This window comes from Protomyctophum bolini (genome assembly GCF_963924005.1).
Source record: "Protomyctophum bolini genome assembly, chromosome: 1".
NCBI classification, from domain to species: Eukaryota; Metazoa; Chordata; class Actinopteri; order Myctophiformes; family Myctophidae; genus Protomyctophum; species Protomyctophum bolini.
Window position 1 is genome coordinate 31,916,126 of NC_137862.1, and position 288,358 is coordinate 32,204,483.

Genomic DNA, 288,358 nt, shown 5'->3' on the forward strand with positions numbered 1-288,358 from the left:
ACAATAATAAGTGAGAAGATATGATAATCTTCTCACCTGTAACAACTCCATGTAAAGACATCAGTATTCAGTATACCTGCTATGAAGAAACTGACAAGTTTATACCTCAACTAATTTCTTTCTTCTTGTCTGCGGCTTTCAGCTCTGACTACTTTGATCACCCTGCATCCACCCACACCAAGCAAAGCTTGATTGTCTCCCTGCTGTGCTCCAACTACCAGACACTGCAAATGAAAAGCGATGGGCCACACAACACAACTGCACTCCTCAAGGTTGCCTTGTTTCCAATTTGTTCCTACAGCGTTTAACCACGCACCTGGTAAGTTAGATCTGTTTCCTGCTTAAGATTTCGGTGCATGTTGTCTACACCTGGACGCAAGGCTTTGTTTTCCACTTGACCTGTGCCTGTCGGGCACCGGCCTACGTGGGAACGATGCAAGTTGGGAACAATGAAAATCAGGAATATCCCACCATATATATGCAATACCCATTTTAACCCAAAATCCTTTCAGAGAATATCTGAAGGGTGCAAACTGACTGTGAAAAGTGGGCTGTATAATCAAATGGCAGGTGTGGGGAATTCGGCAGGTCACAGGTGTATGCTGGGCAGAGTTGGTCCGTTACTCAAAAAAGTAATACAGTACATATTACACATTAATGCCTTACATTACTTCATTACTCCCTGGAGAAAGTAACTAGTTACACTCTTTTACACTTTTGCGTTACGCCATAAAATCCCCTGAGATGCATTGTCACACAATTTGCCACTTAACAAATCTTTAGAATCCTAATAAGGAGGACATACACACGATATTTCTTTATGCTCTTTAATACAAGGTTGTTGAACAAGTGAAGGAACAAAACAGTCTAGTGCAGTGGTTCTCTTGACTTTGTACCAGCAAACTGTACTGTCATGAAACAAAACTTCTTAAAATATTCAATCAATCAATCAACCAATCAATCAATCACAGGTTCTAGCCAAATATGAACTTTCCCATGTTGTTACGACAGTAACGAAAAGTGTGCCTGCGGCCGTAAGGCTGTGTTGTCTTGTGTGTTGTTGGTGCTGCTGCTGCTGACACCGGTTTGTAATGTGTGTAGTGTGTTGCCGGTGTACCTTTTCAACTCACAGCAAAGTCGCATACCTGTTCAACTCATCTCCTTAGTTGTGTGCATTATTCTCCAACACAGCACTGGTGAAAGCAGCAGCAGAACACAAGTAGTAACTTCCAAAGAGACCAGACCAGTAACTGTAATGTGATTAATCAATTTGGAGGAGTAGAGTGGTTATATTACTTACCGAACAAAGTAGTGCAGTTACAGTAACTAGTTACTTCGTTACTAGTTACACCCAACTCTGATGCTGCGGGGTTGCCATGGACACAACCTGAGACAGTCCCTACTCCCTCCACACCAACAGAGGGTGAGCAGGATGTTGTAGATCCTTAAGGATGCTCTGTGCTCTCCTACTGCTCCTACAGCGCTGTGTGTAGATCTGTGTCCATGGCAGGGAGATCTGATCCAATAATTCTCTCTGCCGTTTTGACAAGACGTTGCAGCTATTTCCTCTCAGTTTGGGTAGTGGTTGGTGGTTTTTCAGGCCAGTTTTGAAAGAACTAGATATTTACATCCTTTGATGGATGAGCATTTCCCCATTGTTTGTGCTACATTTGGGGGATACCAGATTGTAGGTGCAGAGTACAGAAGACAAGACGAGAACAACGAGACATAAACAGAGTAATTAAGTACATTTCAAATGTAAAAGAGCTATCCCCAGCATTATTCGCTGCTGCCTTAGCTTGTCACAGCAAAGAGTTTACATCTCCCATAAAAGTCCTTCTATGGAAAGTGAGGGTGAAAGGTAAAGAATGGTGGAAGATTTTAAAAAAAAAGAATCAATGCAAACAGCTGGTCTCTTTCTGTTTTTTTTTCTTTTTGTTTACTCGTCACACAGAACGCTCGCTAGTCAAAGACGTATAAACTTTGTGTCAACTCCAACGGTGAGTCATAGCTAACGACTCTTCAGTCAAGAAAGCCATTTGTGTGGGGAAAAAAAGGTCATGATTAATAATAGCTGCATGCTGCCTCGAGCAGACGTGACGGAATACGAAGATTTATTAACAATATTATTTTTGAAACAGCTTGTTTTGAATGTCACTCTCTGACTGACATTGTTTCTAATGTGTTATGACTGGATGAGTCATTGAGATAACAGCTCATTTGTATTATTGCCAATTTGACGGGCAATAAACAGGACCTGAACAATTGCGTACTTAATTTGGAATGATCGCTTGTTAACATAACTTTGAATTTCCACTTGAAATGTTATTGAACAATTCATCTGAACATTGGTACTTCACTAAATTATATACTGTATGCTAGCAGATCTTCAGTAACCTCATGCAGTCACTGAGGCATTTATGGCAGGAAGGGTCTGTACTTTAGTACCAGGGATCATCAATATGTCCATACACTGACATCAGACTTGGCGGGGCTCTATTTTCGTCCCTGCCATTACCCGCGACGCTGCCCGCAAGTCAGCCGCTGCCCGAATTACGAGTATAGGAGCTTGCTCTGTCCCTAAATGGTATTTTGGTCCAGTGTCACCCACTATCCATTATGCCGACACCAATATTTGCGCCTAGAGGTGTGGTCATGGGTGTGTTGGCACGCTTTCCCCAAAATTGCTATTTTGGTATACACACATTTGCACCCGTAAGCCATAATACCAAATTAGTTTGGTATAGAGCAGCGCAGATGTCTGCGGAGTCAGGCTGCTTCATCTCTCCTTATTCTCCTACGCATCTCATGTGATTGTAATTTTCATCAGCAGAAGTGAGTGCCTGTCAATTCATTGTGTCCATTGTGTTTATATAATTGTCTAGTCAAATAAGTTATTTGACTTGTGCCATGCATTATGCACGATTCCATTGCAGCAGCACAAGTGAGACTTCAAGGCAGTAACACATCACTCTTCCCTGGGCTATGAGCATAGACCGTAAGGCTATGAAGCAATATAGCACTGGGCATAACGGGCAACGGATACTGGATCTCTTAACGGCAATGGCATGTGGCACGGTGATTTGTTTCATTATTGTAACGCCCAAACCACACCTATGCATAATGTAACTAGTGTTTTAGGGAGTTAGGCAGGTGGCCAAAATAGCCACTTTAGTGGGAGAACGCCCCTTCCCCAATGCTATATCCCAAAAATCGATTTTCCTTTCACACCATTATTTTGATTATAAGATCCAATTACTGAATGTCATTCCCCAGGTTTTCTTCAGAATATGTATGACAATGGTTCCATCTGTACACTCTCAGTTATAGACCTAATGGTCATTTAGGGCTAGCTCGATGTTTTGTCTACTCATTTTGTATGTCCATGGTACAAATAGAATTGACAAAAATGTCCAGTATGGCAACGACCCCTATGGAAGATACATCTTGAGAGCAGTTGTTCTCAACCTTTTCAAGCTGTGACCCCCCAGATAATCATATTTGAACTGGGAACCCCAGTTCAAAGTGTAAAATTGTACGCTCTCAAGAGTTAAATTATTGTTAGAGTCTACACAATTAGAAAATGTAAAAAAGAATATTGTTATTTTGATCAACATCTGCCTGTTTTCTCTCTCCTAATGGTACCAACATCAATACAGCATGGAATTTGGACAAAATCTTATCCAACGCTAACAAAACATTCTTAGTTTTGGGTCTGAGAGGCTAATTTAAGTAAACTGAAAATTTAATAAAAAGGTTCTTCTAGAACTTTCTTCAGTACTTCTAAAGTACTTACAAGAAGTACTTCCGGTTCCAGTTCCTGATGCCAAAGAGCATTGACCACGCCTCCAGGTCTTAAGTTAAGTAATAAGACCTGGTACTTTAAACACGCAAAATACAGCCCTTTAATGTCATCAAATGGTGGTGCGTGGCTCAAATGGCAACAAAAGAAAAATGGTCCTTGATATGAAAGAGGTTGAAAACCACTGATATAGTTGATTAACGTTGTCAATTCACTGTCATCTGGGGACCCCCCCTGGGGTTCCTGACCCACAGGTTGAGACCCACCGGGCTAGAGGACATGCTGTTAGTGTTGTGTGCTGTTTATTGATTAATCACAGCATTCTAAGGCTGATGACATGAGGGCTTCCATCAGTGTGACACAGTCAGTGTTTAGAAGCAGCAAGTTGTTGCTCTATTCACAACAGGATCATAATTGCCTTACTGGCTTGAGGTCTGTTGCTGCCTCAAGCATGTCCATGTCCCACCCATGCCTTACTGGCTTGAGGTCTGTTGCTGCCTCAAGCATGTCCATGTCCCACCACATTATGTCCCTATTTCCTCCACGGCCTCTATAGGCTACTTATGTAACACAGACTGCAGACTGTAGGAATGACAAGGGAGACAATCCGTTATAGGCTCTTGGTTCTCCTGCTGCGTGTAGACTGCAGACTGTAGGAATGACAAGGGAGACAATCCGTTATAGGCTCTTGGTTCTCCTGCTGCGTGTAGACTGCAGACTGTAGGAATGACAAGGGAGACAATCCGTTATAGGCTCTTGGTTCTCCTGCTGCGTGTAGACTGCAGACTGTAGGAATGACAAGGGAGACAATCCGTTATAGGCTCTTGGTTCTCCTGCTGAGTGTAGACTGCAGACTGTAGGAATGACAAGGGAGACAATCCCTTATAGGCTCTTGGTTCTCCTGCTGCGTGTAGACTGCAGACTGTAGGAATGACAAGGGAGACAATCCCTTATAGGCTCTTGGTTCTCCTGACGCATCCATCGACTGAAAGAACAAGTCAACCCAAAATAAAAATGCTTAACAAGAGACAAGAAATAAATAAACTAGCACATCCGCTGGACGGCAGGGGCAGGACCAGCACTGCACAAGGAAAGGCAGGGAACAAAATAGAAGTTCGCACACTGGGACTTTTATTGATTCATGTTTCGACACAGTCTTCATCTGAAGAAGGTGTCGAAAGGTTAATCAATAAAGCCTTGATTGGGAGCTTTTGAAAAGTCTCAGTGTATAACATGCCCTGATAAAATCCCATCCCACCCCAGCCTATTGCTATTTTGTTTCATCAAGTGCAATCATACAGTACAGCCACATGTTCATAGACACAATGAAGGAATACATATCTTAGGGGTAGTCCATGGATTTCAGCTTCCTCCACATGTACGTGTATAGCTCCCATTCTCACAAAACATGGATGAATAGTGAAATCTTTCCATATACTCTGAGGAAACAGATAGATACTGTACATTATACTGTAAAAAAGTTACAAGTTCTTGTAATATCCTATATACTGTAGTATTATACTGTATAAGCAATATAATCTTCTTTTTAACATCATAAGGATATTAGACAGTGAAGTATGTGATGTCTAAGCCAAGGGCACTTTTGGGCTATCATGTTCATCCCAACCCATATCCGTGCAACTGCATGGCAGGTCATATTGACGTCATTGTGAATATGAGATACGATGAGATATGAGGTCTGAGTGAATTATTGTGTTCCGTGTGTCATCCTTTATACCCATAATACTATAACATTGTCTTATTATGGCTATATCTATTATAGGAGTATTATTTTTTGCTTTGACAATCTCCCTGTCCTTGAGAGGCCCTCCTTTCAAGGTAGGAAACATATACATGTAGCATAACATAACATAATAATATGTGGCCTAAAGGTTAGAAGAGCACACTTGCTTGTACTGGTCAGCTCCCAGAACAACAATATTAGGCTGTGTGGTTGTACTGCTCAGCTCTCAGTACAACAGTATCAGACTATGGTGGTCAGCTCCCAGTACAACAGTATCAGACTATGGTGGTCAGCTCCCAGTACAACAGTATCAGACTATGGTGGTCAGCTCCCAGTACAACAGTATCAGACTATGGTGGTCAGCTCCCAGTACAACAGTATCAGACTATGGTGGTCAGCTCCCAGTACAACAGTATCAGACTGTGGTTGTACTGGTCAGCTCCCAAGTTTTAATGTGTACTGTATGTCTGTGCGTTTCTATGTGCAAAAAAATGAGCACTTGTGCTCAGCTACTACCCTGGGTAAATAAAGTAAAAAATATAATATATATTGTCCTTTATTATCTGCTGGATAATCTGTATTAATCAATTTAGCTATCATCTTTGAAATCCTTTATGCCGGAATATTGGTCACTTTTTGTCATTACATACTGTATGTTATATGCTTCCATATATGCACACCTCACTCTACAGCAATATTATTATTTGTTCATTAATACTTATTTGTCTCTGGTTTAGGATATTAATTATGTCATATGTTTATTTTGTAAATTTTCCACTCTATATTTTGTTTGCCAACAAACTGTCCTGTGATATATGGTATGGTCTTTGGTGTTTGAGCCAATTTTAAAGGGCCGTAGCAACATACTGTAGCAAACGAATGGGGTCTATACCCTGAGAATCTTTGTGGATCACTCACATGCTGGCCTTTGACCCTGTAATTGGTGGTTCACCTTTGGGGAGTGCAAAATTAAAAAACGTAACATATTAAATTAGCTTTTCACAGTTGCTTCGGGTGCTGGTTATATTCTCATGTCAAAATATAGCTCTCCAATTGGCCTGTCATAATATCTGTTTTTGGCCTCTCTCTGCCCTCTCGTTAACCTCTTAATATATTTGACATTAGTAGTGCTAATACATAATTCAGGGCAGAGACAAGGGCTCTGTGTCATACTTGAGTAGGTGGGGAAGATGACTAATTCAAAGATCTGTCAATTGCCACCATTAATTGGTAATACTAAGTTCATTACAGGCGGGCTGATGGAGTTAAAACCCAAGCCTTTTATGTGTTTCATTAAATCTGTGTTCTGTCGCAACATTTCCAACACGTCAGGAAAAAAATGTTGCATTCCTGTTTCCATCACACAGAATAACTGCTTAGACATCTTTGCCAACACTCTACAACATCAAAGTCCTCGAGGCAACACCGAAGCGCTGCTGGAGATCAGTGTGCAACTTACACAAGTTCAGTCTCTGTGAGCCCAGCCCAGCACCCTCCGTGCGTCATTGTTAGGTAATTAAGGGTTATGAGCATGGAACCTTTCTCCTCCCATCTGCCTACACAGCTTGCATTTTGTTCTTAAATAATACTGACTGATTTGTGTAATTGCAGTGTACAGAAATGTAAATGGTGACATTACTGTTTTTAACCAGGCTGAAAATAAATGTCCTAACTATCCTGCTGCTCATGTAATCATCACACACCAACACACAGGAACAAGCACACATTGTACCCTTTTATTGACAAATGCAACCAATTACAGTATTTTAATTGACTTACAGTATTTAAATGCAAAATGGTGAGTTGTGCGTATATGTTTTGTAGGCTGAAAATATATCCAGAAGAATGAATATGCACATAGATTGTAAAGAGAGAATTGGGTGACACTAGAATATCTTGGTAACATTTTTATTTAATGTGGAAATGCATAAGCTCTGAATCCCTGGGGATCTAGGAACCAAAATGTGTTCCACATGTTGGTGGTTGACTAGAATAATTATGGCTCTTATACAATGTGGTGTAAAGTAACACTTACTACATTTACACACTGTGCAAGTACTTCTACCATATAGCACAATAGTGGTTCAACTTTGACCCCTCTGTCACATGGAACTATGTTTTTGTGCTGCTGCTGGCGTAGTCATACTGGATACAAAAAAAGAGTTCTATGATGTGACATGGAACTATTTTGGTCGAACGAAAGCTGCGCTATATGGTAGAAATAGGTCAACAATACAAATTATGCTAGTTTTGTGGATTCATGTATTTTTTATTAGTGGCCCCCAGACCCCCACCAAATGACTGGAACTACTTAATATTCACCTAAACCAGACCAGAACTCCCACCACAGGACTCAAGCAATCAATTAATACCTTCGCAACTACTATATTATTGGCAAGTATTTCCTACATCTTTAAATTCTGAACTAACTCTTTAACATGACCTCACTTGCAGTGGGCACTGGGCGGGAGTTACATTTGCAGATCTGGAGGCGGCCTCTATACTGTAGCCTCAAAATATCTTACTGTTGAAATGTTGTAATTAATCTGTCCAGGCCTTTTGCAGTGTATGGACTTTGTTGTTGATTTGGTGTTGGCTATAGAGGCTATGCGCGTGACATCACTGTACCCGGAACGGCCGGAAGTTATGCTGGAACGCCTACTAAGTGGCAAAAAAAAAAACTTTCTGGCATTGACAGCTCATGCAAACAAACAGAAAAGTCCTATATGATTGTATTAAACAACAGTAAACTCACCAACATTGCAGCTGTACAGAAAGCACCGTAGACATACTGTATGTCATAAGCTACTTTATGTCAAGAAATTCCATGCAGGTGATTATTTTCAAGTGTCAGAGTTTGAAAGGGCTCTTTTCTATAACGTCCTGCTGCCTCCTGCATTATGTGACATTTAGGAACAGGTGGTACGCATGACCGTTGAGTGATTTCTAACGAGCACTTCCAAACTCTAACGCTTCATGCTGCTCAATGTCTTACCACTCAGTCTAGATGTGGCGGGCATCATGGGGCATGTCCCGGTGAAAAAGTGACGCATGACAGTGCATACTCTCTATAGGCCGCACTCTCGCATTGCACTTCTCGTCCCAGCATCTGCATTATATTTTGGACGTCTGCGCATTATTTTTCTAAATGCTTTTATTGGCATTTGGCACACATCACTGTGGCAAGAAGTGCACATCTTATGTGAGCATTTTGGAACAATGTCCTATGGCAGGGGAACATAGCCAAGGCAAAGCAATACATCTTATGAGCATTTTGGAACAATGTCCTATGGCAGGGAACATGGCCAAGGCAAAGCGGATTATCAAGGACAGAAACCACCCCAGCCACAATCTGTTCACGCTACTACGGTCATGCCATCGATACCGCAGTATCAAACTAGAAAAAGTGCACAGTTCTCCACCAACAGGATAGGAGTGTGTGATGTTTGGCAAAATGTTTAGGAGTAATTATAATAATAATCTGTGCTGGAGAAGAATAAACATGAAGATCTGAGGTTTATGGAAGACATGCCTCCCATGATGACTGTACTGTACTGTACTGTACTGTACTGTACTGTACTGTACTGTACTGTACTGTACTGTGCTGTACTGTACTGTACTGTACTACAAATTTGAGGTACTTTTACTTTACTGGAGTATTATGATAAGCCATATAATAGAAAAAAGGAAAGTCTGCACACAAAGAAAAGGCTCACATAGAAATGTTGGCAGAACACAAGTATGCAGAGCTGATGAAGAGACAGCAAATGTTGTGGTAATAAATGGGAGCAGGGTATTATTTATCCATGGTAGTCTTGAGATAAGCTAAAACATAATAGTTTTCTGGATGGTAGATGACAATAATCATTGTTCCATAATCAGAGATGGTTTAATTCCCGAAATGTCAACATTGCAAACACTTGCATTTGTTTGCATTTGATTTGTTGATGTTGGACAAAACACAAAATATACTAAATATAGGCCTACAGGCCAGTTTGTTCCTGTTCTGAGCCGTTTGCTGTGTTTCTAAGTCAATTCAACAGATCGTACAGTATCTGTTCAAATGTCGGCCACAGATTATCTGTGGGAACTCCAACAACGTAAAAGCATTTGTTGCCCGACGCTGTTGATCTGATCTCCTGAGTCGGGGGGAATGAAATCTTGCTATGCCATCTATTTAATATCCTTGTGTGACTTCAACGATAATTTTTCTCTTGTGAGTGAGCTGTCCAGCGGAGTCATCTATTTGTGTGTGTGTGTGTGTGTGTGTGTGTGTGTGTGTGTGTGTGTGTGTGTGTGTGTGTGTGTGTGTGTGTGTGTGTGTGTGTGTGTGTGTGTGTGCCTGTGTTGGGGGGTGGTACAAGCAAAATGGGGGAGCGGTGCCGATTCCTTAATCCTCTTACTATTATATTGTTCATGTTGAGGTCACACAACTTTTCCTAGTTGTGTTTGGTTTTCACCATTATTCCTACACCTTAGAGGCCATAGACTGAGCCTTCATCCTATGTAGATGAGAATATTTTCAAGCAGTAACTTACATGAACCACCTGCAGTTCCAGTACCTTAATCATTGGTGGAAAGTAAGTGCATTTAGTTAAGTACTGTACTTAAGTAAAAGTTTGAGGTATTTGTACTTGACACTTTACCTGAGTATTTCCAATGTCCAATACTTCATACTTCATACTCCACTATCTCAGACCCTATACAGTACTTTTATTCCACTACATTTAATTGAATTGTTTTGTTACTAGTTATTTATTAAAAAACATACAGTACATTAATGTAGCCTGTAGCACTGATAGTCTTGATGACTATTGATGACTATTTTTATATATCATGTTTTCATTCTTGCTTACTGTAAATCGCTCTGGATTAAGAGCATCTGCTAAATGCCTAAATTGTAATTCTACATTTTGACCATTTGATTTGAAAATACCAGCTCAAATTGTGAGCTTGTAGATCTATTTTCAAATTATTTTCTTTACTTTTGGTACTTTATGTTTTGAATTCAGGCCATTTACTTGTAATGGAGTATTTCTACATTGTAGTATTGATACTGTAATGGGAAATATGAAATTGTGCATTCACACCACTAATTGTAAATTACTTATCCTGATGTCTAGTCAAACTGGGTGTGGTTCACACTGAGTTCTAGGCCTCTCCTACTCTTAATCAACCGTTTTCCCATATCAATAGGCTTTTGTTATGACCAATGTGTCAGTGGGACAGTTCCTGGACTCCAGCTGTTTAGCAACACCAGCCCAGCCTCTCTTTTACTGTGGTCATGCTCATTCATCACAGTTTATTCATACCCATCTAAGTCTACTAGACTTCAACCACTTGTCATTCTAATTAGATTTGTCCCATTGTCTGATGTGGAGGCTACCTGTCTGGTCATGTGACCAACAGGTCCTCCTCCTCCTTTGAGTAAGACTGTATAAAATTGACATGCATGTATTGTTCTGGAGTTCAGTCATCCGACATGCTGGAAGATGGTTGTGCTCTAGAGATCTCTATTAAATTGAACTGAATGCCTCATATCATCTTGTCCTCACCTCATCTTTTAGTTTAAGTGGTCTTGTATTAGTATAATTTCCACGACATAACTGGAGGTTCCACCGAGATTGATTCATCTGCCGTTTCCGGGCTCTGGTTTCCTGGGATAATCCATCGATGGTGGCGTTCTAGCCAAGGCAAATCCTTTTGTGTACAAAGCAACATTTGGGCCGGCCTACGGATACCAGAGCTGGTGGACGGCAGGCGACATCAGCTGTTACTCAAATGAGGTGAGAGGATGCTATGATTCATTCTATAAAAATTAGTGTGTATGTTTAAACAGTAGCATACAAAGTGTACAGGGAAGGGTCCCAATACAGAGTGTATTTTTGAACTGTATTTGGGGAGGATTCCATAAACTGTAGCCTACGTGTGGTGAGAGTCCCAAGTAGCATACAGAGTGTATAGCCTATGTTCGGGGGGAGTCCCGTTTCATAAAGAGTGTATAGGGAAGAGACTCAGTACAGAGTTCGTTTTTAAACTGTATCTGGGGAGGATTCCATAACTGTAGCCTATGTGTGGTGAAAGTCCCAAATAGCATACAGAGTGTATAGAGGAGAGACTCAGTACAGAGTTCGTTTTTAAACTGTGTCTGGGGAGGATCCACAGGGTGTATTTTTTGGTGGAGGGTTTCATCTATTTGTATGTAAAAAAAAAGTTGGTTCTCCATGTTGACCGGATGCCTTTTTTATCCTAATACTAACAACCCGGTTGTCATTTTGCGTTTCTATGTTCTAGATATTCTGTGTGTGTTGTACTGTATGTCCCATACCATGTCCTATACCTATATTCGATTTCATCATACATGAGTGTGATTATTTCAAATGAATAGAATAATATATAGTTGAATGACAGAGTTCTAAAGCATTTTTTACTGTTCACTGAATGGTGATAGTTGTGGCAGAATATGAATGTTTTGATTTGCTAAACTAAACCCTTAAGTGATTAGTCTAGCAGCTTTTTGTAAATTGTAAAAAAAAAAAAAGGGGGGGGGAAGGGAGGAAGAAAAGAGACCAACAGTCTTTCTTTAAAAAAAAAAATTATAATAAAAAAAATAAAATAAAAAAAAAGGGGGGAAGGAAGGGGGAAGATAATTTCTTCTTCTAGAACACTTCGTCTTTGGCCATCCGTTGGTAATGAAAGTAACGCCTGAAGTATAATAGTGTTGAACCTGTTAATTTGTTTTTATTTGTTTCTTAAGTTTTTTGTAGTGCCATGGGGAATGGACAAAGGAAGGTGGCTATGCCACAAACTCTTTCAGGGCCAGCAGTATCTATGGTGGATAGGTGGGGCACAGATGTGTTAAGTCAAGTTACTTTATGGCACCACATTTCTGAAGGTTTGTTTCCTTTAATAGGAACATTTAGTATAAATAAGTTAAAACTGTGTAGAGATGCTTTAGAACAATATGAACATAGAAAAAGCAGGAAGATGAAGAAGAGAATAGATTGGGAAGATTATAGAAAATGGGAGAGGGAGGCTGAAGCCAGAGACAGGAAACAGACAAAGCCTTTGTTATTAAAACAAGAAACTGAGGAAGAAATTGAGAGGAAACAAAGAAAGTTAAGGAAAGACAGGAAAGAAGAGGATCTCCGCCCACCACCCTATGCAGTAGCCCAGCCACCAGCAGCCCAGCCACCAGCAGACCAACCCCGCTGGCTCGAACCAGATCAAGTACTACTGACGACACCTACGGCAGTAAAGGTCGCTGAGAGGGACTCCTGGATTCACGCATCGCATTGCAAGAAGTTCAACCACGACCCATCCACAACACTACACTGAGCAGTTCGCACGATGACGTCCAAACATGGATATGGATATGGCCCTTTCAAAATAATTTGTCTCACAATTGCAGTGGGCATCATCACATCCCTGTCAGTGTGTGTGGAAGAAGGGGGAAGAAGGGTTGCAACTGGAAAACCATGCATAACCGGATATACCTCTGACACACAGTAGACCACGGCGTTACATACATCATCCAAATCTGGCCATGTCTATGATCACAGATTTTGCTCTACAAATGAATTATTCAAACTGCTGGATATGTCAACATATGCCAAAAAGCACCACCACCCCAATGGCGTTGCCCATTCCGTTAACAAAGGAGGAATGGTATCGATATAATTGGCAGGATTTAGGACAGGACTACAGTATGATTGCTATACCCACCCAGAACACACCGAACTAACAGCACAAATGACTTACCCGGACAGCTACCTCAATCCCTACCTCACACAGAAGCTACCTCAATCCCTACCTCACACAGAAGGTGTTGGCTGTCGTGTCAGCTGAGGTAAAAAAAAAAAAATATATAATAATCTGGTCCTCCGAAGCTCATCAGTTCATCTCACTCTAGGACACAAAGCATGGGCTAAATGAATTGCACAAGACTCAAAGAGGACCTCTCTGGGACTTTGTTGACGGTTTGTTCGGAGGGATAAAAAGCACACTGATGCGTGCATTAATCTCCATTGTCGTTGTAATTGTTGTGATATTTCTGATATTCATGTGTATATCTGTTTGCTTTAGAACTATCATGTCTAAACTAGTTAGCACCACGTCCCACATGATACAGCCACCCTCACCTCCTGAAACGCAGTGGATTCCACCATTTAGTGAGAGTGAGATTGTATGATTTTGTGATCTTGTGCTGTGGGAAGGTGGGATGCAATATTATGGGAGAATGTAACAGCTGCGATTTCCGGACTGAGGAGTGATATGGTCCATGAATAAACTGCAGTATTCATGTATTATGTCCTCTAAAGTTTGAAAGTCATATGCTGTATTTTACGCTAAACGTTTGAAACACTTTGTTTTTCTTTGTATTTTCTGCTATGCTTTATTGTTTTAAATTTGTTTTACATTATTGTTTGTTTTATTTTTATTTTATTTTGAAAGACATTTATTAAATTTCATGTCCACAGAAAGTTTCATATTGCCATGATGTCAACAACATTGTCGAAATCCATCTCTTTTTCTGTCGACAAAATTGTCGAAATGGGGGAATGTAATGGGAAATATGAAATTGTGCATTCACACCACTAATTGTAAATTACTTATCCTGATGTCTAGTCAAACTGGGTGTGGTTCACACTGAGTTCTAGGCCTCTCCTACTCTTAATCAACCGTTTTCCCATATCAATAGGCTTTTGTTATGACCAAAGTGTCAGTGGGACAGTTCCTGGACTCCAGCTGTTTAGCAACACCAGCCCAGCCTCTCTTTTACTGTGGTCATGCTCATTCATCACAGTTTATTCATACCCATCTAAGTCTACTAGACTTCAACCACTTGTCATTCTAATTAGATTTGTCCCATTGTCTGATGTGGAGGCTACCTGTCTGGTCATGTGACCAACAGGTCCTCCTCCTCCTTTGAGTAAGACTGTATAAAATTGACATGCATGTATTGTTCTGGAGTTCAGTCATCCGACATGCTGGAAGATGGTTGTGCTCTAGAGATCTCTATTAAATTGAACTGAATGCCTCATATCATCTTGTCCTCACCTCATCTTTTAGTTTAAGTGGTCTTGTATTAGTATAATTTCCACGACAATACCTTTACTTAAGTAAAACAATTGAGTACATTTTCCACCACTGGTGTTAATTAATTTATTCAGCAGTATATTTAAAGGCTTCTGAATCATGTTAAGTATCACAAGCCAGTCTAATTAGGTGGTGCGTGACCGTGAGAGCACCTCTGTGATCAGCCGATTTTTATCACGTTGCCAACATCCCTGTTTGTTTTTTTCCACTCATGTTGCAGAACAAACCCAAAATCCACTGTTTAACAAGCCCTGACAGTAATTAGAGTTGGTAAATAATTAATTCTGGTTGAAAGTTATTAGAGTTGTTGGTGTTGTAATGATTCACCAAGGCTTTTCCTACTATGTTGGCACATTCTGCTACTGGGGTAATGTCTAATTGTCTCACAATCAAATTAGAATAATTTCTTTGTTAGGGGAATTATTTTGGACCCAAAGGTCATTAGTGACATGGTTTTAATTATCAGACTCTGGACCGCCACAGAGCACACCTTCCAGCAGTGGTTTAAAGTAACTAAGTACATATATTCAAGTACTGTACTTTAAAGTACACATTTGAGGTTTTTTTTCTTTCTTTTCTTGAGCGGTGCAGCCACTCTAATGCACAGCAATGTGTGTCCCTGGCTGGCTGGCTGGCAGGCTAGGTCTGTCTCTGTATGTCCGTACGTCCAAGCACGAAAATAGCGTTAAGTGTCACACCACCACAAGTGTCACTGTTGCACTTCACAGGGGTGCTGATATTTATCTTTCACTGCCTACTGTCTAAGAAGGTTTGTTTTGTATTTAAACACATCTTCACACACCAGAGAAAGATGTAGTGATCGGGAGGATCAGATAAAAAAGATTCACAAATAAATCTAAGAAAAGTAAGAACAGAGTTATGGTGAGATTGCTTGTCATCATTTAATGATCACCAACGCATCTATGATGACCCATTCTACCTCTCTCCTAGTCCTTCACATCTATCTATGATGACCCATTCTACCTCTCTCCTAGTCCTACACATCTATCTATGATGACCCATTCTACCTCTCTCCTAGTCCTACACATCTATCTATGATGACCCATTCTACCTCTCTCCTAGTCCTACACATCTATCTATGATGACCCATTCTACCTCTCTCCTAGTCCTACACATCTATCTATGATGACCCATTCTACCTCTCTCCTAGTCCTACACATCTATCTATGATGACCCATTCTACCTCTCTCCTAGTCCTACACATCTATCTATGATGACCCATTCTACCTCTCTCCTAGTCCTACACATCTATCTATGATGACCCATTCTACCTCTCTCCTAGTCCTACACATCTATCTATGATGACCCATTCTACCTCTCTCCTAGTCCTACACATCTATCTATGATGACCCATTCTCCCTCTCTCCTAGTCCTACACATCTATCTATGATGACCCATTCTACCTCTCTCCTAGTCCTACACATCTATCTATGATGACCCATTCTACCTCTCTCCTAGTCCTACACATCTATCTATGATGACCCATTCTACCTCTCCTAGTCCTACACATCTATCTATGATGACCCATTCTACCTCTCTCCTAGTCCTACACATCTATCTATGATGACCCATTCTACCTCTCTCCTAGTCCTACACAGCCACATCCTCAGTGTTCATTTACCAACTGTGACCAAATTAACCCGTAACAGTTGTAACCTCTGTGCCCAGAGTCACATTGTTGATTGTTTCTATGTATTTTTATTTTGCAATGTTCCATTTTGATGTACTTTATTATTTTCTACCAATCTGCTACTCGATGAGATGTTCCTATTTATCCGCTGGACTATATGCCACAAGAAGCCAGTGGATACATGTGTTGCTATGGCAACAAGCAGTGATTGAGAGACCCCGCCCAAGTGTTAAATGTGCTGATTTAAGCAGTAGAAGTGTTAAATGGTCTCATTTAAAGCAGTAGAAGTGTTAAATGGTCTCATTTAAAGCAGTAGAAGTGTTAAATGGTATAAATTTAAAGCAGTAGAAGTGTTAAATGTGCTGATTTAAAGCAGTAGAAGTGTTAAATGTGCTGATTTAAAGCAGTAGAGGTGTTAAATGGTCTGATTTAAAGCAGTATAAGTGTTAAATGTGCTGATTTAAAGCAGTATAAGTGTTAAATGTGCTGATTTAAAGCAGTATAAGTGTTAAATGTGCTGATTTAAAGCAGTAGAAGTGTTAAATGTGCTGATTTAAAGCAGTATAAGTGTTAAATGGTCTCATTTAAAGCAGTAGAAGTGTTAAATGTGATGATTTAAAGCAGTATACGTGTTAAATGGTCTTATTTAAAGTGGGTAATGGCGGTGACGAAAATGGAGCCCATAGTCTGACTAAAACTAAATGAAAATGTGCTGTCAAAATCAACACTGTCTTATGACCACAGGGTGGCAGTGGTGTAACATGGCATGTGCTTGCAGCAAACATTACTGTAAGCAGAATAACAGAGAGAGAGAGAGAGAGAGAGAGAGAGAGAGAGACCAGGGGAATGTGATGATGGATTTGCGCTCAAGTGATTTCTGAGTGTTATTCCCAAATCAAGAGGATGCTAGCTTAAAATGAACATAAATGACAACATGCTGTAAAAGCTTACCCTCTGGTGGATTGTTTGAATGAAAAATAGAGAAAACTAATGTTTGAAGCTCAAAATGTGTTTGGGATAGCGAATGAACGACCCTGAAGCAATAGAAAATGACACAACATGGATCAACAAGCATGTTCAATCAAATTTATGAGAACAAATGCAAGATGCTCTAAGTCAGTCTGTACAAATTGTGGTCCGTGGGTCAAATGCATAATGGACCTTGATATGAAAAGGGTTGAAAAGCCATTTATGCTGGAATTACATTTCAAACAAACCATAGACATTTCCATTATTTCAACAGCCAGCTGACTCACACAGAAAATACAAAAATACCAATGGCTGAAAGATATTTGTGATAGATCATATTCATAAACTCAAATAGCTCACAGAAACACTGCATGTGTGCGCAGGGATACTGAGTGTTTTGTGGAAGAAGTTTTGTGGATTTTACAATTTACAATTTAGGCATTTAGCAGACGCTCTTAATCCAGAGCGACTTACATTAAGCAAGAACAAAAAAGCATGGGAATACATCACATAAAGACATTTATCATGAAACATGCGTAAGCTAAGAAAGTAACAGTGGAATATCTATAATGAAACTATACATATAAGCTATACATCTATACTACTATGCTACACATATGTACTATGACGTGCTATGACTACCTACAATGCACTTATGCTGTCTACATAACATGCTATAAGTCTGTATCAAATGCTATCTAAGTCTACAGAATTGCTATCTAAGGGGGTGGATAGACCAGAAGCTATATGAACATGTATTATTATTTTATAATAATACTATCTGCTCCCTTTCCTCTTGAGTAGGCTGCCCTGGTGAGTGACTAGCTGTCACCAGGGGAGTTCTCATTTCCTTTTTTTCTTTAAAACAGCATGTTGCTGTAAAATTGACTGCACTGGACTGGACCCGGGCCAGATGTAGGCCTACTCCATAATCCAATCATGGGGAAACGGTTCACAATATCTGCCTAGTAGTAGTATTGTAGTAGTAGTAGTAGTAGTATAGTAGTCTCATTAGCCAATAGAGGAATTTCCTTAATGCCAATTGCTGCAAAACTTTACAACAAAACTCATCCTTAATCGTTTTATCCCCCTCGTCGAGTCTCTACTCCGAAACAATAAAAACGGATTTAGACGTGGTAGATCCACTTTGAGTCAAATCCTATGCTTACGTATAGGGTTATTGAGAAATCACAGCTATGCAACATTGATCTCGCACTAGTCTTTGTTGATTTCTCAAAGGCTTTTGATTCAGTGGACAGAGCCAAAATGTTTGAAATTCATAAATGATATGGTATCCCCGACAAAATGATCAATGCCATAAAAGTTCTATATACCTCAGCGATCATCCTTACTCCTGACGGAGAAACACCATCATTCCCCATCCTTGCTGGCATTCTCCAAGGTGACACACTTGACCTGTTTCTATTTATTATTGTTGTTGATTATGTTCTTCGTATGTCAGTTGATACTATCAATGATAAGGGCTACAAACTACACCCTAGGAGAAGCTCTCGTCATCCTGCTAAATACCTAACGGACACTGACTTCGCTGCATCGTGCTTATCAGTCAATTATTGGAATACGCTCAGTCTCTCCTTCAGTCTCTTGAGCAGGCCTCCAACTGTGTTGGTCTTTATCTCAACGAGACGAAAACTGAATACGTAAACATATGCAAATCCAACAATAACCACATTATAAAAACACTTAACAACACTCCTCTGAAACGGGTTGATGACTACAAGTATTTGGGTTCATATATATCTTCTTCCGAAAAGGACTTTCAAACTAGGAAGGGTATGGCCTGGTCAGCCTGCAATGACATGCATAAGATCTGGTCATCCCAGCTTAGTAAAAAGTAAAAATATTTAGGACGACCGTTGAGCCGATTCTACTCTATGGTTCCGAGACATGGACACTTTCAAAGAAACAAGAGAATCGGTTGGATGGCACTTACACCTGCCTTCTAATGAAAGCGCAAAATCTGTCTTGGAAGAGCAACCCATGACTAATCTAATATACGGCAACCTTCCCCATGTTTCTTCACTGGTCCGATCCAGAAGAGCGGAGTTTGCCGGCCACTGCTACAGAGCTGACAATGGCCCGGTTTCCCCAAGTAAGAGGTATGGTGTTGCACATGCTCAGTTGCCCTCTAGGCCGCACATGAAGCCTGTGAACATAGACATGCAGACACTAGAGGGCAACTGAGCATGTGCAACACCATACCTCTTACACCATGGTGTAAGAGGTGTCCTTTGGGAAACCGGGCCAATGAGGTTATATCTTCCCTTCTTCTCTGGAGTCCTGCCTCAGGGCGAACCAGAGGTAGAAAGCTGTCGTTCCCCTGCTTCAGTAGGCAGGAACTGGGGGTGGCAATGAAGGACCGGGAAGTCTGTCTTAGCATTGTGGAATCCATGATCTCGACCGCGGTCGAAAAATGATGATGATGAGTAGTAGTAGTAGTAGTAGTAGTAGTAGTGATAATAAAAGGGAAATTAAACACTAGTGTGGGAATTGAGGTGAATGGTGCACCTACTGCACCATTCATGTGATCTAGTCACATGACCAGCAGGCAGCAGGAAGTACAAAAGCATTGTTCCTCCTAGTAGAGAGCCCTTTTGACTCTGCTGCAGGACCTGGGCTGCGTCCGAATTGCTAGGGTTGTTCCCTACTCCCTATCCCCCATACGGGGATCCAGATTCTAGTGGACTCTATAGTGATGATTTCGGACAATACTCCCTGTATGGGGAGCACCGACTCTGACGTCAATATCGATAGAGGGCGCTGTAGTTCCGCGGGTTCATGTACTTTTTATTTGCATGAAATCCCCATTAGGTTTTTTCAGATCGCCTCATAAAGAAGTTAAGAACTGTTTGAAAAATAAACAAATCATCCCGGCCATTTCACTCATTTGGATATGAAGAATCAACTGACTACAAGAAACCAATCAAAACGCTGCTGCTGAATTTCCGCTAGGAACAGACTGTATCAAATAAGTCTGGCTGTCACCTCCCTGCAAGGACAGTTTGTAAAGTTATTTTTAAATTCATGAATGAATAAAGGAAAAAATAGGTTAATGAAAATATGTTTGCAGGCATTTAGGCCTATATATCTATGATAAAAAGGTTATTTAGGATAATGGATATAGTCTAATATTAATTTATTGATAATAATCATAGGCCCATTGTTATGGGAAAACAGTGCACAACCTTGACAATATATGAAAATATCAGCAGCATGATTTAATCTTAACCACATGAACCCCCGCTAATCCTGTGGCGGGGGGGATACGGCAAAAATAGCCGATCTAAGCAACGCGCGACGTCCGTGTTGTGAGCTTGTATACTTTTACTTGGGTACTTTTGGTAAAGAATTACCAAAAGTAGCCGATCTACAAGCTCTTCTCACAATACGGACGTTTGGTGTTAACAGAAACAGCAGTCCAATAAATGACTGCCTACACAATGAAGTTGCAATTTATTGCAATTCAATGAAATAATGTTAGATAGCATATTCATGGCAGGAATGAATGAATATTAATAAAACATATGTTCGGACACAATTAATATGTGTCTCACATGCATGTATTTAGCCTACGTTTGTGATAAAGAATCTCACAAATATATTCTACAGCAAGCAACTGATTGCTCTCCTAACGTCATGCGCTGGGCCTGGGTGATACAATTAATCAGATTAGTAATACTATTGCAAACGAGTAGATTTATTATAAATAAAATAAAACAATTTCAAATAAATGCACAGATCATTTGTCTCGAGATCTGTAGCTTCGAGATCCGCCAGGGAAGAAAAGAGGGGAAAACGAAAGTTTAAAAAGTACATTTGTGTTGATTTCTTTCGCTGGTTCAACTTCTGCCTCTTCTGAGTTGGAGCGCAATGAGCGCATGCATGCAGAAGCAGCGCACGTGCGCAAACGCGTGCATGTGCGCTCAAGAGCGAGCTTGCGCAATGCATTATGGGGCAGATTTGCTTCGCTGTGTTTTTGTAGTGACCATCGGATGCTCCCTACAATTCCCGGTGCATTGTGGGATACTTCAGTCCACTACGTTAGGGTGCAAAAATGCTCACTACATATTCGGACACTATAACAAAATGGCGGAACCTCAAAGTAGTGCACTATATGGGGCATAGGGAATGATTTCGGACGCAGCCCTGGTGTTTCCTTCTCACAGAGTGAAGCATGGTAGGCCAAAGCTGTTTGTTGCGGCTAATACGGCTAATGGCTTTTGTTTGGTAGAGCACATTCCACGTTTGGCCATTTGTTTTAGCACTTTAGTCTGTATTACTATTGTTTTATTTGACCTTATTTAAATGTATTTATTTGTTTATTTAAGTGTAGTAAATTAAATATGGATAATGCCATAATGGTGGAGAATATACCTTGCAGGTTTCAGTAGAACAAATGGAGTATCCAGGCACATCTCTTTCTTTCAAATAGTATACAAGTTTATTCGGATTAGCCAAAACATGTGACATACAAGGCGGAATGCATCCTTGCAAGTGAGTTCTCACCACGATGCTCCGCTCACATATACATTCAATTGTCCAATTCCAGTTAGTGCATGTACGTGCATGTGAGTAGACTTTCATTGGTGTTACTGTGTGACAGAGGTGTGTGTGCTTCCAGTTGCTAATGACCCAGGTTACCTTCTGGTACCTTCTGCTCTCTCATGCCCTGGTGCTGACCCCTTATTTTATGGGTCTAAACTGTCTGAGTCACTATCAATAAATCACCTCGCCCAAACTCAGCTTTGTCCTCATCTCCTCCGGCTCTCTGACCTGTATGACCCTGGCCATAATAGACCCTCTGTGTTCAGGCCTCCTGGAATATAACTCCATATATCTCAATGTAAAGTCTCTCACCTGTGCAGCACATACTCCATATGACATTGTGTTTGTGTATGCAAATACAGGTGTATTATTATGTATACTCATGACTTGATCAAACAATTATAACATACTAAAGATGAACGGCTCTCTCTGTCTCTCCAAAGGGGAGAAGCCTAGGGCAGGGGGTGGTCATGGTCTCTTCTGCATACCCACTTTGAGTTCCTCCCGCTGTTTTAGTTGGAGGCAGTCAAATTACTGGGTCTCTTCACATATCTATCCCAGAGTGTGTCTCCACCTCTATTTATCTATATATCTATATGCCTACTGTATAATGCCTATATGTCTGGGCGCCAATACACAACAGAAAACCCCCCTCCTGGCATCCTTATGCCAGGACTTACAGAGGTGCCCAGACAACCAATAATTAACATGACTGGCCCCTTAAATAATAAAATGATATTCAGAGTCCAGACCCCTGTCCGATAAACCACACAAACCATATTTCCACCTGACCCCCCTGGAAAGACAAACAGCCTATTATACAGTAAAATAATGAAAAACACACGCTCACCTAAGCACAAATGAACAAAATATAACAAAACATTACTCAAACAATACTATCATCGACCTTACTCATAAACAAAAAGCAAACTTCTGACAGTATAAGCCGATAAAAACACTACATTAATATCATTAACCTTACATGATCTATTGACTAAATAAACTACAAAACAAATGTAAGTAAATCATTTTAAACATAAACAAATCATAACTTGACCTATATCGCATAATTACCATTCAAAACAACATGAATCAATCATAACATGCACAGTGACGAAATGGCATATGTGACACACATCTAAAAACATATAAAAACCTATGCTTAACGCAAAATCTTCGCCGTCAGTGACTCTGACAACCACCCAATTTCAAAGATAAGCACCCGTGTTTTGAAAACGATCCCAACATTCAAAATGAATCATTAAACCATAGTTTGACGTGCTATGCCCCCTGATTTTTCGACACCCCCCTTGACACAGGAGTGTCATATGAACTCCTTGAATTGTATCACATTTAAAACAGACAAACCCTTTGTAAATAGATTTGAAACTGAACCATGTGCTATCCCGAAATGGAATTCCTCATATAACTGAAATCCTATTTAAACCAAATCAAATCCCTATAGCCACTGATTAAATTCAAATACCTGCAAATGAAAAGTTGACACTCAAAACATATGACACAAATAATAAAACAAACAAATAAAACCCAAACAATAACTCCACACATACACGTGTCATTAACAACCACACGTTCAAAAATGATAAATCATACTAAGTGACAAAACTGCACATCACCGAATATTACACGTACTGAAACACATAAAACAAAAACAGAGATTAAATGTAATATCTCCAATGACAGCGGTCCTCTGCCATTCCTCCCCCACTGACCTTTGTTGAGGTCCCCTGAGTACACACCAAGTCCGTACACGCGACATGCGATAGACACACCTCTCTCACTTCAGCCAAGAGACGGCAGGTCTCACTAGCTCGCTCTGCAGCTAATTGTTGCACCGACAAAATGAAAACAAACATCCCTACAAGTAGCACTATTTCAGTACTTTGTTAAATCTAGTTGATCTGTATCAGCACAGAAAACAACAACCTGTTAGACATAACATCTTTCAACATTGATTAAAACCACGATTTCTCAGCATTAATCACAATTCAGATGAATCACGATTTCTTCTCTTTCTCCATGATGTAAATTGTTCAGATGTTCAGACACGCGGTAGGAAATGGCTCCCACATTTCTTTTTTCGCCTACAGAATAACAACGCTTTAGAAAATCTTCTTGATTCTCAGAGCTGAAATAGCTCTCAGATCTGTAGGTACAGAGCAGACCGTCACCATATACTTCAGTACAAGTGTACCACACTGCCTTGTAGTTGGTTATAGCATCTCTTCCCGAGCAATCACAAGGCTCTGACTGGCCGCTTATTGCTTGTCATGTCAATCATGACAGCAATAGCATTGAAACTCTCCTCTTCTCCATCGTATCATGAACGTTGGAAGCTCCTCCCATGGGTCCTGGTCCAGAATAATGTTCGTTCCGACACCTCATGCAACGAACGCAGTAGTATCTGTGAGGGGTCACCTGCTGTTTTGATCTCCGGACGGTAGGAGCTGATTTAGGAGCTCCTCCGTGTTCCGTAGAGAGCTGCCCTGAGGCCACACCCCCCTGGACTCTCCGTCCTCTCGGGATGACCCCATCTTCCTGGTGGTCCTGCCAGATGTCCCCTGTCGACATCCAGAACCTGGAGGTCACTAGTGTAGTTGGAATCCTATGAACGGACTCCTCTCCTTTCCACACCTATTAAAGGAAGCATGCAGGCCCCTCTACAGAAATCTCTCACTGAACTACCTAACAATTCACTGATGTCAAATCAACAAGCTCATGTATGCTAGGGCAGGACTGGCGGTTAAACTGAGAGGCACATTGTTTTAACCCTGACTATGTTCAACCTTGGTTGATCATCCCTCGGCTGAAAACTCCACTTCCTGGAGACATGGGCTAAAATCCCCTCAGTCATGTTACTAGCTATAGTCAGCTGTTTCGACCACAGGGTTTACGACTCCCCATGATCAGCATGTAAAGTGTACGGTGATGTCAGCCGTCGCCTTCATCACCCCACACACACACACCTTGACTAAGGCCAATAATTGTTCAAATTCACACCAAACCCTCTTCCTTGCCCTCCACTTTGACATCAGACTCCAGTCACTTCTCACTCCTTAGAGCAGAGATCCTCAAATTCTGCTCATATCTCACAATGAATCTTCTAAAACACAATAGTACTGAAGATAAGGACAGGACAGGAGGTCCTCGCTCGTATCTCATTTACGGTGAGAAGAGATGGCTCTCGCCTCTCCCCTCTTAGTCATACTTTACTGGATATAGCTTGGTGTTCATTCATACATTCATTCATTAATTTCGTTCGCTCACTCACACATACATTATTCTCAATCAAACACCGTGATTTCATTCACACATACTCACACTTTCAGGATTGTGATCTTCTCATTTAAACCCCTGGCCAGTCTACCCATTTCAAGCTTCATATGACCTGGCAAACATTTCTGTTACTTCTGACACCGTAAGGCGTACCAAATCAAATTCCACCGCCAAAACAAAAAAAGGTCAACAGTAGACATCTACCATCGCTATGCCTTTTTTAAATGAGAAGATTCCATGCCTGCAGACATTTGCACCACACACTAGGACAGAGTAGAAGTGTTATGTTTCTTCCACTATAAGGAGAGGATGGCCCCCCTTGACTCATGCCCTCACTCACGTGCTCCCACATTCCACACACTCATTTACACACAACCCTCTCATAAAATGAGTAGATGGAGATTTCTCACTTTAAACAACTTTCACACACTTTCTCACATGCACACGTACATACCGTACATGAATAGCCTAGTTCCCTTATCTAATTTAGTTCATTCATTCAGTTTATTTATTAACCTCCTATTAATTTCCAACCTTCATGTGAATATTTGACCGCCTGGAGGGATATTGTTCCCCCCTACTTACATCAGCATGCATATTGTCTTGTGGCATTAACATTTTGACTTGTGTCTACCGTCAGTATGACCCCTGCAGCCCCTGCAGAGGTTGCAGTCGGTCGCCCCGGTTACACTGACGCCAGAAATGACTGAATTCTCCACATATGTAACAAACGCTCTGGTTCCTCTGATGGGAATTACTACCCGGTCCTTGACGTCTAGGTGGTCTAACCCCTGGCAGAGGAGAGTATGGGAGGTACCGGGGTTCAGCCTGGCCGGCCCGTGACGGCTCCTGCTGACTATTTGAACTAACCACCCTCTGTCCTGCCAGTTGAGCAGAACTTACCAGTTGGGCACAAGTCAACGCCCTCTGCATCTCCGCATCTTGTTCTGTCTGAGTAGTTAACTTTCTTCGGTACAGGTCGACATAACGCGCAACATGGTCTATATACATCGCTTTAGTCATGCTGGTAAGACCCACAACCTCCCTTAACTTCCTCTGCACTGTCTCGGGCAACCCTTGTTCAGTCCTGTGGCATATAATCATTTGTTCTAGCATGCCCAATTCAGATTCTTTTGTCTTCGTCTGATCTAACCAAAGCCGTTGAATCCTTTTTACGTATTCTTCTGGATTCTCTTTCTCTCCCAGTGGAGCTAACACAATGCTGTCATACAAGCTCATCAACTTCATCCCATCCATGGGTGTCTGAGTATATTTATTATTCATTATTAACCCTGTAAAATAAATACTAAACAAAATAATAAACAAACAACCCTCAAACAAAATAATAAAAACAACCTTCCTCAATCAAGACAAGGTCTCTTGTGTTTGTCTGAGTTCTTGCCCTGGCCTTTCTCTGTGGTGTGATGGGTTGACTAAAAACACAAAAATACAAAAGTAATGTCATTAGTATATTGTTCCCTTATATGTCCTACAGATTATTACTATTATTATTATTGTTACTTTCCTATTTCCTATTATTATTATTATTTTCCTAAATGTTCCAACCCGAATCAATATATATATATCATCCCCCCTTTAAAACATGTTGGACATGTTTTAACCATAGTCCACCACAGGCCAAGGCATAATGACCCATGCACAGCACCATCACTTCACGGGAGCAATCACAACAAAATCCCTTTCTATTCCATCAATCTTATCACTCCAAGTTAGGCCCGGAACTCTTAATGCATCACCCAACCATATTGTTCTCCCATTTAGCCCGAACAGCACACCAGGCACAATAACAGGCACATCATTATCTTGTATTATCTTGGCATAAGAAACTTTATCAACCTACACCCATTTGGTGTCGAATCTAAACATGTAATACAACTGTCTACCCTTCTAGACATGGAAATGTAAGCCCCAAAATAAACTATTCATTCACAGATTAGTCATTCATTCAATTAACCCGACTCCGCACAATAATTCTAAACTTAGGACCTTGTTTCCGCAATAATCAAATACTGTAGGGTGCATGATTCCGAAATATGACACCCCAAATATTATTGACACCTAGCCGTGTCGCCAGAGCCACTTTGTCGACATGTTCTCTTTTCCCAAAATGACTCTTCCCATTAAAATGGAACTGCAAGAAAACACACTGGCAAAACCATTAACTCCTACTCTACCTCGTCACATTACTACTACTTGTCGATGGTGGATTCAATACTTTGTAATATGACGGGATACGCCAGGCCCATGTACCTCACCATTTCCACTACTTCGGATGTGGTGAACCCAATACTTCACTAAGTAATACCTCACATCATACACAGTCGGTCCCTGAATGCCCTCAAGTAAGCTGCCCATCAACTCATCATAGGCCTCTCTAGAGCCTTCTATTGGGGTACAATTAAATCCTAGGGGTCCGCGTGAACTTCTCCACATAGCACCTTCGCTGTATCTCATTTACTGCCAGTCTATCTTTCCTGACCCAACTTGTCTACCAACTGACCTCAGCTAACATTCCCACGTCCCCATATGGTCTCATTCAAACAATTGTTGTTACCTATGAAAATAGTTCCTCAAAGTTACACCATAAATGACATCCATGTTTTCAGTGTCTTTTCTTTTCCTGCTCACACCCCATATATTTACTTATTTAAATGACGACAGCTCATACTTGCTCTTACTACCATTATCGAATTAATATGCCAACACCATCAGTGAGCTGCGAAAGCACTTTCCGCTGTACTGTACTGTATTTTACTCGCACTCTACCCTGACAACAAATTGAATCTCACCTCATCTCATCTTAACTGTGACACGCATTTCACCGGCCCTGAAGACCAGAGTGCAGCACAAGACCGTCACGTATCATTACAAATACTATTTCAAATCAATTGTTATTTAACAAAACCATGCCCGCTATATACTGCACTTATATCCTAATTAATCACTTAACTGATACAATACAACGTAGAGATTGACTGATTTTACACCGGTATATTTTCGACCTCCCATAACTGTAGTAGCACCTTAACTTAACTGTCCATCTTCATTTGTATAAGCATATCACTGCCCACACATGCTGACGTGATTCATGATCGATCACTTATCTAATACTATAATATTGACTCATTTACATTAGTATTGTAGTATTCGACCTGCCGAGCACCTGATCATAGTATGTCTTTACATTCAGCCCTAACAATCTAATACCCTGCACTAAACGTCTGTGTTACAGAAGGACATGGGGGTTTTGTTTGTTGCCCTGACCATGTTGTAAACTAAGTCATAAACATTCTAATAGCGCTAGGCCAGCTGTTTTCCCTATGCTTTGTCAAGTCAAGACCCTGGTCAAACTAAAATCATATATCCTGGGGCACAACCATTTAAAGCTTACCAGACCCAACCACCCATTTCTATACACAGCAGCCATGAGTTACAAACCCTTCGAACAACTATATCCTAAATTATCACAATTATAGTTGTTATTACTCTAATATATCATATTCCATGTAGGCCTATGACTTATTGCCATACTCTTTGTTTTTACCTACTGTAGCCGCTCTGGATTAAGATAGAGCTCCAAATGCCTAAATTGTAAATTGCATTCCAGTTTTCTCTGAATTTCCTTAGATCTTTGCAAAAGATGTCACCAAATCAATCATCGTCACAATATTCTTATTTGCCAATCAGTGACTAGTTGTTAGCCTGTGTCAGGCCTAAAGAAAGCCCTTAAAAGCTAACATGTTATCCTCAATAAATGCAATCTCTTATCAGCCACACAGTGTTCAGGCGAATTCTTCAATTTTGTCACATACAGTAATACACATAGTAGCCTACATGATCAGGTCTCTGGCTCAAATACCACAAAACTAACACTTTCCTTCGGGACTCTATAGGTGGGTGGGGCCTCGGGGCATTGGGGGTAAGTCCCTGCGACATACTAGTGTCATATCCAGAGGTGTACTTCTACATCAAGCTGCCTCACGCTACAAATGACATGGGATATATGGGATCCTGCCCTATGGGCCTCATGGCTTGGCAAGGCTACTTTACTCCCAATAGTCTCACTGAAATAACCCCGCGGGTTATCCACTAATTATTTTTTAACATTACCAATAACAAACGACAGCTACAAGGTAACTATCTTGGGAAGTAACCCTTTACATTCTCAATAGGAAACACAACTAGAACTGTAGCTATGGTCAATTTATGTCCACGAATGGGCTTTATAATGTAGTCCACTTTAACCCTCTCCTTTCTGCAGCATGAACCATGTCACACAGAGGAGAGGCAAATAGACAATGAACCAATTGTAAAGGGGTTATTATCTCACACAACAGCATGACCCCCTCCCAGGCCTGCAAGTACTATGATTACATTTTCAACACTGCTTGTAGAACTGCTTATTTTTAAAACACTTGTCTTCTCACTCTATCAAATTTATCATCTTAAATTGTATTTCACTATTTGCTGACCTAATAATTTCCTCAAAAGGTAATGTAATCCAGGTCCCATTCCATATACTTCCATAATATTTTTCCATTCCGTCTTATCTTAAACCCTAAACAGTTTACATTCTGCTTTTCTCTGAATGTGTCTACAATTTAAATAACTTGCCATCGCGTACATTTCAGAGAACAGGAGATCTGGTGCATTTGGCTCTTAACTAATTTACACCATTAATCAGGGCATGGCCTGTCTGGGGACTTTAGACTATACATTTTAACCACGTCAGGGGAGAACAATGGCTCCATTTTTACTGCTTAGGGAATTCACATGCAATATTCCCAATTAACAACAACGTCAGACCATGAGCTGATCAGAATGAGGCAATCCACTATTTTAACAACAGCGATCATAGCTACCATTTTTCATAAAGGCTTAACCCCACACCATAAATTATATAGTGAAGTCAATAGACGAGGCTATCGTTGGTCACTATTATACCTAAATTACTTTTTAGCTCCACGTTCTGACACAGCCTGTCCACAATGCATTTAAGTATTAAAAGAACAATGTCCACTACATGTGCTACGAATATGGCCTAAGGAAATCTATAGATTTCTGCTCTTACTACAGCCATCTGCCTAAACATGGTGTCCCAAAACATTCCAGCAAGCCCTGCGCTGCGATAACCGGGTAATCATGGCTCCATGAACAACAGCTGGGTTTATGTCACAATGTGGTCAGATATTTTCACTCCAAAGCAACACAAAGAATACCTATAGAATTAATTAACCTTTATATTCTCATCATACACATTTGATCACTCCTCAGACATACAGTATGTGTTTTAGCATATTTTCTATACTTTTCCCATTCCTCCTCTAGAGGATTATGACACTTCATATAGAATGGATTCATCTATATCCAGTTACATTAAGTATTAGTTCCATAGGCTACCTATCTCCACTTTAGGCTCCCGGCTGTTAACTATTTAACATCACTTTTCACAACGATCTCTCACACTCCTCCTCTTCTCATTCTGTCTGTCTCTCTCTCTTCCCCACACACATACGGGCAGACAGACATTTAAACCGTCATGACAGTCAAATCCATATAGCGCTCAACATTATTTTATGCTCTCGCTAGCAGCGGGACCCACAAGGCGACTGGCGAGGATTATAACCTCCCTTAAGTTATTAGTAGCTACGAATTTAGGCAAGACAGTTTGTCTCCCTTTTAGGTCAAACACTCACAGACATACACTTCATTTAGGACAAACACACACGCACAGCTAGCTCAAGACAAGCAGACGCATGCAGCAACAATGTAATCGAGTATTTCTACTCTCCCCTGCAGCGCGCATGCGGAGTCTGTGGACCATACTCCTCTATACACTCCTCTCCCAACTAACATAGGCCAATTATTCAATACACCAGCCCACAACCATACAACAACCGATCAACAGTCGCAGTATAAACAAAACAAAACTTAAAAAATCGCATCCAAGAGAGATAGATTGAGTGCAGCGAAACAAAAAAGGAAAAATAAAAATAAGACACTTAGGGTCGGATCATCATTAGATAAATCCACGCAGGGCCGTGTGACCCACTTGCTGAGCATAGCCTACACACACAAGGATCCAGACATTGAGACACTCGAGATATCCCAAATAGGAAAACAAAGGAATAATTAAATGACGGAGGCTGACAGGAATTGTCGCCACCGTAACACACTTACGCACACACACAGCCAAAATAGACAGAAACACAGCCCACAGAAAGGCAGACAGATCGACCACACTTTTGACAACATACAACAAAACAACCTACCCTATCATTGCAAATTCAATTTTAATCCAACCATTTTCATCACATCCATCATAATTAACTGGTACCAATCTGTACCTGGTGCCTCTATACACCTCCCAAGGCTCTCACGTTACCTGCCTACACATATTATAATGGGATGATTTTTTCACATGGGGTGAGCTCAAAGCCTTAATTCTATGTAACCCGCTTCTGTTTACATATTCAGTTTTAACAATTCTATATGACCTTGTGTCACATATTCAGTTTTAACATTCGAAAATTCTTTGCCACCCTCATGCGCTGCCCCACAGGTATAGTCGCGAATTATTACTCCGTTTAATTAGGACAGTCTCCCCGCGGTCATTCCCCAGAATGACCGTTACCAACCAAGGCGCAATCCCACGTCCCTAATTATTCCCAAAACGTTATAATTAAGCTTATGGCCGCCACTGCACGACATACCATCGATCATGTCAAACCAGTTCATTGTACAGTATAAATGAAACAAATAAAAATATATCTCAAAACTAACAAATAACAGCCTCACGCACCATTCATTCCATGTCAACTCGGTGTAGGCTACCCACCGATATTATCCAGTGAGCCCCCGCTCCCGTCACCCAAAGCTGACGTTCATGTCACATCATAAACACATAAACACACCCCAGAACGATGCAGCCCTTACAAATAATCCAAATATACTGTACAATGGACGCATATAAAAGTCGTATAAACATGATCGCATTCAACACGTTCCTAGCAAGTCTTTTTTGGACAACATGGGGTATTTCCCAGATAAGCCTGTATAACCAACACAGGTTTGCAGTAGATTATTCACCGCTCGACTTAATATGGATTTAAATGACTCCAGCGCAGTCGGCACAACATCGCACAGATCCGGGAAACCCCGTGTCATCACATTTCAGTTTTCACTTTTTATTTTAGTTTTATATTTTATATCATTCCATTTAATTTAATTCAATTTCACTTTCAATTAGTTTTACAATTTTATATCAATCTACTTTATCCCTGGCAATTGCGATTCCCAGAAATAGAGTAGGTAATCATTATTATTAATAATAATAATTAATAATAATAATTATTATTATTAATCATGGACTCTCACTGCCCGCAGTTTAGTAATACTCTCACCATTATGCAACCGACGCCAAATCAACGTAGGTTCTTTCCGTTAACCTGTTCCTGGAAACGCAGTGAGTCAACTCACCAGGTCTCCCCCCCAAAAAAATAAAAAAAACAGGCTGAGATCGTCCGCAGCTAGCTCGCCAGATTTGTAGTAAATTAAATATGGATAATGCCATAATGGTGGAGAATATACCTTGCAGGTTTCAGTAGAACAAATGGAGTATCCAGGCACATCTCTTTCTTTCAAATAGTATACAAGTTTATTCGGATTAGCCAAAACATGTGACATACAAGGCGGAATGCATCCTTGCAAGTGAGTTCTCACCACGATGCTCCGCTCACATATACATTCAATTGTCCAATTCCAGTTAGTGCATGTACGTGCATGTGAGTAGACTTTCATTGGTGTTACTGTGTGACAGAGGTGTGTGTGCTTCCAGTTGCTAATGACCCAGGTTACCTTCTGGTACCTTCTGCTCTCTCATGCCCTGGTGCTGACCCCTTATTTTATGGGTCTAAACTGTCTGAGTCACTATCAATAAATCACCTCGCCCAAACTCAGCTTTGTCCTCATCTCCTCCGGCTCTCTGACCTGTATGACCCTGGCCATAATAGACCCTCTGTGTTCAGGCCTCCTGGAATATAACTCCATATATCTCAATGTAAAGTCTCTCACCTGTGCAGCACATACTCCATATGACATTGTGTTTGTGTATGCAAATACAGGTGTATTATTATGTATACTCATGACTTGATCAAACAATTATAACATACTAAAGATGAACGGCTCTCTCTGTCTCTCCAAAGGGGAGAAGCCTAGGGCAGGGGGTGGTCATGGTCTCTTCTGCATACCCACTTTGAGTTCCTCCCGCTGTTTTAGTTGGAGGCAGTCAAATTACTGGGTCTCTTCACATATCTATCCCAGAGTGTGTCTCCACCTCTATTTATCTATATATCTATATGCCTACTGTATAATGCCTATATGTCTGGGCGCCAATACACAACATAAGTCTTCAAATGACTTCACCAATACACTGAAGTGAAGTGATCTGCTGCTGTGCTTAAAGACATTGAGAGACTGGTAAAATACTACACTAGCATAATGAATAAGTTTGACTGGGCCTTCACTAATCCTATTACAACATTTTCAACAGTCTTATCACTGCACATACTAATTGGTAACACAGTGTAATTAAAAGCAACCATGTGCAGCACATCATATTGGCTATTACAATGGATGTAATGTAAACATTGAGAAATGCATTTATTAAACGTTTGCCTTTAAAGATATGGGACGCTCTCATTATTATCATTATTGTTAAACATCTGCATTATTAATTTACAAGAAGTCTACACAATTAGAGAATGTAGAAGAATTGTTATTTTATCAACGTTTGCCTGTTATCTGTCCTATGGTACCACATCAATGTTTGTGCATGGAATTGTGGAGAAAATCGTATCAAACGACAACAAAATATTTTGAGTTTCAAATGCTGATTTTGTATAGTATAGCTATAGTATGACTATATGTCCAGTGGTGGAAAAAGTAGGCCTACATTTCTGATACAAAGTATCAATAATGTAATGTAGTGTTTTCAGTAATGTTGAAATGCTCTGTTACATGTAAAAGTCCGCAATGAAATACTTACTTGAGTAAAAGTACAAAGGTATTGCTATCAAATTGTACTTAAAGTACATCACGCTCACGTGCGACGCATTTTGACCTTGTAGATCGGCTATTTTCAAATGGCCGAAATATATAACTATACAGTTGTTAATGTATATGTTTTGTAATTATCCAAATGTAAGTATGGTTTTCAAATACATGTAGTGTAGCAAAAGTACAATATTTGGATCCAATATGTAGTGGAGTAGAACTAAAAGTATTGGAAATCAGAAGTAAAGTACAAATTCTTGAGTAAATGTACTTACTGTAGTCACACCACTGATTATGCCAGGTTCTGAAGTAATTGGGCGCAGCAACAGCATTATAGATTACTTCCATGCCATTTCATCATAAGGTGAAAGGTTAAGAGCAGATCCATTAAACAAGGCCCTTTGGGCAATCACCAAATACTGTTTCTCTCTTTTCTCTCTCTCTCACGCCATGTCCTCACACTAGTGAGGTCATAAATACAGAGTATGGGTCAATTATTCATCCCTACATCTCAGGGGAAAGACAAAGATGTACTGTGCAGTCTTGAATGATAACAGCGGCTGCCAATAATCAATATCTAGGCCTATACGCATGCACGCACACACACAGTATTTATCTACGGAGGTGTCTTCTGATTTATTGATCTCATTTTGGTACCAGTCTGACTCAACATGTGGGACCTGTAGACACAAAGTACCCTGACATCCTCCACTTCCATCTTATATTCTTAATCACAAACTGATGACAGTATCAAGAATGTTCTATTTTTTTTATTGCATGCTGCTGAATAGCTGCATGCGTTGAGTGATGGAAGCATTTTTGCTGCTGTTATTTGATCCCTCCCCCAAAGGTAAGAAAACTAAGGACCATTAAATGTTATTACAATCCTTATGGCTCAGAGGCATTTTCACCACGCTGAGCATGTTAACATGTATATTGTACGCTGTAACAGGATTTAGACATGAAAATTCAGTTCTGAGCTGCCAGATGAAATGCTGATACCAATTTTTCAGATGAATTACATTGTGTTTAGCAACGGTCTGAAGTCTAATAACAAAATATGCACACCAATATCCATAGAATTTATTTGACTCTGGGGGTAACATTTAATATTTTACTCTGTGGAGAAAAACCTTTGCACACTTACAGTAGAATAAAAGCTTATGAAGCTATAAGCAAACAAGTGCACATCAATAATGAAGGTATAAGCCCGCAGCACACTGCCAAACTGCACGGTCTGTATATAGGAGCAGATTTATTGAGAGAGGAGAAATGTTCTTTTTTCTTTCTTTAGTTAAATGAGCTTATAGGAGGATCAAATATCTAAATATTGAATCAAGTGTCTGGGGTGCACACAAAACACATTAAAATGATCTAGAAGTGCTTTAAAGTTAAAGGGAATTTCCAGGGCCATTAATTTGTGGCAAGATTTACTGAAAACAAAAATGAACGAAAGTACAATCAAGTAAAGTATAGAATATAAGTTTATTTGACAATCAGGCATTTACAGAATGCATTGCTAATTCCATGCTTTTCTTAAGAATACAATATTGAAACACTTTAACTATTGAAGAATATTAGACCATGAATAAACCATAAGTGAGGTCATAGAAGACTGTTGATACTGCATATAGCCTCTTAGGGTTGTAAGACAGGATAGTGATGGTTGTTGGTTTTGTGCAGTGTCAATTTCGTCAACTAAAAGTATAACGTAAAATGTTCGTTGACTACCTTTTTTCACTGATGAAAACTAAACACAAGCTAAGCTATGATGATGACCAAGACTATGACTAAATATATTGACAATATATAAAAAATTAAGAACAGATCCATAGAACTAAAAGACAAGTACTTTTTCATGTTGTGCTCAGGTGTTTCATTTTGAAAATAATAGGCCTAGATCTACAACGCGTCATGCTGCGGCTGCAACCTGTTGTGAGCTTGTAAATTGTCTATCCAAAATCAACTGTACATTTAGTCAACTAAAATCTTATATTTAGTCAACTAAAACTAGACTAAAACCAAAACATTAAACATTAGACTAAAATATGACAAAATAAACTAAATGGAATTTCATTCAAAAGACTATGACTAAAACTTCATCAGAATTTGCTGTCAAAATCAACACTAGTTTTATGGAGTTAGTCCGATGCAGTGCTGTTGCTTTTGGTGATCTGGCAAAGACGTTGCGTGACTCTAGATACACTTGAGCAGGTATGAATTGACTCTAGATACACTTGAGCAGGTATGAATTGACTCTAGATACACTTGAGCAGGTATGAATTGACTCTAGATACACTTGAGCAGGTATGAATTGACTCTAGATACACTTGAGCAGGTATGAATTGCAGTTTCCTCTGCCGCAGTCACACAACTGCCCAATGCGGGGTCCAAATTTCATTGCACACCTTTCCCCCATCCCACACTAGAGTGAGAGAGAGAGAGAGAGAGAGAGAGAGAGAGAGAGAGAGAGGGGATAATCACACAATTCTTCAATGAAATAATTAAAACCTATTAGTTACTCAAATATTGATTAGGTTTACAATTAGTGAGATATAGGTGGGTTGCAGTGTCGCTTAGTTTAATTCTTCCAATTAAGACCACAGTCTTAAATGTAATTGCAATCTTAGTGCAATTACAGACTGCTGTTCTGGCATTTTCTGCTATCTTTTAATTACCGCTCACTCATCACTGCGGTTCAATAGAGCAGTGGTTCTCAACCAGTGACCCGGGGACCACCAGTGGCCCTTGAGGGGGTTGCAGGTGGTCCCCAGTTAAATGAAGGAGAGTTGGTAACGGAATGGACCCTTATTGAGTGTGTAAAATTAAACCAAATGGACTTTTGCGGGTCCATTTGGTTTCATTAACACACACACACACACACACACACACACACACACACACACACACACACACACACACACACACTCACTCACTCACTCACTCACTCACTCACTCACTGCTGTAAGTGAATGTTTTGCTATGAACAAAACATTTATTGTTAAAAGTTTAAAACGATATTCCATTGGCAATAATCATTCCTAGAGTTTTTGTTCAGTAACAGGGGTCTCCTCATCTCTCCAGCTCTTTAATAAACATAACATGAATGCAGGGGTGGGTTCACTTCATCCAATAATTCCAGTTCCAATTTTGTCTGCTCATTTGTTTAATCACTTTGTATTTCACTTATTTATCGTGAATCCTGTATGAGTTCTATAGTATCTCATGAATGGATAACATTGGTGTCCCGACCTGAAAATGTCTACTGAGATATAGGGAGACCCTTGCTATTGAACAAACACATAACTTATGTTATATTATAGCGTAACATGATGGGGCAATAATGAGAATGTAAATCTTACCAGCGGGATGCTTCCTCTTTTATCCACATAAGAAACACGTCTATTGTGCATACTCCCCAGCAGCGCCTCCATTGCCTCCATCTGGTTCAGAGAGAAGTTTGTAAAGAGTTGTTTAGTAGTTGTTTTTAAATAGACTTTCTTGTGTTGGCCTATGTACCCTACCCCAACTATATAGCAACAACAACAACAACAAACGTAATAATAATAAGAATTCATAATTGTTGATTGGAGTACTTACAAGTTCTTTCTCTGCAGCTACGTTAGGCTTATCCACTCCAAAGTCCTCTGCCGAAACTTCTTGGGAAGCTTCTCCATGACACATGACTGCCAGCAAGCCGACGCACAGCAGTCCGCGCAGCATCATCCCTGAGCTGTCCATGGTACCAGAGAGAGAGAGAGAGAGAGAATGATGCTGTGACTGTCTGTCTGTCACCTCTTTTATACCCCTACCAACAACTCACAGTCCCGCCCCCTGTAAGGCCACGATGAGAACAAATCAACCACGTCGCCAAAGCAGTAACACTTGCTATGGATCCCATGTTTATGTTGAACACACTTATAAGCCATTTTAATCTTCTCATAACCATGCATAATTATATTTATAAGCGCTCATAAATAATCATAACACATTATAAACTTTATTATAATCACCTATCCAATATTGTTAATATAGCCCTATAATGTCTGTAATCATACATACATTTCATGTATTCCAAATACCAAATACACAGCCATATGTCAGTCCTATCAGAGCAGTTAGCAGACTGATCGCATCAGCATGTAAACTTGTATCATGCATGTATACTCACCCAGTATTCATTCATAAGACTTTGAGTCAGATATTGTCCTCTAGTTTCATATCCATGTGAAAGTTTTGGCAGAAAACATATCTTATGTAAAATATCGCCACTTTTACATGAGGAAGCTAGACTGAAAATATAAAAACTTCCTTTCCTTTGGGAACAGTCGATGTTTGGCAAGCACGAACAGTATGGCGAACACAATTGACAGGTGTGTTGTGATTGGTGTTGGGTAATTGATCACACCACCTATTTTGTGTGCCCCATATATTTGTGCTTCCTAAAGTTTTGATATCTTCAGTCCTGCACTCATTCAAGGCCCCTCGCCGGATAGAATGTCGTCCGTGTGCAGCTTGTGGAAAAGTGGAGATATTTGACTAAATACAAATTTTCTGCCAGAACTTTCAAATTTCAAATTAATATGAAAGTCTTAGGAATTAATTATTGGGTGTTTGCACAGGCAGTGCTATAAGTTTAAATGCCAACGAGGTCATTCTGGTAACCGTGCACGGATAGGACCGATCTATGGCTGTGTATTTGGAATACCTGAAATATATGTAAGATCATAGACATTCTAATCTAGGGATAATAACTTGCAAACTTAGAATTCACCAAGTAAAACCAACTTACAGTTAGTTGATTTAAAATGTAGGCTTATGTGTGCTCATGCTCCGGACAAGTGACTTTTGTGCCCGGACGAGTGAATGGGGAATGTACTTGTGCCTCAAAAAGTTAATGTCAAGCCCTGACTTCATAACTTGCTATGTATTCCATGTTTCTAACACATTATAAAAATATTGTAAGACAATATAATTTTCTTTTTCTTTTTCTTTTTTTTGACTGGGGAGTCATATTTTGACGGCAGTAACTGCCTGTTATAATTTCACCCCCTATTATCATTGGACGGTATAAAGATGTTCATATTCATGATATTATACAGACCCAAATCATACCCTAGAAAGCACTAGTGTTTTAGGTTGGTTAGGTATTATAATACTTGACATTAATAAGTCAGTATAATAAGCTTTATAATGTGTTATGATAAAGGTTATCATTATTTATAAGTACTATATATATATATATATATATATATATATATATATATATATATATATATATGTTTATGAGAAAATTATATTGTCTCATAAGATTTTTTATAATGCATTATAAACATGGAATACAGTATACAAGTTATGATGTATTATAATACTTGATATTATAAGTCATTATAATAACGTGTTATGATTAAGCTTATACAGTATAATGATTATTCATCAATTATAAATATAATTGCGAACGCAGTGATTGCGAACGCAGTGAGCACTTACTATGAGACCTAGCAGATCATGTCTGTCTGTGTGTGTGTGTGTGTGTGTGTGTCTGTGTGTGTGTGTGTGTGTGTGTCCTGCTTTTGTGCCCATATATGGAGCTGAGTGATTTGGCTGCATTTTGTGCCCATATATGGAGCTGAGTGATTTGGCTGAGTCATGGTGACATCAGTGTGATTGTTATTGCAATTTACGATCTGCGTTCGCTTCCCGCGTTTGCGCGTCTTACTCGTTATACATGTTTATGAGAAGATTATATTATCTTATGTGTGTTCATAATGCGTTATAAACGTGGGATGCATAGCAAGTGTTACCCTTGTAATGACAATGCATTTGGGTCATGTAGCACGTAATTTATGTGCTATAAATCTCACCCCATGTCGCATAATGAAAGCAGTAGACTACAACCCTTGAGATGTGTAGAGCTAGGTCCAGAAGAAAGGGGTTAATCTGCCCCTGCGGGGTACGGACCTCTTCCATTTCAAATGTTATTGATTTACAATAAAAGCCTCTAATAATAATGTTCTGCCCAGTGTGCGCGCGCGCACGCGCGCGCGTGTGTGTGTGTGTGTGTGTGTGTGTGTGTGTGTGAGTGTGTGTGTGTGTGGGGGCAGGGGCAGGGGTGGTGGTGGGGGGGGGGGGTGTTATTTCACAAGTAGCATTGTTGATTTAGTCAACTAAAAACTATGACAAAAATGTTTGTAAACTACCTTTTTTCACTGACGTAAACTACAGTATGACTGAATATACTGTCAATTCTCGTCTACAAATAAAAAATAGACTAAAATGTTAGGGAGGGACTAGTGCATTCAGTAGAACTAAAAGACAAGGCGTTTATACTTGTTTGCATTCTGAAAATAGCCGATCTACAAGAAATTAACATCATTGATCAGAGTGGCCCAGGGGTAGAGTGGCTCAGGGGTAGAGTGGCTCAGGCTAGAGTGGCCCAGGGGTAGAGTGGCTCAGGGGTAGAGTGGCCCAGGGGTAGAGTGGCTCAGGGGTAGAGTGGCTCAGGCTAGAGTGGCCCAGGGGTAGAGTGGCTTAGGGGTAGAGTGGCTCAGGGGTAGAGTGGCTCAGGGGTAGAGTGGCCCAGGGGTAGAGTGGCTTAGGGGTAGAGTGGCTCAGGGGTAGAGTGGCTCAGGCTAGAGTGGCCCAGGGGTAGAGTGGCTCAGGGGTATAGTGGCTCAGGCTAGAGTGGCCCAGGGGTAGAGTGGCTCAGGGGTAGAGTGGCCCAGGGGTAGAGTGGCTCAGGGGTAGAGTGGCTCAGGCTAGAGTGGCCCAGGGGTAGAGTGGCTCAGGGGTAGAGTTGCTCAGGGGTAGAGTGGCTCAGGGGTAGAGTTGCTCAGGGGTAGAGTTGCTCAGGGGTAGAGTGGCTCAGGCTAGAGTGGCTCAGGGGTAGAGTGGCTCAGGGGTAGAGTGGCTCAGGGGTAGAGTGGCTCAGGCTAGAGTGGCCCAGGGGTAGAGTGGCTCAGGGGTATAGTGGCTCAGGCTAGAGTGGCTCAGGGGTAGAGTGGCTCAGGCTAGAGTGGCTCAGGGGTAGAGTGGCTCAGGGGTAGAGTGGCCCAGGGGTAGAGTGGCTCAGGGGTAGAGTGGCTCAGGCTAGAGTGGCCCAGGGGTAGAGTGGCTTAGGGGTAGAGTGGCTCAGGGGTAGAGTGGCTCAGGGGTAGAGTGGCCCAGGGGTAGAGTGGCTTAGGGGTAGAGTGGCTCAGGGGTAGAGTGGCTCAGGCTAGAGTGGCCCAGGGGTAGAGTGGCTCAGGGGTATAGTGGCTCAGGCTAGAGTGGCCCAGGGGTAGAGTGGCTCAGGGGTAGAGTGGCCCAGGGGTAGAGTGGCTCAGGGGTAGAGTGGCTCAGGCTAGAGTGGCCCAGGGGTAGAGTGGCTCAGGGGTAGAGTTGCTCAGGGGTAGAGTGGCTCAGGGGTAGAGTTGCTCAGGGGTAGAGTTGCTCAGGGGTAGAGTTGCTCAGGGGTAGAGTGGCTCAGGCTAGAGTGGCCCAGGGGTAGAGTGGCTCAGGGGTATAGTGGCTCAGGCTAGAGTGGCTCAGGGGTAGAGTGGCTCAGGCTAGAGTGGCTCAGGGGTAGAGTGGCTCAGGCTAGAGTGGCTCAGGGGTAGAGTGGCTCAGGCTAGAGTGGCTCAGGGGTAGAGTGGCTCAGGCTAGAGTGGCCCAGGGGTAGAGTGGCTCAGGGGTAGAGTGGCCCAGGGGTAGAGTGGCTCAGGGGTAGAGTTGCTCAGGGGTAGAGTTGCTCAGGGGTAGAGTTGCTCAGGGGTAGAGTTGCTCAGGGGTAGAGTGGCTCAGGGGTAGAGTTGCTCAGGGGTAGAGTGGCTCAGGGGTAGAGTGGCTCAGGGGTAGAGTGGCCCAGGGGTAGAGTGGCTCAGGGGTAGAGTTGCTCAGGGGTAGGTAGAGTGGCTCAGGGGTAGAGTGGCTCAGGGGTAGAGTGGCTCAGGCTAGAGTGGCCCAGGGGTAGAGTGGCTCAGGGGTAGAGTTGCTCAGGGGTAGGTAGAGTGGCTCAGGGGTAGAGTGGCTCAGGCTAGAGTGGCCCAGGGGTAGAGTTGCTCAGGGGTAGAGGGGCTCAGGGGGAGTTGCTCAGGGGTAGAGTTGCTCAGGGGTAGAGTGGCCCGGGAGCAGCTGAATGGGAACCAATGACGTTTTCCAGTTCGATCCTGGGCTTCCCCATGAGTCAGTGTCGAAGTGTCCTTGAACAAGACTCTGAACTCGTAATTGCAATGGTGGTTTCCTCCACCTTTGGAGTATGGATGGGTGAATGTATAATGCACAATCTATGTAAAGCGCTTTGGATTAAAGCTCTGCACCATTTGCCAAGTTTTTGCACATACCTGGAATTTTTCCTCTGCATTTACCTATTGATTATTAACTATTAGGAGCAGTGCATGGTTAGATATTGAGCTTATTGAGGTTCAGAGTCTTACTCAGGGACACTTTGACACTAAGCCAGGAGGAGCTCGATCGGGATCGAACCGGGGACCTTACCATTCCCAGTCCCAGGTGGCCACTCGACCTTCTGAGTCACTGCCGCCTGCCGGGCCCCTTTCCCTGTGGAAAGGTGACTGGTCTCTAGGGGTCATCGCCATGTTGGCAATTTTTGTCAATTCCATTTTCCCACGGATATGCAAAATGAGCAGACAATAATATTACCAGAAACACACAACAGGTCTTTAATTCTGAGAGTGTAAAAATGCACAAATGTACACGTCAGTGTCACCAGACAGTGTCCACCTTGAAGGGTCTGGTAAGACGGGCAGTGTCGGTAGGCCAATCAGAGGCAGGCGGGGCGTTACCATGTCTATAGACGGACGTAGTTTAAAATCACGCTTTGTCAACCCCACGTCCCCACTCCACTGCTCTATCCTCTCTTGACGTCAAAAAAGCGACGTGAAAGATTTTCGTAGCCAGGTTAACCACTCTTTTGTCTGGAGCCTGCTAAATTGCTAATGCGTGGTTGGCTGCGGGAGTACAACATTGATAGGCAATCCCTTCAGCCAATCGTCATCGGTCTCCAACCAATTATTTAAAGCGTTAATTTGTTAATTGAGTGGCCTTCTCTCAAGTGTTTCTATGGCTCATTGTGCATATTGCATATAGCTTTTTTCTTTATTGCTTTTATGGCTATAGACTCAGTCTTATTCCTGCTTGCAGGTATATTTGTTCACACCTATAAGTGAGGGGCGCTCTAATATCATCATACATCATCTCATTCCGGCTAATCACAATTTGCGTCCTCACTTTTGTTTTCAATGTTTGTGTTTACACAAACACTCAAAACTGGCCATTCATTGACAATAGCATTCAATGTTTGTGTTTGAAGTTGCACAAACACTCAAAACTGGCCATTTGGGGCGTCCACTGGCCTAGGTGTCCAGGCACATGCAGGCTCTGGCCTGACAGTGTGTCAGTCGAGTCCTGTTCATGACGACCTTTGCTGCATGTCAAAGGTCCTCCTCTTCTCACTCTCCCTCTTTCTGTCTGTCTTCACTGTAACTAATAAAGGCACAAAAGGCACAAAAAAACAAATCATAAAAAAACTGGCCATTCATTGTCAATGGCATTCAATGTTTGTGTTTGCACAAACACTCAAAACTGGACATAGGTCAAAAATAAATGAAAAAAGGAATTGAAAAAACATGTCCCTCTCAGGTATTAGAGTTTGAATTTCCAATGGGTTCATATAGGAAGGGGGCGGGTCGGCTAAAATACTGAAACAATCAACTTAAAAACTGTCCAGGGTGTTCAAGAAAGCCTAAGTTGAGGAGGAGAAGGAGGAGGGCTTAGACTTTCTACATGGGCAAGTTATAATTTGCAGCCACCATATGTGGTCTTTTTAGAGTGTCACACTTTTGTATGACTGTTGGTACGGCATTCCACATTCTGGCATTAGTAGAATGATTTGGCGACCCCGTTTTTGTGCCGAAACTGGGTTTGCTGAGATCAGTGGGGCGGCGCCTTCTGGTGTTGTGCCTGTGACATGTCTTTATACACTATTGAAGTAGTATGACAGGTAGGCTACAGTACACGAGTATCCTAGAAGACCATTGCAAGGCCCAGGCCTATTCCTCTGCCCTGAGCTATCCCACCCACCCTAGCAGGGTTTAGGTGAGTTCTGGCCTGACCAGTTTCTGGGATCTGTAGTGAACGGTGAACCATAGAAAAAAATCATACCTGTGTGAACTGAGTGGTGCAACTCCCCCCCCCCTCTCTCTCTCATTAGAGCAGCACTCTCTCTCTCTCTCTCTCTCTCTCTCTCTGTTTCTGGCACAACAGCGCCCCTACTGGTAATAGTCATACTCGTGCTCATTAACCATGACAGACACACATAGGTGAACACACAGACACACATAGGTGAACACGGACATTGCTGGTTGTAGGAGTGGTTGCACCACTCAAAAATAGACCACAGACTCCGCTAAACTTACACAATTACAAACCTACATTTTCCCATAAAGCATGTACTGTAGGCTATTAAGGCCCTGAACAAACCTTACCAAAGATGAATTCATTCACTATAAAATGAGGTATGAGAGCAGCAGTGGTGCACACTTACCTTGAGTAGCCTACTGTACTTGAGTAGGTAGGCCTATGTGTACTTTACCTGAGCACCTAAGACACTTTCACTCTACTACATTTCAAAGACAAATATTGTAGCCTACTTTTGACTACATCCTAGGGATGTAAATTAACCACTTAAGACACATTTCAACTACACAAAGCATTGCAATGTGACATATTGAAGAAAATATTCTGTAATTTGTAGTTTTTATATTTAGTAGCCCACCCGCTTTCACTTGTAGTTGAATAATTATACTGGGGGGTTGACAGAGTATAGGGTAACAGGACAGGTGCAGGGCAATCTGGACACCTCAATGTAAAATAGCCAATTTTTGTCCAAAATGTTAAACATTTAAATATTTGTAAAATGTTTTTAGTAAATTAAAGTAGCCTATACATGATTAGAACATGCTTAAACATTCGACAATAAGGTGTAGCATTTCTACAATTGCTACAAAACCTGTATATCCTGTATGTCATTTTGGGGCATATTATACAAGAATTTGAAGGTAACATTTAAGTCTTATAATGACATCACGTGCATGCATGTTCACATCATGTATACTTTAAGACCATTCAAAATAAAATCACAACATTTTGGACAAAATAGCAGATTTTACATTTAGGTGCCCAGATGATATCCCTAGTGCAACGTTTCTCAAAGTGTGTGCTGTATTTGGAATTCATCAATATCACTTTAGTTAACCACTTAAACCCTCCCTTTATACCCTCTCCTCTCTACCAAAAATAGACGAGCTACAAGCTCACAACGCATAAGCCCCCCCCCCCCCCCCCCCCCCCAGAATAGGGATGCTGGGGTTCTAGTGGTTACTGTCAAGTAATAGAGTTTTTTTTCAATCTGTCATAATATAAACTACTATTCTCTCAAGGCCTACTGTACTGGTTAGTCATCTGGTTGCACTCTCATACTTGTATGTGTACCTGTAACAATGACAATAAAGTCTGATTCTGATTCTGGTTAGGATGCCTCTTGAGCGTCTCCCTAGGGAGGTCCTCGAGGCACTTGGTCTTGGAGGAGACCCCAGGGTAGACCAAGGGTGAGATGGAGGGATTACATCGACTCAATGGCCGTTGGAATGCCTCTGGATCTCCCAGGAGGAATTTACTAATGTTGCTTTGGAGAGGGAAATCTCTGGTGGAGCTGTTGCCCCCGCGACCCAACTACAGATAAGTGGTTGAAGATGGATGGATGGATGGATGGATGGATGGATGGATGGATGGATATACTGTACTGTAGGCCTATCTTAGGGGGAAAGATTGACATATTTACGTACCGTTAATATGACATGAATGTCAGGTTCTATAAAGTAACAATGCAATTCAGGGGTGCCTTGGATGAAAAAACTATAATAGATTTACAGGGGTGACCTACCTAAGACATTGAGACAAGAAGTAGAAGAGTTTGAGAATCACTGCCTTTAGTGCCCACCTATCCTGTGTTCCTTGAGAGCAGTCAGTGTGCCTGCAGAAACCAGCAGAGGGCGATGTTTGCGCCTGTATAGTTTCGCTAGTATGCATGCATGGAGGGTGTTTCCTGAAACGCATACTTTAGGATTATATGAAGAACACACCCAGTGACATCAGTGAGGTTTGAAGACGGGGAGAAAAAAAAGTTCCTGCTCAAACCAAACTCAAACTGTGTGTTGTTGCAGTCAGAGAAGGAACACAAGGGGCCGAAAAGGTCCTTCCCATTTTTTCTGTTAGTATTGCCCCACACAAGAGAAGAAGTGCGCAAAGGTGTTACGAACACGGTGTATAACTTTAAACTTTTAGAAGTGAGTGAGTGGGGAGATTTATTTACAACGTGATGTCTCAAGAACAGAGGATGTCAACTTCAGACGAGATGGACGCGCTCCGGCCGAGATATGGCTGTAAGTTAAACTTTACTTTACGTTTTAGGAAAGTCAGAAAGGTTTTATTTCCTATGCTTTATGCCATACAAATCCGTCCCGTGTCGACTTAACTGTTACTGTACATTCGGGTTCTGCTTGCGGGGCTAGTCCTGTTCCTGCCTGGCGTCGCATCATGCGCAAGGTCAAACTCTCATAAAGATGATAAAGTTTATTTTATTTCTACAAAGAAAGTTTGGACTTGACTTGTTCTGATAGAACAGCATGGTTTATAAGTGACTTCCGCGTTTTGGTTGTCATTGGTTGATTGCTAAAGTTGAAAGAAAGAACTGCAGTGCATTTCCAATTGTTGCGTTCGAGTTTGTTGTATTTACAATAATTAAGTAAAAGGTCTTGCTAAGTGCTTTTGATGCCACCGTGCAGCAGCACAGTGTCACTCATGATGGGCGGCACACTATATGCTATAAACAACTTGACATTAACATTCCGATACTCCCCATTATTCACAATCATAAATCAAATGTTAAAAGCAACAGATGACATAATAATGGTGTCAGTCTTTCTGTGTCAAGTGGAAAAAAGGTCAGAAAACGGAGCGGGATCGAACTCCGACGCTTCATAAGCACAGTCTAATAAAGTAGAAATGTGATGATATCATGGCTAATATCCAAAGAAGGCTAAATGTACTGTACATTGAGTGATGGAAAAAAATCCCCCTTGGCTTTGTATTGCGCGCGCTCTATAGCCCCCATCCCCCTCTCTATAATAAAAAAAGGGAAGGAAAAAGTATTTTCAGTACTGTGCTGTGCAGGCGGGGACCCGGTCCATTCTGTATATTTGTAATACCACCATGGGAATCAAATCACCACCCCAGACCCACATCATTGTTTAGTTGTCTGTCTATGAATAGGCTCTGTGCTGTCATTTCATTTAAGACAAAAGCATAATTATCCACACAGCCCCAAACAGCCTTGAGCCTATTGTTTATGCACACTACTAGCCCAGATAAGATTGTAATGTATGTAAACTTTTACTCGTTGAGTGAGTTGTAGAAAAACATCTTTTTATGAAGCAAATGAGAGGGTGGAACTTTTCTGCTTGGCAAAGTTATGCAATCACACCCTGATACTAGTTGTTTCTGGAAAGTTTGAGACAGCCCTGCACCCTTGGTGAATGAATGGACACAAATCATGATCCCAATCACCTTTAATTATTGTTATGTTATTATTACTTACTACTATTGAGAGTTTAGACAAGGACACATAGCAGACATAATGAGAAATACAGAGATTTATAAATCTACTCTGATGTTGCTGTGTGTATCTTTCAATGCATTGCTGTGCATTGCTGTGGCATCATATAAAACAGTGATTCTCAACCAGTGGTCTGGGCACCTTGAGGGGGTTCCAGGTGGTCCCCAGCTAAATGATGGAAAATTGGTAACCAAATGGACCCTTATTGGATGTTTTGTTAAACAGCTGCATTACTTAATTTACAAGAAGTCTACACAATTAGAGCATGTAGAAGAATTGTTATTTTGATCAATGTTTGCCAGTTATCTTTCCTATACATCAATACAGCATGGACTTGTGGACATAATCTTGTTCAACAATAACAACATATTCAACGTTTTGGGTCTGAGAGGCTAAATCTCATCAATGGTCCATGGCTCAAATAATGAGCCTGGATATGAAAAGGTTTGAAAAGCACTGATATAAAAAGTATTCACCCTGTATGTGTCGGTTGGTTGGCAGCTGTTCTGGATGGCGTGGAACGTCTCACTGCAGAAGAGATGGACGAGAGGCGACAGCAGAACATGGCCTACGAGTACCTCTGTCACCTGGAGGAGGCTAAAAGGTAAGAACGCCACCGCTGATGTCAGTCATTTGGACTCCATAGAACAGAGTCAGCATCATGCATGTATTCTATGGAAGCATGTACGCAGGAAAAATAGCCAACCTTCTACAAGCTCTCGATGTGTCAGTGACGCATGCACTGAGAGCTTGTAGATTGGCCATTTGCCCCTCCTATATTCAGCTATTAGTGTAGATTGTCATCTTACACAAACATTAAATTCCCATTGACAATGAATGGAGAATTTACGTCATAGTGTCTGAGCAAATAGATATGTTACTCATGATGATGCACGATGATAAGAGCACCCCTCACTTCACACAGGTGTGATTTTTAAGATTACAGCCACAGAGAACCTAGAACCTGGCCTAAAAGTCTAATACAGTATCTCCCCTCAGTCATAGGGACTTGTGATGTTGGCTTTCCACACGGGAGACCTGGGTTTGATTCCCGGGTCCGGGGTGTTAACAATAGTACCGTGACCCAGATCAGGTTTCTCTGTGGGAGGAGGTCAAAAGGGGGGTGAGTGTAGCAAAGTGGCTGACAACCTAAGCCTGATGGCCTAGCTTATTCTGGGCCAGATCTGATTGATATGATATGACCTAAGTTTATCTGGCCTCGATCAGACTCTCTTGGATTCATCCAGGGACGTCCGTCCATCTTAGTGGGCAGAATTTATGTTGGTTAATTTGCTACATCTTGCTGGTATAGATGTGTGTGTGTGTGTGTGTGTGCGCTCTTTTCATGCTGTTTATTTCACAAATCACACATTTTAGGACTTGGTCATCATTTCAGCCGTGAGATTTCTTCGCACTAGACAACCTGTTAAACATGTATCCTCGCCACTGAATGGCCCTGCAGTCTGCATGTGTGTGCATTCTTGTGTATGTGGGGGGTTATTATACACTCGCATTGACCTAACATACTCTAGGCGTCAGTTGCACTGCAGGCAAGCGTTTCTTGTGCATGGATTCTAGTAACCATCTGCTGTAGTGAGGGTCCTTGGCTGCTGTGTCTTCATTGTATATCTCTTCATGGGATGCTCTATACTATGTTTTCACACTTTTGGCTGTTATAAACAGATATATCTGTTTATAACAGCCGATATTGCAATAATTTGCAATATCGCGTCCTCAGTAGTGTATTACAGACCAAGGCACTAATCATTTCTGAACAGCCTGAGTTAATAACATTAACGACTTCGTCTTACAGTAAGCAAGAACAACACAACGTCATCTAGGATCATAGCCATATAGGTAAATAGGTCTAATAGTAGAATGTCCAAAAAACAAACTAATCTGTACATCGAAACTATACACTATATGATGCCAGGTCAACAATGTCCTGGCATCTGTCTACATAAGCCCATATATGCAGATAGCCTTTTGCGTAAGCCTGCAAGGTCAAGTGCTACAGGCTATGGTGGAGTCTGAAGAGGTGAGTCTTCAGATTATAGTGGAAATGAATGCTAGGTTGTAGGACTGGGATAAGGTCTACAACCACATGGTGATGGTTACAGAGCGTTACGGTTGGCTCAGATCGAGCTGAGGTGCTTTACTTAGGCATGCCATGTCTGTGGGTGTGTGTAGGCCCCAAAGCGGACTGACGCATGAAGAAGAGGAAGGACCAAGCGAGACAGGAAGTGACTCGGTCCGTGTTGACTTTAGTATCTCCCCCTGTTGCTACAGAAACGCACGGTTGTCGTGGTAACGGGTTCCGGTGTGAGCGGCTTGACTCATTGAGCATACACACCAGATAAAAGTTGAGACGTTAATTGTATTACTGCAGACTTGCAGTGCACTCCCATGCATGCATGCATGCCCCTTGTAGTCATATTTAATGTCCTCTCTCCCCCTGAGTCAGCCAGCTGATATTAAAGAAGACAGACACCGACCGGTACACCCCTACGTTTATTGTGTTGATTCTGCACAGTTGTGTCTGTGCCTTTGAGGCTGTTTTGTCCTGAGCTGCAAATATTGACCCTTTATAAGGAGTCTTTAGAGAGATTTCTATTTCCAGCTCCCTCCCGATCCTATACTGAGGTACCAACTTCGTCATTGGTATGTACGTTATGTGCATGCCGTTTCTCCAACAACAGAACATGAGTTTCAGGTACAAGTAGGCAGGCCACCTGAAGCTGCAGGCTTAATGCTGTGGGGAGGAATGCTCATGCAAAGTGTTTGGAGGTGCATGCCGTGTGGTATGGCGAGAATGTCTCTCGTTGCACAGGTGCACAGCAGGGTGTGAGAGTGTGAGCTGGCGTTTGTCTGTATTCAATCACACGAGTGAAGATGCCCAAAGGTCATGCCCACTTACCGGAAAAGTCAAATTTCTTTATAATATGATAGGTAAGAGTGGTGACGGTCACTTGTAAAAATAATAGTGTGCATATTCTTGTTCTTCACGAATATCCTATAATGTCAGGGAAACTTATCAGAATAATGTCAAATCTGGGAATATATATCTTACCAAGAATTGGTATTCTTCACTATTCTAATGTGTCAGGGTGTTTACTAACAATATCCCACATTGGTTTCTATTCAACCATTCCTAGCGGAATTTTTGACAGCTGCTGAAAGTTGGGGTACCATCAACAATCAATATAAGGCAAATTTTTCTAAATTTCATTATGCTTTAAGTAGCATGTGACGTGTCAATTTAGGGGGTTTTCATGATTCTGAATCCATTCCAAGCATTCGTTTTTCACGAAAAACACTCCTTGGGCTAAAAACGGCCATAGCCGTTGGAGTGGATATGGCCGAATAGGAATGCCTTAGTCATGAGGGATGCATCATGACTAAGGCACAGTTAAGGCACATGATGAAACACTTAGGTTAGTTGTGGGTGCACATCTTGTGTATGGAAAACAAACAAAATGTACTTCAACCAAATCAAATATGGTTTACTGACCTTTGAAGGTACTGTATTTGATGTTTAGTCAGCTTGCTTATAGTGTGAGCTGTGAGGGATGCAAAATATAGGCTATCACTCTCATGACCACGATACCATCAAATGAAATGTTAATGTCTGCTCAGTTTCATGCCACCTGCTGTGCAGGACAGGTTATTAATATCATTCCAAATATTTGAATAGTCTCTGTCTAGCTCCTAGGCTACCACTCGGCTACATTTATGATTCACATAACTGTGATAGCATAGCATTACATTCTGAGAAGCAGGAAACATGTGAAACACTGTCTCACTCAAAGACTGCCAAGATGTGCTATGCTGTTGCTCTTGTGAATGACACTGGCACTTCACTGCTCCTGTGGAACTGCTCATTTGTCAAAGTGTGTGTGTGTGTGTGTGTGTGTGTGTGTGAAAATGGTAAATAGTGCATTTATATAGCGCCTTTATCCAAGGCGCTTTACATAGATAGTGCATTACATTCACCTATTCACATACCGATGGTGGAGGAAACCATGCAAGGTGGAACTGCTCATTTGTCAAAAGTATGGTATGAAATATATATGAAAAAGGTAAATAAAATGGTAAATGGTGCATTTATATGGCGTGTTTATCCAAGGCGCTTTACATAGACAGTGCATTACATTCACCTATTCACACACACATTCACACACCGATGGTGGAGGGAACCATGCAAGGCACCAACCTGCACATCCAGACCATTTTGGGGTTCAGAGTCTTGCTCAAGGACGTTTCGACACTAACTCTGGGGGAGCCCGGGATCGAACTGGGAACCTTCCGGTTCCCCATCGACCGCTCTACCTCCTGAGTCACTGCCACTCCGTGTGTGTGTGTGTGTGTGTGTGTGTGTGTGTGTGTGTGTGTGTGTGTCGCGGCTTGGCCTGTTGTTGTTGAAAACTGTCAAGTGGCATTTCTTCCTCAGCCTAGTGGGAATATGCATTTGGACGCTGCGTTGAGGAGTTGTGGCGATTTGTACAAAACGGGTACAAAGCGGGCTACTCCTGAAAAGTTTAGAAGCCAATTGTAGCTAATGAGGGTGGATTATGAGAAATCAAACAAACCCGTCTTCATCACATGACTATGGAGAGCATGTGTACCGATTTGCGTGAAATTTGGCTAAAATCTGAAGGAGTAATATTAGAAAATGTGTTTTACATGTCCTGGTGGCGCTACATAGCAGCAGATGAAAAATTAAAAAATTCCAGGCAAAAGTTTTTACTTGGCCTCTAGGGAGTTGGCATACAAAGTTATCCACAGATCTGCAGTTGGATGTAAATACACTTTTCGGCCAGTTATAGCGCCACCATGAGGCTGAGTTGAAAATGTTCACGTGGCATTTCTTTCTCGGCCTAGTGGGAATGTGCGTGCACAATTTCTGGGGAATCACACGATGTGTTCATGATTTGCAGCATTTTGTTTGAAACTGAGCACTCTGAGCACACAGCCAATCTTAGGCAATCAGGATGGAGTCTGAGAAATCTGAAAGACCCGTTTCGTTGAATGGCTCTAGAGAGACTGTACCAATTTGCGTGATGTTTGGACAAAATCTGTAGGTGAACTGTCCAAAAACTTGTTTTGAACAAAGCGGCCTCCTGGTGACGCTATAACAGGCCGTTCTGGACATTTTGGGGCAGAGGTTCATCGTTGGCATCCAGGGAGTGTGTGCAAAATTTCGACTGGGTTAACTCAATGTCTGCCAATGACTGAATTGACTGATTTTTCAGCAACTCCAGCAGCGCCAACGACGACTTTATCGTTTTTTTCAGACGGGTATAACATGGGACCAATTTAAAAAAAATTAAAATTAAAATTAAATAAAAAAATGTATAGAGACTGGCGCTTAGGGACTTTTTGGCACTTCTTAAAAGCGATGGATGAGTTAGTGCCGGAGTTTATCTGTTCACGGACGGACACACGGACGGACGGAGTGCAAAACATACTTAGTCCATGAGCCCAGACCAGGATTTTCACTAGTGAGGGACATTCAAGGTGGCAAATGCCATCATTTCTTTTGTTCAAAGACACTAACCATAGATTCACAGAATGAAAAATCGCAAAACATGTCATACAGAGGGAAAAATGAAGAATTATCTGTCTTTCACTCACTTTAATCACACACACACACACACACACACACACACACACACACACACACACACACACACACACACACACACACACACACACACACACATCACTGTCATATCAATATCAATTATTCAGTATTCATCATCATTATCGTCACAAAATCAATCCTCCTCTTCCTTCTGATTGCTGCAGGTTTGTAGCTTGCACATTTCTGTGCACTTTAATTTGTTGGCAAGCTTGCAGGTCCGTACACACTTGCAGGCCATAAGTTCCAGCCCGGCCATTTGTGTACTGGCCATATATGGAGTGTCTTGAGTCTACAGGGTTTGACGAGGTCTGATCAACATATGGAATGTTCAGAACAGGTCAGCTCCATAATGTGCCAGAGATCTAATGGTGGCAGCGGGGGCAATGTATCTAGTGTACAGGGTTTGATGAGGGCCCAGGTAGGGCCGGGCCGGGCCTTAATTTGCGGGCCTGTTGAGAACTCTAGGTTTCGCTTAACTTTGAATGGACAGGTATCAGTCAAATGGGAGACATCGAAGAGGAAGGATGGGTGGGGTAGGATCAACCGACATGGAATGTCAGAACAGCTCCAGTTTTGAAGCTCCATATATGCAGATCTAGGTGATGATCCAGTCTTATCCATGTATGGCTATCGATGAGGCCAGTGTCGTGATCTTCATATATGGAGACGGCCATATCTGGATTGTGTCACAAGGCGTGACGGACTGATGGCCATATGATGTCACGAGGCGTGATGGATCATATGCATGACTGACGGAGCGACGGAATTGTTTTGCAGGTATTCATAGTAATCTGCGACCTACGATCACAATCAGTGGACTTGAGCTAGACTTTTGTACCACTTCCGACAGCATCCAGGCTGTGCAGTAATATCCATGTCAGTCTCTTGCAAGCTGTTGAGATACAATTTCAGTGGATATCTTGCCTTGCTGTTACCATAAAATCTGGGTGCCCTGTCTTCCACATGATAAGTGATGGCCACCCTGGCATCTCTTCCATTTGGCCTCCTTCATGGAAGATGGGAGATCATGGCGGTCAAAACACTATACATTCCACTATAATCTTTGGCCTTTGTTTGGCAGGCGAAAACATTCAGTGGTAGCATTCTGGTTGCTGATCAACATAACATAACTAAAGTCATATACTCTTCTGGTTGGACAGCATTTTGAGTATGACCTTGCTCTCTCGAATAATGTCCACAAGGCCTCCAGTGACCTTCATGATGTGAATTATCCACCCAATGGCAGAGGGATCTGATTCTTATTGAACATGACATGTACATTGATGTATTCTTGTCTTTTAGAGGGGAATCAGAGGGGACGTACATGCATAGCAATGAAGAAAGAAAAGAAAGGGGAAGTTCCCCAAGGCATTGAGGGAATTTAGGATTACTGGCTCTTATCTTCCTTCAGGATTTTATTCTAGTAGCATGGCCTGCTGCTCATGCTCTCAACCAGCTGCGCTGACTCTGCACATGGTTGGGACACTGGTTGGGAAATAGGATGGTTTTCATGTGTGCTTATTCTTGTGCTTTGCTTCTAGTATTTGCCTTGTTGTGGTAGGCCCATATAGTGTATATGTGCCTATTTCCAGGCTCCATCAAGCTTCTATCAATGGTGTTGGGTCCAAGCGTATCGGTCTTCCAGTGATCATGCAGTTGATCCGTTGTGTCTGCTTCAAGACTGTTATCAGTGTTTGCCATTCATGAGGTAGAGCTGCAATCAAATGCAAAGCACGAAGACCTCTGTCAAATGCTTCTCAGATGCCAGGATTGAGTTATATACTGACCAGATAGGGATATCCAGGTGTGGTGGAGGTAGGACTGCTGTTTCCTCAGATCTTTCAGATGGCAACTGGTCATTTCAATAAGTAGTGACTGCTAAGCCCTCAGGGACATTTTGCTAGGAACCCCAAGAGGGTGACAGGTCATCTGTTGACATGGTGTCCACGACCGGGGCATCCTCGGCTTCAGTTGTGCGCATGAAGACTTGAAGACGCGGGCGGCTGTGGCTCAGGAGGTAGAGCAGGTCGTCCAATGATCCCTGGGTCAGCGTTTCGAATCCCGACTCCTCCTGTCCACATGTCGAAGTGTCCTTGGGCAAGACACTGAACCCTACATTGCCTCCAATGAGTTGGTCGGTGTGAGCTCGCCACCATTGGTGTGAATGTGGAAAGTGAGGACGCTGGCGTCGACTTGTTCACCGCTTCACCTCATTTCTTTCATGGCTAGTGCTAATTATGCTAATTTATTACTATTATTATGTTTATATATTTTATAACGTAATGTCATAGCATTTGTGTGTGTGTGTAATTATAAGTGTGAATCAAACTTAATTGTAACATATACCATCTACAGTAAACTGCACAAAATCCTACTATAATGCGAGTTAAGAGGAAAAATAGTATTAAAGCTACTCTTTTGAAAATGCTATCATGTCTCAAAGTACTTATATGGACCCAACAAACAAAATGGTAGCAAAGATATTTTGCCACCAAAAATGGCCCATGGACTAACTCTCTCCCCATGCCTTCGGTGGAGACAAATATGTCACCTGAAAGAATGTAGGTTGTCAAATGAAAACATACTCGGATGGATCACACTTCATGCTGTGAAGTGTGGCATTACTTATTGCAGCAGTGCGAGTAACCTCCGTTGACCTTCATCCTATTTGTTAGCAAATGTTAGCCATAAGAGCCGTTGTTGTGCTAAACCTGGTGATATTGATGCTGTCGCTAGCCCTTCAGCATTCTGTTTATAACGTCTCTCTTGGAGTCTTTTTTTATGTCACTTTCATTCTCTCTAGGAATGCAGTCGGGCTGCATGTTTTCTGTTTGATACCAGTGGGCTTATTGATCCGTGCAGTCAGTGTTTTCTGTTTGATACCTGGGATTATTTTTAAGATATCTTTGAGGCTTTTTGCCTTTATTGATAGTCAGACAGTAGTTTGACAGGAGGAAGGGGGGGCACACAATCTGTGCAGTGTTTTCAGTTTGATACCTGGGGCTTATTGATCTGTGCAGTGGGCTCTCTTTAACCAATCAAGATGACAGTGAAATGTAGTGCACATACTGTATGATGGGAGTCGAGCAGCTTCTGTCCTCCTCAGGCAGTCGTTGTCGTCTGTCCTCACTTGTTTTCTCTTCTCATCACTCTCACCTGCATACAATTCAACTGGAAAAACGTTGCATCACAGAACGTTTACAGGTTTAATTGTACAAACATAGCACATAGAAACAGAGTGATTTAAAAACTAAATAAAAGGTGATACTTTTATTTAAAAAACAAAAAAAACAAGAAAAAAAAACATTTTTGTGCAACACTGAATTATCACCCAATCCTAGTTTACACACTATTAAATGTAGGTTGTTGTTGCTTTTTGGACATTGTCTTCTGCATTCTGGGCATGTGGATGGTTCTGATTCCAGGTCATTCCACGCTACCCCACCCCTGACGCAAGCCTGTGCGCTAACATACTCGTATAACTGCATAAATAGACACTAAAGGACATTTAGGTTGACTCTGTTCCAACTTCTACAATGGTCCTTTTCTTTTCTTTCTTATAATTTTTTTTCTTAAAAGTCGTTAAACTGTCACTTCACCGTCATCTGGGACCCCCCCCATTTTTTATTTATTAAATACAATAAAAAATAAAATAAATCATTCTCACCCACAGGTTGAGAACCACTGGTCTGCACAGTAAAGAGAAGTAATTGTGTGTGGTCGTTCGTTGTGAGTGAGCCAAATGATAGCTTTTGTTACTGAACTGAGAGCTTAAGTGAAGGGGATTTGCAGCTAAGGGAGTGCCAACGTAATTGTGGCTGATGTGGCATTTATTCACCTCAGAAGAAAACAACGCACTGCAGAATCAGGTGTCCCTCCCTCCATTGATCCCCTGAAGCCTCCTCCCTGTGCTGTGTCTGAACTAAGGTATCCATTCATCTCCCTGGAAAATGTACTAACTTCATGGATGGTCCCTCACAGTAGAAACGGAAACCAGTCCACTATGTCAAGTTTTTAACCACACCTCATCATATTTCCAACAGTGTATTGACGACGACGGCTGTTCTACTGGCAGACTTGCACTGGTTTTGCCAGCAATCCTAGCTGCTTAGGTCATGGAGAAGTGTGTGTGTGTGTGTGTGTGTGTGTGTGTGTGTGTGTGTGTGTGTGTGTGTTGTACACACAGTACACTTCGGTGTGAGAGAGACAGAGAGATGGAAAGGTATACATCTCATGTCAAAAACAAAATATATTTGACCATCCATTAGCCTAAATCCAGTTTATACCGTATGTGACTTGAATATTTGTGTTTGAAGTTGAACTAACCGCTCAGCCTAAATGAAAAAGTTGTTGATTGAATACTGGAGTGGCTTACACAGGTTAACGTGCCTCTCTTCCTGGTTTTATTCTACAAACACTGCTCGGCTTCCATGGGAGCTGTAGCTCCCACTGAAAGAATCAGTGAGTGTGAAAGATTATGGATGTTGGAGGAACACGACATGTAATTGTTTACTGTATAAAGTTCCCATAACACGCTGGCCATTTGCTTGCAATTTCCTGTTTTCAGACATCTGTTGTTGAAATTAGTATTATGTAATGTAAGGCTGTGCATTTGTACTGCAATGCGCAAGAACGATGTCTGCAAGCAGGTGAAACTCCCTGGGCAGTGATAAGATCTCTCCTCTAGAGACTTCTGTGGTCTGACTAGTGTTTAGTTCCTTCTTAGCTTGCTCGCTGGCTGGAATCATTATTAAAGTGCCTTAGCTTGCTCGCTGTCTGGAATCATTAAAGCGCCTTAGTTTGCTCGCTGGCTGGAATCATTAAAGCGTTTAACCTCGGTCCTGTCAGGCCATGCCAGGTAAAGTAAAGGCCATTGTTGACAGCCAGAACTGGACACTGTACAAGTTCCATCACTTACTAGGGGGGGGGGGGGGGGGACTTCAGTGAAGAACACATGTCATCTTTGAGGCTGGGATCCAACAATGAGGAACCGGAATACTAGGTGGTTCTCTTAACAATTTAATTTAAAGGAAAACCATAACTCTAAGTGGTTCCATTTGTTCTCTCTCTCTCTCTCTCTCTCTCTCTCTCTCTCACACAGAGACACACACACACACACACACACACACACACACACACACACACACACCCATCCAGACCCCCCCCCCCCCATCCTTATTACCGTCTCACTGTGAAACCTGAGGCAGGGAGTTACTCTTCCTGTTTAGATATTAGTCCGCCAAATCCCAAGTGTTTACTTTGAATAACATTGAGAGGGCTCAGAACAAGAACGAGCTGCTCGGGTATGTATAATGTGGGGAAACGTGGTGGCATGCTTTAACCACTTTCACTTTTTAAGCACTTTAGGCATGACATTTATATGTAATTCTGCCTGTCATTGGTTACATTAAAATGTGCTTTGCAAAACCAAATGCAAAATACTAATAGCACATCTACAAGCTCACAATGTGTCACAGATGGTAACCGGAAGACTCACCCCTGGGCCCTACACACTAGACCCCCATTTTTCTTTCATTCAAAGCAACCAAAGGCCTGTCTCCCCCATCATATCTATATTGGTAAACCCGTACCCAACAAGCTGAACGAAAACCAAGGCAGAAAACCAAAGCCACGAACAGCTACGTCGCTACTGCAACGCCCACAACACCATCTTACACACTAGACTCACGCACACTCACTTCTCACACACACTCACACGGGCAGTGACGTCACACACTTACCCTTCGCAGTCTCTTTGCAGTGTGTGTAAGCGATCTCTTCATACACGGCCCACGCCAACCCCAACGCAGACCACCAGCCAAATAGACTTTTCATTGGCACTAACACTGGCTCCCTTCCACACTCACGCCGGCAATGCATTTGTTTAATACAAACATTTTCTTCCCAAAGTACCCACACCCCCCAGGCAACAGCCTACGCTGTTGCCACAACACGCCGAGAAACAAGGCATTTAATCACGCTACTTACATACACTGCAACTCGCTTACAATTCGCAAACCTGGCAACACTGCCCTCTCTTACCAGGCCCGCCCCCACACTAGCTTGACAATGTCATCTCGCGCAGCACAGAATCTGATCTCGCGCAGGACATTGATGAGAGAAAGAAGGAACAGGAGAGATTATACGATCGCTATTTCGCTTATTCCATCTAAATCTCTTTATTTACAAAATAAATGACTCGACGATTCCCTTAGTTACATCAACATTGTTCTTTGTCATTAATCGGATTGTGCCAAAATATCACCCTTACACCGATCACTTTGCCTATTTTCGCCACACAGCCAACTGCCCAGTACACATGTATACATACGCCTGCACGCACACACACGCACATGCACGCCTGTAAGGCCCCCCCACACACACACACACACACACACACACACACACACACACACCAACATGCGATTCATTAAATAACTATTTCTCCGCACGCGCGCACACAACATTATTCACGTGAAGCCTACAGGGAATTACCGACGGAATGTATATATATACACACACACACACACACACACACACACACACACGCTTAGAATTTATAGATGCGCGATTACATAACAGCTGTGCGTCATTATAGCCACACACGTCTCTAACTTGCGGTCACAGTCGCGAAACTTTTCAGTTGTGTGGTACTTTTATATTGATTTAACTGTAACAGAAAGTTCCCATCTCCCAGCCACGGAGCTGCAACAAAAAGCAACACTGTTTGTTTCTGGCCAGTGTTGCCAAATAAGCGATTAGTAAGTAATGTAATTTAATTTATCAGCGATTTTGGGATTATTTTTGTAGATTGAAAAAATATTGGGGGTCCTTTGCTCTTGCCATGACAATGTTTGAGAACCACTGCTCTAAAACAATATTAGACAAAGTTTGAGACACAAACACATTGCTCTCTCTCTCTCTCTTCTCCTTTTGTATAAATTAAATAGGCCTATTCATGATTCTGCTTATAGAGAAGTAGCCTATGTTAGTTTGTTTTATGGACTTGAGAGCTACTTTCAAAACCACCAGCTCAACATACCCACCAAATAAAACTATCATCCCATTGCTGCAAATAGTGACAAAATGTAATTGAGGGGCCTTTCATATAAACGCACATGCATGGGAAATAGAGGGGGAAAAATGCAAATCGTAGGCTTTTACTTTTGTTGGTATTTGACTTTGCTACTGATGATTGTAAGCAACAACAAGTATTGCATTGTGTGTTTGAGCTGACAGGCCCTTTTTGATGTCAATCAATCAAGTCATCTCAGGTCATCTAAAGCGGCAGATGCAAAAATCGTTTTTTATATTAAAATTAAATATATTTTTAGTGCCATGTCATGTGGTCTACCTGCAAAGCCTTTGTAGATCGTGATCTACCATTTGGGCACTTAACGTCAGATCAGGGGTTTTTCTCGGCCAGCGCCAAAAATGCTCCCCGAAAGCATAATCGCAGCAAATACCGGCCACTGTGTACGAGCCTTAACATGTTGACTACACTACACTACACATAATAACTAATAACCCGTTTTCAGCTTAAAGCAATTATATTTCATTGAAGCAACTCCTTAGCATTGTTTTCATACCATGGATGTGATAAGAAAATGTATCAAACATAAGGGAAATATTAAATAGTATCGGGTGTACCAGTTTGGGCTTTTCTTTTTTTTCAATGGGGCAATACATTGATTAAACAAACGTTTGATTGAGTTGTACAATGTTATACAACCCTAAACTACTTTTAGAATACACTACACAATACAATACAATTTTAGAACATATAATATTGGCCAATATGTCAAATATGTAAATATTACATATAATGGCATTGAATGGAAGCGGACCATTTGTAACACATGTTACAAATGACCCGCTTTTGCAAGTTTTCTTTGCAGTTGCTTACAGACCAGAATGAACGTGAATTCCGTCTAAACACGATGCAAACTAATGAAGAACATAAGCATGAACACATCCATGTGGATTTTTATTCACCAACACCAAAGACAAAAATTGTAGCACACATATACTCCAGGTGTAAAATTATACGCATTTTGAAGGTAAACACTTCAAACTTCCTGGGCACGTAGAGTACGTTGCTGGACACATACTGACGCGATGGCGTCATGGTTGCGTTGACCAATCAAGAGATAACGTCCATGTTACAACCGTGAAGCGTTACAACCTTGGCGGCTCTCCCCTACATTTGTTACTAACATTAGGTTGTGGCGAAGTAGAAACGTGGCGAGCAGATAGTGTGTTTTGGACAAACAGGCTAGGTATTGGTGTTGATTTGGGTCAACTGGACAAACAGCGTGGTGTTGTTTTGTGTCTGTGTTTGTGTTGGAGCACCTCAGTGTGGCCGTACAGGTCATGTGCAACCTCTTCCACAGAGAGATGGAGACACTAAATCTCAGCTGGACAAACATGTTGGCACGCATGCATCGCTGCCTTGCATGCTGTGTGCTACTGTTGAGTCTGTCACTTACTTTGACTGATTTATGGCATTGTCTTTCTGTTAAAATCCAACTATGTTAATTTAAGAAATCTGGGCATATAGGTCATTGTTTATTCTCTGTGCACACGTGTAGCCTATTGTATGTCAGACTGTATGTCTGTCCCACAGTCACAATCCTTTAGTAATTAGGCTGTGGAAATATTCAGGACAAAACAATGGTACATTTCCAATAACCCTTCCGTTACTACATGTGGAGTCAACTCCCGGCATTTATTTCTTCCCATAGTGCGTGGCGAAGTAGCTCTGGGATGAGTGCGCGCGAAGCGCGCACGAAATTCTAGTATCTTACAAGTATGATCGTACCCTACAAACCCACCCCGCACACTCAGATCAGCCAACGCAGGGAAGCTGGAAGTACCTTCACTAAAAACACTGGGACAACGCTCCACATGTCCCAAACTCTTCTCCCTTCTGGCTCCAAAACTATGGAATGCACTTCCCATCACAATCAGAAATGCAGCCTCACTCCCAATCTTCCGCTGTAGTCTGAAAACCCACCTTATCACACTCCACCATGGCCCGTTGCCCTAGCCCCTTAGCACTTTATGTAGACTTAGATAGCATTTTAAACAGACTTATAGCATGTTACGTAGACAGCACTAGAATTGCATTTTATGTAGTCATAGCACTTTATAGTACATATGTATAATATAATATAGTATATGTATGTATAGTTTACATATATAGTTTCATGATATAGATACTCCATTGTTACGTTCTTAGCTTACGCATGTTTCATGATAACTACTTTTTATATTGATGTATGCCATGCTTTTTGTTATTGCTTAATGTAATGTAAATCGCTGGATTTAGAGCGTCTGCTAAATGCCTAAATTGTAAATTGGTTTAGGCATAGTTTAACTGAGGTTACGTTTAGGAATAAGGTCAGGCTTAGGCATACTTTTTCTGAGGTTAGGTTTAGGAATACCAGGTGAATACATACACCTGATTTTACACTCTGTTGCATGCTGAAAGTAACCAATCTACAAGCTCACAAATTAACACTAGTGGTGGCAGGATGCTTTCTGATTACAAGCATGTGCCGTTCTATTGGTAAGCTGCTGCACTGTATGTGTGTGTACTGTACATGGCATGTGTGTGCATAGTTCACGTCGTGCACGTGAGGAAGGCATGAGAGGGGGAAGTTATGTTTACACAGTGCCAGGAGGAAAATGGCTAATGTTTGGTGTTCCTTATCTGCAAAACTGCACAATGAGAAGTAGTTACACATCCATCTTTCTTTCTAATCCAGCTCTATCCCTCTCCCTCTCCCTCTCACTCACTCACTCACTCACTAGTAGGTCATTTCAGAAATACCGAGCACCAAGACAGACGGGGGGACGGGGGAAAACAGAGGGGATCAGAAAAAGACAGAGTGAGAGCCAAATTGTCCATTATTACATGCTTTGCTGCAACACTGGAATCCTGCACTGACTGACCTCTGCACAGTTAGCCACACTCATACAGTCCGTGAACAGCTGGTGTGTGTGTGTGTGTGTGTGTGTGTGTGTGTGTGACTGTGTGTGTGTGGGTCCAGTATCTTTAGATGAAACATCGGATTGGATGCCTATAGCGCCGTTGGTGAATGCACAGTATTGCGTCAACAAATAATAACTAGTCTAAAATGTTAGGCAGGGACTAGTGGAGAAGACATCCAGTAAAACGAAAAGATAAGTCATTTTATGTTTGATTGGTTGCACTCCGGCGTTGCACTTTGAAAATAGCGGTTCTACAAGATCATTTTGTAGATCGACTGTAGTGTAAAATCAGGCCCACCAAAACACTTTCTTTTGTTGACAAAAATAATTGATGTACAATCATGTACATTTAGTCGTCTAAAACGTTTCAGATGACTAAAACAAAAAAAGATCAAGAGACTGACTAAAATCCATAAGAATTTGCTGTCAAAATATTAACACTGCCAATTACAATAGGCTTCTTCAAGTAGTGTATGGATGTAGATGTAGTAACATGGACAGTAGCTCTGACTGCCAGGTGATCTCTCCCTGGACAGGACAGTGGTCACGTGACAGCCTTTTCCTATTAGGTTGACCTTCCAACGATGGACTGGCTTAGGTTTCCTGCCAGAAAGAAGGGAACGTGACATTAGGCAGGATGCCATTTCAGATGTCGCTGTCAGATGGAAACCTTACGGGCTCAATTATATACGTCATATGATATTATTCAAGTATTTTTATTGAAGTTTTTTTTAACATAAGACAGGACAGGTACAAGACAGATACCGGACAAACCAACAACAACAACACCAGTATTCAACATTCATGTAAAAATATATATTATATTATATTATATTATATGATACTATATATATTATATTATTGTCTGAAATACAATGTAAAACAAGACCCTCCAAATTGTACATTTCAATAACTGAAATAAAGTATAAAGCAAAATACATTAAATAAAAATACAAAACAAAAGGAAAAAGGGGGGGGGGGGGTGGCCAATGGTTATGTAGAAAATACTACCGCAAAGTAGGTTAGGAACGGTTGCCAAACTCTGGTATATTTCTGAGCATCACACTCTGCGCATCCCGATTACACCTGGGTCTGACCATCTCTTAAATGCAAAAAGCACTATTTGATTTTACACAAGAGTGGCTCTGTGCACTGCTCTGGAGTGTTGCCATGTCTGTTTATTATAAGCGACTTTGGGCTTCTTTTTCTGTAAAGTTGCTTGTAAATATTGGTAGTTGTGGTTGCTTTTCTTGTGCTTATTTGGGCTTTTCTCCTAATGTTGTTTAAACCAGTGATCCTCACACAGCGACATTCCCATGTCAAGGACCCCCAGATGAATGCATTTGCCCAACCCTAATCTAAAAATATTTTGGGCCAGTGACCCCCATGACAGATTTGTGTTTTTTCAATAAAATGTTTCAAAAACTTTTGTCACTTTTTTCAAAGATTCCTTTTGAAAATAGCAGATCTACCAGCTCACAATGCATCACATTGCGACGTGTAACATTGTGACATTGTGAGTATTGTCGGTTTAAACATCTATAGTCAAATAACATTCTGTAGCGGCCACAAGGGGGGCAATATCTCACAACGGGTAAGGGCTAGTTCTATACATTCATTAAAACTATGAACTCGGACTGCAGGGGGACATATATTTATAATGATCATTATAACAATGCAAGAAAATATTTAAAAATATTGTGGACAAATATTGTGGACAATCAAAATATGTTGGACATTTTAATGTGGTGTTATTCAAATTGGATTCATTTAAAATAGGTGTTAGAGGTCTCAGAGCTCTTTGGTAAAAGGTTGATATTTGATATGTTGAGGTCATAGTTCTCTCAATTCTCAACTTTTTTTTAGGTGCCGGTGGCATTTCAACTCATTCCTTCGTCATGACTCGAATTAAATGAAATAAAATAAAATAAAATAAACGTTATTTTACAGCTGTTTTTCCATTGTGTGTGTGCCAAAGTGCATATACAGTAAACGGTACATACAGTATAGTGCAAATAGCCGATACGTGCACTAGGCTATATTTCCTCCTTGTTGGGATGGTGAGCTCTTCACAGCCCGTTTGACTTTCATAAAAAAAGTTGAGATTAGAAAGGGTCATGGTTCTCTCATTTCTCAACCGTTTTTTTAAATGTAAAAGTCTCCATATTCCTTAGGAATCTTGCTTTCAATGCACCATGCACATCGGGAGCAATTAGGGGTTCAGAGTCTTGCTCAATGACACTTCGACACTCTTAGGGCCGATTCATACTCCTGTTTCGGCGCTGTAGTGCCGAAATGATTTCGGCTCGTCAGAAAATTTCAGTAGCACCGAAGAGCCGACTTTAGGACGGTACCCGCCCCCCCGAACCTCAAATGACGTCAAATTGTAGGCTCTACAGCGCCGAACCGACTTTTATTCGGCTCTAAAATAGGAGTATGAATCGACCCTAACTCTGGGGAAGCCCGGGTTCGAACTGGCAACCTTGCGGTTCACATCCGATCACTCTACCCCAGAGCCACTAACTTAAATTCCAACAGTCACTCTTTAGTACCTGTGTGGATTCCAGAGAAGACTTGCATATTTGTGTCCATTTCCTCATGTCACTTATATGGCATATTTGTGTCATGTACTGCAGTATGTTTGTTTTTTCAGCTCTGCTGCTGCTGTTTAAGTTCAATTGTCGACATTCTAAAAATCCCCTTCATAGCCGGTGTTATTGGTTAAGTGCAGGGTGTGTCTGTGTTTGTGCTAGGTTGGTTGGGAAGGGTGTGTGTGTGTGTGTGTGTGTGTGTGTGTAAGCCTGATAAAAGAACCATTAGTACGGAGCCTTTATGGAGCCTTTCACTGCTTCGGTGTGTGGAGTGAAAGGAGTGGGTTGTTCATGTCTGGCCAGGCCAGGCTCTGTGTGCCCTGGCCTGGCTGCGCTGGCCTGAATAAGAGGCCTGTGTCGGGAGAGACCCCATGTCATGATTTCCTGGGAGGGGAGTTGTTTCAGCTGGCAGTTGTCTGTGTGCGCTCGTGCGTGTGTGTGCATGTGCATATTGTGTGCGTGACTGCGTGTGTGTGTGTGTGTGTGTGTGTGTGTTCTGAAAGCATGTGTTCATTATCTTACTCAGGATATAGGTGACCTTGTTGCAGCGAAGTCCAAGGACAAAGTTGCATAGTGTCTTAGAGACAGAGAAAGAGGCAGGAGGCGGGAGAAGGCTTGCCTTCCTCCAAGGCCAAGTTTGACCGTACTCTGTCTGCCCTTGTGAAATGCCTCATTATAAATCCAGGCTCAAGAAAGTGGATTTCATCATAGCTGCAGAAAGGTGATATGTTTTGGGTATATTGGCTACTTCTGTAATTAGACAGCTTGCCTAAACCAATCAATTTCTCTATTGTGTGTGCACAAAATAGTTTTCTAGCTCTGCTTTGGGTGCTGAAAGTTAGGTTAGACCCTGTCCAATGTATACAACGATGAGCAGCTGATGGATTCTGATATATATCTGTGATGATGAAATGAGCGCCCCTCACTGTGATTGTTTTGTTAACATCCTCTGACACACCTCTGACTGGAACATAATTGTCCCTCACATAGTGAGATTCAGACTTTCTTCACTGGACTTCAGTGAAGCTATCAAGGGCTGGGCAATGTATCAATATTATATTGATAATATCGTGAGTGATATGAGACTAGACTAGATATCATGTGGGATTTTGGATGGGGTAAGATCTGTCATATGGCATCCGCATAAGTGTTGTCTCTTCCTGGTTTTAATCAAGGAATCTCTATTTGAAGCTGGTCCAGCTGGCTCCATTTACTGCCATGTATTACATCGAACTTCCGGTACAACCCCTGATGAGGGTCATGACGCATACCCGGCGTCCATAGCGTCCTTTCCTTAAAATAGAGATTCCTTGGTTTTAATCACATAAGGAAGGGGCGGACGTAGCTAGAGAGGCCATATGAGAAACAGAAGGTCCCTGGTTGGCAGTGCGCCCCTGCTCTGTCTGTGTCAAAATGTCCCTTAGCATGACACTTATTAACCCATAACTTCTCCTAATTCGCTGGAATGGGTAAATACTAAATACATTACAGACATTTCATGTATGTATAAATATACCGTGACGACAACAACACATATGCCAAAGGGGTGGGGACCAAATTATTTTATTATCGCCATGAATTAATTTCCATCTGGTTGTGTTTGTAGTCCGTTCAAAGTTGAATTATTTGTACGACCTTACTTCCTTGTACAACCTTTCTTCAAATCCATCCATGGTATGCTGCCTGCAGATTGTGGAAATAAAACAAAATAAATCACAAGCACGCACCCTGAATATCTGGCCAGTCACGCACAACGTTCACATTGGTATCTTCTGAGGTGGTGTTTGTCCACCTAGAAAAACCTGGAGATGCGAGAAGTGCCAAAGATTCACACGACCTTGCTGAACTTCTTTTCTGCAAGACGTATTGCTCGCTGCAGCCTTTACTTCAGTTCTTGGAATGTGTGTGTATGGGCAGTGAAAAGGTGCTAGGTTCAGTACGTTGTACGTGTATCACTTGTTACTAGTGGATGTTGACAATGTCGGGTGCAGGAATCCAGTGGGCCAGGCCTGCCACGGTATATCTGCCCTGTGGCCCATGGCTGACACATGCACACTGCAGGAATGTGACTCCACACTCTATGATCTCAGGGAAATGAAATGTCACACAGTGGGAATGTTGGGAACTCATCATTTAGGAAACGAACACGTTGTCGTGCAAAAAGAGCCGATCTACAAGCTTGCAATGTGTTGCAATGCAAAGTTTTGTGAGTTTGGTTGTATTTCTTTCAAAAGATATTTGACAATTTGCGCCTATAATGACATGCCCAAAATGGGTTGCAAATGGTTAACTGTTGCAGCTCTGTTGAACTTTATGACCCCTTTACTAAAAAATATATACCAACATTTTGATTATTAAAAAATGTGTTACTTTTCATAATTCTACTATAATTCTACTATACATAGTATTTATAGTATGTGTGCTTTGCAATTTGCATGCTTTCGTTGCATCATCATTCAAATGGGAGCTATGGAGCAAATGAACAGGTAGTTGTATTGTAGCTCTGACCTGGGCCTCTTGTGCTCCTTGCAGATGGATGTATATTATATAATAGTTGTATCCTTCTTAAACTAATGGCCTAAGTCATTTTTTAAGGAAAAGTATGTTTTTGGCCTAACTTCAGTTCCTCATGACACTGGCCACCTCTGGTAAAATCAACAAAGTCCTAATTGATTCATTTTTAGTATAAGTATATAAGTATTTAATCCTATTTAACCAAATTATGTTACATGATAAATTGCTATAAATGTTTTTGGTGAAATTATTAAGAAATATCATAGTTTTGTTTTGGATCATTTTAATTTAATTTTTCCTGAAAATGTCAATATCCAGACCCCCAGGAACGGTACCGTTCCTGGGGGTTAGTGCTCCCCCAGAGTTAGTGTCGAAGTATCCTTGAGCCCCTAATTGCTCCTGATGTGCTGGTTGGTGCCTTGCATGGTTTCCGCCGCCATTTGTGTCTGAATAGGTGAATTGATGCACAATCTATGTAAAGCGCCTTGGATAAAAGCTCTATATAAATGCACACTGTACTGTACTGTACTGTACTGTACTGTACTGTACTGTACTGTACTGTACTGTACTGTACTGTACTGTCACACCTGAAATCACGTAATGGCTGCTGGGGTGAATGGGTCATGCTCATACATACAGACCTACACAGTTAATATCAATGGATGGTGCTCGTGCACAGACAGACAGACAGGCAGGCATGCACGCATGCACGCACATAATGGAGGTGGTTTGCACCGCTCAAAAATGACTTGGACCGTTAGTTTAAGAAGGTGACGGTATGCTAGCTCTGACATGAGTCTCCTGCGCTCCTTGCAGATGGTTGTCTAATACAGGTAGTTTTATGGTAGCTCTCTCTGACCTGGGTCTCTCCTGTACTTGCAGATGATTGTATAATAGTTGTATGGTAGCTCTCTCTGACCTGGGTCTCTCCTGTACTTGCAGATGGTTGTATAATAGTTGTATGGTAGCTCTCTCTGACCTGCGTCTCTCCTGTATTTGCAGATGGTTGTATAATAGTTGTATGGTAGCTCTCTCTGACCTGAGTCTCTCCTGTACTTGCAGATGGATGGAGGCCTGTCTGGACGAGGAGCTGCCCCCCACCACGGAGCTGGAGGAGGGACTGAGAAACGGCGTCTATCTGGCCAAACTGGGCAACTTCTTCGCCCCGCACACCGTCTCCCTCAAGAAGATCTACGACCGTGAGCAGACGCGCTACAAGGTGAAAACGGCAGCATGCATGATGATTCATGGAACTAATTAAGTCGGCATTGGGAGTTTGATTTAGTGCTAAAACACGACCAGCCCTGCCAGGGCTGGACAATAGGCATGTAACGATATATCGTATATCGATATATATATCGATATTATATCCCGACGATATGTATCGATTTATTAAAAATAATGATTTTTTTACACTTTTTGGCCCGTGACCCAAATTTGCCAGGGACCAAACTTGTGAAAATTGCACATCTACAAGCTCACAACACGCTTTGCACCGCATTGTGAGCTTGTAGTTAGGCTGTCACTACTTCTTAAAGTTAAACATTTAATGTTTTGAAATAATAATAATTTAAAACTAAATATAGGAAACAAAAGAAATAAAGGAAGCCATAAAAATGTGTCCATGCCCAAAGTACAGCAGTAGCTGACAGTCAAAATGACCACCACACTATTATGGCACTATGACCAACCTTGCTGCAGAAGGAACTCAGCATGTCAAACATGGCTGCCGTGGTTGCTGCGTTGATGGAATGCCACAGTATCCATCCAGCCCCGAGTGCATCAGTCTGAGCCCTTACACTGTAAAACTTGATAAGTTAATAGTACTCAAAAAATTTGGTGAAACTTATTACATCGAAAATTTTAAGTTAAATAAACTTGATATTTCTCTTTAAAAATACTAATACAAATCTAGTATTGATAACTCTAAAATGTTTGTTACATGTACTACTATTTTTAAGTTATATAAACTTAATATTTCTCTTTAAAAGTACTAATACAAATCTAGTATTGATAACTCTAAAATGTTTGTTACATGTACTACTATTTTTTAGGTTATATAAACTTGATATTTCTCTTTTACAGTACCAATAAAAACTAGTATTGATAACTCAAAAAATGTTTGTTACATGTACTCATTTGCTTAGGTTAAAAAAACTCAATATTTATATTTTTACAGTACCAATAGAATAACTCTAAAATAGGTTACCTTTAGGAAAGTTTCTAAAGCATTAAAGATGAACTGATTAATGCTTTACAAACTTGCCTATACCTAAGAATTACCCAGGTTTACAAAACTAACATACAATAATAAGCAACAGAAGGATGGCACTGGAGCAGGTCTGACTGTAAAAGCCATTTTTTATTGAAGGTTCAAAGTAAAAAGACTCATTTTGATGTATACATCTTGAGTCTACGACTCTGATGAAGACAGCTAAACTTTAGTCTTGGTATGTACTTTGCACCTTAATAAACAAGCACCAGTGCTGTCCCTCTTACCTTGCTTCTGTGATGCACCAGACCTGGCTGATGCGGTACTTCGATTACAATGAAGCAGCTTTTACTCTAAAACACAAACACATTTAAGTCAATTAAAAACAGGTTAACACAGAAGATTTAGATTTAAACACAAGTTACTTTTATTAAGTAAAAATATTAAACAAGTTACTTGTATCAAGTAATCAACATTTTGTCAAAACAGAGCAATGCATTTATCAGTGCAAAATATTAACAATCTGAACAATTGTGCACATCCTAATATAGGACTCGAGAATTGAATACAGTAATACAGTAACATCACAGAAATAACTAGCAGTACAAACAGTATGGCAAATATGCCATACTATTTACACATCCACATAGTACTTGGTGAAGCGTATATCTATTCTACATCCGAGCATAGACTTGGTAACAGCCTCTGATTGGCCTACCGACCCTACAGACACTGCCCTTCTAGCCTGTCTAGCCCCTATGGTCTTACAAGACTGTCCTCCGATACGCAAAGTTACTCCATGGTGGGGCATATTACAAGTACAAGAGAATGGCAGCATTATTGGCACGAGCGACTTTAACTTTAATTTTTGTAGAAGAGGCAAACTAATAAATGAACTAAACTTGTGCTGTTTGCTTTGATTGGATGTATTATGGTTAGATGTTCTAAATACAGTAAAGTGTTGGTGTTAAACTAAATACTATTATACTAAAAAGATCAGGGGAAAGATAACTTTTTACAGTACAATAATGTTTCAAGTTTACACATGTATACAAATAAACAGGCCAACGGCATAAACAATATTACAGTTTGCCTGTCTTCTACAAAAATAAAAGTTACAGTCGTGCATGCCAAGCTGTCATTCTCTTGTATTATATCGTATTTCCCACCACGGAGTAACCTTGTGCAGCAGACTATCCAGCATGCATCCTCCACCTCGGAGGAAACATGTGGTAAGGCCGGCAGTGTCGGTAGGCCATAGGCCTATAGAGGCAGGCGGGGCCTCTGATTGGAATAAACATTTGTGCAGAGTGTTTTCAAAGCATTAATTGATGGAAATGTGCACACACAGTCACTGTAGAGACAGGGCAACCGACTGACTGAGGAGACATTGCTATGATGCAAGCGGTAGTGTTCCAGCAGCTGAGCTCTTTTCTCAAAAGAAAAAATACAAAGTTTGCACCGCCAAGCCATTGTCTGACCATGTACATACCACACTGTTTTTCTGTTCTTGTTTGGTTCCAAGCTGAAAAGAGACGAGATTAAAAATTAAGACAGGCTGCAATCATTTTCTATTTTTTTCTAAACACAAAGTCACAGTATCAGAACAGGGTTCTAAACAAGACACTCTAAACATTAATAAATAAATAGAAGCCTGGTAACACAACGTTAAATTATATCACCTCATCAAGTTTTTGGTACAAAATGTACAACTAAAGGGCCTTTGCCCTGTATGAATCCTCATGTGAATTTTCAAATTACAGATTTGACCAAAGCCTTTGCCACACTCTGTACAACTAAAGCATTTGGTCTCTGACTCAGAGACTTCACAATTTGCATGATCCCTACTTTTGTGGGCATTGAAGGAGGAATCAGCATTTGTGCTGTAGTTAAAATTTTTGAATGGACCAACCACCGTCTCATGGCGTCTTAAATGTCACCACTTTTCAACCTATCTTCATATAATGGATCCTCACTAATAATCATGAAAAAAAAGGCGCAGTTTTTTCTACTCAGTCTGTGTCTCATAGGAGGGCTGTGGGCAGTTCAGAAACCGTCTTTCAGTTACATCATCGATGGGGAATACAAGTTAATAGAAACTGCAGGCTTTCTAGTCCTGAAAAGTTGCAATGCGAAAATGGAAGCCATCGTTCTCACGATAATGAAAATCTAAACATTTTTGTAAAAAAATCTTGTTTAAAAGAAAATCTGTTTAATGATGATGTAACTGGAAGACGGTTTCTAATCTGCCCGCAGCCCTCCTATGAGACACAGACTGAGTGGAAAAAAATCGTGCCATCTTTTCATGATTATTAGTGAGGATCTATTATATGAAGACAGGTTGAAAAGTGGTGAAGTGGTCCTTTAAATAAAGAAATGTACCTAAATTATATTTAAAAAAAATCCCTAATTCCCGTACCTGGCCTGTTGCTGAGCTTCTCTCTCTGCTGGACCACGGTGTCTCCCAGACGCAGAACCTCGTCTCGGAGGTCCTTGGCTTCCTCCTCGCTGGCCGACAGCCTGGACTCCACGATACAGACTGAGCAGAAGAAAATTGTGCCATTTTATCATGATGATTAATGAGGACCCATTATATGAAGACAGGTTGAAAAGTGGTGAAGTGGTCCTTTAAATAAAGAAATGTACCTAAATTATATTTAAAAAAAATCCCTAATTCCCGTACCTGGCCTGTTGCTGAGCTTCTCTCTCTGCTGGACCACGGTGTCTCCCAGACGCAGAACCTCGTCTCGGAGGTCCTTGGCTTCCTCCTCGCTGGCCGACAGCCTGGACTCCACGATACAGACTGAGCAGAAGAAAATTGTGCCATTTTATCATGATGATTAATGAGGACCCATTATATGAAGACAGGTTGAAAAGTGGTGAAGTGGTCCTTTAAATAAAGAAATGTACCTAAATTATATTTTAAAAAAATCCCTAATTCCCGTACCTGGCCTGTTGCTGAGCTTCTCTCTCTGCTGGACCACGGTGTCTCCCAGACGCAGAACCTCGTCTCGGAGGTCCTTGGCTTCCTCCTCGCTGGCCGACAGCCTGGACTCCACGATACAGACTGAGCAGAAGAAAATTGTGCCATTTTATCATGATGATTAATGAGGACCCATTATATGAAGATAGGTTGAAAAGTGGTGAAGTGGTCCTTTAAATGACCAAAGAGAGTTGTGTCATTAAAAGGTTGTCTGAATTTACACACTGGACAGACAAATGACTCATTGAATGAATGAATGACTCAAAAGTGCTTTCAACAGTAGCCTGGTGGCGTGACTTTAAATAATATTACTAATACATTTACTGAAACAGGACGACAACCATGGACATAATTCCATCGACATGTAAAGTCGGCATAATCGTCATTAACGTTCGTGATGTTTAATACAGCCTGCAGACCACATTGCTACAAGAACAACATCGCTAGCATGCCAAACTAACGGGATGAGGAGGAGGGGGGTTGTTACCGTGGGACTCGGAAGCCTTTACTATGGCTGAATCTTTAATGTACACATACACAACAAATGAAACTATTTAATGAGTAAGGTCTATATATCTATATGTCGGCAACTCGGCATAATAGTCATTAACGTTCGTGATGTTTAATACAGCCTGCAGACTGTTGCAGTGTTGCTACAAAAACAACATCGCTATTCGCTAGCATGCCAACTGCCAAGCTAACGGGAGGAGGAGGCTGGTTGTTCAGGCGGTACTCGGGAGCCTTTACTTAATGTACACATACATACACAACAACTGAAACTATTTAATGAGTAAGGTCTATATATCTATATGTCGGCATAATAGTCATTAACGTTCGTGATGTTTAATACAGCCTGCAGACTGTAACAAAAACGGACTGAAAAAAACACACGGGAGGCGGGAGGTTACGGCGCGACTCGGCGGTAGCCTTTACCCTTTACTATAGCTAAATCTACAAATGTACACATGCACAAAGTAACACCAACAAGTTCACTGAAACAATTGAATGAGTAAGGTCTAAATGGTTCTAAAACAATTAATAACGTACCCGTATTGGTGTTCAGTTGCAGGCTGCAGCAGGCTTGACAGCTAGTTGTCTTGGTTGAGCGGGCTTTCTCGCGCACTCAGAGAAAATGGCTGCTCTCCAGTTTTGAGAAGGGAAACTGACGTTCGTGACGTCGTGACGTCACTCGGAGCCCCAGCTAATATTTGAGTGCCGAGTACTACTATACATTGAAATGCATTAAAAAATATATGGATTGTTCACTTAAAGTTTTAAATGTGCTCTGATAACTCATACCGTTAGAGGTGATATAATGTGTATTGCATTTTTAGGTCAAACAACTCATATTATTTATGAGGCTTGCACTGTTAGGACTTACAGTGTACTGATGCCTCATACGTCGGAAAAGAGGTGGATAATCTAGGCAAAGACAGTTGCCCAGGTGATGTTTTATATGTGACTACCGCAAGATTATGAGCTCTATAGTAGCTTAGATCAAAAAACAAAAATCAAAAACTGCTACCTTGATGTCTATGCTGGTGTGCTACTGTATTCGGCAAAGTGGGCAATGGTGACTGACAAACATGGGCTCAGTATTGTAATATTTAAAAAACAAAATTAACTATTGTATATTGGTATTCTTGTTTTTTGTTCCTGAAAGCTTGTTTGTGTTCCTTGAACAGATTTCAAGCCCTGGTACTAACAATATTTTGTATACATCCCATTAAGTGTGTATTTCCCTTCTTTATCTTGAAGTGAGTTCAATATTGCATTAGGACATACAGTAGCCTCAGTTTGTTGTGATTCAGCTTCAGTATTCTACTCTGTGAGGTGTAATGTTCAGCTTCAGTAGTCTACTCTGTGAGTAATGCTCAGCTTCAGTATTCTACTCTGTGAGGTGTAATGTTCAGCTTCAGTAGTCTACTCTGTGAGTAATGCTCAGCTTCAGTATTCTACTCTGTGAGGTGTAATGTTCAGCTTCAGTAGTCTACTCTGTGAGTAATGCTCAGCTTCAGTATTCTACTCTGTGAGGTGTAATGCTCAGCTTCAGTAGTCTACTCTGTGAGTAATGCTCAGCTTCAGTAGTCTACTCTGTGAGGTGTAATGTTCAGCTTCAGTAGTCTACTCTGTGAGGTGTAATGTTCAGCTTCAGTAGTCTACTCTGTGAGTAATGCTCAGCTTCAGTATTCTACTCTGTGAGGTGTAATGCTCAGCTTCAGTATTCTACTCTGTGAGGTGTAATGTTCAGCTTCAGTAGTCTACTCTGTGAGTAATGCTCAGCTTCAGTATTCTACTCTGTGAGGTGTAATGCTCAGCTTCAGTAGTCTACTCTGTGAGTAATGCTCAGCTTCAGTATTCTACTCTGTGAGGTGTAATGTTCAGCTTCAGTAGTCTACTCTGTGAGTAATGCTCAGCTTCAGTAGTCTACTCTGTGAGGTGTAATGTTTAGCTTCAGTAGTCTACTCTGTGAGGTGTAATGTTCAGCTTCAGTAGTCTACTCTGTGAGGTGTAATGCTCAGCTTCAGTAGTCTACTCTGTGAGGTGTAATGTTCAGCTTCAGTAGTCTACTCTGTGAGGTGTAATGTTCAGCTTCAGTAGTCTACTCTGTGAGGTGTAATGTTCAGCTTCAGTTGTCTACTCTTTGAGGTGTAATGTTCAGCTTCAGTAGTCTACTCTGTGAGGTGTAATGCTCAGCTTCAGTAGTCTACTCTGTGAGGTGAAATGGACAATGTGTTTATGTGCTAAAGCTGAAGTTTGTCTCCCACAGGCAACCGGTCTCCATTTCAGACACACAGACAATGTTATCCAATGGCTCAATGCCATGACGGAGAAAGGCTTGCCGAAGGTAAGTGGGCTAGACCTTCCATTTCCATTAATACATTCTCTCTCTCTCTCTCTCTCTCTCTCTCTCTCTCTCTCTCTCTCTCTCTTTCTCTCTGACACACACGCACGCACACACTTGATAAGTGTAAGCCTACCTGTCATTTCAAAGACAATGCCAATAAATGTGAAATTACTATTGTGTCATCTGTGGTTCACTGCTGTGAATCACACAGGCCTCCATAGCAGGCTTGGACATGTACTGGAGCACATCGTGCAATTGATGGGGAAACCGAGCACGTAACTCTGTGCATTGATTGAATCTGTGATTTTGTTCCAGATCTTCTACCCAGAGACCACAGACATATACGACAGAAAGAACATGCCACGCTGCATTTACTGCATACATGCCCTCAGGTATATATACTACCATGTGTAATAATACATAGTGGATGTACCTCTGTATTATGAGCTTGATGCTACTCTCTCTCCTGCTTCTCTCTCTCTCTCTTTCTCTTTGGTGTCTCTCTCCCTTCCTCCCTCTCAGATGCTAGTTTTGTTTTTGTTTTGTTTTTAATCTTGCCCCTGGGCCATCTTTCTTTGCTGTATGTCAAAGTCAACACAATCACACCCAAGGCTCAGGTTCCCCCGCAGTTCTGTTTAAATGGATGTACATACTGTACACTGAAGAACAAATAAACAAACACAGTGCTTACAGGTACTATTTTGTCTGGCTGAAAACAACATGATGTTCCCTTGCTGAGGAAACTACACCAGTTCCTCTTTTACCATCTTCCAACCATGCTCTAGTAACATGTGTAGCCGGAAAAGTAGATCTTTGCTGTTAGGCAGAAAGTAGCGTTTTGACTGAGCTTGTGGACATATGTGGTTTCCACCCGATAGAGAGGATATATATTTTCCTGGATCTATACGTTTCAAGTCTCAAGATTTTTGACCCTTTTATTAGGTGAACAGGGCGGTTTTTCAGCAAGCGAAGCATTCAGAGCTATAAGGTGAACCTTCCTCCTCTCTGCTAAAGAGTGGAGCTGTTTGTTTTAATAGAGCATTCCAGTAAATGTAAAATGGATGCAGAGGGTCCAGAAGCTGCTGTAGTCAGGTGTGTGTGTGTGTGTGAGTGAGACTGCCTGTTTGCCTCCCAGGTGGCACACAGATGCCAGAACTCTGCCACAAAAGCCTGTTTATAAATGTGATCCCGCTACCTTCCTATACACACGATGACCTGCTAGCTAGAGGCTATCTGCTGTGTGTGTGTGTGTGTGGGAGTGGCTGTGTGCTGGTTGCTTCTTGGCCTCTTTGTGTAATTTATTCTGTTCGCTCCTCTCCTCTCTTCGTTTTCGCACTCCTTGTTTGCTTTTGGCTTTTGCAACAGACTGTGCTGTGCTCACTTTGTACATGTACTCCTCCACAGTCTGTACCTGTTTAAGCTGGGCCTGGCCCCACAAATCCAGGATCTGTATGGCAAAGTAGATTTCACAGGTAAGAATGTGTGCACAATCATCTCGAATAAAGTCGAGCCTCCTTTTCCCCTTCCCTGCAAAATTGTCGTTATTGTTCAGTTCATTCAGTGTTTTCTCAGTTGTCATACAGTACTATAGTATACCCCCCCTTTACATAAAATGTCTTTGTAGAAAATTGCTGATCTACAAGCTTACACTGAAAATACATTTTTTAATAGTTCAAATAGCCAATCTACAAGCTCACAACGTGTCAAATTAGATCGGCTAGTAAATTACTATCGTTCAACTAGCATTTCAAATGTTTTCAAAATAGTAAAAAAAATGGAAAAGAAGTTTAGGGATAAGGGTATGGCACTGGCGAAAATAGGGCCCTACGTACAGGGAAGGAAGGGGCTTTCAGCGGGCAGACAGTCTGTGTGGAGTGGAGGGTCTGCCTGCCTGCAATGTGAAAGTCATTAGTAACTGTGAGAGCTTTTCCTCTCGCTCAGCTCCGTGTCCCAAAGCCAGCAGAGTCAGACATATGAGTCAGTCTCTTTTCTTCCTCGCTCTAGTCTAGTCTCTGCCCTGCTGTGTTAGTCTCTGCCCTGCTGTGTAACTCCCAAACGCTTCGGCTCAAGACCCTAAAGATACATTTGGTGTCTCCCTGGAACCCCAAACGTACAAAGTTAAATGATGACTTAAAGGGATAGTTCACCCAAAAAACAACTTACAACTAACAATTACTCACCCCATGGAGACTTGAATTAATGGATTTTGTTCTTGTTTTTGTCGCATTCCTAAGCAAATAATAATCTATGGAGATACAAAGAGTCTCCATAGGGAGTATAGGGAGCTGGTCATCAAACTATTGGCTTAGGAATGCGACAAAAACAAATACTGTACATCTTTGAAATTACAATGACAAATGTTTTTGTAGGAAACACATTTACTCTCAACCCATTTTTGGAAACACTTTTCTAGTGTAGGCCTTGGTGTACTGTGTAACTCCATGTTCTCTCCTCTCCTCTCCTCTCCTCTCCCTCTCAGAGGAGGAGATCAACAACATGAAGAGTGAGCTGGAGAAGTATGGAATCCAGATGCCCGCCTTCAGCAAGATTGGTGGCATCCTGGCCAATGAGCTCTCAGTAGACGAAGCTGCATGTGAGTGAGCTGGGCTCGGATATCACTGGGAGCGAGTGGGGTGGGGTTTAAGGGCCATTGCAGGCTGCAGTTTGTGCCATGCTGTTATTAGCTTCCTGTCTTTTTGCATTTTAAAATGCAGAATTATCCTTTAATGTTAGTTTAGTTTACTGTCACATGCATGATAAAGAGTGCAAAAGTGCAAGTGCTTTTCAAATCCAATGAAAGGCTTGTACCACAGACCATATTTATACCACAAATGCCACCCCATTTCCACCCTACTTTTCGAATGCAAAATTCCAACATGGCCGCCATGTGAGCATGTGAGGGCAACAGGCGGCCTGTGGGCAAGGATAATATCTCGCCCGGCAAATATCTGACTGACAGTCCTGGTTAGGATATGGACAGCAGGGGCACGGTGGCACAGTCGGTAGTGCTGTCGCCTCACAGCTAGAAGGCCCTGGGTTCGATTCCTGCTGGGGGCGTGTTCCCTCCTCTGCGTCATCAGTGCCCATACCCGAGGTGGGGTTGGCGAAAGGGCTTTTCTGTGTGGAGTTTGCACACAAAAACATGCAGTGATCCTGGTCTCTAAAACTACCTCCCCATGGCCAGCTGGGGCGCCTGATGGAGGAGAAAGGAACTGGTCGGAATAAATGTGTTCCTTCCACGCGCTACGTCCGGCCAGGGAAATTCCCCCCTGTCAGGTGAAAAGAAGCAGCTTGGACTCCTCATGCATAGGAGGAGGCATGAGGTCAGTCAGAAGTGTAGCGCCCAGGATTACATTAGATAATTGGCACTGGGTGAAAAAAACTGTGGGATAGAAAAAAAGGATATGGACAGCAAAAGCTTTGCATTGATGCAACCGGCTAGGATGAACAAACAGTTTGACTTTACCTCTTGAGATCTCTTGAAAAATAAACCAAAACTTTGTTTCACTTCCCTTAAATTATACATTTGTTTCTCTCCGTTCTAAGAGACCTTGAACCATGAAAGAGCCTTTTGTTCAAAAAGGAGTATTGAAAATATCCTTGAAATGCTACATTCAAGGTTGGAACTGGTACAAAATGATTACAGAACCATTTCTGTACACACCTGTAACATTTGATTCCCCGTCATTATACCACACGCATCTAGTATAACTTTTATAACAGTATGGTTATTATTGTATACAAGTTGGTTTGTTCCAGGTCCTAAATGAGCTGTTCTAGCCCACCATCTATGGCTATAGAAAGAAATTGTGCATACAATATACAGTACATACAGTAGATCCCATGGACGTGACATTCCTGGAAATATTTAGAAGTTTTCCAGACATGGAAAAGGTTTGAAATTAATCAAATGTTTTGGAATGAATACATGAACACAAACATGATATGTACCTAACTACATATCAACATAGCCGTCGACCTGTAATATGAATATATACGTGAAATCAAGTCATCACATCATCCCTCTCGCCCCCCCCCCCCCCCCCCCCCCCCCCCAGTACACGCTGCTGTGATAGCCATCAATGACGCCATTGACCATGGTGTACCGGAGGGCACGATGGCCGCCATGCAGAACCCCAACGCCATGCTGGTCAACATGGACCTGAACATGAACACCGCCCAACACTACCAGGACATGCTCTACCAAGCCAAGGGAGAGAAGGTGGCAAACTCACGCAAACGGGTATGAATCGTGCACGTTGAAAGTGGTTCCCCGTGTTTATTGTCCCTCCTGTAATAATAGGCTCTATGCACATATGCCATTTTGGAAATAACTCTTCTGACTTCATTCACAGGTGTTATCGATGATACTATGAGGGAGTGTACAGTGGTTCTCAATAATATCTCTGAGAGTGTACAAATGGTGTGTAGTAGAGTTCTCAGCGGGCCTGAAAATTAAGGCCCGGCCCGACTGATTAGCATACATTTTAGGCCCGACCTGTCCCTAAAAGGTCAGGTCGGGTAGGGTCGGGTTTGGACAGAATATAAGAACTCTTCATAAAAGATAAATACACAGACAGAACAGGGTTATTATTTTCATTATTATAAAAAAGAATACATGTATATATTTTTTCATGGAGCCAGCCCGGACCCAGCCCAGCCCGGAAACGTCGGATCGGGGTGGGTCTGGTTTGGGCCATTTTTGACCAGAATGGAACAGAGCCTTAATTGGTATCATTGGTAACACCTTGGTTTAGGCCTGGTAAACTGTTCGTTTTAGCAAGCAGTTGTTGTGTTGTGTACTCCTGGTGCAGCTGGGTGAGAACGCAGACGCAGAGAGAGACGTCTATGAGGAGCTGCTCACCCAGGCTGAGATTCAGGGCAATGTGAACAAAGTCAACTGTAAGTCAACAAGGTCAACACATACATCAACATCCTCCTGGTTTGGTCTTTGCAATGATATCTACACATATACTTCATTGTCTATAATTGAGATAGTAAATTGAGTAGCTATGTAAAGTATCTCCTATGTCAGTGGTTCTCAAAGTGGGTGCTGCAGAATACTTGGATAACATTTGAAATGTATCAATATGACTTTAACCACTTAGACCCCTCTAGTCTAGTCTATACTTAGGAAGACGGACCACCAAACCTCCCCACCAAAAATCTACTATACAAGCTCACAACACGTTGTGAGCTTGTATATCTGCTATCTTTGTGAGAGTGTAATTTTCAATCTGTCATAACTACAATTAAGTTTTCCTCGTGACACATGCTGTATCTTAGGGGAAAATATTGACATACCGTAATATGACATAAATGTAAGGTAATTTGGTGGTGCCTTAGTACTAGTAGATGAAAGATAAAATAGTTTATTTACGGGGTGCCCTGAGACAAAACAGTTTGAGAACCACTGTCTTATGCTAATATCTACTGTACGTTGACAGTGAGCAATGCACTGAGTGCAGCAGAGCAGGCCCTGCTGAGTGGAGATCTGGACAAGTTGTTTGAGGCCCTGAAGGCCATGGGCATCCAGAACCTGCTGGGTCACAACAAGGAGTGGTACCTCAAACAGCTGCTGGCTGACCGCGAGAGTAAAGAACAGGTAGGGTAATTATAGTCTATTATTATCTCTTGGAAATGTCTAGGTACAGTACCTGACGACTCGATTTGATTCCTATTAAGATGGCTACGATTCGATTATAAATCAATTAGCGATGCGTCTCAATTCCAATACATGATTTATTTCTAATAAACAAAGTGCTTTCTAATGATCCATAATGAAATTATCCATAATGAATTACCATTATATTTTATTACACTGTGTGTGTGTGTGTGTGTGTGTGTGTGTGTGTGTGTCTGCATCACAATTAAACATCTTTTTTTTCCACCCCTATTTGCCTAATTATGACTACTAGTCCTTACCCGTTCTGAATATATGAACAGCAAATATATATATATATATATATATATATATATATATAGAATATTAGTGGTCCATGACATGAAAATGATGTTTGACAGTCAGCAATATTGTTGCTTATTCTAGATGTATTTTCGGATTTTCTGACTTTATCTGGCCTGTTAACATTTTCATAGACCTGGTTGCTTGTTTCCCTCTCAGTCAATGTGGCAACCCTGGTCATTGCCGTGTTGATGATGTAGCTTAGCACACAACAGCTAGGACGATGTAGCAGCCTGCTGGCGTCATGTTTAAAAGTATTTTGCGCAATTTATGTCCCCGAATGTATGGATATGGACTTATGGCTCCATCGCTGCCTCTTTCTTTAGTAGATGTAGAAATTTAACGTGTTGCTGAGTGTTTACCGTCCGCGCGCGCGCGCACACACACACACACACACACACCGCCTCCTGGCCTGAGGGGGTTGGAGTGATGTAAAAACAATATTTGTACAGTGAAATACATCGGTAAAATCGGTGAAATGTAGCCTAGCTGGATTCTAGGAGCGTGCAGATTTTGATTGCCATGGAGAGATGTGTGCTAATAGTGTGGCTCGGTCGGAGATAGACCATGGATAAACGGCTGTGCTGTCTATTAGGAGACACACACACACACACGCGGCGCCAAATTGTATAGGGCACATTTTGTTGTGTTGCAGCGGTAGCTAGAGGAAGCATGCCAGTGGGGTAACGGTGAGAAGGGTGGCCTGTGATGCAGGTGTCGCTAAGGGACGGAGGTGCGAGGTTAATTCACTAATAAATTCATTATTAATCATTAATGTGTCAAATGGGGAAAAGGGCTCCGTTAAGACCTCCATATAATTATGGTCCATGCCTGTGTGAAAAGTGGGAGTGATTCGTGCAGTTAATGATGAGATAACGCGCTGTCAGTGACATTCAGACATTCAGACAGACAGACATTCAGACATTGTTAGAATTATTATTTAGATGTGGTGACTATCTGGTGTGTTTCTCTACATTCCAAGACCTCTCCCGGAGAAGCCCTGTCTAAGGACGAGCTGCAGAGTGGAGTGAATCTGGCCAATGAGGTCGCAGAGGCCTACCAGAAGAGTATGTACAACAACAATGAAACACGTTATTCAGCAGTGGCACTGTTGCAATATTTTTTTTAGTCAATCTTTTGAGTAAAATGTAGTTTTAGTCATATTTTAGTTATCTGAAATGTTTTAGTCTAGTTTTAGTCGAATAAATATAGTAATTTATAATGTTGACAAAAATGTGTGTTGGCAGACCTCGATTGCGTCTGATTTGAAACTTTTGAGCTTGTAGATCTTGTAATGCAGCGTCAAATATAAAATGACTTTCCTAGTCCATTCCTAACATTATAGTCTAGTTTTCATTTGTCGACTAAATTGTCAATTATTTAGTCGTAGTTTTAGTCATCAGAGCAAAGTTTTTATTTCGTTTTTGCCAGTGATACAGTATAAGGTAGTTGACGAACATTTGTTCGTCAACATATGTTCGAACATTTGTTCGTCAACCACTGGTATTCAGTTAAAGCATAATTCCATGTTAGAAGGCTTTTTTACCTTTCTTCGTAGTCGTTACCTCCCCACCAAAGAGGTCCAGGTGTTTTTTTGTGCAAAAACTCCTTATTGGCTATTTCCCCTACCATAAGACCTCAATGAATTGCATTGAATTGAATGGGGCTATGGGGTGTTGTGCTAATTTGCTTATTTCCATCGAAATAAGTAGTAAAGTGTGCCGCTTGGGATATTATTTACATTATGAAGAGAGGATATATACAAAAGAATCACTGGTGTTTAGTGTTGCAGGTGGTGCAGTGAGGTTCTGTGTTTCTCATGTTTTTGTGTGCATCATCATGGTAGTGCTGCAGGCGGTGGAGCGGATCAACAGTGCCATCAGTGCTGGTGTAGCAGAGAAGACTGTGGAGGAACTGATGAACCCAGACGCCCAGCTGCCAGAGGTCTACCCCAGCGCTGCAGACCTCTACCAGAGAGAGCTGTCCAGCCTGCAGCAACAGAGCTCAGAGGTACACCGACTGCACAGAGTTTCTCAAAGCAAGTCCAGGGGTGCCACAGCATACTTTTTGGAATTTTTATTTGGAATTTATCAATATCACTTCAGTTTAGACACCCTCTATATTTACTGAGTCTGTTCTTTTTCATATTTTCTAAACGTAGACATACTACAGAGCCCTGTGTGTGCATGTTGCATCCTTTGAGGAGCTTGCTGCTCCACTAATGTTTATTTATGGGCAGATTCTCAGTATAATGAGTCTGAATGTGCTGCCTCCGTCCCGCAGGGCTCTCTGTCCCACCCAGAGTTGCTGGTTGCCGTGGAGATGCTGTCCTCGGTGGTGTTGATGAACCATGCGCTGGACACTGGGGACAGGGCTGCCCTCTGGAAGCAGCTGGCCAGCTCCGTTACTGGACTGAGCAATGTGGAGGACGAGTTTGCACAGAGGTATGCGCACACACATGCATGCACGTCTGCACACACACACGCACACCAGTGTCATATTTTCGAGGGGGGCTAGCCCCTCCTGTCCTATGTCCAGCTTTTAGTGTGCACAACCTTTGTCCTACACAATAATTAAATTCCTGTTGACAATGAATGGACAATTTTACGTCATAGTGAAAACACAAACATTGCGTAACAATGTAACCATTGATATGTTTTATATAAAGGAGGCTTTCAACTCTCAACTGTCAGTAAGAAGTCTGTGATGGTGATGTACGATGATAAGAGCGCCCCTCACTTCACATGGGTGTGATTTTGTCATCTACAGTTGATTTGCTGAACATTTCATGTAGTTTTCATCAGTGAAAAAAGGAAGTCGTTGAACTTTTTTAGTTTTCATCAGTGAAAAAAGGAAGTATTTTTTAGTTTTTACTTGCGCAAGCAGAGCGTGCAACAAGCAAGTAGGCACTCGACAGAGTGCAGTTCTAGTTTGTCATAGTTTTAGTGAACACCACACACAGGAGAGGATACCTATAACAAGAGGACAGTGTGTGTGATGGGGGTTTTAATGGTGTGTGCGTATTTCTCAGGTGTGTGTGTGTGTGTGTGTGTGTGTGTGTGTGTGTGTGTGTGTGTGTGTGTGTGAGTCATATTCACAGTTCCCAGGTCTTTTTCAGGGTCTATCCTTGGGGAGGGTTCAGGCCCCATAGGGCATTGAGCTTTTAGAAGGATCCGATACATTTTGGTGGGAAGCTTTGTTGCTACTATACACTGCACACAATCTCTTGTGGGGAAGCACACCGAAGGTCTCTCTATACCAGAGTTGTATGGTTGATGAGCTGTGTGTGTGTGTGTGTGTGTGTCTCTCTCTCAGGTACATGGATGAGCTCATGCGTCTGAAGGCAGCAGGCAGAGAGGAGGGCTGTGACTATCTGACGTGGAACGACATCCAAGCCTCCGTCGACAACGTCAACCAGACTGTACAGGAGGAGCATGAACGTAAGGCAACACGTGGCGTTTGGTTTTTCAGTTTACGAGTTCATGATTAAAAGTCTAATTGCTTTATATCCACTGTATAGAGCTTTGTACCCTGCCCTTTTCTTCTTCTTTCTAATTATTTGATCGGCCCAAAACATTGTGTTTATTGTCATGATTTGTCACGAGCCGAGTTAGCTACGTCTTTAAATTAATACTTTTTGAAAAGTCTATGGGGAAAATGAACGAGGAATTATTTTCCGGGCCTCTCGGGGGCGGGACTGCGATGTCTGTGCGATTGTCTCAACACAGAAGCAATAACACACACAATAACACCCATTACAATTTGACTCACTCCCAATCTTCCACTATAATCTGAAGACTCACCTCTTCAGACTCCACTTTAGCCCGTAGCACTTGCCTTGACCTTGCATACTTGCATACTTGACCTTGCAGGCGTATGCAAAGGCTAACATTGCATTTAGAATAGCATGTTATGTAGACAGATGGCAGGTTATTGTTCCTATAATGTGTATCGTTTCAATGTAGAGATTATTTCTTTGGATATTCTACTGTTCGACTGATGATAGGTTCTTGGTTTGCTTAATACCTTGTAACTCACTCTGGATTAAGAGCGTCTGCTTAATGCCTAATTTTTTCTTTTCTTATTCACAGCAGTATTGCAGACCATGTTTTTTTGTTTGTCACTTACAAAATATTCAAAAATGTTACACAAAGTCAATAAAAAATGTGAAGGAGAATGCCTAAAAACCCTCCAGGTGCTTAAGAATTGGCATTCACCAATAACATCTGTACATTCACAGGACAAAAACTACATCAACATTGAAAATGCAGATCTATTACAAATAAGAACACATATCACACAGGAGGAAAATAACAAGATAAGGAAACGGCAGAACAAATCACAATAAAATAAAAAATAACAGGATAATTGGCAGACCGTAACGGAAGTATTTGGTGGTTAAGATAAGTGATTTTTAGAACCTTCTTGAATTGATGATAAGACAACTCCCATAGATGTAAAGGCATGATGATTTACTAAATGACTGTAGCTGAGCTAAATGGACCTGGTGTTTGTTTTTTCCAGGTATTGCAGCCATCGGTCAGGTCAACGAGGCCCTGGATGAAGGGGATCTCCTGAAGACCCTGGAGGCCCTCCAGCATCCCTCAGCCAAGCTGACGGACGTGGACCCCTCTGTGTCTCAGCACTACTATGACAAGCTGCTGGAGGCCCGCAGAGAGAAGGCTCACGTAAGAACTGTACCCTGCAGAATATATACATTCTATATCAATACACCCTGCAGAATAATACATTATCAATCCTATGGCAAGCTGCTAGAGGCGCGCAGAGAGAAGGCTCACGTAAGCACGACACCTCAAACATTTTACATTTCAAGGTCTTCTCTTAACTCTGACAGCATACAAATTGAACCAGATGGACCTGTTCAGTGTCCATTTGGTACCATTTGTATGCCGTCAGAGTTGCATACTTGAAAGGATGAATTTAGACCCCCATCCTAAAGGAATACAGAGAGTCCCTGAAATCCACTTTGAGAGCAACATATTGGGCAATATATCGCTAATATATCAATATTGTAATACAAATGATATATCAAAAATGTTATACTATATAAAAACATGGTATGGTGGCAGGGAAATGCACAGCCACACACACACACACACACACACAGAGACATTGCTAATTCTCCGACTTGTACCTACGTGAAATACCTGGTGGATGGTTAGTTACCTGAAATGGTTGCAGGACAACTTTCACCTTTTGGCTGCTGCCGTTGAGTCATTAGATTAGATTTGATTGAAAGCATCCCAAGGTTTCCATAGAAATATTGACTGTCAGGATGAGACAGACAGACAGACAGACAGACAGACAGACAGACAGACTATTGTTACTAGTGTGTGTGGCCACCATCTTGTCCCTTGAAGACTACTTACTATCCATGGATAACCTTGCCACGGACTAAGGATAACGAATACAAAATGCATGTTCACATTTGGTTTGTGATGTAAAAAGGCACCTATTGGACAGCGGTGTACCCCCTCTACCTTATTATTTCCTGCTTACCTTCTGTTTGCTTTGCTTCTCTGGATGTAATAGACAGGCAAACATTATGCAAACATGCGGCCCATTATGCAAACACCTCCTGCCTACAGTTACCTCCAGCTTTCAGCAAGTCAAGGTTAATATGATGTGCTGCATGATTGTGTCACTCAACAAAACAAACAATATTTTCAACTGAGAAAAATGTTTTCATGTGAAAATACATTGGCTGGGTTTCTTGAACGCATGTGGTGTAAGACTTGTAGTGCCACACATGCTCAGTTGCTCCTCTAGGCCGCACACAGAAGCCTGTGAACATAGACATTTCATAGATGTGCCATGTAGGCCTGAGGCCTGCCCTACCAGGCCTGAGGCCTACCATTGTGTGCCACATCTATGCACGACATGTCTACACCACATGTGTTTGAGAAACCCAGCCATTGTTTATGTTGTGTACATTGTATAAATTGAGCCTTATTCTGTGCACGGTTGCATTATGTTATTCTAATGCAATACATGTCAGTAGTTGCTTCAGTAAAGGTGGTAGTAGGACTTGTTGATATCACGGTAAGACGCCCTGGGTGATGGCAGAACGCTGGGAGAGCACTGGCGCTTTGGCATTAGGGGGTCAGATCAACATATAGAATGAATTCTATACAGGCCATATATGGAGCGTGTCTTGAGTGTACAGGGTTTGATGAGGTCAGATCAACAAGAGTTGCTGGCCGGCTCCATATATGCAGATCTAGGTGATGATCCAGTCTTAATGTATCCAGGGTTAGATGAGGTCAGTGTCGTGATCTTCATATGGTGGCGTGATGTGTCACGAGGCGTGATGTCATGCGGTGTGACCATATATGGAGGCGTTAAGGGTCTCCATGATATCACGTGATGTCACGAGGTATGTTAGATTGGCAACCATATAGGTGCTGTGACAGGCGGACGCACCATATATGGTGGTGTGACTTACACGAGACGCAGGATTTCATAGTAAATGTCCAGATCTGGGACAGTCATATCTGGCCTGGGTTCCATTCCATGAGTCCCATTGTTCCAAAGTACCATTGGTCTGACGGTGCACATTATAACCAAACCTAAGCCTAACCTCATACTAAAATATTTGAGCGGTGCCTCCACTCCATTACGCAGCTATGCGTGTCCCTATACATACATACGTACATGCGTGTATGTGTGTCTGTCTCTGTGTCCACGCGACAATAAAATAAATGAAGTCCAACGAACCTCAGAACTGTAACACTGATGACAAGGGAAAAACACATTAACCTGTGTACAAAACACACAATATGTTCGAATCTAAGCGAGAGAAGAGAAGAAGAAAAGGCACCTCCATTAAACTGTAAAACTCCTCCTAGCCAAACTCCAGATGACTCAGCATGGTCTGAGCAAGGCTCTGTGTGCGAGGGGAGGAAGTCCTGATTCATTCTTATCTGATGCAGACAGCACAGCACAGCACAGGGGGCCATTCTTAAAATTAAAGTTAACGATGAACCCAGTGACTGTCCCTCAGTCCCAGAACACCTCGGAGAAGACCACCCATCGACCCAGTGTTCATTTTGTGGCTATGATGACCAAAATTAAATGTACCGGTATTGACAATTTTGTCAAAAAGTAGACTACAATGTTATGGAGGAACTAGTGGAGAAGAGATCGAGTAGAATTAAAGTCATTTTATGTTTGGTTGCGCTCCGGTGTTACAAGCTTGTAGATCGGCTATTTTCAGCAGGCAACAAAGTGTAAAATCTGCCATTACATTTTAGTCGATTAAATCAACTGTACATTTAGTAGACTAAAATTATATATTTAGACAACTAAAACTTGACTAAATCTAAAACATTTCAGATGACTAAAACTAAAAAACAATTTGCTGTCAAAGTTAACACTGCACCATAAGCATAGAGGGTGTGTGTGTGTGCATGCATAAAGTGAGTGACAAATGGAGTGGCAAAGTGAGTTTAATGTTGTTTAACATTGTTTAATACAATCAGACTTTTCTGTTTGAATGTATGGGCAGAAAATAGTTTTTTGCCATTCAGTAGGCCTTCCCGCATAACTTCCGGGTATGATGATGATGCCACGTGCATGCCCTCTATAGTGACCATAGTTCACTGAATAAATCTGTCTCGTTTAAACCAGAGAGGTTCTTAAACCTTTTCATAACGAGGACTCCAAAATGATGTATTTGGCTGCGGACCCCCATCTGAAAATGTGCCACATGGTGATGCGTTGAGTGCTTGTAGATCAGCTATTTTCAAATAGTAAGTAATTTGGATGCTATAAACACATTTAGCTTCGGACCCCCTGGAACCCCCTCATGTATGTACCCCTGGGAGACCCCTCCGGATCCCATTTTTAGAACCACTGGATTAAACGGTAAACCCAGTCAACCAAAAAAGGTACTGTTAAACCACCTAAAACATAGATGATAAAGGGAGTTGTCCCTCCTCATGGCCCGACACACGCAGAAAGTTGAATTTTACAGTGCCAAAAATAATGATCTGATCTACAAGCTCACAACGTGTCATGCTATCAATATGTTGTGAACTTGTAGATCAGCAATTTCTTCCCCCCCCCCCCCGAGCACAACCGAGTACAACTCAAGCAGAAGGACTCCATGTGATTCGGTCTGCTTATCCCCTCATGACTTGACTCCTGCAGACAGCCTAGTGATGTCATTGTGTAATCATACTTTCTACTCCCTCTCTGCTGTCTCCCTCCCACCCCCACTCACTTCCTGTAGCCTAGTATAGTACATCATGTCTGTCTGATGGGCCACACTTTCACGCTTATTTCCTGGTTTTCGAGCTTACGTGACTTTTAACTTGACTCGATTCACAATGCTATGTGCTCTTTATTACCTGTCCTCTGGTTAACCCCGTCTCCCGTCTTTGTTTTAACTCGTCTTTAATTCTGATAACATGCTATGGAATCGGTACAGGGTAGGTGGGCAGTGGGCACTAGGGACATCTGGGCAGCTTGATGTAAACATGCTATGGAATCGGTACAGGTAGGTGGGCAGTGGGCACTAGGGACATCTGGGCACCTTGATGTAAACATGCTATGGAATCGGTACAGGGTAGGTGGGCAGTGGGCACTAGGGACATCTGGGCACCTTGATGTAAACATGCTATGGAATCGGTACAGGGTAGGTGGGCAGTGGGCACTAGGGACATCTGGTACAGGGTAGGTGGGCAGTGGGCACTAGGGACATCTGGGCACCTTGATGTAAACATGATATGGCATCGGTACAGGGTAGGTGGGCAGTGGGCACTAGGGACATCTGGGCACCTTGATGTAAAATCTCTTGGCTATTTGGTCCATTTGTCAAATCTTTCTAAGTAAAGTATACTGCACATGATTAGAGCTAGAGCATGCTCAATCCTTTGGTTGGGATCCATAACGTACTTCATATGACTGACACAGAACTACAGTATGTGTGTTTCTAGATTCAGGGCCATAAAAAGCGCCCTGCTCTGTGCTCTCTCTGACTCATTTGCCTGTGCTATCATAACCCTGGCGAGGTGAGGTGACGATTGTGGATCTGGTATGTGCATGTCTGTGCTGGTTTTGCATATGATGTCAATGCAGAGCACCATATTAGGGCGGTGTTTTCCTCTCAAAGGAAAACACAAAATCACCAGTTGAGTTGGCAGGTGAGTTCAGGGAACAGAGACAGGCTGTGGTTTAACAGTGGTTCTCAACCTGTGGTTCAACCAGATAACAGTGAAGTGACTAAGTAAGTAAGAGGAAGTAAGTATGAAGACATTGTGCAACTGAAAATACCAGTAGCTAATCGTAAATTGGCTGTTTTCACAATATTTATCTGTGGAACTGAGTCAAACAAAATGTAATGCCTCGACTCCTACAATTCCAAGTGCTTGTCAGGGTGGGGGGTCCCCAGTTCGAATGTGATTATTTCGGAGGGTCCCCAGTTCAAATATGATTATTTTGGGCGTTATAGGTTAATATTGAGAACCACTGGTTTATGAGAAGTGGTACAGACCAACTCTGAAAAGCTCCTATTTAATAAGCCTTAATAGAAAAATGAATTATTTCTAAGCTAAGGTTACTAAAGGCAAGAGGCCTGTAAATGACAACAACTCTGACGTTCTCGTATCAGTTTTCTGGATCTCTTGTCTTATTTTATCCTGTGTAAATATAGATAAAAGTTATCGAGGTTGCTTTCCAAAAACACTTTGCCGCAGCCCACAGTATTTGAAATGTCAACAACCATTAGTTACATGTTGGAGGGTTGGATGCATCATCATGTGGGAACTTGATGGTTGTTTGTTGCCGAGCTCCATTTCCTCGTCGCACATTCAAGAATGGGAGCAAAAAAAATAGTAAGGGCAAGCTATTTCCCTCTAGCGATCCTTTCTGTGGGCAGTAGGAAATGACAAGCCCCCGACATAGCCGTTTGCTTCCATAAAAGGGAAGAAAGCTGACGACTTTATTAGATAGATCCATTCCAAACCTTTGAGCCCTATTTTTGCCCTATTTTCGCTGCCGTGTGGCCAGAGAACATGCACACAATGTGCTCTCGCTGCTTATTGTGAGGAGATTTATCTGCATGGCCAGGCGGAGGACATGGAGGAAGTGGTCAGGTCAGTGGGAGCGCCGGTGGGATTTCAAAGGGCCCCGATGTCTCTCATGTTTGTCAACGCTGTCGGCAGAAACCTCTTATCTCCACATTCAAACTTTTTTGTGTGTTTGTTTTTTTTCCCCCGTAAATGAACGGCCTACTTGATCATAGATCATACTACACACAGGGGTAGGTGCGGGTGGCAACATTGGCACAGGGGAGGGTGATCACTGGCATACGTGTGAGAGGTTTTCTCTTTTAAAATGTGGTAGTTCAGTCAGTTAAAATAAGTCCCCCAACATCTATTTACAAATTACATCCCACACATAATTCGACATCCATACAAATAACTCTGACTGGGAGGGGAGTATGGAAGATAGGTGGGTTAATGCTCAGTTGGAAATTTAATTTGGATGTGGTCATAATTCAATGTAATGTTGATGTGGCAAATAATCAAGGAAATTAAAATATGTCGAAATATTGTAGACCCCAACTACAGCGTTACACACAAAAAGCATCAAAAGAGTTTTGAGCTTGTAGATCTGCTACTTTTGATGCTTTTGAATTTGAATTCTGAAAAGTTTTGGACATAAGAGGTTTCCACCTGACGGAGACTATGTTCAGTATACAACTGAAGCAGTGAAAGCGACAGAAGAGTTGGAATCGAGCCAAGACGATGAAGCCTATTGGGAAAATGCAGATTAAAGCCCAATTTATGCTTAGATGATAAAAATGTTTTGATATTGTGAGTCATATGAATTGGATAAGGATTACTAAAGCTTTTCAATTAGTCTCGGGGATTAGAGACAGTTTGCCTGCATGCTGCTCAATGATGCGCTGCAGTTTGAAATTGATTTATTTCTTATACTGGCATGTACAATTACAGTTTAGTCGGACATATACTGGCATGTACAATTACAGTTTAGTCGGACATATGCTGGCATGTACAATTACAGTTTAGTCGGACATATGTAGCAGAGTGGCTCAGAGCCTCTGCCTGACCTCAAAAGTCTAATATCTCCCCCAGTCCATAGGGATATCCCTTTGGTCTAGTGGTTAAGATGTTGGACTTTCATGCGGGAGACCCGAGTTTGAATCCCGGGTGTTACACTACAGTATAAGCATCAATCTGCATAGACTGTGGGCTGAGCTGTGTTTCCTAAATAAACAGTCCTGCCTGTGCCTAGTCAACAGACTGAACAGGCATAACAATACTATTTTAAATAAACTCTTGACTAGTTGGGATATTTATCAGATTTACTAGCATTGGAGTCACGTGACGCTAGTTGGAAGATGGCTGCCTGAAACTTTTGCTCTCACCACCTATTCACTATTTTATTGATTAATATACGGCTAATAAGAGTTCTATGTCTGAAAACACGACGGTGCAGGTGATCAAACGAGCAATATGGCAGCTGACATTGCTAAGATCTACGAGCTTCTGCAAAACACGTCTGAACAACAGGAAAGCAAGCTAAATGATATCAAGATAGTTACAGATTCCATGGACGCCAAGCTCACTGATTTGACCGGTCGTTTGGATAATATCGAGGGTCGTCTGGGTTTCTTGGAAGACGCTGAGGAAGCGAGGAAGGCTGACCCGCCTGCCAGCATGACTGAAGTAGAATAATTACGCCAGAAACTAGATGATTTAGAATAGGTTTTATGGGACAAAATGTGGGAGTGGCACATTTTTTCCAAAGATTACCAAAGAGTGAAACCGTCCTGCTTTCACTTCTTCTATTTCCATTACCGGTAATACATCTTGAGATAAGTCGTTTTCTTTACAATCTCTTTACAATCTGAGAGATTACCACTAGCAGCACTCATGGAGTGATTCCGTTTGCCCAGGCAGCAGCATACAGAAACGATGTACATGTTTTGGTACAAAACAAACATAAATGTCTCTTATAAACTCCATGGGTGAGTACAAAAATATTGGTACCAAAATGTGCTTAAAGTACAAATATCTCAAAATTCTACTTATGTACAGTATTATGTACTTAGTTACTTTACAACACTGGATACAACTAGAGCTTGTTTCACCAGCTCTCAACTAGATGCTACATACAGTATACCGGTACTACATATCCATGAACATTACAAGTGCATTTGTGGAAAAAGTAGAATAAAATATAGAAATAAAGATAAGCACATTCCATATAGAGACATATACTGTATCCACATGATTCCAAATTGCAAACAAAACAATAATTGCACCTAAATGACAAATATCTCTTGTGTTTCCCTTTTGCATGGTAAAATCATGCTGGAGAAGGCTTTAGTGCTAAAAAACACTCTGCATGCTGCTCATGCAAACTAAATAAAAAGTGCCTGACGGACAGACATTTCGGCGAGTATTAGTAATCCCTCTAATTACCAGCAATATGTTGGAAAAGTGTCGTCCTAGCCTACTAAAGCAAGTTACACCCAAACTATGCAGTCTTGTACCCATGGCTGCACCACACCCCGTCTAGTACACACTGCCAGTTGAAGACACTCGCCTCCTACATTTGTGGCACTAACTGCAAACGGATAAGCGCTAAATTCACTATAGTCCTAGCAAGGCTTTCATTTACTGTTAAAGACAGCTCCATTTGGGTTGAAGCAGAGTGGCATAGAGTGCTGCTTGGGTTCTGCGCTGCCTGAGGGCGAATGGATTGGCTGGTGACTCCCATGTGTATCAGAGGAGGCACGAGATTGTTTACACACCCTCCTCCCCGGAACACTGCTGGGGGGGATGGACTGTACTATACAGCGGTGGTTCCCAAACCTTTTAACCCGTGACCCAAAAGGGAAATTTGATATCTGCCTGGAACCCAAACTAGTGAAAACAGCAGATATACAAGCTCACAACGTGTCACTTCGTGCCCTGTTGTGAGCTTGTAGATCGTCTATTTTCACTACTACTTACGGTATATTGTTTTCTAATTTATGGAATTGGATATTTGTTAGATTTCTCCATGAAATTACAGATTTTTTTTAATCAAAATTCGTTTTTAATTCATGATTTTTTTATTTTGAAACTTTATTTGAAAATGTTTTGAAATGATAATAATGTAGGAAACTAAAAAATAAAAGGACCCATACAAATGTAACCATACAAATGACCCTCAAATGGGTCCCGACCCAGTGTTTGAGATACAGTGGGGGGGGATATAGGAGAGCTCATCTCACAACTGGAGTATGCTGCATAATGTTGGCTGCCCAGCCCACCCTCCTTGCGTAAGAAACCACACCTTCAGATCAGGTATCAGTCCACACCGCCCCCTACTTTTTATCCACCCAAAGGCACGATCAGAGGGGGTGGGACAGAGAATCAGAGTGGAGAGGGGGTGGGACAGAATGAGATGGTGAGGCTCAAAGCAAAATGAGTTGCGCTTTTCGTCCAGCTCCTGAAACCAGTATCAGCGGGGTGGCCACAACAACAAGCGCATGAACATGCATATACAAACCCCTCCAACAACCCCGCGCCCCCTACGCATGCAGGGTCCACACACACACACACACACACACACACACACACACACACACACACACACACACACACACACACACACACACACACACACACACACACACACACACACACACACACACACACACACTCTGAGCAAAGGGGTGAGGGTGCCATCTGGATGCAGGCATGGATTACTACAAGACGAGATTCCACAATGTGTTGATGTGACTTCATTGTTGGGATGTAGGGCTGGGAAATTAGCCCAAAATATTTTTAAATGTAAAACCTCTAACCGGGTCAATCGGGTTATTGTTCTTTTTTAATCCTGAAAAGTAACAGTTTTGTACACCTGACAGAAACGATATGACAAAGAATTATTAACGTGCCACTTTTGAAGCAAGGATGGTGGTGATGTTCTGTGTTGCTTCTTTTCCTGTGTGTGCATGTACAGGTATTTGTGCGTGCATTAGGGCTGGGAAATTAAATTTGATTCATAGATTAATCGAGATGCGGACATGGACGATTATGAATCGATTCATGTCAAAAATATTATTTGTTTTTGTATGTTACATTTATTATTTTTTAAAGAACGCTGCTTAATGGTTTTGTAGTGTAATACAATATAATGGAAGTAAATATTTTCATTATGGATCATTAGAAAGCACTTTGTTTATTAGTCACAGAGTGAGGAACATAAATCGTGTATTGGAATCTAGATGCATCTTAATTATGGGCGGACATTTGTGAATAATTTAATATTTGCGATTCAATCAAATTATAATTGAATTGTGGCCCTCTGAATCGGAATCCAATCAGGTACCCAGAGATTTCCGCCCCTAGCGTACATACATGGCTCCTTTCACAGGGAACTGATTAATTTCTCAAAATATTCTTGGGTGTGTTCCACTAGGAGACTCAGGATCCCTCATATAAATATTGTTGTATGTCTTCCGCTAGGAGACTCAGGATCCCTCAGCTGTCCTGTGGTTGGATGAGATCCAGGATGCAATACTCGCGGCCAACAAGAATACCCAGGAGGCCTTGCAGTGTAAGAACACACCATTAGACACGTCATGTTTGACTCATAATCAGAGGTCATTTCTATACACAGACAAATGTGGCAAAGACAAATAAGACTTGTCCTTGACCGTGGCAAATTTGAGATTTTCTGTTTTACACACCATTTTATTCTCAAATGTTTGCAAGGACCCCCATAACTCTCAGAGTTACAGATCTGTTATGATCATTCAGGGCTATGTGTGTGTGTTTGTCCTCTTTTGTGTATTGCCAAGAGTCCACGAGAGTGCATGCAGAAGAACATCAATGATCACGTTCTCTGTCCCTTCAGTCTCACAGGCCATCCAAGCCATCAACGAGGCGGTGGACAGCGGCGATGCGTCCCAGACTCTGGCCGCTCTGCGCAGCCCTGGCGTAGGGTTCTACGGGGTCACAGCTGAGTGCGCACAGACCTACCAGCAAGACCTGAGCAAGATCAAAGAGGAGAAGATCAAAGAGGGTAAGGAGCGGAAATGTTGTGTTATCCTTTTCACAAAAATGTGCAGTCATTTGTTTTTTGCATAATGCTTGTTGTCAATAAATAAGAGTGGAAAAGGAAAGCAGGGAGGGAATGAAGAGGTGGTCCGTTGATGGGTCAACTTACTAATTCATTCATGGCTGGGTATATTTTACCACTCGTTAAGAGTTTTTAGTCTTTTAGTCTTCTTATAGGCTAATGACCTGGACGTTTCTCCTGCCATGGGTTCATACAACAGATTTACACTGGAACTTTTTGCATTTGGTTTTGGATAAATTATGTAAATGAGCTCTGTAGCAAACAAAGGCTTATTGATGATATTTACACATTTTGTTCAACAAGTAGGTCTCACTATGTCTCTCTCTCTCTCTCTCTCTCTCCAGGTGATAATGGCAGTGAGTGGATGAAGCATTGGGTGAAGGGGGGGCACAACTACTACTATAACATGAAGACGGGAGAGGGCACCTGGGTGGAACCCGAGGCATTCCTCCAGAACAACACCCAACTCAACAAGGAAGACATTCAGGTAGGTTAATAACCGCAGTGGTCCAAGGACCCCTAAATGCATGTGCATTTGGCTGCAGACTCCCATGCAACCCATGCAAGATTTGTGTTTCAAACATACATTTCCAGTGCTGTACTGTAGTACACCAAGTAGAGGCAGTTTTAATCTATTGGAGTATTTCCAATTTTCAGTACTTTTACTTCTACTCCACTACATCTGAGAGGCAAATGTTATACTTTTACTCCACTACTGTTCTTTGACAACTTCACTTACTTTATAGATTCTGACCATTATTACAAAGCATACATTATCCACTTCAGCTCTGTATACATTTCGGCCATTTGAAAAAAGCTGATCTACAAGCTCACGATGCGATGCATTGTGAGCTTGTAGATCGGCTAGTTTTAAAACGACTGAGGAGTACCTAGAGTACTTTCTACTTTTGGTACTTCAAGTACATTTAGATATTTCTACGTTGCAGTGTTTTAGTTTTGCACTTTTACTTCTGAGTACTTTTCCACCACTGTACATTTCTCAGATCCGTTCAAGATTATTTTGTAATTAATTAACCGACCTACAGTATATATATATATATATAGGGTTAAAGTTGGTAAACTGATTTTGATGTTATATTAACTAACTTTCCCGGGGACCCCTTGTAACCCTCCCAAGGACCACTGGGGGTCCCCAGACCCCATTCTAAGAACTACAGGGGTTACTGTACTGGTCCAATGATACATTATCACTGCACTCCATGAAATACACTAAGCAGCTCACTTTATGTGTTTCCTTATCAGTCTGTAGTTTCCGGGGTAACCACAGCCTACAATCGAGAGCAGCTGTGGCTGGCCAATGAGAGTCTAATTGCTAAGTTGCAAGCGCGTTGCCGTGGCTACCTGGTTAGAAAACGCGTAAAGGAGCGAGTGGAGTTCCTGAAGAATCAAGACCCGGCTATTAAATGTATACAGGTGAGAGAACATGGGCAACAAGATAAAAGCCAGGTTTAAAACTTTGTACACCCAATACACCGTGTTCATGGGCAAAACATTGCACGCGCGCACACACACACACACACACACACACACACACACACACACACACACACACACACACACACATTTGTGGATGCAATACTGTGCTTTCACCAACAGCGCTAGACATCCAAATCCAATGTTTCATATAAAGATACTGGTCACACACACACACACACACACACACACACACACACACACACACGTCACACACACACACACACACACACATATCTAGAGTGCTTTGCATTGCAACCATCTAACCTCCCTTCTCCCCAATTCCTCCCAGGCCCACTGGAGAGGCCGCAAGCAGAGGCAGGCCTTCAAAGACCGTAAGCAGTATCTGAAGGACCATAGTGACGATGCTGTGAAGGTACAGTAACCTCTGTACCCTTCTGACTGAGTACAACGTTTACGGCTGGGACGGAAAGTACTGATTTTTATCATCTATTCTCCTCCTCCCAGATCCAAGCAATGGTTCGGATGCACCAAGCACGAAAGAAATACAAGGACCGCCTGAAGTACTTCAAAGATCACGTAAGCAGAGTAACAACAGCAGCTTCAATATATCTGATACATTATAGAGACTATGCACGTGACATCCTTGTACCCGGAGGTTATGCAGGAACGGACGCCTAGGAGTGGCAAGAAACTACTTTCTGGCCTTGACAGCCCATACTGTATATCCAAACAGATACAATCTGATTGAACAAATCAGATTGTATTAAATAACATTAAACTCAACTACATTGCAGCTGTACGGAAAGGTACTGCTGCATTGTGTGCTCCTGCATTATGTGCAATTTAGAAAAACGGGTTGTACGCAGGACCCTTGAGTGATTCTCCTTGCTGCTCAATGTTTTGCCACTCAGTCTATGAGAGTGGCGTGTTATCGGTGGAAAACTGATGCATGTGCATGCTCTCTATACTGCTGCAAATCGAGTCAGATTATAGAACTGTTTTACTACCACTATAGATCAGAACTGGCAGGTCATGTAGAACATTTTAAGTCACAAAGGATAGCGCTGAGATCAAGTCCAATGAGGAGCCTGTTCTAATGAAAGCATGTGGAGCTTGCCTGTAGATCACTGTCCCCTGATGCACCCACTGACATTTACTCCCAGTCCTCTGGGACTTTATGGGATGCTCATTTAGCTCTCAATAACATGCAAAAGTCATGGGGATGTGGGCCTCCTCCACGCTATTGTCTTTGTGTCTAAACCTCCAATTGATCAGCCATGTGAGGTGATTGCATTTTGCTCTGCTGCAGATCAAAGACGTGGTGAAGATTCAGGCTTTCATCAGAGCCAACAAAGCCAGGGATGACTACAAGACACTGAGTGAGTAGGATCGAATAATAATAATGGCAGCTTTAATAATGAATTAAATCCATTAGTAGATTAACTGTTACACTCCTAGCTATGAGTAGGTTTTTAAAGGAGTGCTAAGATGCCATGTGCAGCTAGCTAGGGTGAGTTTGCATCCACCATGGCAGGTGAACTTCATGGTAATAAAATGGATCATTCTCAGCCTAAGAAACGTTTTGAATCGTCATCTCATTATTTAAAACATATTAAAGATATTCTTTGTTTTGGTCCAAAATAAATAAGCTCCTACAGTTTTGAGCTTTTGGCCGAACAAAAATGTATTTAAATTTAATTGCCAAATTAAATTTGGCAATTCTATTAAAGTGCAGTTAAAGTGCAGTTTTATGCACATATGCTGTGCTGCCTTTAAAAGGCAAAACTATTCATAGTTTAAGAATAGTGAAGTTCTTGTCCTTGTAATGGATCATATTGTTTGTACTGCCATCTAGTGGTGGAGGAAAAAAGTAATAAAGTCAATTGAACAGTGAGCTGTGCACATGGTCTGCTGCGAATTCGTCTAATAATGCTTTTGCCTTGGACATTATTTGTCTGCAAGTACATTTAAGCACATTTAGCCTTCATTACATTAGTATCATCGGTAACGCCTGTGAAAGAAGTCTGAAGAGACCCGGAAGTAGGACAAGTTGTTTCCAAAATGTTGTGCATGCATAGAGCCTATTGCAGTTTGAAGTCTACCTATACATAACTTCCCCCTCTCTCGTCACACAGTCAACGCCGACGACCCTCCGATGGCTGTGGTGCGTAAGTTCGTCCACCTGCTGGACCACAGCGACCAGGACTTCCAGGAGGAGCTGGACCTCATGAGGCTCCGCGAGGAGGTGGTCACCAACATCCGCTCCAACCAGCAGCTGGAGAACGACCTGAACCTGATGGACATCAAGATCGGCCTGCTGGTCAAGAACAAGATCACGCTGCAGGAGGTGGTCTCCCACAGCAAGAAGCTCACCAAGAAGAACAAGGGCCAGCTGTCCAACCTGATGATGATGAACAAGCAGAGAGGAGGCCTCAAGGCGCTCAGCAAGGAGAAGAGGATCAAATTGGAAGCCTACCAGTATCTCTTCTATCTCTTACAGGTAAACATACCTTTGTTCAAGTTCAAGAGGGTCTATTTGTATCAAATCTAATCTAATCAAATCCAATCACACTTTATTTATAAAGCATTTACAAAGGCTTTATATGCTTGTATAAGGTCAGATACAAAAAAACAAGCATACAGAGAAGAAGAAAAATAGCATAATATAACAACAATTATACAACGGGTTGTTTCGAGGAAGCAATCTGATTGGTTGAAACGACTTTCTAGCCATGCTTAAACCATAATATAGGAACGGCTAATCAAAACAAAGAATTCAGCCGTGCTTTTCTCTCAGAGACCGCAGACTTGGTGGCTAGGCTAGCTAGTTTCTTGGGATATTTGTGGTCGTAGTGACTATATCCGTCATTGACAAATTCTTATTTTTCAGCGATTCTCTTAGTTTTAAGGGTAACTGTTGTATAATTGCAATATTACACTCGAGGGTGTTAATGCATGCCTGTGGTGCCGTAGGAACTTACCCCAATAAAGAACACCCTCTTGTGTAATATTGCTTAAAGGTAGAGTAAGTGATTTCACTTAATTCAAATATCACTTATTTTTTTGTTTTGTTGTGATAATCCTCTCTACTATATAGTGTGCTGACCATATAAGGAGTTCCTCCCTGTCCCCAGTTAACCCCTGGGGGTCAAAAAACCTTGGGTTTCGTTTTTGACTCTATCCTGATTGGACGAAGGCTTAGGTCCCACAGCCAAAAACGAAACCTAAGGTTTTTTGAGTGAAATCACTTACTCTACCTTTAATAGTACAATACTATATGGTCTGCTAGAACAGCAGACCATATAGTCATTGGTAAAAGGCTGCGTTCACACTGGCAGATACAAAAGGTACAAATATGCTGTGTATCTTTGTGTCTTTTGTATCTGCCATTGTGAACGCAGCATTATAATAATAGATGAGATGCAGATGCCGGTGGCAAAATTATTTGCCTTTTGCAAGCAAGTAGATGTAGGAATTAGGAATGAATTAAAGTCTTGATTTAGCCACATTTGAACCATTCCTCTGTCTTCGTCTTTCTGCCCGTCATTCAGACCAACCCCACGTATCTGGCCAAGCTGATCTTCCAGATGCCTCAGAATAAATCCACTAAGTTCATGGACACTGTGATCTTCACGCTGTATAACTACGCCTCCAACCAGAGAGAGGAGTACCTGCTGCTCAAGCTCTTCAAAACCGCCCTTCACGAGGAGATTAAGTGAGTGTGACGCTCTCTGCATGGCAGTGGTGGAAAGCAACTAAGTATTAACTTAAGTACAACTTTTTTCCCTTCCAATTTCAAGTACCTTTTATTCTACTCATCTCATAGGCAAATATTGTACTTTTACTCTACTGCAATTATTTGAAAACTTTATTTACTAGTTCTTTTGTAGATTTTGATGATTATTACAAAAACATGCATTAACCACTTCAGCCCTATATACGTTTCGGACAATTCACCTATAGCTAAGACCCGGCCCCTCCCACACGCCGGGCTCATTCATTCCAATGAAAATATCATGGATTTTACACATTAAATACTGGCTCATTTTTGGAAACAGACCTTCAAAATCTCTTCCAAATCCGCCAACAATGTGTGTGGCATCTCTTTTAAAACAATGTTTTATCATATAGGACAACTATTATGGGAGAGGTTTGTCTAACCCATGTTATGCTTAGCTGTGATTGGACCATAGCAGTTTGGGGAGGGGCTTAGCTATAGGTCAATTGAAAAGAACTTGTAGATCTGCTATTTTCCTATTTTACTCAAGTAAATGTTGCATTCCAGACTCTTACTATTTCTGTATTGCAGTACTTTTACTTAAGTAAAATCTTTGAGTGCTTTTCCCACCACTGCTGCATGAGACCTAATAGGGAGGAAGGAACGCAGCTGTTAACTAAATGCAAAGAATGCATGCTATATGTCGTCTGTCTGTCTGTACTAGAGTGCATTTGTACATATTGACTACATATTATTCATGCTATACTATATTAAGTATTGCCTATACATAGCATAGCACTAACTATATAATCACTGTTTGACTGTGGGGAAGTACTCATAAGAGATAGGGAATGTACATTGACTCTCACAGTGACTGGGTGATTTATTATTATTACCAATACTAGATCCGTTATATCCAGGCAGCATTTATTTTGATGACTTCTGCTTTAACCCATTTTGGGCGGGAACCCCTTTTGGTGTTAGCATTATGATATGCTTTAGCTATTGAAAAATAGCAGATCTACAAGCTCATAGTGCGCCACGGAGTGGCAAGCTACGAGCTTGTAGGTCTGCTATTTTTGAAAAATCGAAGAACGACTGACATAGAAACATAGCTTTTTCAGAAAACTGTCAGGATGTAGAAGACATTTTTAGAATGTGTTATCTTGACCTGCCGTAATGCTTGAATTATCTCCCTGGGATTAACAAAGTGCAATGTAATCTAATCTCCGTCCACAGATCTAAAGTAGACCAGATCCAGGAGATAGTCACAGGGAACCCCACGGTCATTAAGATGGTCGTCAGTTTCAACCGAGGGGCGAGGGGCCAGAATGCACTGCGACAGATTCTGGCGCCGGTCGTCAAGGAGATCATGGACGACAAAACTTTGAACATCAAGACGGACCCCGTGGACATCTACAAGAGCTGGGTTAACCAGATGGAGACGCAGACTGGAGAGGCCAGGTGAGACCTGAGGCCTGGCGACAAGTTCTGACTTTGTTCACTTCGTCAACTGTGAAAAATGTTCGTCGACTGCCTTTTTTCTAACTAAATAAAACGAAAATAAAATCTAAGCTATTGTATGATCACTAAAACTAAGACTAAATCTGCGTGTGCATCCCAAGTATAATTCAGGCATTGCGACGCCATCAAGGCCTGCCAAAAATACACTGTAGTTCAACTGCAGATTTAATAAACTAAAATCTTATGATATTTGGTCAACTAACCCATTCAGTACGGGAACCCCTTTTGGTGTTCACTTCACTTTCAATCTTTTATTTTGGTCTTCAGTTCATGTACAGAATGAAACGGTATATACATAAAGATACATTTCTATGACCAAAAAAGTTGTAGGCTGAAGCTAATTAGCTTATTTTGCCCAAATAATATATGACAAACAAAGAAAACAAAAACAAGTCTCTGTAAGAATACAGGGAAAAACAAAAAGAGAAAAAGCATTAAGTTATACTTTAGATATTGAAAAATAGAATATCTACAAGCTTGTAGATCTGCTATTTTTGGCGAAGATCTTTGAATATATATTTTTTACTCAAATCTTTGCTTCTGCAGGGGGGTCCCTGGAACAACATATTTTCTGATTGGGGTCGGCAGCCAATTACATATATATTTGGGGGTCCTTGACATGAAGATGTTTGAAAACCACTGACATTGTAGAATCGTCCTCAGGTCTAAACGGGCAAACTAAAGTATAACATTTCAGATGACTAAAGTTTGACTAAAACTAAATGGAATTTTATTAAAAAGTGAGCCACCATTTGGTGTTCCCCATCCACCCCTTCTTATCCCCAACAGTAAACTAGGGATGGACGATATGAAAATTACGTTTCAATTATTGTGGCAAAAATCATCATGATAATGTGATTAATGATATAATCCCTATTCTGGGGGGAACGTTTGCCAGAAATAGCAGATCTACAAGATCTCGTTGAGAGCTTGTAGATCTGCTATTATAACGAGAGCTTGTAGATCTGCTATTTTTGGAGAATTGATATGAGTGTTTTTTTTGGTTATCACAATAAAAGGTAATAACGATTGTGGTCCCATCACTACAGTAAACTGCCGTATGACGTGACCCCGGAGCAGGCCATGTCTCACGAGGAGGTCAGGACCAGACTGGAAGCGTCCATCAAGAACATGAGGACGGTCACAGACAAGTTCCTGTCTGCTATCGTCGTCTCGGTGGACAAGATTCCGTAAGTTATTCAACCTTACTGGTAAACTATAGAACAAAGCGGAGATCGGGGCACACTTAAAGGTTAGAAAGGAGGAAAACTTTATTCAACCGACATGTTTCGACCTATACGGTCTTCATCAGCCCAGCTGTTAACAAACGTCCTCCATGAGCTGCTTAACGAATACCCTGTTACAAATCGTTATCTTTTGCATCTGCCTTTGCATCATGTGTGTGGGAAGCATAACATTGTGGCAGAGTAGAAACGTCCATATGCACCCCCCCCAGGTTATTTTTAAAATGAATTACAAACTAATTGTTCGCATGTTCGCTCGAAAATTCCTGCCGAAGTTCGAGTCCTAAAAAAAGGGCTAGGGTACAGCCTTAGTGTAACGTCAGAGCAAAATGGCCGCTGTGAATATGGTCTGAATTCCAAGACTTCGGCGTCTACAGTCTTATCTGTATTGTGTTCCCCAGGTATGGGATGCGTTTCATCGCCAAGGTGCTGAAGGACAGCATTCATGAGAAGTTTCCCGATGCCACAGAGGATGAGTTGCTAAAGGTTTGTCTTCTCACCAGCTTGGAGTTGACAACATTGTTATCCTTCCACCCTGGCAAGCTTCAAAAGCATTGCTCCTGTTCCTGTCGTCTTGACTGAAACATCTTCTCTCTCCCTCTCTATCTGTTCTTGTCTTATTCATTCCTCTTGTTCCTGTATTTATTTATCATCATTTCCTTTCTCTTGGTTTATTCTCCCTGGCTTTTGTTCCTTGCTGTCTGACTAGTTCCAGCCTCTTTGTTGGGGGTGTCCTTCTCTCTGCCTGCTGAAAAAAGGTGAGCCACACCACCTCTCATGGCTCTCCTCCTGTCTCCTCTTCCTTCTCCTCAGTAATTCCAACCAGGAATGGGGATTCTAACTACTTTCCTCTGTTTATTAACCCATCTAACCAACAGGCCTAAAACAATAAAACAAAAGAGACAAAATCATGGATTAAACTGAGAAAGGTTTTAGATGACTGGATTCTTAATAGAACTAGTTGTTATTAAGAATAATAATAATATTCTAAAGATTAACACTGCCCTGGTACAACCCCCATTTATTAAAAGTTATTGTTTTCCTTTTCTGGCAAATCTGCCTTTCTATAGGTGTATGGATGAGCCAACTCGCTGTATTGGTTTAATTTGGTTGAACTAATTCAGAACTAAATTGGAGTAAGGAGTCCATCGGTTTAATCATTCCCATCTCTAATTCACACCCACTAATCAATGGAAGATGGAATACTTATTCCTTAATGTGTAATTGTGTTTATATACGTACATACACACACACACACACACACACACACACACACACACACACACACACACACATACTCTCTTATATGTATTTGTTTATTAATAAATAATTTATTTATTTGTCTTACATGCTAATATATTTCTACTTGTTTGTTTTGTGTGTGTGTGTGTGTGTGTGTGTGTGTGTGTGTGTGAGAGAGAGATCACTTAAGATAAATGGACACTTAAATATGTGTTTTTGTTCAGATCGTGGGGAACCTTTTGTATTACCGCTACATGAACCCGGCCATCGTAGCCCCGGACGCCTTCGACATCATAGACATGTCGGCCGGAGGTCAGCTGACCACGGACCAGCGGAGGAACCTGGGCTCCATCGCCAAGATGCTGCAGCACGCGGCGTCCAACAAGATGTTCCTCGGAGATAACGCCCACCTCAACCCTATCAACGAGTACCTCAGTGTCTCCTACCAGAAGTTCAGGTAACGCCCACCTCAACCATAGATGCCCCAGAGCCTCCTTCGGCTCTGGGGCGTCTGTATCTAGAGGAGTCTAGCTTCTGTGACGCACGCAGAAGCTTTCTCACACCAATAAAGCTACTTAATTGAATTGATAAGTCCCAGAAATGCACTGTGATTGGCCAGTGGCGGTGTGCCTTCTGCACTTCCGGCGCACTTCTGCCCTCGTGTGTGATCCAGGTCGCTCCAATTAACTGCAGCGGCCAATGAGGCATCTAGGTTTTTAAGTGGTGCAAACCACTTCAACATCCAGCTTACAGCTCCGTGTACCGTGGTACGTACGTACGTACGTACGTACATACATACAATGAGCATGAGTGGTGTGCGCATGCGTGCGCGTGCACACCCGCACCCGTGTGTGTAGTGCCATGCATGTGCGAGTGCACCACTGGTGCCTGTGAGGCTGCGCACGCAGCACAGAAACAGCAACATGTTGTTGCTAGCGTCAATGCTAGCGAGCTAAAATACAGCCATCCTTGCTCTAGAAAGCACCAATATTTCCATCTAGACCACCGGATTATCAGCAAAGACCTCCGAAAATCGCGCTAATTGACCAAACCACGGAGAGCTCCGTAGATTAGGACTTATTCAGCTTTTAGTCTGCCTGCAGCGCGTCCATAATAAAGCTAATCTAACGGAGCAGAGAGAGAGAGAGAGAGAGGGGAATTGCACCACTTGGTTCACACAGGTGTGATTTTTATATCTTCAGATGACCTCAACTCCATTGACGAGTACCTCAGTACCTCCTACCAGAAGTTCAGGTGTGACTCTTCAACGCACCTGTTTGTCTCCTCGTTTTCTGTTTTGAAACTAATAAGCCAGTGGTCTGGGGAGCAGCTGTTAGTATAAACCCCAGTTCCTGCATATGCGTTCACTTTAAAAGACGGAGTTTGCCCCCCCCCACCCCCACACACACACACTCGCTACACATACACTCAACTATGTTGAGTGTTCAGCATATAACGTTTGTTGCGTTTTGATGTACAATAGAGAGCACAATGGCTTTCAAACTGTGATTGTGCCCAAGCTGTCACAAACTCTAGGCACACCTGTATTCATAGAGATGTCCGATATATATAATACAATGTGTTGACAGAGATTGACAAATTTCGTACCCAGAAATTGAAGTAAAAAAATAAAAATAATCACCTATAATTTCATGCCCGAAAATGGCGACACCAGATTGATAGTGGTTCAAATATTTAGTATTTTCTTTGGGTATAGAATTTGACTCTGTATTGGGCAATGAGAGCTCACAAAGTACAATATAATATTATAACATTTTGTAAAGTTGTATACTAGCCCTTACCCATTGTGAGATATTTTGGCCGGGAGTTCTTGGTGTCGGTGGCAGTGGCCAGCTAGTCTCATCCTCCTTACTGCTATCTTCTCTGATACACTTGGTAATGCTCCATACAGACGCTTGTTGGTGATGTGCTCGTCCTGGTGGATGTTCAGTACCACACGTAACATTCTGGTGTAGCACCCATCCAGGGATTTCTGTAGGGCTTGCGTTAGTGTCCAGCATTCACATCCATAGAGGAGAACAGATTCCACGGTCGCAGAGAAGAAACTGATCTTGATATGTCGGGGGAGGTTGGATTTCCACACACTGGTCATACCATTAAGAGCTCTCCAGGCAAGTGCTTTCCTCACTTTAATGTCCTTCTCTGTGGAGCCTACCCATGCGCCCAGGTATTTAAAGTCACTGACTTCCTTTAGCGCAGTACCCTCTATTGTTGTTAGGGGCAAATGTTCTTGGGGGATGTTATAGGTTATGACCTCGGTCTTCTTTGCGTTTAGCCTGAGGCCAACTTTAGCTCACTCCAATTCCACTCTGGTCAGGAGAGCCTGTGCCTGCCTTACTTGGTCAGATAGCAGGCAGATGTCATCAGCGTAGTCCAGGTCTGTGAGGGTTTCTGCAGGGTGTCTCATAGACCTTCTGGGTGCGATAGTGAAGCCGAGCTCTGGCTCCCTTCCTTTACTAGCTAGTCTCAGAGCATAGTCCAATACTATTATAAAAAGGAAGGGGGCTAGAGTGTCTCCCTGCAGCACTCCGGTTTGGATGTTGAATTCCTCGCTGTTACCATCTGGCGTTGTCACTCAGGCTCTCGTTCCTGTTACAGTGACACACATCCATTAATTCATTCATTCAGACGGATATTGGCTTAATTATAGTATGATGATGATTTCAATGTGTGGTTGTGACAAAATCCAAAATCCAAAAGCACACCTGGACTCGTCATTGTTTTTTTTAACCACTGCAGCAGAGTTCAAAGAGTGCATGGTATACAGAACAAATCACCTTTCCCTAAATGTTTCTCCACCGTGTGTCACCTTTTGTTTTCCTTCACGTTGTTCACTGTCTGCAATTGATTTTCATTGTTTGTGTGTGTCTCATTTCATCCGTCGTCCCATCTTGCATTCCAGGCGTTTCTTTTTGGCTGCATGTGACGTTCCCTCGTTGGAGGATAAGTTCAACGTGGATCAGTACTCTGATCTGGTCAACCTCACCAAACCTGTCATCTACATCTCTATCGGCGAGGTCATCAACACTCATACAGTGAGTCTAGGCTGTACGAATGAACGGCTCATTTATATTTGACACTCGCGTCGAACAGGTCGGATATGTCGATTGTTTTCGAGTGACCAGGTATAAATTATTTTGCCTTTGCACATGCCCCTCTCACTGTCATCACCCCTGAGATCACCCCACTCCATTCCGCATGCATGTGTACACGCCAGTGTTGATTTTGACAGCAAATTTTGATTTAGTTTAGTCAGTCTTTTGAATACATTTTCGTTAGTTTTAGTCACATCTGAAATGTTTTAGTTTTAGTCGACACAGTTAACACTGGTTCTGTACCTTTTGTCAGTTGCTGCTGGATCACCAGGATGCCATTGCTCCAGAACACAACGACCCCATCCATGAGCTACTAGAGGACCTGGGGGAGGTGCCCACCGTGGAGTCCCTCATCGGTGAGTGCACTTTGGGGGGAAACACAGCAGTCTGCTATTGCCAGAAAAGGTTGCGCAATTTTCATAGACGGCAGCACAAATCATCGTCCTTTATCTTTACGTTTTCACTACATTTAGTTATTAATCTGATTAGAACAGGCATTAGCAAAGGCATTGACCATGAAACTGAATATTATTGGTCCATAATACACTTCAACCTTATCATCTAGTATAAAGCTCCTTTTTTACCGTGAGAAAAAAGCAACTGTAAACTTTATCAGACCATTTCAAGCTCATCCTTTGAACTGCACAACACTCACAGGGATTTGTTTTGCGTTCCCAGGTGAAAACCCCCTCCCCCCCGATGACCCCAACAAAGAGGTCATGGGGAAGACAGAGGTCTCCCTCACACTGGCCAACAAGTTTGACGTCCCTGGAGAGGCCAACACGGAGATGGACGCCAGGACTCTGCTGCTCAAGTGAGTCATAATAAATCATTAGATTACATTCTCCTTCTGAGACTTAAACAAGAATGCACGGTGTTATCAAGTGTATGGCACAGGTCTTCAACACTTTTCTGCCCAAGGACTCCCGCTAGCTGACAAAGAGATGCTGCAGTGACCCCCACCACTACATGTTGTATAACATTATGCTGCAGATTAAACGCTTTCATAGTTTCATTGACTTGTTTGACAGCAATATCATCAGTGTTGGATTGATGATGTTAATGTGTATTTTCAGACATTTAACCACTTTAACTGTCAATAATTTAAACCTGACCTTTGACTCAGTTTGTACTTAAGTCTACTCATTTGTCCCTCTAGTCTAGTGACAGGTCTACACCACACCTCCAAAAATATCTACAAAGTTCACTCAGAATAGGGATGCTGGGGTTTAAGTGGTTAATTTAAAAAAGACATAACACAAAGATTTCGTTGCCCCCCTGTAGTGACTCTGAGGACCCCCTGTTGAACAAGACCCCTCGTATATGGCATTATATTTGTTAAACATAGATTGTTTTCGTATGCCTGACTCTCTCTCCAGCACCAAGAGGCTAATCGTGGATGTGATCCGGTTCCAGCCTGGGGACACTCTGACTGAGATCCTGGACTCTAATGCCAGCCCTGAGCAGGTCAGAACGGAAGCAGGGGATTGTTGGACGGGGAATGGGGGCAACTACATTGCAACAACATACTCCTTAGGTTATATAAAAAGTAAAAACTATAAAGACTTCCACGTCGATATCTGTGGCCTCTCGGTCCAATCCTCCGGTGTCTATAGGAAGCCAGTTAGGATTGCAGTTTGTAAATGAATCATTGACTTGCCTGTCATCTTTTATCTGTGGCAGTGAGTTATACAAACCACAAATGGTTAACTGCAGGCGTTCCCTATAGGCCTGGAAGTTGAGCTAAATATTCTGGAAAGGTTTTGGAAATTCATTGGTAAAAAATCACCCCCGTGTGAAGTTAGTGGTGCAACTACGTGTGGGGGTCCCCGGAAGTTCCAGACCCACAGGACCACAGCCAGGGTGCCGGACCTGTGCTGGCGAGCCACCCCACGTCCGAAACGGTAGAAAAATGACAGAGTTACTGTGTGGGGGTCCCTCTACTGTACTGTACTGTACAGGCACACCCGAAATCATCATATATACAGTTAATGTGTGTTTGTGTGTGTTAGGTTGCGCACAGGTGGTGAAAAACAGCCATGCTATTTTCGTGCTCATACCCAGCCAGGCACCCAGGCAGCCAACCACACGCATAGCTCCGTAAGGGAGTGGTTGCACCACTCAAAAAACATGAATGTGTGGGAACCCATAAACCACAAATGGTTAACTGCAGTACTGTTTCATGGTGTACTGTGTACACTGTATGTCCATTCTCTGTTACAGTGAGTCATACTGTATGTCAGTGGTTCCCAAACTTTTTCATGTCAAGGACCCTCAAATTGACACTCATTAGCCCGCAGACCCCCATTTGAAACAAATATATATATATATATATATGCCAAATCTTTACAGATCTGGCAGTGATTTTCACTGATTTTGAAACTAAAGACCTGGAGGCGTGGTCAATGCCATTTGGCTATTCTGAATGGCCAAAGAGCATTGACCACGCCTCCAGGTCTTTAGTTTACTCAAGTTAGGGAATAAGACCTGGTACTTAAGACACGCAAAATACAGCCCAAAAGTCTAAAATCCAATCAAGTACAACAAAATAACACTTTTACGGCTATTAATTATTTTAAGATTAAGAGTATTTTAAGTGGTCAATATAAAAATGCAATCCATTATTCAATATTCCAGAAAAACCCAAGGTCCTGCAATTTCTGCAACAGGCTAGCCGTATGGCTACGAAATCATTATAATTATAATTGTTTTACATATTTTAGCTTGTTAATGAATGCGGCAGCACTAGTGCGAGGAGGAGTCCTTCACAAATCTCAGATCAGGACCTCACAAAACGTTTCAGCCGTGAGACTTGATCTTTGCTTTAATTAATTCGTGCATGCGTACGACCGCTGTGATTTACAGGAGGTGGAGTACCAGCGTGCGATGCAGAGGAGGGCCATCCGAGACGCCAAGACGCCGGAGAAGATGAAGCAGGCCAAGCCCGCCGTGGTGGACGACAGCCTGACCCTGCAGGGCAAGAAGGACAAGATCAGGAGCAACCTGCAGAGGCTGGCAGAGATGGGCAAGGTCCACCCAGAAAACCGCTACCAGGACCTCATCAACGACATAGCCAAGGTACAGAGCGGTAAATGATGGACAGTTGGTAAACAAATGGACACTTATTATATCTTTAACTCTTGAGAGAAAGAAATTAAACCAAATGGATCCATTTGGTTTAATTCTACGCTCTCAAGAGTTGAATTATTGTTAAACAATTCTACAGAGCTGGCCCCCTCAGATCTGTACTAGAAGGGCTTAAGTGGGTAATTATTACAGTAATTATTAAAACAACCGTAGGCTGGCTCGCTAGCTAACTTACAGCTGTTTCTCAGATAGTTTCTGTTGTTTTACAGGGCAGTGTTTGGTTTTTGATTGATTGATTGAAAGTTTGCAGAATTACAGTACATTTCAAGTACAACTCAATACAAAAACTGTTAACTGTGAGTGGACGACACCATAAAGCATTACAATTTTCAATTCATCAAACATTAGGGGCGTGGGCCAGTTTCAAATTGCAGCCCTTTGAGAGCAGTTTTGAAGGAGTCAAGGGATTCACATATCTTAATGACTGTTGGTAGGGTGTTCCACATTTTGGTAGCATAGGAGCTAAATTAATTTTGTCCCTTGTTAGTGCCAAATCTGGGTTGCACATGGTTTGTTGAACTCTCTCGGGTGGTGTGGGTGTGGACTTCGTTGACATTAAGGAAGTATTTAGACAGGTACAGTACATGGGTATCTTGGTAAAGTAGAAAATCTTGTGGACCAGACCAATTGCAAGATGCTGTACTCTGTCTTCAAGATGTTTTTGTTGACCAGTGAGGAGATCCTGTATAGGAATATTGTTCTTTAGTTGACTTTTTTGATTGCGTTGGTGGCCATTTTATGGCAGGGTTAATGTTTACACAATGAAACCGTTTATATTTTTTACTGTATAAGGATTTTACATACTTGACTGGCCAGACTGAGGTCACCCAAGGGGCCGTACTTGGCACCTGGTTTAGTTCCTATTCACCAAATCTCTGCTATGTTCTGTGAATGTTGGTATATTTCCATCGAACGTTCACCTATTATGACATGCCCAGCATTCAGGTTCATTTTCTTCCTAATTATAATAATTAATTATAATTTATCCTTTCTTTCCTTTTCACTGCGTTTCCAGGACATCAGGAATCAGCGGCGGTATCGTCAGCGTAGGAAAGCAGAGCTAGTAAAACTACAGCAAACCAATTCTGCCCTCAACTCAAAGAGCACCTTTTACAATGTACAGATCGACTACTACAATCAGTACATCAAGACGTGTATGGACAATCTGGCCAGCAAGGGAAAGTAAGGATCTCCTGTTGTTTAAAGTAAAACAGACCTCAGCTGTTTTTGGAACCAGTGTTGATTTTGACAGCACATTTTGATTTAGTTTTAGTCAGTCTTTTCACAAAAAGAATATTTAGTTTTAGTCACGTTTTTGTCATCTGAAATGCTAGCTTTAGTCTAGTTTTATCTACAGTTGATGGCCTTGATGACGTCTTAATGGCTGATTTTACACTTGGTTGCATGCTGAAAATAGCCAATCTATAATGGATAGTTCTGCTATTTTCAGAGTGCAACCACGCATCCAGGCCCTCCCTAACATTTTAGTCTAGTTTTTATTTGTTGACGAAATTGTCAATATATTTGGTCTTAGTTTTAGTCATCATAGCTTATTTTTTTCTCAGTGAAAAAAGGTAGTCAACAAACATTTTTCGTCATAGTTTTAGAGACTCACTCAATACCAAATCTCTTCACCAAATATAGCCCATCTACAACCTCGGGTTAATAATTACAGTATGGACGTTAAGCCCTTCGTCATCTCTCGCCTCCACAGGTTATCAAAGAAGCCAGGCGACAACAAGACTAAGAAGAGTAAACAAGTCTCGCACAAATACACCGCCTCTCGGCTCCATGAGAAGGGTGTGCTGATCGAAATAGAGGACCTGCAGACAAACCAGTGAGTTCTACAGTCAGTTATACAATATCACTTCTTCCATCCATACTGTACATCCACCTTCGCTTATCCGGAGTCGGGTCACGAGGGCAACAGCTCCAGCAGACAGCTCCAGACTTCCCTCTCCAAAGCAACATTAGTAGGCCAGTTTGGAGATATAATCCTCCCATATGATCCTTGGTCTGCCCGGGGATCTCTTTCCAGTGGGACATGCAATGAGGACCTCCATAGTTTGTGTTGCCGTAGGTGACGCAACAGCACACACATTTTCTAGGTTCTTTGGGTCTACATGTCGGTCAGTACAGCCATGCTCTGTTAACAGGTGTCGCATGCCTCTGACACCAGTTGTACCACATTCTGTTTCAACTTCATTATTTACACAAAACATAAGACAAAATAATACAGACATCCTATTATACATACAATATTAACAAATGCATAAATTACATATAATAAACATAATTTCTTGAGCACTTTTCATACATAACTCAAAATGCGTGCCCACCACTGCAGAGTCTAGAGGCACAATTCCACCGACGTGCATTTGATTTGGCCGAGCATCTCCATATGAACACAACATTTAATCAGGTGGGGGAAGGGAAGCAGGGCGGAGCGCATGTTCCTACAGGCTGTCTGTCTGTGGGGAATGTTGATTGGGAGGAGTAGGACAGAGTTGCAGGTGAGTTCAGCTTGTGAAGGAACACAATCCAGACGGGAGTCTCTGATTTCGGTTGGCCCTAACCCACTGGGATAGTAAACAAATAGAAGAATTGACTCTGAAAGACACAGGGAGCCAGTGTTGTCTGTGCAAGACTGGAGTGATGTGTTCTCTGGTTGGCTGCTTAGCAGTTATTATTAGCAAGGGCCCAAGGCGTCTCCCTTGCGCAATACCAAAAATGATGTCAGGCTGCATTAATCTGATAATGTTCTCCAAGACTAATTAAAAATGTCCTTCCAGCACAATATGTTCAAAACCGGTTCAGTAGAACGCATTTTAAAACACATTCTGAGAGGCCAGCCGAGCATGGGGGGATTTACAAGAATGTCATGGTCCGTTGTATAGAATGTGACACTTAAATGGAGAAGATCCAGGGCTGATATGGTAGTAGCATCTGTAAAGTTTCAATTATCTTGCTTAGAGAGAGGGTAGGTTAGATATCGGTCTGTAATTGTGTAGAAATCCACAATAAAACATCTTCACTAGAGCAGCACATCAGCAGTTTTCAAGGGATATATTAATGCTATGTATGACCACCATTTTTGAAATGTCGTTGAAGAACCTTTTATGAGTATAGAGGTCAATACATAATTGGAAGATTTACTTATAGCTACAAGTTCTGATTTTGATTATGCTAGTGAATCTTTCATTGGCTGCGGTTACATGAGGGCTTTTTCATTCAGAATGAAAACTTCAGAATTAACCAACAGTTCAAGCCATGGTGGATCTTCGTCTGGTTGATTCTGATTCCCCACTGCATGGATCAAAGTAACTTAAAAATAACCTAAAAGCTCTCTAGTCACTTTCTGCTGCACCATCCAAGAACTGCTTTTGGATCATGCAGTCTTGTGTTTTGAGCTACAGACAAAACAATGTTACATAGTGATGATCAGAGACAGAGATACATATGAGACACCAATAGCCACCAATTATAATTCACCATAGGCATTTTCGTTTTTCTTCGCGGTATCATTGACCATAGACGTTTTAGTTTTTCTTTTATGGAACCTATAGTAAGAAGGAAACACGTGTGTGTGTGTGTGCTATCATTTTCTTCACATAATTGTATGCTAACTTGTTCCTTCGTGCCCCTTTCATTGTATCTCCTATCAGGTTCAAGAATGTCATATTTGAGATCTCGCCGTCAGAGGCTGTTGGAGTATTTGATGTGAAGGCCAAGTTCATGGGCGTACACTTGGAGACGTTACAATTAGAATACCAGGTATGATCATGTTGTATTTCAAAGACCATGTAGATGAAGTGTCTAAATGTTTGTCATCTTCTCTGTATGTTATGTGTTTTTTGTAGCACTAATCAATGATTGTTCATTTTGCACTAAAATGAATAATCACTGCTTGTGTTCTGTGAACAACTTAAACCATATAGTATATTCTTCATGCTGCATCAAATGGAGCTAATATTTGACTACTATGGGCAGCTATCCTGTCTATTTGACAATCTCACTGAATGTATGCAGATAACTACTTCGATCCTTCTGGTGAATTATATTTCCTTTGCTCGTGTTTCCCTCAGGATCTTCTCCAGCTCCAGTATGAAGGCGTGGCTGTGATGAAGCTGTTCGACAAGGCTACCATCAACGTCAACCTGCTAATCTTCATGCTCAACAAGAAGTTCTATGGAAAATAGAGGGATCATAAAGGAGTGAGGGGCTACGGACACTGATGCACAAAAAAAAACACCACCCCGGCAGTACTAAAGCCCTGTTTAATCACAGTTCTAGATATCCTAGAGATGTTCTATTCTGTACTTCACATTGTGTGCCTATGCAAAGTTGTTGTTGTTGTTGTTATGGTTGTATTACTGTTATGTGTATCACCATATGTGCTTTATTGTTAAAGGCAAAGCAGTTTGTGTATACTGTGCCAGCATAGAGTGGAGGTTTGAGGAATTATTTTTGCTCAGTCTTTTCGTTTTGGTCCAAAAAAAGAAAATACATATATGTTTTGCTTTAACATTCCCACCAACATGTGCATGGACTTTGATGAATTGTAGATTGTACGTTTTATGTAAAGAGATACAATTGTATTTTGTTTTAGTGACTGCTTTACTCCGGTTACCTGGCTGATCTGCAAGCCTCATATCACTTTTCGACACCAATACCAAAGCTCTATCTATGCTGTAGTGCCTTTTGTGTTCATTCTTGCATTACTGCCTTAGACCAATGCAAAGTGTGTTGTTAGTCTCACAGTATTGTTTGTTTGCAATGGTCTTAAGACGGTAATGCAAGTAATGTTTAATGTGCCTTTATTTCTATAGTGGCTAAATAGACATGACTTTCTCCTGTCAGCAATAATGACTTATTTGATACCAACATTATGACTTGACTATGGGTTTATTTATACTTGTGTTGTGCAATTAAGTATAAATTAGCCTTGTAACCTGGATTTGTAGTGGAATTGACTGTGGTGAGTGAGTATTACTACTACATCCCTGATCAGCCCTGATGCACAGATGTGCAGTAGGCTAGTACTGTACTGTACTGTATGAGTTAAATCACACAGGTGTGAAAGTGAGCATGTTCGTTTGCTTTCTCAAACGACATGCAGAAGTGTTTATCTGAAACACCGATATTCCTGAATAGCAGTTCATAAAACTGAGATTTTAAGTCTGCTAATCTATAAACTATACTATATAGCGATAGATTAAACTCAACCTTGATCACAGAGAATTGTTTTATAATGTGTGTTAAATAGATTCAGCAAGCCTGTCCTTATTTATATTTTATATGTTGTCAGTCCTCAAAATATTATAGTTAACGTTTGCTAAAGTTAAGGACAACATGTAGAGGAGCTTCTCAATCTCAACCCTTGGCTGCCTTAGAGCATGTGCAGTATTATGGTTAATTTGACTTTTGGCTCCAGACAGATGTCATTCTACACTATCCTTATTTTCTTAAAGTAGCACATTTGATTTGAAGCCATTAAATGAGATACTGTTGCCCTGATCAGAGGAACAAGATGTTGATTTCCTTGTTGTAAATTATCCCTGTTTGGAGTTTGACATTGTTCCCTGCAATTATAATTTGGGAGCATGTTATGTGTATTACATTTATTTTACATGTTTTAGAATAAAACGTCATATGTGCGGTGCATTACCCCCCCTCCCTCCTGAATTTATAGGACTGTCAATCTAACGTAATATTCTCAATCTCAAATGAATGCCCCACTGGGCCTGAAATAAAGTGGTCCCAATGTTTTGTGCTGTTGCAGTCATCCTAGTAAATAAAGGATTTGTCATTCATCACCATCAGCTTTTTTTTAACGTCTGGTATCAATAGTGGTAACCAGAGAGTCTTAGATTATAGACGATGGCTGGGGTGGTAACAGGATGGGTGGGCAGTAGGGACATCTGGGCACGATGTAACATTGGTTATTCTGTCCAAAATGTAAAATTTATTATTATTTAATATATTAAACATTTGTCAATTAAGGTCTAATATTTTTACAATTGATACAGAGCATATCCACTCATGGGTCATTAAACAAGAAGTTGAAGGATAAAATTTAGTATAATCCAGTCTGGTCGATATTATTTGTATTCCAATCAAGAGCAGATCATAGAGCTATGGAGCAGACACGGATGCTGCGTCTTGTCGCCGCCTTGTGGACAGCATGTGTATGGACGGTGTTGCCATAAGGGCTTGTAGTAGTAGTAGTGTAGTGTTTGTGCGTGTTTACTCGGCAGACAGAGGACTACGATAACAAGCCAGCGCAATAGAGTTGTTGGCCACTGTACTTTACTGTAAGCGACGGCTTAATGAAGTGAATTTATTGTGAAAGCTCGCTCGTCAGTTGAACCAAACGGGACGGATCTGACCATTCATGGCTTAATCTTGGAGTTTGTTTGGATTCTCTACAACCGCAGTCTGTCTGAGATCGAGCTGAGGTGGATTAACCGAAGAAGAACATCATCACAGTCAAGTCAATCGCGTTGTTGTTTTTAACCAATTCGATTTGGTATAAATGATTGGATTAATGATCTTCTACAAAACTGTTGCAGATTTATTTCATTTTTTTGTGGTTTTCCATCCAAATAAGCAGCAGCAGTTGTTTTCAGGAGCAGACCGATCGGCGGACACTTGTTGAGAGATGTGGGATTGTTTGAGCAAACCTTTGCCCTTACAACGTTAAGAGTTAATTGTCAGTGCTGCACTCTCTCTCGTTACGCAATTAACACCACGGCATATTATGCAAATGAGCTGATCGTTGAATTGGAACAACTGCTTTATATCTTTCTGTCCAAATTGTCATACTTTAGACATGCTGAGACTAGCAGACCTAGTATGCTATCTATGTAGCTAACTGCTAACGTCAACGTCCTCCGCTCCGCGTCGGATAATTCAAACTAATCATTAGTTTGATGAAACAATTTATGTTCTTAATACTTATTTGGCCGTTAGATTCGTGTAGCTAAATAACGGCATCCTAAAAGCACAGCAATTTGGACTACCTCTGAGGCCAATTTTCTATTTGATAGGTTAGGTCAATTTCGCTCAATGTGTACGAAAATATAAATCAAATAATACATTAAGGAAAAATGCATAGTGAAGGAGAGGGGAGAAAACAACAGTAACTTTACATTTATAACTAATGAATGCATGTTCTGTCAGGAACTTCACTACGGCCACAGACCAAGACAACTTTCTTTAAAGGCTAGGATAAAAGATCGCCAGGATGGGACAGTGACGTTGCAAACAGTCCGGAAGTGTGTAGTAGATTGTAGTCTATTTTGTTTCTTTGTTGACAAAATATCAACAATACAATTACAGAAATTCAGTTACGATACTGGAAAAGTAAAATAAAAGATAACTAAAGTTTAACGGGGTCCCCTCTGAATCGCTCGGTGACGTCACCAAGGAGTCCTTGACACTTTTAATGCTATTCTAGGTTAAAGGCAGCTTTAGCCACGTTAGCTTGGCTTTGCAACAAGTTAACTTCACCGCGACACCACACACACACAGGCCGGTCAACTGTGTGTGTGAGACACAGTTTGAAGCTCTGATGGATTCAGTGCTCGTCAAAAAAACATAGACTCCACACACACAAACTGTGTGTCAACAACACACACTTTTCTTTTTTTCCTCTTTTTTTATTGCAAGTTTTGCGGCCCTCTGGTCTGGTCGCACTACAGCCACCATGTCCGGATCCCCGGGCACGGGTAGTGCTTCCAACCCGAGGAAGTTCAGCGAGAAGATCGCTCTGCACAACCAGAAGCAAGCCGAGGAGACCCGGGCCTTCGACCAGCTCATGACGGACCTGACCGTGTCAAGGGTAAATAAAACACCTTGTTGTTTTCACTGTTGGATATGGTCCTTTAGTTTCACTTACCCCCCTGTCTGAAATGAATACGGAAGAGTGTTACTTTAATAATAGCCCACAGAGTAAATAGTCCACATATTAAACATAGGGACCCCATGCATTTCCCCCACTGGAGTGTCAATCGGTGTTTAATACAATAACGATGTATTTTATCTCTTCTGGCATGTGTGTGTCAGGGTACGCGCGCGTGCAGCCATTGACAACATTGTTGTTGTCACTTGATCAGTCACGGTGTTCGGTGCTATATTTAATCAACAGGTCCTTCACTGTAACTAACACAGGGAAAGTGCACTGCTCGCACCTGCTGGATGATGAAACCCCTTTGTAGGGAATCATCCTCTTTGCCAGACCAGAGAAAGCCATGTCATTGATTTAAGTATTTATCAACAGTTTGCAGAATTACAGTACATTTCAAGCACAACTCAATACAAAAACTGTTACCTCTGAGTGGGCGACACCATAAAGCATTTCGCTTGTTTAGAAGAGGGTCCACCGTTTTCAATTCATCATAACATTTAGAGACGTACTGTACAAATTTACACTTTATCATAAATAAGGTCCCATGTAACCCGCGGCACACTGCCAGACTGGATTATCAGCCAAGGTGTCTGGACCACTGAGCCATGGCCCAGGCCTGTCAGTAGTTCTAACCAAAGCTGCCTGTTGTGTGCCATCCAGACAACAGTTGTTTGGAACTGTCCAGGGGTAGACATTAAGGGGAAATTGTTCTTTTCAAGATCGCTGGCCCCACCATTCTAGCTACTGGCCCAGGATCATTATTTTTTTAATTGACAAATAACAGTCAATAATTGACCCTCATAATGATGGGCTCACAGAACGCTATGTTTTAATTAACCGGACAATTTCACAAAACACAGGACAGTACCACAGGAAAATAATCATTCTGAATTTAGGTGTTCGGTTTACTCGCCGTTAGGGGACGGAAGCCGGGCGGGGAGGGTGATATTTGGGCTTGGGCAGCGCCTGTCAGTGGGGAGGTTTGGGTCGGAGGAGTAGGATGAAAGCTCTCACTGACGGGTGACTTACAGTAGCTATATAACAGCAGTGATGACACAGAAATTTGTGTGGGGAGGAATTGGCATAACTGCTAAATTGGGGAGAAAACCCAATTATTGGCTACTAATACTATACATTTGTTATCCAGGTCCACAATTTATCAACCCATGATTTTACTATTCTCTAAAAATCTATCTCAAGCAGTTTGCAAGCATACATGACACATTCCAAGACATAAAAACATGGAGAAAAACATATATAAAGCTTCTATTCAGATCGCTACCAAACTGCTATTGGTTCACAATGTGGCCTTTTGTGTGAGGCAGAGCTTTAAATGGTCAGCCAAAGAGGATGTGGTTTTGAGGCTATACTGGGTTAAGCTTGCCATAAAGGTATGAACTATGAAGTGAACTGTCGGTGACCCTTATGAGACAGAAAGGCCCAGTGACTGCATGCAGTCAACGAGGCTGGCTGGCAACGGCACAGGACACACTGCCAGGCAGCAACGGCTGGAAGTAGCTCGTTCAACATTTGCAGTGGTGAAGAACATGACTGGATCTAAAATGCACTGAATTACCGTATAGAGACGGTTGTACCTACTGACGGGATCGGAATCTGTTTATTAGCACAGTTTATTAGTACAGTATGTGTACATGCATGTATTGTACACATGTAAACAGTGGCGGAAAGTAACTACGTGGATTTACTTGAGTACAATTTTGAGGTATTTGTACTTGACTTGAGTATTTCCGATTTACAAGAATATATTGTTTTCTGCTCCGCTACATCTCAATATTACATATATATATATATATATAGTACACTATTGTACTTTTACGTCACTACATTTATTTGAAAACTTTAGTTACTCTGCAGATTTAGATTATTATTACAAAACATACATCTGTTTTGCTGATCTCCAAGCTCGCAATGCATCACGATGCGACACATTGACCTTGTGGATCTGCTATTAAAAGAAAAATTATATATTTATATATATATATATATATATATATATATATATATATATATATAATACATATACACACACACACACACAGACAGTATATTTTACACACACACACTGACACACATACGCACACACATACACACACACACACACACACACACACACACACGCATTTGAAAGCTTGAAATGGGGCAGTCTGCACTCTGCATAATGAGTACTAGTTTGATGCCAATGCTTTTTGTACTTTTACTAAAGTAAACTGGAATTCTGTACTGAATCCATTCAAAACGGCCTTAGCCGTCATCACAGATGTGATGAGGTCAGCACATTTGTGGCTATGGCCGAATTTAGGCCAAGGAGTGTTTTTTGTGTAAAACGAATGCTTGGAATGGATTCAGAATCATGAAAACCCCCTAGTTTGATACGTCACATGCTACTTAAAGCATAATGAAATTTGGAAAGAGCAGAGCAGGCCTCTCATTCTGTGGACCAAATGAATAGAGAAAACGCAAATAAAAAGTACGACATGACATCAGAGGTTAAACTCTATACCTTGAGCTTTTGGGAAACTTTGGCTTGACCAAAGCCAGCGTCAAAGTGCAGCTTGCATGGGAAGATCAGCTTGTGTGTGTGCTACAACAAGCTAGTGCTAGCGGCAGGATCACACCCGTTCGGGTACAGATTGTGGGGGTACTTACAGTCTGAGTCATATATACAGTTGTTACAGTATATGACGAGCAGGTGCTCACAAAGGCATCTATTCTAGCCTTCCAGCCAACGGTTAGAAGCCCCTGCAGCAAAAAAAACATTGGTATAAATTCTCATTCATACCCACTTCCATTCATGCCATCAGTAATGGAAGCTGGAGGAGGTAGCTGTAGTTTCAGGGGTGAGGGGTGGGTGGGTGGGTGGTCGTAGTTGCACTTCTATTTAAACTGTTACCTGGAGCTTGTGACTATGTACATGTCTGTCTGTTCTTGTATGTATGTTCACTGTGTTTTTAGAGTTTTTATAATCTGCTGTAACATGAATTCCCCAGTTTGAGACATGCTTATAAACTTGACCATGGTACCGGAGGTGTCATTGCCGGTGCTGCGATGCCCTCGTCGACAGACGTGCACGCGTGCAGTCGAGTGTGAGGTCATTCCAGGCTGCACCTACACTACAGCTGTCTCGCAGGCAGCTCAGCTACCATGTTGAGTAGATGGGTGTTGGTAAACAACGCTGAAATCTTGGGCACCTGCTGCCGTGTGGTGATGGTGCACTGAGGAAGCAAGGCCATATGTGCTACATCAAAGCCAGCTTGATTAGTGTATGCTAGCACTGGTTCCTAAACAATGGGTCACGGACCAATTTTTATGGGCCAAGAGTCTCATGACTCAAGTAAAAAAATATTTTCCTAGATTTAAAAATATATATATTTCAAAAGGTCTTTTTAAAATATATTTTAAAACAAACATGTAGAGTTTTAAAAACAAGAAGTAATGAATAGGCAATCTTCAAGCGCAAAATGTGTCCCTTTGTGCTGCGTTGTGCGCTTGCTATTTTCACTAGGCAAACCGTCTAATCTCTCTTTTTGGTCTCTCAACCTCAAAAGTTTGACCATGGATCCATCGTGCCTTTTTCTGCGCTCCCGGCCATTGGAAGGTTACTGGGGACTTTGCTGCCTCACCTGCAACCAGATACACTAGCAAGGTAGAGCTCAAACTCGTGGTAGTCACCTCGCTTATAGTCAATCACTTCTGCAACGCACAGTTTAACATTAGCACAGAACTTGCCCAGTTCGCTGTTGGCAGGAATGTATGGCAGGACAATGGGCCTTGCTCAAGGATACTTCCACACTATCTCTGGGGGTGCCCAGGATCGTACTGGGAACCTTCACTCTAACCTCCTGAGCCACTGCCACCCCAAGTAACAGCTAAATGTGAGATGGCTGGAGTCAAATGTCATGTTGACAACCTGGTCGGTGCAACACCACTCCTTCAGCAACTTGCATGTCTGCTGGGCAGTGATCATTCTCTCCGGACACCTTGACATTCCCCTTCGTATTCACATACGTAGTGTGTTTGAGACTCTCTGCATTTCCAATGACCACTGTCAAATGCTGCTCCGCCTCCAACTGGTGCACGTTGCAGGGTGAAAATGCTAGGATGCTCCAGCACGTTAGCGTTGATCTGCTGTCTGTCACCGAGGATGCTCGATGCACAACCGGACAGCTCGTTAACCCATTAAGAGACCCGAGTGAGGTTGATTCTACGAATGCCCTCTAAACCAGTAGTTGACTTGTCAGACTTTAACGATAACAAAAAAAAGAATAGCAGATGTAGTAGCTCACAGGGGGTGTTGCCCTCTGAGCTTACTGATCTGCTATTTTTAAATGGCCAACACAAAATAATTACACAGATGCTTTCCCTGTTTTAATTGTCTTTGTGAGAGGCCTATTTATTGGTATCCCTAGGAAATGCATAGCAATCTGAGGTGAGATCCCCATCTAGTGTCCACCACAATGTAACCTTTTTGTATTCCACTTAAGCCTAAATATTTTTGTCTTGTCCTAATGAGTGTTTGATTAGGCTGCATGTATATGATCTAAACATGGCTTTTCAGTTTAGGATGAGGATGGCCACCCTGACACGACAGGGTCAGGGTGTCGTTTGTTTTAGTTTATCTTCTTGCTGCGAGAGTGAAGTCTAGCCAACACCAACTCGGGATTCCTGGATCGCTGCCCTCCACAAATTCCTATCCAACATCAGGTTCTTGAGCTCTGCAGTGTTGTCAGCCAAGCTGTCGCGCCGCAGCACGTCTACATAGGTGGTACGCTTCTTTCCCCTCCTTGCTTTGCCCTGGGTTGGCTCCCATAGGGTCAATTTACTTGCCTCAAGTTCTGGGTGCCTGACGCAGTGCCCTGCCAGCCTCATCCTTCTCTCCCTGATTTTGTTCGTGACGCGTGGTAGGTCCCCATAGAGGTCCACATTTCTGATGCGGTCCGTCCATGTGACACCTAGTGCCATTCGTAGCATTCTTGTGTAGACTCCATCCAGGGCTTTTTCCTGTTGTACTGTGAGGGTCCATGTCTCGGCCCCATACAGCAGTACTGATTCCACAGTAGCTATGAACAGCCGCCTCTTGAGGTCTTCTCCCATGCCTGATTTCCACACTCTCCTCATCCCGTGCAAGGCTTTCCAGGCAAGTGCTCGCCGAACATTCAGATCCTTTTCAGTTGAGGCAGTCCAGGCCCCGAGGTACTTGAAGTCCTCGACTTGCTCGAGCACCGTCCCGTCTGCGGTGGTAATGGTTTTGTCCATGGTGTTAACTGTCATTACTTTTGTTTTCTTGGCATTGAGCTTGAGGCCGATCTTCATGCACTCCTTTTCTACTGCCAGTAGTAGCTCCGTTCCTTTCTCGACTGTGTCCGATATTAGGGCGATGTCGTCTGCGTAGTCGAGGTCAGTGACCATGATGGGGTGTACTCGCCTAGACTTCCTCGGGACCAGAGTGAACCCCAGCGCCTCCTCTTTGCCATTGATTGCTAGTCTCAGTGCGTAGTCCATCAGTCCATTTAGTTTATACTAGCACTGGAAACTACAAAATCAGCAAATCATTTCCCTTTAAACATTAGTTTGTCAGGTTAAAAGAACAACAGAAGGTATAAGACACTGATGTACGCAACAATGCTGCAGCTAATCACATTCATGATAGATGAGTGTATTACACTGGTTCCCAATTGATTTTGTGTTCTATCTCATATGATATCCTTCTCTTATGACGGCAGCTCTCAAATCTTGCTGCTGTGTTTGCACATTGTTGTACTTCGCCCAGCAGATATGGGAGTCTTTTGTCATTTGTCATTTTTTCAATGTGTTTCTGATGTCTTGGTACAATGGACAGACCGTTAGGAAATGTAGCTCAGTTTCCACTCAATTTTGTGTGCAGCCAGTGGGTGCATAGTCTTGACTTTTTGTGCAATCTTGATGATAATTCTGTACTGCACTTTTGTGAATTGTACATCTTGAATATATAAAATAAAATCAATCAGTCTGTCTTCTCTAGGGAGACAGGTCTGCCTATGACGGCCTTTCTCAATCACAAGACTGCTCACTGAGTCTGTACCTAGTCAAGAAGTTGCTTTGTTTGGGGTCGGTCACGGTGCTCAGGTATTCTTTTTAGGGCCAGATAGCATTCTAGTTGACTCTGCTTTTGGGTTGCTTCTTTCCAATCTGTCGGATAGCTTTCCTTTTCCTTACATTCCATCACGCTGTACTAAGGCGAGGTTTGTGTTATGTTGGTATTCTCTCGGAGAAAATTATCTCTCTCTCCCTCTCTCTCTATATCCAGTCTGTGTAAATCTATTGATAAAAGTAAAATGGGGCCAGGCTTTGAGATTCAAATTGTGCCCTTTCAGCGGTGTAAGGATGGGAAGACACGCCCATCATCTCATTTGCTTATTCTTGATCACAATGGATGATTGGGTCTGTTTACCTTACCTTGGCAGAACAAGCCGCCTTCTGTTCACTGTTGCCATATCGGCCTATTATAAGCGATTCTGGGCTATATTATTTTGTACAGTTGCTTGTAAAAATATGGTGGTTGTGTTATTTTGGGCTTGTTTCTAAAGAAAACTTTCATTAGTCTTGCTTCCAAATGTTTTAATTGTTATTTAACCCATTCTGGGCGGGAACCCCTTTTGGTGTTAGCATTATGTTATGCTTTAGCTATTGGAAAATAGCAGATCTACAAGCTCATAGCGAGCCACCGAGTGGCGCCCAACTAGCTTGTAGGTCTGCTATTTTTGAAAAATCGAAGAACGACGTCATTTTCAAACAGACATTTTTAGAATCTGATCTCAGGTCAAAATGGGTTAAACCAGTGGTTCACAAATATTTTCATGAATTTATTTTATGCCAGGGAGCATTTGTGGTATTGGAATGTTTCAAAAATATTACAAATACCATATTGTCCCGAATATAAGACGACCCCTGTTTATCAAGACTCAAAAGAACATTGAATTTCATATAGTCTAGTCCCCATCATATCGGGACTAGACTATTGAATGTCATATAGTCTAGTCCCGATCATATCGGGACTAGACTATTCCACATTTTATTTCAAGAGTTTTTAGACGAATGCACAAAGATCCGCACACCGTCTGCACTTGACATACAAACTTTATTTATATGCAACGTTTCGGTCAAAGACCCTCTTCAGGCATTTCAAGAGTTTTTGAAAATGGCATATCTGATCTACAAGCTCACAACGCGTCACATTGCAAACATTGTGAGCATGTAGATCTGCCATTTTCAAATTGCCGATTCATACTAGGTTTAATTTAATGTGGCCTAGTTGCTTCTTCTGGGCTTGTTTTCCTATTCCTAGACCTGGTTGCTTATTTCTCTCACAAAATATGACATGGCAAGTTGGCAACACTGCTTGTGTTCTGTCTATGTGAGTGGATGCCTGTGGCATGTGTTGGTGGTGAGCTGGTATGCCAGCCATGATGCCCATTTCCTAGAATGTAATATTCAGTGGTGGGAAAAGTATTTACATTTTGTACTTAGTTTAAGTAAAAGTATCAATAATGCAGCAATATAGAAATAGTTGAATTCCGGAATTCAAAATGCATTTGAGTAGTGTTGGGTTCAAAATGTACTTAAAGTACCAAAAGTAAAAGTAGTAATCATGCAGAATGTCCCATTTCAACAACTTTATTAGATCTGCTATTTTCAATGTATATACTGTTGTCAAGGAAATGTGGAATACCTAAGTTGTACATTTAAGGACATTTAATCATAAACCAAACCATGAGAAGCTGTTTTCTGTGACCTATGACTTGTGTGGTCTGGAGGGGTCATCTAAACATGTCATGTGTTTAGACCCACCTACTCCTGGGGGGGGGGGGGGGGGGGGATAATAATGTATTTAAGCTGAAGCCTGACTGAGATGTGTGGAGTCAGTACGTGTTCCATTGTAACGCTCCACTACTGTCTCCGTATTCAAATACATTCTATTCCAATACTCTGAAACTCTGAATTGTGTCCGTCTCATTATTGTTGTTTCAACTGTGTTATAAGTGCTCACCGACAGATTTCTTTAACACTGTATGGCTGAAGTCTTTTTTTAATAATAGTAAAAATCAAAGTACCCCAACTGTCTATATCTTTCTTTCCTATTATGACAGCTGTCACGATTAGAAATTTAAGTTGATGATTAACTGTCACACAAATAATTGTGACTCATGATTATATTGTTTTTTGCATTGAACATTGGAACTTTACAATTTGTATTTATGTTTGCCTTTTAGGCTTTGTAGGTCGAGGTTGTGTGCACGCATCCGCCTGGGTGACGGCAGACTGCTGGGCGAGTGCTGGCGCTTTGGCATGGGGGGTCAGATCAACATATGGAATTAATTCTGTACTGGCCATATAGTGTGTACTGTAATGTGATTACAGTGTACAGGGTTTGATGGGGGTGCGCACGCTTATCCGACATACCATAGTACCGACATGTGGAAAACGATCAGATTAAGGTTTGGCAAATATGCGCTGCTCTGTGCTTGCGGTTATGGTTAGGTTAGGGTTTGAGGTATGTCAAAACTAAAGCCTGTACCCGTTTGATGAGGTCAGATCAACAACAGGAAGGACAGGTGGGGAAACCTCTACATATGGAATGTCAGAACAGGTCAGCTCCATATAAGATCTAAGGGTTTTAGGTCAGATGCAGAGTAGCCTCGGAAACCCAGACGTTTTTTATTTCCAGGGAGGATCGAGTCCACTTCAATTCGTCATATGATTTCTGATCGTCTTCTGACTCTGCACCTTTGTTAAATTGACGTACACACACACACACACACACACACACACTCCTCTCTTTCTCTGTCGCTCTAATTCATTAGTCTCATGTCGCACAGCTGCGTCTAGATTCTCCCGGCGGATCCTGCCGGGAGCTGCCTATGCCATAGAAAGCATCGGTGGACCCAGGCTAGATGTAGAGTTGCTGGCCGGCTCCATATACGGTATACAAATCTAGGTGATGATCCAGTCTTCTCTATGTATGGTTATCCAAGGTTAGATGAGGTCAGTGTCGTGATCTTCATATATGGATTGCAGATGGCCAGATATGGTGGCGTGATGACGTCACGAGGCGTGACCATATATGGAGGCGTAATGTAAGAAGGTGTGACCATATATGGAGGCGTGACTAACTGACGGGAGATGCTGGTTTTCATAGTAAATGCGAATTAACACTGATGTGTACATATGCCCCCCCCCTCTCTAACAGGTGCAGTATCAGAAGATCCAACAGCTCCGTCTGTCTCAGTCCCGGGCCCAGTATTACGGAGGTTCCTTACCCAACGTCAATCAGATCGGCAATGTCAGCATTGAATTCCAGGTGAGATCTTCACTCGGCACCTTTTCCTGAGGTACTACTAGGGTTGGAATCCTTACTTACTTATTAGTCCTCTTGCACTGGCCGCGTAGAGACAACCATAGCCACCAGGTCTCCATCTGGGTCTGTCGTGGCGGGCAAGGTGTTGAGCTTGTGCCAAAGTCAAGTTGCATAAGGTCCTGGGATATTACATCCAGCCAGTGGGTGCAGGGGGCGGGGCACCTCTAGGTCGTCTCCAGCTGGCTTGCTGGGGATTGAAGGCCAGGATGGTGTGTGTGTGTTGGATGTTCCTCTGGCAGGTAGGTGATGTGGCCATACCAACGCACTTGCCACATTGCTGCAAGGCAAGAAGCTGGGAGCTGTTGGGTTAGCTCTCTTAGAGTCTGGTTAGTGTCATGCTGGATCCACGAGTGAAGTCAAAGCCATCGACCCTGCATGGCCGCCAGCGTGTTGTTCAGTGGCCATGTTTCCGAGCCGTACAGGAGCACAGAGATGACAGAGGCATTGTAGACTGAGCTTTGTCTTCCTTGATATGTGCCGGTGTCACCACAACAACCAACCACACAACCTGAGAGGTTGTGTGGTTGGAACCACCAATAGGAACCAAGAATATCAGAGCTGGTTATGTGGACTTCACGTCTGCTACTATACTGGTGGTTCTCTTAAAGCGCAAATAACATGCATTTTAAAACTGCTTTTAATATTTAATATCATCTATGTCCCTCAAACTTATTTCTAATGATTTGAGCCTCAATCACCACTCTGATATAACCAGTCCTTGTCATTTCTTTCTTGACTTTGTTTTAGCTTTCAGTTTTAGCTGCAGTACCACAATGTCCTGAGGTGGTGGGGGTGCTGATATGCAGATTATTTAATATTTGAGTCGTTATAATCTGATGCTAGATAAACACAGGCTTGTTTCCATTCCATGCCAGCTTGGAAAATCAACAATGGCGGACATTGCAAATTTGGAACTGAAGACTGAAGAAGAGGAGGAATTATACAAAGTAGGGTGACATTGATGACCTCACGATGGGGACAAAATCAGTTGAGCTGTTCCTGAGAGCAATTTCCATTAAAGCACCCATATGATATGAAAGCCTGATTGTTCAACATTGGTTATTTGTAATTGTGGGGAGCCCCAAAAACACAAAAGAAATTGAAAAAGATGTCCTTTAACTATTTAATTTCAAGGAAATGCAACTCTTGAGAGTGTGCAAATGGAACCAAAGGACACGTAAGGGGGTAACTCAGAGTTACAGATCTGTAAGGGTCCATTTGGAACCCCCTATAGCAGTGGTTCTCAACCTTTCTTCACCAAGTACTACTAAATATTTGGCTCTCCGGGTACCACCATTATGACTTCAGTTAAAATACAGTAGCGTACACCTAACCTAACCTATCCCATCCTATTCACACAGGAGGCAAATTAATTCTAATTCATATATAAAAATGTAAGAATAATATAGCTGTTTTTTCACAGTTGTGTCAGCCAACAAACAAAATTATAACAATAAAACTGACACTTTAACTCTTACAGTTCTCACACGACAGACTGAGAGATGCGCTTTGCGATGCGCACGTAGCTGGCTTTAATTGGTTACAGATGTTTTGAATCAACACTTTTCAGTACGCTACGCTGGCTTTGGCTGTAAGATGCGCTATACCAGCCTGTGTGTCATTTCACTAGCGCTCCTGAATGCAGGAATAGTATTGTAGGTCCGTCCGAGACATCCACCACGACTACGTGCTACTCCACCTCCTATGCACACCACCAGCTCACCACACCGTGTGTTGTCGCCGCCGACTCCCAGCGTATTTAAATAGGCTATAGGAACGTGACTACGTGCTACTCCACACCCACCTTTTTCATTTTCGGGAACTTTCTGTGTACCACCACAGTGATGTAAATAGGTTTTCATTGTAATGAGTCCTGAGATGCAGGGATGGTCTTTTAGATGAGTCCCAGGGACATTTTAAGAGTCCCACTATGTTAGGAGTCATATTTTGCCATTTTTTACAAATTGCAACATTTAACTCCCATTTCAGTTTATATGGTTATATAATGTGGTTATATTCATGTAGAAAACAGAAGAAGAAAGATTATTATAACTAAAGCTGGCAAAATAAACTAGAATAAAAAACAGTACAGTAGTGCATCCCGTGGATGCAGAGGTCGTTGTTTTTTTCCGTCCCTTAACTATAACCTGCATTTTGGGATGCAAAATGCACCCTATTTTAATCTCTGAACCAAGAGAGGTCGCTAAGTACTGGCAAAGGTACACGTACAATAGGTTGAGTACAAAAGATTTACAAAAACAATACATAAATAAATCCAATTTATTTAGTTTTTCCGAAAATTGCCGATCTACATGACCTGGTAGCTTATGCATCTGCTATGTTTGGGTGTTTAAGGGGTTAAATTTTAAAGTTAGATCAGCTGTAGGTCACTATAAGGCTGTACAGGTAGACCACAATGTCCCTAGAAATATATATACCGGTGTATATATAATTTAAAAAAAAATACATTTAAAACACTTGAATTAAGGTGACATGATTGATTTACATCAAAAAGAGCATGTCAGCTCAAACCCACAATGAAACACTCAATTCCATTTTCGTCCTATTTCCCATTCCAAGTGCATTTGTCTGATTTGCTTTGGTGAGTAGATCTTGTTGAGCTGTTCATTTTTAAAGTAGCTCTCAAGTAAATAATGGTGGTCATTATTGGGTTAAAGTATTACAATCATTACCAAACACAAAGTTCTTGTTCTCAACTTGGACTTGCTCAAGGCCAGGCTTGTTTTAACAACAATGAGCCACTCTAAAATATTCTCGGCACTAAGAGCTAAAACAGCCCGACAGTGTACTGTGGTTTCAGAAGTGCAAAGCAGCTACTCTCTTGAGAATGTTGTTAAATCATTCAGATGTTCTTTTTTGAAGATGGGCAAAGGCAGAACAGTTAGATCTGCACTCTCTGCTGCAGATCTGGATCAAGTCATTATCAGCTCTCCTTTTTTTAAGAAGTGCAGTTCTGTACGTAAGCCAACAGCAGTGGAGTCTGTATCTGTGTCAGCTCTCTGAGGAGACAGCTCAAAGTACCCTTGTGTTGCCTGGAAGAATGGCCCTTTGAGCTAGAGAAGCAAGTAGTAAGTGCAGTGATCCCTGTACTGTGCCCTGGTCCCGAAATCTATCCCCGGTATGGCAGACAGAAGGCCACTCTCAGCCATGGAGACTTGGCTTTTCACCCTACCTTTTAGGACAGATATAACATACGTAGATCAGTGGTTTTCAAACATTTTCTGGCTCAGGTCACCACTGTAAATAACTCTTTAACCCATTTTGACCTGAGATCAGATTCTAAAAATGTCTGTTTGAAAATGACAGTTTTCTGAAAAAGCTATGTTTCTATGTCAGTCGTTCTTCGAATTTTTAAAAATAGCAGACCTACAAGCTCGTAGCGCGCCACTCGGTGGTGTGCTATGAGCTTGTAGATCTGCTATTTTTCAATAGCTAAAGCATAACATAATGCTAACACCAAAGGGGGTTCCCTCCCAAAATGGGTTAATCCACAGCAACCCTGAATTGCATTGTTACTTTATAGAACCTTATGTCACATTAATAGTTTGACCACAGAATTAATTAAATCACAATGCCTGGATTTCACTAACCTTTTGAAGAACAACGACGTCACGAACGATGACGTCACACAGCAGATAAACATTTCCCTGTTGTCTTCTCTGTCTCCCCTCGGCTTGCTCTGCCTCGCACCACTAATACAAACAAGGAGGTGACTTTACATGAAAATATTTTATTTCTAACTGTAAATATAAAATTTCCCCTCAAACATCTTAGTTTTACCAACATTGTTTGTGTGAAATAGTTTGTTTATGCTTATTCATTGAAGTTATGAGAAACGCTACGCTATGGGTGTCCCGGGGGGCTGAGACAGTATTCTCACCTCAAACCAAGGAGCCTAAGATTTAGACTGTCATAGATGTTGTTGTATCGATTCTGAAATGTCAGAATCGATAAAATACATCTACGAGTGTCTAAATCTTAGGCTTGTCTCGAGCCAAAGTTGAATTGACTTTGATTGGATGGTGGAACGCGATATGTGTCTGGCAAAGCCACAATCACCGCAAACCGGGGAGATTTACGGGAGAAATGCGGCGGCTGGCACATGTTGAGCATCTCATTATTAGTCATTTTTACACTTGTACATACATACATACACATTAAATAAATAAAATAGTAAAACAAAATAATATTGTGTATCTTGTATAGAAATAGTGCAAAATAGAATGATGGCAGGAGGTTGAATGAACAAGAAAAAATATACAAAAATAAAGATAAAAAATTAAATAGAAAACTGTCAGTCAATGCTCTCCTTTCCTAAAGTGAAAATATTATAGGCACGTCTAGACCTTCTCATCAGTAAAGAAAAACTAAAAATAAACAATAAACAAGGTCAATACAATCTAATCTGTTATAAAAAATCAAAGAGGGAGAGTTTGAAAAATAAAAAATAGGCATAAAGTGTCATTAAAGTGTCCTTTACCTGAAATAGAAAATATAACTAGTCAGTGGGCCTACCGCATGTTTTGAGGGCAAAAAAGAATGGAGTGAGCCACATCAAGTCGAGTCAGCAGATCCAGCAGCAGCAGCAGCCTCTGTTGTTTTGGGGATGTTGTTACTGACATATTCCATTGCCTTCACTGGGTCTTTGAATTCCCTGGTGGCGGCTCCGTTGAGTGTGATGAGGAAACGGCTCGGATGTACGAACCCGTACCGTACATTGTCTTGGTTTTGGAGACGAAGTCTGACATCTTTGAAGGAGGCGAAGGTCTTGGCGTCCCTCGCTGTTCGGTCCGGGAAGATGCTGATTTTCTGCCCTTTATAGTCATACGGCCCATGTTGTCGCGCCTTGCGTAGGATTTCAACACAGTCCTGGTCGTAGTGGAGCTTTGCGACAATGACCCGCGGCTTCCCGTCTCTCATTGGAGCTAGGCCTCTGTGTGAGCGGTCTACCAGGAACTCTTTTTGGTCATTTATGAGATCTTTCAGGAGTTTGGAAATGGCAGTAGGGCTACACGAGCCAGGTCCTTCACCCTTTCCTACCACACGAATATTTGACCTACGCTGCCTCGATTCTATGTCATTGCACTTCTCTTTTAATTCTTCCAGCTCAGTTACGAGGTTAGCCACCGTAGCTTCCATCGGAACTACAATATCCGTCCATGTTGACAGGCCGTCCTCCACATCTTTAACAGCAGTCTTCATAGAGTCCACATCAGAGCGGATGGATGCCGTGTTGTTTTTAAGCTCCTGAAGCTCGCGTTGTAACTCATCCCTTAGCGACTTGAATTCTTCAGAAAACACACTCTTTAGCTCCGATTTAAGTATAGAGGAAATGTCCGCTCTTAGCTCAGCAAGAATGTCGGCTTTCAACATGGCAGCGTCCATCACTGGCTCCTCCCCCGGGCTGGATGGGTGTTCTCCGGTCTCAGTAGCACTCTGCTCCGAGGACTCCTCTGGCTCGGGGCCTGTGTATCGGTACTTGCGGAGATTCCGTCGGACCATGCCCCCTGAGTTGTAGTAGGCACTGGAAGCACTCAGACTTGCTCTCGAGTAGTTTTAAAACTAGTTAAAACTGTTTCAACACCGGCAGTGAAAATAATATACCGTAAAATAATACTTTTAAAAGGGGTCTGGCAGGAGCTCTTCAACACGCGTCCTACTCCATTGCTGGCTCCGCCCCTCCCCCTCTTATTAGTCATTTTTAAAGATTGAATAACCTATACACTACTTACAGATCGGCTATTTTTGAAAATGTACTGTAAACATCAGTAAATGGGGTTGGCATCGGACCCAAGAATCAGCCTTTATAAGTGTAGTATTTGTGTACAGGATTCTGAGCCTGAGGTTGTAGCTATATGTACGTACACTGTAAAATACTGAGTGTTCATTTAAATCTTGATCCATTTGTTACATTACACATTTGTACATTCTCAACAGTTAAATTAACAGTAGTGTTTTACAGTAGGGGTGCACCGATATGGAAATTCTTGTCCGATACCGATAACAATTTATCTGATAGCCGATACTGATGCCGATTCACCTTTGCTGTTTTTATTTCCCCCTTTTGTGCCAGGGAAACAAATGCATCTTCAATACATAGGTTTTCTGAATCTGCAGTTTGGTAGGCTGCAAATAACACACCAACATAGCCAATGCAACAGATAAATATCGGCTACTGCCATTGGTTAAAGGGACACTTCACCCTTTTTGCTAAAAAATATATGTTAATGACGTTCAGAAGCAATAGAACACTTTCCTGGGGGTCTTTATGTATGTAATATGTGGTTTTAGATATTTTAGATTGTAGCAGTGAGCCTGTTGTCTCTGATGTAATGGACACTGGGCTCACTTCCTTCCTGGACTACATGTTGTCTCAGTAAGACAGCTCTCCACCCTATCCTAAAATATCTAAAACCACATATTACACACATATATACCCCCAGGAAAGTGATCTAAAGCTTCTAAACGTCATTAACATATATTTTTTTGCAAAAAGGGTGAAGTGTCCCTTTAATGTCTCACTTTTATCTTCAATATGTACTTTGCTCAGCCAATCAAATCATAGCTATGGGGTGATCAGCCAATGTTTGTGTTCACACAAACACTCAAAGCTGGGCATAGGAGTGGCTAGCGCCCCTCAAAAATAACATGTATAGGTATATAATATTATATAATTTATATATTCTCTCCTATAGTATCTTATCCACTTTCCTTTCTGTACCATCTCTCCCTCAGGGCGGCTTCCCTTCAGGGCTGGACTCTATGCGAGGGACGCGTCATCACGGGCTGGTGGAGAGGGTCCACAGGGACAGAAACCGCATCAACTCTCCCCATCGCAGACCCATTGACAAGCACGGACGGCAGATATCCTTAAACAATCTCACTCCACCACATGTAGAAGACATTATCTTAAGACACTGGTCATCATAGCGATCCATTGTGTGTCTTGAAAGTTGGCATTGTGGCTGCCAGGTGGGTGGCCTTGGTTCGGTTGCCCGGTCAATGTCCATGGTGTGGTTCTAACTGTGTGATGAAATTCACCACTGTGGGCAGCTGGTAATGTTCATGGCACTATAATGACCAGAAATGTGTTGCAAAGTTGGTGCTGTTCATTTATGTTTAACGGCAACTATGAATGTGTGCATTTGTCGCACACACATTTTGCTCATGTACAGTAGTTGTCTGTGTACATTAGAAGGTGGTAGTGGGAGGATTCACATATGCCAGCTTTTGTGTGTGTTTGATGTCTGTAATTCACTGAACTGAATGTAAAATTTTACATTCACGTTTAAGCTGTCATCCATCACCAGCCATCTTTTCGGGATATAAATAGTGCTGCATGCATAACTGCTCATACAGTAAATAATTATCTTCAGAATGGGGATTATATAAGCGTTGCAGTCCCGCCCCATTCCCATGCATTGTTCCCATAGACATTTCAGAAAGTATTTATTTAAAGACATGTAATAATAGAAGAAGGCCAACTCTGATGGTGACAACTCATGACAATAAACACAATTTGTTGGGCCGAACAAATAATTAGAAAGAAGAAAAACAAAAACAAAAATTATTGTAGAGGGCTGTCAAAATTGGCCAGAAATTCAAATGGTTGTTCTAGAAAAACACACTATTTACAGATTAGGGTTGGATATCGAATATTTGTTAATGGCCACAGTATTGTGCACAGTTGATTTAATCTAGAATTCCCAAATCAGTTTGAATCCGTTGTGCTATGTAACTGAAGTGACAGGTTACACTTTCTGGAGAGAAGAAGCTTCGTTGATCGGGGCACGGTGGTGCAGTCGGTAGTGCTGTCGCCTCACAGCTAGAAGGTCCCAGGTTCGATTCCCACCGGGGATTGTTTGGGCGCTTGGGGCGTGTTCTCTCCTCCATCAGCACCCATACACTAGTAGGTGTGGTTGGCGAAAGGCGCTTTCTGTGTTGAGTTTGCATGCTCTCCCATGTACCCTAGGGTAGGTACCCTCACAAAAAACATGCAGTAATCGTTGTCTCTAATACTGCCTCCCCCTGGTCAGCCGAGATGCCTGATGGAGTGAAAATAACTAGTTGGAATAACGTGTTCCTTCCACGTGCTACAACCTACCAGGGGAAACGCCCCCTTGTCAGGTTATAAGATGCGACCTGCTCACTCCTCATGCGCTGAAGGAAGCATGAGCTCAGTTCAGGCCTCTCCCCAGGTTGGCAGAGTGAGAGTAGCGTCCAGGATTACAGCAAAATGGGTTACAAAATAGTCTGATCTTCAGATCAGAGATAGACAAAGACTGATACCCTTGGCCTAAGAGTGGAGAAAGCAAAGCAACAAACCCATTCAAGTGTGAACGCATCCACTGCGTTTTAGCTGTGAAAATGGTCATAAGTCATATGAAAATTACAGAGCAGATGACGTCAAACAAGAACAAAACAGTGCAAACTTAGCCTGAGGGGGGTTTCGGCGTGTCAAGTAATTATGACAGATTGCTTCAGTCACCTCCAGGAATCCTCAGATAATCAAGTGCACAATAAAATCATCCACTGTGATTTAACTCTTTGAGTGTAGAAATGGACCTCTATGCTCTCAGAGTAAATAACACTGATGATTTGGCTGTAGAGCCAAGGCTTATAGCTTACCTGTAGGGATGTCACGATTAATTGACAACGATTTATGTCAATTCATCGTTATGTTTTTGCCTTTTGGAATTGAAACTTTTAATATGATTAGAAATTAGTTTGTCTTTTGGGCTTTGTACTGGACAAAGTGCACAGGGCAGATATGACAAATAACTGTAATATACCAAGAAATTACTGGCATTAAAAAAAAAAATCTATACTTTAAAAAAGGTTAATAAGAAAATAGCGGAAATAGCTGAGCTTACAACGTGTCACGAAGTGAGTGGTTAGTCATGGTGAAATTACCAGTATATTGTGTGGCAATCGCATAAGGCGGACCTGGCTAGCCGCCTAACTTCAATCTCACACCAAACCTTTTTTTTTAAAGGACCATATGTCCCTCACAGTGTTTGCTTGTGTTTCACAAATGAGCTAAACCCTGCTATCTGCACACACAGTGAAATCCTTGGTATTAATTTCACTCTTCTGAGAGTGTACAAATGGACCCTTAGTTAAAGGATAGGTCAGAGTAAACATTAAAACTCTTTGAGTGTGGCCTGGCCTTAAAAGGATAGTTCACCCCCAAAATGACCCTTTTTACCTATCGATTACACACAACATGCAACAAAAACTAAATAAATCTCCATGAATTCAAACTTTTACACAAATTTAGCAATTAATTCCGTTCAGTTCAGTTATTTTCAGTTCTCTCTCTCTCTCCATATATGCATGTAGGTATTGAGTAGTAGACGTATATCCCCATGTGTTATCCCTCTGTCAGCCTCTGTCTCAGATTGTTTTCTCAGATCTATGTTGCAAATTATGTCAGCAGAGAAAGCTTTGAGGAACTGTCTGCCGAAAGTCCACCCATTTCCGCTTGTCACACTTTGATTTGTGAGCTTGAGCGCTGTTGATGTAGTAATAATTTTGTCGGAGGACATCGATCAGTGAAATTACTTGTTAGACAGGATTATGTGTAGACAGGACTGTGTCTGTGTGTGTGTGTGTGTGTGTGTGTGTGTGTGTGTGTTAATTTTGTACCATTGCTGTTTTGGCCGTACCTTTGTTGTAGAGCTACATGATAATGGCAAAAGACATTACATTTTGATTTTGTCATCACAACAAAACACTAGATTACGTAGGTAGTTAATCCCGGTTCTTTTGACTATTCAGTTTCGCCTCTAAAATCAACCAAACCGAATATGCTTTTTTTTGGCCATTGTTCGGCCGAATAGTTTTGGTGGCCGAATTTCCGGTGCATCCCTAACTGGTGGTGATCTGTGACATGGGGAGTAGAATTAGACTCTTACAAATGTAGAGATGAGAGCAAGCCCTTTTCTGCCACTACTGCACCTCTACTCTCGTCAACTTGCTTTATGCTTTCTCGGCCATTAACATTTCTATAGAGCCACTGAGCCACTTGCCAAAGATGTTGCAGCTAGCGACGGCTTTAGAAGCGTTTCTCTGGCAAACACTCAGACTGTCGGCAAGGCACGGCAACCCCCTCTGAAGTCCTACCCTGTTCGAGACAAAGCCAGGAACTCTACATACGAGGCACTTGCTACCAAATCATAATGCCATCATTGTTTCATCAACTCTTTGAACAATGCCAGCCCTGTTGTTCATCATTCTTGCCGTCCTCTGTGCTGAGGTTTTAGATTAAGACCTATTCGTACAATTTAACTTTATATGTTTTTCTTTGAGCATGTTTAACCCAGTCTGTACCCTCAGGATTCATGTGGTGCATTTGGTACAACAAGTCTGCTCATGCTACATTCTTGATTTGTGTACACTCAATGAAGCCTGTTGTTGTGGCTACTTGGGTACATGTATTGTATTGCAGAGGTTCAATCTGTCAGGCGGTAGGACTTTGCTACAATGCCCAAACACTAGGTTGGGGAAATCTAGTGAATCAAAGAATTCACATAAATTCTAAAACATCTAAGAAGTAGTAAAGATAGACGATCTACAAACCCACAACACCTCGTGAGCTTGTAGATGTGCTATTTTCTCTAGTTTGGGTCTGGGCAAACATCTAGTTTATTTTTTGGGTCTAGAGCAAAATAAATTGGGACCTGTGCTGCTCTAAACTCTGTGTCTGTCTGTGTGAAAGTAGCAATGTCACAGCCGGGCTGTGGCTCAGGAGGTAGAGTACGTCGTCCAATGATCTGTGGGTTGGCGGTTTGAATCCCGGCTCCTCCTGTCTACATGTTAAAGTGTCCTTGGGCAAGACACTGAACTCTACATTGCCTCCAATGAGTCAGTGGGTGCTAGCTTGCCACCATTGGTGTGTGATTGCGGGAAGTGAAGACCTCCCAATACATTAATGAATGAACCATTGTAAAGCGCTTTGAGAACTTTGAAAAGCTCTATAAAAATGCAATTCATTATTAGTCTAGTTATTGTCATGGTGACTGTTGTTTCCCTTAACTAAATCTCACATTGAAAGCTCTCCATATGCAGCAGTGTACCTGTCCCCACCCCCAGACAACAACTGGAGAAGGTGAGTGATTTTTCTCTTTTTCTTCCTCAGACCAATTAACTGTAGCATATAATCTGTTTGTCCTTGCTGGCCTCCATTCCCTGTGTCATTATCACTCTAGGACCCAAACACCAGCCACTGTGGACAATCTCAAACCAGAAATATATCCACTCCTGTGACGTCCCAATGTGTCAGATCATGATGGACACATGTGCAGTTGTGCATGTGTGTTATGTGTGTCTTCATTGAAATTCCTGTGGTGTATTCTAACTTATCAGGCTGCTTCCTTAACCTGTGTATGCTGAAAGGAGTTTGGCAGCCTTTTTGGTCAAAAGATGATTGTTAGTATTACATAACGGTAGCCTAGCCCTGATCAAATAAATGTGTTCTGTGTGTCAAAAACAACACTAGACTGTCTAAGGCTACGCGCTACATATGGATACGCCTTTTCTCCGTTCTGCCTGGCTGTACCTCTCTAGAGCAGTCTGCGTAAGCAGTGAAAGGCTCTTCCTCTGTGTGTGTTTAGACAGACTGAATTATAGCCCTGCAATAAAAGGCGGGGCCAAACAAGAGGCTGGCTGTCAGCCACCCTGCCTTGTCTTCTTCCCTCCCGCCAACTGCAGTGCCTGTGCTGAGAGACGCAGCATGTCCCTGGCCTGGCCTCCATGTTGCAGCACAGATTACACACACACACACACACACACACACACACACACACACACACACACACACACACACACACACACACACACACACACACACACAGAGAGAGAGAGAGTAACAGCTTGTAAAAGTGAGAGAGCTCCACGCCCCTCTTGTCATTGTTGACAGCAGGAAACAGCTTGGCTGACACAAACGTCCTCCTAAGCAGACATCACAGCATGACCTTGTGCTCTGCGAGAGGGTTAGTTTAGTACAAACCGTGAAATAAGTGTGTGTGTGTGTGTGTGTGTGTGTGTGTGTGTGTGTGTGTGTGTGTGTGTGTGTGTGTGTGTGTGTGTGTGTGTGTGTGTGTGTGTGTGTGTGTGTGTGTGTGTGTGTGTGTGTGTGTGTGTGTGTGTGTGTGTGTGTGTGTGTGTGTGTGTGTGTGTGTGTGTGTATGTGAATAGCAAACAGAGGACTAGGTTCCCAGTTCTTCTCAATGTTTTAGAAAAGCATTCAAAAACAGAATCTGCCTGTGATCCATGTGCCACATTACCCATTGGAATATCTTCAAAACCATTAAATTGTTTATCTACCTCCTAGAATATCAAACATAAAAGTACTTACTTTATTTGTTGAAGAAATTATCAATATATTTAGTCTTAGTTTTAGTCATCATAGCTTAGTTTTTATTTGTTTTTTATTTAGTTTTCATCAGTGAAAAAGGGCAGTCGACGAACACTTTTCGAGGCGACGGAATCACGAAATCAGAGATCTCTGTATCTCCTCTATCTTCCCCACCATACGTCTCTCTCAGTGGGGTCGGTTTTGGCTCCATCGTGCCTCTGCAGGCCGAGCTGAACCTCCCGCTCTAACCTGCTGCAGATTGCCCTCAGTGTGTAACAAGTACCCTTCAACGCTGGAGCTATGCTCATAGTTATATATAAACTAGAAAGCGGACAGCCCCGCCCCAGCTATTCGTTTCAATGGAAGTTGCTCAGTGGTGTTTTGAAGCACCCGGAAGTCTGCCGGAAGTACCTCTGTTGCCTCGACATAATTGATTGGCTCCTATGAGAGTTCCTCTCACGCTGCTCTTGTGCTTCCTCTGTCACCTCAGGCGTTCACAAAGCAAAGATACAGCGCCGCGCTCTCCTGCTCGTGTACTGTATGTATTTCACCCACCTGCATTACCAGCTTTGACCAGTAGGGGGCTTCAACTTTGGCCAGCCGCTCTGGGGGCTTGGCTATGCTCCATCACAGTGCAACAGGGATATACTTCACCCTTCATCGCTGGAGCTATGCTCCACTAGACTGTGTCATAAGCAGTCCATAATGTACAAGTTTCCCTTGGCTGGAAAGTAACCACTGTCTCCCTGAGGGAGACGAGAACCAGAAGGCTTGGAGGAAATCCAACCCATCTGCTTATCGTCAGAGCTACAAGTGATGATGAAGTTTGATTGTTTTCTGGGTTGTTGCAGTTTCATTTGAGCATTTAGTGAGTGTGGCCAGGTTCTGTTCGGAATGTGTTTCCGGTCTGTTCCTTATATTATTACGTCTGACCTGGAGATCTTGTCTTGACTAAAGGCTTTGGCTTGGAGACATGGCAGTGCACTTCTTTGGCCTGCTCGTCAGTGTTAATTTTGTCAGCAAACTTTTATGTGTAGTCATAGTCTTTTGAATAAGATTTAGGGCTGGGACTTTTTATTTTATTTTTCAACGTGCACTGGGGTCTGTTGTCTGCTCGTTGGTGCTCCGATATGATCTGTTTTAGCAACTAAATATCATATGATTTTAGTCATATTTTTAGCAAAATGTTATTTTGGCGGGCTTTGATGGCGTCGTAATGCCTGATTTTACACTTGCATGTTGATTGCATGTTGAAAATGGTTGTGACGGGTTGTGAGCTTGTAAAGTAAGTAGCCTTGCCGAGCCATGAGGCCCATAGGGCAGGAGCCTATCTCTTGTTTCTGTAGCGTGAGGCAGCTTGATGTACAAGTACACCCCCTGGACATGACGCTAGTATGTCGCAGGGACATCCAACCCTTGATGCCGAGTGTCAAGCAGGGAGGCATTGGTTCCCATTTTTACAGTCTTTGGTATGACCCGCCCGGGGATTGAACCCCAACCTCCCAGTCTCAGGACCCTCTTAACCACAAGGCCACTGAGCTTGTAGATCTGCTATTTTCTGAGCGCAACACGCCAGTGCAACCAAACCTAAAATGTCATGTCTTTTAGATCTGCTGGATCTCTTCTCCACTAGTCTCTCCCTAACATTTAACTTCCTTGGTCAAAATATTTAGTCTTGTTTTATTTTTATTTTATTTAATCTAGTCATCATAGCGTAGTTTTTGTTTAGTTTTCATCAGTGAAAAAAGGTAGTCGACAAACATTTTGTCATAATTTTAGTGGACAAAATGAACCTGCTGGTGTAATCATTTATCAGCATGTTCCTAAGGAAATGGATTGACCATGAATCCTTTTCTCCACTTGTAATCTGACAGTATGACAGCTAGTCCGCTACTGATGCTAGTTGGAGGGTGATTTACAGAACATCATTTTTGCATTGTGGTAAAAATACAAGAAACAGCACTGTAGAGATGAAACAAACGAGGGATGAATGTGAATGTTGACTAGTTGGTATAGACTTGGCTGACATTATTAATAGAATTCCCAGTGAGGGGCCATTCAATTTCCAGTGAATATCAGGCCAAATATGTCTATTGTAGGCAAAATTAAGTATTGGTAGTAGTTGCTTTGTTGACTTAATGTATGGATAAACCATACAGTGTAAAAACGCTGGTAAAAATGTGGCAATGGTGTGGCAATGCCCTTAGAAAACGTATGAATCAAGCAATGTGCTAGAAAAATGCTGTTGGACAAATACCATTCTCACAACTCTTTACACGAGAACGATGTGTAAAAATATCTGTCGTCTAGTCCAGTGGACAGTGCAACAGATAGGCAGCAGTACTGTAATCTGTCCTCTTCTGACTTGTCCATGGGATGAACAATGCAACACATCTCTTGCATTGAGAGGCAGATATCTTGCATTGAGAGGCAGCTATCTTGCATGCAGAGGCAGATATCTTGCATGGAGAGGCAGATATCTTGCAATGAAAGGCAGATATCTTGCATGGAGAGGCAGATATCTTGCATTGAGAGACAGATCTCTTGCATCGATAGGCAGATATCTTGCATCGAGAGGCAGATATCTTGCATTGAAAGGCAGATATCTTGCATGGAGAGGCAGATATCTTGCATTGAGAGACAGATCTCTTTCATGGAGAGGCAGATCTCTTGCATCGAGAGGCAGATATCTTTCATCGAGAGACAGATCTCTTGCATTGAGAGGCAGATCTTGTTCAGTCGCTCTAGGGAGAGCGCTGGGCGGGTGTTTACAACCCTGACCAGTGACCACATCTGCACTGCATTACCACCACCAGGCAGCCTTGGAACAGAGCCACAAATCCCCTTAACCCTGTAGTAACTACAGGACACTCTGAGACCTGATCTCTCTCTCTCTCTCTCTCTCTCTCTCTCTCTCTCTCTCTCTCTCTCTCTCTCTCTACACTCACAGTTTATCCTCTCAAGCACTCAGGATTGACATCAAGCTAACCGCTATGAGGCGAGTGGATGGGATCAGATCAGGAAGCAGCATGCGATGGGCACGGATGGGAATTTATGAGTATATTGATACCAGTACTATGGTTTAAATAGTACTACTATTTGCAACTCTTTATCGATTCCCAATTTGATTTCTGTCAGAATCGTCAAACTTTATTTTCACATCACATTACTTAACTAAAACTTCTTTGTGCAGAAAAACAGTAGACTTTTTACACAGGTTTTCAACTGTTTTATAGCTTTTATAGTCAGAGTGACGCAGTGTAGAAGGCATGTATGTTTGCCTAATAACCTTTTGAACATTAAATGTTCAAACATAAATTACAATGCTCCTTATCTTTTCCTTTTCATCAGCATTGACACATGACAAAAAAAACATTAGCCAGCATTGATAATAGGAATTGCTAAGCATACATACAATGTCAATTCTTTCTCAGAGTCACAACAATTCCGATACTGTATTGATTCCGGTTCCCTAATCCCGTCCCTGCAATTCACACTGCGCGTGCGTGTGTATTGTATTGTGTGTGTGTTTGTGGCTGTTTATGCGGTACCTTCGCTGTCATACTTTTGGATGGAATGACTTGACTCGTGACAGCTTTATGGCTGAAGTTCCAGTGGTGAGCTCAGAGATGGAGCAGAACAGTGACTTGGGATCGTCAGGAATGAGAGATATGCAGGGAAACTGAGCCGTTCACACAGCCTCTTAACTGCTCCCTGACCGCCTACCATCTGCCATGCAGATTTAATCATTTCTATGGATTGACCAGGCATGTCTTCTCTCTTCACCCCCCCCCCCCCCTGGAAATGAATGCTAAGATTTTCTCACATTAATAAATGGATGTATATGAACTTGTGACCTTATTTTGAACGGAGTCGGGTCTTGATTTCGTATCCCTTGTGTTTTAAGTCTGCTGAATGTGACCGTGTGGTTCCTTCCAAAGGGAGAGAGTAGTGAATGTGACCGTGTGGTTCCTTCCAAAGGGAGAGAGTAGTGAATGTGACCGTGTGGTTCCTTCCAAAGGGAGAGAGTAGTGAATGTGACCGTGTGGTTCCTTCCAAAGGGAGAGAGTATAGTGAATGTGACCGTGTGGTTCCTTCCAAGGGGAGAGAGTAGTGAATGTGACCGTGTGGTTCCTTCCAAGGGGATAGAGTAGTGAATGTGACCGTGTGGTTCCTTCCAAGGGGAGAGAGTAGTGAATGTAACCGTGTGGTTCCTTCCAAGGGGAGAGAGTAGTGAATGTGACCGTGTTTCGGCGTGGGATTTCAGTGAACACTGGATGATGGGTCGCATTGACACATCGGCTGTGTCTGGTTGTCTGGTTAAAGAGTGTAGGGATGGGAAGATAATCGTTTATCTTGCTACAAACACTCTCATCGTGCGAGTCAGAATTGTATCGTGGATATTTTAATTTATTGTCCTCTGTCATACACTAGGATGAATTGGCTTTTGTTGAGCTGCATATTCAGCACCACTTAAACCCTCTACTTGATAAGACAGACATGTAAATACCACATTTGGTATGCTCTTATTTCCCTCTACACAAATTGTTTTGTCAAAAATACCAGATTTACAGCCGATCTACAAGCTCACATCGCAACGCGCTGTTTCAACTGGTTAACAAAAGTGCCACTTTAAGTTTTAAGCATATTTTGATTATCGTGAGAACATAACTATTATTATGTTTGACACAATAAGCGTGAGTCAACTCGTGACTTGTCCCTAAAAGAGTGTCTGGTCTCATCAGCCAGCCATGTCTGGTTAAAGAGTGTCGTGTCTGATTTAAAGAGTGTCTCGTCTGGGGTCCAGTCAGTGTAGAAGCTCTGGATGTGTCCCTGCGGAGCACAGCTGTTGCAGGTCATTAGCAGGGTCACAGTCTTCATCTAAGTCCCACGCCCTCCTCCTCTTAATACACCCACCAGCCTCTCTGGGGATAGGATGTTGGACAAAGCTCCCCGGGGATGGGACGCCCTCCAGAGGGGCAAGAGCTTAAAATGTCCAAATCTTCTGTGGGATTCTGGGATAGATTAGTTCCCTACCCAGGTGGTCCGCTTACCACCGTTTCTAATAAAATAACAGTTTTTCAACCAGTGTATACCATCACTTCCCCAGACTAAAAATCACAGTGCAGTCTGCACCAGTCCATCACTCCCGCAGCCTAATGTATAGGACTACATTGAAAACATGTCCATTCCTTTTAGCCTTAATATATTACAGTAATGTACTACTGCTGTTTAGATTTCTAACTTTAAAAAGTGAGTGGTGCTTTTTATCGCCATGGGGTGGGGGTGTTATGTCCCCTTGTAGAGGAAAAAGGGGACTCAACGTAAATTGGGAGTGAAATCCATTTTATTAACAACTTAAGATATTTACTGTACATGAATTAAATATGAATTAAATTTACTTTAACCATAAATGACACATGGAGCAACTCAGGAAAATAAACAAAAGCATACTAAACCTAACCTAGAATTTTAAACACTAACCTGACAAACACAAAATAAATTGACAACCAAACCCTATTATTCTCGTGTACAGGCTTTGGTTCCGACATACTATTGGTCCGAGTGTCAATAGACCAACAGCGACCGCCTACCTCAAACCCTAACCCACCATAACCGCAAGCCCGGGAGCAGCGCATGTTCCACGGCATGTCGGATCGTTGGTCCGTCGGATCTGTGTGTGCATCCCTTATTCTCTACTCAAAGTTAATCTAACAAAATGTGGCATCATACAAAAAGCAGGCTTCTGTGGCCCAGTGCTTTGTCATATAACATTTAATAAGGTTAAAGGATAAAGCAAAACATACTAAATAACTCAATTGACACAAAGTGTGATGTCTGTGGGTGGACAGCACTACTGCCAGTGCTGCCAGAGACCACAGGTGTTCACAGATCTTAACCCATTCTGACCTGAGATCAGATTCTAAAAATGTGTTCTACATCCTGACAGTTTTCTGAAAAAGCTATGTTTCTATGTCAGTCGTTCTTCAATTTTTTATGGCGCGCTATGAGCTTGTAGATCTGCTATTTTTCAATAGCTAAAGCATAACATAATGCTAACACCAAAAGGGGTTCCCGCCCAAAATGAGTTAAATAGTCTTCTCCTGTCTTCTCCAACCAATCACCAAAAGCGAGGGTGATTGGCCGCCAGCAATCAGATGACGTTCAGCACCTGGAAGTGAACATTCCAACTCACACACCAAACCCACACATACATTGACACAAAACCCCCACACACACTCTGCCACACAATCACACCATACACACACCCGTAACAGCCGGTGGATCCTATTGCTTCAGTGATCTGTGACCTGTGATGTGCTATGATATGAGCAAACATATTAAAATCTAATATTTGCTTCTGGTGCCAAACCTGTGTGGGTGTGCGTGTGTCATGTTTTTGTTTTGTTCATAAATCCCTGAACTGGGATAAACAAAGCCAAGGATTTGCCTTTAGTCCTGAAGATTTAGTGTAAGCTTACCATTTTAAGCTTGCATGAACATATTATCTGCCCACTGGCAACTTTGATTAGGACTCTAGTCTTCAGTAAATCTGAGTTGGATTATTTTACTGTGTAGGAGACGAGGGATGATTTAAATATGAAATATGTTGTTTGTTCATACATATTCACTTTAACATTATTGATGTGGCATTTGTGTTCTGGCTGATGATGTAAGGATTTTTCCGCATAGCATTTCATACAGATCAGGGAAATTATGAAAATGAAAGATTGACAGGCCCTAAAGCCTTTATATCAGTGGTAACCAACCTTTTCAAGCCCAAGAGCCCATTTTATTCCCAATTGTAAGCCAAGATCTACCACTAAAACATGTTAGAAAAAACACTTGTTTTTTTGCTATTTCTGACAGGCTCAATGCATGTACATACACACATCCACACAAAGACTAAAGCTTAAATTAGAATATATACTTCTAGTAAGTTATATTATCAATGTCAAATAATATTAAGACAAATGTATTAGAAATAAAAAATATTAGGACAAAAAACTTCTTTGTTGAGTTTTTTTTTAAATAAAACAAAATGCAAAGGACATGAATTGCTTTTACAGCACAATATTTTGTTTCTCATTTCAATGAATATTCACATTGGCAGATGTTCAAATGACATAGGCATAACATGACCATATATATTTGCACAGATATGGTGACATACTCTCAGGGTCAGCCCACCTTTAATGAGACTGCTGTGACTCAGTGACTGCACTTTAACTGCAAGCGTTTTGAAATCTGGTTCATATTTAGTGATTGCCAGTCTGAGGGTGTCATTAAGATGCGAGTCAGTCATACGAGTTCTTCATGATAGCGTCCCAGACACGTTGAATACTAAACTTATTTGTAAAGTTCGAACGCCAACTTTTAACCAAACGTGGGAGAAACACTGCACGGCTGCACGCACAAATAAAGAGTGCACTCGCGCACGCACATGACGGATTATTATCGATCAAAACAATCCTTAGCGTCGCTTACAAAAGCATGTGTTGCACACGGTTGCACAGCATGAATGATAAGTAATCACCGACCTGGCTGGATAAATATCAGTGGTCCATATCCATTGTGTGACCTGCTTAACGAGCAACGGTAGGCAGCCGAGTAAGTTACCAGCTTAGTAAATTAATAGTCTACTGTAGCTGTGTGTCAGATGTTCTGTCTGAAGTAGTCAAAGCCAAGGAGAATGTTACAATTTAATTCACAATCGAGCATCTTGCCCTGCATCGAATATCCCATGATAGAACAGCAGGATAAAAAAGTCTGTCTATCATCCATGCATCCATGAGCTAAGCGTCAAAGCCCTGTCTAGGACCCACTTCCTTCAAAACTGTGGCTTTTTGTGTCATGTTTTGACAGCGGCATTAAACATTTTGACACTTTGTCATAGTGATATTTATCCAGCCAGGTCGGTGATTAAACTGATTACGTATCATTCATGCTGTGCAACACATGTTTTTGTAAGCGACGCTAAGGATTGTTTTGATCGATAATAATCCGTCATGTGTGTGCGCGAGTGCACTCTTTATTTGTGCGTGCAGCCGTGCACAGTGTTTCTCCCACGTTTGGTTAAAAGTTGGCGTTCGAACTTTACAAATAAGTTTAGTATTCAACGTGTCGGGGACGCCATCATACTGCGTTCACTCTGACGCTGTGTGCTGCCTGCGACTGCGAGGGAACAACAGACACACAGGACACAGCAGCACATGAGCACATAGTGCTAAAAGGGGGAGGGCCGAGGGCGGTGCGGTGGAAGCAAGGGGAACAGATCTTCAAGCTAAAATGCATCGAGCCTCTACACGTTGTTAGCTTGTAGATCTGCTCTTTTTTGCGTACGACATTCTGCTGTGTATTGGCAGTGATGGCTGGCTGCCCGTCACTTCGCGATCGACGTGAAAGGTTCCCGCGAGCTACCGGTAGCTCGCGAACCCCTGGTTGGTTACCCCTGCTTTATATGAATGCTGCTGTTAAACCAGTTAAAGTAAACCAGTACATTTCAAAGGTATGGCATATTGTACTACTGTATCTGAAAACCCATCCTCTGCAGTAGACTTTTTATGAATCCTGCTGTGGAAGTTAAGTTTCATCTTCACCCAGCTGATGTCTGCCTGTCCTAAATAGAATTCCCTGTGCAAATTGCCTGATCTTAGATGTTTTAAATACAGTTTTTGTCAGTAGCGCAAATTGCAAAACAGAATGCATTTCTAAAAAACGATTATTACAAATGGCACCACCAATAATGGGTCACATGAATGGCGAGTCCTTGTGTTATTGTTTATAAACAAGATAGTCAAAGCCCTCTTGTCAAAGTAACTGTAGTAGTCTGTAAGTACTGCCTTCCTGTGTTGACTATGGAATTGCAGTTTTTCTACACCTCCAGTGTCAAAGAACAGAAACAATTCTCATCCATATATCACAATGGATGTGTTCCCTTTCAATGCTGCACTTCACAAACATATCCCTTCACTAGTCGGGGCACTGCTGGGTGTCTAGTGTTGAATATGGCATGTGCATATTTACCAGCTGCCACGTTGTGGCTGCGGGTCAATAATAGCTTGTAAAACTTGCAACACTGGTAGTCGACCGGTAGATCTTTCTGCTGAGTGTTGCCAAGCCTGCATATTTCCAGCCTAACATGGATTCATTCGCAGTTGCTTGCCTGGTTTGCTTATTTCTGTCACGACAGTTGGCAACACTGGCAACCATACTGCCGAGTACTTTTGATTGCACACACACACACACACACACACACACACACACACACACACACACACACGCCTGGAAGCCACCACCAACTCCAGTGTGATCTCAGGAGAAGAGAAACTGGACTGAAGGAGGAGGAATTGTCGCCTCATGATTTAGCTTATTCCTTCTAAATCTCTGTATATAAAATATAGCTCACTCAGCGAATCTCTTAGTTACATCAATATTGTTCTTCGACAATAGTTGGTTTGTGCCTAAGTATTACGATTAGACAGTTCGCATTGGCTATTTCGCCTGCCACGCACTGTGACGCGCCTTCCCAGCCATTAGCCATGATTGCAGTGGTTTCAACCAGTCCCAGAGCCAACTAATAGAATTTGGGTAACTAATAATGGGTAACCGACAGTAACACATTTGAGTCTCAGTGACTGTACTTGCGGACTCCCACGCATACTACCGCGGACCCCTCCGCCCTGCGCCGAACTCCTCGGGGAGCTCCACAGCCTCTACCCGCGGACCCCCATGCAGGCTACCGCGGGACTTCATTAGACCTGCCAAGCCTGTCAACACTACCAACAGCCTGTGTGTGCGGAGCGATGCGAATCATGGGATATATGATGGTTTGGACGACCTGAGCGTGTACAAATACAACCAAATGGACCCATAACTCTCGTTTTACGACAGATTGACATGTCAATATGTTTGGGTGTCAATCAAACCAACTGCGTGAGTGCTGTCAAGTGGAAACCTCATACTCATAGTAACCAATTTGAATGCAATCTGGTCAAACTGACTGATACTGATAGTCAGATATATTGCTGTCAGGTGAAAACCTTGTATGACCAAAACCATTCCTTTACAAAATATATAATAATAAAAAACTTAAAGTTAAAATAGCCTATCTAGTGTGTGTGTGTGTGTGTGTGTGTGTGTGTGAACAACAGGATCTGTCCAGGTGACTATGTAAATGTGAGTGCAGCCTAGTACAAAATGGAACCAAAGGACCCTAGAACAAACTCTGAGACTGTCCAAATGGCTCATTTGGTTGTCCTTATTGGCTTCTAGGAGAAAAACAAGACACTTAAATAATGTGATGTCCTTTCGAAAACTACACAATTACTGCTGCAAACTACTACCTCTGTCGATAACTGCACTGGGTACATACTGTATATGCCCATATGATGACCACGGACATGGTCTAAAAGTGTGCAAAATTATATGTTTCTGAAAAACCCATGATTCTATGTCAGTGGTTTTCAAACTATTTAATGTCAACACATTAAATACGCACACACACACACACACACACACACACACACACACACACACACATAAACAGACACGGATATATACATATAATATATTATATGTATAATATACATATAATAGCACAATTCTATATATATATATATATATATATATAATGCAGCAGCTGGTAATCCATTGATTTGCATCAATTCTTGTTTTATATATTTATTTTTCTCTTTCCACCGTACTGATGGTGTTGCTCTGGGATCCGAATGTAATTCCAATGGAGCATTAGTCCGACATGCGGGGACAACGGTCAGACTACCGCTCGAACACACGCTGCTCCCGTGCTTGCAGTTCGGGTTAGAGGTAGGTCCTAATGACTGTCGGACCAATAATAGTGTCGGAACTAAGTACTGCACCCGTTGCTCTGACTGTGATGTATTTTCATCATAGTGTATACCAGTTAACCTGACGCTGCCAGATCCAAGAAGCTTGCTACACAAGTTTGTTTCACAGCTTATTGGGATCTGGGATCTCGGGAGCCTATTCGATGATGGGGCTGTTTCTTTTTTTTCAAGATACTTGGTAGATGATTGGATAGTACCGTCTGTCACCGTGTGGGCGTGCAAACACAACCAATCATATTGACGTGTCTATATAGCGCCACATCCGGTTTCGCACATATCCCGCCCTTAGCTCACGCTGATTGGTTCGAACCGGAGCGGTTCGGTGTTAGCTCAATCCCCTGAGCGATCTCAGATGGATGCTGTCTTGGGGAACATGGTTACCCAATACCGCCCCCATCTGGCAGAGTCAGGTTATATACCAGTAGCCTGGGCACCATTTCATTTTGGGTATATGATCCGGTCGGGAGCGGATGATATCGTTATGTCATGTTGTATTATTTTGTAGTCGACAGGCAGGAACAAACGGAACTTCCTTTTCCCTCAAACCGATTTTTCTCAATAAAAGCTGCAGGCTACGAGAGCTTTTATTGTTATTCTTCCGGTTTTGAGGTAAAAGGAAGATCCGTTCGATTGTTCCTGCCTGTCGACTACAAAACAATACTACAACATGACGTAACGTAGCGATATCATCCGCTCCCGAGCGGATGATATACCCGAAATGAAACGGACCGGAGTTGCACTGTACTTGACAAGTTATTTTTCCATCTACACCAACTGTCTTCGCCAGAAATAGCATATATCTACAATCTACATTGTGGATCAATATTTTAACTGTGTTCAAAAGAATGAGACTTTATGACTAGATTACCAGTATGTGATGGCTGAACAAGTAGTTTTGAGAACTTCAATTCTGTTGAAAGCAACTGAGAAAAACTGGAGCAGTGGTACTCTGATTTCATTCTACACTGCATTGTATTGCCTAGATATTACACTGGGTTGCGTACCATAGCTCATCTGCATTGTATTGCCTAGATATTACACTGGATTGCGTACCATAGCTCATCTGCATTGTATTGCCTAAATATTACACTGGGTGGTGTACCACAGCTCATCTGCATTGTATTGCCTAGATTTTACACTGGGTGGAGTACCACAGCTCATCTGAATTGTATTGCCTAGATTTTACACTTGCCCGGCAAGATACATTTAGAACAGTACATCAGCTTTGAATGACAGACACTGTGATTAAAGAAAAATGAAGTTATGGAGGCGGACTCACATTGTACATAACTTCCTCTTTTTGATTTGACTCGATAAGAGTCAAAGAGACCTAGCATGACAGGCAGCCTACAGCAGGGTTTAACTCCCATGTGGTCCCCTGTAGCATGACAGGCAGCCTACAGCAGGGTTTCTGCCGTGGCACCCTAGGGTGCCTTGACGCAAGTCCAGGGGTGCTTCACAATACTTTGATAATATCTGGAATTTATCAATGTATTTTTTTTTGTTGCACTTTACTTGATTCGTTCTTTTTTTTTTAGCCTGCGGTAAACCAAGTCTCTTCACCAAGCATAGCAGATCTACCAGCTCACAACTTTGTCGAAATTGTCAATATATTTAGTCACCATAGCTTAGTTTTTATTTAGTTTTTGTCAGTGAACACACACACACACACACTGATTCAGAGGACCCATTTCATTGTGGAGAGAGTAGTGTAGTGGTGTGTAAGTGATCCGAATGTTCCAGATAAATCCACTTAGTCGTCGTCCCCCGTCCCACCCACATCCCCATCTCCAGTGTTTTGGCTACTATGACAGTGACTCTTCACAGCAGTTGTTTATGCTCCTTACTTCGCTCTCGGAGGCTAAGCGTTCCCTGCAGAGCGCCTCGTATTTGTGCGGTGCCATTTAACCTAAATCCTAACCCAAGTTTGTTGATTCAAATTATTATCTTATTTTTTTTAATCATGTTCATGTTGTCGGGTGTAGGGCGTGTTGCCGAACCAAAAACACCCCGATTATCGAACTAAAATCCATAATGTTCCCCACTTTGGTTTCCCCCACATAATGTTGTTCAACCACTGACTGAAATGTACTGCCCCTATGTATGTTTAGAGTATGAACAATACCCCTGGCTGACCTAAAGTGGCACTGTTTAGCAGCCTAAAACACACACGCACACACACATTGAGGAGGGCTTGACACATGCACACACACCCTGCACCGATCAGTTCACACTGGTGGGATTTTTACACTACTGTATACTACTGTATATTGTTCTCACTAAAAGTTTTTCTTCTCTGGGCCTGTAAGTCTGTCTTTTGTCCTCAGACAGATGTGTCTCTGGGTGTCTCTGGTGTGTGTCCACTAAACGTGTGTGTCTTGTGTTTTCCTCTCTTTCTCTACTGAAGGGAACAGCAGCCGTGGACTGAGGAGAAACGCCCTGGCTTTAGATTAATGTCCCAACTCAACAGGTGACCCCACGAGCCCTTTCTCAAGTCCCTCCATCTGACTTTCACACCTTTTCTCTCGTGTGTGTGTGTGTGTGTGTGTGTGTGTGTGTGCGCCTCTGAAGTCACAGGGCAGTGTGGGCACTACAACGCACTTCTGAGTTAAACCCATGAATGCCTACACTAGGGTTGGGATCCGGAACTGAAGGAACCGGATTCAACTTTGAGGAACCGGAACCGATTCAGGAACCGTTTATTTATCACACTGTCAGAGCTGGTTATGTGGACTTCACGTCTGCTATACAATTTCAATATCGGTGGTTCTCAAACCTTTTAATTTCAAGGACCACCATAACTCTGAGAGGGTACAAATGCAACCAAATGAACCTGTAAGGGTCCAACTGGTTTCATGTTTACCCTCTCAGAGTTACAGAATTCTAAGGGTCAATTTGAAACTCCTCGTTAAAGGGAACCACTAAGGAATCGGACCGTTAAGAGGGAACCGTTAAGGCACCGGAATAAAGGATCCCAACCCTACGCCCACACTAATGTAGAATTTTCCATCCTTTAGTAAATCTGCACATTAACAGCTTATTTACGTCTTCATCTCTTCTGAAGTACTGGAATACAGGCTCACAGTCTGAGCTCAAGACACTTTTTATGGTTTGTTATTCCTCTGTACTTTTTAGTATTCGTTTAACACTAATGAATAGTTATTTTCTCACTAACCCAGCTTGAAGAACCAGCACCTCCTTTGCAGCGAACTAACAACAAGGCTGCTCCTGATCTACATCTGATTAATTATCTCCTCCAATCTCCTCTTCTCTTCCAAGTGGGACATCTGTAAAGCATGTTTGTGAAACCGAACCGTTCCTGTGTGAATAGTAATACACGTTTTCGATGCTGTACAACAAGCTCACTCTGTTGTTTAGAAACCACTTGAACCGGCGAGCGCGGTGGCGCAGTCGGAAGCGCTGTCGCCTCACAGCTAGAAGGTCCCGGGTTCGATTCCCGCTAGGGGCATGTTCTATCTTCTGAGTCATCAGTGTCAATACCCTAGGTGGGGTTGGCAAAAGGGCCTTTCTGTGTGGAATTTGCATGTTCTTCCCGTGTCCCCTAGGGTAGGTACCCTCACTAAAAACATGTAGTAATCATGGTCTCTATACTGCCTCCCCCTGGCCTGTCGGGGCGCCTGATGGAGGGGAAAGGACCTGGTTGGAATAACTAATTCCTTCCACGTGCTACGTCCTACCAGGGAAACTCTCCCCTCTCAGATGATAAGAATCAGCCTGCTCACTCCTCTTGGATTGAAGGAGCACAGTTTGGGGCTCTCCCCAGGTTGCCAGAGGGAGAGTAGTGCCTAGGATTACAGCTTAGGCAATTGGCACCGGGTGAAAGAATGGGTTACAAAATAGTGGGATAAAATGTTTGGGGGAAAAAAATAAACCAGAAAATGGCCGATCTGCTGTACAAGCTCACAACTTGAAATGATGATGACAACTAAATATATTGACAATGTTATCAACAAATAAAAACTAGACTAAAATGTTAGGGAGGGACTAGTGTAGAAGAAGTTGTTTGGTTGCGCTCTGACAATAGCAGATCTACAAGCTCACAACGCTCTGAAAATAGCAGATCAACAAGCTCACAACGCTCTGAAAAGGACAGATCTACAAGCTCACAATGTGTTGCACTGCGCCGTGTTGTGAGCTTGTCGGTCGACTATTTTCAGCATGCAACCAAGTGTAAAATCTGCCTTTTCGACGTTGTCAAGGCCTGCCAAAATGTATTTTTTGTTGTCGACAAAATCAACTGTAGACTAGAGCTGACTAAAACTAGACTAAAGCTAAAACTTTTCATATGACAAACTGGATGCAACTTTATTCAATAGACTACGACTAAAACTACATAAAAACTTGCTGTAAACATGAACAGTGAGCTGCGGCCTGCAGCTCTCAGTAGTTGGGTAGGTAGGTAGGTAGGGCAGGCAGAGTTCACAATGACTTCCCTTCTCTGGAATCCTGCCTCAAAGCAGACCAGAGGTAGAAAACTGTCGTTCCCTGATGTCATCGCTAGGGACACATGCATCAATAAGCAGAAATTGGGGATGGCAATGAAGGACTGGGAAGTCTGGTGTGGCATTGTGAAATCCATGATCTCGACCACGGTCAAAAAATGATGATGACTCAGTGACAGTGACCTGCCCCCCAGCCTGATGATGAAGCTGTGTCTCTGTCCAAGGTGCTGCCAAAATGCACAGCGTGATGCTTTGTTCTCTTCCTCCTCTTCCTCCGTCACAGAACCAATTCAGACTCTGCTCTCCACACAAGCGCCATGAACACCAATCCCCAGGACCCCTTCGGTATGAATCATCAAATGGGTCGAGTTCCCCCCCAGCGTAATGGTAAGAGGTTGTGATTCAACCACACACACACACACACACACACACACATTTGAATTATTTTATTTGGATCTACACAAGAGGCGCAATACAATAGACCCAAACTCTGATCAGAAGTAGGTTACATTATATGGTCCAACCAGATATAACTGCTGCACATGCTTAACACAGAGGGAAAAAAAGATAGCACATTGATGACATACTATTACTTGACACTACTAGACAGGATATATGAATATATGGGATAAATGAATCTACGCCTTCTCCAGATAGACAGACTGCCCATAGTAGCTGAGACAGAACATTATTTAGCCAACTTTTTTGCATTTGTCTTTTGCAATCCACCCAATTGCAGACCCCTGGGCACAAGTTTATGGACATGGCCCAGACTTCCAAATACAAGGACAATAAGTTGACGGTTATATCCCAAGGCCATAATACGTTCCACCAAAAACTGATATTCTATAAGTTTGGATGTAAAACAAGTGTCCATATACAAATCAAATGGGCTGCCTATTTCAAATATAGTGATATTTTTTCTAATTTCATTGACGAACACAATATCTGCCCTGATGAAGACCTGTTAGGTCGAAACATGTTGGCAGTTGCCTTTTTAATAAAGGTGTTCCTCATGTTTTAACTTTGTGTGCCCGGATCCTTCTCTTTTTATCAGTCTTGATCCTGTTTTTGATCCGTGTGAGCACCTTTTTTATCATTATCACATTTTGCTATCTCCATTGAGCACCTGGTTAGTTCCTCTTTTTTCACAATATCTGGCGTATTTTGAATATCTTGTAGTGAATTGACATGTGTGTCATTGTGATCAAACCAGTCTATTTTTACAGTGCTGTGTTTATACGTAGTATACATTCTTGTTGTCCTGTACTGAGACCAGGTTTATCAGACGGTCATGTCTGGCAATGTACAGTCCTTTTATAGTGGCTGCAGCCTGCAACCATTTAAGATGTGATGTAATGAATACAATTTGAATTTCCTTTTGGTTTTTATGCTACATAATCAAAATGAGGAGAGGGTGGAGTCTATTTTTATCCACCCTGTCCTCATTTTTAACTTTTTGAGTGCTTGGATCGCCGCCTTGTCTTTTGTATATGATTTATTATTTATTTCTGGTGTTAGAGTACAGTAGAGTGACCCCCTGGGGATCCCACACAGTAACTCTGGGACACCCAGGGGACCCCCGCACGGAGTTGCACCACTCACTGCACGTGGGTGTGATTATTTTAATTTATCTGATCGGTTATGGAGCTCCATCTCTACATATAACGTACATTCTCAATTCATTGTCAATGGGAATTTAATGTTTGAGTAGGACAAAAATACCGATTTGCTCGTCCACATATGACATAAAATCTCCATGCATTGTCAATGGGAATTGTGTAAGACAAAGATCTACACTAAAAAAAACTGAAATGGCTGCTATTTCTGCTATTTTTGGACATTAAAATGTATCAACATTTTTCAATATAGAACATAATTGTAAAAAGGTAGCATTGTTCTTCATAAATAGACAATATTTAATGAAGATGAAATGCACTTGCCCCTCTGGCAACCTGGCAGCAAACTCTACTTGCCCAAACGTTTAAATTACTTGCCACGGGCTGTCGGGGAAACCGTTGGTGTCAACCCTAAGCCTGGGTCAGAGAGAAGCCATTTGGGGTTTTTTCTGACGCCACCAGGCATCGGAGATCATGTGGGCTAGATGATCGCCTTCAAAAGGACGAGGTCAGGTGTGTGTGTGTGTGTGTGTGTGTGTGTGCGCGCGTGCATGTGTGCGTGCGAGTGACCCTGTGGTGCAAGTGTTGGGAGGATCTATTTTCAGATGAAAGTAACAGGACCAGGTAGAGTTATTTGTGGTGTGACTGCAGTGCATGGGACTCAGCAGCCAGTGCAGGAAATGCATCCCAGAGAAGCCTCATATGAGGGGCAGTTGTTAACTCGTTGCCACCGGCTGTGGAAACGAGTGCTTCCAGATCAGAGGACAAACGGAAAAAACGTGATCAAAACCAAGACGTTTTATTATAGTATTTTAGATTTAAAAAAAAAAACTCTACTTTCTCTTCCAAGACATTTTTGGTGAAACAATCTATATTCAACTGCCAATAACTAAAGGGACTCTCCTCTTTCCTTTGAGATATTTGCTGAGACATCACAGAACAAAATATTCTGTGGTTTTTAAAAGATGAGAAAAAACGCTGTGGCCTGTTCTAGAGAAACTCCAGCACTTAATGAGTTAAAAGACCATAGTGGTGGTCTGACATGTTCAGCCCACTGACAATGACTCATGTTTACTTGACCTTACTGCTGATTGCTCCCAAAGCGGACCTTGTGTGCTGTTCTTTGGATACCATTCATCTCCGTATGCTATGAAAATCTACCTTCTTTTTCTGAAGGTTTTCTGAAAATGCATGTTTTCCCTGCAGGTGTTATTCACTGATTAGCCTTGCTAATGGGGAAGAAATATGACTAAAACCAAATGAAAATCTATTCAAAAGTCTGACGACACGAACATTTGCTGTCAAACTTAACACTGACTGGTCCGGCCTGCAGGGAATCAAACCAGGGACTCGACCCCAAGTGACAGAGACCACGTGGCACACTGCCATTCGGGTCAGTCCCAAACATGACATTTAAAAGTGGAACAGTACAGTACAGTTCGCACGGTGCTTCTATATTGTGTTCATATCTTGGAGATCATGGCATAGTTTATGGTGTTTGTGTTTCTCTCTCTCCGTCACTCATTAACAGAGAACACACTCCATCCATTTACCACCTTTCACACTGTCAGACGTATCGACTCGTCGGTGCTATATTTCACCTCCATAGAGTTTGCATTTCATACCATCGAAGACCTTCATGCACTTAAAACACAAGTTGAAATATACACACATGTCCTACTTGCCGTACGTACTTCAAGCGTCCTCATACTGGCATATACCCCCTACAGCCCCAAACAGATTCTGCATGAGATGGAGAGCCTGAACCGTGGGTACATTTTGCAGTGTGTGCGATCGTGTTGTCAACTTTATCACATCTCGGATCTGGCCAACCATGAGGTGGATCGGGGCGTTTCTCCTTCACTGGATTACTACCCTCTTTGTTTAGCCATCAAGTTTAAACAGGATATTGGCTAAAGCTCCGGGCAAAGTGAGTTTCAAATGCAAACAGAATCAATGCTTAGACGTCGCTTTTTCTGTAGTATAATGATAATTGTCTCACCTTAAATCAAACTGGAGTAGTAGGACTGACTGTGTGTCTGTGTGGGTATGAACCTGTGTGTGTGATGTTACAGAGTTAGTGTCGAAGTGTCCTTGAGCAAGACACTGAACCCCAAATGTGCTGGTTGGTGCCTTGCATGGTTTCCCCTGTCAATCTATGTAAAACGCCTTGGATAAAGGCGCTATATAAATGCACCATTTTACCTTTTTATTTTTACTGCCAAAATCACAAGAGTATGCTATGATATAACCTGCTCTCAATGAGGAGATTTATTTTAAAACCTTCTTGTAAATAGTGTCGACACAGATTTGGTTCAACATATTGTTTAAAACGCATCTTAAAACTTGTTTTTATTCCTTGGCTGTTAATTAATGTTGCCCTCTTCCTCTGTGCCTAGAGCAGAAGTGTACTGTATGTATGCCTGTAGAAGTAGCCTGGGAAGCATTCCTTTTCGGGTTTATGATCCGGTCGGGAGCGGATGGTAATTTACTTGGAACTAGTAAATTACTACTTGGAACGATGCAAGTTGGAAATACATCATAATTTTAGGGCCTACCCAATAAAATCCTTCATGCTGTTTAGTTTTGCTGATTTTTAAAATAAATGTGAGTGTACTTTCCAGAGACTATTTAGCGTCTGTATACCTTTGTTATCCCACTAGGAAATTATATTTTATTGGGTAGGCCCTAAATTATGATCGTGGGAAATTCTTTTGGGTAGTTCTTATTACGGTTGTGGTTTCCTGGGGACCACCTGGAACCACCTCAAGGACCACTGGTGGACACCAGACCACTGTTTTACTAACCTCGTGTCACCAGGCAGACCACTATAAAACCAATAAACCTGTCATCATGACATCAGACCCACGGCATCTCGCTGGCTTTAGCTCTTCTTCTGTTATTATTTTACTATTCTTTTAATTATTTCCCCCCTCCCCCCCCGTTTACTCTAAATATGAAGCGGTTGAGCCCAAAACCGATTTTTAACATTGGTCTGGTTCCGTCACCACCAGCTATGGGATCTTTGCAAGCCCCTCCATTTACCTCGGTTAAAAGCAGGATTTTCAAAGCCCCATAACTCTGTTTCAACGTTCGCTGTCCATGGTAATCCTGATTCATCCGATGTTCGGATGTCATTTGTGACTTTGTGTCGCATCGCTCCCGAGTCCCGACATGTAAACTCATTTCTGGTGAAAGGTAAACTGCGTGAGCTAATGCTAATGTTAGTCGACCCTTGCAACGATAGTCTGCAGTCTTGTACAGCGGAACTGAAAATGAGCCAAACAAGGAAATAAGGCTGGCACAGCTTAACTACACTTCTGCCGCCACCTAGTGGTAAAACACATATGTAGTTCCCAGATGTTGACCCCCCCCCCATAGACCTTAGCTTAGACTATGACCACCTAAAAATCCCTTCTAAATGAAGGCGGCGACATAAGCCTGAATGCAGATGAGGTGAAGCAGGACCATGTTGGCTCCTCCCCTTCTGACAGATGAGGTGAAGCAGGACCATGTTGGCTCCTCCCCTTCTGACAGATGAGGTGAAGCAGGACCATGTTGGCTCCTCCCCTTCTGACAGATGAGGTGAAGCAGGACCATGTTGGCTCCTCCCCTTCTGACAGATGAGGTGAAGCAGGACCATGTTGGCTCCTCCCCTTTTGACAGCCTCTGAGAGGCCTGAATGCAGATGAGGTGAAGCAGGACCATGTTGGCTCCTCCCCTTCTGACAGCCTCTGAGAGGCCTGAATGCAGATGAGGTGAAGCAGGACCATGTTGGCTGTCCTCCCCTTCTGACAGCCTCTGAGAGACAGATGAGGTGAAGCAGGACCATGTTGGCTCCTCCCCTTCTGACAGCCTCTGAGAGACAGATGAGGTGAAGCAGGACCATGTTGGCTCCTCCCCTTCTGACAGCCTCTGAGGCAGGACCATGTTGGCTCCTCTCCTTCTGACAGCCTCTGAGAGGCCTGAATGCAGATGAGGTGAAGCAGGACCATGTTGGCTCCTCCCCTTCTGACAGATGAGGTGAAGCAGGACCATGTTGGCTCCTCCCCTTCTGACAGCCTCTGAGAGACACATTCTCGAGCTTGATTTACATTTAGTTTTGTGCCGGTTTCACATCCTGGAAAAGACCAGATCTGAAATGCCGCACATTACAAGATTGTAGAGTGGCTATTCCAGCCTAGTTGTCATGTTTGTATATAATGTATGGTTTGGTGGTAAAATAAATTAATGTTGACTTGCACGGGCGAAGGTGCATGTCTGTGATTGGCTAGTTCTGTTACATCCCATATGGCTACTTATTAGTATAGATCCCATAAGCCAGAGGGACAGGACAGACTTTCACTCCACAGCATCAGGGGTTTATCCCATAGCCTGGAGGGAAGAAAAGTCTGTCGTATTTGTTGTATTCAAACCTACTGGTATGTCTGATACACTATGTACACACACACACACACACACACACACACACACACACGGGTGAATGCATGATCTCCCGGCAGAGATAATGCCACCCCCCCCAAAAAGCATATACAGGAACAGGAAATGTTACGGTTAAATAGCAGAGTTAGACCCGGAACAAAGAAGAAAGACAAAAGGGAGATGTTGGAGGAGTTCATATCTGGCATCCGGACCCTGCTATGTGGAAGAGAAGAAAGGGCTTCTTTGTGGCATGGGAAAACAATGGCCCTCTCTTTATTCCTACCCAGTCTGTGGTCACCCCTCCCCTACACACACACACACACACCACTCTATGGCTGTGATCCATGATAATGCCCAGATGTTGTGTTTATGAAACAGCACAGTATAATTGCAGTGTTTGTTTTTGCTGAAGGGACCGTTTCTGTTGAAAGGGCTGATTAATATGTCGGAGATGCTGGATAATTTCTAACAGCTGGTGAACCTTTAATATCCTCTAACTCACTGCTTCCCAAACAGTGGGTCGAGACCCATTTGGGGGTACATTTGTATGGGTTATATGACTTGAGTACTTATTATTTTCTCCCTACATTTAAAAATCCGATCTAGAAGCTCACAAGGCGGCGCGAAGCGTCGCGTTGTGCGCTTTTTGGGTCTCGACCTGAAAAACCACTGCTCTTAACTGTCCTCTGCTTTTGTCCTCTGTCTCTCTCTCTCTCTCTCTCTCTCTCCCTCTCTCTCTCTGCAGCCAGTGTGAACGAAGTAGAGGTGGATGGCGTAGGAGACAGTGAGTTGAACTTTTCCTTCGGTTACCAGTGATGTAAAGTAACTTACTACTGTATAAGTACATTTACTGAAGTACAATGTTACTTTGCTTGAGTCTTTCTATTTCCATTGTTTGATACTTAATACTTCTACATCCCAGATGGAAATATTGTATTTTTACTTCCTCCCATTTGGTTGCATTTGTACACTCTGAGTTACAAATGGATAAATTAACACTGAGTATTTTACTGTGTACATACACACGCGCGCACATACACGCACACGCATGTCCGAAAAACTACTAAGAAGAGCTTGGAGGCTTTAAGCCACCCGAATATCATCATCTTTACTCTGCTTTGTGACTGCTATGCTCTGTACGCTCATTTGTTAATGTTTCGAAACTGTTGTATTTATTCCTCATACTTCATTACGATAGGTCAATTACTCTGGAGTGATTGGTGCAGGCAGTAAGGAACTACGGCGGTGTTTCTGACACACACACAGACAGACATTGTTAGAATTATAGTATGATTATAGTCTGGTGTTTGGTTTATTGATATGTCTTGTTTGCTTTTTGTCTGTCTGTCTGTCTATTTATATATATATATATATAAATATATATTATAATGAAAAAAACATGACATAAATGTAATGCTATAAAGTAACAGTGTAGTTCAGGGGTGACCTGAGACGAGACATTTGGGAACTACTGCTGTACAGTAATTGGTCTCTGTATAATGTAGTATAATGTGATGTGTGTATCTTTCTGTGTTGCAGTTTTCTCCTTCCCCTCGCTGGCTAACTAAGTGTGTGTATCTTTCTGTGTTGCAGTTTTCTCCTTCCCCTCGCTATCTAATGAAGATAGTCTGATTGGTGTCAGTAAGCCACTGCCCAAGCAGCTGTGGGAGGCTAAGAAGGTAGGTTCCGCTTACTTCACTTCATTAAGCAGTTGTGTAGAGACATTAAACCACTTAGCCATATTAGACTCTCAGAGTACGACAAATGGAGAAAATATCATTAAAGTAAACATTAAAGAATAAATCAGATTTTTATATATATATTTTACTTTAATGACGTGCCCAAAATGGTGACCCACGTTGTTTCTAGGTTTGGGGTTATGTGAGATCATGTGCAGAGTAAATTATACGTCTAAATGTTTTCTTTTGGATTGACAAGGCATTATGGAGAGTGAACAGAACTAAAAATGGATCAGTGTGTTACCTGTACGACTCGATTTCAGCAGGATGATTGAATTTGTGAGGAACTTTTGTTTTGGGGGTTAAATGGGTTTAATAGGGTTAGTATTTTTGGAATACTTTTTTAGTCTGAAGTTATGTCAGTTCACTCGACGTTCATTTTCTTTTGCAGGTCCAATCCCTTGCCTCTCGACCTAAATCCTGTGAAGTGCCTGGTATCAAGTACGTTTGAAGAGAAAATGTCAGGCTCTACAGCACTGTTTCACAAAACAGGGTGTCACGCACCCATTTGTTGGTAGCGCACACATTTTTATGGGTCCCTTTTTTTTTAGGCATAAGTTATACCAAATTTTCTACTGCTTGTTCTCTTGATATAGAAAGTAAACATAAAGCCCTGTAGTGCAACTATAATTTTTTTGTAGAGAAAATCAACTGTAGATTTAGTGGACCAAAATCTTACGATATTTAATCGACTAAAACTAGACTAAAACATTTCAGATGACTAAAATGTGACAAACTAAATACAATGTTATTCAAAAGACCATGACTAAAACTAAATACAAATTTGCTGTAAAAAATGAACACTGATACCCGACCCCCCTGTCAGGTGATAATAAGCAGGCTGCTCACTCCTCATGCATTGAAGGAAGCATGAGCTCAGTTCGGGGCTTTCCCCAGGTTGGCAGAGGGAGAGTGGTGCCCAGGATTACAGCTTAGGCAATTGGCACCGGGTGAAAAAAAATGTGTTACAATACCGTGGGATAAAAAATATATAAATAAATACCTGTGATTGATTGCTATTGTCTCCTGTGCCCTGCAGCATATTCCCCTCCCCAGAGCAGAGCGCCGGGCTGTCTCACTACCAGGGCTCTCTGAACACGGGCGGCTCCCTGCCGGACCTCAGCAACCTGCACTTCCCCTCGCCGCTGTCCACGCCGCTGGACCCCGAGGACAACGGGGGCTACGCCAACCTCAGCGGGGGCAGCAGCACAGGGAACCTGCCGGCCGCCATGATGCACCTGGGCATCGGCAACTCTCAGGGTGAGACGTGTGTGTGTGTGTGTGTGTGATGTTGTTTAAATACATGTTTTGAATTTGTAGGAAAGTTATCTTTACAAGTACCATACTGGCGTTCTGTCCATGTAGCACTTCTAAACAATTAAAGGGCTAGTTCAGATGGTGGGAGTTCTGGTCTGGTTTTGGGGAATATGACGTAGCTCCAGGCATTTGGTGGGGGTCACTATGGGTTCCATCATTGATGTTGGGTCTCATATTGGTCTGGCACTCCTCGGTTTGTATTACCTTTCTTTCGCTCACCCCAGAGTTGTGGGTGGCCAATCATAGCCCACAATTAAAAGTGAGACTTTTTTGCTGTGACGTTGGAATCCGTTCCACTTGTCAAGTTCCAGACTAATATTTACACAGTGAAATAATCTAGCCAAAGTGGCCATGCCAGGCTAGTTTGTGTGTGTGTCAGGCATGCAAAAGTGTAGCTTTTCGGCGAAAATCGCCGTTTTTATCCCAAATATAGGACCTGTGTGATTCATGCAAATCCGTTAAAAAAATGTTTGGGGGGGGTGAGGGGGTCTGGGGGTGGGGGTGGAGCCCGAGCCCGCTGCCCGGAGAATTCTGACGAGACTGACGGACTAGTCTCGTGAGTCGATCACTAATGATTCTGAACGATATTTCTGCTTGCATCTGGGCGGCATGATGTGCGCTGCCGCTGGTCGCTCCGCTTGTGTGGACTCGGCGGGAGTTGGGACAGACTGTCTGTGACTCGCCAGTCAGTCCCATAGTTAAGCTGCTACTAGTTAGCATTAGCAACGTTAGCACCTTACGTTATACTGTCTGTGGTGTGGACACGCCGGCGTCAGTTTCTCTCGCTGTGTGTGTGTGTGTGTGTGTGTGTGTGTGTGTGTGTGTGTGTGCATGTGCATGCATGCGTGCGAGAAATAAACGCGCACATGTGTGTGTGTGTGCGTGCGTGCGTGTGAGTAAATAAATAAAACTCTTGATACATACAACTTGTAGTACTACACCCCCCCCCAGGGCTTATACTAAATGGATATATTAAAAAAGAAAACATGCAGCTACTGTTGAATAAGGAGAGGATGTTACTCTACATGTCTTAAATTGACTAAGGCTAAAATATTAAACTAAATATTGAAGTAAACATTTTATTTGTATTATAATTTATTATTTTGCCAGTGAATATAATTTCTATTTTACATGATGTGAAGAGTGTAACTGTAAGGGATTTTGAGATGGGAGTGCAAGTGCTGGACCTGTTTTTTTTTAAATCACACCCGTGTGAAGTGAGCGGCACTCTTATAATCATACATCATCCATTCATTGTCATTTTTGTGACAATGAATGTGTAGGACAAAAAGCCGAGATATGACAATTATTCTCCATTCATTGTCAATGGCATTTAGGACACAAATCTACTGAATATAGGAGGGGCTAGTGCTCCTCGAGGGGCTAGTGCTCCTGTTGGAGTAAATTAATTGTTCTATGACTATCGGGACATGAATGTTAACATCTTGATCAATAATGACTAGATTTGTACTGATTTAGTAAATAATCATCTGTCATTTTTGAGTGGTGCAGCCACTCAACCACACTATAGACAGCTACAGTATGTGTGTGTGGCTGTGTCCCTGGCTGTGTCATTGGGTCTGTTCCTGGCTGTGTCCCTGTGTCCTTGGGTCTGTCCCTGGCTGTGTCCCTGTGTCATTGGGTCTGTCCCTGGCTGTGTCCCTGTGTCATTGGGTCTGTCCCTGGGTGTGTCCCTGTGTCATTGGGTCTGTCCCTGGCTGTGTCCCTGTGTCATTGGGTCTGTCCCTGGCTGTGTCCCTGTGTCATTGGGTCTGTCCCTGGGTGTGTCCCTGTGTCATTGGGTCTGTCCCTGGCTGTGTCCCTGTGTCATTGGGTCTGTCCCTGGGTGTGTCCCTGTGTCATTGGGTCTGTTCCTGGCTGTGTCCCTGGCTGTGTCCCTGTGTCATTGGGTCTGTCCCTGGCTGTGTCCCTGTGTCATTGGGTCTGTCCCTGGGTGTGTCCCTGTGTCATTGGGTCTGTCCCTGGCTGTGTCCCTGTGTCATTGGGTCTGTCACTGGCTGTGTCATTGGGTCTGTCCCTGGCTGTGTCCCTGTGTCATTGGGTCTGTCCCTGTGTCATTGGGTCTGTCCCTGGCTGTGTCCCTGTGTCATTGGGTCTGTCCCTGGCTGTGTCCCTGACTCCCTGTGTCATTGGGTCTGTCCCTGGCTGTGTCCCTGTGTCATTGGGTCTGTCCCTGGCTGTGTCCCTGTGTCCCTGGCTGTGTTCGAGCACGAACATAGCGTTATAGCATTTGTTCACCACCAAGTGTCACTGTTGCACAGCCTAACACACAGACACACAGGCCGGGGAGGAGGGCTAGTACAGTACAGGAAGTAATTCATTTGAACATCTTTCTACATACTGAGAGTAATAGATTTGTGCTGATGACTCTTAAGTGCAGTATATACTGTCCCCCACGACCCCCCCCCCCCCCCCCCCAAAAAAAGTGGGTTTTGTACCGATAAACGCTCAAAAGATTTGCGCCGCGGCACAGTGTCGGCCCCGCACACTGTCACCTTTTTCACCTTGGGCCTGTTTGCATGCCTGGTGTGTGTGTGTGTGTGTGTGTGTGTGTGTGTGAGACTGTGTGTGTGTTCTATCATGTTGGGTCTGTTTCCTTCTGTGTGTGTGTGTGTGTGTGTGTGTGTGTAGCAGAGTGCTGGCCGTGTGGTCCTTATTGGGTCTGTTCTCTCTCTCTCTCTCTGTGTGAGTGCTGGCGGTGTGGTCCTTGTTCTATCATGTTGGGTGTGTTCCCATCATGGCCCTCCTCTCTGCCAGCCAGTAGCACATTAGTCTCTCTGTCTCTCTCCGAACAGACTCACTCTGAACGCTCCCGCCTAATCTGATCACATCCTCCTCTAAACCCCTCTTAGCCTTCCCTCCTCTCTGTGTGTGTGTGTGTGTGTGTGTGTGTGTGTGTGTGTGTGTGTGTGTGTGTGTGTGTGTGTGTGTGTGTGTGTGTGTGTGTGTGTGTGTGTGTGTGTGTGTGTGTGTGTGTGTGTGTGTGTGTGTGTGTGTGTGTGTGTGTGTGTGTGTGTGTGTGTGTGTGTGTGTGTGTGTGTGTGTGTGTGTGTGTGTGTGGACTACCATGTTGAAAACAGTACAACTTGACTGAGCTCCAAACTGCCACACATGAACCTTGACCTCTTCTGTTTGGCTCGCTCCAAACAGCTCTTTTATTTTTCTCTGTTTTCCCCTCTGTTCTCTCTCTCTCTCTCTCTCTCTCTCTCTCTCTCTCTCTCTCACTCTCTCTCTCTCTCTCACTCTCACACTCACTCACTCACTCACTCACTCACACACAATAAAGTCCAGTGTTTTTTGGGGGCGGGGATTGGCACATAATGCTGGAAAACCTAGTACACTGCGCTCCATCATAACTTCCATGCATTCCCTTTTAGTCTCTAAAGACTCATATCTGCCCTGGATTCTCAGTTTTCTTCTTTTCCTTATTAGTCGTGTGTGTGTGTGTGTGTGTGTGTGTGTGTGTGTGTGTGTGTGTGAGGGGGGGTCAGTACATGTACTCATGTCTGTGTTCATTTTGTTGACTAAAACTATGCCGACTACCTTTTTTCACTGAGAAAAACTAAGCTATGGTGACTAAAACTATAAATAAATGTGTCAACAAATAAATACTAGACTAAAATATGAAGGAGCGACTAATGGAGAAGAGATCCAGTAGAACCAAAAGACAAGTCATTTTATGGTTGGTTTGTGCTCTGGTGTTGTGATCTGAAAATTGCAGATCTACAAGCCTTGGGAGGTTGTAGATCGGCTATTTTCAGCATGCAACCAAGTTTAAAATCAGCCATTACGACGCCATCAAGGCCTGCCAAAATACATTTTAGTCGACAAAAACAACTGTAGATTTAGTCAACTAAAATCTCACGATATTTAGTCGACTAAAACTAGTCGATAACTAAAACCTTTCAGATGACTGTCTAAAATACGACTAAAACTAAACGACATTGAATTCAAAAGACTATGACTAACTAAACTAAATGAAAATGTGCCGTCAAAATCAACACGTGTCTTGTCTCTCCCCACGCACACAGGCTTGTCGTCATCTCTGAGCAACCCCTCCATCCAGGCCTCCCTCACCAACTCTCAGCTGCACTCGTCCCTCAGCAACCCCTCCATCCATTCCTCCCTGCGTCTGTCCTCGCTGTCCAGCGGCGGCCCGCCACCGGGGGCAGGCATGAGCAGCTCGCCGCGGCGGCGCCCCGCTCCCATCAGCCCCCTCACCCTGTCGCCTGGCGTGGAGCAGCGCAGCGGCCGCGGCCTGGTCAAGCAGCTGTCGCCCACCACCATGTCCCCTGCGCTCTCGCCCATCACACAGGTACAGACAGTATACTATATGTAGTGGAAAAAGTACTCAAATGTTCTGCAATACTGCAATGTAGAAATACTCTGAGTGAAAGTACAAAAGTATTGGTATCAAAATGTAACAAAAGTAGAAAGTACTCATTATGCATTATTTCACAAGTTTTAAAATGTATAAAATGCTTAATCGTTTGAAAATAGCTCTACAAATACTTGATTCTTGAATAGCAATGCTAGAGTTGAAATAGCAAAGGGTTCGCTTAGCGAAGGGTCCATTATGATAGGAAACCGCATAGACTCCAGGGTCAAGGAAGGAATAGTGCTTCCGCTCCACCCCCTAGTGACTCCCCCTGCTTGTACTGTCCTGTTTTAGGGCGTTGCCTTGGATACCAACAGCATGCCAATGGAGCCACCTCCCCCTTATCCGCTGTATCAGCAGTCCCAGCATGCCGTGGGCCAGGGGCAGCAGCGGCAGCAACAACAACACCAGCAACACCAGCAGCAACATCAACAACATCAACAACAACATCAACAGCAGCAACAACAACATCATCATCAACAACATCAACAACAACCTGTTTCCCCTCTGCACAACATTGCACTTGACTTTACTGGCAGCCCCGTAAGTGTCCATGTCAAAGTCTATTAACTAATAAATCCCAATACTTGAATGTCTGCCAGATATTCATTTGCTTTTGTGGTGAGGAGAGAGGAGACTCTCCCAACCCACTTGGAGCAAGGATCAGTGAGGATACATCAAGTGTGTCTTTCATGTATCCTTTGCAGATGTTTTTGTCCGAATGTGTGATTTATATCCTGAGGAAGAGCTAGTATGCACGAAACGTCATCTTGGTGCCAATTCAATAAATCACTGGAGGAGCTCGATGCAGTTATTATTTTTTATTATTATTTTATTATTATTATTATTATTATGGTTGAGTGGTTCTGTCCAGCATTTGGTATTTTCTAACTTGTTTACTTTTTGTTTTCAGCAGTCAAACAATGTTGTTATCAGTCAATGCTACACATTGTGTTGGGTTGCAACAAGCATGGGTTGTAATTTCTCAAATGTTAGCTAGCTTTACACGGTACACCATTTCCAGTGGTGTAGTCTACCATTATAGACTATATACGTAGTATGCCGAGGTTTTTGGTAAATACGTATAACGTCTGCTAATCTTTTCATCGATTGATCTCACGTGTTCTTTTTTCTTGTGCCTCTGACAGCACAACAACATGGCGGGATTCTTCAGTGATCCCTTCATGGAGTCTCAGTTCTCCAGCCGCCAGGGGAAAACCCTGCCTTATCAGGTACAGCCCTACACTACTAACCCTGCTTTATCAGGTACAGCCCTACACTACTAACCCTGCCTTATCAGGTACAGCCCTACACTACTAACCCTGCCTTATCAGGTACAGCCCTACACTACTAACCCTGCTTTATCAGGTACAGCCCTACACTACTAACCCTGCTTTATCAGGTACAGCCCTACACTACTAACCCTGCCTTATCAGGTACAGCCCTACACTACTAACCCTGCCTTATCAGGTACAGCCCTACACTACTAACCCTGCTTTATCAGGTACAGCCCTACACTACTAACCCTGCTTTATCAGGTACAGCCCTACACTACTAACCCTGCCTTATCAGGTACAGCCCTACACTACTAACCCTGCCTTATCAGGTACAGCCCTACACTACTAACCCTGCTTTATCAGGTACAGCCCTACACTACTAACCCTGCCTTATCAGGTACAGCCCTACACTACTAACCCTGACTTATCAGGTACAGCCCTACACTACTAACCCTGCGCCCATCGCAGTCCTGTCGCCTAGTACTTCATACTTCCTGTTGTTGTCGATCCCATCGGAGGTGTTTTGGCTACATCTAGCTACTTTAAGCTACCGTACTTCCAAAATGGCGTGGAGCAACCTTGAAATAGGCCCTGAAGCAACAAATCGCTGGGCGACGGGGGCGTCCTGATTTAATGGTTACAAATACCCCCGGGCGTTCGGGTGTTAATGGCCGCTCCAATGCATTTCCAGTGGAAGCTCAATGGTTTGACCAAACATTTGTTTGATGGGGGGAGGGGGGCAGAACACATCCATCAAAGCTGTGTTCAGACACAAGACAGGTGTCGACCACGCCCCGCTCCCCTCTACCCCACCCCCTCCTGGTGCTGCGGCCATCTCTTATATCCTAAACACATTGTAAACAATGGGGAGCGACGCGGGTCCGAGAAAGGCCCTTAGATGCTTATCCAACGTTAGTGCAAGATATTCACCACATACAGTGTCACATGCACACCACATACTCAACCTCTCTCTCTCTCTCTCTCTCTCTCTCTCTAGTTGGACCAATTCAACCTGTTGGAGAATGCGATGTGCTCCACGGCAGGCGGTTCTTTCTTCGACTCGTCGTCGCCTTCCTCTCTCTACTATTCCCAGGCTGCCCTCGCGGGGCTGGCTGGTAGCCATGGCAACCTGCAGGATCCCCTACAGATGAGGTCCCACATGATGTTCTCCAACTGCAGCGGAGGAGTTCCCAACATCATCCTGACCGGTGGGTGTGACACTAGTCAATACAATATCATCCTGACCGCTGGGTGTGACACTAGTCAATACAACATCATCCTGACCGCTGGGTGTGACACTAGTCAATACAACATCATCAATTTACAATTTACAATTTAGGCATTTAGCAGACGCTCTTAATCCAGAGAGACTTACATTAAGCAAGAACAAAAAGCATGGGAATACATCACATAAAGACATTTATCATGAAACATGCGTAGCTAAGAAAGTAACAGTGGAATATCTATAATGAAACTATACATATAAGCTATACATCTATACTACTATGCTACACATATGTACTATGACGTGCTATGACTACATACAATGCACTTATGCTGTCTACATAACATGCTATAAGTCTGTATCAAATGCTATCTAAGTCTACAGAATTGCTATCTAAGTCTGTATCAAATGTCTGTATCAAATGCTATCTAAGTCTACAGAATTGCTATCTAAGGGGGTGGGGTAAGTGCTATGGGCCATGATGGAGTCTGAAAAGGTGGGTTTTCAGACTACGGCGGAAGATTGGGAGTGATGCTGCAGTTCTGACTGCAATGGGAAGTGCATTCCACAGTTTTGGAGCCAGAAGGGAGAAGAGTTTGGGACGTGTGGAGCGTTGTCCCGGCGTTTTTAGTGAGGGTACTTCCAGCTTCCCTGCGTTGGCTGATCTGAGTGAGCGGGAGGGTTTGTAGGGTTCGATCATACTTGCAAGATATGGGGGAGCCATACCTTTGGTTGCTTTGAATGCCAGCATCAGAGTTTTGTATTCTGTGCGGGCAGCGACCGGGAGCCAGTGGAGGGAGCGGAGCAGGGGGGAGACATGTGAGAATTTTGGCTGGTTGAAGACCAAGCGAGCTGCAGCATTTTGGATCAGCTGGAGAGGCTTAAGTGCACATGCTGGTAGGCCAGTAAGGAGGGAGTTACAATAGTCAAGTTTTGACAAGACTGTTGTCTGGATTAGGAGCTGGGCTGATTCCTGGGTGAGGAACGGTCTAATTCGTCGTATGTTATAGAGTGTGAACCTACAGGATCGAGTGACAGCTGTGATGTGAGTTTTGAACGAGAGCTGACTGTCCAGGACAACACCAAGATTCCTGGCTGTTGGGACAGACGTTACCAGGGCGTTGTCTATGGAGATAGTTAGCTCCCGCATAGGGCAGGACTTAGCTGGGAAGAAGAGAAGCTCAGTCTTGTCTGGGTTCAGTTTGAGGTGGTTGGAGGACATCCACTGTGAGATGTCAGCCAGGCATGCGGTGATGCGCTCTTCCACCTGAGTGGCAGAGGGGGGGAAGGATAGAAACAGTTGTGTGTCATCGGCGTAGCAGTGATAGGATATATTGTGAGCAGAGATGATAGTGCCAAGAGATTTAGTGTACAGTGAGAAAAGGAGGGGACCAAGAACCGATCCCTGTGGGACCCCAGTTTGGAGGGTTCGGGGGGATGATAACAGACCTTTCCAGGAAACCTGGTAGGTCCGGTCGGTGAGGTAGGAAGAGAACCACTTTAGTGCCGTTCCACCGATGCCTAGATCCGCTAGGGTGTCTAGGAGCAGCTGGTGGTTCACTGTGTCAAATGCTGCCGATAGGTCTAGTCACACCCAGCTGTCATCCTGACAGCTGGGTGTGACACTAGTCAATACAACATCATCCTGACCGCTGGGTGTGACACTAGTCAATACAACATCATCCTGACCGGTGGGTGTGACACTAGTCAATACAACATCATCCTGACCGCTGGGTGTGACACTAGTCAATACAACATCATCCTGACAGCTGGGTGTGACACTAGTCAATACAACATCATCCTGACCGCTGGGTGTGACACTAGTCAATACAACATCATCCTGACCGCTGGGTGTGACACTAGTCAATACAACATCATCCTGACCGCTGGGTGTGACACTAGTCAATACAACATCATCCTGACCAGTGGGTGTGACACTAGTCAATACAACATCATCCTGACCAGTGGGTGTGACACTAGTCAATACAACATCATCCTGACCGCTGGGTGTGACACTAGTCAATACAACACCATCCTGACCAGTGGGTGTGACACTAGTCAAGTACACTTTATTTATTATAGAAAAGCGGAAAGTCGCTGACAGACGAAGCTAAACATGGAGGCATAAACAGTGGTGTATGAAGTACTTGAAAACCATACTTGAATAAACGTACAGATATCTTACTTATACTTATATCTGCATTCTAAACTCCAGTAAAGGTTAAAGGTCATGAGACATTATAGCTCACATGAACATGCATTTCATGGTACAAAGAAACAAAAACAGATTCAGGTATAGGTATATCTCACTACGTTCAGAATAATGTAGCTTTCCATTAGTTGTTTACGCCTTGCAGCCGGGTAGCTTAACAAAAACTACATGGCTACATTTCAGTGGCATGTCAACATAAAAGAGCACTACAGATGAGTTTTGAGTGCATTTCATCCATTACGCCATCCATTAGCTTTTCACAATGTTTGCCTCTATCTTATATTATTTGACTGCTTGACCAGTTTTATAGTATAGCTTTTTGATTACTGTTGATGCAGGGGGTCTTAAAGGTTGATAAACTGTCACTTCACTGTGGGGAGTCGGGCCCGACCCTCAGGTTGAGAACCACTGCATTAAATGACTGGCACAGAAATGATTCCCCTCTCCTGTCTGTCTGTCTCATCTGTACAGACGACTCTAACCCCAGTCTGTCAAAGGACATCAGCGCTGCCCTCTCCGCCGTTCCAGAGTGTTTTGACTCGGACGGCTGCTTCCCGCTGGAGGACGAGCTGCGCATCGAGCCGCTCAGCCTTGACGGGCTGAACATGCTCAGTGATCCAGACATGGTACTGCCAGACCCGTCTGTGGAGGACACATTCCGCAGCGACAGACTCTAATCCAAACAACAACGTGTGTGTGCCCATACAGAGACTCTCACACTGTAAACACCAGGGATTGTCGGCTTTCTACTTCACACACAGACACGCGCACACACGGTGAGCTGCAGTACATGTGTGTATTGTAGTGTACAAATCTTAATTATGCATGCAGACTTGGGGCCGCTGTGCATGCATCCACTGCCAGGATTTGGTAAATGTGATAAATGTGGTAAAAGTAGTGTGTGTGTGTGTGTGTGTGTGTGTGTGTGTGTGTGCGCGCGCACGCACACACGCCACACAGACACACACACACGGATGCATACAAAAACACACCCTTTGTCAGAGTAACAGATTTGTGAACAAATGCTGTTTACAAATGCTTTGTTTTAAAATGGCTCTCGCGTGTGTTTACTCGTATTTGTGAAGTTATCTCTCTCTTCACCACTCATTCATCATGAGCACTGCCGGCTTGTTTCGTTCAGCCTACATGTCCCAGAGTGTGACCAACAGACACCCAGAGCACAGCCTACATGTCCCAGAGTCCTTGTGTGTGACCAACAGACACCCAGACCACAGTCCCTCAGCTGTCCTGGAAGTCCAGTGGTGGAAGTTACTTTCCACCACCGGTTAAAAAAAATATATATATATTTATATCCAACCCGACCCCACTGTCTCAGACGGCAAGTGCAAGCAGAGTAATCCACAATCCAGCAGCCCCCCCCCCCCCCCCCCCCCCCTCACATCATCATACTCAGCCTGCCGACGCCATGGTTACGCTGTCGCCACAGCGACACACCACCACATGGACCCTGTCACTGTGCTGAATATCACACCAGAGATATTCACCACATGGACCCTGTCACTGTGCTGAATATCACACCAGAGATATTCACCACATGGACCCTGTCACTGTGCTGAATATCACACCAGAGATATTCACCACATGGACCCTGTCACTGTGCTGAATATCACACCAGAGATATTCACCACATGGACCCTGTCACTGTGCTGAATATCACACCAGAGATATTTAGCACTCAATGTTTAATTGCGTACAGCTCGCCCACTGCCTGCATTCATAAATGACCAGAAACCCAGAACACAAGCATTCTAGAATGTAGATAGTTGTGCTGCAGTGGATATAGTGACATGTATGGTGCTATAGGGCTCATGTCTCGCAGCCCTCTGCCCTCCGTTGGGATAGTCCAGTTATATAACGGTCACGTCATGCCATACCGTACCGTGTGTAATCGCAGTCTCTTGAAAAAACATGAGTAGAAAGAAAGACTTAAAAGGATCTTATCTTTTATGTGCAGAGCATTACTTTTTCAATGCACTTTGCATGTTCAATACCAGAATGTTTTTTCTTTATTATTATATTACAAGAACAACCACACTTTTTTGCCACAGCTCTACGTATATAAGCCTCAACAATTACAGTCTGACAAGAATGTATTTTCAACCTCCCAGGAAAAGGGCAAACTGTTTACAAAGATGATATTTTTTAATAAGTCAATTCAGTAATACTCAAACGAGTATGCAATTTTTACCAAATTTCTGATGAATTGTATAATTCTATAAGATGTGTGAAATGGGATCCTATATATTTTTTGCTTGCATCAGTCTCAATGGATAAAGCGAACTGACTCCAGATCAGTGTGATTTCTTCCTGGCCAATAAGAGCCATGGCATGTGCAGCGAGGCTCTCCGACTGCACTGGGACAATGGAAAACATGGAGGAAAAAAGGAACCTTTTTTTAAGCTCTGTTTTTAAAAACTTCTATGTATGTATTATTCATTACATAAGAAATGTTTATTTTTCTTGTTATTTTTTACTGACACGTAATACCGCTTGTACTTTTTATTTTAAATCGTGCGTGTTTCAAATGCTACTGTCAATTGATTTTTTTTTTAAATGTCTGTAATTGATCCCCCCCTTACTGTCAAAGTAAAAAAGAGATTAAGTTGGAGAGCCCACTGTAACACTGTGGCCATAGGATTTGTGTAACTTTGCATTTAACACGCTTTATTTTATTTATTGTTTGACTGGCTCACTATTCTGTAAAGTAGACGACGAGTAATATTTTTTACACCTGCGTATTCTGATGATAATGGATGTATTTGTACAACAGATAACCCAAAGATAAAGTTTTAAAGCTGAAATGCTGTGGTAATTTACTACGAAGCCAAAAGATGCTTTGTTACATGAAGAATTGTTTTAATATACATATAAAAAGGTACACACACATTTTCAAGCCACAGGTGGCGTGTTATGTTACAAAGTGTGGGACGAGTAAATCTGCTCTTGTATCATCTGGGCCAACAATAGCAATGTGGGTTTTTTTCTTTTCTTTTTTGTTTTGGAGCCTGGTAATTACATTACAAAGTTAATTGTAATTGCCAGACACTTTGGTATTTACCGCCCTCTGGTGGCTGTAATACAAAACCAGTCAAGTAAAATGTAATGACACAAAACTCAAATGTTTTTAATTTGCTCGGGGTAAGTGTAAAAGTTTAAACGATCTCTTGCCTATGCACCTTACAGCTTCTCATTTATATGAATTGGTGGAATATGTGACCTGTTGAACAGGGTCATACTGTACATTATGCAATGTAATCCTTTTTATATATGAATTTAATAGTAGTTTTCCTCAGGAGACTTGTGGTGCGTGTGTGGACTGTGGAATAACGACTGAAAGAAATATTAATGGCACTAATAGTTTCCACAGTGTCTACTAGTGTTGTAGGACTCGAGTGCACATTTTCATTTAATCTGTCTCGTCTCGGTCTTGCATGTAATTTGACTCGGACCAAGGGACTCGGCAATCTTCCCCCACCGAGTCCACTCGAGTCACTACAATGCAATGAAATCAACGCTTATAGAGTGCAGCTGACGCGCCTGCTTGCTTTCGCAGTGTTTTCTGTATCTATCAAATGAGAAAACAAATCTGGCCTCTGTCTCGCCTTCCGTTGGTCTCGACTCTGACTCTACCACCGCCCACTCAGTCTTGAGTGGGATGTGATGTCCAGAACATTCGATTTTGTCTTCTCTAAAAAATATTTTTTTCCCCTCTATCTCTCTCTCTCTCTCTCTCATTAGCAGGCAACAGTGCAGCACTATCCCTCTCTCTGTTTCTGGCACAACAGCGCCCCTACTGGTACTCATAGTCATATACTGGTGCTCATTAACCAACACAGGTGAACGAACACGGACATTGCTGTTCCTTGGAGTGGTTGCACCACTCAAAAAGAAAAATGTTAATGGGTGGCAGTGCTGCATGGCGTTTTCAGTTGTACTACGGGAAGGTGATGTAACTGCTGTTCGACAGGGATTAGATGGGGAGGGGGGTCGCAGGTGTCATTTTGGGTGCCATGGAATGGCAATCACCACCTTGAATTTCAGTTCTTTGGTGGACATTTTGTACACTTGAAATGTTTTCTTTTTTTTTTACAGATTCATCTGGTTGTAGATCAGAGTATATCTCAATCATCTCCATCCGACATGCAAAATGACGCCTCTGGGGAGGGAGGGGGTCCTTGATGGTGTTCTCTTCTCTAACTGGGTTTATAACTCGTCAGGGTCGTCTGCAAGTACTCAGATCTGCTTTGTGTCTTTTTACACGAAAGTGACAATTCTCTGGAAACAGGTATGACTGTTGACAGGGGTGAGTGTGTCATTTTGTTCAACCCATTAAGAACCGAGGCAGATCCTAAAACGTAATGTTAATCCTAACTATTTCTATGGCGGTGGTTCTCAAACGTTTTCATGTCAAAGACCCACAAAATGTATTTGCCCCCCGCCCCCCTCATCTCATTTTTGTTCCAGGGCCCCCCAGAAGCAAAGATTGGATTTTAAAAAAAAAAAGATCGCTTTAAAAATGTATAAAGATTTGCACACATTTGCAAGATGTTTCAAAAATACCAGATCTGCAAGCTCATCATAGCACTATGAACTTGTAGATCTGCTATTTTTGAATAGCCAAAGTAAAAAGAATGGTTTAAAGTGGTTAAAATCTAAAATGACACGGATGCTTTCCCGGTCTTAATGGGTTAAGCGAGGTGTAATCACATGACATGCTCGTCTGTTGGACCCACCTTGTGCGAGGGTGCATCCTGATTCTTCCCCAGCTGAAAAAGCCTGTCTTCTACTGCCTTAAGCTTAATTAATACTTTGTTGTACAAACGGTGTCACTTGCTTAAAAATCAACGATTTACATTGGTTTTGACTTGTAAATTGGTCATTTTCGGCAGGAGACACACACGTCACACAGTCAACCGACGAAGTATATTAGGCTTTATACTTCTCTGTACATATTTTCACAGCCCACTGTAAACGTTATGCTAATAATGTAACTGTGACCTTCCTTTGATCTGTTCTGTAGCTTTATATTTGGCATTATACTGTACCTAATGGTTGTTTTCAGTCAGTGTCTTTTGTTTTGTTGTCATTTGAAGGATTTCAGAGGAGGGGGGGATCTTTTTTCGTTTGCCGTCTTACTTTTTTTTAGTTACCTATAAAAATGTACAGTTCTATTTAAATGTTTTTGTGTCCATTTAGTGTTACTACTTTTTTGTAATTTGTCATTTGAGATATTTTCTTTTTCTTTTTTTCAGATATTAAATTTGACTATACTGCAAGGCTTTTTGTTTTGTTTGTGATGTATGTTAATAGTGGTTAACCTTTTTGATTTAATATAAACAATAAATCCCTAAACTATGTAACAAAGTGATAACTTGGTTCTCATTGCAGATGGTTACTAATATCCTCTGGTGTTAAAGGTGTGCTACCTGTTGTGGCCAGCAGATGGAAGCAATGTGGTGCAAATCTCTGGTGTCTGTCTTCTACCAATAGGTGGGTTCCCCAAACAGAACAGATACTCTTAACTTTGTGGTGGGTCTCACATGGGTGTTTTCTAATGAGTAATGCCATTTTTTAGAGCATCATCCTACATTATGCTCTTGATCAGAAGGAGATAACATTGAAGTTTGCTTTGAACTGTTCCCCTCATAAGGTTGTAGATGCTGAAATGGTTAGGGTTACATCCAGGATGCCACAAGTGGCCCTCTCATGTTGAGCATGATGTCAGGGTAGTCTTCAGATTTCTTGGTAATATACACATTTTCTACTTTAATATTACTGAAGTAAAGATTTCAATTCAAATGAGCTTTATTGGTATAGTACGTAGAACATAGTACGTTTACATTGACAAAGCAAGCGTCAAAATATAATAAAAACAGTTGAAAATGGGGAAAGTATATAGGCCTACAGTTGGAGCAGGTGTAATTGTGTAAAGTATATAGGCCTACAGTTGGAGCCGGTGTAAAGTATATAGGCCTACAGTTGGAGTGGGTGTAATTGTGTAAACCGATCAGTCCCATTGCGTCGTCAATGTTATATACGCGGGCTATAAAGCTTTTTGAAACAAATAGTAATGTTTTTCAGTCACTTTGGGACAAATAGCATTTTTTTCTTAAAACTATTTAAATTGCGTTTAAAGGTAGAAACTCTGTTTACAAGTGCAGTAGGTCTAGTACAGATAGCTAGTCCTTAGTGGTTGAATTCCATTGGCTAACCTTATTTATCGCAGCAGTTCACAAATCTTGCTGCTCTGTTTGCACATTGTTGTATTTCTCCCAGTAGGTATGGGCGTTTTTTTGCCGTTGCAGAGCAGTATTAGACAATCTATGAAAGGATGCCCGCACACCGGTTTCAGGCAAAGGACTTACTTTAATTATTTTATCATCTGTGCCCACTACCCAGGCTTTTAACTTTATTTTAGCTTAACGATAACATTTCAAACTCGTGGGATCTTCATCATTCAGTATGAAAGATGCACACCACGTTGGTCATGTTTTCAAACTCACTTTGGGTGTGTGTAATCTGTGGGAAATATCATGTCTCTCTGATGTGTAAGTCAAATCACAGTGCTTTTACTTGAGTAGGATATTCTAAATTTGATATACTACAATCTATATGTTTTATATCCTCCCGGTGGAGAGAGAGCAACTATAACGATCAGAATTTGACTATAGGAGACCTCCAACCACTTTATGATGTCTCTGCTGTCTGGAAGAAACCACCAACTCCAAAGAAAAAACAGTTAGGAGGTTTTCACCGAAGCACTTTTCAATACTTTCTATTGGTTTAATATGTTTTAACCAACACACAGACGTAAAGACTGTGTTCAATAGCATTGATTTATAAAAATAAAATAAAAGTTTCTTCCGGACAGCAACAATGTGCTAGTTATATTGGATTAAGAAAAGGTACTCTTCAATACAGAAGTTTCAATGACAGCTTTAAGTAGACTGTACTACTGCCATCTTCTAAAAATACATTGTTTGTGTAGGCACAGCACAGGAGTTATGGCATTGTTGAATAGTAGGGCAATGATTTGAGACGTTTTTTCTTTTAATTCCAGTGACGCCGACATTCATATCCAACAGGCTGCAGGTTTTTTTCTTGGCAAAGTTGGATGGCAGAGTCATTCTTTGCTGGAACTCAAATTGGAGTCAGATGGTGATAATTGAGTTACTGCTGTCCTGTTCTCCATGCCAATGTGGGGAGGTGAGGTGATGATGAGCCTTGTTAAGTTCTGAACAGAGGGACGCTCACACCCACAGATCTTCTGTACTGTTCAATTCTTGACATACACACACAGGGTTAAATCCACACAGGATTCTTGCACCTATGCAGTATGCACCGCCCCCTTGTCTGTCTTTCCCTGTCCGTATGTCTGTGGTTGCCCATTAAAGCAGTTATTACAGAGTTTGACAGCACTGTCCTTGTTTGAGTTCTGTAGGATTAAGAGTATCCAGTCAAGCCTTTCCTCTGTAATCCTGGCTGCTTGCCGTCTGTGGGCTGTGACAGCACAAAGCTCACTAAGGCTGCAGGGATCCAGGGCAATGACCTCAGTAATGCCTGCTTCAAACCCATAGGCCCCTATAGCATCCTGCATACTAGCCTGGAAGGGTATATTGGCAGGGAACTCTTGAGAGTATCATTTACTTTACTGGACTGTAGGAGAGACATCGCTGTCTACATTCACACAAGTGTGTGCTATATGGCTGTGTGGTATTCCCTAACACAGTGGTTCTCAACCTTTTCAGGCCGTGACAACTAGACCTGTTTAAAGCTATTATAAATCAAACTCTTTACAAGGAGCACTTCACTCATGTTTAACTGTAACGAACCAAATTACAGTTTGCACTAAATCATTATATTCCTGGGTGATCAGACCTTTTATTGTGAAACTTACATGTTTTTTAGGTCGTTTTCCTGTTATTTTTGTGTGTTGAGCCAAATACTTTTATTTCGAAGTGTTGTATGTAGGGCCGGGACTAATTGCGATTAATTTAGATTAATTAACTACAGAAAAATGTATCGCGATTAACTACAGATAAATTAATCGCACCTTTTTTTTCACCGCGGAACGTTTCTCACTGGGCGCTTTACTATAGTACTGAAAACTGGAAATAATAAAAAGTCACCCCATTTTGTGTTGCCTAGAACTGGAGGTCTGACAAAAAACAGTAACAATATGAAGTAAGTACAGCTTTGTGATGTCACTGAGTTACTTGTTACCGTTACTAATTATTTTTCAGACCTCCAGTTCTAGGCAACACAGAATGGGGTGACTTTTTATTATTATTTCCACAACAGGTATATTAATGACAGTAAAATGTTGAAAATGAGTGGTATCCTGTAGTCACTATTCATTGATTTACTGGGATACCAAAAAAACTTTAAAAAAAAAGGTTTCTCGCTGTTCTCAGGTTGAATATTGATATGCGATTAATCTAGATTAATTAACTACAAAGCCTCTGATTAATTAGATTAATTTTTTTAATCGAGTTTGTATGACTTATCATTTACCTGTGCGACCCAGAGAGGAAGCGTGACGTCATAGCATGCGCGACGCAAAAAGGATTACATAATCCGAGAGAAAGAAGGCGCGGTGTTGCTGCTTGTGTACAAAGCATACCGCGCTTTTTATGATTAGTCTTTTAAGACTTTCAGTATAGTTTTAGCCACCCCCCGAAGAGGCATAAGGTTAGTAACCACGGACTGTGTTTGCTATGTTAGAATGTTAACACGTTTTGGGGGTGGGGGTTTGGGAGAAAAGATTGGTACAAGTGTATGGCTCATCAACTATGGTTATGGTAGTTTGAAAGACGTTAAGAAACGTATTTCTACAACTAAGTATATGGTGATAAGTATGGATAATGTACTAAACTATAACTAAGCCAGAGTTTAATTTGCTATTTTTTGTGTTATGTTTGCAAAGGAATTGGTAATTGTTTCGGACTATATTTCATACATTATGGTTACAAGTATTTCATGTCCTTTACATTTAAAAAGGGTTAAAAGAGGCTATTTCGTTACTTTATTGGAGTTAAAAACAGCTGGTAAAAGGGTACACTATAATACGATGATTTAAATAAGTCATGTGCCTTAATTGTTTGGACTTTAATTACAGTAAATATGGCTTTGCTTGAAATTACTTTAAAAGTGTTTTTTGAATATGCTATTTACCTTTGAAGTTTGTGAGTAAGCTACAGAATGGTATTGAAAAATATGTCTAATATTAACAGTATATGTTTTTGTGTTCTTTATTTTTTGTCAGTTCTCACATTGATTTATGGACTAAATAAATTCATTATCATCAGTCAAGTCTTGACCTTCTTTCGGCGGGGACCGCTACATTAACCGTATCTTCATATACTTTGTCCTCACTAATGTTCATTAACAATGCAGTACTCCTGGTCTCTAAACTGCCTCCCCCTGGCCAGCTGAGGCGACTGATGTAGGGGAAAGGAACTGGTTGGAATAACGTGTTCCTTGCGCTACGTCCAACCAGGGAAACTCCCCCCTGTCAGGTGTAAAGGAGCAACTTGGACACTCGGGCATGAAGGAAGCATGAGTTCAAGTCCGTTGCACTCCCGATGTCCCCCATATATGGGGACTATAGTTGGTGGAAGGTGTGTAGAGCCCAGGATCACATTAGATTAAAAAAAAAAAAACGAATGCTTATTGACTGCACCATTTCCATCTATGTACTATGCATTTCATTGGTGGCCTGTGGACAGTGTTTCCACAGCCCACAGTGTAATGTAATCATGCCGCTCTAACTATTCAAGTATCACTGTCTGAACACAGCTAACGGTTTGGACCAGAGGTACTGAACAGATCATCACAGCTCTGTTACGTTCACTTCTAACAGACTGGAGCTACTGAACAGGTCATCACAGCATCCAATCAGTGGGGCCTCATTCACACGTACCAAACACCAATCAAGCAATGTTTGGTCGTTTTTTTGTTTTTTGGGGCCATCACAATGCTTTTCCAATGGGAGTCACATGGTTTTATCAAACATTTGTGTTTGATTGCTGATTGCTCCCCCCTCATCAAACAAACATGTTTGGTCAAACCATGTGACTCCCATTGAAAATGAATTGGAGCAGCAATCAAACAGCAATGAGACATCACACAGTACGGAACGAACATTTGTTGTGTAGGTGTGTACGAAGCCTCAGAGAGCTGAGTGATTCCACTGAGTGGCAATTACACTCTGAGGAGGATGGATGATGTTACTGTGTTCACTGCCAAACGGGTGGGAACTAAATTGCCTCGTTTAGAGTAATTGATGAGGTCTGTTAAGTGGGAGGGAATCACGGCATACCATTGACGGGCCCACCGCAGCGGCAGCATGTGACCTTTGAACTGTGGTCCAATCTATCAGCAAGAACATGTGTACGGGTTACCCTGCCCGCAGCCAGTGGTGGAAAGTAATTAAGTATGTAGTACTGTACTTGCATACAATCTTTAGGTATTTGTGCTTTACTTGAGTACCGGTATTTCCAATTTCCATTACTTTTAGAGAAAAACACGGGCCAGCCAGGTGCTCAGAGGAGATAACAATGTTTTGAAGGTAGATAGTGCTATAGGATCAACAGGAATATTAATACATTAACCACTTCAACCCCGTATACATTTCGGCCATGTAAAAATAGCCGATCTACAAGCTCATCTGCTATTTTCAAAAGAGTGAAATGGGACATTCTGCATAATTAGTGCTTTTACTTTTGGTACTTTGAGTACACATGTTTGGGTTGAAAAGGTAAAAAGTCATGACCAAGATGCATGTGGTTGTAGAGCCAGATATACATACCATTAGGTCCGGTCATGCACTCCCAGGTGTGTTTCATTTGATATTAATTTAGACTCTCTTATTCTTGTCATCCTCTCTATCATCTTGAATTGGTTAAATTGAGCCAAACCAAAATCCAATCTGGTCCACGTGTTTCACTCGATTGTCTGCTTCCTGGTTACTGTGTGCTCGTTAACTCACTGTGTGTCTGTGGGAAGATGAACGGCAGGGCTTTGATGCTGGGCTAATTTAATATTGGTCCAATAATTAATTCCTTAATTTGGGCTGCCACAATACCTCTCCATGCTCTACTGCTGCACACCGCCATGCTTACATTTATGTTGTGTCGTATGACAGTGTTGCCGTCCGAATATAGCAGATCTACAAGCACACAACGGCCGCAGTAAAATTAACATTAACATCTTGCCTTCAGTTGATTCTTCATTTCCATATGAGTCAAACCGCTAAGATGATTTGTTTATTTTTGGAAAGCAAATTCTTATATGATGCAATATTGAAGACGTCTAGATCAGACATCAGACTTCTTAACTGTTTTTATGTTGGGCTGGGGGTGGATTTCCAAAATGCATACAACATATTTATGGTTTATGAGAAATTCTAACATACGTTAGATAGTTTTTCCACATTTTATTTCCCAAATGCCCTGTCTAAGAGGGGTGGTGGGTGGTGGCCATTCAATTATTTTACCTTTCCAGCTATGCTACTATTTCGAGGCCACAAGTATTTTTCTCTCTCAATGGCCACTCAGGGGTTAGGTACTTTAGCCTGTCACAAATCCGGCTGTTCCACTGCCAGAGATTTGTGTGTTTTGCAAAGAGAAGAATGTTAGACTTTTATTTTTGACTGTGAGTGAGTGTTTAGCACATGTTTTGCTGATGATGTTTATGCGGTTTATGTAATGAACCACTCCTCATTTTGTTTATCCATTTCACACGCAGGCTCTTGCACAATAAACTCCACTATTCATTTGTCTTCTCTCCAGCAGGGTGAATTGTGAGTGAACACATCCACAGAATGACCAGCTCAGTGGCCTTGTGGTTAGATCGCCTGCTCTGAAACTGGGAGGTCGTTCGATCCCAGGCCGGGTCATATCAAAAAATGGGACCCAATACCTCTCAGCATCAACGGTTGGATTGAACTACAAACTTCTTCTTCAGGTGCCTTTTTACAATATTGATAGACAAGATTCACAAATGTCAATATTTCATCCTGGTTTCATACCTTTTTAGTTCCTATTTAGCGGTGAAGTGTGAAGTTTGTCCTCTGTCACATTCTGTACCATGTGGTTAAATTAACATTTAGAATTTTGCTGTGTGCTTTTCAGTGGTGTAAATGTAGGCCTACTGTACTTTTGAGGTATGAGCTTGTAGTGTTATGGAAGCATCATTATTTTATTGTAGATGTCACCACACTGGAGAGAGACTATAGTGTCTCCCTCCAGAGCTTCCCCCAGCCTCCTACACAAATGTCCCACACATCTTTTATACTGTCAGGAGTGTACAGAGAGTAACAAGAGATGGTCATTGCTTATATGGACTATTCTATAGTTGACTCACACAGTTTGAAATAGGTTTGCATGAGTCGGCAGTGTCTAATGAGTTTGTCAGAGAAGAACAGGTGGTAATTAGTTACTAGTTTAATCTACTAGTAGGCTACATTAAATTAATCAATACCATAGTGTTATATGAAGTTTTCCCACCACAGTAGATCTGCTATTTTCAAAATAATTGGATACATTTCATTGATTGAAGTATTTACCAAGAGGTGCATGCATAGTCGAAGAAACCTTGTACGAGGGCTCCTGTTAGGGCCTTCAAGGTGTTTTAGTTGAACAGTGAGGAGCTCCTGTATTTTGTGTGTGTGTGTGTGTGTGTGTGTGTGTGTGTGTGTGTGCGTGTGCGTGTGCGTGCGTGCGTGCGTGCGTGCGTGCGTGCATAGACCTATACAGTACATGCTACAGTATACAAACAATGTTCTGCGAGCACATGCACTGAAATCCAGATATCTCCCCTCTGAAGTTGTAGTGCCCACACTGCCCAGGCAGGAATGTGCCCCTTGTTCGTTCCTCTTCTAATGACATGGTGTGTGTCTCACCACATAGTAGGCTACACTGCAGCTGGAAGAACACAGTGCGTGTTACTTCTACTAGAATGTTTGCGGTAGGCAGGTTATTTCATATATCGATACACCTTTCCTGACAGTTAGTTGCTGCGAGAGTGAGGTCTAGCCACCAACTACTCGGGATTCCTGGATCGCTGCCCTCCACAATTTCCTATCCAACATCAGGTTCTTGAGCTCTTCAGTGTTGTCAGCCAAGCTGTCGCGCCGCAGCACGTCTACATAGGTGGTACCTGGTACGCTTCTTTCCCCTCCTGGCTTTGCCCTGGGTTGGCTCCCATAGGGTCAATTTACTTACCTCAAGTTCTGGGTGCCTGACACAGTGCCCTGCCAGCCTCATCCTTCTCTCTCTGTCTTTGTCCGTGACCCGTGGTAGGTCCCCATAGAGGTCCACATTTCTGATGCGGTCCGTCCATGTGACACCTAGTGCCATTCGTAGCATTCTTGTGTAGACTCCATCCAGGGCTTTTTCCTGTTGTATTGTAAGGATCCATGTCTCAGCCACATACAGCAGTACTGACTCCACAGTAGCTATGAACAGCCGCCTCTTAAGGTCTTTCCATGACATAACCGAGGTAATCACACAGATATGGGCAGCCGGAAAAAACTAGAGTTCTCAACAGGCCCGAAAATTAAGGCCTGGCCCTACCTGGGCCCTCATCAAACCCTGTACACTCAAGAGCATGTCCCCGTTACCACCCTTAGATTTGTACACTCAAGACATGCTCCTTATATGGGAAGTACAGAATTTATTCCATATGTTGATCGGTCCCCCATGCCAAAGCTCGCCCAGCAGTCTGCCATCAACGAGGCAGATGCATGCTTCTTTCCCTTTAAATGTCAATAGCGTTTAATGTTTTGATGTTCTGTCTTATTTAGCGGAATTATCAGCTCTTATCATCATACATCATCATGCATCATCTTATACTGGCCAATCAGAATGCCTGTTGCCTGTGATTGGTTAGCTGATTTGTTCGTTTACATATGACATACATTTTCCCTTCATGTCAATGGTGATGCTTAATTTACGTCATATTTAGCGACATTTTGAAGTAATTTTTCTGTTCATTGTCAATGGCAAATATTGAGACGTGTGGGGACAAGATTTAGCGGACATTTGACCTGAATTCCCCTTTCATTGTCAAAATTGCTGTTTATAGAAGGCGCCCCTTGAAAATCATAAAAAAGCTCAAATCTGATTGAAATTGAATAAGGCTCGGTTTAAGCATAGGCCAAACAAGCATGCACCTAGCTATCATCCCTGTTTACATGCTTTGACCTGTATTTACTATTTATAGCACATTGTTGAAACACTGGGCCAGTATCACAGGCAGCTATGATCCCTATATGGCTTTGAGTAGAGACAGAAATAGCCTAATCCTCTGACAGGACGGGGATCAACATCTAAACTTTATTCCATGAACAGGATGACTTATCAAGTCTCTCGTGTTCCATGTTTTGATACTGAGCTATGTGAGCTATGAATGGAACATGTTTATATGCCATTAACCACTTAAACCCTCTAGTGTATGCACAAGCATAAAGTGTGTGACAAAGTGAAGTGAGTTGAATATAGTTTAACGTCGTTTAATGCAATCAGATAGGACATTTCTGTTTGGATGTATGGTCTGTCAAGGCCAGAAAGTAGTTTTTTGCCACTCTGTAGGAGTTGCCACATAACTTCCGGGTATGATAAAACTCTTCACTCCAACTATTCGAAAATATTGGCAAACGTTTGCCAATATTTTCAAATGTTATGTTATGTTATTTGAGTTGGTTAATGTGGCTTTTGCCAACATACTGTATTGTGTTGTTATGCTTAGCTGGTTATCAAAAGGTGCACAGCATCGGTCCTTGTGAGGTGCCACTCAGCTGCCAATGCCATTTTCTTTTTATTGTGGACAGTGGACACAGAGACGAGACCAACGTTTCGGAACAGACAAGCTGGGAATGTCTGTTTTTCAGGGGTACCCTGTAGAAGGCAGCTTGTAAATGGCAATACAAAATTGGCATTGACTTTTTTATTATTATTGTTATTCTTAGCTACCATGTGTATTTACACAGCGGCACTGGCACCAGCAAAATAACTACCATGTATATATGCGTTATTTTATGCTTCGTGGTGAATGTGAAGAAGTTATTCACACAAAGTCACAAACACACTGTCACTGTCACACAGTGGCCAGAGGACAGAACATGTTCTGGAGATGACTCAATCCACAGCTGTGTTTACTACTGGCCTAATAGATGTGTTTGATGGCTATACTATACTAAGATGTTTGGGTTGAGATGAGGTGATGTTGAGAGGAAGCCTAAACCCAGTGAACTGAACCTAAGTAACTACTTAAGTACTGTACAATGTTTGAGATATTTACTTGAGTATTTCCAATAGTTTTCCTTCTACTCCACTACATCTCAGATCAAAATATTGTACTTTAATTATTTGAGAACTTTAGTTACTACTACTAGTTACTTTGGAGATTTTTTTATTATTATTACAAAACATACATTAACCACTTCAGCCCTATATATTTTGAAAATAGCTGATACTTAGTGTACTTTAACTTTTGCTAAATTGGTACTTTAAGTACATTTTGAAGCCAATACTTTTGTACTTTTACTCAAGCAAATGTTGAATTATTGACCATTACTTCGAGCCGCAAGGGGAGCCTGCAGTGCTACAAGACTCCACCACTCGTGAATGAAGTGTCTGGTGCTGCGAGTCTGGTGCAACGCACAGCAGGTCCTGGGCCTGGTGAGAGCAGGAGTGGACCTTGTGAGATGTAGACACACTCACACACACAGACACACACACACACACACACACACACACACACACACACACACACACACACACCACCACCACCACCAGGCTCTTACACAGACTACTGTGTCACTCAGATAAACATGAGCTCTCAGATGTACGGTGGTATCTGTTCTGCCTCTCAGCCAAGCAACAGTTTATTTGTCTTTAGATGTCAGCTGATGTATGGTTGTGAAGGGAAGGCCTGTGGCGAAGTGCAGAAATTGTTGGACCTCACATGCAAAGGAAACCTGCTAAAACAATGTCTTCACATGCAAAGGAAACATGCTAAAACAATGTCCCGCATCACCTAGAACAGCTGCAGGCAGATGTTTCACGTCCACATGTTCTGTTTTGACTGTTTATGACTCGGCACTGGGCTTCAGATGGGCCATGCAGACAGGGCTGGGTGAGTTTACAAGGGGGGAAAGAGAGCACACCATTTACATAAGCATGTATATGATTGTTGAAATATCCATATTCCCACCGGATTCAGTAGAAACACTGTTTGCACAAAAATGTAGTGATGTATTAATCTTAGTCACGTTGCAGTGATGGCGCTAAACCGGCATATGGTTGCTGTGACATTGGAGCGTAAAATGTGGTAAAAGAAAAAAGCTCTTCTCACAGATGTTCTACCCATTTTACAGTATGTAAAGTAGACTTTGAAGTCACATGCATGCAGTGGAAGCATGCTCACCTGGTATTTAGTGTAAGTGGATAATTCTTTTAGAGTTTATATTTTTTGCATTCCCTATCGGAAAACAAGTGGTCAAATTACAACAGAGGTTGCATATTATGATGCAGTGTTGACAAAACTAATGACGAAAACAAAATAAAAACTAAGTTATGACAACTAAAACTATAAATTACGAGCTTTAGACCATCTTATGATGCCGTTTAAATCATTCTTGAGTTGACAGTGTGGAAAGCATGGTTCTTTTTGAGGACTTCATACCTGTGTAACTTAATTCACACTGTGTAACTCTCTGCCAGCTTCATGGTGGCTGTGGCAGTAAATCAAAGTTGTTGTTGTTCACTTTTTCCACCTTCCTTCATTTTATGAACTTTATGAACCCCATCTGTCAGATATTGTAGAGTAACCGCCCATAGAATAATCCTGCTGTAGCCGTTAAGCAACCTCCTCCGTAAACTTGTCGTAACACAGAATCCATAATAGGCTATAAGTTGTTGCCACGGTGATCCAGGTCATTTTGAGAAAAGGCTACTAATGCAGGAGCTTTGATTGACTGACTGAATAGTTTACAGGGAGGGGGGAATGAAAGGTGGTGATCATTTCCTCTCCTTTGGGCCTGCTGAAAGGTGGATTTTCAGTCCTGATTTAAAAGATGCAAGTGATCTGCATTTTTTGAGGGAGGGGGTCAGGGCATTCCGGGCGGCAGTGTCGAAGTGTCCTTGAGCAAGACGCTGCCGTATTGAGCAGGTCGGTGATTTGCCTGGTTTCATCCACCATCGGTGTATGAATGTGTGTGTGAATGGTGAATGTAATGCACAATCTATGTAAAGCGCCTTGGATAAAAGTGCTATGTACAGTAAATGCACCATTTACCAATACCAGGAAGTGTCTGAATCAGCCAGTGAAATCTATAGGCTGAACTAATCTTAGCTAATTAACACCACCAAAGAATTGGAACGAGACCATTTTGTCACACATGGAGAGAACAAACGTGTCCCGTCCTGGCCAAGAAGCTCTCTACCAGGCAGCACCGCAAGTGCAAAGTATACAAAGAACCCCAATGGAAACAAGCCAAAGGCTTTCTTGGGTTTAAAATCCTCTTAGCAGACCTTGTATTGAACTGTACTTTCCTGTACCTTTTTTGCAAACTGCTAATAAAGTATTGAATCAATCAAACCCAGGCACGTGCAGGGGGGGGGTATTTTGCCTCAAACTCAAAGTGCCCTTTTTAATGGCCTGCCCAGCATCCGTGGACCTTGTTTATTATTTGAAATATGCTTTTTTAGGATTTTTTTTTCTTTTTTAAATTCACAGGTTTTAGTGTTGTCTGCATGGCACATATTGTAGAAGCAACTTCGGCGTTTTTGTTTTTTTTCCCCAAAAGAGTTGAAGTTTCCATTTCCTGCCTGATATTATACTGGCATTTTACAGTCAAGGGGGATGGAGTAGTGATTACTGTCATTTAACAGGCCAGGGGGGGTGCGGTAGTGCAAGCAGACATAAAGGCTCCTTCCAGAGCAGAGGCACCATGCAGGACTCCTCGTCTCGGTGAGTGAGGACAGCTGTCAGTGAAAGAACGAGGTCTGTGGATCAGCGTAGTAGCAGTACTGGATGAAACCATCGCATGTCCAAACTCGCAGGCTGTGGTGTGAAGTTACCAAGTTTGTATTCTATAGTACTTCACTTAAGTACAATGTTGAGGTATTTGTACTGTACTGTGTATTTACCATTTTCAATACTTCTACTCCACTACATCCCAGAGGCAAATTGTACTTTTACTCCACAACGTTTATTTGAAAACTTTGTAGATTTAGATTATTGCGACCGAAGGTCAGGTTTACTATACTATTCAATTCTAGCCTACATCACTCAGAATAGAGTGACGGTGGTATGTTTTTGTAAATATTGAGCTCGTTCTTGGCGACAACATAGTGAACCAACACTAGGATGGATAGAAAGAACGTCGGGCCCAAAGAAAAATGTTGTGAACAAACACGGCTGTGCTTAGATACTTTGTTGAACGTTATGTCTCTGCGCCCGTGTACCGTACAGCCGAGATCCAAGCCATTCTACGTCTTTTTGTAAACTCGTCAATCTGGGTTCCTTGATGCTGTCTCCATGCTGGAAAGCTGAAAATCTAATTCCGTTTTCTGGTTCATTCCTTCGACGTGACCTGCTGTGGCACTTATTTACTGAGCAAGTCTGCACCATTGTGAGGTCAGTTTAAAAAAAGAACGTATACAAGCCCACCGCATAGTCGCTCAATGTAAACAAACCAGACAAGCCAACAAGTATGGCGGCCGCTACCACGTGACACATGTTGACGCCCCTCCAGGAGATTTTGGTACACACTATGGTATTGCACCTCGTGACATAATGGAGACACTTAGATCTCCATATATGGATCTGAACTCATGACATCTCGTGACATCATGGAGACCCTTAGATCTCCATATATGGTTGTCAGTGCATATGTCACTCAAGACACGCTATGGCCATGAACCCTGGCCATGGCCATGAACCCTGGCCATGGCCATGAAACCTGGCCATACCTGTTTTTCATTGTGCATTTTTTGGTCAAAGTTGATCCCATGCCAAAGCGACAGCACTCGCCCAGCAGTCTGCCGTCATCCAGGCGGGTGCGTGCACGCGCCGATCTGCCCCAGCAGCGTGACCTCCACACTCTCACGGAGGAGACTACCAACGAGCGGCACCCCTGTCTGACCAGGGAACACCGACAGAGTCTCACGGAGGATGCCGTCGCGATCCAGCGCAGTGTGTGTGTGCTTGCACGCACAAATACATACACATCCCATTAAACATTTGTCTTTTTTTAAATCTAAAGATTGAGGACGAGACAATAGTCCTACATCAAGTGCTCCCCCAAAAAATGTTACTTCAATGAATGGACCCTGGACCCCCCTGGGGTTTAAGAGGTTAAGGCTACATGTAATCTTGTGATACATTTCAATATCTTCTTCCCCCCCAACACCAATCATCACTCATCAGCTCTGTGTGAAACCTTCCATCCATACTGGCATGGAGCCAACCTCTAATAGTCTGAAAGACACGCACGCACGCACACACACGCACGCACGCACTGCTGACTTTTCACAGTGAGTGGAATGATTACTGTACACACTGTAGTGTACACTCCGTGCTGTCGTCTCTCAGTAAACATCAAGAGAGGACATAAATGCTGAGGATGTGTGTTGGGTGATGATGGGAGAACTACAGTATGGGGAGGGCTGTGGAAAAAACTCTGCAAGCTACGACAAGTTTATACGTAGAGGCCAGGGAACACTTAACTAATCATTATATACAGCTAGACTACAGGTTCAGGGGAATCACAGGTTGAAGGCCTTTTATTTTATCTACCAAATGGACCGATCTACACAGATCTGCAAGCCAAAGATTCTTTTGTATACAGTACATTTGAAAATGTGTGAAATCTGCATTAATGAGTACTTTCTACATTTGGTACATTTAGATGCCAATACTTTTGTGCTTTTACATTTTAAATTCTGGACTTTTACTTATATTAACATCTAGATTAACATCTAGATGTAGTAACATCTACATCAAACGTTTTTGTACATCTATTTCTACATTGTAGTATACTTAAGTAAAGGCCTCTCATAAGAAGTCCTCACACCCAAAGCCAAACTATGCACATGTTTAACATCCATGGACAGACGGGATCACAACAAGGCCCTGCACTGCACAGATAGGATCACATTCCACCGTCTTGTTCTGCACAGAGAGGTTAACGGCCGGGGTTCTTCTGCTGCTGCACGGAGCAGGGTGACGGCTCAAGGTCACATGGCTGGTGAAACTGTAGCACATAGTTTGACATGCATTCTCTCTGCCTTGGCAATGCTTAAAGGGACTTCACACAGTTTCTGACGGAGATGTACCGCCGTTCTGCTGAGGCAGGGTTCACTGTGAGGCCATCTTTTATCTTCACAATAACTCAGTCATAGGGACTTCTCCAAAGCCCTGCTCAAAGAGACAGGTTTAGGAAATTGGAGATTGCCTGTCTTTAATGCCACTAGACCTGTACGTGCCGTCTCAGTCGGCCACCGGCCTACTTGGGAACGATGCAACTTGGGAACCTAATGATATACTGTACGTTGTCATAGCACCTGTTTTAACTGTCAGCCGGTGTCCCACATGGAGATCTGTGTATGTGCCTGCATAGAATGACACCACGGCACGTATTCAGGGCGGAGTCACCACCCCCAAGTTGTGATTTGCTCTCGTTCACTGCAATGCAATTTGCGGCATTTCCAAAACAATATTGCGCAGAGTAGCGATTATCAAACGTATTTGCAATGCCATACGTTGAAAGATCTGTTGCCCGTGGACAAGGCACGTTACCTCTGCAAGTTAGATATTATCGGCATAGATGTTTGTCCGTATGTGATTAAGGATTGGACCAAGTTGCATTGGCATTTGGCAGCCATAGAAAATTCTTACCCCGGGCTAAAACCGGATGTGGCATTTGTGGGCGTTACTGTCTAGCATGGTGTCAGTCTACGTGTGTGAAGACTGCAAACTGAAAAGTGGAAATTGCACAGGTGAAAGGAGTTGTTTAGTTTTTTTGTTTTGAAAAACATAGCTTAAATCTAAAATGAGTGAAAATGACATGGATTCCTTACGGTTTTATGGGTTAAAACAGCCTGTAAATGGATGCTGATCTTCAAAACGACAGAGGAGCCCCAGGACATTACACACCTAGAGAAATAATAGGGCAAATTGCAGAATTCCGGATTAAAAACGGTATCAGGAATGAAGTGATTCAGACAGTTTGGTGTCCTGACTTGCAGACTGTTTGTGTGTGTGTGTGTGTGTGTGTGTGTGTGTGTGTGTGTGTGTGTGTGTGTGTGAGAGTGAGTGTGAGTGTGTGTACGTGTTTGGGAGGTGACACACTGAAGAAGTGAAGAGGAGGAGATTATGACTGGGTAGGAAAGGTGGGGCAGGTATGTTGAGAAGAAGTGGATCATGTTGACAGTCCTGTAGACCTACACAGTGTGTGCATATATATATATATATATATATATATATATATATATATATATATATATATATATATACTAGAATTTCGTGCGCGCTACGCGCGCACTCATCCCAGAGCGACTTTGCCAGGCACTATGGGAAGAAATAAATGGCGGGAGTTGACTCCACATGTAGTAACGAATGGGTTATTGGAAATGTACCATTGTTTTGTCCTGAATATTTCCACAGCCTAAGTACTAAAGGATTGTGACTGTGGGACAGACATACAGTCTGACATACAATAGGCTACACGTGTGCACAGTGAATAAACAATGACCTATATGCCCAGAGTTCTTAAATTAACATAGTTGGATTTTAACAGAAAGACAATGCCATAAATCAGTCAAAGTAAGTGACAGACTCAACAGTAGCACACAGCATGCAAGGCAGCGATGCATGCATGCAAACATGTTTGTCCAGCTGAGATTTAGTGTCTCCATCTCTCTGTGGAAGAGGTTGCACATGACCTGTACGGCCACACTGAGGCGCTCCAACACAAACACAGACACAAAACAACACCACGCTGTTTGTCCAGTTGACCCAAATCAACACCGATACCTAGCCTGTTTGTCCAAAACACAGTATCTGCTGGCCACGTGTCTACTTCGCCACAACCTAATGTTAGTAACAAATGTAGGGGAGAGCCGCCAAGGTTGTAACGCTTCACGGTTGTAACATGGACGTTATATCTTGATTGGTCAACGCCACCATGACGCCATCGCGTCAGTATGTGTACAGCAACGTACTCTACGTGGCCAGGAGTTTGAAGTTTGAAGTGTTTACCTTCAAAATGCGTCTAATTTTACACCTGGAGTATATGTGTGGTACAATTTTTGTCTTTGGTGTTGGTGAATAAAAATCCACATGGATGTGTTCATGCTTATGTTCTTCATTAGTTTGCATCGTGTTTAGACGGAATTCACGTTCATTCTGGTCTGTAAGCAACTGCAAAGAAAACTTGCAAAAGCGGGTCATTTGTAACATGTGTTACAAATGGTCCGCTTCCATTCAATGCCATTATATGTAATATTTACATATTTGACATATTGGCCAATATTATATGTTCTGAAATGGTATTGTATCGTGTAGTGTATTCTGAAATTAGTTTAGGGTTGTATAACGTTGTACAACTCAATCAATCAAACGTTTGTTTAATCAATGTATTGCCCCATTGAAAAAAAAGAAATGGCCAAACTGGTACTGGTACACCCGATACTATTTAATATTTCCCTTATGTTTGATACATTTTCTTATCACATCCATGGTATGAAAACAATGCTAAGGAGTTGCTTCAATGAAATGTAATTGCTTTAAGCTGAGAACGATATGTTTAATGGTGTTTTTTAGCGTTGTTACATTTATCATGCATGCCGTTACAATTGATCCGATATGCGCAGCAAATGTAACAGTGAAACAGCGTCCACGTTCGGTTGAATAACTCCCGACCTGTTTTATCAGAAAAATAACTTGAAGTGGTTTATGGTAGCTGACATGTGTAGGTCCGTTGCCTGAAAATATTACATGTGTAGCTAAACGGATCTCTGAGTAAAAGAATGAAACGTGCAAAATGTTACATCCTTGGCGGCTCTCCCCTATTAGTTTACTCACAGCACAGCACCGTCACTCCTGTCAGTTATTTCGTCCTAATAACTTGAAGTGGTTTATGGTAGCTGACATGTGTAGGTCCGTTGCCTGGAAATATTACATGTGTAGCTAAAGGGATCTCTGAGTAAAAAAATGGAACGTGCAAAATATGTTCTAAAATTGTATTGTATTGTGTAGTGTATTCTAAAATTAGTTTAGGGTTGTATAACGTTGTACAACTCAATCAATCAAACGTTTGTTTAATCAATGTATTGCCCCATTGAAAAAAAAGAAATGGCCAAACTGGTACACCCGATGCTATTTAATATTTCCCTTATGTTTGATACATTATCTTATCACATCCATGGTATGAAAACAATGCTAAGGAGTTGCTTCAATGAAATGTAATAGCTTTAAGCTGAAAACGATATGTTTAATGGTGTTTTTTAGCGTTGTTACATTTATCATGCATGCCGTTACAATTATTCCGATATGCGCAGCAAATGTAACACTGAAACAGCGTCCACGTTCGGTTTAATAACTCCCGAGCTGTTGTGTGTATTGCGTGGTTAAAAGGCCGTGTGTTTGTGTTGTAAACAACTCATGTTATGTCTGCGCACACTGTATGTTGCTATGGCTGCTGACGTTAGCATGTGTGCTATCAGGCAAAAGCTGAGATAGATATGCAACTACTACTGGGGAAAATGCCATCCAAAACACAACACCTAATTTCGGAATGTTATTGTGACCTATTGAGCACAATCAGACCATCATGATTTGCTTGCTGGACCTATAATTAATTTATTAGCATTAAATGTCCACTCGCCCATCCAAAAGAAAAGCAAGATGGCTGCGACAGATTGTGAGCGCGACGGACTACGGAGGCCAGGAGGAACAGAGCTGGTGACGTAAGAGGCAGGCAGTGTTGCCAGGTTTGCGAATTGTAAGCGAGTTGCAGTGTATGCAAGTAGCGTGGTTAAATTCCTTGTTTCTCGGCGTGTTGTGGCACCCGTTTATCTGCTGGCTCGATCGTGATTTTCATAAAAGTAATATTTGCAGAGTAAATAAGAAACTTGAACGGCTAAAAAATAGGCTATGTCAGTTCGGGGAGGGTGGCGAATTTATTTTGCATATAGAGATGTGTGGTAAAAGTGTGGTTCGGTCGGAGATAGAGCATGAAGAATGAGCATGGGTACACCTTTTCACTTGTATATATGATATATTTTTACTGTAGGCTACTTTGGCTAAATATAGCCTACTACTGTAGTTAAGCTATTCCTTTGGGGGATATCCAGTGGTGGACTTAAGTCAAAGTATCAATATTGCAATATAGAAATTACAGGAAAGTATACATATACAAGTCCGGAAGTCCAAAATGTTTTGTGATAATAATCAAAATCTACAAATTAACAAAACTTTCCAAGTAGGCCTAAATGTACGCAGTGGAGTAAAAGTAGCCTTCAATATTAGGATCTGAGATGTAGTGGAGTAGAAGTAAATGTAAAACTATTAGAAATGAGAAATACTCAAGTAAAGTATAAAATAACTCAAAATTTCTTAAGTAGTACTTTCCACCACTGCCATTCACACACCACCATTAGAGAGGAAACATTGTGTCACCTCTCTCTCTCTCTCTCTCTCTGGAAAGCACACAAAGTTATGATTTGACGCGGCAAGTGGAGGGCAGTGGGAGAGTGTGTGTGTGGGGTGGGGGGCGTGTTCACTGCGTCTGGAATGCAGTGTGTGGAGAAGAAGTCACATCAGGTGTATACTAGTAGGCTGATTGTAGCGCTGCGTGCAGACGAGAGAGATCGAACACTATCTGACTGACAGTACATGAGTGTGTCGTCCACTATTCTGTTTGTTTGGGATTATTATGTCTGGATGGAACGAAATAAGTGCTGATGACTGACATTTATTCGCTGGATGGTTCCTTTTACGCGCATTATTGAAGCGGTTTCGAGTGAGAAAGAGATAGAATAAACTAAACAGATTGTAAGCGTGTACCTTTGCTTATAAAAAAAAGCAACTTCCTTGAATTCCAGCAAAGTGAAACTGGACTTCATACGGGACTGCTGTAATGTGCCAGAAGAATGTCTGTTCTGCTTCGTAACGACGTAATAGTGTGCGTTGTAGGCTACCTGCTGCGCTTTTTATGACCAACACAGAATATAGCCTGCGCTTTTAGTAAATCGGCAAATTGCATCACATCATAATCCCTTTAATACACCTGGAGTCCTGGACGTGTCTACCAGGAGGAGACGTTTTACTGTAATGGATGTTCCCAAAAGAGCGCATTTGATGCGCATTGGGAAAGAAAGCTTGGATTAGCCGAGAGGCTATACATTGCATTTTTGGATGGACGCCGTTTTATTGTTGATTCAAAGTTTCTATTAAAACTCACACGGGGTGCCGGGGAAATAAGTGTCTGAAATGGTGAAATACCTGGATGTTGTTGGGCTGGGAATGGACACTTCACCTCGGGACATTATTATTGTGCGCCACGGGAATGCGTTTCAAATGCGAGCTGAAACCTTTCAGATCACGATGCCAAATTTCACCTGACTGCGAAAGAGAGATATCCACCGCATCGCTTTTCACCGTCCTACTATGTCATCACTGCTTTTTAGGTAAGATGCTATGTTTAAAAACAAGCTTCTATTCGGTGTTTCAGCTTCTAGACAATAGGCTATAGTCCTCCAGACCAGGGGTCTGCAACCTTTTTCACATGAAGTGCCCCGTTTTCATTTTCGTGATAGTCAGTGCCATATATAATTATGGACATCAAAATGAAATATTTCCAACTGATTTTGAGTGTCCATATACAGTAGTATACACATAACAAGCTTAGGAATATTTTCTTTCACATCAGGATGTAATGGTTATTAAACTCAGAGCAGTAGCCCACCTACAGTATGTCCCAGAATTTCTCCCCAGTCATGAGTTAGAAGTTTGAATGAATGTACAATTATGTGCAGGATGTAATTTGTACATGTGAGTGTCAGTGGACTTATTTGAACTGACTAAACCTTTTTTTGGAATATTTAATTTGAAAAGAAAAATAATTCTCTGTCTCACTCTTATGCCAGTGTGCCAGTGATAACCCTCCCCTGTGCCAATGTTGACACCCGTGCCTAAGGTTGCCTACCCCTGCTCCAGACCATTGGTTCTCAAAGTGGGGTCCGGGGATTGCGTGGGCCTTAGGTGTCCTTGAGGGAGTTCCAGGGGGTCCCCAGCTAAACGGATAGTTGTCTCCACCAGGCCGAAGGCATGGGGAGAGAGTATGTTTTGCACTCCATCCGTGTGTCCGTCCATGTGTGTACAGCTAATCTCCGGCACCGTTACCCCGGTCGATGACCAATTTTGCACACACTCCCTGGATGCCAACGATGAACCTCTGCACCAAATTTCCAGAACGGCCTGTTATAGGCAGTGCCACCAGGAGGCAGACTTTTGAAAAACAAATGTTTTGATATTTCATAGATTCTAAAACCTGCAAATTGTTACACACTATCTCTAGTCATGTGTTCGAGCCGGGTCCGTCCGATATTTCATATTCCATCCTAATTGGCTAACATTGGCTTTCAAAGTTTGCAGGATTGGCCCGTTTTGAACAAAATGCGTAAATGAAAGGCGTAATGAAACGGAAATGATGGACATTTTATTTTGAAGTTTCAGACGGTTTCAAGTTGAAACACCGCTATGAAGTTTCTGAACCAATCAGAGCATCGCATCCCTTCAGGCGATGGGACGGTAGCTAGGGACGGTAGCTATGATATGCAGCATGGTGTGTGTTTGTTTACAAGTCAGATAGACGGCCATGCTGTATTACCAGTTTACTGTTATGTGGCTTATTTCTACCCTATAATTTTTTCAGATACACATTTTAGCGTGATGATTAAGTTGAAACCGAGTAATACACTGTCTGGATGTTAAATAATAAAAACATCAGTAGCAGCTGTGCTGGACGGATGCAGGGATACGGGGAATTAAACGGGTGAGCTTCATTTTTATTGGCTTTTATCGATGTGGCCATGTGGGCCTCGAGACGAGAATTTGCCAATTGTTTTGGCATCCATTGTTAGGTAGCCCATATGATGACCACTGATATGGTATACCTTTAAGTGAAATCTTTCACAGACTTTCCTACTGAGGAATATATCACACCTTTTTCACATTGGCCTGTTATAGCGCCACCAACAGGTGGATTTTTGCAAAACACATTTTTGGAAAGAAAATCATCCCATTGCCATCCAAGGCATAAGAAGAAATTATCTTTTCACATTGGCCTATTATAGCACCACCAGGAGGCCACAACCTAACCTGCCCTGGTGGAGACACACACACACACACACACACACACACACACACACCCTGATCACCACTGGGATTGTCTGGGAATGTAGGAGTTGAGTCATTACATTTAGTTTGAATCAGTTCAACAGATAAATATTGTGAAAATAGCTGATCTGCCAGCTAGATCGGCTATTTGACAATTTGGCCAATCTTTGACAAGTTTTTATTATAGTACACCCCTGTGGGGTCCGGACCCACAGGTTGAGAACCACTGATGTAGCCTAGTCTACAATGAAGTTATCAGACAGACATGAGGGAAGTGCATTGCGTGACAACTGAATCAAGTATAGTACCTTAAACCTGTTCCATGCATGGGATGGGAGTATATAAATATTTGAATTCATCAATGTCACTTGCACTTTACTAGGTGTGTTCTTTTTCAGCCTGCAGTACACCAAGTATCTTCACCAAATATAGAAGATCTACAAGCTCACTGTCATGTTGTGACGCATTGTGAGCTTGTAGATTGGCTATTTTTGGTGAATGTTCCCCACATAATAGAGATGAATGGTGTTTAAGTGGTTAAACGCCAAGTATACAGCACTCATTTTCAATATGTACTATAAATGGAAATGGATATTCTCTCCAGTTTTCCTCATGGCACATATACTGAATCTTTTTTTTAATCATTTCTGCTTTTATTTATCTTTTCACCACCAAGGTGAAGTAAAAATGGAATTCTAAACACAGCCAGGCAGCTGTTTGTTATTTCCTGTCTATTCTTTCTGGATGATGGCAGTATTCTGCAGATGGAATCTGGTGTAATGATGTGGTCAGTGGGTGAAGCCATGACATTGTGAGGAGGAGGGTACAGGACAGTCTATGACATCCCCTCCCCTCCACTCCTCCCGCTGCACTACCTTTATCTCCCAAATGTCATGGGCTATAAATACTCTGCTCATATTTGATCTTAATCCCATCCCGCCTGCCCGCAACGACAACTCCCTCCCTGGAAAATATAAGTGACTGGACAGTGTCAGAATCTTTTGACTGTTCCAACTGCAGCCTCATTGTCTTCTTATTTGTCTCGTCGCACAATGCAATATGTTGTGTTATATCCAGAGACAGTGGAAAGCATTTTCACGTTGTTTCCCCAAGGAGAGCATCAATTCTTTAATATTTGCTGTGATGTGTCAGACAATGTTAATTTTGACAGCGAATTCAGATTGAGGCTTAGTCTTTTGAATAGCACACAGTTGAGAGAGAGAGAGAGAGAGAGAGAGAGAGAGAGAGAGAGAGAAGCACAATAAAGAATAGAAAAATGGAATGGATTTTCAAACAAAAACAACAAATTCTATTAATGTTTGATTTCCATCTGTTTATTATCATTACTTACTGATAAAATCAGACATATGTGGTTTCTGTACACATTGTTAACAGGACACAAAAATGTATGCTTTAATAGCTCACGTCTTATCACAACAGTAGCTGCCCTGGAGCAGTGCTGCTTCTCTCAACCTCTTCTGGAGCAGAGCCCAACCTGTCTACCTGAAAGTGTTTGTGGCCCTAGGGTTGTCACGATTACACATTGATGATTATTATCACACAAATAATTGCGATTAACGATTTAATTGTGTTTTTTGGCATTGGAGATAAATAAATAAAAAGCATTTTTAAGATTAATAGCATCATGTATAGGTTTATTGGAGAGAGAGAGAGAGAGAGAGAGAGAGAGAGAGAGAGACTGGGGGGAACATTTCTCAACGATGATAACCTTTGGAGGAATGTTTGAGAACAGATTTAATCTACTTATACCATGGAACACTGAGCATAATATAGCTTAAAAACCAGCACTGTAATTTGATGTTACGTGCAATGATGTCACGCTCTCTCTCCCCGCAGGGTTAGCACTTCAGTCCGTTTCCAAAAGTCAATCAATACAAAATGACACGATTCCAATTGGGCCGATTATAACTTGAGTTGCCTTTTGCTTATAGATTATTTATCCCTGTCTGTCAGTGGAAATGAAATAACGGAGCTCAGCCAGTTGTCATTGAAGAAGACTGCACTGTGGCAAAGGTTCTGTTCATCCAGATACGAATGTGCTGCCTATGCAGTACTTGCTGCACGTTCCCTATGATCTGCACGCCCTGTTTTGGTTCATTATTTAATGAACTGAGTGGTGCAACTCCGTGTGGGGGTCCCTGGGGGGTCCCCGGAATTTCCAGACCCACAGGAACGCACCCAGGGTGCCAGCCCGGTTCCAGCGAGCCGCCCAGTGTCCGAAACAGTCAAGAAATGACAGAGTTACCATGTGGGGGTCCCCGGGGGGTCCCCGGAACATCCAGACCCCCTGGAGTGCTTACATAAAGTCTGTTGTGTGCTTCTTGCAGTCACACTTCTGCTCCTGGTGTGTGTGTGTGTGTGTGTGTGTGTGTGTGTGTGTGTGTGTGTGTGTGTGTGTGTGTGTGCACCTAAAATGGTTCTGTAGTTGGGTCGGGTGCACGGACGTCGGACCGGTCCAGTGTTTTGACTATGGCCCTGTGTCCGCTGGCTGCATGCAGCTGTGCTGTGCATCCATCCCATGTTGTGGGTTCATGACTCTATATGACCTGACAGAGGTTCTGCCTCAGTCCAAGTGGTTGTGAAAAGATAAGCTCATAATCCCTGAGGTATGACAGTTTTTTCTCCCTGAGTTTGTTCTGACTATAACCTGAAAGAGGCTAGTGAACCCATAAGGCAAAAAAAAGACAGCATGTTGTGGAAAACGTACTCTCATTTTTTATTTAACTAAAAGTATCAATACTGCAATGTAAATATACTCTGATACAAGTAAAAGTCCAAAGGTAGAAGGTACTTATTATGCAGAAAGTCCTGTCAAGTTAGCAGATGTATATAGCAGATCTACAAGCTCACTACACGCTCTAGGGTAAGTATTTTAAAGGGATCGTGACATCTTATTTTCTTTAGGTTATCTGACCTCAATTGCACCCAAAAAACCTGAACTTTTAACATTCAGTAGATTTTCTGTGGTCTGGGGTTTACTGGCTAAAGTGCTCTGATTTGCCTGTGGACTGTGAGGTAAGACTCCTCAAATCTCATAAGAATTTGCCAGCAGATGTTGATGGACAAATAAAATAAAAATAAATGTTCAAATGAATGTCATGAAACCTTTAAAATGGCTGAAATGTATATAGGGCTGAAATCTACAAAGTTTTCAAATAATTGTAGTAATTGTAAGTAAAAAGTACTGAAATGGGAAATACTCTCAGTAAAGTACCTGTACTTGTACTTTACTGTACAAGTACAGTATTTTACAACACTGAAAACCAGGCAGTGTCAACATCATTAATGCAGCCTACTGTTTTTAATTTAGTCAGCAACTAAAGTTGTCTTTGGTTGTGGTTGTGGTTGTGGATACAGACTTACAGACTATACAACATTCTATTTTACATTTGTGCAATAAACTTGTTTTCACAGTGTAGTTTGTGGTTCACACAAACTTCAGAGATACAAATGCTCAGTAGAAGGCTAGAAGCGCATTATAACATTCATTAACCACTTTACTTTAAAGGGCAATACCACTCATTTTCAACATTGAACTATGTCATGAATATACCTTAGAGTTGTTGTTGTGGAAATAATAAAACGTCCCCCCCTTATGTTTAGTCTACAACTGGAGGTCTAGAACATGGGTCATGTGATCAGTAGCCTGGGGTCCACCTATGCTTTCTATAGCATAGGCAGCTTCCGGCAGGATCCGCCGGGACAATCTAGACGCAGCTGCGCGACATGAGACTAAAAGCCTCTACAAAGTCTGTTTTGTTCCTTGCGTGGGGGAGTCAAACGGACACAAAAATATATATATTTATAGTATAGAGGGTATGCGCATGCATAAAGAGAGTGGCAAAGTGAGTTTAACGCATCAGATAGGACTTTTCTGTTTGCATGTATGGGCTGTGAAAGCCACTCGGTCAGTAGGCTTTCCCGCATAACTTCCGGGTATGATGATGATGTCATGCAAATACCCTCTAATAGAATTTAAGCTGATAAATGGGTATACTTTCCTATTTGGCTGAAACTGGTAACCGGAAATGCATTTTCTGTTTACTGAGGAGCTGGAGAGACGGGGAGACATCTGTTACAAACACTAGCTATGATGATTACTATCAGAATATTTGGCTTTAACCTTTTTAACAAAAAACTACTTTTGTTTAACCAAAGAATATCACATACTGTACCCTACCTTTAAACCCTACTGTATATAGAGTACTATTTTGACACTAAACCCAGAGCTCTATGCTAGGGCAACTCCTTTTTCCCCCTTTCTACTCTCTACTCTCTAAATCTACAACATCACAATACTGCTATTTTCTCTAAATGTTCGCCACACAATAGGGACGCTAGCTAGGCTTCATGTGGTTAATCATTGTGTCAATACATTCAGTGACATACTTCATATATCAATCTGGCCCCGTGGCTACTTTCCACTAATTGGTGGGTGGGTCACAGGCAGGCACAGCTAAATCTCTTCGGGTCAAAGGTGCTTTTCCTCACTTGGTGGGTGACGAGACAATTGGAAAAAGGTGCCCGTGGTCATGTGATCACGCTCATGCACCCTGGACGCCCAGAATCCATCCACAGTCAGCAGTGTTCATTTTGACAGCAGATTTAGATTTAGTTTACTCTTTTGAATGAAATTGCATTCATAGTTGTTTTAGTCGTATTTTAGTCATCTGAAATGTTTTGGTTTTAGTCTAATTTTAGTCAACTAAATATCATAAAATTCTGTCGACTACAGTTGATTTAGTCAACAAAAAATGTTGGCGTCGTAATGGCAGATTCTACTGGATCTCTTCTCTACTACTCCCTCCTTAACATTTTAGTCTAGTTTATATTTTTCCACGAAATTGTTTATATTTAGTCATAGTTTCAGTCATCAAAGCTCAGTTTGGCTTCTATTGAGCTTTGGTTTAGTTTTGTCAGTCGACCAACATTTTCTGTTATAGTTTTAGACGAGGACATTAACACTGCACTGGACACGCCCTCCCAGCGTCCGCGGTCGGTCAATTGGCTTGGTTTCTGCTCTGTTTTTGTTTTATTTTATTTTAGATATTATTTGGGGCTTTTTTGCCTTTAGTGATAGGTGTACAGTAGGTTGACAGGAAACGTGGGGATATGAGAGATGGGGGGGAGCAAAGGTTGTCGGGATCGGGACTCGAAAACACGATTACCTAGCCTGGCTAATAAGCCAGACTCAAATCACACTATCGTGTCCGCCGGCAGGCAATTTCTTTTTGCCAACGGCTGATTCGGTCTGGCTTATTAGCCAGGCTAACGATTACCAGCCTATAGGTGCCCGGACCGCTAGGCCGGCCCGGGCCGGTTTCTGCTCTGTTAACATCATGACTCACAGCTCACAAGAGGTCAAGGGACACATTCTCACCTGCAATATGTTCCGAGCGGCACGTCATTATGGCCGTAATCTTAATTGTTAAGATAACAGTGTGAGGCTGTTGTTTATTTGTATAGGGTGGAAGAAAGACCTGTGTGTGTGTGTGTGTGTGTGTGTGTGTGTGTGTGTGTGTGTGTGTGTGGTGTGTGTGTGGTGTGTGTGTGTGTGTGTGTGTGTGTGTGTGTGTGTGTGTGTGTGCGTGTGTGTGTGTGTGTGTGTGTGTGTGTGTGTGTGTGTGTGTGTGTGTGTGTGTGTTTGCTTTACGTTTAAGTCAAGGTATGCAAGTTCAACCATAGCAAGAATCACGCATCAAGAAGGGTTTATTTGAGGTACTTGCAGGTACCAGCAGGGAAATGTTGGTGTGACATATTCCGCAACATAGTGCTGCTAACAACAGCAATACAATAACATGTAATATAGATAATAGTGAATAGATTGTAACGAACTAAAATAATAGAAAATGTATGATATGATGAAATAAGATGCAAACTAGATAAAGTGCCCCTCGGGGCACAGGACTCCACCAGGTCAGGTCAGGTTGTGGCCTCCTGGTGGCGCTATAATAGGCCAATGTGAAAAGGGTGCCATTTCTTCTTACGCCTTGGAAGGCAATTGGATGATTTGAGGCATTTTGTTCCAAAAATGTGTTTTGCAAAAATCCACCTGTTGGTGGCGCTATAACAGGCCAATGTGAAAAATGTGGGATATATTCCTCAGCCTAGTAGGAAAGTCTGTGAAAGATTTAACGTAACTTGCACGCTGCGTTCATGATTTGAGGCTTTTTGTTCAAAATGGGCCAATCCTGCAAACTGGAAGAATCTGGAGGAGTAATATAATTTTTCTTTTCAATAGTCGGCCTCCTGGTGGCACTATAACAGGCCATTCTGGAAAATTTGGAGGAAGAGGTTCATCATTGGCATCCAGGGAGTGTGCGTTAAGAATTTGGCATGAACCGGGTTAGCGGTGCCGGAAATTCATACAGTACAGTACAGTACAGTACACTGTACAGTACAGTACAGTACAGTACAGTACAGTACAGTACAGTGTAGGGTACAGTAGAGGGACCCCCACACGGTAACTCTGTTATTTCTCAACCGTTTCGGAAGCGGGGCGGGTCTGTAACTCCTCCCCCCCCCCCAAACCCCCGGGACCCCCACACGGAGTTGCACCACTTACTTCACACGGGTGTGATTTTTTTGTTCTACTGGATCCTACTTCTCCACTAGTCCCTCCATTTATTTTTTATTTGTTGAAGAAATATCTTTTGTCTTGGTTTTACTCATCACTCATAGCTTAATTTTCATCAGTAGGTGCAATCCAAATGTAGTCGACGAACGTTTTTCGTCATAGTCTTAGAGGACGAAATGAAATGTGTCCACCGCATAAACACAACGTCCCAGGTTCGATTCGGACTGTAGACCTGTGTTGCATCACCTTCTCTCTCTCTCCCCATTTGTTTAACCTAGAGCGGTGCCTGTTGAGCACTGGCCTATTTGAAACAATGCGTGCCCCAGACAGTTAATATTATGTTTGTGTCCATTTGATGCCCATATATGGAGGTCTTTGTCAGGTATGGCCAATTATGGAGTCTATGCAGACGTCAGAACATCATTGTGATGTCAGAACAGGCTAGCTCAATTATGAAGATGTCCAGACTAGATCCTGCACAGTGGGCAGGGGCCCTGCGCAGAGCCCGGGCAGAGGCTTTTGTGCTGGTTCTGGACAACCGGCGATCCGACGGACTTGACACCGGGCACTGCACTCCCTGTGGTGGTGCGGAACACGTGGGGCGAACGGTTCTCGAGTTTTATGTGGATTACAGACGTATGTACACACGTACGTAAGCATGTCTTTGAAAAACAGAAAAAGAATACAGCCGCTTAGGAGATAATAGAAGGGAAAACATCAAATTCTGAACGCTATCAGATTTTGAGTGCTGTGATATTTAAGTGGAAGAGTTGGATCAAAGGATTTGTATGTTTGTTTTCCCCCCCTCATCATGTCATCAGAAGGACTAATGTCAGTGAAAATAAACAACCATCTTGAATTGATTAACGCCATTTCCTTTGGTCTGCCCCAGAGCTATTCACTAATGTGCTGCTATAGCCTTAATGAGAGGAGGGGGAGGTGGGGTGACCCCTCCTCACCTTCATCAGGGCCCCATGGTTAGCAGGCCAACAAGCCAATGACTTATGTCTCTTTCATGTCTTGTCCACCATTATCCTCTTAGAGGAGACTTTTGGATTAACAATTTTCTTACCTTAATCTGATGTTATTATATCCAATAACGAGTGGTACAGGTGAAGACCAACAGAGCACACTGCAGCTCCGACCGTGCACCTTCGCTCATACGCTAAATCACTTATTTTGATCGCTCGAAAAAATGTATTCTCTCTTTCATAATGACCTAATTCAATGCACAGTGTGAGGCTGTGAGCTACAGTGTGAGGCTGTGAGCTACAGTGTGAGGCTGTGAGCTACAGTGTGAGGCTGTGAGCTACAGTGTGAGGCTGTGAGCTACAGTGTGAGGCTGTGAGCTACAGTGTGAGGCTGTGAGCTACAGTGTGAGGCTGTGAGCTACAGTGCCGTCTGGATTTACTTTTTAATTTTTACCACTGGTTGTTGGATATAATATCAGATTACGGTAAGAAAAGTGCTGGTCTGGAATTCTCCTTTAAGAATGCTTTGTGTACCAAAATAACAAGTAACAAGTTGTTCTATCCATAATCAGAACATGAATAATTTCATTATAAAAAAGCAGTGGTGTAAACTAACTTAAGTACATGCGAACTACTGTACTTCAGTACAATTTACATTTTAGACACATGGTAACATTCTGCATAATGCATACTTTTACTTGTGGTACTTTAAGTATATTTTGATGCCAACTTTTGTACTTTAACTCTTGTAAATGTTGATTATCGGACTAATGGAGTGTTTTTACATTACATAAGTTTGAGTACTTTTTCCACCACTGTAAAAATGCCATATTATCCTGTTTCCTCTTCAGTAGAACACCTACTACTCTTGTGTTGCTTGTACTTGTAAGTTGTTGGAGGAACAGTAAGATGGAGAAACTGAAAAGAAAGAGACCAACTCTCAAATCGGATATTTTCGGAGCGTGACACCTGCACACAACCAAACATAAACTTGTCTTTTAGTTGTATGGAGTCCTTCTCCACTAGTCCCTCCCTAACATTTCAGTCTAGTTTTTAATTTGATGACAAAATTGCCAGTAGCCTATTTAGTCATAGTTTTAGTCATCGTATCTTGGTTTTTATTTTGTTTTTGTTCTTGTGCGTCTGTGAAAGAAAGGTAGTCATAGTTTCATCATAGTTTTAGTTGACTAAATCAACACTGTCTCAGACAAAACGTGTACATTCTCCACTGCTGTTTCAAACAACGAGACCCTCTTTAATGGAGTGTCAAATACCAGTTGATATGAATCCCCTCCCCAACGCAATGGCCGTGGGGGGCTCTGAAGGGTAGGGCTGCTCAGCCAAGTGTGGGGGAGATGTGTATCGTTTAATTGGACAGGGCAACTACTGACCTGGTCCTGAGCCAAAAAAACTAAATACAAAAAAACAAGCTTCAAGAGTTTCTGGGACCAGTTTCTGTGTACAGCCTTAAGGAAGAGATGAGTGAGATATAGAGAGAGGGATGGCACAAACTAGAGGGCTAGATGACAGAGAAGGAGGGGCAGATGGAGGAGAGTGGAAAGGAAGTACATTAAATGAAAAGATAAGAAAGAAGCTAGGGGAGGTTTGTTTTACATTATATAACTTTTATCTTCAGAGAGACAGAGAGAGAGAGAGAGTCAGAGAGAGAGAGAGAGAGAGAGAGAGAGAAAGAAAGAGAGAGAGATGACGCAAAATGATGTTGTCTGATAACAGAATGGACCACTTTATGTTTACTTGATTTATTCAGACTTTTATACTCTTATAAACTTATAAATAGAGCAGATGGCAGTGCCAGGAAGCGAATTACTAAAAAGGGGCTTTCCAAGAAGTCCATTTCTGAGAAAAAGGCACTTTTAATGAGTCAAAGAGAAAACAAGGACAGAACGTGCAGGGGATTCTGTGTTGTGTCCAGTCTCAACAGATTCCTTCAAAGGTGATTGGTGAATGACGACAGGGCCGACGATGACAGCTAGCTGAGCAAACAGCACAGACTTCAAAAGGACAGACATTTTATGGGCTCTGCGCTTCACAAGCCCAAATATCTGGCGTCTTCTCATTCTCATCTGGCGCTTTTAAATGGTATTAAGGGTGTACTTTAGAGATTTGGTTTTGCGGTGGGTTAGGGCAGTGGTTCTCGACCAGTGGTCCTCATGGCAGCTTATTTGTGTCTAACAGTACAATTATCTGTACATTATCTATACACCATAGAATGCTATGTCTGCATAATATGCTATCTAAATTACAGTACGTAATTGTAGCCTTTGCATACGCCTGCAAGGTCGTTGAGGCTAGGGCAAGTGATGCGGTGTAAGTTGGAGTCTGAAGAGATGAGTTTTCACACTACAGCGGAAGATTGGGAGTGATGGATGGATGTAGCTGACCAACAGTGTCTGTTTGTTTTTCTCTCCGTGTCTCCAGGAGGCTGACGCTGTGGCAGGCGCTGCTGCTGACCTCTGTGTCGTTGCTGGTCCCCCACGTCTGCCTGTCCTCCCCGCAGAGCGTAAGTCTGTCAGAACCATAGACTGTAAAAAATATGGACAAAGCGTCCCGCGGGTCTAACGTGAACGTAAAATGAAGCCTGTCAGTCCTTGCAATGGAAGTCGCCATCTTTCTAGATCCGTTTTGGCCCAGTTCAGGCCAGCTGGCCCATTGGCTGGCCCAGACAACGAGGCGGGACTTCCCCCTTCTTCTTCGTTGGTTTTTATTTTGACTCGAGTGGGTGGGGGATCCCGTTCATAGACTGTAACGGTAGCCACGCCCCTCAGAACATGCGCGACTTTATGGTCATTTTTCGAATAAATGGGACCATAATTTTCCAAAAAGAATATTATGACATTAGAAATGAGACTTTAAACTAGTGACTGGAAGCAAAAAGTATTCATGACCATGTTTATTAAGGTAATACAGTCTAGGTGAAGTTGGGCCCAAATACATGGACTTCTATGGGGCTATGGGTTTTTTTGAGCCCAATGAGAGCGCCACAACAGGCCATTATATGAACTTTCATTTCCTTAGTGGCTTCACAAAATATCCGTCTGACTGCCCCCCTGGTCAGAACATACATCATACAGCAGTCACTGCACTGTATGGAGCTCATCTACACATCATTAACACAGGAGTCACTGCACTGTCTGGAGCTCATCTACTGTACACACAGCATTAGCACCAGTTACTGCACTGTCTGGAGCTCATCTACACACATCATTAGCAGGCAGACAGACAGACAGACAGACAGACAGACAGACAGACAGACAGACAGACTATTCACATAGCTGATCTGTGAGCTTGTAGAGCTGCTATTTAAAGGTGGGAAAGACATTGTAAAATAATTCATACGGCCATGATATTATTTTAGTATAGTTTAGTATAGTATAGTTTTTTTTAACCAAATTCAAGTAGATTTGTGGGGATAAACCATGATGTACTTGGGTGGTAAAACAAAAACAAACAAACAAATCAAAACTATCGTTGGATTTGGGTGTGAAAAATGCCTTTGATTCATTGAATGAAAACATAAACAAAGCTAGCAAAGGTTTTTCTACAGCAGGCACCTTATAAAATGGCAGATGGGAACGTTAAAGAGTGAATATCGCTCTGCAACCTAAAAGCCATTCCTCATCCTTGCCTCTTCCTCCCCTCACTTTTTTCCCCTTTTATTTTCCCTTACTTTTGACAGGGAGCCTGATTAAGCTAATCTGTACAGAGGAAATCCCTGTGCTTGGGTTTCAAAGAGCAAAATCCTGCTAATTTAGATAATATACAATCAAAGGCCCTTTGAGCAGAACGTCAGATGTAAAAGAGTCTGCCTGCTGCAGCGCAGATCTGGAAACATTAGATTGTTTTTGTTGGAGAGCAGTGGTTCTCAACCAGTGGTCCGGGGTCCACCATTGGTCATTGAGGGTGTTCCAGGTAGTCTCCAGCTAAATGATGGAGAGTTGGTAACCAAATGGACCCATCTGGTTACATTATTGTTAAACATTATGTTATTGTTAATTTTTTTGTTAAACCGTCTGCACACTGGATTTACAATAAGTCTACAATGTAGAAGAATTGTTAGTTTGATCAACGTTTGCCCTTTATCTCTCCTATGGTACCAACATCAATACAGCATGTTATCTCTCCTATGGTACCAACATCAATACAGCATGTTATCTCTCCTATGGTACCAACATCAATGCAGCATGTTATCTCTCCTATGGTACCACATCAATACAGCATGTTATCTCTCCTATGGTACCACATCAATACAGCATGTTATCTCTCCTATGGTACCAACATCAATGCAGCATGTTATCTCTCCTATGGTACCACATCAATACAGCATGTTATCTCTCCTATGGTACCACATCAATACAGCATGTTATCTCTCCTATGGTACCACATCAATACAGCATGTTATCTCTCCTATGGTACCACATCAATACAGCATGTTATCTCTCCTATGGTACCAACATCAATACAGCATGTTATCTCTCCTATGGTACCACATCAATACAGCATGTTATCTCTCCTATGGTACCAACATCAATACAGCATGGAATTGTGGACAAATTGTTATACAATGACAACAACATATTCTAAGTCTTGGGTCTGAGAGGCTAAATCTCATCAAATGGTGGTTCAATATGGCTCAAATGCTGAATAAATAATGGACCTTGAAAATCACTGTTGTAGAGTGTTGCCACGTTAATCATTATCTCTCTCCATGCTCTGATTACAGTCACACCCCCTTTCCTTTCCTTTCCTTTCCTTTCCTTTCCTTTCCTTTCCTTTCCTTTCCTTTCCTTTCCTTTCCTTTCCTTTCCTTTCCCCTCCCCACCTCCTCCAGGAACAGCATCCGTCTTTCATCACTGATTGTCCTGTTTGTCAGGCAGGGCCTGAGGAAGGGGGGCTTTAGTTTCCCCCATTATGGCTGAAATAGCCATAGACATCAAAATACCCCCACAGCCCTCTCTGTTATCCACATGAACCTATAGTGGCCCGCCCTATTATTCTGACCCTATGTAATAAGAAGAATGTTGTGAAGCCATTTATTTAGGTCGTTCATCATCAGTGTGGATGCTCACATCAAAATCCTTGAATTTATGGAGATTTTCTTTAGTTTTTGTCACATTCCTGAGCCAATAATCTGATGACCGGCAGAGTCTAGGACCTTAGAGTCTTGTTTAATACTGTTGAGGATCCGCAGCAGCAGTCAAACCAGAACTCTTACTACGACTGAGAGTGCATATTTTATTCTCTTTGGGTCTGCGCCCAGCACACGCCTGAACCTTTGAAGGACTGAGATAAGTGAGCCTTTCCCCTTGAACAGAAAATAAGTAGAACCACTGCTTTTTATTTTCAATGTTCCAAGTTCGTATGTCACGGTGCCAAACACAATGTTGGTTTTATTATCGTGACTCCTGTCCTGACCTTCCCTTTGTAATAATTCCCATGACTTCTCTATACATTTTACATACATATTTCAAAAAGCCAAGTTCTTTTCCACACTGCCATGTTGCCTCATTCTGTAGGTCGTGACTCATAGACAGGGCTCCAAGGTGGCCTCTCATGCATGGCAGCCACAACGTCTGGCAGATTTACTGCCTTGTTCACACCCATCTTCTGCACACCCCAACCCCCCCACTTTTCTTCCTGTCTGTCTCTCGCTTTCTCCACCGCTTTCTCCAGCAGTCCCTCATTCATCCCCTCACCGCCTCCAGTGCATTCATCATGGGCTCTGAGCGAGGGCTTTCAGAGTCTGGCCAAGCCCAGCCATGTCTGTCAGCCATCAGCCATCATCTCTGCCCTGACTTGGTCTGTCTGCTGACAGAGGCACGGCATGATGGAGGGGGTCAAATGCATTACTCTCAAAGAATGTCTTCATCCGCTGCATGGATGGTGGCTCAGGGACGATGCTTCCTGAGAATCCTGACAAGCTTGTCAGAGTGATTACCTTAGCTGCTTTGTGAGCGAGGAGAAGATGTCTGCAATCCCCCCCCCCCCCCCTCTCTTTCCAATATGTCATTGTTGCCCTCTCATAGTGTATACATGGTACTCCAGTCAGTCAGAATAATTTAAACCCAGACATGAGAAGAGATAGCAAGCAGTGTGGGCCGGGGGGAGATGGGTGCATGGTCGTTGTTTAGAACAGAGCAGAGGTCATTTTCATTAATCTAGAATGCCAGCTCTTCTCATCTCCAACTGTTATCAACGCTAATTTGTCTGCCAGTAGCGCTAATGAGATCAACCCCGGGTCACCCTGACATGGAAAATGACGGAGCGCCATAATACAGTGCTATTCTCAGGTGTGTGCGTATGTGAGAGTGTGTGTATGTGCGTGCGTGTGCGTGTGTTTGCACGTGTGAACAAACATGCTCACATGTGGCTGCATGTGTGCATGCGTGACCTGGCCTGACCAGTTCCGTCAGTCACTAAGTCAGAGACCCCCTCTCTCCATCTCATGCTTTACTGACTTCTGCATGTGAGTCATAGTTTACAGACCTGTGTTAACTTTATGACATGAAGCACTGACTGACCGCCAAACGTTCACAGCACAGCAGTGTTCATTTTGACAGCAACATTTGATTTCGTTTTTGTCATAGTCTTTTGAATTAAATTGAATTTAGTTTTAATCATATTTGAGTCATCTGAAATTATTTAGTTTTAGTCGACTAAATCTACAGTTAATTTTGTCTACTAAAATCTTTTTTGCCGGGCCTTGATGGCGTTGTAATGCCTGATTTTACGTTTGATTGCCTGCTGACAATGGCCGATCTACAAGAGCAATTGTCAAGTTTTTGTCAGTGAAAAAAGGTCTTTGTTCGTCTTTGTTTTAGTCGAAATTAACACTGGCTCAGACACCTGCTTGTTCCAATATGTGTCTGCTGGAGGTGAAGCAGCCATTTGATGTGAAAGTAAAGAGTTAAAATAAATCAGTGTAAAAGCCACCTACTGTATGAGAGATTTGTGGGAAGGCTGCCAGTTTCAATCCACCTCTAGGGCAAAAACCCTGGAATGCTTTTGAAAAATGCCGTTTTGATTTCTCTAATTACTTTTATATTGTTTGGTTCTGTTTACCCAACCCGCTTCACCGGGCCTGTCAAGGTTGTCTCGCTTTACAACTGTCTACTATACTTGTGTGTCATTCTACTCTCGACTATAAATAATATTGTTGTTATGTGGTGTCAAATAGAAGCCCTCCCACGTGCACACATACTGTATACCGTTACAGTCATAAATATCTCCTGCTACTCTCTCTCTCTCTCTCTCTCTCTCCCTCTCTTTCTCTCTCTCTCTCTCTCTCTCTCTCTTTCTCTCTCTCTCTCTCTCGCTCTCTCCCTCTCTCGCTCTCTCCCTCTCTCTCTCTCTCTCTCTCTCTCTCTCTCTCTCTCTCTCTCTCTCTCTCTCACTCACTGTGGTTACCTTATCAGTGTGAATAGGCCTTAACTGTAGTGTGCATGTGAGACAGACAAACAATAGTGTAATAGTGTGGAGCGATGTTGTGGTTGGGTGACTGGAGAACAGTATAGACATACTGTAGTGTTCTGTGCTGTGTGGCCTGCAGTAGGATGTGTTCTGTGTCCACCCACTCTGCTGTGTGGCCTACAGTAGGATGTGAGACAGTGTTCTGTGCCCACCCACTCTGCTGTGTGGCCTACAGTAGGATGTGAGACAGTGTTCTGTGCCCACCCACTCTGCTGTGTGGCCTACAGTAGGATGTGAGACAGTGTCCTGTGCCCACCCACTCTGCTGTGTGGCCTACAGTAGGATGTGAGACAGTGTCCTGTGCCCACCCACTCTGCTGTGTGGCCTACAGTAGGATGTGAGACAGTGTTCTGTGCCCACCCACTCTGCTGTGTGGCCTACAGTAGGATGTGAGACAGTGTCCTGTGCCCACCCACTCTGCTGTGTAGCCTACAGTAGGATGTGAGCTTGATCTGTGAAACTAATTGTTGATTCCCGTCCATCCCAAATTTGAAGCATGCTGCGCTCCATTTCCAGTTAATTTCAAAGAGCCCTAAAACGCTACTGAACCGGTGCTACTGTTGGACTCTATAATGGCTGACACACGCCCACATGGTGTGTGTCACTCATGTACTGCCTTGTTTACCACTACACGCCAATTATGTTTTACATCCTTTTTCTCCCCAATTTAGTTGTTATGCCAATTAATTCTTCCCCAGTGTCCCCACACACATGTCTCTGTTTTCACTGCTGTCACATCCTACCTGCCAGTGAGGAGCCCCCAATGTGAGGACGTACTGTTGTATCTTACTGGCTCACCTGCCAGTGAGGAGCCCCCACCGGGGGCTTCCCTTTCCCCAAACATGGATGCATTCGCATAAACGCTTGACAAAGCTGGATTCACCACGGTGGATTAGAACCCGCAACCTCCGGGGTGGGGGCCAGGGACTTTACCGCTCCGCCACCCAAGCACCACTTATAGATCTTTAACTTTTGAGTGGAAAATGAAACCAAATGGACCTTTACCTAATTTGGTTTCATGTTCCGCTCTCAAGAGTTACATTATTGTTAAACATCTGAAAATCACTGAAATAGCCTTTATCTCTCTCTCTCTCTCTGCCTCTCAGTCTCCATGGGTGTCTGCATGGGGTCCTTCTGTGGGGTCCCCCACCCCAGGGCGTCTGGCGGGACGTGCCCGACGGCAGCTGCATTTCTTTAGGAACGAGTGGGCCTCCTGGAGCGGCTGGTCCGTCTGCTCACGCACGTGTGGGGGAGGGGCCTCGGTGCGCACCCGCACCTGCATCACCAGGTACCGGAAAAAAACCCATCTACAGTTGTGGTGACGATATTACAGGATATACAAGCCATGTTGTCAAGTATTTGCATTTTCATTTGTCAAGTACCGAATTCCTGATGTCACTCGCTCATCCCCTGGGTCACAGAAGTATTTTCTCTATGGAGAATAACATTGGGTCATCTTCGAATCGTCTCATATATAAGAATTGTGGCCCAAAAATAAACAAATTTTCCCGGCGATATTGTCAGGGAGGTGGCTCTGTTAGTCACTCATATTCAATACAGTCTGTTTCTGGCAAAGAATGTATTCATTCTTTGGCGGTAACAGTCAGTTGATGCTTCATATCCATGTGAGTCAAACCGCCGGGATCATTTGTTTATTTTTGGAACACAGTTCTTATTCTTATTTGACGCAATATTAAACAAGTCTATGGGAATTCAGAATGGGGAAAAAACACGACCCAGGTAGAATGCGTCAGACTTCGGTGCATTATAGTCTATACAAGGTAAACTGAAAAATGCTTCAAATTACAAAGCCAATACAAAATATGGACCAGCCCAATTTTGTCTCATTTTGTTTAGTGTAACATCACCTAAAATGGTCCCAAAGCTGTTTGCAATAAAAGTCTAATCTTGTCTTGTCCTATAGGAATCCGGTTGGCGGGCCATGTGCGGCAGATCCCCGACAATACAAGATCTGCAACACCAAGGTCACACTGCCTTTTGTTTGTTGCCTTTTAAATAATTAATTGCAAATCTAAATGTTTTCTCACTGGAACATTTATTGTGTGATGTTGTAGAAGATTAACTTTTGATTCAAATATTTTTTAGAGCAATGAATGAAGTGTACTTTAGACCTTCATTAGATAGGCGTGTTCAGGCCAGGTGGAACTCACTGACTTCAGCAGTGGTGGAAAAAGTAATTTTCTTTTTACATTTTTAGTAAAAGTATCAATACTGCAATGTAGAAACACTGTGTTACGTACACGTACCATCGTGTGTGGCCCCCATGCACCCCGTCAGGCTGGCATCTGTGGTGACTACTTTCTCCAAAAGTACTCTTCATCGCGACACATTGTGAGCTTATAGAACGGCTATGGCAGAAATGTATACAGGACTGAAGTGGTGTATGTTTTGTAATAATAATCAAAATCTACAAATAAATGTAGTGGAGTAAAAAGTACAATATTTGGATCCGAGATGTAGTGGAGTATTGGGAATACTTACTTTCCACCAGTGGGTTTCGGGCGGGGCATGGAATGTCACTGACACATTAACCTATGTTTCCTAGTCTACACATATAGCATGTGCTCCAGTCACTTTATTATCAGCACTGTTATTGTCCCAGGCTGTGTATTCTGAGGTCAGCCGGCTGTGTCTCAGACACACTGGGTGTGTTCTCAGACAGCCAGGCTGCTTGAGCCGTATTGATTAATGGAAACACACGCACGCACGCACGCACACACACGAGAAGAAGAAAAAGGGCATGTTAAAGCAAGCCAAGTTCACGTACACACCCATCCACACACCCACGGACGGACAGACACGTGTTGGGGTTCCTGTTCCATTGTTTGTGTTTAGCTCATTGGTGTCATTATAGATCATTTGTGTTAGTGTACATTTGTACAAGGTACAAAAATAAGGTTGAAAATAAAACCTTTGAGAACCACTTTACCAGTGGACTCCTAATGTGCCATACATAGTGTCATAGTAAATGAGTGTCATACATATTCTGAAGAAAAGAATGACATTCAGTATTGAGGGTCAAATTAAGAACATTACAATGTTAACAAAATCTATGCGTGCATGTGTGTGTGTGTGTGTGTGTGTGTGTGTGTGTGTGTGTGACCCATGCAGGAGTGTCCGGTGGGCTCAGAGGACTTCCGAGGCATGCAGTGTGCTGCCTACAACGACCGCCCCGTGGTGGCGGGCAACGCCTACAGATGGACCACCTTCCATGGAGGTAACGTGTGTTTAAAAAATGAGGGCCACCGGGGTGGACAAAACAAAAACATGTATTATTTATTTTAATTCAAAATCAAGATCATTGTCCCAAAAACATTCTTGAGAGCAACATTTAGTGGTAAATGACATGTGTGTTTGTTTACATGGCTATGGTCATGTTGGATAATGGCACAACAGCCAGCAGTGCAGATTGATATGAGCAGGTGCTCTGAGCCTTTGATTAGACAGTGGTCTGTTATTGAGCCCAGCGGTCAATATCCAGAAATAACATATCGCTGAATTCAGTAGATTGACCAATAAGAATCAAGCATTCAACCAAGCTGTGTAACACACAATATATCCCATGTTTCTCTAATAAATGGTAAATGGTGCATTTATAAAGCATCTTTATCCAAGGCGCTTTACATAGATTAATTTAACCAGCTAACCAACCTGCACATCGGGAGAAATTAGGGGTTCAGAGTCTTGCTCAAGGACACTTCGACACTGGGGGAGCCCGAACTGGGAACCTCACTGTTGCCATCTGGCTGTTCTAGCGGCTACTCTACCCCTGAGCCACTGTCACCCTAAATACAACTATGAGATTGCATGACCAAGGGGGGTGTGTGTACTGCTAGAGTCTTTTCTTTTCCACCTGCGTAGTACAGCCCATGGTTCAAGTTCAAGGGGGTTTATTTATTGTCACAAACACATGCAGTGCAGCTGGTCGCAGCATTGTAGGCATTACCTCAAGTTCCCTGTGCAATTTCTCCCCAGGGTATACTTCTCAGTCACCTTCTCTGCTAACACCAGGCTTTTCACAATGTTTTTTCCTCCTCATAATAAAGTATAAAGTATGCGCTGCGACGCGTTGTGAGCTTATAGATTGGCTATTTTCAGCATGCAACCAAGTGCACAATCAGCCATTACGACACCATCACAGCCCGCCAAATTACTTTTTTTGTTGTCAAAATCAACTGGAGATTTAGTTGACTAAAAGTCTTATGATATTTACTCGACTAAAACTGGACTAAAACTAAAACCTTTCAGATGACTAAAATCTGCTGTAAAAATGTCTTCCCTCTCTCCTTCACAGTGTTTTTTTGTTCCTCATAATAAACTACAGTATAAACTTCCCTGCTCTAGGCTCCAACCCATGTGAGCTGAGCTGCCTGGCCCTGGGTCACAACTTCTACTACAACTTTGGCCGCGTGCTGGACGGCACGGCCTGTGACAAGGAGCCTGGCACCGTGTGCGTTAATGGACGCTGCCTGGTGAGTGACAACTGTGTATGTGTGTGCGTGCGTGCGTGCTTGGAGATCTTCTTTCCTGCGTGGAAGAAATGACCGATTGTCTGAATGTTAAAAGTAGGCTACTAATGTTATAAGGAGTCATGATGAATGAATCTTCTTTCCAGATCAGCTGTTGTCCAGGCCTTCCGTCCAGCTTGTTATACAACGTACTGTACGGCGCAAAGAGAGTTATGGAGTTCTGTATCAAATAGTAATTGTTGAAGCAAACAGAGAGTCAGTCAACTAATACGTTTTCAAATAAAAAAAAGTACAATATTTGCCTCTGAGATGTAGTGGAGTAGAAGTAAAAGTAGTAGTAGTAGTAGTAGTAGTAGTAGAGTAGAAATATTGGAAAGTAAAGTAAAAAAATAGTACAGTACTCCAGTACTTTCCGCTCCTGGCTATTGGCAGTATCATGGTGTAGGTTTTGGCATGCAGCCAGGTGGACCCAGCCAGGGTGGACCCAGCGATACACTACATACCTTTCTGCTATGATGAGATCATTGAGATGCCCATAACTGCATGACGGAATGATACGGCCCATGACCCACATGCTATGCACATTCATCTCCATCTCCTCATCCTTTACATAAGGTGTAAAGAGTGTGTGTGTTTGTGTGTGTGTGTGTGTGTGTGTGTGTGTGTGTGTGTGTGTGTGTGTGTGTGTGTGTGTGTGTGAGTCTGCCTGCGCGTGTGTGTGTGTGTGTGTGTGCCTGTGCCTGTGCGTGCATGTACAGTATGTGTTTATTTTATATTTTATTTTATCTCTTTTTTTTATCTCTCTCTTGTGAGATCTCTTTGCGAGGGAGACTCTGGCCAAGACGACCACAGACAATACTAATAGCACAGGTCTTCACCAGGCTGGGTGGCCTACCCAGGGCTGTGTCAGATTATCTGTTCGCATGCTAAATAATAATAATAATAATAATAATACATTTTATTTATAACACACTTTACATTTGAAACAAATCTCAAAGTGCTATAAAGAGAAGAAGAATAAATATAAAATAAATAAATAAAATAATGCATAAGTATATAAAAAAATAGAGAAGACACCCAAGTTCTCCTCCCGTCCACTTGCATTGAGTTGCTCAGAAGGAGCCTAGTGCGCGTTCATGTGTTTGAGGACCAAACGTTACCAAACTGCAATACCTTTGTCAAATTGCGGAATTGCGGAAATTGCGGAAATGGTAATTGCGGAAATTGCGGAAATGGAAATTGCGGAAATTGCGGAAAACATGGGCTATAACCCATCGTTTTTGTCATTTCGTCATTTTTTTTAAATCTTCAAAAATGATGAAAAACTGCGCGCTATAGTATGCCGTACGATATGGGCTATAGCCCACGGTCCAAAATGATGAGAAACGAGGCTAACTTTTTTTTTCAAAATTTCAAAAAACATGGGCTATAACCCATCGTTTTTGTCATTTCGTCATTTTTTTCAAATCCTCAAAAATGATGAAAAACGGCGCGCTATAGTATGCCGTACGATATGGGCTATAGCCCATGGTCCAAAATGATGAGAAAAGAGGATAACTTTTTTTTTCAAAATTTCAAAAAACATGGGCTATAACCCATCGTTTTTGTCAAATTGCGGAATTGCGGAAATTGCGGAAATTGCGGAAATGGAAATTGCGGAAATTGCGGAAATGGAAATTGCGGAAATTTCGGAATTATTTTTTCATTTTTTCATTTTTTTCAAATCGTAAAAAAGGTTAAAAAACGGCGCGCTATAGTATGCCGTACGATATGGGCTATAGCCCATGGTCCAAAATGATGAGAAACGAGCATAACTTTTTTTTTCAAAATTTCAAAAAACATATAACCCATCGTTTTTGTCATTTCGTCATTTTTTTCAAATCTTCAAAAATGATGAAAAACTGGGCGCTATAGTATGCCGTACGATATGGGCTAATTGCGGAAATTGCGGAAATGGTAATTGCGGAAATGGAAATTGCGGAAATTGCGGATTTTTTGTTTTATAGTTTCTGAGTTATTTAACTTAAACGCCCAATGCATTCTCTATGGCAGGGGTAACCAACCAGGGGTTCGCGATCTACCTGTCGATCGCGGGAACGTTTCCAGTCGATCGCGAAGTGTTAGACCCATTGGAATAATGTCAGTGCCGCTCGTCACATGCAAATTAATTTTGAGCAGAGCGCTGTGGCTCTGAGTTTGAGAATAGACCCCATCGTCCAAGGGTGTGTGTGCGTGTGTGGTGGGAGGGGTGGTATCTTAGCAACACTGAATGACCTGTCCCATTGGTCGTGTGCTCGTATCATGAGCCAATGGCTGCAGCTCTGAGCTTCCCAGACCCAGGTTCACATACTACACTACACAAGCCTAAAGAGAACTGACAGGTCAGCCACAGGGCTGCTACCATATTAGCAGCTGTGAGCGCTCTTCTCTTCTCGTGAAGAAAGCAGGACAGAGTTGTCAAATAAATCCCGCCGTCATTCATACTGTATTTATTCTCCGACCCGACATTAAAATACGGAACAACGTGCGTTCATTACGGGGCTCGTGACAGGCTGCAGACACAGATAGATAGATAGCGCCGCTGCTCCTTCGGTTTTCGTTGTTCGTTGTTATAATATTTTTTATTATTGGGATTTGATCATTGATGCAAATTCTAAACATATGGATGCAGCTGCAGAAGTTGTGTTGCTTAAAGGAATGCATAGTTGCGTTCTCCTCAACTGCTGCGCACTGTGCGTAGCAACAACAAAAATATAAATGAGAAAAATATACTGAATATACCAGTCTGCAATGCAAACTAATAGGCGAGTGCACTCCAGGGCATATGCAAAGGGAAAGAATGACTTCTGTCCGTGACAATAATCAATGCTACAGTTTGAATTCTGTACACATGCACACATAGAGCAAAAAATATGATAAATATGAAAACTTGTTGAAGTACAACGCATGAGTCAAGTAGCTGCTTTTGTATCAAACCCTTTCCTCTTTACTGAGCCTACTGTCATTGAACTGCTGTCCAATAAAATGCAGGATGTGTTTGCATTAACTTCAGATATTTAAATGGAGATTATTGGATTAGTAAGTAATTTAAGCTTTAGTCTTTGTGTGGATGTGTGCACATGCATTGAGCCTGTCAGAAATAGCAAAAAAACAAGTGTTTTTTCTAACACGTTTTAGTGGTAGATCTTGGCTTACAATTGGGAATAAAATGGGCTCTTGGGCTTGAAAAGGTTGGTTACCACTGCTCTATGGCAATAGCACAAACTTTGGAATGCTACTAGTCCTACATACTTACACCTAAACCCCATTCAAACCTATTTAGGTTCATCTTATGGTGGACATGTTTGCAATTTATGTATGCAATTTCCTCTGTGTGGACATAAATACATACCGGTAGTTAAACTGTGTGTGTGTGTGTGTGTGTGTGTGTGTGTGTGTGTGTGTGTGTGTGTGTGTGTGTGTGTGTGTGTGTGTGTGTGTGTGTGTGTGTGTGTGTGTGTGTGTGTGTGTGTGTGTGTGTGTGTGTGTGTGTGTGTGTGTGTGTGTGTGTGTGTGTGTGTGTGTGTGTGTGTGTGTTTTTTTGTGTGCGTGCGTGCGTGTGTGCGTCATACAGAGGCCAGGCTGTGACTCCATCTTGGGTTCAGAGGAGCAGGAGGATGCCTGCATGGTGTGTGGAGGTCACAACAGCACCTGTCTGCTTCACAAGAGTGTTTACCAGAGCAACAGCCAGGAACCAGGTAGTTCATGCAAGACACGCATGCACACACACACACACACACACACACACACACACACACACACACACACACACTTATTCACGTTCACATTTAACAATAAATTCTTGAACTCAAACAGTAGTAGAACTCGGGAAACTCGGGAAACTCAACATGCACTACATTTTTCAGGATACAGACAAACAAACACGCACGCACAACCTGTATCCATTACGCTAAGTACGTATTGCATCAGAGTATTACTATTAGCTTGCCCATCATGTGCTATTTATCAGCCAGTCACAGAGCTCTTTGTTGTGATAAAGTGAGATTAACTACCGGGACAGTTCTACTGAAGAATAACACTGCATGGCTGCCTTCCAGCCTGAGGACTAATTCACCTAGCTACAACAAGTCATGCTTTATAAAAGACTCCTTTCCCATTCAGTGTTTTACAGTTGCATTGTACAAAGTCTGTCTGTGGAGCTTATTTCCTCTGGTGGAGTGCATGTGAACATCATTGTTTACAATCCTGCAAACCACTGACTTTATCTCCCACTGAATCGGTATACACACACACACACACACACACACACACACACACACACACACACACACACACACACACACACACACACACACACACACACACACACACACACATATACAGTATACCGCTGCAATTCGAAACTTGCGCTCATGAGTTTGAATCCCTTTTCCCCATACTGTACATGTTTTTGTAATGTATATTTGTACGTCTCTAAATGTTCTGATGAATTGAAAATGGTGGACCCTGTTGTAAACAACCTGGTGTAAATGCTTTATCATGGTTCGTCCACAAGTATTGACTTGTGCTTTCATTTGAAATGTACCCATTTTACATACTGTGTAATAAAAAATTCAATCAATCAATCAATCAATCAATCAATCAATAAATCAATAAATAAATCAATCAATCAATACAGCCGAGTACCTCCAGCAAGGACTGTGATGTTGGAGCAAAATATTTGTAGGGATAGTTTACCCAGGATTCAGGAAATGAATATCTATCGATTACTCACCCAATTGAGACAACTCCGAGTGGTGGTCACCGGGGGGGGGGGGGGGGGGGGGGGGTTCCAGACCTACAGGTACGCCGGCCTGATTCTCGCCCCGCGTCCGAAACGGTTGAGAAATGACAGTTACCGTGTGGGGGTCCCTCTACTGTACCCTCTACTGTACTGTACTGTATTGTACTGTCACTGTACTGTACTGGCACACCCGAAATCACCATAATATGGTGTTTTTCACCACCTCTGCGCAACCTAACACACACACAAACACACACACGCACATATTAACTGTACATATATACAGTTAACATGTGCGTGTGTGTTTGTGTGTGTGTTAGGTTGCGGCGCACAGGTGGTGAAAAACAACCATGCTGTTTTCGTGCTCAGACGCACCCACCCAGCCAGGCACCCAGCCAGGCACAGCCAGGCACCCACACACATAGCTCTGTAAGGGAGTGGTTGCACCACTCAAATTTGTTTTGGGGTGAACTATCCCTTTAACCAATTACCATGCATACTGTACATGTAAAGACATTGCACATCCACTCACCTGTTATGTGTGTTAGATTTATAAATCTCATCTTCCAGTCAGCAGTAGTCTCTCAAGTCAGCGTGGGCATAGACACACACACGCGCACGCACACACGCACGCACGCACGCACGCACGCACGCACGCACGCACGCACGCACGCACGCACGCACGCACGCATGCACGCACGCACACGCAGAGAGAGAGTACCTAACACCTCAGGCGTGTGACTTGGCCCAGAGTGCAGGTCTTCAACAGTAGCCTCTTCAGACGGATCGCTGTGTGAAGTCCAGAAAGGAGCTGACAGATGGAGTGTTGGCCATAATGGCTCAGATTGAGCGAGAAGAAAACAGCCTGATAATGGCCCACTTTGTTTGGGTGATCTCAGCAGCCTTGGGGAGCTTTCTGTTCTTTCTGTTCAAATCGCAGCTGCATTTCCTAATAGGAGAGAAAAGGCTGATGGATGCTGGCAGCACAACAAGTGCTCCTATCACAAGGTCAGAGGCGAACAGCCCAAGAGCTCACATCAAACTGTGTATACCACCGCCAACAAGGCACTTCTAATTCTTATTCCTTTCTCTGAGCAGAAAGAATACATGTATTACACCTTAATAAATTGAACCACACGGATGAACTTTTGCACATAGATTCTCTCAGAAACCGGTGAACTGGAGTAACCACAGATCTCTGCTTGTAGGAGGTCACACAATGAACAGAGTCAGCCCCTTTTGGGTTGCCTTTCACACCATAACAGCAGGGAAACCATAGAGCTATTGAAGGCCTTTTTGTTTTGCCTTGCCACTGAAATATCGCCTGTCCGGTGAATGAATGATTTTGTCTCTCTCACAAATTCTGTTTCTCTCTCACCCTGCCCATGAAATGAATCTTGATATGTAAATCATTACATATGTAGGCCTATATCACCTACTGTATGTTTACTTAGCCTATATTATGAATTATCTTGTGATTTCCTTCATAGATCAGATTTTGTGTAGAGCGTAGAGCACCGAAGTGGAGAGTGTAGAGCACCGAAGTCTGACGTAATGTACACATGCTACCTGTCAAGTTTTTTCCCCCTTTCTGAATTCCCATAGACTGTTTTAATATAAAATAAGAACTAAATAAACAATGATCCTGGTGGTTTCACTCATATGGATATTGATATATATGGACCAGAAACAGTATCAAATATGAGTGACTGACTATCGTAAACAATACTATAAAATAAAATACTACTCAAACTATAGTGCTGGTTGTCTAGGCTAGGACCCGCCACAGTGGTTTCCGATTAGAACTTAACCGGGATGCCGAAACGTCCAATGCAACGATATCTTGGTTGCAGAGCCACCTCCCCGACAATATATAAATAAAGTGTATTAATATCGCCAAGATAGTTTGTTCATTTTTGGACGACAATTCGTCTCACAATATGAGACGATTCTAAGATGAACCAATGTTATTCTCCATAGAGGAATTACTTACGCAACCCAGGGGGTGAACGAGTGACGCCGTCACGCCAGGACTTTTATACTGTGATGATAGTACTGTAAAAATGGCCTGCTGGCATGCTGGGTGAATTGTCTGGCAGTTACGGATTAGTTCAAATTGATAGCAGATTGTATAGTCTGCCCTTCAGCAAGAAACCATACAGTATGAATGAATCACTGCAGCCAGCAGACCCAGCTGGGTTACTCAATCATCTTCTCAAAAGGCTGTGCTGCAGAAGATTCCAAGTTGGCGTTGATTTTGACAGCAGATTTGGATAGTTTTAGTCATAGTTTTTGAATAACATTCCATTCAGTTTTTGTCACCTTTTAGTAATCTGAAATGTTTTTGTTTTAGTCTAGTTTTAATTGACTAAATATAATATATATACAGTTGATTTGTCGACATTTTCTTTTATTTCAGCTAGCCTTGATTGCTTCGTAATGCCTGATTTATACATACACCCAAACGCAACCAAATATAAAATGACTTGTCTTTTAGTTCTACTGGATCTCCTCCACTAGTCCCTCCCTAACATTTTAGTTTGTATTTGTTGACAAATCAACACTGGAAACTATACATAGGCTACAGTATGAATGAATAATCATAAATTACTCAATCATCTGAACTATAGGTTATCCAGGTTGGCATCCACTCATTCCCATTAGCAGTGAGAGTCAGGAGTGCTGCTCCTCAGTTCATGCTTGTGTCTCTTCAGGAGGTCGTTTTGGATATAATGAGGTGGCCATGATCCCTGCGGGAGCCACTCACATCCGAGTCACTGACAACAGCAGGAACTATCTGGGTAAGGTTCCAATGGACGCACGCACACACACACACACACACACACACACACACACACACACACACACACTAAGGCTGTACCCTAGCCCTTATTTTAGGACTCGAAGTTGGGCAGGACATTCAAACCTTGAATGTTTGGGGACAGCCTTAACACACACACACACACACACACACACACACACACACACACACACACACACACACACACACACACACACACACACACAGGTTGTTGATTCCCATCTGGCATCTGGGCCAACTACTTAAGTAAAAGTATCAATAGTGCAATGTAGAAGTAACCTGTAACAAGTATAAGTCCAGTATAAATCAATGTACTTGAGTAAAAGTACAAAAGTATTGGCGTCAAAATGTGCTTAAAGTACCAAAAGTAATTATGCAGAATGTCCCATTTCAAGTTTCCAGATATACAAACTGTTTGAAAATAGCAGATCTACAAGCTCACAATGTGTTGCGAAACACAATAATAAAAAATCTACAACACAAAGTAACTACCGGTAGTAAATAAAGTTTTCAAATAATTGTAGTGGAATAAAAGTACAATATTTGGATCTGAGATGTATAGTGGAGTAGAAGTAAAAGTAATGGAAATTGGAAATACTCAAGTAAAGTAAAACAAGTACAGTACTTGAGTAAATTGACTTACCGGTAGTTACTTTCCACCACTACACACACACACGCACACGCACACACACACACACACACACACACACACACACACACACACACACACACACACACACACACACACACACACAGCCGTAGTATTTTGGTCTCAGAAGTGGTTTGTCAAAAGTAAGGCCCCTCATTTATCAATGTAGTGTCAAATCAGAGTGTTTTGTACACTCACGTCGGCACGACAATTATGTAGTGATCACAAACAGCTGATCCTTCCTTAATTTTGTTCCGAGTGTTAATAAATGTGACGGCTGAAATCAATCTTGCACGCCCTATGATTGGATGGGCGAGGCTTGATTAAGCCTCGCCCACGTTTGTGCGACATGAACAACTGCAATACGACCAAACAACGTATGGAAACAGCCAATAAAAAAGTTTCCCCCTCGCTCGGCACATTTGGCATTCGAGCGACGCGTCGGGTTTATCCTTAAATGAGGACGGAGACGAGGAGATTACATACCGTAACTCGAGAAAGACATGCGCTTGCTGTAGATTGCAGTAGCCTACCCGTTGGGAGACTTGACTCTCTAGCTGCAGCACTTCAGTCTCCCTCAAATGTCCCTCAAACGTCATGAAACTATTCCAGCACAAGCAGCACAAATCCTTGCATGTATCAGGCCTATGTGCTCATGCAAAATGGTATAAATGGCTTTAAGCATCTAACTTGCAACATTGTTTTTAATTGCACGATTTTAATTGCTTGTACACATGGAAATATGATATATATCCTACCAATTTCATAGGACATGCCTTTACAAAATATTTTTTTTTTCCACATAATAATTGTTCGGCTGAGTATGAATCTCAGCGTTGGAGTCCTATCAATAAAATGTACACTGCATAATCTGCCAATAATTCTCAGTAACCTACTAAACTATTACTGGGTCTGTGACCAAAGCAGGCCCTGACTATACTGAGTTGACAAGAGGTGTGAAATGGGACACCAGCAATAAATAGGGGGAAGCCACCAGCTTTCTCTCACAGGCACACAGCGGGGGGTCCTGATAAGGGCATATTCTCCATGCACTGTCTCCACATAGCCACACGGCACATGTAGGCACATGGGCCGGATTCACTTCCTGGAGGTGACAAACAGCCAGCACCTGGGGAAAGCTTTAAGCTGACCAATGACTGAGGGGCTGGCACAAACAGCCAATCACAGGAAGAGCTGATGCTCAGAGTGTAAACATGCCTCCAAGAGCAGGTTAAATAGCCTAGCCTGTGTCCCCTTGAACCAGATTCTAAGCAACAAGGGCCTAAAGCTATCTCAGTTCCGGGACCGTTGAAAAGACGCCATCCGGCAGCTAAACCCTTTTGTTAAACCAAGATGAATCCAACCTTGTGTGATCGCACGATGAACAACCAGCTGTGTATTACACTGCACAGTGACCCAACGCAGCATCACATTGACTAATGGTAAATACCAGTAAGACACGCAAACGCGGGAAGCGAACGCAGCTGAGACCCTGCAGATCATGTCTGTCTGTCTGTGTGTCTGTCCCGCTGTTACTGTATGTGGACCTGGCCCCTTTTGTGCCCATATATGGAGCTGAGTGGACCTGGCCCCTTTGTGCCCATATATGGAGCTGAGTGATTGCTGATGCAACACACTCCATATTTGGATAGCGGGACAGACAGACACACACACAGACATGATCTGCTAGGTCTCATAGTAAGTGCTCACTGCGTTCGCAATCACTGCGTTCGCAATGAATTCATGATCAATAAGGATGAATAATGCTATCTATGTGTTGTGTTGTAAACCTGTAAATTGACAAATGTATCATATTCTGTCTCACCAGGTTTTTTACCTAATTAATCAAAGGCCTGAACAAGGGCTAACAACTAACCCGATTTAAAGAGCTAAGCTCATTGTGTTAAAATGTATGTTTATGAAATCATAATAAAAGTATATAAAAGACACATGAGTAATGTTATTTAGATTGCGAATGGCCTGAGATTTGAGTAAACACGTTGACCCTGTGTGAAGTTGTGCTCCTTTCGGGGGAGATAGGTAGCACGATATGTTATCAATTAGCAAAGAAATCGTAGCAAGCTATAAATCTGAACAATAATAATAATAATTATCAGTTTTATATACATTTTAGAAGTGAAAACATATGTTTTAGATGCCTGTACAGCCTGTCAGCTGGTCAGACAATTGAATGCCACATAGTCCACACTATTGAACCATAATGTATAAATGATAGATAAGGGTTCAGGACAACGAGGCATTTTCGTGGAGGGGTCAGAATGAAATTTGGACTTAGACTGTTTTTCGTCTGTGGTACTCAATTCTGCTCCGCTTTTCTACGACAGAAAAACAGGTGAGGACAAAGCCTACGACAGCTCCCGACCTGACGTGATATTTGGCCGGGCGCAGGTTCAAGTTCAAGCGGGAATGATAAATGCCGAAAATTGTGGTGATTCTGCGTTATTTATAAAGCACCTTTCGAAACAATGTTAAGGTGCTGTACAATGGACAACATTATAAAACGATCAAGTTAAAACAAGGCGCATAAGAGCAATAACACAACAGGAAGTAAAAGCACAAATGGGTCAGATAAGAATTTCATGAGACAAAATGCTTACGAAATAAATATGTTGTTAAATATGTTTTAAACAAGTAGCAAAGATCTCTACAGGCTCACGTGTCACAATGTGAGCTTGTAACTTGTATATTTTGGCCATTTTTCAAAATGGGGTTCGCAGCCAGAGAACATGGCTAATTGGGGGTCCGGCATGGAAATGTTTGGTAACCCCTGGACGAGACTCTTCACTCCCTGACGTTACGTTTAATGTTGTAGATTGAGTAGGAGAGCAAGAACAGAGCATATTGACTAACACTAAAAGGTGGGTTTATTATATCACGTTCAAAGGAAATAAAAAGGCTTGTGGCCCATTTTCAAGACCACTCCAACTTATCACACCAATATAATATATTTGAATGAATATATGTGTGTGTGTTAGTAGGCTATACCGAATAATATAACCTGTGATTATTTCTCTCCTATCATCCTCCACACCTTCATTCCCCCCAACAACTTCTCTCTCATCAGCGCTCCAGAACGGCCACTCCCAGTATGTGATCAACGGCTACTGGAAGATCAGCGTTCCTGGAGAGTACAGTGTGGCAGGAACCAAGCTGTTGTACCGTCGCTCCGCAGACACCTGGGAGAGCTTTGAGGTGCCGGGGCCCACCCAGGAGGACCTGCACATCATGGTCAGACACACATTTACACCACAGCATTTTATAAACCATACTGCACATCATGGTCAGAAACACACATTTAAACCAGTAGACATGTTGTTATGTACAGGTGCTAGCCACACACAGTAACATGGTAGACATGTTGTTATGTACAGGTGCTAGCCACAGACAAGAACCCAGGGATAGAGTATGAGTACTGGCTGCCACCGGATCGCTACGCCCTCTACCACGGCAGGAAGAGCCCGCTGCGCCAGCCGCACCACAGCGCCACCTACCTGCCGTGGGCTCCACCCACCACCACCTCAACCACCACCACCACGCGGCCTCCACCCGTCACCACACGACCCAACTGGGGTGAGATATCTGTTTTTTTTTCTTTTTTTTACATTTTAATTTAGTCATATTTTATAGGTAATCTGAAATGTTTTAGTTTTAGTCTAGTTCACTAAAACTAAATCTACAGTTGATTCTGTCTACTCAAATGTATTTTTACGGGCCTTGATGACGTAGTAATGCCTGATTTTACCTTTGGTTGCAGGCTGAAAATAGCCGATCTACAAACTCACAATGCGTCAAAGCGGGTTAGATCTGCGATGTGCAGAGCCCAACACCTGAAAACATACAATGACTCGTCTTTCCGTTCTACTGGATCTCTTTATCTCCACTAGTCCCTCCCTAACATTTTAGTCTAGTTTGTATTTATTGACAAAATTGTCATTATATTTTGTCTAGTTTTAGTCATAGCTTAGTTAGTTCATCAGGGAAAAAATGTAGTCCCCAAACATTGTCCGTCATAGAAATCAAAACTGATCTGTTCCTGGGTTCATTTGCTCATCCTGATGTTTTATCTGTGTGTAGAGAGTATGACTGACTGGCCTTTAAAATAGGACATTAAGGTGTTTTATCTGTGTGAAGAGTATGACTGACTGGCCTTTAAAATAGGACATTAAGGCAATAAAAGCAAAGATTATACGATGTAACGAGTGGATTTTATTGGCTGTACAGGGCACAGACTTTGACTGCCTAATCTGAGGCAATAAATGTATTCCAGTAAATCTGTGTTTTATTGGCACTAACTAAAGTTTAAACGCTAGAAATCGTATACCCTACTGGACCAAAGTGGCAACATTTCCAACCTGAGGGTGGCGCTAGAGGGAAGGCCATATGTGGTCACATAGATCAATAGTGATGCTCCTAGGGAGCAGCACATTCCATGACAATAACACCAGTGGTTTTCTTTACAGTCTTGCTTGGCCGACAGGGCAGGGCAGGAATGTCAGGGAGGCCACGACATTGCCCCTCAGTTTGGCCTTGTGCCCCCTTCAAACAACGTCATGCCCTGAGGCCACAGTGGCCTTCATTCCCCAGCTGACTGCACTTTCTCCTCCGTCTCTTTCTTGTTAGTACAGTATGTAGACACCAGTGTCTCTTTCTTGTCAATATGCAGACCCCAGTGGGGCGCGGTGACACAGTCGGTAGCACTGTCACCTCAGAGCTAAAAGGTCCTGGGTTCGATTCCCGCTGGGGAGTGGGGTCACTGTGGGCGCTGGGGGGCGTGTTCTCTCCTCCGAGTCATCAACGCCTATACCCTGGGTGGTGTTGGCAAAAGGGCCTTTCTGTGTGGAGTTTGCATGTTCTCCCCGTAGCCCTAGGGTAGGTACCCTTAGAAAAAACGGGTTACAAAACTTGTGGAATAAAAATAAAACCAGAATTGATGACATCAATTAATTACCAACTGCTGCCTTATATCCCATGACTGAGAGGTCGGCTAGATCGATGCAAAAAAGTGTGTGGTTGCCTAGAGAGCCAATCAGGACGATAGGTTGTCAGTACAGCCAATGACAAACATAGGTCTCAACTACAGCAAGTGAGCGTGAAAGAACCGCAGAGAAAACATTGACCAGCTGTGCTTACACAGCAGCTGGTAAAAAAAAAAGGAAAACAAATCCACTTATGAAGTGGACAGGAATGCCTACTGAGAGGAAACAACCTTCTGGCCTTGACAGCCCATACATCCAAACAGAAAAGTCCTATAATCTGACTGACGATACTAGGTGAAAAAAAGGCCTACGGAAATCGTGGGATAAAAATGTAGAGAATTTAGAGAAAAAACATGTAGACAACAGTGTCTCTTTCTTGTCAATATGTAGACACCTGTGTCTCTTGTAGACACTGGTGTAGACACCTGTCTTTTGTTGAGATTATGAATTCTTAGCTCCAATGAGTCCCCATCTTTGAACCAATTCAGTAGCTTTGTTTGGTGCAGGGCTGAGCATGGATCAGATTGTAAATAATTGATTTATTTATTTCACTGCAGATAGTCTACTTATTAAATGTATCATCCTTAACCCTTAAATTAAATTAATTATTTTAATGGACTAAAATCTTGTTTTATTTGATGGCCTTCCTGCCCTGGCATTTGGTCTTTGGGCCATAAAAAATGGACAACACCAAGTGGGCTTGCCCCTAAAGCCCTATAACCACACCAAAGGGTCAAGACGGTTTTAGCGTTGTCCCTGCGGTGTGATATGTCTTGTTGCACGTTGACCCACGTTGACCTACGTTGACCCTAGTGAAATAGTGAAAATGAAATTCATTGGCCCAAACCACACCAAAGGGTCAAGACGGTATTGGCGTTAACTCCTTGCAACCGTTTGGACCCAAGGAGTTGCATGGTGACCCTTTGGTGTGGTTAGGGCTTAAAATTCAGAAATTCCACGCCTGCTGACATCACCCTCACCCTAAAGTCAATCTTTGTATGCTTATTGCCAAAATACATAGTCTGTATTAGTGTAAAGGTCGTGGATGGGGCATGTGTGTATACATTTGTACGTGTCTGGTGACGGAGCCGCGGAATGCGGTCGTCAAAGCCGTTTATCTCTGATGATAAGACTAGAACACACAGAAAGTCAGAGTACGTCTGCTCTTTTTGAATGTAATACAACATTCAATGTTTAAACTTGTGTGTGCACGTGGCATAATGCATGTCTGTGTTTGCTTAGCTGTCTGTCTGTCTATTGGTTCAGTGAAAACACCATCATGAAGAATAGTGATGATAATGATGTCTTGTCGGTGTTGATTCCGTGACAAAATAAAAATAAATTAAAACCAAAAGTCAAGTCATTTGGTGTTGTGCTCAGAAAATAGCATCTACAAGCTCACAATGCGTCGCAGGGCTTGTAGATCGGCTGTTTTCAGCATCTAACCGCAAGTGTAAAATCATCATCATTACGACGTCATCAAGGCACCACCAAAATACTTTTGTTGACAAAATCAACTGCAGATTTAGTCGACTAAAACTAGACTAAAGGTCATTACACACTGGCGAATTAGCGACGCGATGCGAATAAGCGATCTGAAAATGCGAAATATTTGCCCGGCGAATTTATTCGCGTTTGCCTATACACCGTACACATCTATGCGACGCGTATTGTGCGATTATAGCTCCTCTCCTCTCCCTCCTCCTCTCCTCTCCTCCCCCTCCCGCTTTGGTATCCTTTCTTTAATAATCCCGTATCCAGTACTTCACAGATGGAGGGGTCCAATTAATTCGTACCGGCCCACATAGCCGGTGCAGCGTGATAATGCTCTGTCTGCAAGCAGCAGCACCGCTTGCAAGTTGCAACAACGCAAGCTTGCAACGCACGTGCTGCAAGCAGCAGCAGCAGCAGCGAACGTAGCCCCATGTGAAATTGTGAACCTCAGTCACTACGCCAATTCTGTAGGTCTGAAGCTACAGAATGATCGTAGGGATCCGAGGCTACATTATATGGGGCGCAGCTGGAAGAACCACTGAAGAGAGGAGCCAGGAGTTAGCTTAGGTTGAACTCACCCACGGCGGATGCGATCCTCCTCCTCCATGACAACATGTAAACCGCGATTTTTGGATTAATATAAATAGTTTGATTTATTAGATGTTGAACAGTGAAGAGTTGAGTAGTTACTCGATCCTGCCCATGGACCATGGCAAATTAGGCTACCAATAATCACCTCCCGCTGGTGCGGATTGTTTGATTGAATAGCAGTTTGCAACTTTGCACGAACAAGCTGTGTGGATTAAATATTGCCAATGCAGAGTTGCCGATGTCAAATCAATCATCAATGCTGGTATAAAACTGCAGGAGTGTGTGTGTGTGTAGTAATGACGGTGTGTATGCAACTGACTGCGCACAGTGCTGTGCAGTGTGCTTTGTAGTGTGCACGGCGTGTTTATACTATAGCTATTTATTCATCAACGTAGTAGGCCTAGCTATATAAAACGGACCCCTTTCATGGTAATTTACAAGACATATAGTGTGGCATAATATGTCTAAAGGTAACAGCCAGGCAAGCTGTATGCAGTCAGTGGAATTATTAAAGTGCCTTCCTCAACAAAAAAAAGTGTCGGGTATCGGGCACGGGCCAGGCGCATATATTAATAATTAAGGTCGGGCTTGTTTCGGTTTGGACACAAAGCTGTCGGTGACGGGTTCGGTTCGGGTAGTATAAAGTCGGCCCGATCCCACCTCTATTGCGTACTGTTAGCACACCCATGTGCCATGTCCACGCTGCGCTATCCCGACCTGCGTAGCCGGACCGACGGCTGCTCTGTTGCACACCCATGTGCCATGTCCACGGCACGCACGCACGCTCGCGCAATGCGCATGCACACGCGAGCGCACACACACCCAACAGAGTTGTAGGAGGGGAGGTGTGCAACAGTGTGCTGCTGTGCTATCCCGACCTGCGTAACCGGACCGGCGGCTGCTCTGTTGACAGCTACTGTACGGTACGCTGCTGTTTATACACAGCAACAAGTTTGGGCTGCATTCTGATTGGTCAGAGCCGTTGAATTTCGCCTGCGAATGTCTGCAAAATTCGACACCAGAGCGAACAAAAAAAGAGCGAAAACTGTCGCATTTTCGCACATTCGCACATTCGCCACTGATGTGGAAGCTTCCATTGACTTCAATTGGTTTTAAAAAAATGTGAATTATTCGCGTCGCCAATTCGCGTCGCCAATTCGCCAGTGTGTAATGACCTTAAAACTAATACATATCAGATGACTAAAATACAGCTGAAACTAAATTAAATTTTATTCAAAAGAATATGACTAAAACTAAATAAAAATGAAACACTGATGTCTTATTCCCGGCTAGTAGCCTGGCCCGTGTGGCCTGCTCATCACAACCCCCACCATGGACACAGCCCCCAGCAGCCAGTCCTGCCCCGCCTGGAGAGGGAGGACAGCCACAGGAACCGGCTGCCCCAGCATTCACCTGGAAGTATGTTCCCAATGTTAACCCTGGAGGATTAACCCATTTTGAGCGGGAACCCCTTTTGGTGTTTTTTTTACTAATAATTTTGATCCCACGATTTTGTAACCCATTTTTCACCCCTGTGTTAATTATCTAATGTGATCCTGGGCTCTACACACCCTCCACCAACCTAGTCCCCATATATGGGACATGGGGAGAGCAACGGACTTGAACTCATGCTTCCTTCATGCCTGCAGTGTCCAAGTTGCTCCTTTCCCTGGTTGGACGTAGAGCGTGGAAGGAACACGTTATTCCAACCAGTTCCTTTCCCCTCCATCAGGCGCCCCAGCTGGCCAGGGGGAGGCAGTTTAGAGACCAGGATTACTGCATGTTTTTTGTGAGGGTCCTTTTGGTGTTTTAAGCATTATGTTATAATTTAGCTATTGAAAAATAGCAGATCTACAAGCTCATAGCGCGCCACCGAGTGCCGCACTACTAGCTTGTAGGCCTGCTATTTTTTTTAAATAGTGAAAATGTGGCGCAAAACGTTGAATATATATTCTTTCAGAGAACGTTTTTAACTCAAATCTTTGCTTCTTGATGGGGTCTCTGGAACAACATATTATCAGATGGGGTTGGTGGGGTCTCTGGAACAACATATTATCAGATGGGGTTGGTGGGGTCTCTGGAACAACATATTATCAGATGGGGTTGGTGGGGTCTCTGGAACAACACATTATCAGATGGGGTTGGTGGGGTCTCTGGAACAACATATTATCAGATGGGGTTGGTGGGGTCTCTGGAACAACATATTATCAGATGGGGTTGGTGGGGTCTCTGGAACAACATATTATCAGATGGGGTTGGTGGGGTCTCTGGAACAACATATTATCAGATGGGGTTGGTGGGGTCTCTGGAACAACATATTATCAGATGGGGTTGGTGGGGTCTCTGGAACAACATATTATCAGATGGGGTTGGTGGGGTCTCTGGAACAACATATTATCAGATGGGGTTGGTGGGGTCTCTGGAACAACATATTATCAGATGGGGTTGGTGGCCAATTACATATCATTTTTGGGGTCCTTGACATGAAACATTGAGCACCACTGAAAAAAAGACATTTTATAAAGACATTTTTTTAAATTCGACGTCAGGCCTAAATGGATTAAGACCTGAGGACACGATTCTACAAAGTGTCTTCTAAACAGTTTTCTGAAAAACATACAGTGTTGTCAAGTAACTAAAGTAATATATTACTTTCGGTAATATTATTACTTTTTCCATTCAATCAGTGGCCTTACTGTTGTTATCAACTGTTTTGCTGTCACTCTTGCAGGTCATTGTGGGAAATGTCGGCGGATTCGCGGTCGAGGGGAGCGTCAACGACAGTATTGCATGAAGGACTTTGGTGAGACTGACTACGTGTATCATCATCATACATACAGTCTGAATGAACACGTGTATCATTATCTTATTTTTTTTCATGCCCAATTTAAGTCAAATTCGTAACTCAGCTTTAAGGACAGGAGGTGCTGTTATGAAGCTCTTTAAGACTATAACAGTGATTTAGTCTCTTTGAGACTATAACAGTGATTTAGTCTCTTTGAGACTATAACAGTGATTTAGGGCTGTACAAATTAACAAGAGTTGAGTTGATCATTTGACTAAAACTATCACAAAATATGTTCATCGACTACCTTTTTTAACTGACGAAAACAAAATAACTTAGGGAGGGACTAGTGGGCACTGTGGCGCGTTTAGAGCTTATAGATCGGCTATTTTCAGCATGCAAAAAAGTGTAAAACTGTAGATTGATAGATGTTACTACTTACTAGCTAGATTTAGTATACTTGTAGTATAATTTAGTAGACTAAAACTGTCAAAGTTAACACTGGAGTTGAGTCGAGTTGCGCCAATATTTTAACCAAACGTCTCTTTCCTCATTGGAAGTGTTCCGGGCCAAAGTGGTGGGGAAGTGGTACCGAGGCGAGGAGACCCGCTACGACGTCCAGATCGTCTACACGTATCGCAACCGCTTCCGCCTGGAGCACCGGGAGTTCCTGTGGGTGCCCAACGTGTGCGACTGCCCCCACCTGGAGAAGGGCCACCAGTACGTGTTCATGGTGCGCCGGCACATCAACCACGAGCACACGCTGAACCGCATACTGCTGGAGGAGGATAGCTACGTGGTGCCCTACAGGCCCCGAGAGGACGCGCTGCTGCAGCCTCTGCAGGCGCTCTGCAGCAACAGGGGAGCCAAGAAGCCGGCGGAGCTGAGGAGATACTAGCCTGAAAAAGACCTACTATATGGGCATAGAGGGGGCGGACTTATCTCCCGGCTGAGACAGCCGGGGACTTCCTTGGTTCAACAACCACCTCCCCACCCCCACCCCACTCTGCTCCCGACTACACACAGCGGAGAACACTGACGTCACCTCATTTGCTGCGCTCCTATTGGTTAGTGAAAATACACGGTTCACTCCGCTCGTATGCCAGTTCTCATGCATGTCTCTTAGGCTAAGGAGATACCGATTACCGATGTGGTGGTCCATATAGAAAGAGCTGTTCACCTTAACGCTATGGTACTTTTCGTTTTCCCCTCACTCCCAGCGGCCGCAGCCTCTCGTCTTTAGTAAAACTCAGTGGCCTTGTGGTGGCCCTGAGACTGGGAGGTTTGGGTTCAATCCCTGTGTGGGTCATACCAAAGACTCGGTGCCAAGGACCCAGTGCCTCCCTGCTTGGCACTCAGCATCAAGGGTTGGATTGAGGTACTGTAAGTCTCTAGCGCCATGTCCACGGGGTGTACTTGTACATCATGTCCACTGGGTGTACTTGTACATCAAGCTGCCTCGTGCTACAGAAACAGGAGACAGGCTCCTGCCCTATGGGCCTCATGGCTCTGCAAGGCTTAGCCTACTCACCAAAACAAAGACGTTTGTCAATAGAAAAGTTCCATTGACCGGATCTTAAGAATGTGCAGGAGAGTAGTTAAAACATTTCTTCCATTACGTGGATTATTTAGCATTTCGGCCAAAAAGTGTCTTTTAGATGTGAAGTGGGGTCCACTAAGTGTTTCCACTAAGGAAAGTAGGCTCTCAACAATCTTTGTTTCGGTGAGTAGCGAAAGTGTCTTTTCTTTTTTTTACTAAAGACGAAAGGCTGTGCAACCTGTGGTGCGTGCGCAAGGGATGTAAAGTTCCATAGCGTTACGGAGAACTCCTTATAACGCTATGGACCAGTCCAGAGCTAGACGGTACATGTTCATCAGGCATGTGCGCACATAGACATCAAAGGGGGCTACAGCCTTTTTACCCGTCTGTAAAAAAAACTGCCCTCTCCAGACCATGAATGCAGCATTTACTACATGGTGAAAGAACTCCATATGCCCCCCTTTCCATGCCATAGCCAAAGGCAGCATTCAGGAGAATTGTTTTTTTTCTTCGAACTCTCCTTGACATAAACGCAACATTTTGCGTTGAAAGAATTTGTCCATGTCGCTTCAGTAGCTAAAGAGTGCGGGGTCGTGCCCCAAAAACAGTGGATCTACACACTCTCAGCTTGTAGATGCACTATTTTCACGATTCTTTGCCAAAAGTGCCCTTTTTTAGGGGATTTCAGCCTCTGCCTCTCGAACATTCTCTGCGACGTCCCTGCTGTTCTTCTGTGTGTGTGTGTGTGTGTGTGTGTGTGTGTGTGTGTGTGTGTGTGTGTGTGTGTGTGTGTGTGTGTGTGTGTGTGTGTGTGTGTGTGTGTGTGTGTGTGTGTGTGTGTGTGTGTGTGCCCATGCCCATGCGAATTTGTTTGTTTCTGTGTGCGTCTGTGTACGCGAGTGCAACAGGAAATCTAATCAAACCTGTAGCTTCCCTCTCTTCTCAACCTTCGTATGGAACCAACAAAGGACCCGTTCTCACCGACACGAGAGTTGATCCAAATGACAAAAATTACAGTGGCATCGCTGGAGAAATAAAAGACGTTGGCGCTGGGTGTTGAAAAGATGGCGTTCATGAGAACTTAACTGATTCAAAACTCGCTGCTTTATCGAACAAGACAAAAAAAAGACTTTATTTAACAGCTAACCAGCCAGGTATAGCACTTTAATATAAGTGGACATAGAGCACTGAAGTCTGATGTCACCGCTGCTAGAGAGCCCCTGGTTTCTGGGGTTATTTGTTGTGTTGAAATCCCTACAGGTTCATCTCAGATCGCCTCATATAAGAACTAGGCCTACTGTATGTTCCAAAAATAAACACATCATCCAGGCTTTTCTGTCAGGGGCTTGGCTCTGCATTGTTTATGATTATAACGTTGCAACAATAACAATTAAGGAACCAATTATAGCAAAAATGAGGGAGGTGGTGGGTCAATTCAGAATAAGAATATAACTAAAGAAATCAGTAAATAAGTTTAACTGTAATTTATTATTATCCTGGCACTGTGCAAAACTAAACTTAAATGTCCAAAAAAAGAAATCCAAATGGAACCCAGTCAGTCAATGCTGTGTAGTGGTAAGTCTCCTCTTACCACACTTTACAGTTTACACTGTTCCTCAAAGTCCGTCCTCAGTCGAAATCCAAACTCCAAAAACTAAAAGAAGGTCTCTAAATCCAATGGTAGAATCCAATATTCACGAAAGTACTCCAGAAAGGAAATATGGCTTATCCAGTAGCCTGTCTGTCTCTCTGTTCACCTCCACTCTGGACTGACAGAGTCAAACTCTAGGTGGCCCAAACATTGTGATTGCCCATGACTCCATCAGCCAGGTGAGCTATATGGAGTCTCTCAATCACGGCTTGTTGCCATAGCAACACATGCATCTCACTGGCTTCTTGTAGCATATAGTCCAGCAGATAAATAGGACAATTTTATAGAGCAGCGGATTGGTAGAAAATAATAAAATACATGAAAATGGAGCATAGCAAACACAAATACATAGAAACAATGTGACTCTGGGCACAGAGGTTACATATTATTCATTCATATTTTAAACAGCTTGTTTCTGGAAGTCAATTTCGCTACTAAATTAAGACACACTGTCAAGACAACAAGCGATGGGCATTACAATTCATATCCATATGAGAAACATCGCCCGGGTTGATTTTTTGATTTTTCTAACGCAGTCCTTATGAGGCGATCTAATATTCTCCTGTGGGTATTTCAACCAAATGAACCAGGGGAATAGCACCCTCTAACGTCAGGACATTAGTGGTCCATTATGACCACCTTTACACCGATGCCAAAGTTTTGTATTATTCATTTGTTTTGTGTGCCTTGTTAACTTGTTAACTCACTCTCAAACTTTGAAAAATATAGCAAAAACATATTGTTTCATATTGTATTTATATAAAATATAAGCTTAAATCACAACACAATATTGTGTTTCACATGTTAAATGTATTTCCATTACCTACAGTATATTGCATAGCTATGTTTTTCACTTGTGGTATTTTTTTAAAATAATAAAACAGGTCTACTTCTTCTGAGAAAATGATACAAATGTATGTATAACAATCAGTATTTAACAAATGTTTGGCACAGTTGCTTCAGCTATATTTCATTGACATGTTTTTGAACAATGTTGTAGTCTGCTACATAATTAATTATATCTTTTGTAAAAACAATTAACTAGAAAAGTCCCAGGTGTCTGCACTCTCCGCCAGGCCAGGTTGCCTATCCACAGTGGTGTAAAGTAAGTACACCAAAGTGTAAAATGTATACTCAAGCGCTGTACTTAACTCATTGACTTCCAGAATTGTTTCAGTCTGTGTCCCTTCCCTGCCACAGTCTCCAAGTCGGATATCTTACTTGGAAGACTATTAACTCCCGGGCCGAGATCCGGAACTTAGCGATATATGGCTATTTAGAGCCATTTAGAGCCCGAAACATAGATTTTGTAACCGAAACCAGCGACGCTTTATAGTTATGAACCAGGGAAAAGTTTGCTTTAATTAAACAACAAAATATTTGTGGAGTTTGCATGTTCTGGGTGAAGTTTTGCATATTCTGCCCATGTCCCCTAGGATAGGTACTGGTAGCATCACAAAAAACATGCTGGTCTCTAAACAGCCTCCCCCTGGCCAGCCAGGGCGCCTGATGGAGGGGAAAGGAACTGGTTGGAATAACGTGTTCCTTCCACACACTACGTCCTACTGGTGGAAACTCCCCCGTCAGGTGAAAGGAAGCGGCTTGGACTCCTCATGCCTTGAAGGAAGCATGAGGTCAGTATTTTGCTCTCCCCAGGTTGGCAGAGGGAGTGTAGAGCCCAGGATTACATTAGACAATTGACACTGGGTGAATTAATGGGTTACAAAACTCGTGGGATAAAAAATAGAAAAAGTCCAGTTATCATTGAAGTGGACGGGAACGCCTGCTGAGAAGAAACAACACATCTAAACAGAAAGGTCCTATATATATAATCTGACTAACGACATTAAACTCACCAACATTGTAGCTGTATGGAAAGCATGAATTATCCTCTTTATATGTGCAAAGTTTTTGTTTAATAAAAATCCACCATAGACATGTCATGAGCTACTTTCTGTCAAGAAATTCCGTGCAAGTGTCAGAGTTTGGAAGCGCTCGTTTTCAATAACACACCGTCATTATGTGACATTTAGAAACGGGTGGTACGCAGGACCGCTGATTTCCAGCGAGCGCTTCCAAACTCCAACACTCCATGCTGCGCCACTCAGTCTAGATGAGAGGGGCATGTCCCCGTGAAAAAGTAATGCATGTGCTTTGATCCCATGACTCCAGGGATAATGTGTATTCGAGTCATGGAAAACCATGCCCACCTGGGTGAAACACATGCAGGTAGGAAAGTGAATGCCCCATGCCTTATATGGGGATTGGTGTGGTGGTTCCCTATGGTAATTAACATCCTAATTACCATAGGTGGGACGTCTACCTATGATAATTTGAATGAACTGGGACACCCCAAGTTACGGATTTGGATTCATCATCATAAGAACATGCTTACGAACAATTCTGCCTACTTAAGAACGTTTCATGAATCTGATCTGACTTCTCTTAGCAAGAAATGTAAGAGTAACTATTATTACTGTACCTTATGACCTTAAATTGGGTCGGCTCCAAAGGAATAATTATATGTGCGGCTATCATTCACAAGGATCACAATCACAAACCAGGTAAGCAAAGAAAGTTACATTTATTGAACTGAGTGGTGCAACTCCCCTCTCTCTCCCCCCCCCCCTCCTCTCCTCTCTCTCTCTCATTAGCAGGCAACAGTGCAGCACTAATTGGACTGCCTGTCCAATTGTCCATGAGTAGCTGTCTGTCTGTCTATGAGTAGCTGTCTGCCTTCCTGCCTGTCCAATTGTCCATGAGTAGCTGTCTGTCTGTCTATGAGTAGCTGTCTGCCTTCCTGCCTGTCCAATTGTCCATGAGTAGCTGTCTGCCTGCCTGTCCAATTCTCCATGAGTAGCTGTCTGCCTGCCTGCCCAATTGTCTATGAGTAGCTGTCTGTCTGTCTATGAGTAGCTGTCTGCCTTCCTGCCTGTCCAATTGTCCATGAGTAGCTGTCTGTCTGTCTATGAGTAGCTGTCTGCCTTCCTGCCTGTCCAATTGTCCATGAGTAGCTGTCTGCCTGCCTGTCCAATTCTCCATGAGTAGCTGTCTGTCTGCCTGTCTATGAGTAGCTGTCTGACTGCCTGCCTGTCCAATTCTCCATGAGTAGCTGTCTGTCTGTCTGCCTGTCTATGGGCCCGCGGGCCTGAGGTTGAGTATCACTGCGATATGGGCTATAGCCCACGGTCCAAAATGATGAGAAACGAGGCTAACTTTTTTTTTTTTTTTTCAAAAAACATGGGCTATAACCCATCGTTTTTGTCATTTCGTCATTTTTTTCAAATCTTCAAAAATGATGAAAAACGGCGTGCTATAGTATGCCGTACGATATGGGCTATAGCCCATGGTCCAAAATGATGAGAAACGAGGCTAACTTTTTTTTTCAAATTTTCAAAAAACATGGGCTATAACCCATCGTTTTTTTCATTTTTTCATTTTTTCCAAATCCTCAAAAATGATGAAAAACGGCGTGCCATAGTATGCCGTACGATATGGGCTATAGCCCACGGTCCAAAATGATGAGAAACGAGGCTAACTTTTTTTTTCAAAATTTCAAAAAACATGGGCTATAACCCATCGTTTTTTCATTTTTTTATTTTTTTCAAATCCTCAAAAATGATGAAAAACGGCGTGCCATAGTATGCCGTACGATATGGGCTATAGCCCACGGTCCAAAATGATGAGAAACGAGGCTAACTTTTTTTTTCAAAATTTCAAAAAACATGGGCTATAACCCATCGTTTTTTCATTTTTTTATTTTTTTCAAATCCTCAAAAATGATGAAAAACGGCGTGCTATAGTATGCCGTACGATATGGGCTATAGCCCATGGTCCAAAATGATGAGAAACGAGGCTAACTTTTTTTTTCAAATTTTCAAAAAACATGGGCTATAACCCATCGTTTTTTTCATTTTTTCATTTTTTTTAAATCCTCAAAAATGATGAAAAACGGCGTGCCATAGTATGCCGTACGGTATGGGCTATAGCCCACGGTCCAAAATGATGAGAAACGAGGCTAACTTTTTTTTTCAAATTTTCAAAAAACATGGGCTATAACCCATCGTTTTTTTCATTTTTTCATTTTTTTCAAATCCTCAAAAATGATGAAAAACGGCGTGCCATAGTATGCCGTACGATATGGGCTATAGCCCACGGTCCAAAATGATGAGAAACGAGGCTAACTTTTTTTTTCAAAATTTCAAAAAACATGGGCTATAACCCATCGTTTTTTCATTTTTTCATTTTTTTCAAATCCTCAAAAATGATGAAAAACGGCGTGCTATAGTATGCCGTACGATATGGGCTATAGCCCATGGTCCAAAATGATGAGAAACGAGGCTAACTTTTTTTTTCAAATTTTCAAAAAACATGGGCTATAACCCATCGTTTTTTTCATTTTTTCATTTTTTTTAAATCCTCAAAAATGATGAAAAACGGCGTGCCATAGTATGCCGTACGGTATGGGCTATAGCCCACGGTCCAAAATGATGAGAAACGAGGCTAACTTTTTTTTTCAAATTTTCAAAAAACATGGGCTATAACCCATCGTTTTTTTCATTTTTTCATTTTTTTCAAATCCTCAAAAATGATGAAAAACGGCGTGCCATAGTATGCCGTACGATATGGGCTATAGCCCACGGTCCAAAATGATGAGAAACGAGGCTAACTTTTTTTTTCAAAATTTCAAAAAACATGGGCTATAACCCATCGTTTTTTCATTTTTTCATTTTTTTCAAATCCTCAAAAATGATGAAAAACGGCGTGCTATAGTATGCCGTACGATATGGGCTATAGCCCATGGTCCAAAATGATGAGAAACGAGGCTAACTTTTTTTTTCAAAATTTCAAAAAACATGGGCTATAACCCATCGTTTTTTCATTTTTTCATTTTTTTCAAATCCTCAAAAATGATGAAAAACGGCGTGCTATAGTATGCCGTACGATATGGGCTATAGCCCATGGTCCAAAATGATGAGAAACGAGGCTAACTTTTTTTTTCAAATTTTCAAAAAACATGGGCTATAACCCATCGTTTTTTCATTTTTTCATTTTTTTCAAATCCTCAAAAATGATGAAAAACGGCGTGCTATAGTATGCCGTACGATATGGGCTATAGCCCATGGTCCAAAATGATGAGAAACGAGGCTAACTTTTTTTTCCAAATTTTCAAAAAACATGGGCTATAACCCATCGTTTTTTTCATTTTTTCATTTTTTTCAAATCCTCAAAAATGATGAAAAACGGCGTGCCATAGTATGCCGTACGATATGGGCTATAGCCCACGGTCCAAAATGATGAGAAACGAGGCTAACTTTTTTTTTCAAAATTTCAAAAAACATGGGCTATAACCCATCGTTTTTTCATTTTTTCATTTTTTTCAAATCCTCAAAAATGATGAAAAACGGCGTGCTATAGTATGCCGTACGATATGGGCTATAGCCCATGGTCCAAAATGATGAGAAACGAGGCTAACTTTTTTTTTCAAAATTTCAAAAAACATGGGCTATAACCCATCGTTTTTTCATTTTTTCATTTTTTTCAAATCCTCAAAAATGATGAAAAACGGCGTGCTATAGTATGCCGTACGATATGGGCTATAGCCCATGGTCCAAAATGATGAGAAACGAGGCTAACTTTTTTTTCCAAATTTTCAAAAAACATGGGCTATAACCCATCGTTTTTTTCATTTTTTCATTTTTTTCAAATCCTCAAAAATGATGAAAAACGGCGTGCCATAGTATGCCGTACGATATGGGCTATAGCCCACGGTCCAAAATGATGAGAAACGAGGCTAACTTTTTTTTTCAAAATTTCAAAAAACATGGGCTATAACCCATCGTTTTTTCATTTTTTCATTTTTTTCAAATCCTCAAAAATGATGAAAAACGGCGTGCTATAGTATGCCGTACGATATGGGCTATAGCCCATGGTCCAAAATGATGAGAAACGAGGCTAACTTTTTTTTTCAAAATTTCAAAAAACATGGGCTATAACCCATCGTTTTTTCATTTTTTCATTTTTTTCAAATCCTCAAAAATGATGAAAAACGGCGTGCTATAGTATGCCGTACGATATGGGCTATAGCCCATGGTCCAAAATGATGAGAAACGAGGCTAACTTTTTTTTCAAATTTTCAAAAAACATGGGCTATAACCCATCGTTTTTTTCATTTTTTCATTTTTTTCAAATCCTCAAAAATGATGAAAAACGGCGTGCCATAGTATGCCGTACGGTATGGGCTATAGCCCACGGTCCAAAATGATGAGAAACGAGGCTAACTTTTTTTTTCAAATTTTCAAAAAACATGGGCTATAACCCATCGTTTTTTTCATTTTTTCATTTTTTTCAAATCCTCAAAAATGATGAAAAACGGCGTGCCATAGTATGCCGTACGATATGGGCTATAGCCCACGGTCCAAAATGATGAGAAACGAGGCTAACTTTTTTTTTCAAAATTTCAAAAAACATGGGCTATAACCCATCGTTTTTTTCATTTTTTCATTTTTTTCAAATCCTCAAAAATGATGAAAAACGGCGTGCCATAGTATGCCGTACGGTATGGGCTATAGCCCACGGTCCAAAATGATGAGAAACGAGGCTAACTTTTTTTTTCAAATTTTCAAAAAACATGGGCTATAACCCATCGTTTTTTTCATTTTTTCATTTTTTTCAAATCCTCAAAAATGATGAAAAACGGCGTGCCATAGTATGCCGTACGATATGGGCTATAGCCCACGGTCCAAAATGATGAGAAACGAGGCTAACTTTTTTTTTCAAAATTTCAAAAAACATGGGCTATAACCCATCGTTTTTTCATTTTTTCATTTTTTTCAAATCCTCAAAAATGATGAAAAACGGCGTGCTATAGTATGCCGTACGATATGGGCTATAGCCCATGCTCCAAAATGATGAGAAACGAGGCTAACTTTTTTTTTCAAAATTTCAAAAAACATGGGCTATAACCCATCGTTTTTTCATTTTTTCATTTTTTTCAAATCCTCAAAAATGATGAAAAACGGCGTGCTATAGTATGCCGTACGATATGGGCTATAGCCCATGGTCCAAAATGATGAGAAACGAGGCTAACTTTTTTTTTCAAATTTTCAAAAAACATGGGCTATAACCCATCGTTTTGTTCATTTTTTCATTTTTTTCAAATCCTCAAAAATGATGAAAAACGGCGTGCCATAGTATGCCGTACGGTATGGGCTATAGCCCACGGTCCAAAATGATGAGAAACGAGGCTAACTTTTTTTTTCAAATTTTCAAAAAACATGGGCTATAACCCATCGTTTTTTCATTTTTTCATTTTTTTCAAATCCTCAAAAATGATGAAAAACGGCGTGCCATAGTATGCCGTACGATATGGGCTATAGCCCACGGTCCAAAATGATGAGAAACGAGGCTAACTTTTTTTTTCAAATTTTCAAAAAACATGGGCTATAACCCATCGTTTTTTCCATTTTTTCATTTTTTTCAAATCCTCAAAAATGATGAAAAACGGCGTGCCATAGTATGCCGTACGATATGGGCTATAGCCCACGGTCCAAAATGATGAGAAACGAGGCTAACTTTTTTTTTCAAAATTTCAAAAAACATGGGCTATAACCCATCGTTTTTTCATTTTTTCATTTTTTTCAAATCCTCAAAAATGATGAAAAACGGCGTGCTATAGTATTCCGTACGATATGGGCTATAGCCCATGGTCCAAAATGATGAGAAACGAGGCTAACTTTTTTTTTCAAATTTTCAAAAAACATGGGCTATAACCCATCGTTTTTTTCATTTTTTCATTTTTTTCAAATCCTCAAAAATGATGAAAAACGGCGTGCCATAGTATGCCGTACGGTATGGGCTATAGCCCACGGTCCAAAATGATGAGAAACGAGGCTAACTTTTTTTTTCAAATTTTCAAAAAACATGGGCTATAACCCATCGTTTTTTCATTTTTTCATTTTTTTCAAATCCTCAAAAATGATGAAAAACGGCGTGCTATAGTATGCCGTACGATATGGGCTATAGCCCATGGTCCAAAATGATGAGAAACGAGGCTAACTTTTTTTTCCAAATTTTCAAAAAACATGGGCTATAACCCATCGTTTTTTTCATTTTTTCATTTTTTTCAAATCCTCAAAAATGATGAAAAACGGCGTGCCATAGTATGCCGTACGATATGGGCTATAGCCCACGGTCCAAAATGATGAGAAACGAGGCTAACTTTTTTTTTCAAAATTTCAAAAAACATGGGCTATAACCCATCGTTTTTTCATTTTTTCATTTTTTTCAAATCCTCAAAAATGATGAAAAACGGCGTGCTATAGTATGCCGTACGATATGGGCTATAGCCCATGGTCCAAAATGATGAGAAACGAGGCTAACTTTTTTTTTCAAAATTTCAAAAAACATGGGCTATAACCCATCGTTTTTTCATTTTTTCATTTTTTTCAAATCCTCAAAAATGATGAAAAACGGCGTGCTATAGTATGCCGTACGATATGGGCTATAGCCCATGGTCCAAAATGATGAGAAACGAGGCTAACTTTTTTTTCAAAATTTTCAAAAAACATGGGCTATAACCCATCGTTTTTTTCATTTTTTCATTTTTTTCAAATCCTCAAAAATGATGAAAAACGGCGTGCCATAGTATGCCGTACGATATGGGCTATAGCCCACGGTCCAAAATGATGAGAAACGAGGCTAACTTTTTTTTTCAAAATTTCAAAAAACATGGGCTATAACCCATCGTTTTTTCATTTTTTCATTTTTTTCAAATCCTCAAAAATGATGAAAAACGGCGTGCTATAGTATGCCGTACGATATGGGCTATAGCCCATGGTCCAAAATGATGAGAAACGAGGCTAACTTTTTTTTTCAAAATTTCAAAAAACATGGGCTATAACCCATCGTTTTTTCATTTTTTCATTTTTTTCAAATCCTCAAAAATGATGAAAAACGGCGTGCTATAGTATGCCGTACGATATGGGCTATAGCCCATGGTCCAAAATGATGAGAAACGAGGCTAACTTTTTTTTCAAATTTTCAAAAAACATGGGCTATAACCCATCGTTTTTTTCATTTTTTCATTTTTTTCAAATCCTCAAAAATGATGAAAAACGGCGTGCCATAGTATGCCGTACGGTATGGGCTATAGCCCACGGTCCAAAATGATGAGAAACGAGGCTAACTTTTTTTTTCAAATTTTCAAAAAACATGGGCTATAACCCATCGTTTTTTTCATTTTTTCATTTTTTTCAAATCCTCAAAAATGATGAAAAACGGCGTGCCATAGTATGCCGTACGATATGGGCTATAGCCCACGGTCCAAAATGATGAGAAACGAGGCTAACTTTTTTTTTCAAAATTTCAAAAAACATGGGCTATAACCCATCGTTTTTTTCATTTTTTCATTTTTTTCAAATCCTCAAAAATGATGAAAAACGGCGTGCCATAGTATGCCGTACGGTATGGGCTATAGCCCACGGTCCAAAATGATGAGAAACGAGGCTAACTTTTTTTTTCAAATTTTCAAAAAACATGGGCTATAACCCATCGTTTTTTTCATTTTTTCATTTTTTTCAAATCCTCAAAAATGATGAAAAACGGCGTGCCATAGTATGCCGTACGATATGGGCTATAGCCCACGGTCCAAAATGATGAGAAACGAGGCTAACTTTTTTTTTCAAAATTTCAAAAAACATGGGCTATAACCCATCGTTTTTTCATTTTTTCATTTTTTTCAAATCCTCAAAAATGATGAAAAACGGCGTGCTATAGTATGCCGTACGATATGGGCTATAGCCCATGCTCCAAAATGATGAGAAACGAGGCTAACTTTTTTTTTCAAAATTTCAAAAAACATGGGCTATAACCCATCGTTTTTTCATTTTTTCATTTTTTTCAAATCCTCAAAAATGATGAAAAACGGCGTGCTATAGTATGCCGTACGATATGGGCTATAGCCCATGGTCCAAAATGATGAGAAACGAGGCTAACTTTTTTTTTCAAATTTTCAAAAAACATGGGCTATAACCCATCGTTTTGTTCATTTTTTCATTTTTTTCAAATCCTCAAAAATGATGAAAAACGGCGTGCCATAGTATGCCGTACGGTATGGGCTATAGCCCACGGTCCAAAATGATGAGAAACGAGGCTAACTTTTTTTTTCAAATTTTCAAAAAACATGGGCTATAACCCATCGTTTTTTCATTTTTTCATTTTTTTCAAATCCTCAAAAATGATGAAAAACGGCGTGCCATAGTATGCCGTACGATATGGGCTATAGCCCACGGTCCAAAATGATGAGAAACGAGGCTAACTTTTTTTTTCAAATTTTCAAAAAACATGGGCTATAACCCATCGTTTTTTCCATTTTTTCATTTTTTTCAAATCCTCAAAAATGATGAAAAACGGCGTGCCATAGTATGCCGTACGATATGGGCTATAGCCCACGGTCCAAAATGATGAGAAACGAGGCTAACTTTTTTTTTCAAAATTTCAAAAAACATGGGCTATAACCCATCGTTTTTTCATTTTTTCATTTTTTTCAAATCCTCAAAAATGATGAAAAACGGCGTGCTATAGTATTCCGTACGATATGGGCTATAGCCCATGGTCCAAAATGATGAGAAACGAGGCTAACTTTTTTTTTCAAATTTTCAAAAAACATGGGCTATAACCCATCGTTTTTTTCATTTTTTCATTTTTTTCAAATCCTCAAAAATGATGAAAAACGGCGTGCCATAGTATGCCGTACGGTATGGGCTATAGCCCACGGTCCAAAATGATGAGAAACGAGGCTAACTTTTTTTTTCAAATTTTCAAAAAACATGGGCTATAACCCATCGTTTTTTCATTTTTTCATTTTTTTCAAATCCTCAAAAATGATGAAAAACGGCGTGCCATAGTATGCCGTACGATATGGGCTATAGCCCACGGTCCAAAATGATGAGAAACGAGGCTAACTTTTTTTTTCAAATTTTCAAAAAACATGGGCTATAACCCATCGTTTTTTCCATTTTTTCATTTTTTTCAAAACCTCAAAAATGATGAAAAACGGCGTGCCATAGTATGCCGTACGATATGGGCTATAGCCCACGGTCCAAAATGATGAGAAACGAGGCTAACTTTTTTTTTCAAAATTTCAAAAAACATGGGCTATAACCCATCGTTTTTTCATTTTTTCATTTTTTTCAAATCCTCAAAAATGATGAAAAACGGCGTGCTATAGTATTCCGTACGATATGGGCTATAGCCCATGGTCCAAAATGATGAGAAACGAGGCTAACTTTTTTTTTCAAATTTTCAAAAAACATGGGCTATAACCCATCGTTTTTTTCATTTTTTCATTTTTTTCAAATCCTCAAAAATGATGAAAAACGGCGTGCCATAGTATGCCGTACGGTATGGGCTATAGCCCACGGTCCAAAATGATGAGAAACGAGGCTAACTTTTTTTTTCAAAATTTCAAAAAACATGGGCTATAACCCATCGTTTTTTAATTTTTTAATTTTTTTCAAATCCTCAAAAATGATGAAAAACGGCGTGCCATAGTAGGCCGTACGATATGGGCTATAGCCCACGGTCCAAAATGATGAGAAACGAGGCTAACCTTTTTTTTTCAAAATTTCAAAAACATGGGCTATAACCCATCGTTTTTTGATTTTTTAATTTTTTTCAAATCCTCAAAAATGATGAAAAACGGCGTGCCATAGTATGCCGTACGATATGGGCTATAGCCCACGGTCCAAAATGATGAGAAACGAGGCTAACTTTTTTTTTCAAAATTTCAAAAAACATGGGCTATAACCCATCGTTTTTTCATTTTTTCATTTTTTTCAAATCCTCAAAAATGATGAAAAACGGCGTGCTATAGTATGCCGTACGATATGGGCTATAGCCCATGGTCCAAAATGATGAGAAACGAGGCTAACTTTTTTTTTCAAATTTTCAAAAAACATGGGCTATAACCCATCGTTTTTTTCATTTTTTCATTTTTTTTAAATCCTCAAAAATGATGAAAAACGGCGTGCCATAGTATGCCGTACGGTATGGGCTATAGCCCACGGTCCAAAATGATGAGAAACGAGGCTAACTTTTTTTTTCAAATTTTCAAAAAACATGGGCTATAACCCATCGTTTTTTTCATTTTTTCATTTTTTTCAAATCCTCAAAAATGATGAAAAACGGCGTGCCATAGTATGCCGTACGATATGGGCTATAGCCCACGGTCCAAAATGATGAGAAACGAGGCTAACTTTTTTTTTCAAAATTTCAAAAAACATGGGCTATAACCCATCGTTTTTTCATTTTTAAATTTTTTTCAAATCCTCAAAAATGATGAAAAACGGCGTGCCATAGTATGCCGTACGATATGGGCTATAGCCCACGGTCCAAAATGATGAGAAACGAGGCTAACTTTTTTTTTCAAATTTTCAAAAAACATGGGCTATAACCCATCGTTTTTTTCATTTTTTCATTTTTTTTCAAATCCTCAAAAATGATGAAAAACGGCGTGCCATAGTATGCCGTACGATATGGGCTATAGCCCACGGTCCAAAATGATGAGAAACGAGGCTAACTTTTTTTTTCAAAATTTAAAAAAACATGGGCTATAACCCATCGTTTTTTCATTTTTTCATTTTTTTCAAATCCTCAAAAATGATGAAAAACGGCGTGCTATAGTATGCCGTACGATATGGGCTATAGCCCATGGTCCAAAATGATGAGAAACGAGGCTAACTTTTTTTTTCAAATTTTCAAAAAACATGGGCTATAACCCATCGTTTTTTTCATTTTTTCATTTTTTTCAAATCCTCAAAAATGATGAAAAACGGCGTGCCATAGTATGCCGTACGGTATGGGCTATAGCCCACGGTCCAAAATGATGAGAAACGAGGCTAACTTTTTTTTTCAAATTTTCAAAAAACATGGGCTATAACCCATCGTTTTTTTCATTTTTTCATTTTTTTCAAATCCTCAAAAATGATGAAAAACGGCGTGCCATAGTATGCCGTACGATATGGGCTATAGCCCACGGTCCAAAATGATGAGAAACGAGGCTAACTTTTTTTTTCAAAATTTAAAAAAACATGGGCTATAACCCATCGTTTTTTCATTTTTTCATTTTTTTCAAATCCTCAAAAATGATGAAAAACGGCGTGCCATAGTATGCCGTACGATATGGGCTATAGCCCACGGTCCAAAATGATGAGAAACGAGGCTAACTTTTCTTTTCAAAATTTCAAAAAACATGGGCTATAACCCATCGTTTTTTAATTTTTTAATTTTTTTCAAATCCTCAAAAATGATGAAAAACGGCGTGCCATAGTATGCCGTACGATATGGGCTATAGCCCACGGTCCAAAATGATGAGAAACGAGGCTAACCTTTTTTTTCAAAATTTCAAAAAACATGGGCTATAACCCATCGTTTTTTGATTTTTTCATTTTTTTCAAATCCTCAAAAATGATGAAAAACGGCGTGCCATAGTATGCCGTACGATATGGGCTATAGCCCACGGTCCAAAATGATGAGAAACGAGGCTAACTTTTTTTTTCAAAATTTCAAAAAACATGGGCTATAACCCATCGTTTTTTTCATTTTTTCATTTTTTTTAAATCCTCAAAAATGATGAAAAACGGCGTGCCATAGTATGCCGTACGGTATGGGCTATAGCCCACGGTCCAAAATGATGAGAAACGAGGCTAACTTTTTTTTTCAAATTTTCAAAAAACATGGGCTATTACCCATCGTTTTTTTCATTTTTTCATTTTTTTCAAATCCTCAAAAATGATGAAAAACGGCGTGCCATAGTATGCCGTACGATATGGGCTATAGCCCACGGTCCAAAATGATGAGAAACGAGGCTAACTTTTTTTTTCAAAATTTCAAAAAACATGGGCTATAACCCATCGTTTTTTCATTTTTTCATTTTTTTCAAATCCTCAAAAATGATGAAAAACGGCGTGCTATAGTATGCCGTACGATATGGGCTATAGCCCATGGTCCAAAATGATGAGAAACGAGGCTAACTTTTTTTTTCAAATTTAAAAAAAACATGGGCTATAACCCATCGTTTTTTTCATTTTTTCATTTTTTTTAAATCCTCAAAAATGATGAAAAACGGCGTGCCATAGTATGCCGTACGGTATGGGCTATAGCCCACGGTCCAAAATGATGAGAAACGAGGCTAACTTTTTTTTTCAAATTTTCAAAAAACATGGGCTATAACCCATCGTTTTTTTCATTTTTTCATTTTTTTCAAATCCTCAAAAATGATGAAAAACGGCGTGCCATAGTATGCCGTACGATATGGGCTATAGCCCACGGTCCAAAATGATGAGAAACGAGGCTAACTTTTTTTTTTCAAAATTTCAAAAAACATGGGCTATAACCCATCGTTTTTTTCATTTTTTCATTTTTTTCAAATCCTCAAAAATGATGAAAAACGGCGTGCCATAGTATGCCGTACGATATGGGCTATAGCCCACGGTCCAAAATGATGAGAAACGAGGCTAACTTTTTTTTTCAAAATTTCAAAAAACATGGGCTATAACCCATCGTTTTTTCATTTTTTTATTTTTTTCAAATCCTCAAAAATGATGAAAAACGGCGTGCCATAGTATGCCGTACGATATGGGCTATAGCCCACGGTCCAAAATGATGAGAAACGAGGCTAACTTTTTTTTTTCAAAATTTCAAAAAACATGGGCTATAACCCATCGTTTTTTAATTTTTTAATTTTTTTCAAATCCTCAAAAATGATGAAAAACGGCGTGCCATAGTATGCCATACGATATGGGCTATAGCCCACGGTCCAAAATGATGAGAAACGAGGCTAACCTTTTTTTTCAAAATTTCAAAAAACATGGGCTATAACCCATCGTTTTTTGATTTTTTCATTTTTTTCAAATCCTCAAAAATGATGAAAAACGGCGTGCCATAGTATGCCGTACGATATGGGCTATAGCCCACGGTCCAAAATGATGAGAAACGAGGCTAACTTTTTTTTTCAAAATTTCAAAAAACATGGGCTATAACCCATCGTTTTTTCATTTTTTCATTTTTTTAAAATCCTCAAAAATGATGAAAAACGGCGTGCTATAGTATGCCGTACGATATGGGCTATAGCCCATGGTCCAAAATGATGAGAAACGAGGCTAACTTTTTTTTTCAAATTTTCAAAAAACATGGGCTATAACCCATCGTTTTTTTCATTTTTTCATTTTTTTTAAATCCTCAAAAATGATGAAAAACGGCGTGCCATAGTATGCCGTACGGTATGGGCTATAGCCCACGGTCCAAAATGATGAGAAACGAGGCTAACTTTTTTTTTCAAATTTTCAAAAAACATGGGCTATAACCCATCGTTTTTTTCATTTTTTCATTTTTTTCAAATCCTCAAAAATGATGAAAAACGGCGTGCTATAGTATGCCGTACGATATGGGCTATAGCCCATGGTCCAAAATGATGAGAAACGAGGCTAACTTTTTTTTTCAAATTTTCAAAAAACATGGGCTATAACCCATCGTTTTTTTCATTTTTTCATTTTTTTCAAATCCTCAAAAATGATGAAAAACGGCGTGCTATAGTATGCCGTACGATATGGGCTATAGCCCATGGTCCAAAATGATGAGAAACGAGGCTAACTTTTTTTTTCAAATTTTCAAAAAACATGGGCTATAACCCATCGTTTTTTTCATTTTTTCATTTTTTTTAAATCCTCAAAAATGATGAAAAACGGCGTGCCATAGTATGCCGTACGGTATGGGCTATAGCCCACGGTCCAAAATGATGAGAAACGAGGCTAACTTTTTTTTTCAAATTTTCAAAAAACATGGGCTATAACCCATCGTTTTTTTTCATTTTTTCATTTTTTTCAAATCCTCAAAAATGATGAAAAACGGCGTGCCATAGTATGCCGTACGATATGGGCTATAGCCCACGGTCCAAAATGATGAGAAACGAGGCTAACTTTTTTTTTCAAAATATCAAAAAACATGGGCTATAACCCATCGTTTTTTTCATTTTTTCTTTTTTTTCAAATCCTCAAAAATGATGAAAAACGGCGTGCTATAGTATGCCGTACGATATGGGCTATAGCCCATGGTCCAAAATGATGAGAAACGAGGCTAACTTTTTTTTTCAAATTTTCAAAAAACATGGGCTATAACCCATCGTTTTTTTCATTTTTTCATTTTTTTCAAATCCTCAAAAATGATGAAAAACGGCGTGCCATAGTATGCCGTACGATATGGGCTATAGCCCACGGTCCAAAATGATGAGAAACGAGGCTAACTTTTTTTTTCAAAATTTCAAGAAACATGGGCTATAACCCATCGTTTTTTCATTTTTTTCATTTTTTTCAAATCCTCAAAAATGATGAAAAACGGCGTGCTATAGTATGCCGTACGATATGGGCTATAGCCCATGGTCCAAAATGATGAGAAACGAGGCTAACTTTTTTTTTCAAATTTTCAAAAAACATGGGCTATAACCCATCGTTTTTTTCATTTTTTCATTTTTTTAAAATCCTCAAAAATGATGAAAAACGGCGTGCCATAGTATGCCGTACGGTATGGGCTATAGCCCACGGTCCAAAATGATGAGAAACGAGGCTAACGTTTTTTTTCAAATTTTCAAAAAACATGGGCTATAACCCATCGTTTTTTTCATTTTTTCATTTTTTTCAAATCCTCAAAAATGATGAAAAACGGCGTGCCATAGTATGCCGTACGATATGGGCTATAGCCCACGGTCCAAAATGATGAGAAACGAGGCTAACTTTTTTTTTCAAAATTTCAAAAAACATGGGCTATAACCCATCGTTTTTTCATTTTTTCATTTTTTTCAAATCCTCAAAAATGATGAAAAACGGCGTGCTATAGTATGCCGTACGATATGGGCTATAGCCCATGGTCCAAAATGATGAGAAACGAGGCTAACTTTTTTTTTCAAATTTTCAAAAAACATGGGCTTTAACCCATCGTTTTTTTCATTTTTTCATTTTTTTTAAATCCTCAAAAATGATGAAAAACGGCGTGCCATAGTATGCCGTACGGTATGGGCTATAGCCCACTGTCCAAAATGATGAGAAACGAGGCTAACTTTTTTTTTCAAATTTTCAAAAAACATGGGCTATAACCCATCGTTTTTTTCATTTTTTCATTTTTTTCAAATCCTCAAAAATGATGAAAAACGGCGTGCCATAGTATGCCGTACGATATGGGCTATAGCCCACGGTCCAAAATGATGAGAAACGAGGCTAACTTTTTTTTTCAAAATTTCAAAAAACATGGGCTATAACCCATCGTTTTTTTTTCATTTTTTATTTTTTTTCAAATCCTCAAAAATGATGAAAAACGGCGTGCCATAGTATGCCGTACGATATGGGCTATAGCCCACGGTCCAAAATGATGAGAAACGAGGCTAACTTTTTTTTTCAAAATTTCAAAAAACATGGGCTATAACCCATCGTTTTTTCATTTTTTCATTTTTTTCAAATCCTCAAAAATGATGAAAAACGGCGTGCTATAGTATGCCGTACGATATGGGCTATAGCCCATGGTCCAAAATGATGAGAAACGAGGCTAACTTTAAAAAACATGGGCTATAACCCATCGTTTTTTCATTTTTTCATTTTTTTCAAATTCTCAAAAATGATGAGAAACGAGGCTAACTTTTTTTTTCAAAATTTCAAAAAACATGGGCTATAACCCATCGTTTTTTCATTTTTTCATTTTTTTCAAATCCTCAAAAATGATGAAAAACGGCGTGCTATAGTATGCCGTATGATATGGGCTATAGCCCATGGTCCAAAATGATGAGAAACGAGGCTAACTTTAAAAAACATGGGCTATAACCCATCGTTTTTTCATTTTTTCATTTTTTTCAAATTCTCAAAAATGATGAAAAACGGCGTGCTATTGTATGCCGTACGATATGGGCTATAGCCCATGGTCCAAAATGATGAGAAACGAGGCTAACTTTTTTTTTCAAATTTTCAAAAAACATGGGCTTTAACCCATCGTTTTTTTCATTTTTTCATTTTTTTGAAATCCTCAAAAATGATGAAAAACGGCGTGCCATAGTATGCCGTACGGTATGGGCTATAGCCCACGGTCCAAAATGATGAGAAACGAGGCTAACCTTTTTTTTCAAAATTTCAAAAACATGGGCTATAACCCATCGTTTTTTGATTTTTAAATTTTTTTCAAATCCTCAAAAATGATGAAAAACGGCGTGCCATAGTATGCCGTACGATATGGGCTATAGCCCACGGTCCAAAATGATGAGAAACGAGGCTAACTTTTTTTTTCAAAATTTCAAAAAACATGGGCTATAACCCATCGTTTTTTCATTTTTTCATTTTTTTCAAATCCTCAAAAATGATGAAAAACGGCGTGCTATAGTATGCCGTACGATATGGGCTATAGCCCATGGTCCAAAATGATGAGAAACGAGGCTAACTTTTTTTTTCAAATTTTCAAAAAACATGGGCTATAACCCATCGTTTTTTTCATTTTTTCATTTTTTTTAAATCCTCAAAAATGATGAAAAACGGCGTGCCATAGTATGCCGTACGGTATGGGCTATAGCCCACGGTCCAAAATGATGAGAAACGAGGCTAACTTTTTTTTTCAAATTTTCAAAAAACATGGGCTATAACCCATCGTTTTTTTCATTTTTTCATTTTTTTCAAATCCTCAAAAATGATGAAAAACGGCGTGCCATAGTATGCCGTACGATATGGGCTATAGCCCACGGTCCAAAATGATGAGAAACGAGGCTAACTTTTTTTTTCAAAATTTCAAAAAACATGGGCTATAACCCATCGTTTTTTCATTTTTAATTTTTTTTCAAATCCTCAAAAATGATGAAAAACGGCGTGCCATAGTATGCCGTACGGTATGGGCTATAGCCCACGGTCCAAAATGATGAGAAACGAGGCTAACTTTTTTTTTCAAATTTTCAAAAAACATGGGCTATAACCCATCGTTTTTTTCATTTTTTCATTTTTTTCAAATCCTCAAAAATGATGAAAAACGGCGTGCCATAGTATGCCGTACGATATGGGCTATAGCCCACGGTCCAAAATGATGAGAAACGAGGCTAACTTTTTTTTTCAAAATTTCAAAAAACATGGGCTATAACCCATCGTTTTTTCATTTTTTCATTTTTTTCAAATCCTCAAAAATGATGAAAAACGGCGTGCTATAGTATGCCGTACGATATGGGCTATAGCCCATGGTCCAAAATGATGAGAAACGAGGCTAACTTTTTTTTTCAAATTTTCAAAAAACATGGGCTATAACCCATCGTTTTTTTCATTTTTTCATTTTTTTTAAATCCTCAAAAATGATGAAAAACGGCGTGCCATAGTATGCCGTACGGTATGGGCTATAGCCCACGGTCCAAAATGATGAGAAACGAGGCTAACTTTTTTTTTCAAATTTTCAAAAAACATGGGCTATAACCCATCGTTTTTTTCATTTTTTCATTTTTTTCAAATCCTCAAAAATGATGAAAAACGGCGTGCCATAGTATGCCGTACGATATGGGCTATAGCCCACGGTCCAAAATGATGAGAAACGAGGCTAACTTTTTTTTTTCAAAATTTCAAAAAACATGGGCTATAACCCATCGTTTTTTTCATTTTTTCATTTTTTTCAAATCCTCAAAAATGATGAAAAACGGCGTGCCATAGTATGCCGTACGATATGGGCTATAGCCCACGGTCCAAAATGATGAGAAACGAGGCTAACTTTTTTTTTTCAAAATCTCAAAAAACATGGGCTATAACCCATCGTTTTTTCATTTTTTCATTTTTTTCAAATCCTCAAAAATGATGAAAAACGGCGTGCCATAGTATGCCGTACGATATGGGCTATAGCCCACGGTCCAAAATGATGAGAAACGAGGCTAACTTTTTTTTTCAAAATTTCAAAAAACATGGGCTATAACCCATCGTTTTTTAATTTTTTAATTTTTTTCAAATCCTCAAAAATGATGAAAAACGGCGTGCCATAGTATGCCGTACGATATGGGCTATAGCCCACGGTCCAAAATGATGAGAAACGAGGCTAACCTTTTTTTTCAAAATTTCAAAAAACATGGGCTATAACCCATCGTTTTTTGATTTTTTCATTTTTTTCAAATCCTCAAAAATGATGAAAAACGGCGTGCCATAGTATGCCGTACGATATGGGCTATAGCCCACGGTCCAAAATGATGAGAAACGAGGCTAACTTTTTTTTTCAAATTTTCAAAAAACATGGGCTATAACCCATCGTTTTTTTCATTTTTTCATTTTTTTCAAATCCTCAAAAATGATGAAAAACGGCGTGCTATAGTATGCCGTACGATATGGGCTATAGCCCATGGTCCAAAATGATGAGAAACGAGGCTAACTTTTTTTTTCAAATTTTCAAAAAACATGGGCTATAACCCATCGTTTTTTTCATTTTTTCATTTTTTTTAAATCCTCAAAAATGATGAAAAACGGCGTGCCATAGTATGCCGTACGGTATGGGCTATAGCCCACGGTCCAAAATGATGAGAAACGAGGCTAACTTTTTTTTTCAAATTTTCAAAAAACATGGGCTATAACCCATCGTTTTTTTCATTTTTTCATTTTTTTCAAATCCTCAAAAATGATGAAAAACGGCGTGCCATAGTATGCCGTACGATATGGGCTATAGCCCACGGTCCAAAATGATGAGAAACGAGGCTAACTTTTTTTTTCAAAATTTCAAAAAACATGGGCTATAACCCATCGTTTTTTTCATTTTTTCATTTTTTTCAAATCCTCAAAAATGATGAAAAACGGCGTGCTATAGTATGCCGTACGATGTGGGCTATAGCCCATGGTCCAAAATGATGAGAAACGAGGCTAACTTTTTTTTTCAAATTTTCAAAAAACATGGGCTATAACCCATCGTTTTTTTCATTTTTTCATTTTTTTCAAATCCTCAAAAATGATGAAAAACGGCGTGCCATAGTATGCCGTACGATATGGGCTATAGCCCACGGTCCAAAATGATGAGAAACGAGGCTAACTTTTTTTTTCAAAATTTCAAAAAACATGGGCTATAACCCATCGTTTTTTTCATTTTTTCATTTTTTTTAAATCCTCAAAAATGATGAAAAACGGCGTGCCATAGTATGCCGTACGGTATGGGCTATAGCCCACGGTCCAAAATGATGAGAAACGAGGCTAACTTTTTTTTTCAAATTTTCAAAAAACATGGGCTATAACCCATCGTTTTTTTCATTTTTTCATTTTTTTCAAATCCTCAAAAATGATGAAAAACGGCGTGCCATAGTATGCCGTACGATATGGGCTATAGCCCACGGTCCAAAATGATGAGAAACGAGGCTAACTTTTTTTTTTCAAAATTTCAAAAAACATGGGCTATAACCCATCGTTTTTTTCATTTTTTCATTTTTTTCAAATCCTCAAAAATGATGAAAAACGGCGTGCCATAGTATGCCGTACGATATGGGCTATAGCCCACGGTCCAAAATGATGAGAAACGAGGCTAACCTTTTTTTTCAAAATTTCAAAAAACATGGGCTATAACCCATCGTTTTTTCATTTTTTCATTTTTTTCAAATCCTCAAAAATGATGAAAAACGGCGTGCCATAGTATGCCGTACGATATGGGCTATAGCCCATGGTCCAAAATGATGAGAAACGAGGCTAACTTTTTTTTTCAAATTTTCAAAAAACATGGGCTATAACCCATCGTTTTTTTCATTTTTTCATTTTTTTCAAATCCTCAAAAATGATGAAAAACGGCGTGCCATAGTATGCCGTACGGTATGGGCTATAGCCCACGGTCCAAAATGATGAGAAACGAGGCTAACTTTTTCTTTCAAATTTTCAAAAAACATGGGCTATAACCCATCGTTTTTTTCATTTTTTCATTTTTTTCAAATCCTCAAAAATGATGAAAAACGGCGTGCCATAGTATGCCGTACGATATGGGCTATAGCCCACGGTCCAAAATGATGAGAAACGAGGCTAACTTTTTTTTTGAAAATTTAAAAAAACATGGGCTATAACCCATCGTTTTTTCATTTTTTCATTTTTTTCAAATCCTCAAAAATGATGAAAAACGGCGTGCCATAGTATGCCGTACGATATGGGCTATAGCCCACGGTCCAAAATGATGAGAAACGAGGCTAACTTTTTTTTTCAAAATTTCAAAAAACATGGGCTATAACCCATCGTTTTTTAATTTTTTTATTTTTTTCAAATCCTCAAAAATGATGAAAAACGGCGTGCCATAGTATGCCGTACGATATGGGCTATAGCCCACGGTCCAAAATGATGAGAAACGAGGCTAACCTTTTTTTTCAAAATTTCAAAAAACATGGGCTATAACCCATCGTTTTTTGATTTTTTCATTTTTTTCAAATCCTCAAAAATGATGAAAAACGGCGTGCCATAGTATGCCGTACGATATGGGCTATAGCCCACGGTCCAAAATGATGAGAAACGAGGCTAACTTTTTTTTTCAAAATTTCAAAAAACATGGGCTATAACCCATCGTTTTTTTTCATTTTTTCATTTTTTTTAAATCCTCAAAAATGATGAAAAACGGCGTGCCATAGTATGCCGTACGGTATGGGCTATAGCCCACGGTCCAAAATGATGAGAAACGAGGCTAACTTTTTTTTTCAAATTTTCAAAAAACATGGGCTATAACCCATCGTTTTTTTCATTTTTTCATTTTTTTCAAATCCTCAAAAATGATGAAAAACGGCGTGCCATAGTATGCCGTACGATATGGGCTATAGCCCACGGTCCAAAATGATGAGAAACGAGGCTAACTTTTTTTTTCAAAATTTCAAAAAACATGGGCTATAACCCATCGTTTTTTCATTTTTTCATTTTTTTCAAATCCTCAAAAATGATGAAAAACGGCGTGCTATAGTATGCCGTACGATATGGGCTATAGCCCATGGTCCAAAATGATGAGAAACGAGGCTAACTTTTTTTTTCAAATTTTCAAAAAACATGGGCTATAACCCATCGTTTTTTTCATTTTTTCATTTTTTTTAAATCCTCAAAAATGATGAAAAACGGCGTGCCATAGTATGCCGTACGGTATGGGCTATAGCCCACGGTCCAAAATGATGAGAAACGAGGCTAACTTTTTTTTTCAAATTTTCAAAAAACATGGGCTATAACCCATCGTTTTTTTCATTTTTTCATTTTTTTCAAATCCTCAAAAATGATGAAAAACGGCGTGCCATAGTATGCCGTACGATATGGGCTATAGCCCACGGTCCAAAATGATGAGAAACGAGGCTAACTTTTTTTTTTCAAAATTTCAAAAAACATGGGCTATAACCCATCGTTTTTTTCATTTTTTCATTTTTTTCAAATCCTCAAAAATGATGAAAAACGGCGTGCCATAGTATGCCGTACGATATGGGCTATAGCCCACGGTCCAAAATGATGAGAAACGAGGCTAACTTTTTTTTTTCAAAATCTCAAAAAACATGGGCTATAACCCATCGTTTTTTCATTTTTTCATTTTTTTCAAATCCTCAAAAATGATGAAAAACGGCGTGCCATAGTATGCCGTACGATATGGGCTATAGCCCACGGTCCAAAATGATGAGAAACGAGGCTAACTTTTTTTTTCAAAATTTCAAAAAACATGGGCTATAACCCATCGTTTTTTAATTTTTTAATTTTTTTCAAATCCTCAAAAATGATGAAAAACGGCGTGCCATAGTATGCCGTACGATATGGGCTATAGCCCACGGTCCAAAATGATGAGAAACGAGGCTAACCTTTTTTTTCAAAATTTCAAAAAACATGGGCTATAACCCATCGTTTTTTGATTTTTTCATTTTTTTCAAATCCTCAAAAATGATGAAAAACGGCGTGCCATAGTATGCCGTACGATATGGGCTATAGCCCACGGTCCAAAATGATGAGAAACGAGGCTAACTTTTTTTTTCAAAATTTCAAAAAACATGGGCTATAACCCATCGTTTTTTCATTTTTTCATTTTTTTAAAATCCTCAAAAATGATGAAAAACGGCGTGCTATAGTATGCCGTACGATATGGGCTATAGCCCATGGTCCAAAATGATGAGAAACGAGGCTAACTTTTTTTTTCAAATTTTCAAAAAACATGGGCTATAACCCATCGTTTTTTTCATTTTTTCATTTTTTTTAAATCCTCAAAAATGATGAAAAACGGCGTGCCATAGTATGCCGTACGGTATGGGCTATAGCCCACGGTCCAAAATGATGAGAAACGAGGCTAACTTTTTTTTTCAAATTTTCAAAAAACATGGGCTATAACCCATCGTTTTTTTCATTTTTTCATTTTTTTCAAATCCTCAAAAATGATGAAAAACGGCGTGCTATAGTATGCCGTACGATATGGGCTATAGCCCATGGTCCAAAATGATGAGAAACGAGGCTAACTTTTTTTTTCAAATTTTCAAAAAACATGGGCTATAACCCATCGTTTTTTTCATTTTTTCATTTTTTTTAAATCCTCAAAAATGATGAAAAACGGCGTGCCATAGTATGCCGTACGGTATGGGCTATAGCCCACGGTCCAAAATGATGAGAAACGAGGCTAACTTTTTTTTTCAAATTTTCAAAAAACATGGGCTATAACCCATCGTTTTTTTCATTTTTTCATTTTTTTCAAATCCTCAAAAATGATGAAAAACGGCGTGCCATAGTATGCCGTACGATATGGGCTATAGCCCACGGTCCAAAATGATGAGAAACGAGGCTAACTTTTTTTTTCAAAATTTCAAAAAACATGGGCTATAACCCATCGTTTTTTTCATTTTTTCATTTTTTTCAAATCCTCAAAAATGATGAAAAACGGCGTGCTATAGTATGCCGTACGATGTGGGCTATAGCCCATGGTCCAAAATGATGAGAAACGAGGCTAACTTTTTTTTTCAAATTTTCAAAAAACATGGGCTATAACCCATCGTTTTTTTCATTTTTTCATTTTTTTCAAATCCTCAAAAATGATGAAAAACGGCGTGCCATAGTATGCCGTACGATATGGGCTATAGCCCACGGTCCAAAATGATGAGAAACGAGGCTAACTTTTTTTTTCAAAATTTCAAAAAACATGGGCTATAACCCATCGTTTTTTTTTCAATTTAATTTTTTTTTCGAATCCTCAAAAATGATGAAAAACGGCGTGCCATAGTATGCCGTACGATATGGGCTATAGCCCACGGTCCAAAATGATGAGAAACGAGGCTAACTTTTTTTTTCAAAATTTCAAAAAACATGGGCTATAACCCATCGTTTTTTCATTTTTTTCATTTTTTTCAAATCCTCAAAAATGATGAAAAACGGCGTGCTATAGTATGCCGTACGATATGGGCTATAGCCCATGGTCCAAAATGATGAGAAACGAGGCTAACTTTTTTTTTCAAATTTTCAAAAAACATGGGCTATAACCCATCGTTTTTTTCATTTTTTCATTTTTTTAAAATCCTCAAAAATGATGAAAAACGGCGTGCCATAGTATGCCGTACGGTATGGGCTATAGCCCACGGTCCAAAATGATGAGAAACGAGGCTAACGTTTTTTTTCAAATTTTCAAAAAACATGGGCTATAACCCATCGTTTTTTAATTTTTTTATTTTTTTCAAATCCTCAAAAATGATGAAAAACGGCGTGCCATAGTATGCCGTACGATATGGGCTATAGCCCACGGTCCAAAATGATGAGAAACGAGGCTAACCTTTTTTTTCAAAATTTCAAAAAACATGGGCTATAACCCATCGTTTTTTGATTTTTTCATTTTTTTCAAATCCTCAAAAATGATGAAAAACGGCGTGCCATAGTATGCCGTACGATATGGGCTATAGCCCACGGTCCAAAATGATGAGAAACGAGGCTAACTTTTTTTTTCAAAATTTCAAAAAACATGGGCTATAACCCATCGTTTTTTTCATTTTTTCATTTTTTTTAAATCCTCAAAAATGATGAAAAACGGCGTGCCATAGTATGCCGTACGGTATGGGCTATAGCCCACGGTCCAAAATGATGAGAAACGAGGCTAACTTTTTTTTTCAAATTTTCAAAAAACATGGGCTATAACCCATCGTTTTTTTCATTTTTTCATTTTTTTAAAATCCTCAAAAATGATGAAAAACGGCGTGCCATAGTATGCCGTACGATATGGGCTATAGCCCACGGTCCAAAATGATGAGAAACGAGGCTAACTTTTTTTTTCAAAATTTCAAAAAACATGGGCTATAACCCATCGTTTTTTCATTTTTTCATTTTTTTCAAATCCTCAAAAATGATGAAAAACGGCGTGCTATAGTATGCCGTACGATATGGGCTATAGCCCATGGTCCAAAATGATGAGAAACGAGGCTAACTTTTTTTTTCAAATTTTCAAAAAACATGGGCTATAACCCATCGTTTTTTTCATTTTTTCATTTTTTTAAAATCCTCAAAAATGATGAAAAACGGCGTGCCATAGTATGCCGTACGGTATGGGCTATAGCCCACGGTCCAAAATGATGAGAAACGAGGCTAACGTTTTTTTTCAAATTTTCAAAAAACATGGGCTATAACCCATCGTTTTTTTATTTTTTTATTTTTTTCAAATCCTCAAAAATGATGAAAAACGGCGTGCCATAGTATGCCGTACGATATGGGCTATAGCCCACGGTCCAAAATGATGAGAAACGAGGCTAACCTTTTTTTTCAAAATTTCAAAAAACATGGGCTATAACCCATCGTTTTTTGATTTTTTCATTTTTTTCAAATCCTCAAAAATGATGAAAAACGGCGTGCCATAGTATGCCGTACGATATGGGCTATAGCCCACGGTCCAAAATGATGAGAAACGAGGCTAACTTTTTTTTTCAAAATTTCAAAAAACATGGGCTATAACCCATCGTTTTTTTCATTTTTTCATTTTTTTTAAATCCTCAAAAATGATGAAAAACGGCGTGCCATAGTATGCCGTACGGTATGGGCTATAGCCCACGGTCCAAAATGATGAGAAACGAGGCTAACTTTTTTTTTCAAATTTTCAAAAAACATGGGCTATAACCCATCGTTTTTTTCATTTTTTCATTTTTTTAAAATCCTCAAAAATGATGAAAAACGGCGTGCCATAGTATGCCGTACGATATGGGCTATAGCCCACGGTCCAAAATGATGAGAAACGAGGCTAACTTTTTTTTTCAAAATTTCAAAAAACATGGGCTATAACCCATCGTTTTTTCATTTTTTCATTTTTTTCAAATCCTCAAAAATGATGAAAAACGGCGTGCTATAGTATGCCGTACGATATGGGCTATAGCCCATGGTCCAAAATGATGAGAAACGAGGCTAACTTTTTTTTTCAAATTTTCAAAAAACATGGGCTATAACCCATCGTTTTTTTCATTTTTTCATTTTTTTTAAATCCTCAAAAATGATGAAAAACGGCGTGCCATAGTATGCCGTACGGTATGGGCTATAGCCCACGGTCCAAAATGATGAGAAACGAGGCTAACTTTTTTTTTCAAAATTTCAAAAAACATGGGCTATAACCCATCGTTTTTTCATTTTTTTCATTTTTTTCAAATCCTCAAAAATGATGAAAAACGGCGTGCTATAGTATGCCGTACGATATGGGCTATAGCCCATGGTCCAAAATGATGAGAAACGAGGCTAACTTTTTTTTTCAAATTTTCAAAAAACATGGGCTATAACCCATCGTTTTTTTCATTTTTTCATTTTTTTAAAATCCTCAAAAATGATGAAAAACGGCGTGCCATAGTATGCCGTACGGTATGGGCTATAGCCCACGGTCCAAAATGATGAGAAACGAGGCTAACGTTTTTTTTCAAATTTTCAAAAAACATGGGCTATAACCCATCGTTTTTTTATTTTTTTCAAATCCTCAAAAATGATGAAAAACGGCGTGCCATAGTATGCCGTACGATATGGGCTATAGCCCACGGTCCAAAATGATGAGAAACGAGGCTAACCTTTTTTTTCAAAATTTCAAAAAACATGGGCTATAACCCATCGTTTTTTGATTTTTTCATTTTTTTCAAATCCTCAAAAATGATGAAAAACGGCGTGCCATAGTATGCCGTACGATATGGGCTATAGCCCACGGTCCAAAATGATGAGAAACGAGGCTAACTTTTTTTTTCAAAATTTCAAAAAACATGGGCTATAACCCATCGTTTTTTTCATTTTTTCATTTTTTTTAAATCCTCAAAAATGATGAAAAACGGCGTGCCATAGTATGCCGTACGGTATGGGCTATAGCCCACGGTCCAAAATGATGAGAAACGAGGCTAACTTTTTTTTTCAAATTTTCAAAAAACATGGGCTATAACCCATCGTTTTTTTCATTTTTTCATTTTTTTAAAATCCTCAAAAATGATGAAAAACGGCGTGCCATAGTATGCCGTACGATATGGGCTATAGCCCACGGTCCAAAATGATGAGAAACGAGGCTAACTTTTTTTTTCAAAATTTCAAAAAACATGGGCTATAACCCATCGTTTTTTCATTTTTTCATTTTTTTCAAATCCTCAAAAATGATGAAAAACGGCGTGCTATAGTATGCCGTACGATATGGGCTATAGCCCATGGTCCAAAATGATGAGAAACGAGGCTAACTTTTTTTTTCAAATTTTCAAAAAACATGGGCTATAACCCATCGTTTTTTTCATTTTTTCATTTTTTTAAAATCCTCAAAAATGATGAAAAACGGCGTGCCATAGTATGCCGTACGGTATGGGCTATAGCCCACGGTCCAAAATGATGAGAAACGAGGCTAACGTTTTTTTTCAAATTTTCAAAAAACATGGGCTATAACCCATCGTTTTTTAATTTTTTTATTTTTTTCAAATCCTCAAAAATGATGAAAAACGGCGTGCCATAGTATGCCGTACGATATGGGCTATAGCCCACGGTCCAAAATGATGAGAAACGAGGCTAACCTTTTTTTTCAAAATTTCAAAAAACATGGGCTATAACCCATCGTTTTTTGATTTTTTCATTTTTTTCAAATCCTCAAAAATGATGAAAAACGGCGTGCCATAGTATGCCGTACGATATGGGCTATAGCCCACGGTCCAAAATGATGAGAAACGAGGCTAACTTTTTTTTTCAAAATTTCAAAAAACATGGGCTATAACCCATCGTTTTTTTCATTTTTTCATTTTTTTTAAATCCTCAAAAATGATGAAAAACGGCGTGCCATAGTATGCCGTACGGTATGGGCTATAGCCCACGGTCCAAAATGATGAGAAACGAGGCTAACTTTTTTTTTCAAATTTTCAAAAAACATGGGCTATAACCCATCGTTTTTTTCATTTTTTCATTTTTTTAAAATCCTCAAAAATGATGAAAAACGGCGTGCCATAGTATGCCGTACGATATGGGCTATAGCCCACGGTCCAAAATGATGAGAAACGAGGCTAACTTTTTTTTTCAAAATTTCAAAAAACATGGGCTATAACCCATCGTTTTTTCATTTTTTCATTTTTTTCAAATCCTCAAAAATGATGAAAAACGGCGTGCTATAGTATGCCGTACGATATGGGCTATAGCCCATGGTCCAAAATGATGAGAAACGAGGCTAACTTTTTTTTTCAAATTTTCAAAAAACATGGGCTATAACCCATCGTTTTTTTCATTTTTTCATTTTTTTTAAATCCTCAAAAATGATGAAAAACGGCGTGCCATAGTATGCCGTACGGTATGGGCTATAGCCCACGGTCCAAAATGATGAGAAACGAGGCTAACTTTTTTTTTCAAAATTTCAAAAAACATGGGCTATAACCCATCGTTTTTTCATTTTTTTCATTTTTTTCAAATCCTCAAAAATGATGAAAAACGGCGTGCTATAGTATGCCGTACGATATGGGCTATAGCCCATGGTCCAAAATGATGAGAAACGAGGCTAACTTTTTTTTTCAAATTTTCAAAAAACATGGGCTATAACCCATCGTTTTTTTCATTTTTTCATTTTTTTAAAATCCTCAAAAATGATGAAAAACGGCGTGCCATAGTATGCCGTACGGTATGGGCTATAGCCCACGGTCCAAAATGATGAGAAACGAGGCTAACGTTTTTTTTCAAATTTTCAAAAAACATGGGCTATAACCCATCGTTTTTTTATTTTTTTATTTTTTTCAAATCCTCAAAAATGATGAAAAACGGCGTGCCATAGTATGCCGTACGATATGGGCTATAGCCCACGGTCCAAAATGATGAGAAACGAGGCTAACCTTTTTTTTCAAAATTTCAAAAAACATGGGCTATAACCCATCGTTTTTTGATTTTTTCATTTTTTTCAAATCCTCAAAAATGATGAAAAACGGCGTGCCATAGTATGCCGTACGATATGGGCTATAGCCCACGGTCCAAAATGATGAGAAACGAGGCTAACTTTTTTTTTCAAAATTTCAAAAAACATGGGCTATAACCCATCGTTTTTTTCATTTTTTCATTTTTTTTAAATCCTCAAAAATGATGAAAAACGGCGTGCCATAGTATGCCGTACGGTATGGGCTATAGCCCACGGTCCAAAATGATGAGAAACGAGGCTAACTTTTTTTTTCAAATTTTCAAAAAACATGGGCTATAACCCATCGTTTTTTTCATTTTTTCATTTTTTTCAAATCCTCAAAAATGATGAAAAACGGCGTGCCATAGTATGCCGTACGATATGGGCTATAGCCCACGGTCCAAAATGATGAGAAACGAGGCTAATTTTTTTTTTCAAAATTTCAAAAAACATGGGCTATAACCCATCGTTTTTTCATTTTTTCATTTTTTTCAAATCCTCAAAAATGATGAAAAACGGCGTGCTATAGTATGCCGTACGATATGGGCTATAGCCCATGGTCCAAAATGATGAGAAACGAGGCTAACTTTTTTTTTCAAATTTTCAAAAAACATGGGCTATAACCCATCGTTTTTTTCATTTTTTCATTTTTTTTAAATCCTCAAAAATGATGAAAAACGGCGTGCCATAGTATGCCGTACGGTATGGGCTATAGCCCACGGTCCAAAATGATGAGAAACGAGGCTAACTTTTTTTTTCAAATTTTCAAAAAACATGGGCTATAACCCATCGTTTTTTTCATTTTTTCATTTTTTTCAAATCCTCAAAAATGATGAAAAACGGCGTGCCATAGTATGCCGTACGATATGGGCTATAGCCCACGGTCCAAAATGATGAGAAACGAGGCTAACTTTTTTTTTTCAAAATTTCAAAAAACATGGGCTATAACCCATCGTTTTTTTCATTTTTTCATTTTTTTCAAATCCTCAAAAATGATGAAAAACGGCGTGCCATAGTATGCCGTACGATATGGGCTATAGCCCACGGTCCAAAATGATGAGAAACGAGGCTAACCTTTTTTTTCAAAATTTCAAAAAACATGGGCTATAACCCATCGTTTTTTCATTTTTTCATTTTTTTCAAATCCTCAAAAATGATGAAAAACGGCGTGCCATAGTATGCCGTACGATATGGGCTATAGCCCACGGTCCAAAATGATGAGAAACGAGGCTAACTTTTTTTTTCAAAATTTCAAAAAACATGGGCTATAACCCATCGTTTTTTTATTTTTTTATTTTTTTCAAATCCTCAAAAATGATGAAAAACGGCGTGCCATAGTATGCCGTACGATATGGGCTATAGCCCACGGTCCAAAATGATGAGAAACGAGGCTAACCTTTTTTTTCAAAATTTCAAAAAACATGGGCTATAACCCATCGTTTTTTGATTTTTTCATTTTTTTCAAATCCTCAAAAATGATGAAAAACGGCGTGCCATAGTATGCCGTACGATATGGGCTATAGCCCACGGTCCAAAATGATGAGAAACGAGGCTAACTTTTTTTTTCAAAATTTCAAAAAACATGGGCTATAACCCATCGTTTTTTCATTTTTTCATTTTTTTAAAATCCTCAAAAATGATGAAAAACGGCGTGCTATAGTATGCCGTACGATATGGGCTATAGCCCATGGTCCAAAATGATGAGAAACGAGGCTAACTTTTTTTTTCAAATTTTCAAAAAACATGGGCTATAACCCATCGTTTTTTTCATTTTTTCATTTTTTTCAAATCCTCAAAAATGATGAAAAACGGCGTGCCATAGTATGCCGTACGGTATGGGCTATAGCCCACGGTCCAAAATGATGAGAAACGAGGCTAACTTTTTCTTTCAAATTTTCAAAAAACATGGGCTATAACCCATCGTTTTTTTCATTTTTTCATTTTTTTCAAATCCTCAAAAATGATGAAAAACGGCGTGCCATAGTATGCCGTACGATATGGGCTATAGCCCACGGTCCAAAATGATGAGAAACGAGGCTAACTTTTTTTTTGAAAATTTAAAAAAACATGGGCTATAACCCATCGTTTTTTCATTTTTTCATTTTTTTCAAATCCTCAAAAATGATGAAAAACGGCGTGCCATAGTATGCCGTACGATATGGGCTATAGCCCACGGTCCAAAATGATGAGAAACGAGGCTAACTTTTTTTTTCAAAATTTCAAAAAACATGGGCTATAACCCATCGTTTTTTAATTTTTTAATTTTTTTCAAATCCTCAAAAATGATGAAAAACGGCGTGCCATAGTATGCCGTACGATATGGGCTATAGCCCACGGTCCAAAATGATGAGAAACGAGGCTAACCTTTTTTTTCAAAATTTCAAAAAACATGGGCTATAACCCATCGTTTTTTGATTTTTTCATTTTTTTCAAATCCTCAAAAATGATGAAAAACGGCGTGCCATAGTATGCCGTACGATATGGGCTATAGCCCACGGTCCAAAATGATGAGAAACGAGGCTAACTTTTTTTTCCAAAATTTCAAAAAACATGGGCTATAACCCATCGTTTTTTTTCATTTTTTCATTTTTTTTAAATCCTCAAAAATGATGAAAAACGGCGTGCCATAGTATGCCGTACGGTATGGGCTATAGCCCACGGTCCAAAATGATGAGAAACGAGGCTAACTTTTTTTTTCAAATTTTCAAAAAACATGGGCTATAACCCATCGTTTTTTTCATTTTTTCATTTTTTTCAAATCCTCAAAAATGATGAAAAACGGCGTGCTATAGTATGCCGTACGATATGGGCTATAGCCCATGGTCCAAAATGATGAGAAACGAGGCTAACTTTTTTTTTCAAATTTTCAAAAAACATGGGCTATAACCCATCGTTTTTTTCATTTTTTCATTTTTTTTAAATCCTCAAAAATGATGAAAAACGGCGTGCCATAGTATGCCGTACGGTATGGGCTATAGCCCACGGTCCAAAATGATGAGAAACGAGGCTAACTTTTTTTTTCAAATTTTCAAAAAACATGGGCTATAACCCATCGTTTTTTTCATTTTTTCATTTTTTTCAAATCCTCAAAAATGATGAAAAACGGCGTGCCATAGTATGCCGTACGATATGGGCTATAGCCCACGGTCCAAAATGATGAGAAACGAGGCTAACTTTTTTTTTTCAAAATTTCAAAAAACATGGGCTATAACCCATCGTTTTTTTCATTTTTTCATTTTTTTCAAATCCTCAAAAATGATGAAAAACGGCGTGCCATAGTATGCCGTACGATATGGGCTATAGCCCACGGTCCAAAATGATGAGAAACGAGGCTAACTTTTTTTTTCAAAATTTCAAAAAACATGGGCTATAACCCATCGTTTTTTCATTTTTTCATTTTTTTCAAATCCTCAAAAATGATGAAAAACGGCGTGCCATAGTATGCCGTACGATATGGGCTATAGCCCACGGTCCAAAATGATGAGAAACGAGGCTAACTTTTTTTTTCAAAATTTCAAAAAACATGGGCTATAACCCATCGTTTTTTAATTTTTTAATTTTTTTCAAATCCTCAAAAATGATGAAAAACGGCGTGCCATAGTATGCCGTACGATATGGGCTATAGCCCACGGTCCAAAATGATGAGAAACGAGGCTAACCTTTTTTTTCAAAATTTCAAAAAACATGGGCTATAACCCATCGTTTTTTGATTTTTTCATTTTTTTCAAATCCTCAAAAATGATGAAAAACGGCGTGCCATAGTATGCCGTACGATATGGGCTATAGCCCACGGTCCAAAATGATGAGAAACGAGGCTAACTTTTTTTTTCAAAATTTCAAAAAACATGGGCTATAACCCATCGTCTTTTCATTTTTTCATTTTTTTAAAATCCTCAAAAATGATGAAAAACGGCGTGCTATAGTATGCCGTACGATATGGGCTATAGCCCATGGTCCAAAATGATGAGAAACGAGGCTAACTTTTTTTTTCAAATTTTCAAAAAACATGGGCTATAACCCATCGTTTTTTTCATTTTTTCATTTTTTTTAAATCCTCAAAAATGATGAAAAACGGCGTGCCATAGTATGCCGTACGGTATGGGCTATAGCCCACGGTCCAAAATGATGAGAAACGAGGCTAACTTTTTTTTTCAAATTTTCAAAAAACATGGGCTATAACCCATCGTTTTTTTCATTTTTTCATTTTTTTCAAATCCTCAAAAATGATGAAAAACGGCGTGCTATAGTATGCCGTACGATATGGGCTATAGCCCATGGTCCAAAATGATGAGAAACGAGGCTAACTTTTTTTTTCAAATTTTCAAAAAACATGGGCTATAACCCATTGTTTTTTTCATTTTTTCATTTTTTTTAAATCCTCAAAAATGATGAAAAACGGCGTGCCATAGTATGCCGTACGGTATGGGCTATAGCCCACGGTCCAAAATGATGAGAAACGAGGCTAACTTTTTTTTTCAAATTTTCAAAAAACATGGGCTATAACCCATCGTTTTTTTCATTTTTTCATTTTTTTCAAATCCTCAAAAATGATGAAAAACGGCGTGCCATAGTATGCCGTACGATATGGGCTATAGCCCACGGTCCAAAATGATGAGAAACGAGGCTAACTTTTTTTTTTCAAAATTTCAAAAAACATGGGCTATAACCCATCGTTTTTTTCATTTTTTCATTTTTTTCAAATCCTCAAAAATGATGAAAAACGGCGTGCCATAGTATGCCGTACGATATGGGCTATAGCCCACGGTCCAAAATGATGAGAAACGAGGCTAACTTTTTTTTTCAAAATTTCAAAAAACATGGGCTATAACCCATCGTTTTTTCATTTTTTCATTTTTTTCAAATCCTCAAAAATGATGAAAAACGGCGTGCCATAGTATGCCGTACGATATGGGCTATAGCCCACGGTCCAAAATGATGAGAAACGAGGCTAACTTTTTTTTTCAAAATTTCAAAAAACATGGGCTATAACCCATCGTTTTTTAATTTTTTAATTTTTTTCAAATCCTCAAAAATGATGAAAAACGGCGTGCCATAGTATGCCGTACGATATGGGCTATAGCCCACGGTCCAAAATGATGAGAAACGAGGCTAACCTTTTTTTTCAAAATTTCAAAAAACATGGGCTATAACCCATCGTTTTTTGATTTTTTCATTTTTTTCAAATCCTCAAAAATGATGAAAAACGGCGTGCCATAGTATGCCGTACGATATGGGCTATAGCCCACGGTCCAAAATGATGAGAAACGAGGCTAACTTTTTTTTTCAAAATTTCAAAAAACATGGGCTATAACCCATCGTCTTTTCATTTTTTCATTTTTTTAAAATCCTCAAAAATGATGAAAAACGGCGTGCTATAGTATGCCGTACGATATGGGCTATAGCCCATGGTCCAAAATGATGAGAAACGAGGCTAACTTTTTTTTTCAAATTTTCAAAAAACATGGGCTATAACCCATCGTTTTTTTCATTTTTTCATTTTTTTTAAATCCTCAAAAATGATGAAAAACGGCGTGCCATAGTATGCCGTACGGTATGGGCTATAGCCCACGGTCCAAAATGATGAGAAACGAGGCTAACTTTTTTTTTCAAATTTTCAAAAAACATGGGCTATAACCCATCGTTTTTTTCATTTTTTCATTTTTTTCAAATCCTCAAAAATGATGAAAAACGGCGTGCTATAGTATGCCGTACGATATGGGCTATAGCCCATGGTCCAAAATGATGAGAAACGAGGCTAACTTTTTTTTTCAAATTTTCAAAAAACATGGGCTATAACCCATCGTTTTTTTCATTTTTTCATTTTTTTTAAATCCTCAAAAATGATGAAAAACGGCGTGCCATAGTATGCCGTACGGTATGGGCTATAGCCCACGGTCCAAAATGATGAGAAACGAGGCTAACTTTTTTTTTCAAATTTTCAAAAAACATGGGCTAAAACCCATCGTTTTTTTCATTTTTTCATTTTTTTCAAATCCTCAAAAATGATGAAAAACGGTGTGCCATAGTATGCCGTACGATATGGGCTATAGCCCACGGTCCAAAATGATGAGAAACGAGGCTAACTTTTTTTTTCAAAATTTCAAAAAACATGGGCTATAACCCATCATTTTTTTCATTTTTTCATTTTTTTCAAATCCTCAAAAATGATGAAAAACGGCGTGCTATAGTATGCCGTACGATGTGGGCTATAGCCCATGGTCCAAAATGATGAGAAACGAGGCTAACTTTTTTTTTCAAAATTTCAAAAAACATGGGCTATAACCCATCGTTTTTTTCATTTTTTCATTTTTTTCAAATCCTCAAAAATGATGAAAAACGGCGTGCCATAGTATGCCGTACGATATGGGCTATAGCCCACGGTCCAAAATGATGAGAAACGAGGCTAACTTTTTTTTTCAAAATTTCAAAAAACATGGGCTATAACCCATCGTTTTTTTTTCAATTTAATTTTTTTTTCGAATCCTCAAAAATGATGAAAAACGGCGTGCCATAGTATGCCGTACGATATGGGCTATAGCCCACGGTCCAAAATGATGAGAAACGAGGCTAACTTTTTTTTTCAAAATTTCAAAAAACATGGGCTATAACCCATCGTTTTTTCATTTTTTTCATTTTTTTCAAATCCTCAAAAATGATGAAAAACGGCGTGCTATAGTATGCCGTACGATATGGGCTATAGCCCATGGTCCAAAATGATGAGAAACGAGGCTAACTTTTTTTTTCAAATTTTCAAAAAACATGGGCTATAACCCATCGTTTTTTTCATTTTTTCATTTTTTTAAAATCCTCAAAAATGATGAAAAACGGCGTGCCATAGTATGCCGTACGGTATGGGCTATAGCCCACGGTCCAAAATGATGAGAAACGAGGCTAACGTTTTTTTTCAAATTTTCAAAAAACATGGGCTATAACCCATCGTTTTTTTCATTTTTTCATTTTTTTCAAATCCTCAAAAATGATGAAAAACGGCGTGCCATAGTATGCCGTACGATATGGGCAATAGCCCACGGTCCAAAATGATGAGAAACGAGGCTAACTTTTTTTTTCAAAATTTCAAAAAACATGGGCTATAACCCATCGTTTTTTCATTTTTTCATTTTTTTCAAATCCTCAAAAATGATGAAAAACGGTAGGCTATAGTATGCCGTACGATATGGGCTATAGCCCATGGTCCAAAATGATGAGAAACGAGGCTAACTTTTTTTTTCAAATTTTCAAAAAACGATGGGCTTTAACCCATCGTTTTTTTCATTTTTTCATTTTTTTTAAATCCTCAAAAATGATGAAAAACGGCGTGCCATAGTATGCCGTACGGTATGGGCTATAGCCCACTGTCCAAAATGATGAGAAACGAGGCTAACTTTTTTTTTCAAATTTTCAAAAAACATGGGCTATAACCCATCGTTTTTTTCATTTTTTCATTTTTTTCAAATCCTCAAAAATGATGAAAAACGGCGTGCCATAGTATGCCGTACGATATGGGCTATAGCCCACGGTCCAAAATGATGAGAAACGAGGCTAACTTTTTTTTTCAAATTTTCAAAAAACATGGGCTATAACCCATCGTTTTTTTCATTTTTTCATTTTTTTCAAATCCTCAAAAATGATGAAAAACGGCGTGCTATAGTATGCCGTACGATATGGGCTATAGCCCATGGTCCAAAATGATGAGAAACGAGGCTAACTTTTTTTTTCAAATTTTCAAAAAACATGGGCTATAACCCATCGTTTTTTTCATTTTTTCATTTTTTTCAAATCCTCAAAAATGATGAAAAACGGCGTGCCATAGTATGCCGTACGATATGGGCTATAGCCCACGGTCCAAAATGATGAGAAACGAGGCTAACTTTTTTTTTCAAAATTTCAAAAAACATGGGCTATAACCCATCGTTTTTTTTTCAATTTAATTTTTTTTTCGAATCCTCAAAAATGATGAAAAACGGCGTGCCATAGTATGCCGTACGATATGGGCTATAGCCCACGGTCCAAAATGATGAGAAACGAGGCTAACTTTTTTTTTCAAAATTTCAAAAAACATGGGCTATAACCCATCGTTTTTTCATTTTTTTCATTTTTTTCAAATCCTCAAAAATGATGAAAAACGGCGTGCTATAGTATGCCGTACGATATGGGCTATAGCCCATGGTCCAAAATGATGAGAAACGAGGCTAACTTTTTTTTTCAAATTTTCAAAAAACATGGGCTATAACCCATCGTTTTTTTCATTTATTCATTTTTTTAAAATCCTCAAAAATGATGAAAAACGGCGTGCCATAGTATGCCGTACGGTATGGGCTATAGCCCACGGTCCAAAATGATGAGAAACGAGGCTAACGTTTTTTTTCAAATTTTCAAAAAACATGGGCTATAACCCATCGTTTTTTTCATTTTTTCATTTTTTTCAAATCCTCAAAAATGATGAAAAACGGCGTGCCATAGTATGCCGTACGATATGGGCTATAGCCCACGGTCCAAAATGATGAGAAACGAGGCTAACTTTTTTTTTCAAAATTTCAAAAAACATGGGCTATAACCCATCGTTTTTTCATTTTTTTCAAATCCTCAAAAATGATGAAAAACGGTAGGCTATAGTATGCCGTACGATATGGGCTATAGCCCATGGTCCAAAATGATGAGAAACGAGGCTAACTTTTTTTTTCAAATTTTCAAAAAACATGGGCTATAACCCATCGTTTTTTTCATTTTTTCATTTTTTTCAAATCCTCAAAAATGATGAAAAACGGTAGGCTATAGTATGCCGTACGGTATGGGCTATAGCCCACTGTCCAAAATGATGAGAAACGAGGCTAACTTTTTTTTTCAAATTTTCAAAAAACATGGGCTATAACCCATCGTTTTTTTCATTTTTTCATTTTTTTCAAATCCTCAAAAATGATGAAAAACGGCGTGCCATAGTATGCCGTACGATATGGGCTATAGCCCATGGTCCAAAATGATGAGAAACGAGGCTAACTTTTTTTTTCAAATTTTCAAAAAACGATGGGTTATAACCCATCGTTTTTTCATTTTTTTTCAAATCCTCAAAAATGATGAAAAACGGCGTGCTATAGTATGCCATACGATATGGGCTATAGCCCATGGTCCAAAATGATGAGAAACGAGGCTAACTTTTTTTTTCAAATTTTCAAAAAACATGGGCTATAACCCATCGTTTTTTTTTCATTTTTTATTTTTTTTCAAATCCTCAAAAATGATGAAAAACGGCGTGCCATAGTATGCCGTACGATATGGGCTATAGCCCACGGTCCAAAATGATGAGAAACGAGGCTAACTTTTTTTTTCAAATTTTCAAAAAACATGGGCTATAACCCATCGTTTTTTTCATTTTTTCAAAATCCTCAAAAATGATGAAAAACGGCGTGCCATAGTATGCCGTACGGTATGGGCTATAGCCCACGGTCCAAAATGATGAGAAACGAGGCTAACTTTTTTTTCCAAAATTTCAAAAAACATGGGCTATAACCCATCGTTTTTTTCATTTTTTATTTTTTTTCAAATCCTCAAAAATGATGAAAAACGGCGTGCCATAGTATGCCGTACGATATGGGCTATAGCCCACGGTCCAAAATGATGAGAAACGAGGCTAACTTTTTTTTTCAAAATTTCAAAAAACATGGGCTATAACCCATCGTTTTTTCATTTTTTCATTTTTTTCAAATCCTCAAAAATTAATGATGAAAAACGGCGTGCTATAGTATGCCGTACGATATGGGCTATAGCCCATGGTCCAAAATGATGAGAAACGAGGCTAACTTTAAAAAACATGGGCTATAACCCATCGTTTTTTCATTTTTTCATTTTTTTCAAATTCTCAAAAATGATGAAAAACGGCGTGCTATTGTATGCCGTACGATATGGGCTATAGCCCATGGTCCAAAATGATGAGAAACGAGGCTAACTTTTTTTTTCAAATTTTCAAAAAACATGGGCTTTAACCCATCGTTTTTTTCATTTTTTCATTTTTTTTAAATCCTCAAAAATGATGAAAAACGGCGTGCCATAGTATGCCGTACGGTATGGGCTATAGCCCAAGGTCCAAAATGATGAGAAACGAGGCTAACTTTTTTTTTCAAATTTTCAAAAAACATGGGCTATAACCCATCGTTTTTTTCATTTTTTCATTTTTTTCAAATCCTCAAAAATGATGAAAAACGGCGTGCCATAGTATGCCGTACGATATGGGCTATAGCCCACGGTCCAAAATGATGAGAAACGAGGCTAACTTTTTTTTTCAAAATTTCAAAAAACATGGGCTATAACCCATCGTTTTTTTTTCATTTTTGAATTTTTTTCAAATCCTCAAAAATGATGAAAAACGGCGTGCCATAGTATGCCGTACGATATGGGCTATAGCCCACGGTCCAAAATGATGAGAAACGAGGCTAACTTTTTTTTTCAAAATTTCAAAAAACATGGGCTATAACCCATCGTTTTTTCATTTTTTCATTTTTTTCAAATCCTCAAAAATGATGAAAAACGGCGTGCTATAGTATGCCGTACGATATGGGCTATAGCCCATGCTCCAAAATGATGAGAAACGAGGCTAACTTATTTTTTCAAATTTTCAAAAAACATGGGCTATAACCCATCGTTTTTTTCATTTTTTCATTTTTTTCAAATCCTCAAAAATGATGAAAAACGGCGTGCCATAGTATGCCGTACGATATGGGCTATAGCCCACGGTCCAAAATGATGAGAAACGAGGCTAACTTTTTTTTTCAAAATTTCAAAAAACATGGGCTATAACCCATCATTTTTTCATTTTTTCATTTTTTTCAAATCCTCAAAAATGATGAAAAACGGCGTGCTATAGTATGCCGTACGATATGGGCTATAGCCCATGGTCCAAAATGATGAGAAACGAGGCTAACTTTTTTTTTCAAATTTTCAAAAAACATGGGCTTTAACCCATCGTTTTTTTCATTTTTTCATTTTTTTTAAATCCTCAAAAATGATGAAAAACGGCGTGCCATAGTATGCCGTACGGTATGGGCTATAGCCCACTGTCCAAAATGATGAGAAACGAGGCTAACTTTTTTTTTCAAATTTTCAAAAAACATGGGCTATAACCCATCGTTTTTTTCATTTTTTCATTTTTTTCAAATCCTCAAAAATGATGAAAAACGGCGTGCCATAGTATGCCGTACGATATGGGCTATAGCCCACGGTCCAAAATGATGAGAAACGAGGCTAACTTTTTTTTTCAAAATTTCAAAAAACATGGGCTATAACCCATCGTTTTTTTTTCATTTTTTCATTTTTTTCAAATCCTCAAAAATGATGAAAAACGGTGTGCCATAGTATGCCGTACGATATGGGCTATAGCCCACGGTCCAAAATGATGAGAAACGAGGCTAACTTTTTTTTTCAAAATTTAAAAAAACATGGGCTATAACCCATCGTTTTTTCATTTTTTCATTTTTTTCAAATCCTCAAAAATGATGAAAAACGGCGTGCTTTGTATGCCGTACGATATGGGCTATAGCCCATGGTCCAAAATGATGAGAAACGAGGCTAACTTTAAAAAACATGGGCTATAACCCATCGTTTTTTCATTTTTTCATTTTTTTCAAATTCTCAAAAATGATGAAAAACGGCGTGCTATTGTATGCCGTACGATATGGGCTATAGCCCATGGTCCAAAATGATGAGAAACGAGGCTAACTTTTTTTTTCTAATTTTCAAAAAACATGGGCTTTAACCCATCGTTTTTTTCATTTTTTCATTTTTTTGAAATCCTCAAAAATGATGAAAAACGGCGTGCCATAGTATGCCGTACGGTATGGGCTATAGCCCACGGTCCAAAATGATGAGAAACGAGGCTAACTTTTTTTTTCAAATTTTCAAAAAACATGGGCTATAACCCATCGTTTTTTTCATTTTTTCATTTTTTTCAAATCCTCAAAAATGATGAAAAACGGCGTGCCATAGTATGCCGTACGATATGGGCTATAGCCCACGGTCCAAAATGATGAGAAACGAGGCTAACTTTTTTTTTCAAAATTTCAAAAAACATGGGCTATAACCCATCGTTTTTTCATTTTTTCATTTTTTTCAAATCCTCAAAAATGATGAAAAACGGCGTGCTATAGTATGCCGTACGATATGGGCTATAGCCCATGCTCCAAAATGATGAGAAACGAGGCTAACTTATTTTTTCAAATTTTCAAAAAACATGGGCTATAACCCATCGTTTTTTTCATTTTTTCATTTTTTTTAAATCCTCAAAAATGATGAAAAACGGCGTGCCATAGTATGCCGTACGGTATGGGCTTTTCATGGGATTTTCAAAAAACATGGGCTATAACCCATCGTTTTTTTCATTTTTTCATTTTTTTTAAATCCTCAAAAATGATGAAAAACGGCGTGCCATAGTATGCCGTACGGTATGGGCTATATAGCCCACGGTCCAAAATGATGAGAAACGAGGCTAACTTTTTTTTTCAAATTTTCAAAAAACATGGGCTATAACCCATCGTTTTTTCATTTTTTCATTTTTTTCAAATTCTCAAAAATGATGAAAAACGGCGTGCCATAGTATGCCGTACGATATGGGCTATAGCCCACGGTCCAAAATGATGAGAAACGAGGCTAACTTTTTTTTTCAAAATTTCAAAAAACATGGGCTATAACCCATCGTTTTTTTTTTTCATTTTTTAATTTTTTTCAAATCCTCAAAAATGATGAAAAACGGCGTGCCATAGTATGCCGTACGATATGGGCTATAGCCCACGGTCCAAAATGATGAGAAACGAGGCTAACTTTTTTTTTCTAAATTTCAAAAAACATGGGCTATAACCCATCGTTTTTTCATTTTTTCATTTTTTTAAAATCCTCAAAAATGATGAAAAACGGCGTGCCATAGTATGCCGTACGATATGGGCTATAGCCCACGGTCCAAAATGATGAGAAACGAGGCTAACTTTTTTTTTCAAAATTTCAAAAAACATGGGCTATAACCCATCGTTTTTTCATTTTTTTTCAAATCCTCAAAAATGATGAAAAACGGCGTGCTATAGTATGCCATACGATATGGGCTATAGCCCATGGTCCAAAATGATGAGAAACGAGGCTAACTTTTTTTTTCAAATTTTCAAAAAACATGGGCTATAACCCATCGTTTTTTCATTTTTTTTCAAATCCTCAAAAATGATGAAAAACGGCGTGCTATAGTATGCCATACGATATGGGCTATAGCCCATGGTCCAAAATGATGAGAAACGAGGCTAACTTTTTTTTTCAAATTTTC

General features: G+C 41.4%; 4 protein-coding genes across 6 annotated transcripts; 3 read left to right on the forward strand and 1 right to left on the reverse strand.

Annotated features, from left to right (window-relative positions):
* Positions 1–36,496: 36,496 nt before the first annotated feature.
* Positions 36,497–37,944, reverse strand: cartl (cocaine- and amphetamine-regulated transcript-like; the record flags this gene model as incomplete). Its single annotated transcript, XM_080769002.1, has 3 exons — positions 36,497–36,628; positions 37,566–37,646; positions 37,804–37,944. The coding sequence occupies 3 exons, from the start codon at positions 37,942–37,944 to the stop codon at positions 36,524–36,526; spliced, it is 327 nt and encodes a 108-aa protein (XP_080625128.1). The 3' UTR covers positions 36,497–36,523.
* Positions 37,945–46,348: 8,404 nt separating this feature from the next.
* iqgap1 (IQ motif containing GTPase activating protein 1) lies at positions 46,349–119,208 on the forward strand. Its single transcript, XM_080769301.1, has 37 exons — positions 46,349–46,643; positions 48,377–48,479; positions 69,683–69,839; positions 76,586–76,663; positions 76,979–77,055; positions 78,068–78,135; positions 79,143–79,256; positions 80,722–80,906; positions 81,478–81,565; positions 82,111–82,268; positions 83,611–83,695; positions 84,475–84,638; positions 84,912–85,072; positions 85,944–86,068; positions 87,153–87,316; positions 97,142–97,232; positions 97,533–97,700; positions 98,102–98,244; positions 99,021–99,191; positions 99,544–99,627; positions 99,720–99,791; positions 100,525–100,594; positions 101,351–101,715; positions 102,767–102,930; positions 104,173–104,397; positions 105,507–105,647; positions 106,103–106,187; positions 107,168–107,400; positions 109,867–109,999; positions 110,313–110,415; positions 110,738–110,873; positions 111,439–111,526; positions 112,925–113,137; positions 114,222–114,388; positions 114,921–115,043; positions 116,872–116,980; positions 117,292–119,208. Exons 1-37 carry the CDS (start codon positions 46,580–46,582, stop codon positions 117,403–117,405), a joined length of 4,989 nt encoding a protein of 1,662 aa, XP_080625427.1. The 5' UTR covers positions 46,349–46,579; the 3' UTR covers positions 117,406–119,208.
* Positions 119,209–119,456: 248 nt separating this feature from the next.
* crtc3 (CREB regulated transcription coactivator 3) lies at positions 119,457–181,744 on the forward strand. 2 transcript variants are annotated; one of them, XM_080761903.1, is made up of 16 exons: positions 119,457–119,918; positions 120,878–121,049; positions 130,360–130,470; positions 137,284–137,412; positions 141,597–141,658; positions 156,182–156,244; positions 158,521–158,624; positions 165,024–165,062; positions 165,872–165,957; positions 166,409–166,458; positions 167,057–167,277; positions 171,387–171,670; positions 172,028–172,276; positions 172,882–172,965; positions 174,008–174,218; positions 176,919–181,744. In XM_080761903.1, exons 2-16 carry the CDS (start codon positions 120,915–120,917, stop codon positions 177,122–177,124), a joined length of 2,034 nt encoding a protein of 677 aa, XP_080618029.1. In that variant the 5' UTR covers positions 119,457–119,918; positions 120,878–120,914; the 3' UTR covers positions 177,125–181,744. The 2 variants fall into 2 exon arrangements, with proteins under 2 accessions (XP_080618029.1, XP_080618030.1); XM_080761904.1 differs by lacking the exon at positions 156,182–156,244 and having other exon boundaries at positions 119,457–121,049.
* A 19,584-nt stretch (positions 181,745–201,328) lies between these two features.
* Positions 201,329–246,673, forward strand: adamtsl5 (ADAMTS like 5). 2 transcript variants are annotated; one of them, XM_080768601.1, is made up of 13 exons: positions 201,329–202,168; positions 213,891–213,969; positions 220,043–220,224; positions 220,861–220,921; positions 222,069–222,174; positions 223,302–223,429; positions 227,040–227,163; positions 230,924–231,010; positions 234,765–234,928; positions 235,072–235,270; positions 240,055–240,180; positions 241,493–241,564; positions 242,107–246,673. In XM_080768601.1, exons 1-13 carry the CDS (start codon positions 202,149–202,151, stop codon positions 242,442–242,444), a joined length of 1,686 nt encoding a protein of 561 aa, XP_080624727.1. In that variant the 5' UTR covers positions 201,329–202,148; the 3' UTR covers positions 242,445–246,673. The 2 variants fall into 2 exon arrangements, with proteins under 2 accessions (XP_080624727.1, XP_080624728.1); XM_080768602.1 differs by having other exon boundaries at positions 240,058–240,180.
* Positions 246,674–288,358: the final 41,685 nt, after the last annotated feature.

What these genes read in the sequence shown, in the direction of transcription:
- iqgap1 (XM_080769301.1), top strand. Translation starts at nt 46,580, where the DNA reads ATGTCTCAAGAACAGAGGATGTCAACTTCAGACGAGATGGACGCGCTC. An exon ending in GTGAGCAGACGCGCTACAAG is followed by an intron (nt 69,840 to 76,585) that starts GTGAAAACGGCA and finishes TGTCTCCCACAG; the next exon opens with GCAACCGGTCTCCATTTCAG. An exon ending in TCAACAAGGAAGACATTCAG is followed by an intron (nt 98,245 to 99,020) that starts GTAGGTTAATAA and finishes TTTCCTTATCAG; the next exon opens with TCTGTAGTTTCCGGGGTAAC.
- crtc3 (XM_080761903.1), top strand. Translation starts at nt 120,915, where the DNA reads ATGTCCGGATCCCCGGGCACGGGTAGTGCTTCCAACCCGAGGAAGTTC. An exon ending in TTAATGTCCCAACTCAACAG is followed by an intron (nt 156,245 to 158,520) that starts GTGACCCCACGA and finishes CCTCCGTCACAG; the next exon opens with AACCAATTCAGACTCTGCTC. An exon ending in AGTTCCCCCCCAGCGTAATG is followed by an intron (nt 158,625 to 165,023) that starts GTAAGAGGTTGT and finishes CTCTCTCTGCAG; the next exon opens with CCAGTGTGAACGAAGTAGAG.
- adamtsl5 (XM_080768601.1), top strand. Translation starts at nt 202,149, where the DNA reads ATGTCATCACTGCTTTTTAG. An exon ending in ATGTCATCACTGCTTTTTAG is followed by an intron (nt 202,169 to 213,890) that starts GTAAGATGCTAT and finishes TGTCTCCAGGAG; the next exon opens with GCTGACGCTGTGGCAGGCGC. An exon ending in GCGTTAATGGACGCTGCCTG is followed by an intron (nt 223,430 to 227,039) that starts GTGAGTGACAAC and finishes TGCGTCATACAG; the next exon opens with AGGCCAGGCTGTGACTCCAT.